The 288,358-nt window shown below is 42.6% G+C and overlaps 2 protein-coding genes across 2 annotated transcripts; both read left to right on the plus strand.

Annotated features, from left to right (window-relative positions):
• Positions 1-88,529: 88,529 nt before the first annotated feature.
• LOC135546129 (leucine-rich repeat and fibronectin type III domain-containing protein 1-like protein) lies at positions 88,530-235,031 on the plus strand. Its single transcript, XM_064974297.1, has 6 exons — positions 88,530-89,359; positions 170,533-170,750; positions 215,363-216,736; positions 220,495-221,150; positions 233,602-233,655; positions 233,938-235,031. The coding sequence occupies exons 2-4, from the start codon at positions 170,629-170,631 to the stop codon at positions 221,057-221,059; spliced, it is 2,061 nt and encodes a 686-aa protein (XP_064830369.1). The 5' UTR covers positions 88,530-89,359; positions 170,533-170,628; the 3' UTR covers positions 221,060-221,150; positions 233,602-233,655; positions 233,938-235,031.
• A 37,013-nt stretch (positions 235,032-272,044) lies between these two features.
• On the plus strand, positions 272,045-281,249 carry LOC135546130 (mRNA decay activator protein ZFP36L1-like). The gene is made up of 3 exons (XM_064974298.1): positions 272,045-272,164; positions 278,104-278,394; positions 278,765-281,249. Exons 2-3 carry the CDS (start codon positions 278,341-278,343, stop codon positions 279,911-279,913), a joined length of 1,203 nt encoding a protein of 400 aa, XP_064830370.1. The 5' UTR covers positions 272,045-272,164; positions 278,104-278,340; the 3' UTR covers positions 279,914-281,249.
• Positions 281,250-288,358: the final 7,109 nt, after the last annotated feature.

Genomic DNA, 288,358 nt, shown 5'->3' on the forward strand with positions numbered 1-288,358 from the left:
TCACAAAAACAAGAAAATCATTCAAATAAAATCATTTACCTTTGAAGAACTTCAGATGTTTTCAATGAGGAGACTCTCAGTTAGATAGCAAATGTTCAGTTTTTCAAAAAAATATTATTTGTGTAGGACAAATTGCTCCGTTTTGTTGACGTTTGGCTATGAAAAAAATCTGTATACAGTTATAGCCTCAAGCTCATTAGCATAATGTAACGTTAACGATTTCTGAAAATCGCAAATAAAATGAAAATAATGCGCCTGCTCTCAAGCTTAGCCTTTTCTTAACAACACTGTCATCTCAGATTTTCAAAATATGCTTTTGAACCATAGCAATTCACTAATTTGTGTAAGAGTATGCTAAGCTAGCTTAGCATTTTGAGTAGCATTTAGCACGCAACATTTTCACAAAAACCAGATAACCAAATAAATAAAATAATTTACCTTTGAAGAGCTTCGGATGTTTTCAATGAGGAGACTCTCAGTTACATAGCAAATGTTCAGTTTTTCCTGAAAGAATCTTTGTGTAGGAGAAATCGCTCCGTTTTGTACATCACATTTGGCTACCGAAACGAACCGAAAATTCAGTCACCAACAACGTCAAACTTTTTCCGAATTAACTCCACAATATCGACCGAAACATGGCAAACGTTGTTTAGAATCAATCCTCAAGGTGTTTTTTCACATATCTCTTCATTGATATATCGTTCGTGGAAGCCTGCTTTCTTCTCTGAATTCCATGGAAAAGTACTTGCAGCTGAGGTTTGCGCACCAATTTCGGCGCAGGACACCGGGCGGACACCTGGTAAATGTGGTCTCTTATGGTCAATCTTCCAATGATATGCCTACAAATACGTCACAATGCTGCAGACACCTTGGGGAAACGACAGAAAGGGCAGGCTCATTGCTCTCGCATTCACAGCCATATAAGGAGACAATGGAAAACGGAGCCTCAAAAATCCTGCTGATTTCCTGGATGCCGTTTCATCTTGGTTTTGCCTGTAGCTCACGTTCTAGGGCACGCACAGAGAATATCTTTGCAGTTCTGGAAACGTCAGAGTGTTTTCTTTCCAAAGCTATCAATTATATGCATAGTCGAGCATCTTTTTGTGACAAAATATTGCGCTTAAAACGGGCACGTCTTTTTATCCAAAAATGATATAGCGCCCCTAGAGTTTCAAGAGGTTAACGTTGCGTTATGCTAATGAGCTTGAGGCTATAAATAGAATCCCGGATCCGGGATTGCGCGTCGCAACAGGTTAAAGCTCGCCGCCATTGGACTCTGGACCAGTGGAAGAGCGTTCTCTGGAGTGATGATTCACGCTTCACCATCTGGCAGTCCGACAGACAAATCTGGGTTTGGCAGATACCAGGAGAACGCTACCTGTCCCAATGCATAGTGCAAATGGCAAAGTTTGGTGGAGGAGGAATAATGGTGTGGGGATGTTTTTCATGGTTTGGGCTAGACCCCTTAGTTCTAGTGAAGGGAAATCTTAACACTACAGCATACAATGACAATATGGATAATTCTGTGCTTCCAAGTTTTGTCAACAGTTTGGGGAAGGCCCTTTCCTGTTTCGGCATGACAATTCCCCCGTGCACAAAGCGAGATCCACACAGAAAACTGTTTTTCGAGATCGGTGTAGAGGAACTTGACTGGCCTGCACAGAGCCCTGACCTCAACCACATCGAACACCTTTGGGAGGAATTGGAATGCCGGCTGCAAGCCAGGCCTAAATGCCCAACATCAGTGCCCGACCTCCCTATTGCTCTCGTGGCTGAATGGAAACAAGTTCCTGCAACAATGTTCCAACATCTAGTGGAAAGCCTTCCCGTGAGAGTGGAGGTTGTTAATACAGCAAAAGGGGTACCGACTCCATATTAATTCCCATGATTTTCAGAATGAGATGTTTGACCACATATTTTTGGCCATGTAGTGTATCTTTGAAACTTTGCACAAATATTTTCACAAAGATTATTGACTTCTACCCCTATTGATATTCTGGCAACCAGCCACCTATATTGCCTCTAAAACTATTAACAATAATTACACTGTTTCACACTATTACACTACTGCCACAGGAGAATACACTCATGTAATACCATGATGTTATTTTCATACATTTCCTCGGGATAATGGTTCACTCTCAATCAATCCAAGTCTTCTCATCATAAAAAGGCATCTCGCAGGTTGCCACAAGCTATTTACCAGCAAACATTTACAAATGCTATTTGCTGTCTTCCTCTGAGCTGTCATTTCCAGTGAGTCATCCCCACCCAGGCACTCATTGGCAGTCAGGCGGAGCACCTCCATCAAGACAGTGACGAGGTGGAGCTATTATATATCAGAGTACATTTCTCATCTCAACTTCTCCTACTCAAAAGTGAATAGAAAGAGACAGGGAATGGCAAACAATCTTTCAAACTGATGCGCAAGTCCAGTATGGAGGGATATGATCTTTCTTTTGGTTGTTTTCAGTCGACTGGTTGATTTAAGTTATTGATTGCCTTATGAGTCCGCCCTCCCGTAGTCTCTAAAATTGATTCTGCAGCTGACAAACAGAGGAAATTGATGAACGTTGGAGTGTGTGTTAAATTGTGCTCTAATTTCATTACATCTAAAATATATATACAATATGTGTAAGCAGAAAAGGTTAATAATCTATCTTCTACCAAACCAACCAAGCAATGTGCTTAATATGAAGGATTTCCCTGTCATAAGGATAGCATAAGAGAATCTAAACATGAGACAGCCATCATTGGCTTATTACTGACAGGCAAGTAAATGCCAGTACAACTCAGAGCCAAGATAATAAACACACAGTCTCATTGTTTGGACCAAGATCTCAGCTCTAACAGATAAGAGAACATGTTTTCACACTCCTATGTCCTTAAGAAAAGCGCTAACACGAATCACATTAGTCATTAGCAATTTGATATAATGTCAAATGACTGAGGACTGTAAATAGTATGTGATGCAGACTTGACTAATAGACAGAGTCACAAAGACGTCATTAGACCAAGAAGACATCGTCATGTGTTACACAATCTCAGAGAGTACAGTAGAGGAAAGGAAAGGATCTATGGAGAAAAATAACTTATCTTTAGGTGTACGAGAGAAAAAGGTGTGCCTGCGCTCCGGAGAGGTCCCTTTAGTGTGATACAGGGCTTTCTCTTTCTATGTCTGCATCACTGTAAATAAGCCTAAACCACAATATAAAAACAACATGTAACAATTTCAAAGATTTTACTGAGTTACAGTTCACATAAGGAAATCAGTCATTTGAAATACAATCATTAGGCCCAAGTCTATGGATTTCACATAATTGGGAATACATACAGTGTACGCATCTGTTGGTCGCAGATACCATAAAAAAAGGTAGTGGCGTGGATCAGAAAACTAGTCAGTATCTGGTGTGACCAACATTTGCCTCATGCAGTGCGACACATCTCCTTTGCGTAGAGTTGATCAGGCTGTTGGTTGTGGCCTGTGGAATGTTGTTCTACTCCTATTCAATGGCTTTGCGAAGTTGCTGGATATTGTCGGGAACTGGAACACGCTGTCGTACACGTCGATCCACATCATCTCAATGGGTGACATGTCTAATGAGTATGCAGGCCATGGAAGAACTGTGACATGTTCAGCTTCCAGTAATTGTGTACAGATCCTTGCGGCATGGGGCCGAGCATTATCATGCTGAAACATGAGGTAATGGCGGCGGATCAATGGCAAAACAATGGGTCTCAGGATCTCGTCACGATATTTCTTCGCATTCAAATTGCCATCGATAAAATGCAATTGTGTTCGTTGTCTATAGCTTATACCTGCCCATACCATAACCACACCGCCACCATAGGGCACTCTGTTCACAACATTGACATCAGAAAACCACTCGCCCACACATCGCCATACACGTGGTCTGCGTTTGTGAGGCCAGAGACCACAACCGGTGTTGGCCTCCACTTCTCTGGCAAGAGTTTTGGTGGACATTCCTGCAGTGGCATTGGGTTGTGTGAAAAAACTGCACGTTTTAGAATGGCCGCTTTTTTTTGTCCCCAGCACAAGGTGCATATGTCTAAAGATCATGCTGTTTAATTATATTCTTGACATGCCAAACCTGTCAGGTAGATGGATTATCTTGGCAAAGAAGTAATGCTCTCTAACACAGATGTAAACCAATTTGTGCACAAAATTCGAGAGAAATACGTTTTTTGTGTGTATGGAAAATTTCTGGGATCTTTGATTTCAGCTCATGAAACATGGAACCAACACTTTAAATGTTGCGCTTATATTTTTGTTCAGTGTAGTATCAGAAAGAGCAGATTCTTAGGTTTCCAAAACCCTTACCATTGTCAAATAACTCTTAAACTGAAAGGATTATTTTTCCAATACCTTATTTGAAATGTATTTATTAAACTGTTCGAATGTCCAAGTAAAAATGAATGCTCTAGGCCTGGCTTCTATAGTATTAAAAACCAATCTGACACTATTTCAGTTGATTGCCAATAAAGTGCATACACCAATAGACATGGTAGAGACAAATTTGACAAGCCGAGTCCTGTGATTGACATACACATATAATCAGAAATCTCCACATCTTTTGCCTCATTTCCCTGCGAAATGGGTAACACAAGCAAGAGACTTTTCATCGGCATCATAAACGCCAGCAACACAAGAAGAGTATATACTGTAACTAGAAATCAATGCACTGAAACATTCTTGAAACTCAATACTCTTTATCACGTAATCATGTTCTTTACTTTGATTGTTGAGTTAGAAGGTCCACCGGGGAGGTCAAATTGCCTGCAGGAGTTATAATCAATTATTTGTAAATTATATGTTGTAGAAATGTGTCGTCTGGAGCAATGAATACCTAAAGAGTAGAATATATGTGGTTTGCACTGTGCCTAGAATTGTATGCTCCCACTGACTCTGCAAGAGGTCGGGAACCCGTTCAGTGCAACAGATGATGAAATTAGCATCACCGCCAGGGACTAATCCAACCAGAACTAATGGGAATTTGTTACATTTAATGTAAAGTAGGGAGGACACATTTAGTGCACTATCAAACAAATGGGAAAATTGACTAAATGAACAAAAAAAAGTGTGTCAAAAGATTAAATACATATCTACACCATGCAAATGCAATAGCACACGGCAGCGAACGTGCGCACACACACACACACACACACACACACACCGCACGCACACACTTACACGCAGCACCATTGAACCTCTACGATTCAATTCAACTATTTGGCCAAGGGCTAGCCCCACAGTTCAGCCCCATGACAATTGTCAGAGGTTCATTTCTAGCTCTCAGGGTGTCATGTAATGTGGAGTTTGGAAGCCACAGGATGTATTTACAGCTGAATTCTGTTCACTGGAATCTCACTGTACAACCCGAGTCTTCCATTATCCTATGGAAGACACCCTTTGTTTGAAAAAAATAATGTTCTTTCTCTCTCTCCATCTTTCCCCTTCTCTTTCTCTCTTGCAGACTTCGTATTTTGTTAGTTTGGTGCAATTCCAAGATAAGAGCCATCATACCACATGTATGGATGGTAGTGTATCTAATGCCTGGAGTCAAAAAGCATCTCAGAGAGGATTTACGTCTCTTTAGTACATTAACACTAGAAAAGACAAATTAGTCATTTTAAATCAATATGAATTTAATGTGAAATCTCTGCAATTTTTAACCCCCCTGCTCTGTTCCGACCGATTTACGCGTTTTTTCTCTGAAAAATGAAGTTAATTTCATCTGATTGTCATGAGGTTCCATGACTTTGTCCACACAAGTCATCTGAACACACAAAATACATTTTGACGATTGTCATTACATTTTGGGTGTTTTATTTAACTTTTGTACACCTGTGATGTTCCCAGTCAAAAAACTACAATTAGTGTATAAAATTGAGCTCAGGCACATGCCCATTCATCAGATGGACACACTTCCTCTCCCAGACCCCCCCCCCCCACACACACACACACACACACACACACCACTCACCTTCTTGGCTTCCATGGCAACCCCCACGGGAACCTTTCCCCAATAGAATCTTTCCCCATGGGAACCACACCTGTTAGCACAATATGTTTAATCTTAGTACTTGTTGTAGTCAAAATAACTCATACATTATGCTTTTTTTTATTTAAGAAAGGGTTTTATGATCTCAGGTCAATGAGGCCTACAGGCCATAAATAGAAGCTCAAGACCTTAAGTTGATAAAAAGAACACAACATTAGGTGATAATATATGTGATTATATATGTATTATTATGTATTTATAATCAGCTATAAATAGGGTGGTCATTTTGAACCAGGAACACAGAATTAATTGAAACATGAAACGAACACAACAGGAGGGTTAAAGAAATGCCCTCGTCGGTCCTCGACATTTCCTGAATAGGTCTATTTAACACATATATGTTGTAAGAATTTTGATATCACAAACATAATTTGTTTCATAAGCAGTTTTAAGAGGACATGTCATTTTCTTCCCATAGTGCCAAAAAGTGACTTTTTCAATTCCTCCTACAGAGCAGTGGTGACTCGTCATTCGGGACAGAGCCCCACACTTTCTTTCAGGTTTCTTTGGGGGGGGCTTGCCTGTTTTGCTTGTTATTTTGGCATTATTACGTGTCACATATCAGTTTGCAAACAATGTAAAAAAAAAGGTTTTTATTGAGTTAATAAAGCTGCATACAAACATGGTTTCTTTTCTGCTTTCTTGAGTAAGGCAGCTCCAAAATGCAGGTGTTTCAGCCTAGCTCAGTGCTTTCTGTGGTGGTGGGGCTATCCAGCAGAAAATACAGAGCATTGCACCTGATTGGCTCAGTTTTCTGTCATGTTTGGCTCAGTTTTCTGTCACTCATGGGACAGTACGTCATCACCAATTCTAAGGTTAGAGCTTGAAAATGTTAGCCCCTTGGGATGGGCCATAGAGTTATATTAGAAGTGCCCATCCAAGAAGGCTCAAGGTAATTGGCCACAGATAGAATGACATTAAATCACGTTATATCTGCAGTAGCTTTGATTGGAATGATCATGTCAACATCTTACTTTCAGAGTCTTAGCTAGCAGTCATCATCAATTGTCATCCAGTCGACCATCTACTGGCAAATCATTTTTAATTGTGATATGAAGAGAAATTATAGATAAAACTTATCGGTGCTCATCGACCATTATACATGAAGATTACACAACAAGTAGGAAATCGCAAATTCAACAATGAGTCGTTTGGAAGGAATCAGTGGCCACCTGCAAGCGTTGCAAAGAAACCCCTAACGTTAGCCTGCTATTCAATGAAGTAGCTGTGTTTTTTCCCCCAGAGTTCACACCATAAATCCTGAGAATTCCACTCTTTGATGACAAACTTTGCCGACGAAGGACCGCTACGCCACGTTCACAAGGTGAGTCTATCAAGACACAAGGAGAGACCCAGATGCAGAAACAGGATGCAGATGGTTGGAGTCTTACAATATGCATTAATCCAATAAGGTAAGGCAAGAGGATGGTCGTGGACAGGCAAAAGGGTCAAAACCAGTTCAGAGTCCAAAAGGTACCGAAGGGCAGGCGGAATCAAGGTCAGGGCAGGCAGAATCAAGGTCAGGACAGTGGTCCAGAGTCAGGCAGGGGTCAAAACCGGGAAGACTATCAAAAGGAGAACAGCAAAAGGAGTACGGGAAATACACAGTGGTTGACTTGACTAACATACAAGACTAACTGGCACAGAGAGACAGGAAACACAGAGATAAATACACTGGGGAAAATAAGCGACACCTGGAGTGGGTAGAGACAATCGCAGGAACAGGTGAAACAGATCAGGGCATGAATGAGTCCAAAAATGTATTGTGTGCTGCTGCGTAAATTATGCAATGTGCAAGGGAGAAATGTATACTCTAGCTAAGAAAGTAATACTAAGTGTATGTTGTGTAGTAAGCTGTTAGTAACCAATATGCCTCACCCTAATAATTGTCTATTTTCACCAACACGGCATTGTAAGCACATAGTGGTTGTGGTGCTTGGCTTGCACGTGCAAATTCAGCACACACAACATTCTATAATAGAATTGTGTTATTTGACATGTCAAATAGTGTCATATGACGTGTATGTTTTTTGACATGCAAAGACCCAAACGACGTTCAATGTGCCTCACCCTAATTATTTGGTCTATTTTCACCTCTTCATTTTGACCTACTGTTCTAACTTGGTGGTGCACAAACAGCCTATATAACCTGTTTAAGAGAAATGTAATAATAGAATATTGTACGAGTTTCATTGTCTGTTTTTATGCCCCAAGTTCTGACTTGGTGTACAGGGAGTACACTGTAAGAACGTCCCATGTTCTGAATTATGTCGCTGTACATTTCAGAAGTGCTGAACATTTAGTAACAGTGGGGCCAAAAAATAGTTAGTCAGCCACCAATTGTGCAAGTTCTCCCACTAAAAAGATGAGAGAGGCCTGTAATTTTCATCATAGGTAGACTTCAACTATGACAGACGAAATGAGAAAAACAAATCCAGAAAATCACATTGTAGGATTTTTTTATGAATTTATTTGCAAATTATGGTGGAAAATAAGTATTTGGTCACCTACAAAAGAGCAAGATTTCATAGTTGAAGTGTACCTATGATGAAAATTACAGGCCTCTCTCATCTTTTTAAGTGGGAGAACTTGCACAATTGGTGGCTGACTAAATACTATTTTGCCTCACTGTATATTGACTACGTCCGTCGTTGCTTACTAATTAATGTCTTAATCGAAATTACTGATTGCCTCTTGTCCGCTTGTCGTCCCCTTATGCCAAAGTTTGTACATCTCAATTGTCAGTAGAAGCCACATTTGTTTAAGCAAGTCTGCCATATCAACTATGTTTTGAAAAGGCAGTAAATGAAGTTGAATTAACTGTTTTGCTGCCAGACAAGGCCCCGCTGAAAGCCAGGCATAGCAGTGGTAAGGTGTTGGGACTCTGCTGTTGGGACAGGAGCTAACCATTTGTGGGCACCGTTTGTCACTGTTAGTGCAATAAATGTATTGTTAAGTGTTGTTTTGTGTAGTGGCTTTGCTGGCATGCATCCCACTTTTTTTTGTTTGCACCACCAAGATTTACATACTAAAATCGCCACTGCTACGGAGTCACATACAGGTAAGACGTTGATTTCTATATAGTATCAGAAAGAGCAGATTCTGAGGTTTCCAAAACCCTGTCCATTGCCAAATAACTCTCAAAGTTGAAGAAATTAGCGATACAATGTTCCATGCGCCCCCCACGTGAGCATGTGGCAGCGGATAGCCTACAATAACATAAACCTATGAAAATGGTATTGTGTTCTTTGAAATACTAATTTTTCGTATTCTGATGTTACCCAAGACCTTCATACACACCACCAAAGGATAATTTCTATGATACCTACCACAAAATGTATTTATTAGACTGTTAGAATGTTAGAGTAAAAATTACTGCTCGAGGCCCAGCTTCTTTAGTTAAAAAAATTCTATGCGATACTCAAATAACACAGCCAGAGATTATAACTATACATAAATGCAATGAAGCGTTCTCGCAACTCAATACTCTTTATCACATTATCATGCTTTTCACTTTGATTGTGGAGTTAGATGGGGAGGTCAAAGTGCCTGCAGGAATTATAATCAACTGTTTGTAAACTATATTTTGTAGAAATGTTCTGTCTTGGGCACTGAATACCTAAAGAGTAAAATATATGTGGCTTGCATTGTGCCTATAATTACATCCTCCCTGTGACTCTGCAAGAGGTCGGGAACCCGACGGAGCAACAGATGATGAAATTAGCATCACCGCCAGGGACTAATCCAACCAGAACTAATGGGAATTTGTTACATTTAACATAAAGTAGGGAGGACACTTTTAGTGCACCATCAAACAAATGGGAAAATGCACTAAATTAACAAAATATTCAGTGTCAAATGATTAAATATATATATTTACCATGCAAATACAGTAGCACATGGCAACGAATGTTCACACACACACGCACGAGCGCACACGCACACACACGCACGCACGCACACACACACACACACACACACACACACACACACACACACACACACACACACACACACACACACACACACACACACACACACACACGCACACACACAGCATCAGTGAACCTCTACGATTCAATTAGACAATTAGGCCATGGCTAGTCCCACAGTTGAGCCCCCTGACAATTGTCAGAGGTTCATTTCTAGCTCTGAATGTGTTATGTAATATGGAGCTTCGAAGCTACAGGATGTATTTACTGCTCAATTCTGTCCACTGAAAATTCAGTGTACAACCTACTGTTTTCAGGAGGGCAACAATTACCTAATGGAAGACCCCAATGCCTCCCCCTCTGCTTGGGAAAACAAATTATCTCGCTCTCTCTCTCTCTCTCTCTCAGTTTCTCTCTCGTTCTACTATACCACAAGCCAGTCCTCTGCTCTTTTCCGATAAAGTACCAGCCAGATAGTGAGCATGCTGTTCAGTGAGAGTATGCTCTCCTCTGACTTCTCCCACTGCGTGACGAGACTAATGTCTTATCTACACTAGCACACAGTGAAGCCTACCTGCATGTTGTGTGATCATTATTACATAGCCCCACATGCTGGTTTAGGTGGACATGCAAGTAAGGGAGTGTGTAGAAAGGTACAGATACTGTAGTTATTGCGCTAGTATATTTAATTGATAGTCCTCCGACTCGACTGTTGGGCTGAGTGCCTAGCTAGAAACTTCTAAAAGGAAATGTCTTGAAACAAAATTGATGTTGTGTGTTGCTCCCCGGGGTATGTCTCATCATAAGTTAGCATGATCATTGCACATTAGTATTGAAATTCATCCCTGTCCTTGGCTTCTCAAAATATTTGTATTACAAAATCGTTCTCTGTGTTGCATGTAATCCTTCCCAAGAGGTTCAGAGCCTTCACAAATCTAAAGTGCCCCCCTGATAGGGAAACCTAATGATATTTGGAAACAACATCCTCTATTGCCACTGCTGTTTATATACAATATAGCAACGGAAGACATTGCATTTGCACAATTTCAAACCATCCTGTCACATAAAGTCTCCCATCAAAAATATTGCAAACACAAAGGCGTGTGCAGAGTGCAGACTCGTAAAGATCATCTCATCATACATTGTACTACTCACAGATGGACATAATGTAAGTATCTTCATTTCAGTTTATTTCCCCTCTGGCCCAGGAAAGCCTCCCACATACAAGTGCACTCAACATGCCCATTTCCCCTGTTCTATTTGAACCTGAAGCGGGTTTACTCCGGTTCCCACCAGGGGGGCTGCTTCAGTTCACAAACCACTCGCTTATGGTCAGACGAGTTGTGACAGTGTGCAGAGTCGAGGAGCCAAAGCTGGCGGCGGTAGGTATACAATCTGTGGATTCCGAGTACAGACCTTGACAGGCAGGAAATGTCACAGACCGCTCCACACAGCAGTCCCCATCCACTGCCTCTGGGAATTATCCCACTCTACTGCCAGCCCAACTCAGCCCCAGGTAGCAGGACAGACCACAACCACCACACCAGACATAGCAACAAGTCAGAGAACAGGAAATGTCTCGGCAGACAATAGAAAACACCAGAATTATAAACTGCAGAACAAGGATTAACGACAGATATTGTATATCAACAAGTACAATAGTATCTGCCTCGGATAGGAGAATAGGTCTGAACAACAGCTATATCAAGTAATGTAACCAAATTGGGATTATTCCTTCTTATCATTTGGTATCAGCTGTTGCCCTCTCTTTGAGGCCACTCACCAAATCCTTGTCATTCTGGCAGTTACCATGTGTGTTCTGTCACCCTGCGACCCAAAGTCCCTACACCCCATCTGCTTGTCACCCCGCTATGTGTTCCCTGCGCCTTTAAATATCAACAGATGAAATGCCCACAGCATCTGGATGCACATGTTTGTCTGCCTTGGTATTTGCAAAGGGCTCAAAGTGGCTTTTATAACAGCATTAGTGACGTTGCCTGACTCCCAGAGAGAGTATTCGTTCTTGTGAAATGTCACAGCATTTGAAAATGGGTCTCAAGCTTTCAAAATGAAGGTATGAAGTGTATGTGTTTTATCTGGCTAAGTGCAGGTAATAATGCATCCTGGTCTCATAGACAAGACATAACATAGTAAAAGTAAATCCAAGACACTCAAATTAGTATGAAATGTTATGTTTGGTATGGTTACATAAGACAGAAGGTTACTTAAGGCGAAAAAGGAAAGGAGGGTGGTTGGTCGGAGTGGATGGGTGGGTGTACAACACGAACGTCTAGCAAACAAGAGGACAACTTTTGGATTTGAGCTAATTATCAACTTTTCAACAACTTACTACTTTTTAGCTACTTTGCAACGACTTGGTATGTTAGCTAACCCTTCTCATATCCCTAACCCTAACCTTAACCCTTTTAGGTAACACTTCCCCTAACCCTAACCCATAGCCTTGCTAATGTTAGCCAGCTAGCTAACGTTAGCATTAGCCACTTAGCCACAACAAATTGGAATATATCATACATTTTTTTATTCTAACATTGTACATTTTGCAAATTCGCAACATATATGAATTTTAATTCATAATATATCATACACAATGGATGATGGACATGGACAAATGTATACATACCATACGAAACGTAAAATATCATACCAAATGGAGTGTCTCGGATTTATGTACAGAATAATATGAAATGCTCTGAGACAAGTTTGAATGATGGGATACATCATACTCACATACTGTACAGAAACATTTGAATGATGTTATAATTTGAGAACATTTACAGCATGGAACATAAATGGACTCCTTTTTACCACACCAATGAACCACCACTGTATATCTATATAACGATGCGGAGGTGTTCAATTTACAACATAAATCGCAAAGTCTTGTGGTATCTTCCAGCCTTCTGCGGAGACGAACTGGGAAAGCCAATATAGAAAAAGCAGCTACAAGCATTTAAGGCTCTTGTCACACAGCATCCCCCCCCCTTGTCCCCAAGGAATCACCCACTGCTCCCTCCATCAGTGCCCATGAGAGCAGCAGCCTGCCATGATAAAGGGGAGCATTATGGGGCATGTTTCCGCTTCGGTGACATCCTGCAGAGCACAGCTCCCTGCTAGCCAAACAGGGCATCATGGAGTCACTCTGTATGCCAGTTTTTCTCCTCTAATGATGACAGCTCTCAATTAAGGCTTACTGTCTCGATGATGATCGGGCCTTCTAACAACAGTTTCCATATGGACACCTTCAGACTGTCTGACTTGGTTTATCAAAGAAGCAGCAGGATTGATTGGAGATTCGGGCAGTCTGGTGACTGTACATTGTGCATTTCCTCTTCACAGCAGCCATTTTGTCTGAAAAACAATAACCTCTCCCCAGCATCTCGATTTTCATTTTGGTGCTGTTTTGGTCTTTAGAAAGGCATGGGGAGTGGATTGGCCCTCCAACCTAGCACGTCAATGTGTTTTTAGAAATGTAGGGCTCTATTTTCAGCTGGTGTTAAGTGTCAAACACATGTTCGTTTGCAATTTTGTAATGTAAAAACGGGCGCACTGGCATTTTCCAGCCCTAACGCCAGGTTTGGAAATGTACCTCTCTAACATCAGCACACTTACACTCAGATGGGAGGGTTTGGAAATATTTGTTGCGTGTTCTTAAAAACACAATCCAATGTGCTAATTTCAGGCAGCACTGGTAGGGATATGTAAGACCTACCAAAAATGTTTTAGCAGTAACACAGTTGGTTATGGCAACCTATCCAGACGTGAAGCACACAACCCATATGTGCATGGAACAAGAGCAGCCTAATGTGCTTTTGGTGCCTGTATACTTCATATTTGGTTAAAAACCAACAGTAGCCTGCCTCCCTTCCTCTCAATTAAGGCTTTTTTTGGTGTCTGCCCAATGCAATAGCGATGTAGGCAAGACTATAAATAAAGGGTTTGATCCTGAGACAGCTTGGAAATAAATCTTAGGAGTGTGGGGAGGTGAATTATTGGATGCCTTTTTTGTTTATATATTTTCCTGGATTTATTGACAGCCTGTAAGGTTCACAAAAATATATCCATATTTTGTTTTATTTTGTTTTGACATCTCCTTTTGTCTTGTATTCAGCCCAACGAAGAATCCAACAAATATCTTTTTGAGGATCAGCCATCCATCAATTTTTAGTTAAGTAAGAAACTTACCAACTGTATAATGCTGAACATTCTTGTTGATACATGTCACACCCTGACCATAGTTTATTTGTATGTTTCTATGTTTTGGTTGGTCAGGGTGTGATCTGAGTGGGCATTCTATGTTGGATGTCTTGTTTGTCTATTTCTATGTCTGGCCTGATATGGTTCTCAATCAGAGGCAGGTGTCATTGTCTCTGATTGGGAACCATATTTAGGTCGCCTGGGTTTCACTGTGTGTTTGTGGGTGATTGTTCCTGTCTCTGTGTTTTGCACCAGATAGGGCTGTTTTCGGTTTGCATACGTTTGTTAGTGTATAGTTTTCCTTATTAAATAAAATGAATCACAACTACGCTGCATTTTGGTCCGCTCCTCCTTCCCACAACGAAAGCCGTGACAATACATTTCAATGTTAAACAAATGACTTTAAACATTAACGCTACAATTAAGATGGCTGCTGTTGTGGCTATCTCTAGCGATGCAAAAAAACTGATGTCAAGGAAAATGAGACCTGGAGCAAGGTTGTGGTATGAAAAGACCCAAATGAGAAGGTTTTACCTATTGTTATCATGGAGAGAGAAATCCTGACAAAAGTGGAGGTCATAGACAAACCCCAAGATGAGAGGAGAGGAGCTCTACCACAGTCGCACATATGAAATTCTTCCAAACCACTTGAGGTCAATACAGAGAGTATGTGCACTCTGGTGTATATGTATCTTCTCAGAAAGAAGCAAGGGCAAAGCTTATGATCAGAGGATGAACAGTTGTGTTCAAAGAGAATAATCGGTTCAGTTTGAAGTCGCCCCTTGCTGACCAGAACTCAATTCAAGTTACAATTAAAGAACTACCTGAATCAGCAGATGATAGTGTTGTGACTGAGTTTCTGGCTAAAGCTGGATGTATAAGGTGGTAGGGGAGGTTGATAAGGCGCATGACAAGATACAATGGTCAACTCACAAACGGCTCCAATGGATATCGTTTTGTATATGTTGAAGCAGCACCAAAGTCATTTATGATGGACAAGGCCCTGGAGCGTTGTCAGGACTGGCAGACAAAATCCCACTCTAGAAGGGGTCAGGAGATGGGCGAGTACAGTTCTTCTACACTGGAAAACATAAGCTCCAGAGAGGAAATGTTTTCACACTATATGCAGGACAGCAATCCTGTCCCCATGAGTAGGGCAGATGTATCACATATCCGAGCTGAAATTACAACGTGAGACTGAGGTTGAAGAGGATAATTTCTCGGCTCCCAAGGGACAAATGCGAAGTAAATGAAACATTGTAGTTGGTACCTGGTGAGCCAGAGTCTACAACAGTGACCTCTCATTCCAAGAAAAATAAGAAGAGCCAGAAGAAGAAGAAGAGGAAAAGTGCTAAAAATGAAGCTAGGAAAGTGGCTGCATAGACCAGTGACAATCATAACCCAATAGAAATCTCTGAGGATAATAAGGGGCCCCAAAGGCGGTGCAACACTCTGGGGAAAGCAAAAGAAGGCTGACAAATATCAATGCTGGCCTTCATTAAATCAATCCAGAATCAACAAACACCCAAGCGGCTCAGGGTAGGGGATGGATTGCTTATGTACATGAAAGATAGTCGTTTCACATTGAAACATGCCAATGACCTTGAATGTATGGGGCTGAATGTTTTCCTCTCCCCTCTGTCTCTCACTATCATTGGATTATGTCAACCACCAACATCTGATACCTCGTTTTATTACCATCCAAATGCAATGCTAAAAGAATGTGATCATGAGATCACATTTCTCCCAAATTCCAGGTAAAAATATTGTTATTTAGAGCATTTGTTTGCAGAAAATGACAACTGATGCTCTAAATGACAATATGTGTATTTGGAATTTTGGGAGAAATGTCAATAGTTTATAGAATGAAACAAACATTTTAATTTTGCCCAAACACATACCAATAAATAGTAAAACCAGAGAAACTGATAATTTTGCAGATGGTCTCTTCAATTTTCCAGAACTGTATAGTTTAGTGGCTTCAAGGGGAAGATAGGATCTATTTGAAGTTGTATAATCCAAACTTGACTGTGTTAACCACCTTCTTCACTTGTTTCTTAAATATCAAGTTGGAGTCCAAAATGACGCTGAGATACCTGAAGATAGACACAACTTTTAGATTCTCACTAATGACAAGATCAGCTCTTTGGGTAGAATCAATGGCGTTCTTAGAGAAGTACATACAAACAGTCTTTTGACAACTGGTCAAATTTCACAGTGGGTTCGAGACCTGGAGAAGCCTACAAGCCACAATGTCTCGCACCCACTGTGAAATTTGGTGGAGGATAGGTGATGATCTGGGGGGGTCGCGAACGTCGTCAGTGAAATGACCGGACCAAGGTGCAGCATGGGGAGCGTGCATTTCTTTTTATTTATAAATGTCACCAACAAAACAAAGAATAACAAAAACGAATGTGCCGCTTACTAGGGCTATACAGGCCACTAACAAAGTCAACTACCCCCAACTAAGGTGGCAAAACAGGCTGCCTAAGTATGATTCCCAATCAGAGACAATGATAGACAGCTGTCCCTGATTGAGAACCATACCAGGCCAAAACATAGAAACAGAAAACATAGAAATAAAGAAACTAGAATGCCCACCCTTGTCACACCCTGGCCTAATCAAAATAGAGAATAAAAGCCTCTCTATGGCCAGGGCGTGACAAGGGGTGCTTCAGCAAGGCTGGAATCAGGCAGATTTGTCTTTGTGAAGGACGAATGAATCAAGCCACGTGCAAGGTTGTCCTGAACGAAAACTTGCTTCCTTCTGCTCTGACAATGTTCCCCAACTCTAAGGATTGTTTTTTCCAGCAGGACAATGCTCCATGCCACACAGCCAGGTCAATCAAGGTGTGGATTGAGAACCACCAGATCATGACCCTGTCATGGCCAGCCCAATCTCCGGACCTAAACCCCATTGAAATCCTCTGGAATGTAATCAAGAGGAAGATGAATGGTCAAAGTCATCAAACAAAGCCGAGTGACTTAAAGTCACCCAACATCAATGTGAAAGACTGTTGGTGAGCATGCCAAGATGCATGAAAGCTGTGATTACAATGAGTGTTATTCCACCAAATATTGATTTCTGAACTCTTCCTAAGATAAAACATTGTAGTCAAACCAAATGGTCCAGATCAGTGGAGCAGAGCTGGCAACAAACAAGGTAGGCAAGTTCCTATACCTATTCCACTTATTTTGACATCTTGGGGAGATGAGAATCGTGGGCTGAACAATTTATGGGATACAGACCTGGAGAGCCTGAGTTTAATTCGGAAGGCCCATTGTGTAACGACCGGTCGTAGCTTTGTGGTATATGCTAGTAGTTTAGAGTAAGTCCCGAGCGGGATAGATCCTGTGGAGGGTAAGTCTCATAAGTCCGGAGCAGGATAGTTCCTGTGGAGGGTAAGTCTCATAAGTCCGGAGCAGGATAGTTCCTGTGGAGGGTATAATTTCAAGAGTAAGTCCTGAGCAGAATATATCTGTGGAGGGTAAGTCTCATAAGTCCAGTAGGATAGTTCCTGTGGAGGGTAGAATCTCATAGAGAGAGGGGAAGTCCTGTGGAGAGTAAAACCATAGTGCAACGGTATATTGGCCAGACCCGTAAGGGTGGAAGCCCAGTATGGGGCGGCAGGGTAGCCTAGTGGTTAGAGCGTTGGACTAGTAACCGGAAGGTTGTGAGCTCAAACCCCCGAGCTGACAAGGTACAAATCTGTCGTTCTACCCCTGAACAGGCAGTTAACCCACTATTCCCAGGCCATCATTGAAAATAAGAATGTGTTCTTAACTGTCTTGCATGGTTAAATAAAGGTAAAATTAAAAAAAATAATAATAATTAAAAAAGTAAAAATGTGAGTGTGTGAAAGAGGTTAGATTTGTGCCCTGTTGGGGTGGTGGACCATGGTAGATTATGTAGAAATAGGAAGACAAGTGTGAGTAATTTTGGTGATGTGTGTTATCAACAATAGGGATATTGGAGGCAATACGGGAAAAAGCCATTAAGTCATCCGTATTCTCCAGTAATACATTTGCAGACGCTATGGTATCGGTTCTAATACAAGGTATTCACTTCTTCGGGATCGGTGTCCCTTCCACGGGACGGTTGAGCTAATGTAGGCTAATGTGATTAGCATGATGTTATAAGTAACAAGAAAATTTCCCAGGACATATCTGATATTGGCAGAATTTCTTGTTAATCTAACTGCACTGTCCAATTTTCAGTAGCTATTACAGTGGAAGAATACCATGCTATTGTTTGAAGAGAGTGCACAATTTTGAACATGAAAAGTTATAAATAAACAAATTAGGCACATTTGGGAAGTCTTAACACGACATTTTGAACAGAAAAGCATGGTTTAATTGGATCAGTCTAAAACTGTGCACATACACTGCTGCCATCTAGAGGCCGAAATCGAAATTGCACCTGGGCTGGAATAATACATTATGGCCTTTCTCTTGCACTTCAAAGATGATGGTATAAAAAATACAAAATAACGGTTGTTTTTTTCTTTGTATTATCTTTTACCAGATCTATTGTTATATTCTCCAACATTCATTTAACATTTCCACAAACTTCAAGGTGTTTCCTTTCAAATGGTACCAATGATATGCATATCCTTGCTTCAGGGCCTGAGCTACAGGCAGTCTTGAAACTCCCCATCCCGGATCCGGGATCGTGACTAAAGCCTCAGGCTCATTAGCATAACGCAACGTTAACGATTTCTGAAAATCGCAAATAAAATGAAAATAATGCGTCTGCTCTCAAGCTTAGCCTTTTCTTAACAACACTGTCATCTCAGATTTTCAAAATATGCTTTTGAACCATAGAAATTGACTAATTTGTGTAAGAGTATGCAAAGCTAGCTTAGCATTTTGAGTAGCATTTAGCACGCAACATTTTCACAAAAACCAGATAACCAAATAAATAAAATCATTTACCTTTGAAGAGCTTCGGATGTTTTCAATGAGGAGACTCTCAGTTACATACCAAATGCGCAGTTTTTCCTGAAAGCGTCTGTGTGTAGGAGAAATCGTTCCGTTTTGTACATCGCATCTGGCTACCGAAACGAACCGAAAATTCAGTCACCTACAACGTCAAACTTTTTCCGAATTAACTACATAATATCGACCGAAACATGGCAAACGTTGTTTGGAATCAATCCTCAAGGTGTTTTTTCACATATCTCTTCATTGATATATCGTTCGTGGAAGCTTGCATTCTTCTCTAAATTCCATGGAAAAATACTTGCAGCTGACTTTTGCGCACCAATTTCGGCGCAGGACACCGGGCGGACACCTGGTAAATGTGGTCTCTTATGGTCAATCTTCCAATGATCTGCCTACAAATACGTCACAATGCTGCAGACACCTTGGGGAAACGACAGAAAGGGCAGACTTACTCCTCTCGCATTCACAGCCATATAAGGAGACAATGGAAAACAGAGCCTCAAAAATCCTGCTCATTTCCTGGATGCCGTCTCATCTTGGTTTTGCCTGAAGCTCACGTTCTAGGGCACGCACAGAAAATATCTTGGTAGTTCTGGACACGTCAGAGTTTTTTCTTTCGAAAGCTATCAATTATATGCATAGTCGAGCATCTTTTTGTGACAAAATATCTTGTTTAAAACGGGAACGTTTTTCATCCAAAAATGAAATAGCGCCCCCAGAGCATCAAGAGGTTAAAGTTGGGTATGTCATTTTAGGCAAAAAAAAAAAAAAACGGGCGTATCCTTGCTGTGACCAACTAATTATTATCCGGGGAAGAGTGTAGTGCTAACTTGTCAAATAGTTAATAGAAGGTCTGTATTATAGACAGGTAGAAGAAATCTAAAATACCCTGAACACCGTCGGGAGAGTTTAGGGAATAATAACTATTGATATGGCGACAAACGGCTCCAATTCTCCTCATAATATGGAGCTAGAGGGTTTTAAAAATGCCATGGAGGCGCTGAAAGAAGTGCACCAGCATTCTACCAATTTGGCTTGAATATGGATCAAATTGGGCAACACTTCTCTGCTGACGGAGAATTCAAATCAAATAAAGAATTTGACTTGGCACAAAGACATAAAACCAGAATCAAAAGCTCAATATACCAGCGTTTTGATGGCAGCATTCTATCAACAAAAAATACATCACGATAAAACCGGAATGAGTACCAGTACGTTGCCACAGAAAGACTGGGAACGGGAGTGCATTGATAGAATTTGCATTTATGCTGTGATGGCCGGTTTGAACCCTGTGATCAAAATGGTAATGGATTCAATTCAAGAGGATGTTTTGAGAGTGGAATTGAACTCTGTTCACTTCGCAGACATGCGAGGGGTTAATAGGACCATAGGGAAAATCACAAACTATAGTTTCAATTGCCAAGATTAGTCAAAGAAATGTAGCAGAAAAGCATCAAAGCGTAGGGAGAGTTCTGTTTTAGGTGTTGGGCTATTGGTAATTGGAGTGTAAAGTATGGAGCGTGCTGCATTCAAAGGAAATTACGGTATACATGCATTTGCATCTTTTTCAAAAGAGCAACAAGTCCCCGGAAAGTAGCAGGACAGGAACTTTCACCTAGCGGTATATAGCCTCTGTTCGATCAATACGTAGTTCATAGAGATTACAGTTTCTATGTGAAGGAAGACGTATGAGATCACGCCTTACTTAACATTTTAGTAGAGGCCAGGGATCAAATATTGCGGATTCCTTGCGATGAGAAATTGGCTAAATTTGCCACAGGAAAATTGAAATGATATGGCTAAACACTCCTCGCAAACTCAGAATGCCTTGGGGAGTTTTTTATTATCATGAGACTTTTTATGTGGTTTTATTTTTTAAATAGATTCATGTTTTATACTGTCTGTTTCTGGAATACATTTTTAGAATGGACAAAAAGGTGGAAGGGTCACGAGGAATTAGTATAGGGGTTACCAAACCTAAAATGAACTTGAACTTTTTTATGTGGTTAAGGAGAATCATGGGGAAGAGACCAGTGAATCGTTAGACTCAGCGGCAAAATAATGTCACTGTGTCGAAGGGTAGTACATGCTTAATAAAGGATGGGGTAGATGAAAACAAACATTTAATGATTGGAGTAAGGACAGTGGATTTACAATTAACAGGTTTGCTTTATAATTCATATTTTTGGAATGCTGATTAAAATGTAACATATTGAATGCTAAAGAAATCTGCACTCTCTTTTCCAAAAGAGGGGGTTTCAATATTTTTCGTAGGAAGGTCCCCGGAGACTGTGGGGAGAGAGCAGTTAGTGATATGTGGCAGTTTTAAGTATAAAAGTATCTGGATTAGGCCATAAACGAGTTTCAGATAATAACTGAGGCCTACGGTTCACCAGCACGCGCACACTATTTACTGGTTAAGAATGTGCGTTAGTGGTGTGTTGCTACTGTGGGACTTATTGGATGGTGTCTTTTCAATTGGGTATGCATAATTTTACCTTTATTTAACTAGCCAAGTCAGTTTAGAACAAATTCTTATTTTCAATGATGGCCTAGGAACAGTGTATTAACTTCTTGGCGCACCCATCCCATTAGCGGATCATTTTCGTCAACATCCGCTGAATTGCATCATAACATCACAAGTAAAATATACCAAAACACAGTTTAGCTTGTTGTTAATCCATCTGGCATGTCAGATTTCAAAAAAGCTTTACAGCAAAAGCTATCCAAGCGTTTAAGTTAGGACATCTCTCTCAGCAGATAAAACTTTACAAACAGCTAGCAGCTAAGTAGATTGGTCACGAAAGTCAGAAAAGCAATAAAATGATTCGCTTACCTTTGATGGGCTTCGGATCTTTGCACTCACGAGACTCCCAGTTACACAATAAATGTTCCTTTTGTTCCATAAAGATTATTTTTATATCCAAAATACCTCCATTTGGTTGGCGCGTTTTGTTCAGAAATCCACAGGCTCGAGCGGTCACGACGGGGAAGATGAAAATTCCAAATAGTATCCGTAAAGTTCGTAGAAACATGTCAAACGTTTTTTCTAATCAATCCTCAGGTTGCTTTTACAATAAATAATCGATAATATTTCAACCGGACCGTAGCTTTTTCAATAGGAGAGAGAGAGAGAAAATGTCTGATCCAAGCTGTTGCGCATGCAAAACTCTGCTGGCACCCAGCCATCCACTGACGCGAAGTGATCCTTCTCGCTCATTTTTCAGAATAAAGGCCTGAAACTATGTCTAAAGACAGTTCACACCATGTGGAGGCCATAGGGAAAGGAATCTCGTTGATATCCCTTTAAATGGAGGGAAGGCATACAATGGAACAGGGAGATTCGTTTCTCTTAGGCACTTCCTTGTTGGATATTCCTCAGGTTTTCACCTGCAATATGTTATACTCACAGACAATATTTTTGACAGTTTTGGAAACTTTAGAGTGTTGTCTATCCTAATCTGGCAATTATATGCATATTCTAGATTCTGGGCCTGAGAAATAGGCAGTTTTATTTGGGTACGTTTTTCATCCATAGACTGCCCCTTACACTCAAAAGGTTAACTGAACAACAGATTTGTACCTTATAAGCTTGAGGTTTTGAACTTGCAACCTTTTTGTTAATAGCCCAACACTCTAACCACGAGGCTACCCTGCCACCCAAGAAGGATGGAAATGTTTTGAAAATGTGTTTAAATGGTTTCTGAAGGACAGGGAAGGAAAAGGGAAAGTAAACATTTAATGGTGTCGAATGCCCTGTATCCCGACTTTTTCTGGTGAGGCCTAATCACAATTATAAAATGAATGAGAAACACCACTCTATTCAATCATACCACTACTTTAGGAGATTATTATTATTTCCGTAGGGAGTTATAAAGAGTTGTACTACTGAGTTGATTAGTTATTCGAATGTGTTTATTTTTTATTTAACCAGTTATACATTAGGGGGCGCTATTAACATTTTTGGATGAAAAACGTTCCCGTTTTAAACAAGATATTTTGTCACGAAAAGATGCTCGACTATGCATATAATTGACAGCTTTGGATAGAAGACACTCTGACGTTTCCAAAACTGCAAAGATATTGTCTGTGAGTGCCACAGAACTGATGTTACAGGCGAAACCCAGATAAACGAATGAGGTTACGTTGTCCACGTATTCCCCAAGGTGTCTACAGCATTGTGACGTCTTTTTACGCATTTCCATTGAAGAATCGCCGAAAGGGACCATATATAGCAAGTGATCACGAGGTGTCTCCCGCAGAAAATCTTTCTCAGCCAAGCATGATGAACAAACGGGAGCTATTTCGCCTACAAAAATAATATTTTTGGAAAAAAGGAACATTTGCTATCTAACTGGGAGTCTCCTGAGTGAAAGCATCTGAAGTTCTTCAAAGGTAAATGATTTAATTTGGTTGCTTTTCTTATTTTCGTGAAAATATTGCCTGCTGCCAGCAGAGCCTAGCATAGCATTATGCCATGATAAACTTACACAAATGCTTGTCTAGCCTCTTGAAACTCCCCATCCCGGATCCGGGATTGTGACTAAGCCTCAGGCTCATTAGCATAACGCAACGTTAACGATTTCTGAAAATCGCAAATAAAATTAAAATAATGCGTTTGCTCTCAAGCTTAGCCTTTTCTTAACAACACTGTCATCTCAGATTTTCAAAATATGCTTTTGAACCATAGAAATTGACTAATTTGTGTAAGAGTATGCAAAGCTAGCATAGCATTTTGTGTAGCATGTAGCACGCAACATTTTCACAAAAGCCAGATAACCAAATAAATAAAATCATTTACCTTTGAAGAGCTTCTGATGTTTTCAATGAGGAGACTCCCAGCCACATACCAAATGCGCAGTGTTTCCTGAAAGCGTCTGTGTGTAGGAGAAATCGTTCCGTTTTCTACATTGCGCCTGGCTACCGAAACGAACCGAAAATGCAGTCACCTACAACGTGAAACTTTTTCCGGATTAACTACATAATATCGACCGAAACATGGCAAACGTTGTTTGGAATCAATCCTCAAGGTGTTTTTTCACATATCTCTTCATTGACATGCAGTTCTCGGAAGCTTGCTTTCTCTCTCTGCCCCATGGAAAAATACTGGCAGGTGACTTTTGCGCACCAATTTCGGCGCAGGACACCGGGCGGACACGTGGTAAATGTGGTCTCTTATGGTCAATCTTCCAACGATCTGCCTACAAATACGTCACAATGCTGCAGACACCTTGGGGAAACGACAGAAAGGGCAGACTCATTCCTCTTGAGTTCACAGCCATATAAGGAGATCATGAAAGACAGAGCCTCAAAAATCCTTGTCATTTCCTGGATGCCAAGTCATCTTGGTTTTGCCTGAAGCTCACGTTCTAGGGCACGCACAGAGAAGATATTTGTATTTCTGGACACGTCAGAGTGTTTTCTTTCGAACAGTAGCAATTATATGCATAGTCGAGCATCTTTTTGTGACAAAATATCTTGTTTAAAACGGGAACGTTTTTCTTCCAAAAATGAAATAGCGCCACCATAAGTGTAAGAGGCTAGCATTGGCGGTAAAGCATATTTTGAAAAACTGAGATGACAGTGTTGTTAACAAAAGGCTAAGCTTGTGTTTGAATATATTTAATTCATTTCATTTGCGATTGTCATGAATAGTAAAAGTTTCTAGGTGTATTTATGTCCGCTGCGTTATGCTAATTAGTTTGAGGCTATGATTACGATCCGGTATCCGGGATTGGGTTCCTCCTAATGCAAGACAATGCTAGACCTCAAGTGGATGGAGTGTGTCAGCAGTTCCTGCAAGAGGAAGGCATTGATGCTATGGACTGGCTCGCCCGTTCCCCAGACCTGAATCCAATTGAGCACATCTGGGACATCATGCACCACAGACTATCCAGGAGTTGGCGGATGCTTTAGTCCAGGTCTGGGAGGAGATCCCTCAGGAGACCATCCTCCACCTCATTAGGAGCATGCCCAGGCGTTGTAGGGAGGTCATACAGGCACGTGGAGGCCACACACACTACTGAGCCTCATTTTGACTTGTTTTAAGGACATTACATCAAAGTTGGATCCGCCTGTAGTGTGGTTTTCCACTTTAATTTTGAGTTTGACTCCAAATCCAGACCTCCATGGGTAAATAAATTTGATTTCCATTGCTAATTTTTGTGTGATTTTGTTGTCAGCACATTCAACTATGTAAAGAAAAAGTATTTAATAAGAATATTTCATTCATTCAGATCTAGGATGTGTTATTTTAGTGTTCCCTTTATTTTTTTGAGCAGTGTATGTTTTAGTTATGATTTGGATACAGTTACTACAGAACACTGAGGGGTGATGCTAAAATGTATCTGGTTGAGGGAAGCTCCAGAAACCTTATCTCTAACTGTCCTCCTAAAGGGAGGAGGTTTGTTAGGGAATCACTGGATGATAGCTTGGGACAACCAAGAACTTATTTTTTGTTAACTTTTGTTTTACCATGTACTCAGAATTATAATGTTAGTCGCATTAATGAGGGGGGTGAAGTTATTAAACATGTACTTTTTTTTCTCCTCTTTCCTTTTCAAGTAAATATGTTGTTAGGTTTTGTGGAACATAAGACTGAACATTGTTCCAAAGGAGGGACTGTTGTATATTGACTAATTGAGTTGAGAATGTTTTAGTATGTTTATAACTGGAGAAATTCATTAGGAGTAATGACTAGTGTGTTATGGCTTAGATGTAATGATAGAGGAGTTTCATTCCCAGAGACAGCTCATAGAAGAGGGAGGACAGCTAACTGTACAGTGCACAATGTGAGGGATTAATTGTACATTGCACATACCCATGGTGAGAAAAGAAGAGATAGTGGTGGCATTTCAGACACTATGGTAAACTTTCAGGAAACCTGTGACTCAGAGTTTGTTAGGTTAAATATTATTCCCAACTCATTAATAATTTTCCTCATTTCTAACAGCTTTTGAACACTTGACAGATTAATTGAAGGTGGTTATAGTCTAGTAGCATTGTTGGGATATCAGTTTATGAGTACTCATGCCACATGGATTGGTAACTGGTAACTGGGAGACCGAATGGGAGTACAGGGGTGGATGTTATATAAATGTCACAAATTAGTGATCTTGGCATAAGAGAGTTTATGTTGTCAGGAAATGAACCATGTGTTGCAGTGTTTATATCCTCAGGTGAAAGCAAAGATAACCATGGGCACGGGCTGAATTTTAGAGATTGAATGTACATCAAGATGCACCAGGCGGGGGTGTTGGGACAGCATTGGTTTGGGCCACACACACTACTCCTTACAGCACCTGCAGCGATAAAGATTGTCATGTCTCTCCTTGGAAGGGGGTGCATAGTTCTCACGTGAAGTGAGGTCCAGCTGCATAATGAATGAGCTTGAGAGACCATGACAGAGGAAGCAGAGCAAACGAGAGAGAGAGAGACTAGATTCCATTGTAAGACTTGCAGATGGGTCAGGTCTGGGAGCTACTTTAAACTTCATAGTTGGGTTGGGGTTAGCTGCTTTATTGGTTAATGCATCATATGATAGAGGATAGATGTTGGGGTAATTGTACTCTAAACAACATGTTGAAGTCATTGATGTGAAAGCAGATACAGTGCTGAGTTACCTCAAGAGGATGTAATGTTGATTAGGGATAAGCACTGGCATATCAGGTGTAATGGAGGAGATGGGGAACAAAGTAAAAATGGCATGTCTTGGGAACACCTCTCGGAACCTGGGGTCGAAAGAGGAGACTGGGCGAAAGCATGAGGAAGCTATTTTAGGGATTTCATTTTTGTGGAATCCAGCAGAAAAGTATCCTGGAGGCATAGAGTCAGGTGAAAGGAGAGTGGGAATTGTCATGGTCTCAGACTTTGGTTATAATACATAATTATGCATAGCTTATCACATTGTTAATTAATAACCTCTTTGGGCTAGGGGGCAGTATTTTGATGTCCGGATGAAAAGCATTCCCAAAGTAAACTGCCTGTTACTCAGGCCCAGAAGCTAGGATATGCAAAGAATTGGTAGATTTGGATAGAAAACACTCTAAAGTTTCAAAAAACTGTTAACCTGTTTGGGGTAGGGGGTAGCATTTTCACTTTTGGATAAATAGCGTGCCCAAACTGAATAATTATTTTAACCTCTCTGGGATATGTGGGACGGTAGCGTCCCACTTGGCCAAAAGCCAGAGAAAATGTAAAGCGCCAAATTCAAATAAATTCGTATAAAAATCTAACTTTCATGAAATCACACATGTAAGATACCAAATTATAGCTACACGTGTTGTGAATCCAGCCAACATATCAGATTTCAAAAGGGCTTTTTGGTAAAAGCAAACAATGCTATTATCTGAGGATAGCACCTCCGTAAACAAAAGAGAGAAAACGTATTTCAACCCTGCAGGTGCGACACAAAATGCAGAAATAAAAATATAAATCATGACTTACCTTTGACAAGCTTCTTCTGTTGGCACTCCAATATGTCCCATAAACATCACAAATGGTCCTTTTGTTCGATTAATTCCGTCCATATATATATCCAAAATGTCCATTTATTTGGTGCATTTGATCCAGTTCCAACTTGCGCAACGTGACTACAAAATATCTCAAAGGTTACCTGTAAACTTTGCCAAAACATTTCAAACTACAACTTTAGGTATTTTGTAAAGTAAATAATCGATAAAATTGAAGACGGGATGATCTGTGTTCAATACAGGAAGAAAACAAACTGACGTTAGCTTTCTGGTCATGTGCCTCTATCAAACAGTACATATGAAGTGAACCTCATTTTGAGGGCTACTTCTTCATTACACAAAGGAAAAACCTCAACCAATTTCTAAAGACTGGTGAAATACAGTGGAAGCGGTAGGAACTGCAAGCAAGTCCCTTGGAAATCGGGATTCCCAATGAAAACTCATTGAAAAGAGTGACCTAAAAAAAAATATCTGAATGGTTTGTCCTCTGGGTTTCGCCTGCTACATATGTTCTGTTATACTCACAGACATGATTCAAAAAGTTTTAGAAACGTCAGTGTTTTCTATCCAAATCTAATCTAATAATATGCATGCTTTTCATCCAAAATTCCAAATGCTGCCCCCTATCCTAGAGAATTTAAGCTTCTCTCGTGTCCGTGAGTAATTTACTCTGAAAATTTAGAACCTAACAGCTTCAAGCAGTATGTAGATTCAAGCCTTGTCTTTAAGATCCTGCGTGGTCATGCCCCTCCACCTCTATGTTTGCATGTCATGCTCAAAACACCTCCAAGACAACAAAGGCAGTAACTAGGGGGATTGCGTTGTCCCTTTTGGACACAGTAAACTCAGTCAATCGGCTTTCTCTGTTAGAGCTACAATATATTGGAATGCAATGCCCATGGACTTGAGAAACTGCACCAATTATTGTACTTTTACATTTAAATTAATAACATGGCTCAATTCTACACAACCCTGTACACAAGTTATCTGTGGTTCCTCACATGTACAGTGCCTTGCAAATATATTCATCCTCTTTGACATTACAACCTGTAATTTAAATGTATTTTTATTTGGATTTCATCTAATGAATATACACAAAAGAGTCCAAATTGGTGAAGTGAAATGAAAAAAAATAACTTGTTTCTAAAAATAAAAAAAATAAAAAAACGGAGAAGGGCAATCTAAGTGTCACATGATCGATTCTGAAAGGCATTGCAACACCACTAAGCAAGGGGCACCACCAAGCAAGTGACAATATGAAGACCAAGGAGCTCTCCAAACAGGTCAGGGACAAAGTTCTGGAGAAGTACAGATCAGAATTGGGTTATAAAAAAATATTCCAAACTTTGAACATCCCAACATCAGGGAAGCCACCATCTCCCTGGCTATGGTGACGCAGGGGGGTCACGAGGAGAAAATCAGTCTCTTCCTCATTGACTCTCCTATGTTTCCCGTGGTACTAGAACTTCTCTGGTTAGCTCGTTGTGACCCCACCATTTCATAGCAACAGGGGGTGGTCGCGAGAGTGTTCGGGGAGGTGTGTAGGGGTTTCGGTTGGTGCTACCACGGTGGAAAGTCCAGACCAGTTCTCCACCATGCGCATCCCCTCAGAATATTCCGATTTGGTTCTCACCTTCTGTAAAAAGAAGGTGACTCAATTACCACCCCACCGACGGGGCGATTGTGCGATAAATCTCCTGGTAGACGCTGCACTTCCCAGGAGTCATGTGTATCCCCTTTCGTAAACCGAGAATGCGGCTATGGAAACATATACAGGGGTACATTCGGTCATCCACTTCACCCGCCTCCTCGAGTTTCTTTTTTGTGAAGTAGAAGGATTGAGATCTGCCCCCGTGCATTGACTATCAAGGTCTCAATCAAATCACGGTGAGGTATAGTTACCCGCTACCTCTCATCGCCACGGCGATTGAGTGAATGCACGGGCGCGCTTCTTCACTAAACTGGATCTCAGTAGACACCTCAGGGCATCAGAGTACCTCGTCATGCCGTACAGGTTGATGAATGCTCAATCAGTCTTCCAATCCTTTGTAGACAACATTTTTAGGGACCTGCACGGGCACGGTGTAGTGGTGTATATCGATGACATTCTGATATATTCCGCTACACGCGCCAAGCATGTGTCTTTGGTGCACAGGGTACATGGACGACAGTTGGAGCATGACCTGTACGTCAAGGCTGAGAAATGCCTGTTCTTTCAGCAGGCCCTCTCCATCCTGGGTATCGCATTTCTACATCAGGGGTGGAGATGGAGAGTGACCGCATTTCAGCCATGCGTAATTGGCCGACTCCCACCACGGCATAGGAGGTGCAGTGGTTGTTAGGGTTTGCCAGTTACTACCGGAGATTTATCCAGGTTTAGGCCAGGTGGCTGCTCCCATTACCTCACTGCTGAAGGAGGGTCCTGTACGTCTGCAGTGGTCGGTTGAGGCGGACAGGGCTTTTGGGCACCTAAGAGCTCTCTTTACCTCAGCTCCCGTGCTGGCCCATCCGGATCCCTCTTTGGCGTTCATAGTGGAGGTGGGGGTGTCCGAGGCTGGGATAGGAGCCGTGCTCTCTCAGCTCTCGGGCACGCCACCGAAGCTCCGCCCCTGTGCTTTCTTCTCGAAGAAGCTCAGCCCTGGCGGAGCGGAACTATGATGTGGGGGACCGGGAGCTGTTGGCTGTGGTTAAAGCTTTGAAGGCGTGGCGACATTGGCTTGAGGGGGCTAAACACCCTTTCCTCATCTGGACTGACCACCGCAACCTGGAGTGCATCCGGGCAGCGATGTGACTGATTCCTCATCAGGCAAGGTAGGCCATGTTCTTGACCCTTTTTGTGTTTATCCTGTTACAGACCAGGTTCCCAGAATATGCAGGCAGATGCACAGGCCAGGCTGTATGACACAGAGGAGCGACCCATGGATCAGACTCCCATACCCCAGGCCTCCTGCCTAGTAGCGCAGGTCGTGTGGGAGCTGGACGCGAACATTGAGCTGGAGTTGCGTACAGAGCCCGCTCCCCTCCAGTGTCCCGTCGGGCGTCTGTACGTTCCGTCTGCTGTCTGTGACCAGTTGATCTTTTGGGCTCACACGTCACCCTCCTATGGGCATCCGGGGAGCGGTCGGACGCTGCGCTGCTGACTGGGAAATACTGGTGGCCCACCTTGGCAAAGGACGTGAGGTTTTTTTTCCTCCTGCTCGGTGTGCGCCCAGTGTAAGGCTCCTAGACACCTGCCCAGAGGTAAGCTACATCCCTTACCCATTCCACAACGGCCTTGGGTACTGTCACGACTTCCGCCAAAGTCGGCTCCTCTCCTTGTTCGGGCAGCGTTCGGCGATCGACGTCACCGGCTTTCTAGCCATCTCCGCTCCATTTTTCATTGATCCATTTGTTTTGTCTTGTTTTGCACACCTCGTTTGCATTTCCCAATCACACTGCATATATTTATCCCTCTGTTTTCCCTCATGTCTTTGTGTGATATTGTTTGTGTTATGTGTCATTTTTGACGTTCCAGACTGGTGTTCGTATATATTCCATGTTTTGTCACGAGGTATGTGTATTTGTTTGCTCGTTTTTGCACTTTTGCCAATTGGCTGGAGGTTTTGACGCAGTGGCGTCCGTCTGTTGGTTTCTCCTGCCTCAATAAAGCGTGCGCCTGTTCACAACTCTCTGCTTTCCTCCACCTGACTCCTCTACCAGTATGCACACCCCTGAGAGAAGCCTCACCTCCTCTCAATTAAGTTTTTTTTATCCCTGCCCAATGCAATTGTGACGTAGTCAAGACTACCGGTAATGGGTTTGGCTCCTGAGAACACTTGGAAGTAAATGTTAACCACCAAAGTTTTTATTAAAATATGAATAAAATAAAACATTGAGCTGACATTGCCTTTTTATCTATGCATTGTAGGCAGGCCCACATTATTTTAGCCAAGCAGTCTGCGTTGTTTTAATATTACATGCCTACCTTGAGAAATGCTGGTGCCTGAAAGTCTGACATAACCTATTTAAAACAAGCTGTTGTTTCGTTTTGTTTTGTTTAGAATTTGATTAGAATTATTTGTTCACTTTTTTCATCTTATCAATAGTGAATTTTAATCTTGCTTATTGACAATGTTTGGCATATCCGTGCTGAGCCATAATGCAATTTATTGCAGGCCTAGCCGGGATGCTAGTGAATGCTATTGAAGCCATGCAATTACGTAGAACAATGTGGACTGCAAATGGGTTCAAGTTAACGTATTTAGCAAAGATAGGTCTACATTTTGTTATTTTGTGTCTGTAAGCCAAACTATGACAGATTAACATTGGAATTGGAGTTGATTCCAAGGCAATACATAGAGGACTGTAAATACACAACTTGAAGCAACCACATATTTCACAATGGAGCATGCTCTGATTGGCCAGTGAGGGGCTAAGCCTAGACATACTCCTAACATGTTTATTCATCAAACTCAGCCCTCTCGTGCCAATTTCAGCAAGTGGGTCGATTGTTATAATAGTGAAAATAGGTCATATTTCTGACCCACACCTGAACCTACAGCTTTTCCACCTGCGCTTAGATTTACCATTGCGTTTGGTTTGTTAAAATGGAGCCCTAAGTCTGTAGGCCACTGGTTTACCTCGGAGCTTTCTCTACCATTCCTTTGCACAAACAAAAGACGGCCCAGGCAAACAAGCTCCCGTAATGTGTGCTTTGTGAAGAATCACCTTGCGTACAATAAGAAGCATATCATGCCAGGTACTAGGAAAAATCCCCCATTGATAAGAGGAGGCAAGATGCTGCTGCTCAATGCTGTGAAGTGAAGATGTTAAATCATCCATAAAAGCACTATTTGACTTTACTTACCATGTTAAGTAACGATGACTTTCCTCACGAGTGACATGTTTTTCTCACTCGCCTCTGACTGTCTGCTTTTGAAACTGTTTTAATATGACAATAGAATGCACTCCTAATGCACATTAGCTGTCCTAATGCACACTAGCTGTTCTTTCCCCAAAGTGTGAAAATTGAAAACAACAGAAATTTCTGTTTTCATGATATTACCTGGAGAAGAATTAGATAGATGCAGAGGGATAAGTAGGGAAACTGTCAGATGTGGCGTGAAAAGTTACATAAATCCTTTTCAGATGATAGAATCTTTATTTCAATCCCAAAGTGTGGTTTGTAGACAGGTTTCAACATGCAATATTTAATATGTTTGTTTAAAGGCTGAGCTATCTTCTAGTTTTACACAGTTGCAGACTCCCCTTGGGACCTCTGCTCTGTGAGCACTGCCCTACTTTCCAACGTTACTGAGCCACAGAACAATAGCTTATGAGCCATGCCAGGAAGATCAGGCTAGGGAAAAATGCAGACGAAAGCATGGAGTTGGAAATGACACAGTCTGAAAACTTGTGATCTGAAGTGGTGAGATTTCTCAGAATGTATGTCACACTTCAAATCTCTCATATGAGGACTGGTTTCTGCCTCAGTGTCGGGTTCTAATTAGGCAAACATATCTGGAACCATATAGACAGTCAGGAGAAACAAGGTCACTCAAAGACAAAGACTTACAGTACTTTGATCATGAAAAACATCCCAAGTATTGAATGTCCTTAGAGATATTCTACAGCAAGACAGATGCCCATCGATCCTACAGAATAACTGCAATGGTGTGGAGACGTGACAAGAACTCTCATGTTTTTAATTCTGTCGCGTTCCTCCATATCGTAACAAGAACAAAAACAAGTCTGAAGCCGGATGTAAAACACAACAATAACAACATGCAACTGCAGTTTGTACTCCTCCAGCGCTGATAGAATTTCGAGAGATCGTTGAAATGTAGTGTGTACAAGTTCAATAAAACACAATTTCCCCAGAAGTTGACTGCTCTTGCGAGATCCAATCTCAGGGTTTTAGTGGGATTGTTCTAAGAACCAGCTGTATCTGATCTGCTATCTCCCAATAACACGAGTTAGCTGAAGCTCTCTAGGGGCTTTCTCCAAAGTGCCGAGAGGGAAGGATAGTAGCTTGAATCATCCTCTTCATCTTGCAGTAAAGAGATGTTGGCAGAGTGACAAGAAGAACTTCGTACAGCCATACTATGGCATGCACTGCAATGGCTTGCACATGTCTTTGTGCCCAATAGATTGCTTTTTAAATTCACAGGTAGGATACTTTGTGGAGGCCCTCTTGAGAGAAGCCCTCAAATGTAATGCTACAGAATATTGGACCAAGTAGGTACATCCTAGGTAGAAAACGAGAGGTATCCACAGCGTACATTTTGAAATGGCTGCGTATTTGTCACACCCTGGTCTTGTGCTTGTCTCCACCCTCCACCTGGTGTCTCCTATTTTCCCCGTTATCCCCTGTGTATTTATACCCGAGTTTTCTGTCTGTCTGTTGCCAGTTCATCTTGTCTCGTCAAGTTATCCAGTGTGTTTTACGTGTGTTACTAGTTCCTGTTTTCTAGTCTTCCTGGATCCGACCTTTCTGCCTACCCTGAGCCTGCCTGCCGATCTGTACCTTTTTAACTCTGCCTTGCACTACGAACCTCTGCCTGCCCCCGACCTGTCCTTTGCATGCCCATTTGTTATAATAAACATTCTGAGAACAGAACCATCCGCCTCCTGTGTCTGCATCTGGGTCTTATCCTGAGTCGTGATAGTTTTTACGATTATAAAAGCGGAAAATGTGTTGTAAAGCAAGGATATACCTGGTTTGCTAGGGTATACCTGTTCACATTATTGGCGTTCTGCACCACTTTTGTCACACCCTTACACTTTGACCACGATAACTAGACCACTTTATATCATCCAGAGCAGTAACTGGGATATGAGTGTTAGTGAGGTTCGAAAGGGGTGGGGTGGAATTTGTTAAATGTTTTACTGCATTTCTATACAATTCAAATCTTGGTTTTGCTGTTCTCCAAATAGCATTTTAAGCAAAAATAATCAAAATAATCACAGCCATTATCACCTTCGCAGCTGTAGGTTCATTCACCTCAGTCGATCTACAAAACACATAGCTTATTAGCTATACAATTGTAATCTTATACCCCTGAAAGGGTGGAAATACACACAAAAAGATGAGGTTTCCTCAAGTTTTGATTGTCAAGTATGACATTTTAATGTCACATGCACAAGTACAGCGAAATGCCTTTCTTGCAAGCTCCAAACCCCAACAAAGCAGGAATCAATAGCAATGTAGAACTAAAAATAACACAAGGTTGAACAAAAACACCATAAATATTTGGACATTGACCAGGTTATTTTTATTTTAGCTGTCTACCACAGCATACTGGAGGTAAAATTAAATAATGAATATGCGCTGAGTGTCGACTTTCGGCTTAAATTTTAGGGTGTTTACATCCAAATCGGGTGAAATGTGTAAGAATTACAGCACTTTTTATAAACTCAGCATAAAAATAAATCTCCCTTTTTCAGGACCCTGTCTTTCAAAGGTTATTTGGATATATCCAAATCGTCATTGTAAAGGGTTTAAACACTGTTTCCCATGCTTGTTCAATGACAATTCAAAACAATTCATGAAAATGCTCCTGTGGGACGGTCATTAAGACACTAACAGCTTACAGATGGTAGGCATTTAAGGTCACAGAAAACTGAAAACTTTGGACACTAAGGAGGCCTTTCTACTGACTCTGAAAAACACCTAAAGAAAGATGTTCAGGGTTCCTGCTCATCTGCGTGAACGTGCCTTAGAAATGCTGCAGGGGGGCATGAGGACTGCAGATGTGGCCAGAGCAATGAATTGCAATATCCATACGGTGAGATGCCTAAGACAGCGCTACAGGGAGACAGGACAGACAGCTGATCCTCGCAGTGTCAGACCATGTGTAACAACACCTGCACAGGATCGGTACATCCGAACATCCCACCTGTGGGACAGATACAGGATGGCAACAACTACTGCCCAAGTTACACCAGGAACGCACAATCCCTCCATCAGTGCTCAGACTGTCCACAATAGGCTAAGAGAGAATGGACTGAGGGCTTTTAGGCCTGTTGTAAGGCAGGTCCTCATCAGACATCACCGACAACAACGCCTACTATGGGCACAAATCCACCGTCGCTGAACCAGACAGGACTGGCAGTTGTCGCGGTTTTGTCTCACCAGGGGTGATGGTCGGATTCCCGTTTATCGTCAAAGGAATGAGTGTTACACCGAGGCCTGTACTCTGGAGGGGGATCGATTTGGAGGGTCCATCATGGTCTGAGGCGGTGTGTCACAGCACTGAGGTTGTTGTCATTGCAGCAAATCTCTACACTGTGCGTTACAGGGAAGACATCCTCTTCCCTCATGTGGTACCCTTCCTGCAGGCTCATCCTGACATGACCCTCCAGCATGACATTGCCACCAGCCATACTGCTCGTTTTGTGCGTGATTTCCTGCAAGACAGGAATGTCAGTGTTCTGCCATGGCCAGCGAAGAGCCCGGATCTCAATCCCATTGAGCACGTCTGGGTCCTGTTGGTTTGGAGGGTGAGGGCTAGGGCCACTCCCCCTAGAAATGTCCGGGACTTGCAGGTGTCTTGGTGGAAGAGTGGGGTAACATCCCGAGAACTGGCAAATCTGGTGTAGTGGTTATTTCCTCATTAGTTCATTTACAAGTAACCAGATAAATAGCTGATTTCAAGTGTGGCATTTGCATTTGGAATATGTTGCTGTTAACCCTCAACATGAAGTCCAAAGAGTTGACGCTGCCAGTGAAACAAGCATCATTAGGCTAAAAATCAAAACAAAACCATCAGAGAGATAGCACAAACATTAGGTGTGGCCAAATCATCTATTTGTTACATTCTTAAAAAGAAAGAATGCACTGGTGAGCTCAGGAACAACAAAAGGCCCGGAAGACCACAAAAAATAACTCTGGTGGATGACCAGATGAATTTTTTTCCTGGTGAAGAAAAAAGCCTGAACAACAGATGGCCAGATCAATCCTCCTGTAGTTGGGCGTATCTGTGTCAAAGTCAACAATCAAGAGAAGACTTCACCAGAAGATGTAAACCATTGGTAAGCCTCAAAAACAGGAAGACCAGATTAGAGTTTTCCAAAAAACATCTAAAAAAGCCTGCACAGTTCTGGAACAACATCCTATGGACAGATGAGACAGAGATCAAAGTGTACTGGAATGATGGGAAGAGAAGGGTATGGAGAAGGGAAAGAACTGCTCATGATACCACCTCATCAGTGAAGCATGGTGGAGGTAGTGTTATGGTGTGGGCATGTATGGCTGCCAATTCAACTGGTTCCCTTGTATTTATTGATGATGTCACTGCTGACAAAAGCAGCAGGATGAATTCTGAAGTATTTAGGGCTATATTATCTACTCAGATTCAGCCAAATGCTTCAAAACTCATTGGACTGCGCTTCACAGGGCAGATGGACAGTGACCAGAAGCATACTGCGTAAGCAACCCAATACTTCTTTAAGGCAAATAAGTTAAATGTTCTGCAATGGCCAAGACAATCATCTGACCTGAATCCAAATGAGCATGCGTTTCACTTGCTGAAGACAAAACTGAAGGCAAAACGCCCCAAGTACAAGCAGGATCTGAAGACAGCAGTAGTAAAGGCCTGGCAGAGCATCACCAGGGAAGAAATCCAGCATCTGGTGATGTCTATGAGTTCCAGACTTCAGGCAGTCATTGTCTGCAAAACATTTGCAACCAAGTATTAAAACTCACAATTTAATTTATGATTATGTTAGTTTGTCCAATTACTTTTGAGCCCCTAAAATTGGGGGTTGATGTTTAAAAATGGTTGTAATTCCTACACGGTTTATACAATAATTTTGACAAATACTTATGGACCTGGCTGTATATACAGGGTCAGTTACAATAACATATTTACAATGTGCAGGGATACTGGAGTGATAGAGGTAGAAATGTATACGGGTAAGGTGACTAGGCATCGGGATGTATGATAAACAGAGTCGCAGCAGCGTAAATTAAGATTGTATAATGTAGTCAGTATACATTTTTTACCTTTATTTAGCTTGGCAAGTCAGTTAAGAACAAATTCTTATTTTCAATGACGGCCTAGGAATAGTGGGTTAACTGCCTTGTTCAGGGACAGAACGACAGATCTTTACCTTGACAGCTCGGGACTTTAATCTTGCAACCTTTCGGTTAATAGTCCAACGCTCCAATCACTAGGCCACTTGCTGCCCCAAATGTGTGTGCATGTTATGTGTGTGTGTGTGTGTTTGAGTGTCAGTGTGTGAGAGTGTGTAGAGTCTTGTGAGTGTGCATGGAGACAGCGCAAAAAAAGAAAATACAAGGATCAACTCAAATAGTCCACGTAGCCATTCTGTTTGCTATTTAAAAGTCTAATGGCTTGGGGATAGAAGCTGGAGGGTTCTTTGGGAAGGGAGATGGTTCTATGTGGAACCATAATGACTCTTTCACCTCTTCAATGGTCCTTTACAGTTCACAAAATGTTATTTTGTTCTTATGGTGATAATATGTAGGGGAACAGCTCATTAGAATATTTGGGAGATAGCATACGTTTACATACACTCAATTTGTATTTGGTAGCATTGCCTTTAAATTGATTAACTGGGGTCAAACGTTTCGGGTAGCCTTCCACAAGCTTCTCACAATAAGTTTTGTGAATTTTGACCCATTCCTCCTGACAGAGCTGGTGTAACTGAGTTAGGTTTGGAGGCCTCCTTGCTCGCACACGCTTTTTCAGTTCTGCCAACAAATGTTCTATAGAATTGAGGTCAGGGCTTTGTGATGGCCACTCCAATACCTTGACTTTGTTGTCGTTAACTTTGGAAGTATGCCTGGGGTCCTTGTTCTCTTGGAAGACCCATTTGAGACCAAGCTTTAACTTCCTGACTGATGTCTTGAGATGTTGCTTCAATATATCCACGTAATTTTCCGTCCTCACGATGCCATCTATTTTGTGAAGTGCACCAGTCCTTCCTGCAGCAAAGCACCCCCACAACATGATGCTTCCACCCCTGTGCTTCACGGTTGGGATGCTGTTCTTCGGCTGGCAAGCCACCCCCTTTTTCCTCCAAACATAACGATGGCCATTATAGCCAAACAGTTCTATTTTTGTTTCATCAAACCAGAGGACATTTCTCCAAAAAGTATGATCTTTGTCCTCATGTGCAATTGCAAACCGTAGTCTGATTTTTAATGGTGGGTTTGGAGCAATGGCTTCTTCCTTGCTGAGCGGCCTTTCAGGTTATGTCGATATAGGACTCATTTTACTGTGGATATAGATACTTTTGTACCTGTTTCCTCCAGCATCTACACAAGGTCCTTTGCTGTTGTTCTGGGATTGATTTGCACTTTTCACACCAAAGTGCGTTCAGCTCTATGAGATCTCCTTCCTGAGCGGTATGATGGCTGTGTGGTCCTATGGTGTTTATACTTCTGTACTATTCTTTGTACAGATGAACGCGGTACCTTCAGGCATTTGGAAATTGCTCCCAAGGTTGAACCAGACTTGTGGAGTTCTCCTCTGATTTCTTTTGATTTTCCTATGATATCAAGCAAAGAGGCACTGAGTTTGAAGGTAGGCCTTGAAATACATCCACAGGTACAATTTGACTCAAATGATGTTAATTAGCCTATCAGAAGCTTCTAAAGCCATGACATCCTGTTCTGGAATTTTCCAAGCTGTTTAAAGGCACAGTCAACTTTAGTGTATGTAAACTTCTGACCCACTGGAAATGTGATACAGTGAATTATAAGTGAAATAATCTGTCTGTAAACAATTGTTGGAAAAATTATTTGTGTCATGCACGAAGTAGATGTCTTAACTGACTTGCCAAAACTATAGTTTGTTAACAAGAAATGTGTGGAGTGGTTGAAAAACGTGTTTTAATGACTCCAACCTAAGTGTATGTAAACTTCTAACTTCAACTGTAAGTATTCAGACCCTTTACTCAGTACTTTACTCAGTACTTTGTTGAAGCACCTTTGGCACCCTTGAATCTTCTTGGTTTGTCGCTTCAAGTTTTGAACACCTGTATTTGGGGAGTTTTTCCCATTCTTCTCTGCAGATCGTCTCGAGCGCTGTCAGGTTGGATGGGGAGTGTTGCTGCACAAGTCCACATTCAGAGACTTGTCCCGAAGCCCCTGCTTAGGGTCGTTGTCCTGTTGGAAGGTGATCCTTTGCCCCAGTCTGAGGTACTGAGTGCTCTGGAGCAGGTTTTCATCAAGGATCTCTCTGTACTTTGCACCGTTCATCTTTGCTGACTCGTCTCCCTTTCCATTCCGCTGAAAAAGATCCCCACAGCATAAAGCTGCCACCACTATGTTTCACCATAAGGATGGTGCCAGGTTTCCTTCAAACGTGACACTTGGCATTCAGGCCAAAAAGTTAAATCTGGGTTTCATCAGACCAGAGAATCTTGTTTCTCATGGTCTGAAATTATTTAGGTGTCTTTTGGCAAACTTCAAGCAGGCTGTCATGTGCCTTTACTTAGGAGTGGCATCTGTCTGACTACTCTATCATAAAGGCCTAATTGGTAGAGTGCTGCAGAGATGGTTGTCCTTCTGGAAAGTTCTCCCATCTTCACAGAGGAACTCTAGAGCTCTGTCAGAGTGACCATTGGGTTCTTGGTCACCTCCCTGACCAAGGCCATTCTCCCCCGATTGCTCAGTTTGGCCGGCCGGCCAGCTCCAGGAAGAGTCTTGATGGTTCCAATTTTCTTCCATTCAATGCCAAGAGTGTGCAAAGCTGTCATCAAAGCAAAGGGTTGCTAATTTGATGAATCTCAAATATGAAATACATTTTGATTTGTTTAATGCTTTTTTTGGTTACTACATGATTCCATATGTATTATTTAATAGTTTTGATGTCTTCACTATTATTCTACAATGTATAAAATAGTAAAAATTAAGAAGAAACCCTTGGATGAGTAGGTGTGTCCAAACATGATATCGTCATGACTGCAAAACATTGCACAAAGTAGTTCACATATCAGGACATCTTAAAGACAGCAAAAGTAATGGCACCAGATCATTTTTCATCCCCTCTCATTTCAGAGAATGACTGACTTCATCTGTCTGTCTATGAGAATCTGCACAATCATTTCAGCTCAACATTTAAATGTTTCCAAAGACTGGGTGGCACCACCCAGATCTTCCCCCTGTAAACAAGATAAATACAATGGCATCCTTCCGATGCAATTTAATTTACTTAATTGATTGCTCCCCCCTATTGAGGCAAACTTAAACAACCCCATGTAATGTAATTATGATCCTTCATCCTCTTCTTTATTTAACTATTTTCTTCTCTACCTCTTCTTGCAATTCCATTTAACTCCGAAGACCCTCGACGGTCTCAGACATTGATGGGACCGGTAAGCCGGACAGAGATTTAATATCAAACAGGGGATATCACCTTGGCTCCCCGGCCCAATGTGTGCCACAGCCAGCTTGTTTGGCAGGGACCTTCTAATCCGTGAACGTCATCTATCACTTAGCCACGGCCTTCATGCCTGTCAAGAGCCAAAGTGAAGAGTCAATAGACAGTCCTTGCTGATGTGGATAACATCCAATACATCAGGAAATAAACCACCTGGAAAGCATATTGAGAAAATATGACAAGCTCAATTTAACGTGTATTTCCTGGAATTAACACACACTTTGGATAAATTAGAATTATACCAGATTTTAAACATGTTAATTTTTGATGTGCAGACAATTACAGAGCTTGGTCCTTTGTAAGGAATAAGTCTATTGAGGGTTCTTAATTATAAAAGTAATACGTATCTTCTAGAGGTCGACCGATTTATGATTTTTCAATGACGATAACGATTACTGGGGGACTAAAAAAGCCGATACCGATTAATCAGCCGATTTTTATTTATTTATTTGTAATAATGACAATTACAACAATACTGAATGAACACTTATTTTAACTTAATATAATACACCAGGAACGTTGTAGTTATTATAGGAATTAAAGGACTATTTCCCTCTATACCATTTGTATTTCATTAACCTTTGACTATTGGATGTTCTTAAAGGCACTTTAGTATTGCCAGTGTAACAGTATAGTTTCCTTCCCTCTCCTCGCTCCTCCCTGGGATCGAACCAGCAACACAACGACAACAGCCACCATTGCCTCACACAGGAAGCGGCGCAGGTCCTAATCCAGGCACTTGTCATCTCCCGTCTGGATTACTGCAACTCGCTGTTGGCTGGGCTCCCTGCCTGTGCCATTAAACCCCTACAACTCATCCAGAACGCCGCAGCCCGTCTGGTGTTCAACCTTCCCAAGTTCTCTCACGTCACCCCGCTCCTCCGCTCTCTCCACTGGCTTCCAGTTGAAGCTCGCATCCGCTACAAGACCATGGTGCTTGCCTACGGAGCTGTGAGGGGAACGGCACCGCAGTACCTCCAGGCTCTGATCAGGCCCTACACCCAAGCAAGGGCACTGCGTTCATCCACCTCTGGCCTGCTCGCCTCCCTACCATTGAGGAAGTACAGTTCCCGCTCAGCCCAGTCAAAACTGTTCGCTGCTCTGGCCCCCCAATGGTGGAACAAACTCCCTCACGACGCCAGGACAGCGGAGTCAATCACCACCTTCCGGAGACACCTGAAACCCCACCTCTTCAAGGAATACCTAGGATAAGATAAGTAATCCTTCTCACCACCCCCCTTAATGATTTAGATGCACTATTGTAAAGTGGCTGTTCCACTGGATGTCAGAAGGTGAATTCACCAATTTGTAAGTCGCTCTGGATAAGAGCGTCTGCTAAATGACTTAAATGTAAATGTAATTGAAGCAGCATTACCCATGCAGAGCAAGGGGAACAACTACTAGAAAGCTCAGAGCGAGTGACGTTTGAAACGCTATTAGCGCATGCTAACTAGCTAGCCATTTCGGTTCCACCAGCCTCATCTCGGGAGTTGATAGGCTTGAAGTCATAAACAACGCAATGCTTGATGCACAACGAAGAGCTGCTGGCAAAACGCACGAAAGTTCTGTTTGAATGAATGTTTACGCGCCTGCTTCTGCAGACCACCGCTCAGTCAGATACTTGTATGCTTGTATGCTCAGTCAGATTATATGCAACGTAGGACACGCTATATGATATCTAGTAATATCATAAACCATGTGTAGTTAACTAGTGATTGATTGATTGTTTTTTAGAAGATAAGTTTAATGCTAGCTAGCAACTTACCTTGGCTTACTGCAATCGCGTAACAGGCAGTCTCCTTGTGGAGTGCTACGTGAAAGAGGCAGGTCGTTATTACGTTGGACTAGTTAACTGTAAACTTGCAAGATTGCATACCCCGAACTGACAATGTGAAAATCTGTCGTTCTGCCCCTGAACAAGGCAGTTAAACCACCGTTCCTAGGCCGTCATTGAAAATAAGAATGTGTTCTTAACTGAATTGCCTAGTTAAATAAAGGTTAAAAAAAAGAAAATCGCCAATCGGCTCCCAAAAATACCGATTTCCGATTGTTATAAAAATTTGAAATCGGCCCTAATTAATCGGGCCAACTTCTTGTATCTTCATTGTGCTAAATACTGCTATAGGTGGGTTATGTTAAGCTAATAGTGCTATTAGTCGCCAGCCAGCTTTTAATATGAACTCATAGGGATCCCACAGCATACTCATTTATAAACATACCCTCAATGCACAAACACACTGTTTGATAAATCTGCACCATGGTCTTACAATGGTTCTCTGGACCCTCACGGAAAATCGCTGTTTATGAATTCAGTTTTCACTCTAGCATTCCTGCATTTTGCAACAATTACTGGAGCCCATTGTGTTCATCTCTGCAGGAGAATTGCTTTATGTAGCCATAGGTACAGATAATATATGTTTGGTTACCTAGCAGAGACCGACATCACTGCAGGAATTTGCCTCAAGGTCCCCCACCATCTCTTTCAATTGATAATCAACTTACCAAGGCCGTTGCTAACTACTAATCTTCAATGGTAAAATTGGAAAAAGTTTAAAGATAATGACAATTTAGTGTCACACCCTGACCATAGTTTGCTTTGAATGTTTATATATTTTGTTTGGTTAGGGTGTGATCTGAGTGGGCATTCTATGTTGTGTGTCTAGTTTGTCTGTTTCTGTGTTTGGCCTGATATGGTTCTCAATCTGAGGCAGGTGTTCGTCATTGTCTCTGATTGGGAACCATATTTAGGTAGCCTGTTTGGTGTTGGGTTTTGTGGGTGATTGTCCTTTTGTCCTTATGTCTGTCGTGTGCTAGTTTGCACCAGTATTAGGCTGTTTCGGTTTTCGTTTATTGTTTTTTCATATTGATTCGTGTTTACTTCAGTTTTATAAAACATGGATCGTAATAGACACGCCGCATTTTGGTCCGACTCTCTTTCATCTACAGTAAACCGTGACATTTAGATAGTTATATCAGATTTAAAAACCGTTTTAACAAATCACAGCTTTGTTCAAGCTAATGGCATGTAATCTTTCAACAACAAAAAATTCAAAGGGTAAAATAACCCTAGATCTGGGTCATGTTCAGTAGGCAGGAAACAAGAGAAAACATTTAGAAATTAATTGAAACGGAAAGTATCGTACTACTACATGATCTTGACCAATAAGAACATTCTCGTTATCCGTGAAAAAAATGGTTTGCTACATTTTGCTGACTTGTAGAACAATGCACACATAAGCAATGTCATTATACATATCATAAATTATACACAAAATAACAGACTATTTCTATTTGACCCTCTCACCTATGAATTAGTAAACACATCTTCCAGGCAAATGAATAATACAACATTTTGTAATGCACAGACACCTGACATCTGTCACGTGTCTGGGAAGTGGAGCGCGAAGTGCTTCAGAGGGTCTTGGCATTACACCATGCATTAGTACACTGCAACATGTGATGTCAGGCCCCTGATAGGAGTCACAAGAGGTGAGCCCTCAGGAGAGGTTAAAGAGCTTCACATTTGGGTAGTGGGCCAATGGAGTCCCAATGGACACTACTTCACATGAATTTAAGTGTTCAAAGGTCAATAGTTCCAATCCAGTGCTATTCAGTTCAAGGTTTTATGCTTTGAAAGAAGGGTAGCACTTTATAAATGCTCCACACAATAAAGCATTTATAAAGGATTAGTAAATTGTTTCTTCATAATTTACTAAGCATTACTTCATTCATAAGATGTTTAATATTGGTTCTTATAAACTGTTTAAAAGTTTTTCTCGAGTTGATTTTTATTCCTTCATTACTACTGATATGTGATTGAGGTAGAAATGCTACATGTGCAGTATTACCTTTAAATTGTTCCAGTGCTTCAGTCTTTTAAAGGCAGCCTATTTTCACTCATGGCTTTGTTTGGCTGAACCTTTACTGAGCCTTTAAATGTAATTGGGATAGTTAAGCAAAACAATGTATTCCGATATGTGTTTCCCTACCTAGTAAGAACTAAGCAGTCCGTAAGCTCATTCGTAGCCCATTCACAGCCATATAAGGAGTCATTGGCATGCAGCGCTTTCAAAATATGGGGCACTTCCTGATTGGATTTTTATCTGTGTTTCGCCTGTAACATCAGATCTGTTATACTCACAGACAATATCTTTGCAGTTTTGGAAACGTTAGAGTGTTTTCTATCCAAAGCTGTCAATTATATGCATAGTCAAGCATCTTGTCGTGACAAAATATAATATATATATATCCCGCCCCCAGAGTTTCAAGAGTTTAAGGAGCATCAGGTACTGCTGGAATGTCCACCAATGGCATGTCCAACTTTCTGTGAGAAATTACACTTGTCTCGCAACAAGGCCACGCAAAAATACTTAACTGATAATTAGTAAATGGTTTCTAAGTACCTACATTTAATGATCTTATTAATAAAGATGAATGATCTCATTAATAATTCTGAAATAGTATTTAGTAAATTGTTTATAAAAGTGTGAATAACTAGGTTACTAACATTTACAAATGTGGGAGCAATGATTCATATATTATAACAGGAGTGCAACTTTCACTGGGGATGGGGGGAGGACATGTCCCTCGCAGGTTCAGAAATATATTTTTTGTGCCCCCCCCAGTTTTATCATTGTAATGTGATACAAAACGAGGCAAAGGTACACTTTAGGATCAACCGGACGTCTCTGAGCGTCCGGGTCGGCTGTTTAGAGTGCTTATTCGACTGGATTAAAAATAAATAAACATTGTCCCCCGCACTTCTTAAACCAAAGTTGCGCCCCTGATGAATAAACTATTTACTACTCCATTGTAAGTGCTTTATTATGTGGAGTTATTATGTAGTGCTACCAAAATAAGAGTGAATAATGGACTATGCTCAGCATTTGTTGATTATAGCCTTTGTGTCTGATAATACAACTAATTATAGACCTATACGGTGAAAAAGTCTTCAGAGCATGCTCCGTTGAAACTGACAGCTTGGTCAACCCCTGTGGGTGACTGAACAACTGTGCGATGCCAACAGACTGCATCCTTGTGTGAAAAACATCAAGTGATACAGTACGATTTGTACAGAAACAACGCCAATGTGGTAGCCAGAGCAAGACAGAGGACAAACTCAAGGGGCAATGGGAGGGAGGCAATATTGTTTCATATGCCGGCTTAATGACCTCTGCCAATACCAATAAGTGCGGTTGGTAATACAGTACACATCCTCATATTACTACAAAAAAGCTACACAACAAACTACAAAGACTCATGAATTACAATCCTCTGTTATAGTTGCCCAAAATCTATTTCCTCGTTGCCAAAATATATTCCCTTAACAGTTTCCCTCTGCCAAGTCCCCGTTGATCCCTGGAGCCAATGAGATTGTTGCTGGAAGCTAAAGACCCCCCAGCATCAGAAACCTCCTAAGAACCACTCTGTTATCAAAGCTTCCTACTCAAAAGACCAAGGTATACCCTGCCCACATTCACCTCCACAAAGAAAAGGCTCCTCACGAAAATCCCCTCTGGTCTGGTGAGGATGGTCTGTGTGTGTGGGCTGAGAGAGAAAGAGAGAAAGTAGAGAGAAAAATCCTAAGTGTTAAGAGTGTTTGTTTTGGTATATTCATGCCTCAGACACCTCAGACATTTTAGATTTGAGATTTTATTAGGATCCCCATTAGCACATGCCAATGGCAACAGATAGTTTTACTGGGGTCCGACACAACGAAAAAGACAACAGACAAAATACTAATATTTACAAACATTTTAAACGTTAACATGTAGTGTCTGCATCTGTCAGTTACACATACATGTCAGTACATACCGTGCATTACGAAAGTATTCAGAGTACTTCACTTTATCCACATTTTGTTACATTACAGCCTTATTCTAAAATTGATTAAATGTTTTTTTTTCTCATCAAACTACACACCATACCCCATAATGACGATGCACCTTTGTCAGTGATTATAGCCTTCAGTCTTCCTGGATATGACGTTACAGGGTTGGCACACCTGTATTTGGGGAGTTTCTCCCATTCCTTTCTGCAGATCGTGTCAAGCTCTGTCAGGGTGGATGGGGAGCGTTGATGTACAGCTATTTTCAGGTCTCTCCAGAGATGTTTGATCGTGTTAAAGTTGGTGCTCTGGCCGTGCCACTCAAGGACATTCAGCGACATTTCCCGAAAGTCACTCCTGCTTTGTCTTGGCTGTGTGCTTAGGGTCGTTCTCCTGTTAGAAGGTGATCCTTTGCACCAGTCTGAGGTACTGAGTGCTCTGGAGCAGGTTTTCATCAAGGATCTCTCTGTACTTTGCTCCGTTCATCTTTACCTCGGTCATAACTAGTCTACCAGTCCCTGCCGCTGAAAAACATCCCCACAGCATGATGTTTTTCATGGTCTGAGAGTCTTTAGGTGTCTTTGGGCAAACTCCAAGCGGGCTGTCATGTGCATTTTACTGCGGAGTGGCTTCCGTCTGGCAACTCTACCATAAAGGCTTATTTCGTGCAGATTTGATCTCTACACAATCAATGACAGAGCTTGAGACGATCTGTAGAGAAGAATGGGAGAAACTCCCCAAATACTGTTGTCTTAAGCTTGTGGCGTCATACCCAGGAAGACAAGGCTGTACTCGCTGCCAAAGGTGTTTCAAAAAAGTACTGAGTAAAGAGTGTGAATACTTATATAAATGTGATATTTCCATATACTTTTTTTTAAAATGTGCTTTGTCATTATTGTCACACCAGTCTTCGGTTTGGCTCCCCCTCCTGTCCAGCTCAGGCAGTCGGCTTCACCGGCCTTCTATCTGCTGCTGAACCTACTGCTGGCAAACGCCCTTCACTCATCAACCCCGGACATGTCTTGTCATCACTGCACACACCTGGTTCCATTCCGCACTCTATCACTGTATATATACTCCCTCTGTTATTTGTCTTTGTTGGTCATTGTATATGTTACTTGTTTTCCTGAGAGGAATCTCTCCTTCTCTTTCCTGAGTAATTTATGTTTTTCACTTTGGGTTTGCCCTGTGCCTTTTTGTTTATGAGATATATTTTAAGCCCAACCACGTTTGGGTTTCGCCCCGCTTTGATCTATAGTGCTTAAATAAATTCAGTAGTTCAAAACCCGCGACCGCCTCCTGCTTAGTCCTCTCTCCACCAGTGACAGAATGACCGACCCAAGAAAACAGGAAGCAGCAGGACATCCTGACCTCTGAAGGAGCGAAGCTCCGCCACCACGACTCATGCTTGAAGTGCCTCGGGACTGCCATGGACGAGGTGCTTCGGGCCATACACCAACTGCAGGCTACACCACCACCTTCCTAGCTTCCCGCAGTCGTTCTAGCCACCCCACCACCATCTACATCACCCGAACCAATCAGCAACGTCCACCTGCCCCTCCCGGAACAGTTTGACGGCCCCCCAGTTCATTGTAGGGGGTTTCTCCTGCAGTGTGACCTCTTCCTGGCCCGTCATGTTGGGACAGGTGGGACGGCTTGACAAAAAACACACTCGGTGTTTCAATAATTTATTAACAAGGTGTTTAGAGACATGTTGGAGCGTTGTTGAACTGGGATTCCTGGGAGTGTATTCCGATGAATATCATCAAAGGTAAGTGAATATTTATAATGCTCTTTCTGACTTCGGTTGAATCCACAACATGACGGGTATCTGTATGGCTTGTTTTGGTGCCTGAGCGCTGTACTCAGATTATTGCATGGTGTGCTTTTTCTGTAAAGCTTTTTTGAAATCTGACACAGCGGTTGCATTAAGGAGAAGTATATCCTTAATTCCATGTATTACACTTGTATTTTCATCAACATTTATGATGAGTATTTCTGTAAATTGATGTGGCTCTCTGCAAAATCACCGGATGTTTTGGAAGCAAAACATTACTGAACATAACGCGTCAATGTAAACTGAGATTTTTGGATATAAATATGAACTTTATCGAACAAAAAATACATATATTGTGTAACATGATGTCCTTTAAGTGTCATCTGATGAAGATCATCAAATGTTAGTAATTCATTTGATCTCTTTCTGCTTTTTGTGACTCCTCTCTTTGGCTGTGATTTGGCGCCGACCAAACATAATCGCATGGTATGCTTTCATTGTAAAGCCTTTGAAATTGGACACTGTGGTGGGATTAACAAGTTTATCTTTAAAATGGTGTATTATAGTTGTATGTTTGAGGAATATTAATCATGAGATTTCTGTTGTTTGAATTTGGCTCCCTGCACTTTCACTGGCTATTGTCAAATTGATCCCGGGATTTCAGCCTTAAGAAGTTTTAGAGACAACAAAGTCAAGGTATTGGATTGGCCATCACAAAGCCCTAACCTCAATCCTATAGAAAATGTGTGGGTAGAACTGAACCGTTCTAGCGCAGCGGAACCCTTCGACAACAATCCGCTGAAAAGGGAGCGTGCAAAATTCAAAAATATTTTTAGAAATATGTAACTTTCACACATTAACAAGCCCGATACAGCAAATGAAAGATAAACATCTTGTTAATCTACCCATCATGTCCGATTTCAAAAATGCTTTACAGCAAAAGCACAACATATGTTTATGTTAGGTCAGAGTCAAGTCACAAAAACACACACAGCCATTTTCCAGCCAAAAATAGGAGTCAAAAAAGCAGAAATATAGATACAATTAATCACTAACCTGTGATGATCTTCATCAGATGACACTCATAGAACATCATGTTACACAATACATGTATGTTTTGTTTCGATAATGTGCATATTTATATCCAAAAATCTCAGATTACGTTGGCACGTTACGTGCGGTAATGTTCTGATTCCAAAACATCCGGTGATTTTGCCGAAATACTCATAAAACATTGATAAAAGATGCAAGTGTTATTCACAAAATTAAAGATAGACTTATCCTCGATGCAACCGCTGTGTCAGATTTTAAAAAAAACTTTACTGAAAAAGTATAATCTGAGAACAGTGCTAAGAACCCAATCCAGCCAAAAAAGTCTGCCATTTTGGAGTCAACATAAGTTCGACAAAACACTATAAATATTCACTTACCTTTGATGATCTTCATCAGAAGGCACTCGCATGAATCACAGTTTGACAATAAATGACTGATTTGTTCCTTAATGTTCCATAAACCCCATCATTTAACCACTTGTTGTTAGTGTGTTCAGCCCAGTAATCCATCTTCATAAGGCGTGAGCACTTCCTCCAGACAAAAAGTTCCATTACAGTCCGTAGAAACAAGTCAAATGATGTATGGAATCAATCTTTAGGATGTTTTTAACATAAATCATCTATAAGGTTCCAACCAGAGAATTTCATTGTCTGAAGAAAAGCATTGGAACGAGAGCAAACTCTGTCGGGAGCGCGTCATGAGACTGAGGCTCTCTGCCAGACCACTCACTATCTACTGTCTCCAAGTACTGGTTGCCCACCTTGGCCCGGAATGTCCGTGTTTACATCTCTTCTAGCTCCACCTGCACACAGAGCAAGACACCTAGACACCTCCCCTATGGCAATCTCCATCCGCTGCCGGTTCGACAATGACCATGATCCCATTTCTAAGTGGACTTTGTCACAGACCACCTTCCCCACCTTCCCCCCAAATACTTGTAGTCCACCATCCTGGTTGTTGTGGACCATTTCTCCAAAGCCTTTTGTGTGATTCCTCAGCCTGGTCTAAATACGGCCATGCAGACCGCAGAAGCTCTCTTCTATCACATCTTCCGGCACTAAGGGATCCCGGAGGACATCGTGTCTGACTGTGGTCCTCAGTTCACCTCTCCTGTCTAGAAGGCCTTCATGGAATGACTGGGGTTCAGTCAGTCAGCCCCACCTCTTAGTATCATCCCCAATCAAATGGGCAGGTGAAAAGGGTAAATCAGGAACTGGGTAGGTACCTTCGTAGTTACTGTCAGGACAGGCCGTGGTAGTGGTCTGCCTATGGCAGAATATGCACAAGACTCCCTTCGTCACTCCTCCACTAACCTCACACCCTTTCAGTGTATACTAGGCTATCAACCGGCCCTGGCACCCAGGCACCAGAGTCATATCGAGTCTCCTTCGGTGGACGATTGGTTCCGGCATACCGAGGAGGTATGGAACACCGCACACACCCATTTCCAGTGCGTCGTCCACCGGCAGAAGGCGCAGGCCGATCGTCACCGCAGTGTGGCCCCGGTATTTCACCCCGGTGACACGGTCTGGCTTTCTACGAAGGACCTGCCCTGCCGGAAGCTGAGCCCGGCAGGGCAGGCGGAGGGGCATTCAAAGTCCTGAGGAGATTCAATGAGGTGACATGCAGATTACAGCTCCCCGTCAATTACCATATGTATCTCAGCCTCATTTCATGTATCTCTCCTCAGGCCAGTAGCAGCTGGTCCCTTGACTAGTGCTGGACCCCACGACGCGTCCATCTTACTTGGACGTCGACGGGGCCCCGGTGTACTCCGTCCGCAGCCTCTTGGATTCATGGCATCGTGGGGGACTTCTCCAGTCCCTGGTCGACTGGGAGGGGTACGGTCCCAAAGAGCGGTGCTGGGTTCCCGGCGCAGGACGTCCTGAATCGTTCTCTCATTTGGGACTACCTCAGGCGTAGACTCAACTGATCCGCACCGCATCTCTGGGGTTGTCCCCAAGGCCAGAGGAGCCATGCTGCTGAAGCAGCGCCTCATGGGGGATACTGTCACACCAGCCTTTGCTTTGGCTCCTACCCTGACCAGCTCAGGCGTTCGGCATCGCCGGCCTTCAAGCAAACACCCTATACTCATCAACCCCGGACTTGTCTTGTTATCACTGCACACACCTGGTTCCAATCCGCACTCTATCACTGTATATATAATCCCTCTGTCATTTGTCAGCAAACGCCCTTCACCCATCAACCCCGGACTTGTCTCTTCATCATTACACACACCTGGTTTTAATCCTCACTCTATCACTGTATATTTGTCTATGTCAGTCATTGGAAATGTTACTTGTTTTCCTGAGAGGAATCTCTTCTACTCTGTCCGGAGTACTTTATATTTTGCCCTTTGGGTTCGCCCTTTGCCTTTTTGTTTATGAGATATATTTAGAGCACAACAGCGTTTGGGTTTCGTCCCACTTTGATCTATGGTGCTTAAATACATTCAGTAGTACTAAACCTGTGACTGCCTCCTGCTTACTTCTCTCTACACCAGTGACAATTACAGGGTATTGCGTGTAGATTGATGAGAAAAAAAAACTATTTCATACATTTTAGAATTTAGCTGTAACCTAACAAAATGTGGAAAAAGTCAAGGGGTCTGAATGCTTTCTGAAGACACTGTGTGTATATTTATATATATATTTATATATACACACACAGTGCCTTCAGAAAGGATGTATGTCGGAGGTTTACATACACCTTAGCCAAATATATTTAAACTCAATTTCACAATTCCTGACATTTAATCCTAGTAAAAATCCCTGTTTTAGGTCAGTTAGGATCACCACTTTATTTTAAGAATGTGAAATGTCAGAATAATAGTAGAGAGAATGATTTATTTAAGCTTTTATTTCTTTCATAACAATCCCATTGGGTCAGAGGTTTACATAAACTCAATTAGTATTTGGTAGCATTGCCTTTAAATTGATTAACTTGGGTCTTCCTCAAGCTTACCACATTAAGTTGGGTGAATTTTGGACAATTCCTCCTGACAGAGCTGGTGTAACTGAATCAAGTTTGTAGGCCTCTTTGCTCGCACACTCTTTTTCAGTTCTGCCCACAAATGTTCTATAGGATTGAGGTCAGGGCATTGTGATGGCCACTCCAATACTTTGACTTCATTGTCCTTAAGCCATTTTCCAAAACTTTGGAAGTATGCTTGGGGTCATTGTCCATTCGAAGACCCATTTGTGACCAATCTTTAACTTCCTGACCGTCTTGAGATGTTGTTTCAATACATCCACATCATTTTCCTACCTCATGATGCCATATATTTTGTGAAGTGCACCAGTCCCTCCTGCAGCAAAGCACCCCCACAACAGGATGCTGCCACCCCTGTGCGTCACTGTTGGGGTGGTGTTGTTCAGCTTGCAAGCCTCACGATTTTTCCTCCAAACATAATGATGGTCATTATGGCCAAACAGTTCTATTTTGTTTCATCAAACCTGAGAACAATTCTCCAAAAAGTATGATCTTTGTCCCCATGTGCAGTTGCAAACCGTAGTCTTGCTTTTTATGGTGGTTTTGGAGCAGTGGCTTCTTCCTTGCTGAGCGGCCTTCCAAGTTATGTAGATATAGATCTTGCTTTACTGTGGATATAGATACATTTGTACATGTTTCCTCCAGCATCTTCACAAGGTCCTTTGCTGTTGTTCTGGGATTGATTTGTACTTTTCACACCAAAGTACATTCATCTCTAGGAGACAACGCGTCTCCTTTTTGAGTATGACGGCTGAGCAGTCCCATGGTGTTTTTAATTGCGTTCTATTGGTTGTGGCATTTACACAATCAACTTAGTGTAAGTACATTTCTGACCCACTGGAATTGTGATACAGTGAATTATAAGTGAAAGAATCTGTCTGTAAACAATTGATGGATAGATTACTTGTGTCATGCACAAAGTAGATGTCCTAACTGACTGCCAAAACTATAATTTGTTCACAAGAAATTTGTGGAGTGGTTGAAAAACAAGTTTTAATGACTCCAACCTCAGTGAATGTAAACTTCCAACTTCAACTGTATAATACTTTAAAAATAACATTCTCTAATCCCCTCCTCACAACTTTTAAAATTCAACACCCCCAAGTGGCAAACCTGATGGACAGTTTAACTGTCACTTAACCCCTCACACAAGCTATTTCAAAGAATACTAGACTGAGTTGCACCATTTGTAGTGCAACCATATAGCTCACTTTAAAGGCAAAGTTAAGCGAGTGAATCGGTGTGTAGTGGTACAACTCTGTGACCTTTTAAAATCAGACTTTTCCTAGTATTTATCTAATTATCATCCAGGACATTGGACATTACAGTTGTGAAATGGAAAAATGTCAAGCTATGAATAGAGGAAGAGATGACTGACAGTGGGACTGGAGACAGCTATAGATCTGTCATGCCTTTCGACGTATTTAAATCATTTCCTGACATTTAACGACGTGCAGTGGCCATGAAGTTAAGAGGTCATTGCTTTTTTCCTTTTCTCATCTTTTCCTACTCTTCAGTCCTGATTCTATTTGGTCTCTTTATTAAAGTGTTTTAGCTCACCAGCAGCCATCCAGAGGCAGGTAATATACAGTCCATTACTGTGCCAAAATGAATTTTGATGGTGTAAGACAGTATTTTGTCGAAGTGGATATTAAAACCAGAAGGTATACTCAAAGTCAAATAATCAGTAAACAGAAGATACTTTGCAGTGAGGCGCAGCGTTGCCATGAAAAAAAAAGGCGAGGTGTCCGAGATTTCTCTAGACATAATGTCAAACGTTATCGGGCAACTTGAATGAACAGTCTATGTTCTAGTCTTAGAAGAGCAATCTGGCATTGTTCAAACTGCTGAGGTCCCCTCATGAATGCCAAAGAACATCATGGTAGACGTCCTCTACAGGACTGCAAATTGCTCCTCACAATGAAATACAGACATCTGTGCAATAACAAAAAACTGTGAAAGAGTGAAATAGTCTAGACAAGCTGAATGCCACTTCACTGTAAAAAGCAGGGCTGTTTAAAAGAGTACACATTAATTATTTCATAGAACTCTATAAAGTAGTTTTCACAGCCAATCTTCTATGGAACACCAAAAAATGGTGGCTCACTTTTGCAATTTCTCAACATGACTCCTCTACTTATGAAATGGTAGCAGTCATAAGGCTTGAATTTAATCTGCTATATTATGATGATTACATCATATCTTATGCTACGTTTGACAATACCAAAATGGTAGTGATACACTACATGGCCAGAAGTATGTGGACAGGTGTTGTCGAACATCTCATTCTAAAATCATGGACGTTAATATGGAGTTAGTCCCCCCTTTGCTCCTATAACAGCCCCCACTCTTCTGGTAAGGCTTTCCACTAGATGTTGGAACATTGCTGCGGGAATTTGCTTCTATTCAGCCATTAGAGCAATGGTGAGGTTGGGCACTGATGCTGGTTGATTAGGCCTGGCTCACAGTCAGTGTTCCAATTCATCTCAAAGGTGTTCGATATCGTTGAGGTCAGGGCTCTGTGCAGGCCAGTCAAGTTCTTCCACACCGATCTCGACAAACCCTTTCTTTTTTTCTTCTTTAGATTTTTTTTAACCACTTTTTCTCCCCAATTCCGTGATGTCCAATTGTTGTAGTAGCTACTATCTTGTCTCATCGCTACAACTCCCGTACGGGCTCAGGAGAGACGAAGGTTGAAAGTCATGCGTCCTCCGATACACAGCGCACATCCAACCCGGAAGCCAGCTGCACCAATGTGTCGGAGGAAACACCGTGCACCTGGCAACCTTGGTTAGTGCGCACTGTGCCCGGCCCACCACAGGAGTCGCTGGTGCGCAATGAGACACGGACATCCCTACCGACCAAGCCCTCCCTAACCCGGACGACGCTAGGCCAATTGTGCGTCGCTCCATGGACCTCCCGGTCGCGGCCGGTTGCGACAGAGCCTGGGCGCCAACCCAGAGTCTCTGATGGCACAGCTGGCGCTGCAGTACAGCGCCCTTAACCACTGCGTCACCCGGGAGGCCTCAACAAACCCTTTCTGTATGGACCTCGCTTTGTGCACAGAGAAGTTGGAAGCACAGAATTGTCTAGAATTCCATTGTATGCTGTAGCATTAAGATTTCCCTTCAATGAACTAAGGGGCCAAGCCTGAACCATGAAAAATAGCTCCATACCATTTTTCCTCCTCCACCAAACTTTACAGTTTGCACAATACATTTGGGCAGGTAACATTCTCCTGGCATCAACCAAACCCATATTCGTCCAGATGGTGAAGCGTGATTCATCACTCCAGAGAATGTTTCCACTGCTCCAGAGTCCAATGGCGGCGAGCTTTACATCACTCCAGCCGATTCTGTTAGGCTTGTGTCATGGAAACCCCTTTTATGAAGCTCCCAACAAATAGTTATAGGGCTTACATGGCTTCCAGAGGCAGTTTGGAACTCGGTAGTGAGTGTTGCAACTGAGGACAGACTATAATTTACACGCTACGTGCCTCAGCACTCGGCGGTCCCGTTCTGTGAGCTTGTGTGGCCTACCACAGGTGTGGCTGAAATCGCCAAATCCACTGATTTGATGGCGTTTCCAACATACTTTTATATATATATGTAACGATCTTCTTCATCTGAGGAACATGAATATGAAAGATCAGACCAAACTGCACAGGTGTGGCTGAAATCGCCAAATCCACTGATTTGATGGCGTTTCCAACATACTTTTATATATATATGTAACGATCTTCTTCATCTGAGGAACATGAATATGAAAGATCAGACCAAACTGCAGCGTGGTAAGTGTCCATTTTAAATTTATTACAACTGAACACTAAATACAATATAACAAAAGTGCAACAACGAAAATCGAAACAGTCCTATCAGGTGACAAAAAATAAAACAACTACCCACAAACACAGGTGGGAAAAGGCTACCTTAGTATGGTTCTCAGTCAGAGACAACGATAGACAGCTGCCTCTGATTAGGAACCATACCAGACCAAACACAGAAATACAAAACATAGAACAAAACATAGAATGCCCACCCCAACTCACGCCCTGACCAAACCAAAATAGAAACATAAAAAAAGGAACTAAGTTCAGGACGTGACAATATAGTGTTTTTTCTCACCCCATGGCAGGGCATTTTCTCCACAATTTATCTTTTAATTGTTTCACCAAATGGAATGAAGTCACTTATTTTACCCGCAGGCTGTAATCAAGACACACTTAGTTAGCGGAAGTCTGAACCACAAGTCTGAACTATTCAATAGACATATTTTGAGGTTGTGTAACACTTTCCCAGGTAAAACCATGTTGGGACTCATGAGAAATCAAAAACATAGATTCACAACCTAAAGGCCTCAGCAATAAAATATACTAGATAAAACATACAGTGGCCACTGCCACCAAATACATGCAATTGAAATGGTAGTGTAGAGTTGGTCATCAACAAATAAAATACCCCCCATGCCAGTTGATATCCATCCTCCTTTTGGGACATCACATCTCCTTACACCTTAGACTATCACAGTGGCTTCGTAAAAATCACGTGATGAATCTGGGCTGTGCTGAAAATCCAATGGCGCAAGATATAGCCTAGTTCTACAGACATTTAGACTGCATTATCTCCAGCACTGTCTGCGAGGTCTATGAATCAGACATTTTCTGTTGTGACTGACTGTCCTCCACTGTGGTTTCACTTACACAGGGTTCACAGCCCATCGCCTCCTGAGGGAGTTGTGCCTCCCATCTGGAAAGGTCACAGCCACCACCAGTGTATCTCAATTATACAGCTTGGCCTAATAGCCTCCCTTGCGATGCAAAACACAATGGAGCATGTTCACTGTGCATTGAGCCCATGTTAAATATTCACAGGCTCTATTCTAATATTGTGCTATATGCATTTAATGTAAAGTTGAATGGACTTTGTATACACATATGTCTATTGTAGCACCCTCTATTTGGTACCTCCCAGAATATAGCACGTCATATTCAACACCTCTCAACAACATGTGATTACATCGGAGAATGTTGGCACTGTCGTGACTCAGGTAAGTGCTAGCCTTTTCAGTGGGTTTCATTTCTTGTGATGTTGGCAGAAACACTAGAGACTTGGGTATGAAATACCTCGCTCTAGTCGGCTTGTGAGACAATGGGAAGCACGGAGAAGAATCGTTTGGTGGTGGGTGTTGGACAGTTAGAGACGAGAACACAGGTCTTTGTGGGCTGGGACAATACTGTCTCTCCGAGGCAATAGTGGAATGGGAGGGGAGTTGCAGGATTGCTGTGATGTGGGCTTGCTTCCCTGTGGGTGACAGTAGCCCTGTCTCCTGCCTTAGAGGATCACAGATTGGGCTCTATTGGAGAGCAGCAGGCCCCTTGCGGGTATTTTGATGACTGGACAGTTGAATAAGCTGTGGACGAAGCCTGTTGCTTTATTAATCATTAGCAGCCAATGGGTCGTTCTGCTCTCAGGCAGGGGCAGTCAGACCTTCTGGGAGAGAGGAGACTGTATGTGTTTCTGTATGTGTTTGTGTGTGTTGTGTGTGTGCATCCTCAAGTATTTTTTTAAAGATCCAATTGAATAGCAGTATTACAAATTAGTATCATATGTAAACTGTGTGAAATCCCGTTTAAGTATGTGGGCGTGTGCACACTATACACAGCATTGCATCTGAGCCCAAAAACCCGACACTGCAGGCCTTTTCTCAATATTTATCCGGTAATGTCCTCAGCTTTTAAATGAACTGAATTGCCCTGGCTTACGGAATTCCTTTGTAATGTACAGTAATTGGGTTAGCCTTTCAAGTCCTAATTCAGTTACCCAGACATTGACCTCCTTGAGGCTAGCTGCAGACTGAAGGTTTCACCACTTCTCAACCCATCACTTGGTATTGCTATAGTCTGCAAATGGATTTGCGCTAATCTGCATGTGTGAGCATGTCCTCATTCCTAGTGCTCTTGGAAGTGTGGTTACTGCTGTAGGCAATGGCGGGCGACACACAACACAGCTGCAGAGGAAACCTGTTATTGAATTGATTTAATTGGCCCCCAGTCCTTGGTTTAAACAGGTGATTTCACAGGACCATTAATGAGTTGATTGACAACAGTCAGATCAACAATCAATAGCACCTGTGCCAGCAGGGCTCTGGTGGAAGTTGTAACAGATTCTAATCAAGGAGGATTTATAGAGGATAGCAGTAGGCCTACAATGGTTTGTTATGACTGCTGGTATGAAGCTATGTTTTAAAATGTTGCTTACAACCACACATTTGCTTGAGTGTGCATAGCAATGTTCTTATTCAAATTTATACACTACAATGCATAGTTTTCATTTTCTTTATCTTATTCTCAACAGGGCAAACTGAACAATGCACTCAACAGCTAAATCTTCTCCATAGAAAAGGTAATGGACTGACTGCCATGGTTAGTTGGCACAACTTCCAATGCTCTCTTTGAAAATGGCAATGGAAAATGGCTAAACACGGAAAATTATGATTATACATATTTTTTCATATTAGTGATGCTGTCCAAATCAGAGTGACAGGCATTGCAATGCCATAGTGATGTCTTTTCATGTATAATACTGCTTGTTGGAATGCAAAAGGACAATTTTGAAGAGGTTCTCCCAAAACCTTAATTGATGGAAAACATTCAAATTGGGGGGATTGGTGGAAAGTTGAGTATGTGAGCATATGTTTTGCAACATACTATAAATTTGTGCTTTGGTGTTTGTTCAAAAGTTGCTATGGTTTAAAATAAGTACTTTAATCACTAAATATTATGGCAAAAGCAACTGCAGCAAAAAAAGATGAGGAAGGAAGGAAATCTCTTGGAGTTCATCCACCCAACAAACACTTTAAGAATCAACGATGTCCATCTTTCTGCTCCTAGTTACTGATATCTGTTCTTTCTTCCCAAGACGAACCATGGAGGCCTGTGGCTGTAGCCCAGGTTTTAACGAGAAAAAGGAGGAAACAAAGAACAGTGAATGTCTGTAGGGGGCAGGTTCACAGGAAAAAAGTTTTACTTCCAAAAAACAACTATAACGATGTACGCTGAGAGTCGGGAAGCATTTAATAAATAAATGAACAAAACACAAACAGCAACAATAATGACTGGGTAAGAAACCGAATAGACTGACATATAAAGGGCAGGTAATCAAGGAGGTGATGGAGTCCAGGTGAGTATCATTAATGCTAGTAACGCTGGTGACTGGTGTGCGCCCTAATGAGCAGTCTGGTGACCTAGAGGCCGGAAAGGGAGCACACGTGACAACAACAAACATTTGGCTCCACTTCATAGGGAATCTTTCCATTATAAGAGCTTAACCCATTTTGTGGTGACATCCTAAAAATGACGCCTCGAACATGGTTTACTAGGAACACAGAATCAAATTATCCTGCTGCCACAGCAGGCAGCAGGGTATTTACTTACTACTCACATTTTCATTCTAGCATGTTGGGAAGGGAAGCAATGCTCTCTCTGTGACTGTTTATTTGTGTCAATATACTGCGCCTTACATAAATTGACCTAACCTGAAATGTAATACTCGTTGCCAGTCTTGTTTTATTAGTTTATAAATGGATTGCCTCTTCCAGTAGCTGGATTTTAAATATGTCAGGAAGGGGAAATGTGTGTCCTGTATTTACCAAAGTTTCACTTGTACAGATCTGGGTTTTTTAGTTTCACTTGTACAGATCCGGGGTTTTTGTTTTATCTACAATATTTCAAGGTGCCCAGAAATAATATTAAATACAGTAATCCATCTACTACACTTGAATAATGCACAGTAATAGCGATGCATACGGCTTATTTTTGTTGTGTTCAAGAGCTGAATATTCTCCTAACAGTGTTTGATTACTCAGTTGGTGAACTTGAATAAGTGAATAAGAATTGTACCACTCTATCAACCAATTTTCTATAGGGTCATGGAGAAATGTTTAAAACCCTTCAGGTAGTTTGTATATCATTCCTTTATACATTTTTCAGGTAAAATAACATGTTCTTCTTTTACCATGATGACATTTCTATGGTTATATGTGTCTCCATAATGGCCTAAGCGAGCGTGTGGACTGTTCATCTTCTCTAATAAGAATGATAAGATCATCTTAAAGATCTCTTAGATGGATTCTGAAGGAAACTAACAAATAGTAGCTCCTTTAGGAACATGTAGCTTATCTTCCCAAACTGCCAGGGACAGGAAGTACATGGATGCTCTGAACAATAGCAATAAGGGAAATGTTGGAAAGGAAATTAATCCTCTCATTTGGGCTATTTTGTTTTCGTGGACATTATTGTGATAAACTATGTAATGAAACCCATCTGGGGAAAGCTTTGTTGATCAACCAAAGAAATTGATTTTGTAATGATTTCTGCGAATGAACAATTCAAAATGAGCTTGCTTCATTGTTCATAATAAAGTCAGGCCACCATTTGTAGGAATATCAGAGAGCACTTTGATATATGAAGCAGTTGAAGAAGTGTGAGAGGATTTTAATCTTGTTGTTGGTGGAATTTTCATGCTCTTCTGCTAATGAGGTCAACATTTCAAAGCTAGTTTGTTGAAAATCGATGTCTACGACTTTCTCATCTCCCTGTATAGGAATTTATATTTTAATAATGAACGTTTGCACCATTCATGGATCTACACTTAGCTCCTCTCCTAATTTTCTCTGCCATGCGCTCATAGTCTTATTCACTCCAAAGATGTTTCACAGTCATTGCTGCCACGCAATACTAATAGGCTACCTTGGATTTTACAGTGGCTTTAATAATTGATTGAATAAAATGGCGTTTTATTTAAGTGAAGAGCACTTTTTGCCAGTCCTGTCTGTTCCAGCAATGGTGGGTTTGTGCCCATAGGTGATGTCTGGTGAGGACCTTCCTTACAACAGGCCTACAAGTCCTCAGTCCAGCCTCTCTCAGCCTATTGCGGACTGTCTGAGCACTGATGGACGGATTGTGCCTTCCTGGTGTAACTCGGGCAGTAGTTGTTGCCATCCTGTACCTGTCCCGCAGGTGTGATGTTCGGATGTACCAATCCTGTGCGGGTGTTGTTACACGTGGTCTGCCACGGCGAGGACAATCAGCTGTCCGCCCTATCAAATGAGGAGAGACAAACTTATCACAGCAGTCAGAGTTATACAGTACTTAAACTAAATCTTTAATAATAAGAGCTTTGCAATAGCAATGACTTTCACTATTCACTATTTCTAATGGTCCGTTGAGAGTGGCAAAACAAAAGTACAAAGGTCTTTTATAACCAGGATGTACCCCTTACAAAGAATGGTCACAAGGTTAAGATTTGTATGAAAGATATCTATAATACATAGGAGACAGCATCTGCTGTGTCAACAGTTTTCATTGTATAGACCAGTGTCTGGCTCTCCTACTCCAAACGGGAACCGTCTCTTCCTGGTACGGTATAGAACAGAACCATTAACTCATGTTCTCTGGAATGCTCTTTAGGTTTTATCACCCAAAAACATTGTTAATCTCCTCTGTCAGTGTTATCTCAGAGGCCCATCCTCAGTAGAACACACACACAATAGTTAACAGAATACTCTATTCTGTCAAATAAAACAACCATTAGAATACAATACAAGCATTATAACATAATCTTGCAATTTCCCTGCCACCTGTCTTCCTGTAGCGCTGTCTTAGGGGTCTCACAGTACCGACATTGCAATTTATTGCCCTGGCCACATCTGCAGTCCTCATGCCTCCTTGCAACATGCCTAATGCACATTTATGCAGATGATCAGGGACACTGGGCATATTTCTTTTGGTGTTTTTCAGAGTCAGTAGAAAGATCTCTTTCTACTAAGTTTTCATAACTGTGAACTTAATTTTCTACCATCTGTAAGCTGTTAGTGTCTTAACGACCGTTCCACAGGTGCATGTTCATTAATTGTTTATGGTTCATTGAACAAGCATGAGAAACAGGGTTTAAACCCTTTACAATGAAGATCTGTGAAGTTATTTGTTATTTGGATATAACGTAATAATAATTACTTATTATTTTTATTTCTTATTCTTATCCATGTTTTTTAAAACTGCATTGTTGGTTAGGGGCTTGTACTGTTAGTAGGCATTTCACTGTAAGGTTGTTGTTGTTGTTTTTGGTGCATGTGACTAATAACATTTGATTTGATGATTCTTCCAAAGTTGAACATGACGCCTTGCTCCTGGCCCATGTCCAGCTCCAGCTTAGTCAATAGTTAAGCCAGATGGGTAAAACATGTACTGCAGTTGTCAGGTCAGGTGGGAATTGATGAACACATCATTAATCACCCGCCTCCCACTGTTCACATATTTAAATGAGGTTTCATCTTTAAACCGTTGACTCAATTTGAGAAACCATCGAGACACTCATTTATCAAGATGGAATGCCCTTCTTGCCAGAAGGCTGTACACTGTTTCCCAATTGTTTGACCCGATTCAGCAAACTAGGCATATGTCGCAAGTCACGACTTCACAGGAGAACTGTTGGAACGTAAAAAATGTTTTTTCATCAAAATTTGTTTTTTGGGGCAGAAATGCCTTCTCGAACATGTGAACTTTCATGTGCTTTAATATCAAACTTTTATGCCATCTGTAAATACGAATAAAACTGTTAAATTTACGAGCCTAGTTGGTTTAGCCACAGAAAAAGTGAGTAACCTTCCTTGAATTGGTCTGCCATATTGCATGCGTTTGTCTATTGGAGATGGTCAGTATGTCTAGGTAATCATGTCAAATGCTTCATTTTTTTATTCATCGTGTAGTAAAACTCCATAAACCTAATGTGAAGTTAAAGTGTACTGTTAGCTATCTAATGTTAGCTGGTTGGCTCGCTAGCTAACGTTATGTGTATGCTCTCCATTTTCTGGAGGACCGAGTTTTGAAATCAGTGGAATTTGAGTATGATAGCTAAGGAGATGGAGAAAACAACAGCCTGGATTACATCGTCAAACTAACGGCAACCATGCATGGCATCAGACAGGAGATTCATCCAACCATGATGTTTACTGGTAAAATAGTGTAGCTTGCTACATTTTCAGATATTACAAGTTTCTAATTTTGACAGAAAGTGGTTTCATTTAGTTGGTTACCTGCACATTCATGTAGGGTAGTAACGTCATGAGTTGTGATTAAAGTCCATGGTTTATCTAGCTAGCTACATGTCTTAACAAAATACTCCATGCAAGTATCCATTTCAATAGAATGTCACTGCAACTGTTGATAGACGTAGTAGCTGGTAAATTCGCTCTGGCTATCTACGATTTCATACCACGGGTAAGATAGTCTAGCTAGCTACATTTTCAGATATTACACATTTCTAATTTTCACAAAGTGGTTTCATTTCAAGTGCATTGTTAGCTAGCTAACGTTAGCTGGCTGGGTAGCTAGCTAACATTATATGTATGATCTTATTCTTTGTATCACAGACACATTTGCTTGACTAGTTATAGCAATAGAACCTGGTTGGCTAGCTACCTGCAGATTCATGCAGGGTAGGAACGTTATGAGTTGTGTTTATGGACCATTGTTTAGCTAGCTAGCTAATACATTCTTAACAAATGACTCCACTCGAATGTTGATAAAGTCTTTTCATTTCAAGTTAGTGTACTCTTAGCTAGCTAGCTAACGTTAGCTGGCTGGCTCACTAACTGACGTTACATCATGCGTTGGGATTCATTGTTTACCTAGCTAGCTATCTAGCTACATTTTTTAACAAAAGACTAGTGTGCCAGAGTGCATAACTGATGCATTTTTTAACGTTCAACACCTGTTGAATATGTCTGGTGTCAGTAAACGTCGGCAACAAAGCAGAATTCAATTGTTGCCAGCAGCACTGTTACAGTCACCAACGCTCTGGGAAACATGACAACTGCCTAACCAGCTCTGCTAGGGTGAGTAAAATGGTCAGAGTGGGGTGTTCTCTCATTATGTGTCTGGAAGTAGCTCGCCAATGTTAGCCAGTTAGCTTGGGTGCTTGACTGTTGTTGTGAGGTCAGAACTTTCGGAACAACCCTATTATAGGCCAGAGCATCCAGTGTGCGCTCTGAATGCGAAACACTCTGAATTTACGAATGAACAATCTGACAGCACAGTTACCAACACTCTGGCTAACATAACAGCCTAACAATCTCTGCTAGGATGAGTAATGTTCAGTGAGCTGTTCTCTCGCTCTGAGATGTCTGGAAGTAGCTGGAAAGTTAGTACAGACACCACAGATCCAGCCTTAAAGAGATGGGTGGGGCTAAGGCTTAAAGGTGTGTGAACACTGCTGAATGAGTGAAGACAAGAGGGGCTCTCCAATACTAGTACCAAAACATTGAAAGACTTTGGTTTTCTCAAAAGTGAGTTTTCCAGCTTAAGCATAATTACTTTCCCATTGTTTCCTCAAATGCCGTGTATGATATACCCTTTTTTAGCTCTGAGTCTCTACTTTTATCCAATGTAAACAACATAACTTAAAATTTAAGACCGAATCCAGGTGGTGAGTCACGTATGTCATTCATCTTCTCTATGGCACATTCTAGCCACCTACAACACTTATTGAGGCAAATGGCTGTCAAGTTTGCAATTCCTCGCTCTCTACACTACAAGGGGAATCTATTACACTGTCCCGAGGACAAATTTGTCTGCCACTCTAATATACATCAATGCAATTTTCAATAGTGCTGAAGTAAGGTGCTAAGGTATGTGTCCCTTTCTAACATGATGCAACAACTGTAATGTACATCTCCCATCTCCATGACTTTCCTCTCTATCTGGCTGTCAGAAAAATATGGTTATATTTGACTCACACACTCACTCAAAGGATGTCCACTTCTGTTGGTCTATGGCCATCTTTTCCACCATACCCTAACGCTGCTGATGTTACTGGAGTCTATGGTCTATGGACTAAGTATGCAAAAGTAAGAAAGCAAACAGTGTCAGGCAAAGTATCCAAGTCTGGAGACACGGGTGACCATGCATGTGGATCTGTGAGAATAGAGGCTCTGAGGCAGTGGAGGGCAGGGTTGGGCTAGATCGGAATATAATTGCCTCTGACTATTCCCTATAAATTATGTCTGTACTGTGTTGTGGTGTCAACAAATTGCATATCTGCTTTCACTGGATATATTCAAAGGTTTTAAAAATGATCAGAAATAAACAATACAATGCAGAAGGGTCAATTATCAATTAGCAACTCCCATGGAGAAGAAAGTGGCGTTCTCGGAACGTTCAGTCAGAAAAAAAGACTCTCGTAATCAAATTTTATTTGTCACATACACATGTTTAGCAGATGTTATTGCAGTTGTAGCAAAATGCTTGCGCTTCGAGTTACGACAGTGCAGCAATATCTAACAATTTCAAAACAAATACCTAATACACACAAATCTAAGGAATGGAATTAATAATATATAAATATATAGACGAGCAATGCCAGAGCGGCATAGACTAAGAAATAGTAGATAGTATAGAATACAGTATATACATATGACATGAGTAATGCAAGATATGTAAACATTATTAAAGTGACATTATTAAAGTGGCCAATGATTTGAAGTCTGTGTATGTAGGCTGCAGCCTCGCTGTGTTAGTGATGGCTATTTAACAGTTTGATGGCCTTGAGATAGAAGTTGTTTTTCAGTCTCTCGGTCCCAGCTTTGATGCACCTGTACTGACCTCGCCTTCTGGATGATAGTGGGGTGAACAGGCAGTGACTTGGTTGGTTGTTGTCCTTGATGATCTTTTTGGACTTCCTGTGACATAAGGTGCTGTAGGTGTCCTGGAGGGCAGGTAGTTTGCCCCCGGTGATGCGTTGTGCAGACCGTACCACCCTCTGGAGAGCCCTGCGGTTGTGGGTGGTGGAGTTGCCGTAGCAGGCGGTGATACAGCCCGACAGGATGCTCTCAATTGTGCATCTATAAAAGATTGTGAGGGTTTTAAGTGACAAGGCAAATTTCTTCAGTCTCCTGAGGTTAAAGAGGCGCTGTTGCACCTTCTTCGCCACACTGTCCGTGTATTGCGTTGCCCATGTTTACTCCAATGCTTCCTACAGCTGTGTCAAGTTGGCTGGATGTCCTTTGGGTGGTGGACCATTCTTGATACACACGGTAAACTGTTGAGTATGAAAAACCCAGCAGCGCTGCAGCTCTTGACACAAACCGTTGCGCCTGGCATGTACTACCATACCACATTCAAAGGCCCTGAAATAGTTTGTCTTACCCATTCACCCCCTGAATGGCAAACATACACAATCCATGTCTCAATTGTCTCAAGGCTTGTCTCCTCCCCTTCATCTACACTGATTGATCAATTTAACAAGTGACATTAATAAGGGATCATAGCTTTCACATGGATTCACCTGGTCAGTCTATGGCATGGAAAGAGCAGGTGTTCATTAATGTTCTGTACACTCAGTGTATATGACTCTGGGTTGGGATATCCAACCACTCAGCTGTGCATTTACAGTAAAGAAACAGTTGCTCACTGCAAAAACAGTTGCATTGCATCGCTCAGCCTCAGCCTCTGCTCTGAGAAGCTTCCTGTTGTCAGTTGCATCAGTCACATGCAAGCCCTGCCTGACAAAACCTTCTAGAGTTTAGACAAATGCCTCTCTGTGTCACTGACAAAAAGCAGCGAGCTGAAGAACAGCATTCTAGTCTTTAATTAAAACCACTCAGTGGAACAATATTGTCTTCTACAATGAGACATTGTGGCTACAATGAGACATTGTGGCTCTGTAATGACTATCTTAGGAAACAACTTTTGCCGTCAAACAAGGAGTTATTAAAACACGGAACTTGGGTAAATGTGTATTGGTGCATGGTGCATTAAAGGAGGAATGCGGAAGTGAATGAGAAGCGATCTGAGAGTGCTGCGTCCGTGTGTGTCTGCGTCCATGTCTGAGCCGCGCGTGTGTGTATATACACGGCCTGCGAGAAAGTTTAAAGGTGTGGCCTATTCCCAGTTAAAAGGCAATTGCAATAGAACTGCAGATTACCAAAGGGGCATGGAGGGCTCAGGATCAGTTTTCGATCCAAGCCGACCTTCAGTCCTGACTCCAAGCTTTCACTCCCTCTATCTCTCTCCAGTAAATCCTCCACTCCCTCTCTCCACTCGAGTGGCTAAGGCCTAACAGCAAGAGCACATCCAATCCTCCTGGATCCTCTGGGTCAGAGGGGCTTCCCACTGCCATCAGAGCAGCTAAGCTTCTCACCGTCCTCAGAGGCTGCTGCAAAGCATGGGCCTTTATACTGAAACAGCCGGAGCCTCTGACCCACATGGCACAGACACAGCATTATTAGATTGGAAAACAGAATTTGATTGGCGCGCGGTTTGCCTCAAAGTTATGAGTATCTGGCTGCACTCAGAGATCTGACTCTGAGGTCTCTCATATAGAAACCAATACTGTAGATGAGTGAAGGTCAGTGCTGTTTTTTAATGAACATGGTCTTATTTCTATTACAGCATATTGGTTGATTGTCATTCTTATTCCATTCAACCGGCTCAATGTAACATCGATAGGTTTAGGCTACGACACATTACACTCAATTTTCCCCTATTCCCACCATGAGGTAGCTACAACCTAGCCTATGAATGAAAAATGAAACTGTAGTTGCACAGGTCGAAATAACAATTTGACTAATCAAGGTGACAGACAGTGACACATTGAATACCACCTTGCACACTCATGCCTGCATCTAGCTGATCTAGAGTGTAATCATTAGTCCAACAGTTGCAAATTTGAGTTTCTATTCCCCGTTTCGTTCTATTTGCTTCTGTTTAAGAAACCTTTTTTCAGAATCGTCTGAATGAATACACACCCCTGATCACATTCAAACATAGTTCTCTTTGCTCGTTGTTTTTTCTCGCATCTACGCGCTCTCCTCCTCTCACCTTTTTCCTTCACTTTTGGACTTCAGTGCACACCACATCAGGTGTCTGTTACCGGGAAAAACCGAAGAAAAAAAATCTCAGCCAAACCTTCATATAATAACCGCTACACACAGCCAACATCATTGTCACCATATTAGCTAACGTCATAGTCAATATAGCTACTAAAACTAACATGTTAGTAAACCTGCTCCATTCATGCAGTACAGTGTACAGTCAGAAAGGAGTTTAGCACTTACACCGGCGGGCCCCAATGGCAATAAATTAATAAAACCAATAGCTTACCTTGATTTGGAAGAGTTACAGTGTTGGATTGCCATAGCCAGCTAGCTAACAAAGAATTCCTCTCTGTTTGACACAGGTGTTTGAGTAGGCTAAACTAGCTAGCTGCATTTGCTAAGTAAGTGGAATATATATATATACAGTGGGGCAAAAAAGTATTTAGCCAGCCACCAATTGTGCAAGTTCTCCCACTTAAAAAGATGAGGCCTGTAATTTTCATCATAGGTACACTTCAACTATGACAGACCTAATGAGAAAAAAAATCCAGAAAATCACATTGTAGGATTTTTTATGAATTTATTTGCAAACTATGGTGGAAAATAAGTATTTTGTCAATAACAAAGGTTTATCTCAATACTTTGTTATATACCCTTTCTTGGCAATGACAGAGGTCAAACGTTTTCTGTAAGTCTTCACAAGGTTTTCATACACTGTTGCTGGTATTTTGGCCCATTCCTCCATGCAGATCTCCTCTAGAGCAGTGATTTTTGGGGGGCTGTTGCTGGGCAACATGGATTTCAACTCCCTCCAAAGATTGTCTATGGGGTTGAGATCTGGAGACAGGCTAGGCCACTCCAGGAGCTTGAAATGCTTATTACGAAGCCACTCCTTCGTTGCCCAGGCAGTGTGTTTGGGATCATTGTCATGCTGAAAGACCCAGCCACGTTTCATCTTCAATGCCCTTGAAAGATGGAAAGAGGTTTTCACTCAAAATCTCACGATACATGGCCCCATTCATTCCTTCCTTTACACGGATCAGTCGTCCTGGTCCCTTTGCAGAAAAACAGCCCCAAAGCATGAAGTTTCCACCCCCATGCTTCACAGTAAGTATGGTGTTCTTTGGATGCAACTCAGCATTCTTTGTTCTCCAAACACGACGAGTTGAGTTTTTGTCAAAAAGTTCTATTTTGGTTTCCTCTGACCATATGACATTCTCCCAATCTTCTTCTGGATCATCCAAATGATCTCTAGCAAACTTCAGACTGGCCTGGACATGTACTGGCTTAAGCAGGGGGACACGTCTAGCACTGCAGGATTTGAATCCCTGGCGGCGTAGTGTGTTACTGATGGTAGGCTTTGTTACTTTGGTCCCAGCTCTCTGCAGGTCATTCACTAGGTCCCCTGTGTGGTTCTGGGATTTTTGCTCACCGTTCATGTGATCATTTTGACCCCACCGGGTGAGATCTTGCGTGAAGCCCCAGAATGAAGGAGATTATCAGTGGTCTTATATGTCTTCCATTTTCTAATAATTGCTCCCACAGGTGATTTCTTCAAACCAAGCTGCTTACCTATTGCAGATTCAGTCTTCCCAGCCTGGTGCAGGTCTACAATTGTGTTTCTGGTGTCCTTTGACAGCTCTTTGGTCTTGGCCATAGTGGAGTTTGGAGTGTGACTGTTTGAGGTTGTGGACAGGTGTCTTTTATACTGATAACGAGTTCCAACAGGTGCCATTAATACAGGTAACGAGTGGAGGACAGAGGAGCCTCTTAAAGAAGAAGTTGCAGGTCTGTGAGAGCCAGAAATCTTGTTTGTTTGTAGATTACCAAATACTTATTTTCCACCATAATTTGCAAATAAATTCATTAAAAATCCTACAATGTGATTTTCTGGATTTTTTTACGTGTACCTATGATGAAACTTACAGGCCTCTCTCATCTTTTTAAGTGGGAGAACTTGGTGGCTGACTAAATACTTTTTTGCCTCACTGTATAGTCCTTTTTACATTAGCAGATGTCAGAAAGGGCTATACAGAAACCCAGCCTAAAACTGGGATTATAAGAGTACATGTTCATTAAGGCCAGATTGTTCTTCAAGATGTTTAGTGCATAGATGACCAGCAGGGTCAAATAATAATCACAGTGGTTGTAGAGTGGCAACAGGTCAGTACCTCAGGAGTAAATATCAGTTGGCTTTTAATAGGCAAGCATCCAGAGGTCAAGACAGCGGGTGCGGTAGAGAGAGAGAAAGTCGAGCAGGTCCGGGACAAGGTAGGACATCCGGTGAACAGGTCTGGGTTCCACAGCCGCAGGTGGACTGGGGACAGCCAGGAGTCCTCAGGCGAGGTAGTTCTGAGGCATGGTAGTGGGGCTCAGGTCCTCAACAAGGGGAGGGAGATAGGGAGAGAGAGAATTAGAGGGAGCTTGCTTAAATTCACACAGGACACCAGATAAGACAGGAGAATTACACCATATCAGACTGACCCTAGCCCCCTGGCACATAGACGATTGCAGCATAGATACTGCAGGCTGAGACAGGGGGAAGTCGGGGGGACCCTGTGGCCCCGTCCGACGATATCCCCGGACAGGGCCAAACAGTCAGGCCCCCACAACACTAGAGGAATATCAACAGACCACCAACTTACTACCCTGAGACAAGGCTGAGTATAGCCCATGAAGATCTCCTCCACCACATGAGCCCAAGGAGGGCGCAAAATCGGAGATCTGTGGGAGACCTTGTAGGAGATCTGTCGACAATGCCTTTGATCAGGGCGTTGACCCTGGTTGGTTCTGTGGGTCGCTCTGGATGGAAGTCTGTTAGATGACTGAATGTCATGTAAATATTGAGTGGCTTCACTGCAAGTAGATTAGTATGTTTTTAATATTTAAAAAAGATATGAGATTTTTTTTTAAGTATTTGAAAGTAAAAATAAAAATACAATGAGAAATATAGCTAGTTCTCTTTCACTCTCTTGCTTCTCCTACATTTTTTAATAAATGCATTTGTTCAAAACTGTAACTATTGTCTTTCTCTCAACTTTTTTCTTTTCTTTTTTTGAGTCAACTACTGGCCACATGTTATGCAGTCCTTTTAGCTTACGCTTTCAGTACGAGATTCATTCTCTGATCCTTTGATTGGGTGGACAACATGTCAGTTCATGCTGCAAGAGCTCTGATAGGTTTGAGGAAGTTGTTATAATTACTGAGTAAGTCTATGGAAGGAGGTGAGAACCATGTATTGAAGTCAATATACCCAGAGGAGGACGGAAACTAGCTGTTTTCGGCTACACCATGGTGTACCCTACACCATGGTGTACCCTACAGAGTGCTGTTGAGGCTACTGTAGACTTTCATAGCAAAACTGTGTTTTAATCCATTATTTGGTCAAATTCACTGAGGAGGATGGTCCTCCCCTTCTTCCTCTGAGGAGCCTCCACTGCTGTAGATAGGGCTGACTTTATGACTGAGTACCTTGGCATACTAAATAGTTCAGGTGCATCATTGTAATGTATGAGACTTTCACATATACTGGTAGCAAAGGACATGATTCTATATTATGCTAATAATTCACATTTAGTTGGGGGGATCTTGGCAGAAATGTATGCAATAAAACTCCAGTGGGACTAGAAAAGTCCTGCACCAGTATTGGATATTTGTGCTGAGGCAAAATAAAATAATCCTGTGTTTAACTGTAAGTTAAATTACCCAAGAGTGTTGTTACAATGCCTTGTTACAATGTATATGCTCCATAAATTATTTAATTTGGAACCCTACCAAAAAAGAGAAACTCTGAATAAATATTATTTGCCTCCACTAACATCATTCAATGCATAGTAAGGGTTGACAGGTTAAAGGTCAAATATCTTGGGAAACAAGAACCAATTATTTAACTTCATATACAAAGGACAACAGAGCTATAAGATTTCCCATTGCTCCTGCATTACTTTGCAACTTGGCCTCGCAAACCAAACATCCTCCACTGGCACTATAGAACTATGCCAAACTCATCCACCCACTGTGGCATGACAGAGTTGCATGGATATGGCATGGTAGGAGGAACCATCCAAGACGTCATCAGCTTTCTGCTAACCTCCATTTAACGCCTGAAAAAAACTCTTTGCTTCTATGGTTAGGCCCCTTTTTTCTCAATTTCCGCCTGAAAGACGTGCCCAAAGTAAATTGCCTGTATCTCAGGCCCTGAAGCCAGGATATGCATATAATTGGTACCATTGGAAAGAAACAACTTTGTTGTTTGTGTAAATGTTAAAATAATTTAGGAGAATATAACACAATAGATACAAGAAAAAACAACCATCCTCTCAGAAACGCAAGAGAAAGGTCATGTTGTAAAAAAACTCCCTGGATGCAATTCCCATGCATCCAGCAGTATATGTTCAAGGTTTCAGGCTTGTACAGAAATAACAGTTTTAGTAGAAGGACACAGTCTTGGAAATCCATGTTTCCAATTGAAAATACTTCTTTCCAAAATAAATATTATGTGATTAATTGATTACATTTTAGGGCATCTGAGGAGTAAATAGAAACATATTTTGACTTGTTGAAACAAAGTTTAGGGGTAGATTTTAGGATTCCTTTATCTGCAAGTTGAACGAGTGGATTACTGAAATCGATGGCGCCAACTAAACTGACTTTTTGGGACATAAAGAAGGATTTTATCGAACAAAATGTTATAGCTTGGACCCTTTGGATGACAAATCAGAGGAAGATTTTCAAAAAGTAAGTGAATATTTCATCTTTATATGTGAATGTGTGAAACCTGTGCCGGGGGAAAAATATTTTGATGTGGGGCGCTGTCCTCAAACAATCGCATGGCATGTTTCCTCTGTAATAGCTGCTGTAAATCGGACAGTATAGTTAGATTAACAAGAATTTAAGCTTTCAGCCGATATAAGACACTTATCTGTACCTAAATGTTTAAAATCCATAATATGTATTAGAATTTATTTGATTTCCACACCCTCCAACATCACCGGAAGTTGCCCCGCTAGCGGGACACCGATCCTTATTGACTCTGCCTTGTCACTGCAAAGTGAGCCATCATACCCCTCACTTTCACTCTTATTTTGTTCACCCTCATTTCGCCTCATGAGAGTGTGGGTCCTTTAAAAGACGGACTCAATTTTGCTGTGGCTTTAACTCGTCAGCAGTTTGGTTTTGGCTCTGTTACCCACCTTAACCCTCTCTAGTGTCAGATTTCACTTAGAAAATGAACACTGAGCGCCCCAGTCTCACAGACACATGCAATTTTCCAGGCAAACCTGCTCCCATTCATGTGCTGATACAGTCCGTACACCATGGCAGTCGGAGAAAGAGAGAGGAGATTAGTGAACCGTATCTGCGGACTGCATAATTAGCCATCATCTTTACTGTAATACTTTCTTTATCGTCCTGCTCCTTAGCACTTCTTTTAAGCAGTGGTTTTGAAACGTGAAGTGTGTCTGGCTTCTTAATTTCAGGACAAGGAATCAAGAGAAAAGTTTCATATAAAATGTATGAGGTTACAACTGTGCTTTTCACTGTAATTCATTCTCCAGAATTGCGTTAAACCATATTTCAGGTTTGCTGTGTTCCTAAGTGAGGTGACATTCTGCTGTCAGCCAGCCTTATAAATCATAAGAAGTGTAACGTAGGTAGTATTTCAATTCACAGGCGTACAAGTTCATTATAGTATATTGACCCAATGGAGGGCTAGCTAATGGGGTCTCAACTGGGAGATGCAAATAGTGTATAATTTACCACACAGTGATGTGATTTAACATTAGCTAACCGGTAGTACTGTGGGTCTACAGGATAGGAAGTCTTTACATAGAATATATTCTCATTCTGCTGTACATTCCTACATGGAGCAATACGGCACTCAACACCGATTATTTAACTTTATTTTCAAAGGACAACAAGAGCTATAAGATTTCCCATTGCGCCTGCATTATTCTGCAACTCGGCCCCGCAAACCAAATATCCTCCAAAAGCACGATAGAACTAGGCCATACTCATCCACTCACAGTGTGGCATGATAAGGTTGCATGGCTACAGTATGGCATGGTAGGAGGAACCATCCAAGACGGCACCAAAACTTTGGCACCAGTCAGTGGTTGGTGGTCCTGACTTGTATAGGCCTACTTCCCCTCGTCAGCGGTAACTCTCCGACTCATTTGGGGGAAGACAAACAACAAGTGGACTGGGTCCATTATAAACCAGTACTCCCCCCATCTGTCAGGCCAAGGAAAGTCACGTTGCACAAATACTCAGGCACAGAGTGACAGCCGCTTCCAGCTGAGGAGGGATCAGCTTTTTGCTAACCTCCATTTAACATCTAAAAAAAAACTCTGCCTTGTCACTGCAAAGTGAGCCATGGTCCCCCTCACTTTCACTCTTATTTTGTTCACCCTCATCTCGCCTCATGAGAGTGTGGGTCTTTTAAAAGATGGACTCAATTTTGCTGTGGCTATGGAGAGAAATCCCACTCAGGCATGTGGGTGTTTGGGTTTCCAAATATATATTAAACACAGAAAATATCAGGCTAGTCAGAAGGCCGCGTCTAGACACCAAGTCAGCTTTGTTTCAATGTGGCTGGGTGTAAATATTGGGGAGTTGACACCTTTAACTTCGTCAGCAGTTTGGTTTTGGCTCTGTTACCCACCTTAACCCTCTCTAGTGTCAGATTTCACTTAGAAAGTGAACACTGAGCGCTCCAGTCACACAGACACATGCAATTTTCCAGGCAAACCTGCTCCCATTCATGTGCTGATACAGTCCCTACGCCGTGGCAGTCAGAGAAAGAGAGAGGAGATTAGTGAACCGTATCTGCGGACTGCATAATTAGCCATCATCTTTACTGTAATACTTTCTTTATCGCCCTTCTCCTTCGCACTTCTTTTAAGCAGTGGTTTTGAAACGTGAAGTGTGTCTGTCTTCTTAATTTCAGGATGAGGAATCAAGAGAAAAGTTTCATATAAAATGTATGAGGTTACAAGTGTGCTTTTCACTGTAGTTCATTCTCCATAATTGTGTAAAACCATAGTTCAGTTTTGCTGTCTTCCTACGTGAGGTGACATTCTACTATCAGCCAGCCTTATAAATCACGAGAACTGGAACGTGAGTAGTGTTTCAATTCACAGGCGTACAAGTTCATTATTGTGTATTGACCCAATGGAGGGCTAGCTAATGGGGTCTCAACTGGGAGATGCGACTAGCGACAAATCTAGCAACTTTTTCTGGTGTTATTGGAGGCTTTTGGAGACTCTGACGTGAAAGCACTCTTAACAACGAGCAGCGGGTGCTGCTGTGGGCCCCACCCCCATCCAAAAGCACCCAGTCCTCGCGCAGCAGTCCCTCCCAGCTGCAGTCAGAGCAGGAGACGTTCACCCCTCCGCTTCCAGACTGTAAATGAATCGCGGGATGTAAATGTAAAAAACTAAACTAAAAAACAAAACAAAATTAAAAACGAAGTAACTCCACCAGAGTGTCTCTTTTGGGTCACATTTGCCAGTCCCAAGCCCGGATAAAGGAGGAGGGTTGCAATTGTGACATAAAAAAAACAAGAATCGACAGAAGAAAGTTAATTTGTAGTTGTAAACATATTTAGGGTGTTATTTTACTCACTTTTTGTCTCTCCCACAACATTATTCCTGTGGCTCCTACAGCGTCCATCATAATTACATGCACATGGTGTAACGGTTTTCATGTGGTGAAAGAGAGTCGGACCAAAATGCAGCGTGTAGATTGCGATCCATGTTTAATGAACAAACGTAAACACGAATCAATACAAATTCTACAAAACAAAGAAAGTAACGAAAACCGAAATAGTCTATACTAGTGTAAACTAACACAGAGACAGGAACAAGGACACTAAGGACAATCACCCACAAAACACACAAACAATATGGCTGCCTAAATATGGTTCCCAATCAGAGACAACGATAATCACCTGACTCTGATTGAGAACCGCCTCAGGCAGCCATAGACGAACGCTAGACATCCCACAAAACCCCAAGACAAAAACACACCACAATAACCCATGTCACACCCTGGCCTGACCGAATAAATGAAGAATAAACATAATATATTTCGACCAGGGCGTGACAGAACCCCCCCTAAGGTGCGGACTCCCGGACGCACATCAAAACAATAGGGAGGGTCCGGGTGGGCGTAGGTCCATGGTGGCGGCTCCGGATCCGGCGCAGGATGTGGAACCCACTCTATAAATGTCTTAGTCCCCCCTCCTCGCGTCCTGGGATAGTCCACCTCGGGACAGAGGGGCAGCTCGGGACAGAGGGGCAGCTCGGGACAGAGGGGCAGCTCGGCACAGAGGGGCAGCTCGGGACAGAGGGGCAGCTCGGGACAGAGGGGCAGCTCGGGACAGAGGGGCAGCTCAGCACTGAGGGGCAGCTCAGCACTGAGGGGAAGCTCGGGACTGAGAGGAAGCCCAGCACTGAGAGGAAGCCCAGCGCTGAGAGGAAGCCCAGCACTGAGAGGAAGCCCAGCACTGAGAGGAAGCCCAGCACTGAGAGGAAGCTCAGCACTGAGAGGAAGCTCAGCACTGAGAGGAAGCTCAGGCAGGTAGTTGGCTCCAGCAGATCCTGGCTGGCTGGCGGATCTGGAAGAGTCTGGTTGACTGGCAGATCTGGAAGAGTCTGGTTGACTAGCAGATCTGGAAGAGTCTGGCTGACTGGCGGATCTGGAAGTGTCTGGCTGACTGGCGGATCTGGAAGTGTCTGGCTGACTGGCGGATCTGGAAGAGTCTGGCTGACTGGCAGATCTGGAAGAGTCTGACTGACTGGCGGATCCTGGCAGACTGACGGATCTGGCTGCTCCATGCTGACTGGCGGCTCTGGCTGCTCCACACTGACTGGCGGCTCTGGCTGCTCCATGTAGGCTGACAGCTCTGGCGGCTTCTTACAAACTGGCAGCTCTGGCGGCTCCGTGCAGACTGGCAGCTCCGTGCAGACTGGCAGCTCCGTGCAGACTGGCAGCTCCTTGCAGACTGGCAGCTCTGGCTGCTTCATGCAGACTGGCAGCTCCTTGCAGACTGACAGCTCCTTGTAGACTGGCAGCTCCTTGCAGACTGGCAGCTCAAGCAGCCTGGCAGCTCTGGCTGCTCCATGCAGACTGACAGCTCTGGCTGCTCCTTGTAGACTGACAGCTCTGGCTGCTCCATGTATACTGACAGCCCGGGCTGCTTCATGTAGACTGACAGCCCGGGCTGCTTCATGTAGACTGACAGCTCTGGCTGCTCCATGTAGACTGACAGCTCTGGCTGCTCCATGTAGACTGACAGCTCTGGCTGCTCCATGCAGACTGACAGCTCTGGCTGCTCCATGCAGACTGACAGCTCGGGCTGCGCTAAACAGGCGGGAGACTCCAGCAGCGCAGGAGAGGAGGAAGGCTCTAGCTGCGCTGAACAGGCGGGAGACTCCAGCAGCGCAGGAGAGGAGGAAGGCTCTGGCTGCGTCAAACAGGCGGGAGACTCCAGCAGCGCAGGAGAGGAGAAAGGCTCTAGCTGCGCTGAACAGGCGGGAGACTCCAGCAGCGCAGGAGTGGCGAGGCGCACAGTAGGTCTGATGTGTGGTGCTGGCACTGGTGGTACTGGGCCGAGGACACGCACAGGAAGCCTGGTGCGGGGAGCTGCCACCGGAGGACTGGTGTGTGGAGGTGGCACTGGATAGACCGGACTGTGCAGGCGCACTGGAGCTCTTGAGCACCGAGCCTGCCCTACTTTACCTGGCTCGATGCCCACTCTAGCCCGGCCAATACCAGGAGCTGGTATATACCGCACCGGGCTATGCACCGGCACTGGAGACACTGTGCGCTCCACAGCATAACACGGTGCCTGCCTGGTCTCTTTAGCCCCCGTTAAGCACAAGAAGTTTGCGCAGGTCTCCTACCTGGCGTAGCCATACTCCCTGTGAGCCTCCCCCAAAGAAATTTTTGGGGCTGACTCTCGGGCTTCCTTCCGCGCCGCCGTGCTTGCTTCGCTATCTCCATTCTCCTATACCCTTCTTCGCACTGCTCCAGTGAATCCCAGGCGGGCTCCGGCACTCTCCCTGGGTCGACCGCCCACCTGTCTATTTCCTCCCAAGTAGTGTAGTCCCGATATTGTTGCTCCTGCTGCTGCTGTTGCTTCTCCTCATACCAAAGCCTCTCAGCTCTCGCCACCTCCAGTTCTTCTTTGGGGCGGCGATATTCTCCAGGCTGATCCCAGGGTCCTTCTCCAAACAATTCGTCCTCCCATGTCGATACCTCCTTTTGTTGCTCCTTGGGGCGGCTACACTCCCCTGGTTTAGCCCAGGGTCCTCTCCCATCGAGGATTTCCTCCCAAGTCCAAAAGTCCTTTTTATGCTGCTCCTGCTGCTGCCTTTGCTGTTTTTCCTGTGGCTCCTGCCTGTTGACACGCTGCTTGGTCCGTTTGTGGTGGGTGATTCTGTAACGGTTTTCATGCGGTGAAAGAGTCGGACCAAAATGCAGCGTGTGGATTGCAATCCATGTTTAATGACCAAACGTAAACACGAATCAATACAAATACTACAAAACAAAGAACGTAACAAAAACCGAAACAGCCTATACTAGTGTAAACTAACACAGAGACAGGAACAAGGACACTAAGGACAATCACCCACGAAACACACAAAGAATATGGCTGCCTAAATAAGGTTCCCAATCAGAGACAACGTTAATCACCTGACTCTGATTGAGAACCGCCTCAGGCAGCCATAGACTAACGCTAGACATCCCACAAAACCCCAAGACAAAAACACACCACAATAACCCATGTCCACCCTGGCCTGACCGAATAAATGAAGAATAAACATAATATATTTCGACCAGGGCGTGACACATGGCCAATTATGCAAATTGGGTGATGACATCATTTAGCAACTTAGGACAGCCAATAGCTACTTTCCTTACTGAGGAGTTGGCAATACTGATTCCTGGTAATACACACGTGTCCCCCTTGGACCAGCTGGTAAATAAAGCATCCTCCAATCAGGCTGAAAAGGCATAATTGTCCTCCTTAACTAGCTTTAGCAGGCGAGAAAAGGGGAAAATATGTGTACTGTCTTAATAAATAAAAAAATTCCACCACCTTTTTTTGGATTTTCTGACAATTTAGGATGTCGCACACCCTTGGCTGAACGCGGTGTGCAACATCCTAAATTGTTTGAAAAGGGTGGTGGAAAATGTTGTTTTATTAAAACACCATTCATGGACATGAGTGTATTACCGGGAAATCACATCAAACCTAGACAACAGTGCAGATCTAGTGTCCACTATTGGCTGCCTAGGCTACCGTAGACCTAGTTGATTAGCCTACATGTCATATTGATTTTGCAAATGCAGTTTGCCGCAATTTGGCAACATACAGTGGGGCAAAGAAGTATTTAATCACCATAATTTGCAAATAAATTCATTAAAAATCCTACAATGTGATTTTCTGGATTTATTTTTTCATTTTGTCTGTCATAGTTGAAGTGTACCTATGATGAAACTTACAGGCCTCTAATCTTTTTAAGTGGGAGAACTTTGGTGGCTGACTAAATACATTTTTGCCCCATTGTAGGTACTAATGTGTCAGTCTCAGCCATATCCCCTGTAGATCATTTCAGTAACGTTATTGTTGATATCTTCCTTACCTTTGAGTAATTTGACTTAATTTCTTAGTAAAAAAAAAAAGCTAAATTTTTAGGCTACCCTTTTCACTTCCTTTTTCTCCAAGGGCGCTGGGGTGCCTTGCCGCTAGGGAGCGCAGTTGTCACTAGATACCACAGCCACAAAGTCCAAATGCAAACGAATATATGCTTTTTGGTATTAATTTAAGGATAGGGTTACACATATCTCTAGCTGTGTGGTTAAGGTTGTGTTTAAAATCTGATTTTAAAAGTTAACTTCCCCTTATAACTTGCCTTGGCAGCCGATACCCACTGGGAACACACAAGTTGTTTCCACGTCATTTCAAATAATTTACTTTGAACCAACATGGAATAGAAGTTGAATTTACAGCTTTGCCCAGTAGGTAGTGAATCCCTGCCTCGGCTACCTTAGAACCAACTTTCCCAATCTTAAACGGCCTATAGATATGTAGAGTCAGAAACATGAATTTTAGTGTGAAAATGTACCACAAAGTGTAAATAGGATAATTTTGTCATAATGTCAGTCTCGTTCAAAACTGTTTTGTAAGTGAGTTTGTAACGACTTAGCCTACTGGTGAGTTGGGTATGGATTACAATCATGTCCACTTGCCCAGTGCCCACTAAGACGAGAGAAGCAGCTGTGCTGATTGCTCTCTATCAAATGAGCTCACGCTATCCAATCATAGCAGCCAGAACTTCCAGACAGTGAGACAGACATAGAATTAGGAATAGAACACTAGTTTGGACATAAATCTTCTGATGATGGAATAAAAGGTCAGACATTTTGGCCAGGGAGATGGTTGACCATTGATTGCCAAGATAGTGTAAAATAATCAGTGTTGGGGAAGCGACTCTGAAAATATACTTTACCAAGCTACCAATTACTTCACACTGGAAGAAGTTAAGCTACACTAAAGATACCTTTAGGAAATATAGTTTTCTTAAAGATGCACTATGCAGAAATTGCTCTGCCATTTCCTCTTTTGTAAAATTCTAAGAAATTTAGTTGGCCTAATTTCAGTTTCTGTGACAAAACAAACAAGTCTAGTTTAGAGCACGTGTCAAACTCATTCAACGAAGGGCTGAGCGTCTGGAGTGTCTGGAATGAGTTTGACACCCCTGTTGTAGAGATTCATTGTACAATCTAAACCGCTGTGAAATATCTTTTCTAAAACCAAACATTTTGTATTTTCAGCTGTTTGAAGCTGGTGTACCAAACCGAAAGTAATATATGCAAAAAATGAAACTTAACAACAGGAAGCATAGAAATAATGCACATAAAAAAGATACACCGCTTCTTAAACTTGATTTAGAATGACAGATCTATAACTCACATTCCTATGTGAATTTTGTCACGTTGACCAAAAAGTAACATTTTGCAGCTTCAACTAAAGTTACTTCGAAAAAATTGTTAATTACAAACTACTAAAATATACAGTGGGGAGAACAAGTATTTGATACACTGCTGATTTTGCAGGTTTTCCTACTTACAAAGCATGTAGAGGTCTGTAATTTTTATCATAGGTACACTTCAACTGTGAGAAAATCACACTGTATGATTTTAAAGTAATTAATTTAGCATTTTATTGCATGACATAAGTATTTGATGGTACAGAAACCTTTGTTTGCAATTGCAGAGATCATACGTTTCCTGTAGTTCTTGACCAGGTTTGCACACACTGCAGCAGGGATTTTGGGCCACTCCTCCATACAGACCTTCTCCAGATCCTACAGGTTTCGGGGCTGTCACTGGGCAATACAGACTTTCAGGTCCCTCCAAAGATTTTCTATTGGGTTCAGGTCTGGAGACTGGCTTGGCCACTCCAGTACCTTGAGATGCATCTTATGGAGTCACTCCTTAGTTGCCCTGGCTGTGTGTTTTGGGTTGTTGTCATGCTGGAAGACCCAGCCACGACCCATCTTCAATGCTCTTACTGAGGGAAGTTGTTGGCCAAGATCTCGCGATACATGGCCCCATCAGTCCTCCCCTCAATACGGTGCAGTCGTCCTGTCCCCTTTGCAGAAAAGCATCCCCACAAATGATGTTTCCACCTCCATGCTTCATGGTTGGGATGGTGTTCTTGGAGTTGTACTCATCCTTCTTCTTCTTCCTCCAAACTCTGCGAGTGGAGTCTAGACCAAAAAGCTATATTTTTGTCTCATCAGACCACATGACCTTCTCCCATTCCTCCTCTGCATCATCCAGATGGTCATTGGCAAACTTCAGACGGGCCTGGACATGCGCTGGGGGAGGGGACATGCGCAAGGGGACCTTGCGTGTGCTGCAGGATTTTAATCCATGACGGCGTAGTGTGTTACTAATGGTTTTCTGTGGACTGTGGTCCCAGCTCTCTTCAGGTCATTGACCAGGTCCTGCCGTGTAGTTCTGGGCTGATCCCTCACCTTCCTCATGATCATTGATGCCCCACGGGGTGAGATCTTGCATGGAGCCCCAGACCGAGGGTGATTGACTGTCATCTTGAACTTCTTCCATTTTCTAATAATTGCGCCAACAGTTGTTGCCTTCTCACCAAGCTGCTTGCCTATTGTCCTGTAGCCCATCCCAGCCTTGTGCAGGTCTACAATTTAACCCTGATGTCCTTACACAGCTCTCTGGTCTTGGCCATTGTGGAGAGGTTGGAGTCTGTTTGATTAAGTGTGTGGACTGGTGTCTTTTATACAGGTAACGAGTTCAAACAGGTGCAGTTAATACAGGCAATGAGTGGAGAACAGGAGGGCGTCTTAAAGAAAAACTAACAGGTCTGTGAGAGCCGGAATTCTTACTGGTTGGTAGGTGATCAAATACTTGTGTCGGCAGTGTATCAAATACTTGTTCTCCCCACTGTATAATATCGTTATCTGAAATGTCAGACCACAAATTGCAAGAATAGATTACCCTGCAGTCAGATGTTAACAGAATGTGGGATTTAGCCTATTAAACACATGAAGTGAGAATTAGGCACACGAAAAGTGTTTCAAGTGAGAATTAGGGAGGTCCAATGCCAAAAAGAATGGAAATGAGTGCCTACTTCACCCATATTTTACTTTATTTTAGATACATCACTGCACTACATGGCAAAACAAGTAATTAACTAATGAAAACACTACGATGATTTGAATTTATTTCAACCACCAAGCTACTGCAAAATGTAATTAAATGACCATTTTAACTACATGTAGTTAGATCACTACTCCCAAAACTGAAAAACAGTGAATTTGAAGAATTTATATGCAGTTATCTTTGTTAGCTAGTTAGCTAGCTAGCCAGACAGTTTTCAATATAATTTAGAAGTAATTTAATAGGATCTCTATGGAAACAGACCTGCCCATTACGCAGTACCTTACATATGTTTACATTAGACAACACGTCGGGCAATGTCATGTTGAAATAACTCTTTGCCCTAAGGCCTTTATGGAGTGGCCACTAGCTGATGTGTTTAAAATTGTTAATCACTCGAGTCTGACACTTTTTGGGGCAAAATTTGAATTGAGACGATCAGAGTGCACTTGTATCCCAACTGCAACTTATCAATGTTTCAAACCCATTCACGAGCATGTTGTGTCCTCTCACGACCTGTTTTGTAACATGATTCCATATGAAACACTGACAGACAAATGCTCTCTGGTAACAGATAGTGATAACATGATTCCCTATGAAACACTGCCAGACAGACGCACTCTGGTAACAGATAGTGAGAACATGATTCCCTATGAACCACTGACAGACAGACGCACTCTGGTAACAGATAGTGAGAACATGATTCCCTATGAACCACTGACAGACAGACGCACTCTGGTAACAGATAGTGAGAACATGATTCCCTATGAACCACTGACAGACAGACGCACTCTGGTAACAGATAGTGAGAACATGATTCCCTATGAACCACTGACAGACAGACGCACTCTGGTAACAGATAGTGAGAACATGATTCCCTATGAACCACTGCCAGACAGACGCACTCTGGTAACAGATAGTGAGAACATGATTCCCTATGAACCACTGACAGACAGACGCACTCTGGTAACAGATAGTGAGAAAGTTATAAAAAAGCTAAACGGCACAGAAGCACACGTCGCCACTCGCCAGTGACTTTATAAGCTTATTGTGGCCTGACTGCTCAATGTGCCTGCTAGCTACTACTTTCTAGCTTTATTGACAAACACAGAGTTAACACCGAGCCATATAGCACTTTGGACACTGATAAACAGCATGTAGCTTGTGCTTTATTTTACAATAGTTCAACAGTTTGTAGATGATGAAGTTGTAGACGTGTTATGTTCTCAGAAATCAGTCCTGCGCATGCAACCAGACTTTCCCGAATTGATAGACTGTATGCAGTGCCCTGACTAGTTTTTCAATCACATTTTTTTACTTGAGAAATATTGCACCAAACACCTTTGTTAGATGTAAAAATGTGCGACTGATGTCAGGACTTCTCCTTTTTACTTTATTAAATACACCGTCTTAAGTACTGCTGTGTCTGCCTCATCTTCTGGGTTCTGCTGACTATTCGTGGCTCAGTTGGTTAAGTGACTGTTTCTCACTCCGGAGACCCAGGTTCGTAACCGGGTCCTGACAACTGACTTCCTCCGCAAAAATGTCTTAATTAATTACAGATTTCTTGATTTATCTTTATTTCTGACTATTTTAAGCTATTTACTATTTTGAAGAAGTGGTTATGGTGTTGCTACTTAAAAAATGTTAGATAAAATATTGAATTTGATCTTTACTACTATAGCCCATAGAAACACATTGAATAACAAATTCACAAATGGCAAAACAGACAGTCAGAAAATGTATCATAACGAATAAGCTTTTGAAATGTCTGTCCTTGTCACGCCCTGACCTTAGATCATTTTTATGTCTCTATTTTGATTTGGTCAGGGCGTGAGTTGGGGTGGGCATTCTATATTTTGTGTTCTATGTTTTCTATTTCTGTGTGTTTGGCCGGGTGTGGTACTCAATCAGAGGCAGCTGTCTATCGTTGTCTCTGATTGAGAACCATACTTAGGTAGCCTTTTCCCACCTGTGTTTTGTGGGTTGTTTTCTGTTTTTGTGTCTGCACCAGACAGAACTGTTTCGGTTTCGTTCGTTCTCGTTTTTGTTATTCAGTGTTCAGTTCTATTAATAAATCATGAACACTTACGACGCTGCGCTTTGGTCCACTTCTTCATGCAACGATGACCGTAACAGAACTACCCACCACCAAAGGACCAAGCAGCGTGGTGTAATGGACTCCTGGACATGGGAGGAGATCCTGGACGGGAAGGGACCCTGGAGGCAGGCTGGGGAGTATCGCCGTCCACAGGAGGAACCGGAGGCAGCTAAGGCTGAGCGGCAACATTACGAGGGAACACGGCTGGCAAGGAAGCCCGAGAGGCAGCCCCCCAATTTTTTTAGGGAGCACACACAGGGAGTGTGGCAGAGTCAGGTTGGAGACCTGAGCCAACTCCCCGTGCTTACCGTGGCGGGCGTCGTACTGGTCAGGCACCGTGTAATGCGGTGGAGCGCACGCTGTCTCCAGTGCGGAATCGTAACCCGGTGCGCTACATCCCAGCTCCCCGCATCTGCCGGGCTAGGGTGAGGATCCAACCAGGTCGGATTGTGCCAGTCCTGCTCTCCAGATGACCAGTGCGTCTCCTCAGGCCAGGATATCCTGCGCCGGCTCTAAGCACGATTTCCCCAGTTCACCAGGAGAACCCAGTGCGGCCTGTTCCAGCTCCCCACACGTGCCGGGCTAGAGTGGGCATTCAGCCTGGAAGAGTGGTGCCAAGGCTACGCTCCAGTGCTCCCCCACAGTCCGGTCTATCCTGTGCCTCCTCCACGGACCAGGCCTCCAGTAGGTCTCTCCAGCCTGGCGAGTCCTGTGCCTGCGCCCTGTCCGGAGCTGCCAGAGTCGCCCTCCTGTCCGGAGCTGCCAGAGTCGCCCTCCTGTCCGGAGCTGCCAGAGTCGCCCTCCTGTCCGGAGCTGCCAGAGTCGCCCTCCTGTCCGGAGCTGCCAGAGTCGCCCTCCTGTCCGGAGCTGCCAGAGTCGCCCTCCTGTCCGGAGCTGCCAGAGTCGCCCTCCTGTCCGGAGCTGCCAGAGTCGCCCTCCTGTCCTTGGCCCGCTGCGAGGGTCCGGGGTCGGCAGTGAAGATCCACGTCCCGCACCAGAGCTACTAGCTAATTGAAAAGTGACACTGGGCCGAAATGTATTTTCTTGTTAAAAATATATATGTGTGTGTGTGTGTGTGTGTGTGTGTGTGTGTGTGTGTATATATACGTGTATATATATATATATATATATATATATATATATATATATATATATATATATATATATATATATATATATAGTAAGAAGTCCAAAGTTTAGATACACCTACTCATTCAAGGGTTTTCTTTATTTTTACTGTTTTCTACATTGTAGAATAATAGTGAAGACATCAACACTATGAAATAACACATATGGAATCATGTAGTAACCAAAACAATTTTACATTTGAGATTCTTCAAAGTAGCCACCCGTTGCCTTGATGACAGCTTTGCACACTCTTGGCATTCTCTCAACCAGCTTCATGAGGTAGTCACATGGAATGCATGTCAATCAACAGGTGTGCTTTGTTTATAAGTACATTTTTGGAATTTATTTTCTTAATGTATTTGAGCCAATCAGTTGTGTTGTGACAAACTTGAGGGGGTATACAGAAGATAACCCTATTTGGTAAAGGACAGAGTCCATATTATGGCAAGAACAGCTTAAATAAGCAAAGAGAAACGACAGTCCATCATTACTTTAAGACATGAAGGTCAGTCAATTCGGAAAATGTCAAGAACTTTGAAAGTTCTTCAAGTGCAGTCGCAAAAACCATGCCGCGCTATGATTAAACTGTCTCTCATGAGTACCGCCACAGGAAAGGTAGACCCAGAGTTACCTCTGCTGCAGAGGATACGTTCATTAGATTTACCAGCCTCAGAAATTGCAGCCCAAATAAATGCTTCACAGAGTTCAAGTAACAGACACATCTCAACATCAACTGTTCATAGGAGACAGTTGATGTGAATCAGGCCTCATGGTTGAATTGCTGCAAAGAAACCACTACTAAAGGACACCAACAAGAAGAAGAGACTTGCTTTGGCCAAGAAATGTGAGCAATGGACATTAGACCCGTGGAAATATGTCCTTTTGTCTGATGAATCCAAATTTGAGATTTTTGGTTCCATCTGCCATGTCTTTGTGAGACGCAGAGTTGGTGAATGGATGATTTCTGCATGTAAAGCTGGATGAGAGAATGCCATGAGCGTGTAAAGCTATCATCAAGGCAAGGGGTGGCTACTTTGAAGAATATAAAATAGATTTAGATTTGTTTAACACTTTTTTTGGTGACTACATGATTCCATATGTGTTATTTCATAGTTGTGATGTCTTCACTATTCTACAGTGTAGAAAAAAATAAAATAAAAAATAAAGAAAAACACTTGAATGAGTAGGTGTGTCCTAACTTTTGACTGGTACTGTATATTTATTTGGTCTTGAGAACTTGAATGCATTAGTCCATGATTTAAGCTACTTTCTGCAACTTTATTCACTAAATCTTGCACCTTGGAAATAATCTAGCCTTCTGTGCCTAACTCTCCTGGGGTGAGACATGGTACCCTTTGCCAGGCATATACAAATAATATTGCAATAATTTAATTTAAGACTTAATTTAATGGTATTAATGGCAATTACAGATATACGATGACAGCCTGAGCACAATAAACAGCATCAAATCGACGAGGTCCATGTAGGCCTACAAGGACCAAATAAACATTATGATTTAAAATCATGAGCGACTGAAATTATTATTTTTAGGCGACACAGTAAAAGGCTGAATTCAAGACATTTAAATCCACAAGCGCATTTCTCTTTTAAAATTCACAAGTGCATTGCCACCAGTGAGTGCATCGTTCCCTCCCTCCCGTGCACAGCTCTGTTCCCCTCCCTCTCTGCATCTCATGTTTTAGTGAAACCTGTTAGCCTGCATGGTATTCCCAACGAGGCACAATGCAACACCTCCACACCAGCTCAATTTAACTAAATTCACGGTTTAACTTGAAGACCTGGAGGTGGATAAGATAGGTCTCTCTCTGCAAGCTACTTACTTGGTCAGCAAGTAGGCCTACAAGGAGAGACGCGGAAAGTACTCGCCGGTGGGAATGAGAAGGAAAGACATCGGACTGGGCGTGCCGCTGCAATTCCGGAGCTGAGATTGTATCTCACCCCACCCGCTCGCTCACCTAGGGGTGATCCACAGAATTGTTGTGTAAATTATTCACGGTCATTTGTCATTTGCCCAATAACCTCGGTGAGACGAATATCAGGTGACAGCGATGTAATTCATTGATATAGGATATTCCTTCGCTTGATAGGTTGTTTTACTTTCACTGGATGTATTTGTTTTAAGTGTTGGCTTTGGCTTTGGAGGAGGTTGTATGAACCCAGCTATGGATTTTGGAGAAACGCTGGACACGCCTGCACCTTGTATTTTGGACATAGTTCAAGGTTACTGCATACTTTTTCTCCAAAATGCATGAGTGATTGTTTTTGGATAACCGTACAGTCCGTTTCAATTCACCGGAGTGTGTTTCTAACAATTGTATGCTTTCTTTGTCATTTTGGGGAACGGACAACACAACGTTTCAAAGAACGTTGTGCCAGGAACCATTGGATAAATGTGATCAGCATGTTAGTCAAGGACATTTTGCACTGCAACCGAGGTGCGAAGAGGCATTGCTACCCAGCACAGATCAAACCGAATCGATTGACTAAAACCCCCTTGTAGTAGTAGCTTGATTGACTAAAACCCCATTATAGTAGTAACTTTCCACTCTTATATCTTTGTTATTCCTATGCGTTTTCCAGTGTGTGTTTGCTATACCTGTGGCCGGTGGTGGTACCTGAAGCTTGTCTCCTGTCTGGGTGTGCGTCTTTTCGCGCTTAGACATTTCCCTGCGCTGCCTGACTGGCGTTGCTATAGAGCAACCCTACGCCGTCTCTGTTTCACCCTGGGCAGCGGATCCATCCGTGTGGGGACAGAAGTGCAAAGTTGGACGCTAATCGCCAGACGCCGTGCGTTAGAGAGCGGGATCTTTCGACTTTGAGGGACAGGAGAGAGGGCTCAAACCAAAAAGGTAGGCTAATTGATAACGTATTAATCATGTAAACGTGTTCGAAAATGAAATGGCGGTTTCTGCGACTTGGAATGCAATTTCGCACGAGAACAGCCCTGAACATTGCTGCATTTTTATTAGTTGAAGAATTACCGGCGTGCACTACTGACGATAGCCTGCACCGCCATCCTTGTGCCAACATGCATTCTAATATTTGACGTCCATTTGATTAAATATAGTATATTTGTGCACGAATGAGTATGTTTTCCATTCTAGCTAATAATGCAGGAATATGTTAATCTGTTTTGTAAGCATATTTACGTTATCAAAGCAAGGTATGTTATGCAGTGTCTCAATGATGTACAGAAATGAGTGAAACACTAAAACATGTTCAGGCCTAATTGGTGTCATTTACGAAATGGTGTGCTTTGTGGCTGCCAGAGCTGCCTGCAATCCTGACCGCATTGGAATGCGTTAACTCTGTTGGAATGAGGACACTTTTAGGTATGTTTCATTTGCTTCTGTGCTTGCAGTGACTAGCTATGTAGGGGCGAAAGAAACAGCGAGGAGTGTGGTTGGTAAGGGAGGCTGCACTGAAATCAGAACTAGCACTGTTTTCGCTGGCAGATGTGGCTGGGTGAGACTTTTCAGCACCATGGACAGCTCTCCAACGTTAGCATTGAATTCACTGACGAATTGGCTGTATGAGACGCTCAGTGCAAAAGACAGCTCCCGAAACGGTATCCTTGAAACTTTACCGTTTTGAGAGCCAGAGGGCATTATGTATTTTACGCTGCATCATGATCAGATGAATAGTCATGAATATATTAGTTATCTGTTGCACAAACAAACGATAAATAATAGATAACTGTGTCTCAGGCGATGTGTGTGCCTCGATACCGGTAATATGGAGCATGACAAGGTGCTCTACTTTATATCACTCACACTTCACACCCACACACTTATTCTCACAGAGACGGCCTCACACACAGACAAAAAAAACACTCAGCACCTAGCCTACACACTCGCATGTACGAAATGTAGTGAGTGCACTTATATCTAGGCTACAATGTAATTACAAGACAGCTAAGTCACTAATCTTCATGCATCAGTGATTAGGGCGTCATTTGATTTGAAGGTCATATCTGACACAATTCTGATAGCCTTTTTGAAATATGACGTGTCTCTAATGTGCACCAATTAGCATTTTCCTCTCCATTGTGACAGCCTTGCCTCTAAGTCAGCCAGCACCTGTGGTGGCCTGTTCTGGTGCCAAATATGGATAGGTTTGTATTTAGCATAGAGGATGACTATTGGTGAGTTGAATATGAAAGGCTCTCAATAGTATTCAGGCCCTGTAGACTAATAGACACATGATAGATTTTTGCAATCTTCATAAAAAGCCCAAATGCCTTTAATGACCAGTCAATAGCTGAAGACCACTTTGCTGCCTAGTATTAGAGTTTGTGCCTCCTTGGGGAGGGACTGCGCAGGATGAAGGCTGAATCATTGTCATGAGAGAGAGAGTGTGTGTGTGTGTGTTTTTGTGTGTGTGTGTGTCTGTTTGTTTCAGTCTAGGTTATATTTTATGTACTGCTGTAGCTCAGGAACAGCATGTTGACACCTTCCTAGCAGTGTGCGTGTATGTGTGTGTTTGTGTGTGTGTGTTCCAACTCATAGCCCTTGGGTGGGATTAGGTGGACACGGCTGGTGCTAACAAAAATGCATTTGTACCTGGCTACTCCAGGCTGTCTGGTGTTCTGTCTCTGCCCAGAGCGGGCTCTCTGTCAGTAGGGTGAGAATTAGAACAGTATAGGCCATTATGGTGGAATAGACATCCCGAGGCATACGGGTCTGCTCTCACTCTTCATTCCATCCCCAGTCAAGACCACGCCTCCACAGCCCAGCTCAGCAACGATTCATGCCCTTGACTATCCCACATTGTGGTAAGTGAGGGCTGTGCAGTCCTATTGTGTCTGTTAACATTCAAGGCAGCTGTGAAGTTTGAGTTGGTGGGTTGGTAGGGATCTAACAGGGCCTAGTCTTGAGCTTGTGTGAGGCAGGTCAGGTTGTAGTGGATTAGCTTCACTGTTACAGCCTGCTTTGATCCATAGAGTCTGGCATCCAGCAAGCAACTCTCTCCATCCGCTACCTGAATGAACTTTCCCTGTAGTCACACAATGGAATACAAACGGAGACTTGCTGTTGGTTTAGGGTGGTTTTATTGCAATGCAGGGAATTATTTAGAACAGCTAGGTTGGTAAGGTGAATCCTTTGTAGATTTAGCCTTTTTGCGGTCCATCACGGCCTGTCAAACACAACACACACACAGCAATAGCTCAAGGGAGTTTCTCCTTTAACTCCCAGCCTTCCCTTCTTTCCATCAAAGCTGAAGACTTGGCACATGTTAAATAACTTGTCTGAACTACCCCGCATGGAAATAAACCTGAAATAGCCACACTCACTCATTGCAGTCTCTTCCCTGCTTTCATGGTGTGTAAATATTGCCCTCTGATTCAACTCCTGTAAACAGGTTCCCCACGCTGGGGCACTATATAGATTAGAAAAGGGGATTTACAAGGGGAGAAAAGGGATAGAATGCATACCGTTGCTACTATCATTGCACCATAAGGCATCATGGGGGGAGATGTCTAAGGCTTTGAGCGAGACCGTGGATAAATGGCACCCAATTATCTCAATCACCGTTGTGTGAACAGTGGCGTGGTTGCTGTCAGCATTAAGATAAAAATAGATTGTGTGAACCACAAATCTACAGCATTGCGGCTGCAGCCCATACTGTACTGTTGCTATTGGCTGGGGTTTGTTTTCTCATTGTGTTGGGCAAGTGTAATCCTCTTTTGCAACTGTTATAGAGAAAATGTATATGATCCAGTCCGTAGCCTAATCGGGTTGATGAACTTCAGATGTGGGCAGAACTCATGCAGAAAGGGTGACATTTCCCATCCGCAATAGGCATGAAATTAATGCGTAAACCAAACTCAACGGCTTGCAAGCATGAGCTCATACACAATTTGATACATACAAAAAGAAAATGTTTATTGTGACACACTTGATAGGTGCATCGAAACGCAATGTTTTACAGCCATAGTAGTATGGCACCCATGGAGCAAATTAGGGTTAAGTGCCTTGCTCAAGGGCACATCAACAGATTTTTACTTTGACAGCTCAGGTATTTGAACGAGCAACCTTTCGGTTTCTGGCCCTATGCACTAACCGCTAGGCTACCTGCTGCCCTATAAAAGCTATACATGCATAAGCATGAGGTCATTAACTAGTAACTATCAGGAATCAAGGTAAGGCCCAAGTGCAGACTGTGTGAAGTAACAATGTGTATTGTAACCACAGGGGCAGGCTAATGACAGGTCAAGATAGACAGGGGTCAATCCAGAACAGAGGCCAAAGTACAGGATGGCAGGCAGGCTCAGGTCAGGCAGAGGTCGGTAATACGGAGGTGCAGCAAAGGTACAGGATGGCAGGCAGGCTCTGTGTCAGAGACAGGCAGTGGTCAGGCGGGCGGGCATAGGGTCAGGACAGGCAAAGGTCAAAAACCAGGAGGACAAGAAAAGGAGAATAGGGAAAAACAGGAGCTGAGACAAAACACTGGTAAGCTTGAACAGACAAGACAAACTGGCAACAGACAGAAAACACAGGTATATATACACAGGGGATAATTGGGAAGATGGGTGACACCTGGAGGGGGGTGGAGACAAGCACAATGACAGGTGAAACGGATCAGGGTGTGACTAGTAATGATGTGTGTGGGGTTAATTTGCTGGAAGTACCAATGCAGATGGGAAAAGATAGGGGAGGGACTGTATGATCGAGCCATGATAAGTTTCCATATCATTGTTAGTTTAGTGAAATGTATGTTTGCCTCATCAGTGGTTAGAGTGGTGGCCTTTAATTGCATAATGGAAATACATTACATAACACATGCTATGTAATGTACATAACACATAATGAAATTATACGATGTGTAAATTGTTTTGTTTTCAAACATAGGCTTACTCACAGATATTCAGGAAGTCCTGGATATGGTGTACCTTTTGGATGAGTTGATCTCTCTGTCCATCAGAAGGTCTACAATCATACATCCCTCTGTGTGAATTAAGGTGTGGGGTCATCACCACCTGAGCTTTGTTCCAAATTCCCATTTGGTGACGGTTTGATCCACGTGCAGTGAGGCCTTTATTAGCCCTTTTCAGTGAGCTGGCAGGCCCTCAATACCTCCTCAGGGCTGCTGGCTGTTCTGTTGTGATCTAGCTGCCCACTGACCCTCAGTAGTCTCCTCCACCATTGATCCAACTCTCACCCCCAAGCTCAGCCATCACGTTCACCTTGAATATCCTCCTCCTCTTTGTCCTCCCCCTCTCGTTCCCTCTTTCTTTCCCCTTAATGTACATTATTGGAGAGGTTGGGGCATTTAAGCAAACAACCAGTTATACATGCTTTAAAGAGCATTACTCATGACATATTCTTCACAAATAATGTATGTTTGTCATGCTGTGTAAAGTGACATAACAGCTCCTGCTCTAAAACCTTAACACATACAGTCTTTGTTTGTTTAAAGTGGGACAGAGCATCTTTTTCTTTTAACACCAACATTCCTCTAAGCTTCAATATGCACACACCCATACTCATGTAGCGTAGGTTACGACCCACATTAGTCAGTGGCTGGAGCCGACAAGCTTAGTTTTATGGATTCTGAAATGGGCCATGGTTGACATCACTACAGAAAATAATGTTGCCGCATTCATTACTAGGCTGTGCATGTGATGATATGAGCTGGCAACAGTGAAAATATCCAGCTCAGTAAATATGATGTTGTTCTAAGGATGAAATGCAATGGTAGGTCGGTCACCCCTGGTTAAAGGAGAGACTCAATGGCAGGAAATCAAAACAATAAGACCATCATGGCTGGCATTGTACATCAGAGAGTAATCAGCAAGGAGAAAAGACACTGGGTGTGAATGAGAGGTCATGATTACCTTTCCTTCCAGCTCGTAAATCACGACAGCTGGCACAACCCTCCGGATCATATTTCCACCAGAGGCAATAGAGAACTTCAAGGGGAGATTAAAGTGGGGGATAATACTTTCTTGATCGGTCTGCCTTTATTGTTGGCTAACAGCCTCGTTATCCAATAAAAATGATTCATAAATAGTTCATGGAAATACATGGATAGTCAAGTCCCTACTGGTTGCTTGATGAAAGGTTGAAATGCAATTCAATCTAAACTGCTTTTGTCTTTTTTGGGGATCACACAGTTAAGTTGATTGATGCAAGATTAACATTGTGTTATGAGTGAGATGATCTTTTATCAATGTGGCTGTGAGTGGAGGGTAACAAAATTGACCCTGCATGTTCTGTAAGCAATAAGTATTCCTCTCCTGTGCTTCCTCAATCATCAATTTTCTACGGTGCACTTAGTCCAACGCTGCTTGCCTCTCCATGCTCCACCCTCCAACTCAAAGCCAGGTCAACGGTAGAGGAAACAAGTGCTCGCCGGGGTCAAGGCAGGGGCGTCCCTGCGGTGTCACCCAGTGTCGGGCCTAGTGGGAGGATGACGGGGCCCTATAGATGATCGATGCTTCCGTTCTCAACCACCGCCATCCATTGTCACGGCTCCAGCAGATACAGAGTGATGCCATGGAGGTAGTCTCACTATTACATCAAGATGTGGACAAATGGCTGCTCTGGCCAATAAACATGGCTGCTCTGGCCTCCTCTCTCTCTCTCCCCCTGTGTGAGCCTGCAGGACAACGATCAGGGATCATCCTCCAGACCGTCATCCCACCCCAGCAGACTTTCATGGACATGATCTCCAAGGAGACCAGCTAGACCCACCAACACAGACTAGTCTAGAGACTGTAGCTGCGTGTGCAATATACAGATCCTTAATGCTGCAGTATAGTTCCAGTCTACGACACTAGCTAGGCAAATTGACTCGTCTTTCAATCAATGGCTTTCATCAATTTGTAGCTATGAAACTGGAGAGGTACTGCATCCATTGTGGACAGTAGAGGAGCGCTGTAGTACCCTTCATTATTTCGCCCCTATTGTTATACCTCACCACTGTGTTACGTGTAGTATGTTTGCTTTGACTGTTTGCAACCATGGCCAGGATTTGTTGTGCATCTGCAAACAAATTTGTTTTCAGACTAATAGAACATGAGTGAGTGTCGCATGTGAGAGGAGTGCACACCTCCAGTAGCCATTCCTGCCTCTGCATACTGTATGTAGGTCAAAGGTCTCGAGATGAGCAGCCGAAGGCGATCACGTCCGGGTGGAGAGAAGCTTGATACTACATGAGGTTTTAACGAGCCTGTTTAACAGCACAGTAGCCTGGTCATGTACGAGCAGGCACCTGGAAAGCGAAGCAATTAGCCATGGAGCACAGCCTCAAAATATATTAGACCTTCTAAAGACAACTGGATTATTAACTTTCTCACGTGTGTATGCATATGTACATGCACATGGATGTGTGTTTGTTTACCAGCTACAGCAACATTTTAACCAAAGATGGTTTAGTTTTTCATGCTGCATTAACATTACACACTTACCCCATTGTATTGTAATGACTGTGGCGTTGATAAGCACAATTACAGCTCCCCCAAGGGAGCTAGCTTTCTTGCTAATGTGCCCGTCTCTGGACCCCAAGGTTCTATTCACGCCTTAGATCTTGTGCTTCTCCCTTATTTCATGAACCCTTTACTGTAGTGGGCTAAATCGGGTTGTTTCTTGGTAGTCTTAAACAAATCTTCTTTGAGCCAAAGTACACACCTCACACACATGGTTATGGGTTTAAAAAAGAAGACACCTGTACCATGTCAGATATAACATTGAAAAGTGTTCCATTTTGATTTGGCTTCAAAATTGTTTTCTTTGAAGGAATGTTTATTAACCTTTTCACGTGTGAGTTCCAAATATTTCTAATGGTCGTCCCAGCATGAGTTTTTTTTTTTTTTGTTTGTGTGTGTGAGATCGCAGAATGCACTCACCGTTCCAAAATGTGATTGTTACGCAACCGGACAGTTAACCCACGCCACCCTCAAGCAAATTCACACCGCCTGCTAATTATCTATAGGCTATGTTTCAACTTGCCAATTTGAGTTTGATTTTCTAACAGTTTGAATTGAGGTGTGTTCGACTTCCTCGTTAATTCACATCGAGGTCACCCATTTCACTGTTGCGGACAATTTACATTTGAGGCATTACTGAGCAGGACACACTTTTTTTATCTTCGTCGACAGCCCAAGCACAAACTTCTTCCTCCCTGGCACATTTTACGGCTTGCGCCCACACTACTAATAATAACTTTGGTGTGTGTTCCTGTGACAGTAAGTGTCTTACTAAGCTATCATCATAGTTTCTGTATGGTGTGATGTCATATCTACTGTAACACATATGTCTGTATGGAGCATAATGTATGTACTGTTTTGTTCGCGTTTTCAAGTACTAGTGACAAATCATGTATTGCGATTCTTGCATAGATTGTCATAGACACAAATGATACTTTTTTGAAGGTTGTACTGATTGTCATTTTACTGCAAGAACAGAGTAAAAGTAAATGGATCTCTTTTCCACAAAATTCTGATCACATTTGAATGTAATGTTAGTTCCAATCACATCATTCTAGCTTTGCTTCAGAGTGCGTCATATGTTTCCCGCGTGTGTCAGAATGCAGTTTTCAATCTCATCTCGGAGACAAGGAAATGGCATATCCATTGCTCATTCTTGCTTCAATATCCAAATGCGCAATGCACTCAAATAGCCTGAGATTGAGGACAGGAGAGAGAGTGAATGAGGATTCTGAGCCTTCTCGCTCTGATCTCAGGAAAAACATGACATTTTTCTAACTTCACTTTGTCAGCACTTTGATATGACCCACAGCCTTTCAAGTGCTAATCACTCATTTGTGTCTCCACTTTTTTTCGACGGGCGAAAAGGACTGATAACCGCCACATTCTTGAGATTCTCAGATCATTTCAAATCCAATACAAAAAAGGATAAAGTGTATTGGATAAAAAGAGGGAAGATTCATTGCCAAAGCTCTGAGGTTTTGCGGTATTAAAGTGTAAATGACACTTTATCCCACACATAAAAAATTTGAATCTTATTAATCTAGCTAGCAGACATGCACTGCAGCAATTTCATATATAATGTGCCACCTATGATATGATCATTGATTTAATATCGTACATATCAATTTACTCTGTTGGCTGTTTACTGTAGGCGTTCATTCTAAATAAGAATTTGTTCTTAACTGACTTGTCTAGTTAAATAAAGGTAAAAAAAAAAATGAAAAAATTAACTGTGGATAATTTTAATACCTCTCGGTCCAGTGAAATATGCCCAGGGAAATTAAACCAGCTTTTTTCTACACCCTCTTGTTTAATCTAATAAAAAAGGGATTAACTGAAAAGAGAGTAGCACACATGCATGCGGGTACGCACCCACACACACACACACTTCCTTTCTCTCTTTCTTCCTGTATCTACCTGTCTCTCATTCTCTATCTCTCCCTACCTCTCTAACTCTCTCTTTCTCACCCTATCTCTCACAGATACAGCATATGACTTCTCCTAGCCCAATTTTTCTATTAGGGCCATGGAGTAATCCATGTGGCGGAGAGAAAACAAAATAATCAGTAGGTGTGAGACTTGAGTCTTTGGAGTGTGAGAGCTGCACCCCTCTTGTAATTCTGCACTTGATGTATTCCCCACGAAAGGGATCCTCATTAATTTTTCATATGAGACTCTGCAATGCATTGTGGGTTGAGTGCTGTAAGGAGAGAGTAACAGTGGATCAGCAAACTTGTTTCAACCATTAATTGCTTTAATTGATCATCTGATCAATACTTGATGGCAAATATATTTCAAAAACCTCACACTCTCATTTCCCATGTCCTCCTTTTCCCCATCCTTTCAGCTCAGCCTTGCGCTCCCATGTCACATATGCACACACAAATGCACACGCATGCACATGCTCTTTCTCTCCAGCAGGCTTTTACTACCTGTAGCCTGAGTCCACCCAGAGTGGCTGTGGTGGCTGAGCTCCCTGCTGAGACTGGGGTGATTAGATCCCTACTGGACCCTGACACTGTCTGGCACCAACCACTGTTTCCCATCATGCACTGGAAGCTGAAGAAAATGGTTTCCCCCCCCCCCCCCAGCAGCACACAGAGAGCTATGTAGGCCACCCTGCAAAACGTTTTCAGAAGTCAGGCTGCCCTTTAGACTCTATGGAGTTGTAACTCTGGAGAAGGAGATGTCTCTGCAGGTTGATATTCAGTAGTTATGTTACCTGTTGTGGAGTAGCTAACTCACTCTTGAGATGCTTGCACATGGGGAGTCGATAACATACATCAATGTTGGGCGTACCACGGCCGTGGAGACACGCTGAGGGTTAGAATAGCACAATCAGTGTAATCATTCAGATGTTATATTGAGTATCTCATACTATTTGCCATTTGTCTACTCTTAATTCAATGAGTTACTACTACAGTAGGTCCCCTATCATGGAACATGAATCATCCAGCATTTACATGTGTGCATATTGCACTACATACTTGACAAGTGTTCCGTTTATGTTTCTGGAATCTCTTCCCAGGAGCAATCCAGAAAAGAGTCGACACTCATTTCCCTGGATGCATATTATATGGTGAATCCCAAGGCAATAATCTCAGGATATCTGGTTGCTCTGAGGCAGCACATAAGCATATCAGGGATTGCAGACAAGAGCAACATTGGCAGATAAGATTTTGGGCTGTGCTTGGTTAGAGGCAAGGTCAAGAAAGTACATTTTTGTTGTTGTCCTCCCAAGACCACAAATTGATTTTATAGGAGTAGGAGTGTGTGAGTGTAACCAATTAAAAGGGAAATAATAGTCTAATAATGTTTTCAGAATAGTGAACAATGTAACATTTGATCTACCCTTGCAAATCGCAAGACTTTCTGCCAAAGCTTTGGTCAAGGATTTTGCTCCATATAGCCCCAGAATCCCTCCCCAGTAAAAATCAATTCCCATGTACCATCAAAATGAAAAACAATCCTAGTAGCTCTCATTGTCACGGCTACATCTCAGCTCTGCAAAGCCCTCCACCAAGGAACTGCAGAGGGAGGCTATTTGGAATAAAAACTTTGACTGTAGGATTTCAACACCACCATGTTACTCCTTCTGCCTTCTCCATTTCTCCCATCCCTTGTTTTCTCCATCTCCTTTTCAAAAGCAACTCAATCTCTCCTTCTCATCACCCCCCCACCCCCCACCACACAAAAAGGTTCCACTTTTGTTTCCCTTTCAAGAGGTAAATAACACATTCAATCAGATTATTGAGAGACTCAATGTTATTGCTGGCTGACAGGCGGCATCATTTTTTGTCCATCCTCTCTTGTTTGCTTTCATTGTTCCTAGTGTCAGAGCTGTCAACACTCCCACCCCCTCTCTCGCGTCCCCATTGCTCATCAACCCCATCGCCATCAGCCACAAAAAAATTGCAAGGAGTGTGAGACGACTCATGCGCAACGAACGCGAGTCAATGAACACACACACTTTATATTCATGTGGGCTAAGTAGAAAATGGAAGAAGGAAAGAGAGAGAAAGGGGGACAAATGGTGATTGATTGGCCATACTGAAGATGTTAAGCAGTTTTACCTAATACTGTATGTGTTGAAGCATACTATATGTGACCAACCAACTCGACTCGGTCTTAAGTAGCAAAATTTGAAACTGTGTTTTTTGCATTCAATAAAAGTATGATTCAGAGCTAGAAAATGGTACATCACATACTGCAGTTGAGGAACAACTGGAAAGTAATTCTGCTTTGAAAGTTGATCATCTTGTAACCTCACTTTTGAGAAAATGGCCCTTGAATGTTTTAGTACACCTACTGGAGAGCTCTTCTTTGTCTACACCCATTCAGCATTGTTCACACCCTCTTAGGCATTTGTCCCATCCATCTCTTTAAAGATTCACATGTGGTAAACACACACTATATCAAATAAAATCAAAGTTTATTTGTCACATGCACAGGATACAGAAGGTGGAAATGGTACAGTGATAGTACTTGCATAGGAGCAATCTCAAAAACAAAGTGTCCAGAAAACAACATTTATCGGTATTAGATGCTTACCCAACACACTTGTCTAAATTGATGGGTCATTTGAAGGAAATGCTATATCCACCAATAGTGAATGCTTCACTATTGTCTAGACATGTACACGTGTTATGAAATAGAATCGATTGCCCGTAATCACCCCCAGACACACCTGCTAATTTGATGGGTCATCTAATAATCCGGCCGAAGTGGTCATTCTTTTGTTTAGACATGTAGCTAGCTAAATAAAGAACCAGCATAACCCCAACTCATACTACTACCAATACAAACATTGTCAAAGCTCTAGTATGAATCTGCAGGTAGCTAAAGCTAACAAACTAGTTAACATTAGGCTATAACTAGCAATGGAAATTAATTTCTGATTCAAATAATATTACTACACCGATCGTACACGTAACGTTTGCTAGCGAGCCAACAAATCAAATTAAAGTTTATTTGTCAAGTGAGCCAAATACAACAGGTATTCAGTGAAATGCTTCCTTACAGGCTCTAACCAATAGTGCAAGAAAGGTATTGACGTTTGCTAGCTAACTAACAGTATGCTTTAACTTGCAATATAAATGACTTCATGACAAAATTAGAAACTTAAATCTGGAAAATGTAGCTAGACTCTTACCCATATAGATGAACGCTTCATGGCAGACTGGATCTATTTAACTCTGTTTTGCTTGAAGCAACATCTTGTTTGGCCAGCTTTATGTCAAGTCACTCCAGTTCACACTGAATGTGGCGTGTGCAGAAAGCAGCCCATCACATTTTCCAACTGATCTGTCGATAGCGCCTGCTAAATTCAGGGCATCAATGTTGTTGAGAAAAGTAGCAACATTTTTGTAGTTCTCCATGGCTAACGTTATATCTTTCAAAAACGGTGCGGTAGAAAGGACTGTCAACACATACTGAACAGCTGACTTTATAGACAGAAGCTTGCTACATGGCAGACCAATCCAAACTCATCTCTGGGCATGTCCAGCCCATACATTATCACAGCCAATCAATACTAGTGGGAAGGTTCCTGCCTTTTTTTCTGTGGCTAAACCAACTAGGCTCGCAATTTAACAATTTAATTCATTTTTATGGATGGAATACAAGTTATTATTAAGGGACATGAAAGTTCACATGTACCAGAAGGCATTTCTGCCAAAAAACGTGTTTATGTTCAAATGCTGCTCCTGTGAAGTAGTGACATGAGACATACTCCTAGTTTCCTGAAACAAGTCACATATGTGGAAGAATGAACACATTATGCTGAGAAACATGTGCTCTGCTGTATGGTGCAGTGCATATAGGTACTGTATAGTGAAGGAAGGATAACGGGAGAAGTAGGGTAACCTAGATTCAGCAATTCCTTTTTTGAGCTCACCTTTCTTTCGATGAATGGTTTACTTTCTGAAAGTTTTTTATTTTTATTTCTGTCACACCCTGACCATAGTTTGCTTTGTATGTCCTATGTTTTGTTTGGTCAGGGTGTGATCTGAGTGGGCATTCTATGTTAGATGTCTTGTTTGTCTGTTTCTGTGTTTGGGCCTGATATGGTTCTCAATCAGAGGCAGGTGTTAGTCATTGTCTCTAATTGGGAACCATATTTAGGTAGCCTGTTTGGTGTTGGGTTTTGGTGGGTGATTGTTCCTGTCTTTGTGTTTGTTACACCAGATAGGGCTGTTTTTGGTTTTTCCACATTTCTTGTTTTGTATGTTGTTCATTTATCTTCATTAAAGATGTATCACAATAACCACGCTGCGTTTTGGTCCGTCTCTCCTTCAACAGAAGAAAGCCGTGACAATTTATTTTATTTCACCTTTCTTTAACCAGTTAGGCCAGTTGAGAACAATTTCTCATTTACAACTGTGACCTGTCCAAGATAAAGCAAAACAGTGCGACAAAACAACAACACAGAGTTACACATGAGATAAACAAACATACGGTCAAATAACACAATAGAAAAATCTCTAAACAGTGTGTGCTAATGAAGTAATGAGATAAGGCAATAAAGGCCATAGTGGCGAAGTAATTACAATTTAGCAATTAACACTGGAGTGATAGATGTGCAGATGAGGATGTGACATGTGACATTACTTTGGCTTTAGAAACGTAGTAGCTGAATGGTTGGTCCAATTTCAGGGACGATCTGGAAGACAGAGTAGTTCTGTGGCTTTTTCTTGGGAATGGCTGAGAAATTGCTTATCTGTGAGGTAATCCCGCATGCTGCTCCTATTATATCTACATTCTATTATGTCTGCCCACCGCATCACCAGGGGCAAACTACCTACCCTCCAGGACATTTACAGCACCCGATGTCACAGGAAGGCCAAAAAGAGCATCAAGGACATCAACCACCCGAGCCACGGCCATTTCACCCCGCTATCATCCAGAAGGCGAGGGCAGTACAGGTGCATCAAAGATGGGACCGATAGACTGAAAAACAGCTTCTACTGTATCTCCCTACTGCCATCACACTGTTAAATAGCCATTACTCGACGGCTTCCATCCGGTTACGCAACCCTGCACCTTAGAGGCTGCTGCCCTATATACATAGACTTAGAATCACTGGCCACTTTAATAATGGAACACTAGTCACTTAAATTAATCATGTTTAAATCATGTTTACATACTGCTATACTCATCTCTTATGTATATACAGTATTCTATTCTACTGTATTTTAGTCAATGCCACTCCGACATTGCGCAATCTAATATTTATGTACTTCTTAATTCCATTATTTTACTTTTTGATGTCTGTGTATTGTTGTGAATTGTTTTTAGATACTACTGCACTGTAGAGCTAGGGACACAAGCTACACCCGCAATAACATCTGCTAAATACTGTATGTGTATATGACCAATAACATTTGATTTGATTTGATATGGTATTCATTGGACTTTGGGACTGTGTGTAATGAAATGGGCCCTTTATACCAATCAGATATGGCAGTGGCTTTGCTGATAAGACTGAGGTCATTAATCGAGATGGATTTTCTGTCCTGCGAAGTGGATTTATCCAAGCTCTGGAACACTTACCTACTCATTTATAGTGACAAATGCCCGTAGCACAACGACGTGGCATCACTGCAAACAAAAATGAGTCATTGGGATGTCCCCGGAATGTCACGAAATGGTCGCCTAAAGTGGTTAGGACCTTGTGTCATGGTTGCCTGGAGGTTTTGTCTAATTTCTGGTTGGTGCCGGGGACAACCCTGAGGATGTTTTTAGGATGTTCTTGGGTCGGTGTGTCATGTTCCCCTGGAGGATTTTGTCTAGTTCCCAGGTTATTTAATGAAGCTGCCATGAAACTAGAAACTAATGTACTGGTCCTCTTGCTCAGTTGTGCACCGGGGCCTCCAAATCCTCTTTCTATTCTAGTTAGAGCCAGTTTGTGCTGTTCTGTGAAGGGGTTAGTACACAGCGTTGTACAAGATCTTCCGTTTCTTGACAATTTCTCACATGGAATAGCCTTCATTTCTCAGAGCAAGAATAGACTGACGAGTTTCAGAAGAAAGGTCTTTCTTTCTGGCCATTGTGAACCTGTAATCGAACCCACAAATGCTGATGCTCCAGATACGTAACTAGTAAGGCCAGTTTTATTGTTTCTTTAATCAGCTGAGCTAACATAATTGCAAAAGTGTTTTCTAATGATTATTTAGCCTGTTATAAACTTATAAACTTGGATTAGATAATACAACATGCCATTGGAACACAGGAGTGATGGTTGCTGATAATGGCCTATGTAGATATTCCATACAAAATCAGCCGTTTCCAGCTACAATAATCATTTACAACATTTCCAATGTCTGCACTGTATTTCTGATCAATTTTATTTTATTTTAGTGGGCAGAAAACGTGGTTTTCTTTCAAAAACAAGGACATTTCTAAGTTACCCGAAACTTTTGGACGGTAGTGAATACGTTTTTTCACGTTAAATAAGAGCTAAATAAGAGGACAATAAATGTCCATTGCAGTGGACACACCGATGCCACAACTATGTTTTTCACGTACTGTACCCATTGACTGTAATGTAAATGTATTCAGATTTATGTCCTAATGACCAGTACAGAGGACAATTTTACACATACAATAAAATAGAAATATATTTTTTTTAAATCGGGGGAGGGGGTCTCAGGAGAATATTGTTGTATTTTTTTTTTGTGTGTGACTATTCTTGTCTATCAGTGTTTTCTTACTTGTCATGTTTTGTGTGGTCCCCAGGAAGAATAGCAGCTGCTTTGGCAAAAGCTAATGGGGATCCAAACCAATATTATTGGTGATGAATGTTTAGGATATTCTTCAGGCTTTGTAGCGCAGCACAGAGATCAGCAAACCCCAAATCCAGAAGTTGTGAGTTTAAAACCCATGTTGGGTAATATTGAAAAGTCAGTACTAATTGATCATGACAAATGTAATCATACTGTCATCGATTAAAGATTTTTAACACTATTTTAGCTAAACAGCTTACTTTTCTTATAATTTACTTTACATTTCTTATTATTTTCTTAGAATCCAAGATGGCGTAGCAGTGAAGACGTGTTTTCTTCGTCCTCTCGTGTACTTTTGTATTTTTTGTATTTTTTAAATTTATATTTCAATTCTATTTTCAATCTCTTTTCGATTTTTAATTCGATTATACCTTCTGGTAACCTGCCTCCTCCAATGTGATATGGAATCGCTATTATTTTTAATTTTAGAACACATTCAAGAACCTCCAGAAGCTAACCAGCAAATTAGCTACAAGCTATTTAGTCATTGTTAGCCACTGCTAGCGGCTTTTACCTTCTGCACAGATACCAGCCCTGTTTTTAGCCTGGATAATACTCACCAGTCTACCAGTATCGGACTGTCTCTCCACAACAATGCCGGATTCCTGCCGTAATCCCTGGACCACTACTTCTGATCTTCACAGCTAGCTTGCAGCTAGCTAGCTCACAGCTAGCTTGCACTCATCGTGGCACCCAGTACCGAAGTTATCCCTGAGGCCCACCTCCCGGCCTACTCAGCTGTTCACCCGAACCACACTCATACACGGCTAGAGCCCAATACTCCAACAGATCCTTTCTGTAACCTCTGGACCTTGGCACCGGATCACCGCTGCAACCGATTGGCTATAGTGGCTAACGCCACTGCCACGAAGCTAGCACCAGTTAGCCGTGAGCCAGGCGAATCTCCCGGCTAGCAAACTAAATTCTACAATACCTCTTTCGCTATCTGGCTTGGATTCTCTGTCGACACGGCGCCCCGCCGCACCACCACGACTGGCCTGCCGACAAATACGCCATCTGCTGTGCCTTCAACCATCCTCCGTCAGATCAGACGCTCCTACTAGCCCCTGGCTACTAACTTTAAACGCCGTGTCGCCCGCGTGCTAGCGTAGTGGCGGCTTCCCTGTTCCATCTACTGCTGCCCCCTGAACACTATGATCACTTGGCTACATAGCTGATGCCTGCTGGACTGTCCATTAATCACGGTACTCCATTCTGTTTATTGGTTAATTTTATCTGTCGGCGCCAGCCGCGGACTCAGGTTCTGTGTGTAGTTAATCCGACCCTCTCTGCCTAGTCAGCGCCATTTTACCTGCTGTTGTTGTGTTAGCTAATAATCTGTTGTTGTCTCACCTGTTGTTTTAGCTAGCATTCCCAATCAACACCTGAGATTACTTTATGCCTCGCTGTACGTCTCTCTCAAATGTCAATATGCCTTGTATACTGTTGTTCAGGTTATTTATCATTGTTTTAGTTTACAATGGAGCCCCTAGTTCCACTCTTTATACCTCTGATACCTCCTTTGTCCCACCTCCCACACATGCGGTGACCTCACCCATTACAACCAGCATGTCCAGAGATACAACCTCTCTTCATCACCCAGTGTCTGGGCCACAACCGCTCCTTTTATTCTTTGTCCCCACCGCTCTAGGCGACCAGTTTTGATAGCCTTTAGCCGCACCCTCATCCTACTCCTCCTCTGTTTCGCGGGTGATGTGGAGGTAAACCCAGGCGCTGCATGTCCCCAGGCACCCTCATTTGTTGACTTCTGTGAACGAAAAAGCCTTGGTTTCATGCATGTCAACATCAGAAGCCTCCTCCCTAAGTTTGTTTTCCTCACTGCTTTAGCATACTCTGCCAACCCTGATGTCCTTGCTGTGTCTGAATCCTGGCTTACCCAACTATAACACGTTCCGTCAAGATAGAATTGCCAAAGGGGGAGGAGTTGCAGTCTACAGAGACAGCCCATGGTCCATACCCAAACAGTTCGAACTTCTAATTAAAAACATTAATCTCTCCAGAAATAAGTCTCTCACCTTTGCCGCCTGCTACCGACCCCCCTTAACTCCCAGCTGTGCCCTGGACACCTTTTGTGAATTGATCGCCCCCCATCTAGCTTCAGAGTTTGTTCTGTTAGGTGACCTAAACTGGGATATGCTTAACACCCCGGCAGTCCTACAATCTAAGCTAGATGCCCTCAATCTCACACAAATTAACAAGGAACCTACCAGGTACAACCCTAAATCTGTAAACATGGGCACCCTCAGACATTATCCTGACCAACTGGCCCTCCAAATACACCTCCGCTGTCTTCAATCAGGATCTCAGCGATCGCTGCCTCATTGCCTGTATCCGCAAACGACCACCCCTCATCACTGTCAAACGCTCCCTAAAACACTTCTGCGAGCAAGCCTTTCTAATCGACCTGGCCCGGGTATCCTGGAAGGATTTTGACCTCATCTCGTCAGTTGAGGATGCCTGGTCATTCTTTAAAAGTAAATTCCTCACCATCTTAGATAAGCAAGCTCCGTTCAAAAAATGCAGAACTAAGAACAGATAAAGCCCTTGGTTCACACCAGACCTGACTGCCCTCGACCAGCACAAAAACATCCTGTGGCGGACTGCAATAGCATCCAATAGCCCCCACGATATGCAATTGTTCAGGGAAGTCAGGAACCAATATACGCAGTCAGTCAGGAAAGCAAAGGCCAGCTTTTTCAAGCAGAAATTTGCATCCTGTAGCTCTAACTCCAAAACGTTCTGGGACACTGTAAAGTCCATGGGGTACAAGAGCACCTCCTCCCAGCTGCCCACTGCACTGAGGCTAGGCAACACGGTCACCACCGATAAATCCATGATAATCGAAAACTTCAACAAGCATTTCTCAACGGCTGGCCATGCCTTCCTCCTGGCTACTCCAACCTCGGCCAACTGCTCCATGCCCCCGCGCAGCTACTCGCCCAAGCCTCCCCAGCTTCTCCTTTACCCAAATCCAGATAGCAGATGTTTTGAAAGAGCTGCAAAATCTGGACCCATACAAATCAGCTGGGCTTGACAATCTGGACCCTCTATTTTTTAAACTATCCGCCGCCAATGTCGCAACCCCTATTACCAGCCTGTTCAACCTCTCTTTCGTATTGTCTGAGATCCCCAAGGATTGGAAAGCTGCTGCAGTCATTTCCCTCTTTTCCAAGGGGGAGACACCCTGGACCCAAACTGTTACAGACCTATATCCATCCTTCTCTGCCTATCTAAGGTCTTCGAAAGCCAAGTCAACAAACAGATCACTGACCATCTCGAATCCCACCGTACCTTCTCCTCTGTGCAATCTGGTTTCCGAGCCGGTCACGCTCAAGGTACTAAACGATATCATAACCGCCATCGATAAAAGACAGTACTGTGCAGCCGTCTTCATCAACCTGGCCAAAGCTTTCGACTCTGTCAATCATCATATTCTTATTGGCAGACTCAGTAGCCTCAGTTTTTCTAATGACTGCCTTGCCTGGTTCACCAACTACTTTGCAGACATATTTCAGTGTGTCAAATCAGTCTCTATGGGAGAGCCACAGGGTTCAATTCTCGGGCCGACTCTTTTCTCTGTATACATCAATGATGTTGCTCTTGCGGCGGGTGATTCCCTGATCCACCTCTACGCAGACGACACCATTCTGTATACTTCCGGTCCTTCCTTGGACACTGTGCTATCTAACCTCCAAACGAGCTTCAATGCCATACAACACTCCTTCCATGGCCTCCTTTCTGCTCTTAAACGCTTGTAAAACCAAATGCATGCTTTTCAACCGTTCGCTGCCTGCACCCACACGCCCGACTAGCATCACCACCCTGGATGGTTCCGACCTAGAATACGTGGACATCTATAAGTACCTAGGTGTCTGGCTAGACTGTAAACTCTCATTCCAGGCTCATATCAAACATCTCCAATCTAAAATCAAATCTAGAGTCGGCTTTCTATTTCGCAACAAAGCCTCCTTCACTCACACCGCCAAACTTACCCTAGTAAAACTGACTATCCTACCGATCCTCGACTTCGGCGATGTCATCTACAAAATAGCTTCCAATACTCTACTCAGCAAACTGGATGCAGTTTATCACAGTGCCATCCATTTTGTTACTAAAGCACCTTATACCACCCACCACTGCGACCTGTATGCTCTAGTCGGCTGGCCCTCGCTACATATTCGTCGCCAGACCCACTGGCTCCAGGTCATCTACAAGTCCATGCTAGGTAGCTTCACCTTATCTCAGTTCACTGGTCACGATGGCAACACCCACCCGTAGCACGCGCTCCAGCAGGTGTATCTCACTGATCAACCCTAAAGCCAACACCTCATTTGGCCGCCTTTCCTTCCAGTTCTCTGCTGCCTGTGACTGGAACGAATTGCAAAAATCGCTGAAGTTGGAGACTTTTATCTCCCTCACCAACTTTAAACATCTGCTATCTGAGCAGCTAACCGATCGCTGCAGCTGTACATAGTCCATCGGTAAATAGCCCACCCAATTCACCTACCTCATCCCCATACTGTTTTTATTTATTTACTTTTCTGCTCTTTTGCACACCAGTATCTCTTCCTGCACATGACCATCTGATCATTTATCACTCCAGGGTTAATCTGCTAAATTGTAATTATTCGCCTACCCCTCATGCCTTTTGCACACAATGTATATAGACTCTTTCTTTTTTTTCTATTTTGTTATAGACTTCTTTATTGTTTACTCCATGTGTAACTCTGTGTTGTTATCTGTTCACACTGCAATGCTTTATCTTGGCCAGGTCGCAGTTGTAAATGAGAACTTGTTCTCAACTAGTCTACCTGGTTTAAATAAAGGTGAAATAAAATAAAATAAAATAAATAATTGTTTGGGACACCTGGGACCATCACGTGACAAAAACCTCTCGGGGACCATAATTAAATGTCCCAAAAATGTCTTAAAATCGTCCTTGTGACTGTGTCCAGGTGACCATTACACCACGTCCAAAGAATGTCCTAAAAACGTCTTTAGAGACGTCCCTAGGACAAACCGGGAACTAGACAAAATGTCCAAAGGACCATGACACAACATCCCAAGATCGTTCAAAACATGTCCTTGGGACAAACCAGGGACTAGAAAAAGTCCCCCAGAGAATGTTCGCTTGAGACCATCACGCAGTCCTACTTACTAGTCAAATCTAAGTCTTGAGAAGGTCCTGATATGGTCCTCATTGACGTCCTGGTAACTTACAGGGAACTAGGCAAAGGTCCCCCAGATAACGTTCCCTTGGGACAATTACATGACGTCCTAAGGATTAGTAAAAGGAAAATACCAAGAACGTCCTAAAAAGGTCCTGACATGGTCCTCAGTGACATCCTTCGAACTTTAATGTTCCTAGAACATTTTCAGAAAGTCAATGGATCGTATTGTGCTTAAAGTCTTAAGGAACCCAATGGGAACGTCGCCAAATGTCCTCGGGATGTCCTTTGTTTGCTGGGATGTGCCACCTCCAGCCATTCAGAAGACTCTTGCCAGAGACCATTTTGTATTTTGCCACTTTAAGGAATTGATGGAAAATCTTCACAATATCAATCTGGTACACCTCTATGGTGCAAAGCCTAATTTTCCATCCCTGCACCAGCTGTCTTCTAAAGTAAATGTAGCATTTCGTTTATCCCTCTCCCGTAAATGCATTTCCTATGTCACTTCCTTGCTGGTAGAGAATGAATGAGCTGAACAGACCTTTAGTGTGGGTAGGTGGCAGGAGAAGTATGACTGTATATTATATAAGGTGGTGTTCTATAGCAGACAAACAAACACATTTGTACAGATGGAGAGACATTCATAAACTCACAAAAAACATACAGTATTTACATTTAAACATCCATCCATTCCACTATCAATCATTTCACTGTCTGCCTGTCTGCCTGTCTGCATGTCTGCCTGTCTGCCTGTCTGCCTGTCTCTCTGTCTCTCTGTCTGTCTGTCTCTCTGTCTCTCTGTCTGTCTGTCTGTCTCTCTCTCTCTCTCTCCAAACATTCTAATACTCATCCATAAGACAGTTGTTTTGCCATGGCTGTTGCTCATCCTTTAGTTTTTTTTTCTTTGATTACGTTTGAATGTATGCTTATTTATGCTTATTTCATTTGTTTGTATGGGTGTGTATGCTGTAGTGTCTCATAATCAGAACACAAGTAATAAGGTAAAAAGTAGCACAAAGAAATAAGGAAAAAAGCACGAATAAGCAAAGCATTGGTTCTAGCTTGACAGTGATAAATGAAACAACAGCAGTGTGTAGAAATTGGTTGTTGCAAGCTCCAGAGATTGTGTTGATAAAGTTTCTAATTATTGTTCTCACCTGGGTACAGTAAACACCATACCACGGTAAGGCATCTTTACAAAGCTAACGCATTTGCCCAAAGATAAGCAATATAAAGTACTTGCTTGTGTGTCATGACAAATTATAATTGTATCATAATTAATTCTTTATCTTCAGACATTTCATGCGCAGAACAACATTTGGTTATTGTCATAATTTCTGTGCATACCTTCAGGTTGTTGTAAAAAAAAGTAATATAATCAGAAACATTTGTTAGCCTTTAGCTTGTGTGGCCCAACAACCCAGAATAGAACACCCGTGACTGTGAGAGTGTGTTTAGATGCTCCTGATGTGATACTGTCTCCTTGTTTCTGTGGCCAGGTCCCCAAGCTCTTCCAAATGCTAATGCATTCAACCTGAAGGAGCATCAGCAATTTACTTGTTTTCTACTTTTTAAAACAAGGAAGAAACAGTGAATATAGGTTTTTATTAGTTCCACTGTCATCAGCATAAAAATGTTGCCAATGCATATCATTGTCTACTTAATTAGGCTAATGCATGATCTTTAGTGTATCCTCCCACTGATCACAGAACTCAAGACATGATCTTAACCTTGGGTGTGAGAGGACATGCTACTGGCATTCTGTTGATATCAGTATTTAGCAAGAACCTGCAAGGAACAGTTTTTATGGCCTAAAATGGAACAAATGCACCATCAAGCATGGCCCGTATCATACACAATGGCAATGTAAATGAGGTCTCTTCTTGTAAGTAGCAGGATGCAAACCTACGAATCGGGTGACTGCACTAGGGGAATATAATTGAGTTATGGTGATTGTCAAAGAGCCAAGCAAAATCTCGAAATCACAGGCTTTTCCGCTTTCACTTCAAAAAGCTCAGGTTCTGCAATTTCTGAGGAAGTTAGGAGGAAGGCATCCTTTGATAAAGTGCAATGTCTAATAGATTTCCAGCACTCTGAGTTGTGTATGGGGAAAAGATAGCAGAAGTGCTCCGTGCAGGAGTTGACACTACCATGCATCAAAAACAGACACTTCAAACTGGAGCCAGTCAATCTACTTTATTCAATCGTTTATTGCATAAATTACAGTCATTTCAGGTGCAACTCTCCTCCAAATGAATTTATGTTACAAGTCCCATTTTAAAACATGTTCACAACAAGAGACATGTTCACAACAAGAGACACGTTTAGCATGTTGGATTATGTTAGAGATGAATAAGGAGGACAGGGAAAATATCTAGTCTGGCCTTGCTAGTGGCCTCCGGGTATTGAATGGATGATGGTTGGTTGATTAGAGTGTCATTGCTAAGTCAATTGGCAATGACTGTTGTCAAAGACAGATGATGGTAACAGCCGTGTAGTGAAGGCTGGCTTTTCTGCCCTGTGACTTATGTCAATACTGTGTTTATCTATCAATCCATGCTCAGTCTTCAGTGGGATATTTGAAATTGAATGTGGCATTCGTTCATCCCGTCTTGATTTGAAATTCAAATGGAACCCATCAGTAATATATATTCCAAAGTTATTCCAAAAGGCTGATCTTGTTCAAGGTTAAAAGATATTAGAATAACCAATTGAATTTCGGGTTAGTCTTGTGGCAGTTTCCCACCTGACACTCTGGCAGACAGGGAAGTCAAACCAAAGTAGCCATGAAAAACACTGGCAACAACCGTTATCCAGCAGACACCTCACATTAACAGGAAACCACTGTTCTTGGCCAACGGATTCAGACAGCTTGGCACAGACTTAGCTACAGCAACAATTATGCTGGTGAGGGTAAACCAAACAGACCAGAGAAGACAAACGCATGGTCAGATCCAAAAAGGCTGAGGCAACAGGAGTTGTTTCTCTCTCTCTCTCTCTCTCTCTCTCTCTCTCTCTCTCTCTCTCTCTCTCTCTCTCTCTCTCTCTCTCTCTCTCTCTCCTAATAATAGCGCAAGCAGTCAGCCATTTTTATGAGTGATACATATAATGGCAAGTGGAGAGATAGGAGTATATTTAATGGCACCGTTGAGATGACCTTCATATTCCATCACCGCTGGATATGGAAGTGCCCTTCAACATCCAAGTAAAGGAGTATTGGGGCTATGAAATGAGCTAGGGCTTTTTCCAGCCCTGCTCTTGAGTTATAATCCATCAATAAGTATATATCCACTTGAGACAGTTGGGGCATCTAGGCAGTGTTATTGTGGCTATGCTGCATAACAAATACTTCTGTTGTGGCACTTCTGGGAAGATGCATTGCAGACTACCTCATTTAAGTCTATGGGCTCTATCCTCTCAAAAGGTTTATAGCTGTTATTAAACTATGAAAGTAGCCTACCCCTTTGCACCTGTTTCCTGCTGTATTGCACCGTGGACTTGGAGATGGTGGACTATACAGTATTTGGGGAGAGGGAAATGGCCACTATACAAACCTAAACAGAATTTAATTTCTGGAAGGTATTTAGCAAAGAATTGGCTGTGCCATGCAGCAATGTGGTATTCCCTTAGATAAGCATGGCCTAACATGACAACCTAACAGCACCATGTTGTAAGACAAACTGGGACCGACGTTGTCTCTGAACTGAACCATTGCTGACGTTGGCGTGACTGTCTGACTTCGATTTATGTCGCATTGTTCAGTAGTGAAGAAGCACAGCATTTGTCTTGTGTGTGCTGTTTCTCATATCACCAATGCTCTTGTACTTTAGTGTGTAAGACAGTGATTGCATCCTTGGGCTTCATGTCTGAATTTGACACTCTGTTGTGACATGTTGTCACCCAGTGTTAATACATGACCAAACAAGACAACCATCTCAAGAAATATTTGACACCAATTACTTCAGGCCAAAATTGAATTATCATCAAACTCTTAAAGATTATGGGCCCCAAGCCTGGAGTGATCCTTTTAAAAACCTACCACTGTAACACACTGCAATATGCCCTTGGATGACTCAGATTTCTCTCACCCTTCCAAACCTCACACCCAGGCAAAGTTTACCTTTAAATTAATAATTATTTCACACATCCTATAACAGACAATGGACCTTATTAAAGCGTTGGGCTGTTCGTATTCAAGCAAACACTATAAATAACGCAGATCCATTTTCTATGTCATAAAATACGATGAAATGGGCCCTGGAATGCCATTCAGCCATTCACATTCTGATTCCACATTGGAATTGCTTGGCCATTATTGCCTGGCTTTTAGAAAAACGGTCAGATGTAATCCACAATTCCTGCATACAGTATGACGTGCACATGATGTACACTGAGTATTCAAAACATTAACAACAGCTCTTTCCGTGACCATAGACTGACCAGGTGAATCCAGTTGAAAGCTATGATCCCTTATTGATGTCACTTGTTAAATTCACTTAAATCAGTGTAGATAAGGGGGAGGAGACAGGCTAAAGAAGGATTTTTAAGCCTTGAGACAATTGAGACATGGATTGTGCATGTGTGCCATTCAGATGGAGAATGGGTAAGACAAAAATTGTAAGTGCCTTTGAATGAGGTATGGTAGTAGGTGCCAGGCGCAACGGTTTCTATCAAGAATTTCAATGCTTGCTGTGTTTTTCATGCTCAACAGTTTCCCATGTGTATCAAGAATAGTCCAACACCTAAAGGTCATCCAGCCAGCTTCACACAACTGTGGGAAGCATAGGAGCCAACATGGGCCAGCATCCCTGTGGAATGCTTTCGACACCTTGTAGAGTCCATGCCCGGATGAATGGAAGCATGTGCATGTGAGTGACGGGGTCTGGAGTTTAGTCTATTGGAATAGTAATTCATTATTGTTGGATAATTGCCAGGCCATGCTGAAGAAATACCTTTGACAGAACCCATTGCTTTCCATCACTGTCACCCTTTCCATTTGTGTGATAGTACATCTTTCACCATTTATGAGGGGACATTTACATGGCTGATAGGCCCCGATAAGCCCTGCCAGTTCCCCCCTGTGCTCCTGTTCTCCATGTCATTTCCCCTTCCTTAATTTATACCTAACCCTCCTCACGCCTGAGCAGGGGGGAGCTACTAGGCCTAGCAGACAAAGGTTGCATGCACACCAACTCCAGTATCACCTCTGTGAGGGTTTAAAAATAGATGGAATGAATAGGCAGCCTTTCATTTTCTATTCTCAGCCAGGGAGACTAGCCTTCGTTCTGAGGAATTAGGAACCATGAGGATGAGTTGCAGATTAAAAGGTGTCACGCACAAGACCAGAGAAGCCACAAATTGTAGTTATTTAGATGAGGGGGAAAACTTGGGAGCCACATTAACCATGGCGCAAATTATTCTTTGACACAAGTATTTGTGTGGAGGAGTCTTAGAATTTGGCCATGGACCAGGCTGTGGCCTCAGTTTGACTGTAATGAGAGGTAATGAAAGGAGGCAAGGCCTGGAGAGTACACAGAAAGTAAAACACATCCACAATGTTGAGCCAACAGAGAGTGGAAACTATTACATGCCTGATCTACTGCCTTGTGTTCAGGGGTCCCCACTTGCAGTTGCCTTTGACTGTGTTGTCATAAACACAGATGTTGATGGCATGGGGAATTACAAACAGCCCTTAATGAGAACTGACATTTTACAAATGACTTTAACTGGTTAAATGATATTGTGACAGTGATGGTTATGTCCTGATAGTTAGAAAACAGTCAAAGAATCATGGGTTATCTGTCTCCGGTGGCCAGCAGTTGGTTTCCAGGTAATTCATTTGTAGCATTCTATATTTTGAGCCATTTTGTCTTGTTGGATACATTCTTATCTCCTTTATTTTCTGGTTGTAAGCATGATGCTATCTCTAATTGTAAAAAAACAAAGCATAAAAATTGGGTTCAACAGTTGGAGACAATAGACATTGTCAACTAATTGCCACAAAACATATGACCCTTCACAGGATATAACATCAAGATTATATCATTTATATTACTTTCCCAACCGCATTTGCCTTATTGTCGTAGAGGTTACGAATGGAACAACTTTGTCTAGCAGGATTGTGACAGACATCAAGACATGCAGTTGAAAGAGAGGACATCTCTTCCACATTTAATAGACTTTGTCTTTCCACAACAGGCATTGTGTGAAGGGCAGTCTGGTGCTGAATAGGCCCCATACATCACCCAGATGGATGTTATACATGGGTGTCGAATAACAAAATTACACCCTTTAAAATGGAAGAGTTATATGAAAGAGACTAATACGTGAATGCACTGTACTCGGTAGCATTTTGTATTAACTATTGTAGTAGTTATGGTGAAGGTAGTGGTAGTGGTAGTCATAGTGTCTGTATTTGTTATTTATCATTATGTGGCATAAACCAACATGATCTGTCACGACTTCCACCGAAGTCGGTTCCTCTCCTTGTTCAGGCGGCGTTCGGCGGTCGGCGTCACCGATCTTCTAGCCATCGTCGATCCACTTTTCATTTGTTTTGTCTTGTTTTCCTACACACCTGGTTCTCATTCCCCTCATTAAGTGTTGTGTATTTAACCCTCTGTTCCCCCCATGTCTTTGTGTGGAATTGTTTGTTGTAAGTGCTTGTGCACATGTTTACTGGTAAGCGTCGGGTTTTGTACCCATTTTGGTTCTTTCTTTATGCCGTTGGTTTTTGATATTGAACTGCTCCGGCTATTACCTAGTTCTGCTCCCCTGCGTCTGACTTCACTGCCACTAGTTACGTACCCCCTTACATGATCTCATTGGAATATCAAAACAATAACATTTAACCATTGTTTTTTCACCTTCGACAGACCCTTAAGTTTGTATGTCTCTTGTGGGAACATACTGTACTTCTATATATCACAATAATACCCTATTATGTATACAGTACATGTATGTCACAAAGCATGGTTAGGGTTAGAGACATACAGTACAACGGTCCATTTTGTGAAAGAGATTGTCTGTTGGATTTCCCTTAGTCATGTCTGCCCAAAGTCTGAGTAATGCCTTTACAGTGAGCCCATTAATTAAAACTTGGGTCAGCCCTGACAGACACTGTCTGAGGAGCTGCTGGCAAGCCAGGACACTTTACCAGTTGAAACTTCATTGTTAAGGTCAAACGTGCTGTAGTTAGTTTGGATTGCAAACGTGCATCTTAAAGTAACAGGGCTGGGACGCTTTAATGCCTTTATGTGTCTCTCCAGTACTCACCATTTAAAAGCCAATTAAAAGCGGCACAAAATAGAAACTAAGAGTTATTCTGGTGTCAGCGATGATGTAACAGTAAGGGCTTATTGAGAAGAAAAACAACCTTTAGGGTCACATAGGAGAGCTTCTAACACCGCACCGGCCAGAAGAACACACAGTGCCCTGTCACACACATAAGATGCTAGAATAATGTAGGAAAAATGTTGCATCAGATATCTCTGTTAGAGAAGTGAAACAGATTCAGAGATCAGCACTCTCACATTATAAATAATCTCATTGCATACACTGATCAAGACCTATGTATTATATAAGATAAACCATGTATATTAGCATATACAGTGCATTCAGAAGGCATTCTGACCCTTTGACTTTTTCCATATTTTGTTATGTTACAGCCTTATTCTAAAATGCCCAAACTGAGCAATCGGGGAGAAGGGCCTTGGTCAGGGAGGAGACCAAGATGGTCACTCTGAGAGAGCTCCAGAGTTCCTCTGTGGAGATGAGAGAAACTCCCAGAAAGACAACAATCACTGCAGCACTCCATCAATCAGGTCTTTATGGTAGAGTGGCCAGACGGAAGCCACTCCTCAGTAAAAGGCAAATGACAGCCCACTTGGACTCTCAGACCATGAGAAACAAGATTTTCTGGTCTGATGAAACCAAGAATGAACTGAAGTGTCACTTCTGGAGGAAACCTGGCACCATCCCTATGGTGAAACATTGTAGTGGCAGCATCATGCTGTGGGAATGTTTTTCAGCTGTAGGGACTGGGAGACTAGTTAGGATCAAGAGAAAGATGAACAGAGCAAAGTACAGAGAGATCCTTGATGAAAACCTGATTCAGAGCACTCAGGACCTCTGACTGAGGAGAAGGTTCACCTTCCCACAGGACAAAGACCCTAAGTACACAGCAAAGACAATGCAGGAGTGGCTTCGAGACAAGTCTCTGATTGTCCTTGAGTGGCCCAGCCAGTGCCCGGACTTGAACCCAATTCAACATCTCTGGAGAGACCTAAAAATAGCTGTGCAGCGACACACCCCATCCAACCTGACAGAGCTTGAGAGGATCTGCAGAGAAATATGGGAGAAACTCCCCAAATACAGGTGTGCCAAGCTTGTACTGTCATACCCAAGAAGACTTGAGGCTGTAATCACTGACAAAGGTGCTTCAACAAAGTACTGAGTCACATGTCTGAATACTTTTGTAAATGTGATATTTCTGGGGGGTTTTCATACATTTGCGAAAATTTCTGCAAACCTGTTTTTGCTTTGTCATTATGGGGTATTGTGTGTATATTAATGATGGAAAGAAAACATTTTTTTAAAGCTGTAACGTAACAAACTGTGGAAAAAGTCAAGGGGTCTGAATGTTTTCCGAATGCAATGTACACCTTGTAAAAATGCTCATGTAAACACACAAAAACTTCTCAATTTTATCAATTGAGTTGATTCCACCAATGTAACTTTAGTAACACAATTTGTCCATAGATGCCTGTGTGCTGTTTGAGTGGCATTTGGAGATATCCTAATTTCCCTAGGTCACTATTTGTGCTACTTTTATCAGGTTAGGATAGGATAATCCCACAGTTTATTTCTCAATGGAGACACAGTTTTCTCGTCATAAATGTGGAAGGGACATGACAGCTTTAGGCTCTCGCCGTAAAGACAACATTCTTTTGGATCTGTTACAAAGCAAGCAAACAGAGGATTTGATCCTCTCACAAAAGAGAGTGGCTTGTTTCCCCTGCTGCAATTTGTATGAGCTGCTGCACAGAAACCATTTCAGTTTTAATGGGCTTTACTTAGCACCCTTCAGAGAACTATTCTACTTTAATCTGTTTATAGCCCTGCCTCCAAGCATCGATGCACAATGAAGCCTGCCGGATGGGTGCAGTTAAATAGTTTTCCCTGCCCTGTGTGTTAGCTTGAGCTTTGTATGGCCCATCTGAGATTCTGTAGCAGGCGCACCACTATAGGAACGCCCTCACCACACAGCCTGCTATGAAAGATTACTTCATGCTTAATGGAAACTCAATTAAGACTCGGTTAAAAAAGCTACCCTGTATAGTGGAAGTGCAGTCGTGGCCAATAGTTTTGAGAATGACACAAATATTAATTTTCACAAAGTCTGCGGCCTCAGTGTCTTTTAGATATTTTTGTCAGATGTTACTATGGAATATTGAAGTATAATTACAAGCATTTCATAAGTGTCAAAGGCTTTTATTGACAATTACGTGAAGTTGATGCAAAGAGTCAATGTTTGCAGTGTTGACCCTTCTTTTTCAAGACCTCTGTAATCCGCCCTGGCATGCTGTCAATTAACTTCTAGGCCACATCCTGACTTGATGGCAGCCCATTCTTGCATAAACACTTGGAGTTTGTCAGGATTTGTGGGGTTTTGTCACACCCTGACCATAGTTTGCTTTGTATGTTTATATGTTTTGTTTGGTCAGGGTGTGATCTGAGTGGGCATTCTATGTTTGTCTGTTTCTGTGTTTGACCTGATATGGTTCTCAATCAGAGGCAGGTGTTAGTCATTGTCTCTGATTGGGAACCATATTTAGGTAGCCTGTTTGGTGTTGGGTTTTGTGGGTGATTGTCCTTTTGTCTGTCGTGTATTAGTTTGCACCAGTATTAGGCTGTTTCGGTTTTCGTGTATTGTTTACTTCAGTTTTATTAAACATGGATCGTAATAGACATGCCGCATTTTGGTCCGACTCTTTTTCACCTACAGAAAACTGTGACAGGTTTTGTTTGTTCACCCGCCTCTCGAGGATTGACCACAAATTCTCAATGGGATTAAGGTCTGGGGAGTTTCCTGCCCATGGACCCAAAATATCGATGTTTTGTTCCTCCGAGCCAATTAGTTATCACTTTTGCTGTATGGCAAGGTGCTCCATCATGCTGGAGAAGGCATTGTTCGTCACCAAACTGTTCATGGACGGTTGGGAGAAGTTGCTCTCTGAGTATGTTTTGGTACCATTCTTTATTCATGGCTGTGTTCTTATGCATGATTGTGAGTAAGCCCACTCCCTTGGCTGAGAAGCAACCCCACACATGAATGGTCTGAGGATGCTTTACTGTTGGCATGACACAGGACTGATGGTAGTGCTCACCTTGTCTTCTCCAGAGTAGCTTTTTATCTGGATGCCCCAAACAATCGGAAAGGGGATTCATCAGAGAAAATGACTTGACGCCAGTCCTCAGCAGTCCAATTCCTGTACCTTTTGCAGAATATCAGTCTGTCCCTGATGTTTTTCCTGGGGAAAAGTGGCTTCTTTGCTGCCCTTCATGACACCACGCCAACCTCCAAAAGTCTTCGCCTCACTGTGCATGCAGATGCACTCACACCTGCCTGCTGCAATTCCTGAGCAAGCTCTGTACTGGTGGTGTCCCAATCCCGCAGCTGAATCAACTTTTGGAGACGGTCCTGGCGCTTGCTGGACTTTCTTGAGCGCCCTGAAGCCTTCTTCACAACAATTGATCCGCTCTCCTTGAAGTTCTTGATGATCCGATAAATGGTTGATTTAGGTGCAATTTTCCTGGCAGCAATATCCTTGCCTGTGAAGCCCTTTTTGTGCAAAGCAATGATGACGGCACATGTTTTCTTACAGGTAACCATGGATGACAGAGGAAGAACAATGGTTCCAAGCACCACCCTCCTTTTGAAGCTTCCAGTCTGTTATTCGAACTCAATCAGCATGACAGAGTGATCGCCAGCCTTGTCCTCATCAACACTCACACCTGTGTTAATGAGAGAATCACTACATGATGTCAGCTGGTCCTTTTGTGGCAGGGCTGAAGTGCAGTTGCATTTTTCGGGGGGATTCAGTTAATTTGCATGGCAAAGAGGGACTTTGCAATTAATTTCAATTCATCTGATCACTCTTCATAACATTCTGGAGCATATGCAAATTGACATCATACAAACCGAGGCAGCAGCAGACTTTGTGAAAATTAATATTTGTGTCATTCTCAAAACTTTTGGCCATGAGTCCATGTGACTTTTGAAAATTGACCTGCTGAGGACAGAGATGGGGAAAGGTGCGTGTTAGGTTGCATGTGGAGTGTTATCTTCTGTTTGAGCACTAGTGAACTGGAGCAGTGTTTACTTTAAGTGCCATAGCATGCACACTCCAAAGGTCAGAGGAGGAAGAGCACACCTTCAAGCGCTTAAATCATTCAGTGCCATTGTGGATGCCTGCATGTTTCTCCATTCGATCCCTCCATCTAAAAATACATCCTTTGTCTCCGGGAAGAGGAAAAGTCTGAAAAGTAAAGGACGGTGATGATCAAAGTTCCATCAAACTGTAATACCCACTGTACTGTGGTTTGCTTCTGACATGGGCAAAAAAAATTTAATGCATTCTGCATTGTATCGATTGGTACATAGACATTTGCCAACGGTGGTTTTGCCGGTATTTTGGAGGCTAAAATGAGACTGCCGGATAAATCTGACGCATAGTGTCTCCTTGGATGAATAGCTGTGTTCTATGAAAATAACCAGAGCAACACAAACACAGGCACACACCACACCCACTCCGTGCCAAATCCGCAAGCGCTGAAGATCAATAGTGTGATGAATGACCTTACTATCAAGATTGACTTGCATTCAACCCCAGCTCTTCGTTTGCATAACCTCCTGAAATTGTCCACCTTAAATATTGAAGGATAGTAGACACCAGGGGGAGAGAGGTGGGGTGATGGAAAGTTGAGAGAAGCAAAGAGAAGATCTAAGCCCCCCAGCTGTAATCCCATTTTATTCCACTGTTGTTTTGTTTGTCAATGTCATTATGGTGAAATGGACAATTCGAGCGAGGTGAGTGAATGAAGCCTTTTACGGCGCAGTGCGCATCATGAACAAATCAGCATATGCGAGTGTCCTGTTCACGGATGTGCCATAAATGCGCATGACCTCATGACTTATGGGTTTGAAACATGCGGTTGATTTTAGCCTGCAATTATGGAAGAGAAGTTGACCTGCATTAGTATGGGCTAAAACACACAGGGACATTGTGTGTGCCTGTCATTTCTCAAATGTGATATTCACGCTGGCAAGGTACTAAATGGAAAATAGTTAGTGCTTTCAAGGACAAGAAGCCCTTGAGTTGTGTGCTCTGTTGGTTACTATGGAGATTAGGGGTATTGCATTGTAACATACACAATAGAATTTGCTCAATGGACACTGCTCACAATTTATTTCACCACTACTGGATATTTATTTGTGTGTTGCTGTGGTTTTCGATATGGACATTTCTTGCTAGAGGTGCAGTGTTATGCACATTAGTGCCATTTATACATCTAACCAGAGGGACGAGAAACATGTGATCCATGAATAGTTATCCAAACCTCAAGACATTTGAAACGAATGACGTGGGCACAAGGGCTTTGTTTTTACTATTTGTATGTGATACTGTAATAATTCCATGTTGTACACTCCTCTGTGTTACTTCGCTGGGATCACATGCATCTCTAAATGCTTGAAAAGTACACGGATAGCTCAGAATATGGGGCATTACAGTACCTTGGGATGTCGTATGCCTTGATCGGCAAAGGCAACAGAGGCATTTGCCTTCAGCCAAACTGTTTAAATGCAAAAGCGTATTAGCTAACTTCTGATTATGAATTATGTTTTAAGTGCTAGATTAGTGTTAGACACCGCTGACTTCTCGGGAGTGCCATGATACACTGTCACTCGGGCATTTCCTGGGTCATAGTTGGACATCGCTTTTGGATACATGCGTTTATTTCCTCGCCATTCTGGTTGGCATGCTCACCTATTCATCAATGAATCTGTTGCTAATTACGTTTCTAAAACAGGTGGTTTCTGCTTGACATTAAGTGTTGTGTGTGTTCGTTCTGTGTTTCTTGAGGATGAGCGGTCGATTTAACAACTACACCTCTCCTAACAATTTGCTCGGTTAGTTTTCTCCCTGTATGCGTTGCCCTTCAATAAGAAGACATGCTAAAGGGTGAATAGGTGAGAGCGAGAGAGAAAGCACACAAAACAATTCCCCCTGTGGGAAGGCCATCTTCTCCGAGACAGAACACTGCTGTCATGCTGTCTTGGCTGTGCTGTGCCTTCCCAACAAGCTACTGTACAAAGACACGACGTGAAAATGGATAAATGAAAACCGTTTCTCTGTTTTGTTTTGTCTTTTCGGTGGACATGTTCAAACTCCTGTGCTTGGTTCCCATTTAGACATGTTACTTGACAGTTCCTGTGAAAAAGCCCAACGTCGTGACCGAGAGACCCATGAGGCGGCGAACAATTGGCCCAGCGTCATCCGGGTTAGGGGAGGTTTTGCACAAGTAAAATTTTTAAAAAGTACATAAAAAATACACCTGCCCGCTCTCCAAGACTGTTATCTCAGGCCCAACCAGGCTGTCTGTCTCAGATCCAACCAGACTGTTATCTCAGTCCAAACAAAGCTGTTATCTCAGGCCCATCTCCTCCATAATATCATTTACCTATGCTTTTGCTGTCCTCAGTGCACCATGAATTGATGTCAGAGTGAGTTGCCATTTTCTTTCTGGCCCTTCAATGCTGAACAGTTGAACAGCAGAACATGTTGTTGCGGGGATCAATAGTCCTAATCGGACCCCAGTGTGCTCCATTAAAGTAGGATATCTCCCACCCATACCCCTACTGGGATTTGTCTCCATAAGCACAAAAAGAGCAAACCATTTTTATTCTTCTTAAGGCTAGCGCTCCTGCAGGTTATTGTTCTGCCTAACAAGCAAGCAATACCTCACTGTAATAGCTCAATTAATATGCCAGTTTTTCCGTGCATGATAAAGCCTCAGCAACGAGAGAGGATAAAGAAACGGCAACCCAGGCTCCTAGTTTTCAACAGAGAGTACATGGGGAAATAGATGGACAATCGCTGACAGTTTGGTGTGACTTAATGACCCCCATTCAAATTGCTTTGCAGGATCCCTGCACATGGGAGGCTTAAGATAGCGAGGACTTGTATCATACACATCCCATGGGGATGAGCGACACGTTGTTAACGCTGTTTCCGAGGGATTGGAGGGATCTTAGTGCTGCTATCCTCCTCATTATTCACACCCCTGCATGTCCCGGGCGTCTCTCTCACTTTTCGTGCTCACTTCAGCACAAGTTTATATTCACCGCTCTCTCTTTGCTTCTTCTTTTTTTACTTCATCCATCTTGCACAAAGACAGATGGAGGTGTGTACGTAGATAGTGTCAGACTGGGGGCACTATCTCTCATCTGCTAAATCTAGATCTCTACCTCAGAAGATAAATGGATCAATGGAAGCAGAGTAGCAGAACAATGGAGACCTCGTGACTCATGATCCCACAGTTACAAAGCAGTTAATGGTTGATGTCCTCTATGGATGTTTGCTGACTGAGGAATAGGCCGGCAGTCTGTTGTGGAGTCAAACATCCTCTCTCAACTGTCCTAATGACTACTGTACCTTTAAATGGCCCTATGTCTTCAGTCTATGTTGTTACAGTGTGTATATGTGAATTGCCCCTAAGAGAAGCTTCCGTAGCACGATGTTCCTGCCCAGAAGTTCCACAGAGAGGTGGTGTCCTAGCTACTGTAGAAAGTCCTCTGCAGCTTTCACATATAAAATGTACATGGAGATTAAAGGCACAGAACTACAATGTTGCCACAAGCTCACTATAGGAAGGACATGAGCTGAAGGCGTTAGATGTTAATTAGGCCATGCATGTCTCATTTTTGTGGGCTTTGCTTTTGTTCAAGTTTGACAGTGTTTGGGTGGTTCCTGGGGTAATACATGAGCCCATACTGAGCTGTCAGTGTGGATGTGCGAGTCAGGGATGATCACTAAAAGGAAAGAGCTCAGCCTGGCTGTGATGGAGCATGCATGTGCCAGATAAAGCAGGGCTCTTTGCATATAACATCAAAGAGATTCGCATATTGAAAGAGGATTTGCAGTGTGAACTTTAGCTGGGGTTCTTTGTGAGCATTAGATTAGTCGCGGAGAGCGAGGAGGATAGACCATGGACAGCGAGGAGGATAGACCATGGACAGCGAGGAGGATAGACCATGGACAGCGAGGAGGATAGACCATGGACAGCGAGGAGGATAGATCATGGACAGCGAGGAGGATAGACCATGGACAGCGAGGAGGATAGACCATGGACAGCGAGGAGGATAGACCATGGACAGCGAGGAGGATAGACCATGGACAGCGAGGAGGATAGACCATGGACAGCGAGGAGGATAGACCATGGACAGCGAGGAGGATAGACCATGGACAGGCCAGAGGGGGCAGTGAAAGATGTGCCTCAGATGGCCATTGTGGCAAAAGTCAAGTAAAATACGATATGTTCAAATCAAAGTAGATTTTTTTTTGCGTACAAAGATTAGCAGATGTTAAAGCAGGTCCAGCAAAATGCTTTTGTTCCTAGCTCCAGCAGTGCAATACAATGTTATGCCCTTCCATTTCTGGGGCATTACCTAGTGAAAACAATTCTCTCTCTACTGCTTTTTTCAGCAGTGGCTGACAGGTAACAAGGCTTAACCAATCAAGAGCTGACAGCTTGAAAGAAAGGGATTATCTGTCATATATGGCTGATCTGGATAGAGTGAGGGAGACTGTTGCTATGACACATTTTTAAAATCTTTATTTAACTTGGCAAGTCATTTAAGAACAAATTCTTATTTTGCAATTAAGGCCTCTAACACGGACAACGCTGGGACAATTGTGCACTGCCCGATGGGACTCCCAATCACGGCCAGTTGTGATACAGCCCAGGATCGAACCAGGTTCTGTAGTTATGCCTAGCACTGAGATGCAGTGCCTTATACATCTGCGCCACTCTGGAGCCCATCATCAGCAGAGTGTTGTGACAAACTCAGGTTAAGGCTTTGACGTGTGCTACAGTATGTGGTGAAAGGAGGGACGTTTTTGGTTCCCTGCAACACATAGTAATAGATACCTATGGCTTGGGAAATTGATATCCTATCACTGGGAGATAATTACTTTAATGAGCATATTGGGGGCCTGACCTGTCATGAATTGTAATTGAATTGCCTCCTATATGATCAACACAGAATCTTATTAGTTATTTAAGATATATTTTTTGTGGATTTTCCCTTTAAACATTCCTGAATAACTGGACCTGCTGGAAGCATACTGTATGTGGCCACATTATTATAGGGTGACTTAGGAGAATGATATCCGCACCAGACAGCTCATCTCAGTATCAGAACTTAAAATGCAGCCAGACTGACATGCTCAGTCATTTTGTGCCGTTTTTCATGTTACATTTTCACTGCCTAGAGTAGAATTTGGTACTCATTTGAAAACAATAATGCAATTATTCATGTCATTGTGCTGTTGTAGGCTAGTCTAGATAATTGTATTGTCCTTAAACAAGATCAATAAGGGAGTTTTTGAACTGACCCAAAAAGTGGCCTCTCCGGTTATATTGAACATGGGTGCAGCTGGCCATATACCACAAACCCACAAGGTGCCTCATTGCTATTATAAACTGGTTACCAATGTAATTAGAGCAGGGAAAAACAAATGTTTTTATTATACTCGTGGTATATGGTCTGATATAACATGGCTGTCAGCCAATCAGCATTCAGGGTTCAAACCACCCAGTTTATAATAAAGGTTAGCATGAGGAAAAGAGTAGTGCACAAGTGAGGTATTATATTATATATAAATTATATAGTAAAACCTCCTCCAAAAGGGTTATGTAAACCTAGGAAAAAACACACTACCCTCCCCAAAGTATCAAATAAGTTAGACAACCCCCATAGAGTGCACAGTGAAGTAACTTAAAAGCCAAACGAGTGAAAAGCCTTAAAAAGTAAACATTGAAGAAGTAATCGATATCGTCTGAATTCTACTATTTGTGGTTGGATCAGCTCATTTGCATCCTAAGATACTTACTGCCTCGGGAGGAGATTCTCATCATGTGAAATTATGCAGAATGATTGCTATTTTATGCAGAAGAACCATTGCTTTTATGACATTGTAATTCCCCCAAAACCTCCAATTACATGCTTTGTTTGTGTGTGTGTGTGTGTGTGTGTGTGTGTGTGTGTGTGTGTGTGTGTGTGTGTGTGTGTTTTCCTGCGTCCGTGGGTACCTACGTGTGTGTTCTGTAGGTAGTCCATTATTGTCTAACACCCTTGTTGTAGGTGAATTGTTTTTGACATAAGCCTCTATAATTGGGAGTGTGACTTTGTGCAAAGTTGTCACACCTTGAAACCCTGTCTGTTTATTACATTGCTTCCACTCGTCCTACAGCTTAAGCTGATGTGAATGACTTGTAATACCTCAGATTAATTTAGATATCTGTCAGAGTTTAATATATCCATCAGATTTCCTTTAAAACTGTGAATGTCACTTTCACATCTCACATGTCATTTCCTGTCACCTTATCTCAAATTTAAAACCAATTATCAGTGATAATATAATCATGTTAATTTTATTTTTGCATTGACTGAAGCAATGTCCAAGTGGCATAAAGTGGTAGATTACAGCTTGCATTAGACTTTTGTCCAGTACCTGGCATTATTGTAATAAGGTATAATGAGTCCCTAATTGAGTCGCTTGAAAAAGGTGTGAAATAAAGGTCATAAGTAGACCGAACTCTTTTCTGTGACACAAACCAAATTAATCGTGTTGCACATGTTTTCGGGAGCAATAGTTATACATAAATAAATCACACAGTCTGATATTATACATTTAATTTGAAGTATAGCCTACTTTTTCTGTATCTCAGAAGATGAGCGGACATTTTCTTTCACACGTAAGCGGTTATATGGATTTTGAAGGGAGAGACAGCGAGGGGGAAAAGAGAAAGAAAGAACCATTTTGAATGGTTGAAAGATGTGATGCAACATGTTCAAATTTATTTTGCATGTTCCTGGCTTCCGTGACCTTCAATGCCTCATAGTCCTTTTTAATACTCTAGACTGGATAATCAGACATGGCCAATAAAGTCATTGAGTATACCTCTTTTTCTAAATACAGGTTGTATTTGCAACCACACTGAGGGTGCAAAGGTACAAACATACATACTTTACCGCACCTTAACATCAATGACACAGCTGTTCGCTTGCAAAATGACCTATGAACTTTGTTTGAATGAGTTGGCCCTAGGCCTGGTGGCATCGTCTTTAAAAAAAAAATATTATTACAAAAACATTTTTTAACCCATTCACCACCACCCCTTTTCGGAGGACACAAATCTTTTTTTGTTTTTACAGCTTTTCCGCTACATATACATTACACTACCGTTCAAAAGTTCTAAGTTCACTTAGAGATGTCCTTGTTTTTGAAAGAAAAGCACAAGTGCATTAGAGTGTCTAGTTTGAGAAACAGACACCTCACAAGTCCTCAGCTGTTAGCTTCATTAAATAGTACCCACAAAACACCAGTCTCAATGTGAACAGTGAAGAGGCGACTCCGGGATTCTGGCCTTCAAGGCAGAGTTCCTCTGTCCAGAGTCTGTGTTATTTTACCCATCTAAATCTTTTATTTTTATTGGCCAGTCTGATATATGGCTTTTTCTTTGCAAGTCTGCCAAGAAGGCCAGCATTTCTCAAACTAGACACTCTAATGTACTTGTCCTCTTGCTCAGTTGTGCACCTGGGCCTCCCACTGCACTTTCCATTCTGGTTAGAGCCAGTTTGTGCTGTTCTGTGAAGGGAGTAGTACACAGCGTTGTACAAGATCTTCAGTTTCTTGGCAATTTCTCACATGGAAAAGCCTTATTTTCTTAGAACAAGAATAGATTGACGAGTTTCAGAAGAAAGTTCTTTCTGGCCCTTTTGAGCCTATAATCTAACCCACAAATGCTGATGCTCCAGATACTCAACTAGTCTAAAGAAGGCCAGTCTTATTGCTTCTTTAATCAGATCAACAGTTTTCAGCTGTGCTAACATAATTGCAAAAGGGTTTTCAATTAGCCTTTTAAAATGATAAACTTGGATTAGCTAACAAAATGTGCCACTGGAACACAGGAGTGATGGATGCTGATTATGGGCCTTTGTACGCCCAGTAGATATTCCATAAAAATCAGCCGTTTCCAGCTACAATAGTAATTTACAACATTAACAACGTCTATACTGTATTTCTGATCAATTTGGTGTTATTTTAATGGGCAAAGAAAATGTGCTTTTCTTTCAAAAACAAGGACATTTCTCAGTGAACCCAAACTTTTGAACGGTAGTGTACATTTGACATATACATTTTACGTATGTGGTACTTTTGTATACAGCAATCACATAACAATATTACATTACCGAACATAAGCTCTCAATCCCACCCCTCAGCCACTCTCAGCCCATCCCACCTATCACCATAGACCCCCTCAGCCACTCTCAGCCCATTCCACCTATCACCATAGATCACCCTCGTTTGGTTCCATTCTGCGATATATTTTACCGTTGTGATGTTTTATATGAATTTTGAAACTTTCTATTCACATAGTATCCACAGACTATGAGATAAAGATGAAAACCTGTCCTACGAGTATTATTTTTATTGATTGACTTATTTACTATGGCTTTCCAAATCGCCCGACACTGCTATTTATAAGGTTCATTTTAAGTGAATGTTGTGATTTTTTTAACCAACCATTCCTGAACCTGTGACTAGAAACAAGCTACATAGGGGCAACACCAGAATAAATTATCTTGTGATTCTGTCTCTCCACCCCCGTGGGACGGTTGAGCAAACGTAGGCTAATGTGATTAGCATGAGGTTGTAAATAACAAGAAAATAGACATATCTGATATAGGCAGAAAGCTTCAATTCTTGTTAATCTAACTGCACTGTCCAATTTACTGTAGCTATTGCAGTGAAAGAATACCATGCTATTGTTTGAGGAGACTGCACAATTATGAACTTGAAAATGTATTAATAAACCAATGAGGCACATAAGGCACATATGCACGAGGCACACATGCAATGGTTCGTTGAATCAGTCTAAAACTTTGCATATACACTGCTGCCATCTAGTAGCCAAAATCTATATTGCAGATGTGCTGGAATAATACATTACGGCCTTTCTCTTGCATTTCAAAGATGAAGGTACAAAAAATAAGAAATAAACATGTTTTTTTTCTTTGTATTATATTTTACCAGATCTAATGTGTTATATTATCCTACATTCATTTCACATTTCCACAAACTTCAAAGTTCTTCCTTTCAAATGGTATCAAGACTATGCATATCCTTGCTTCAGGTCCTGAGCTACAGGCAGTTAGATTTGGGTATGTCATTTTAGGCAAACATTGAAAAAAGGTCCTTATTAACGATCCAATACCTAATATGGTACACTTGTTATAATTAGGTTTTAGTCGAGAGAGGCTAGAAAAGTGATCAAGATCTTCAATGAGACAGGGATCCAAATTAGAGAGACAAATTGACACTTTCCTAACCCTTTGATGGTCTTGTTGGATCTAATTTAATATCTAGACAACGGACAGCCTTGTTTTACTCCTTTTAAAACCTCAATACTTTCTGAGAAGTAATCATTATTTACTATTTTACCCCTGGGGTTGCTGTACAGAACTTTAACCCATTGTTTAAGAACTTCACTCTAATTAATGTAGTCCTGGTATTCATATATACATTCTAGTCATAATATATCAAATGCCTTTTCGAAATCTGCTATGAAGATCAAGCCTGGTATCTTTGATGATTCATAATCTTCAATTGTTTCAGGTAATTGTTGTATATTGTCTCCAATATATTGTCCATGTGAAAAACCTGTTTGATCAGGACGAACAATATCTGGTGAAACCTTGTTTATTCTATGTGCTGCGCATTTCGCCAGGATTTTTCACATCACCACATTGAAGTGTAAGAGGCCTCCATTTTTTTTTAAATGGACAGGATCTTCATACTTTTCCCCTGGGTCCTGTTTCAGTAGTAATGAATTCAGACCTTCTTGTTGAGTACCTGAAAGTCTACTATTTTTATAGGAGTAATTAAAACATGCTAATAATTAATCTTTTAGGACATCCAAAAAGGTCTGGTATACCAGTACCTCTACTGGTATACCATCAAGCCCGGGTGTTTTTCCCGGACTGAAAATATTTAATTGCCTCAAGAAGTTCCTCCTCTGTAAGTTGGCCTTTACACAGGTATTTATGTACATTTGTTTAATTTTACATTATTATTATTATTAGTAAAGAAAATCCTTACAGTTAAAATCATCATTCAGTGGAGAGGACACTGAAAATAAAATGTAACTTGGTGAACCATGGATGACTGTAAATTCTGTGAATTCTTTTTGGTAGCATTTCTATGTTGAAGATTCAAGAAAAATGTAAAATGTCCATCCAATTCACTTTATTTTAGTAATCATTTTGTACCTGATCGTTCTTGAATAAGTTCCTCCAATTTTTTTTCTTCCTGTAATCTATTTTGTGCCTCTAAGGTACAGTTACCATTACCATCTACCCTGTCCTGTTATTTCCTTTATTACTCTAATCTATTTTTACCTAAACTGCTTTTGTTTAAATTATGAGCATTGTATTGAATGGCCTCTAAAATCAATAAATCAATCAAATGTTATTTGTCACAAGTGCTGAATACAACAGGTTTGAACCTTACAGTGAAATGCTTACTTACAAGTCCTTAACCAACAATGCAGTTTTAAGAAAAAAATACAAATGCAAATACAACAAATAATTAAGGAGCAACAGTAAATGAACAGTAGCGAGCCTATATACAGGGGGTTCCGGTACAGAGTCAATGTGCGAGTGCACTGGTTAGTCCAGGTAATTGAGTTCATATGTACATGTAGGTAGAGGTAAAGTGACTATGCATGGTTAATAAACAGAGAGTAGCAGCAGTGTAAAAAGGAGGGGTGGGCTGGGGACAATGCAAATAGACCGGGTAGCCATTTGATTAACTGTTCAATAGTCTTATGGCTTGGGGGTAGAAGCTGTCAAGAAGCCTTTTGGAACTAGACTTGGCGCCCCGGTACCGCTTACCGTGCGGTAGCAGAGAGAACAGTCTATGACTAGGGTGACTGGAGTCCTTGGTAATTTTTTGGGCCTTCCTCTGACACTGCCTGGTATAGAGATCCTGGATGGCAGGAAACTTGGCCCCAGTAATATACTAGGCCGTACGCATTACCCTCTGAAGTGCCTTGCGGTCAGAAACCGAGCAGTGACCATACCAGAAAGTTATGCAACCAGTCATGATGCTCTCGATGGGGCAGCTGTATAACTTTTTGAGGATCTGAAGACCAATGCCAAATCTTTTCAGTCTCCCGAGGGGGAATATGCATTGTCGTGCCCTCTTCATGGCTGTCTTGGTGTGTTTGGACCATGATAGTTTGTTGGTGATGTGGACACCAAAGAACTTGAAGCTCTCAACCTGCTCCGCTACAGCCAAATCAATGAGAATGGGTGTGTGCTCGGTTCTCCTTTTTCTTTAGTCCACAATCATCTCCTTTATCTTGAACACATTAAGGGAGATGTTGTTACCCTGGCACCACACTTCCCTATAGGTTGTCTTATTGTTGTCAGTGATTATGCCTACCACTGTTGTGTTGTCGGCAAATTAAATGATGGTGTTGGAGTCGTGCTTGGCCATGCAGTCATGGGTGAACAGGGAGTACAGGAGGGGACTGAGCACGCACCCCTGATGGGCCCCTGTGATGAGGATCAGCGTGGCATACGTGTTGTTACCTACCCTTACCACCGGAGGGCAGCCTGCCAGGAATTCCTGTATCCAGTTGCAGAGGTGGGTGTTTAGTCCATGGGTCCTTAGCTAAGTGATGAACTTTGAGGGCACTATGGTGTTGAACGCTGAGCTGTAGTCAATGAATAGCATTCTCACATAGGTGTTCCTTTTTCTCCAGGTGGAAAAGGGCAGTGTGGAGTGCAATACAGATTGCATCATCTGTGGATCTGTTGGGACGGTATGCAAATTGGATTGGGTCTAGGATTTCTGGGATAATGGTGTTGATGTGAGCCATGACTATCCTTTCAAAGCACTTCAATGCTACAGACGTGAGTAGTCAGTAGTCATTTAGACAGGTGGAATTGGTTTTAGTGGGCACAGGAACTATGGTGGTCTGCTTGAAACATGTTGGTATTAAGCTAAACCAATAAAAAAATGAAACCTTTATTTAACTAGGCAAGTCAGTTAAGAACAATTTCTTGTTTACAATGACGGTCTACGGGGAAGAGTGGGTTAACTGCCTTGTTCAGAGGTAGAACGACAGATTTTTATGTTGTCAGCTTGGATGTGATCCAGCAACCTTTCAGTTACTGGCACAATGCTCTAACCACTAGGCTACCTGCCGCCCTAACGACAGCACTAAAGACTCGGCCAGGGACATGTTGAAAATGTCAGTGAAGACTCTTGTCATTTGGTCAGCGCATGCTCAAAGTACATATCCTGGTAATTTGTTTGGCCCTGCTGCCTTTTGAATGTTGACCTGTTTAAAGGTCTTACTCACGTTAGCTGTGGTAAGTTTGATCACACAGTCGTCCGGAACAGCTAATGCTCTCATGCAATTCAGTGTTGCTTGCCTCGAAGCGAGCATTGAAGTATTTAGATTGTCTGGTGTCTCCGGGCAGCTTGCGGCTGTGCTTCCCTTTGAAGTTGGTAATAGTTTGCAAGCCCTGCCACATTCGACGAGCATCGAAGCCGGTGTTATATTGACGCTTTGCCTCTTTGGTGGTTTGTCGGAGGGCATAGCGGGATTTCTTATGATCTTCTGGGTTAGAGTCCCATTCCTAGAAAGCATCAGCTCTACCCTTTAGCTCAGTGTGGATGTTGCCTGTAATCCATGGCTTCTGGTTGTGGTATGTACGTACAGTCAGATTGGGGACGACGTCATCGATGCACTTAATGAAGCCAGTGACTGATGTGGTGTATTCCTCAATGCCATCGGAAGAATCACGGAACACATTCCAGTCTGTGTTACAAAACAGTCCTGTGGCATAGCATCTGCGTCTTCTGACCACTTCCTTATTGAGCTTGTCACTGGTACTTCATGCTTTAGTTTTTGCTTGTAAGCAGGAATCAGGAGGATAGAATTATGGTCAGATTTGCCAAATGTAGGGCGAGGGAGAGCTTTGTATGCATCTCTGTGTGTGGCGTTAAGGTGGTCTTGTTTTTTCCCTTTGGTTGCACATTTAACATGCTGGTAGTAAATGAGGTAAAATGGATTTAAGTTTCCCGTCATTAAGTCCGCGGCCACTAAAAGCGCCGCCTCTGGATGATAATTTTCTTGTTTGCTTATGGCCCTATACAGCTCATTGAGTGCCGTCTTAGTGGCAGCATCGGTTTGTGGTGGTAAATAGGCAGCTACGGGAAATATAGATAACAACTCTCTTGGTAAATAGTGTGGTCTACAGCTTATCATGAGCTACTCTACCTTAGGCGAGCAAAACCTTGAGACTTCCTTAATATTATATTTTGTGCACAAGCTGTTATTTACAAATAGACACAGACAGCCACCCCTTGTCTCAGCTGTTCTATCTTTCCGATGGACCAAAAACCCCACCTGCTGTATGTTGTCATTCAGCCACGACTCAGTGAAACATAAGTCATTACAGTTTTTAATGTCCCATTGGTAGGATATCCTTGATCAGAGCTCATCTATTTTGTTATTCAATGATTGCACATTGGCTAATAGGACTGATGGTAGAGGAAGTTTATTAACTCGCCTACGAATTCTCAGAAGGCAGCCCGACCTCCGCCCCCCTTTTCTCTATCTTTTCTTCACGCAAATGATCGGGGATTTGGGCCCGTTCCCGAGAAAGTAGTATATCCTTTGCGTCGGACTCGCTAAAGAAAAAATCTTCTTCGTCCAGTTTGAAGTGAGTAATTGCTGAGTGACAGTAGCAGCAATGTACAAAATAATTTGGAAAATTGTTACAAACAATGTGAAAAAACAAACAAAATAGTTAGTTAGGAGCACGTAAAACAGCCGCCATCCCCTCCAGTGTCATTGAAATCCCTAAAAGTACTTTAAAAGTGCCCCATACAATAAGTGGGTTTTCTGTACCTATGTTGTGCAGAAAAAAGTAAATTGTGAATTATCTTACGTTAGTTGAGAACTAATTATCATCCAGTGGGCTTTGATTCAATTTCCAATATCCCCGTCCACTTGGAAATTCGGCGTCATGTGGAGGCCAATTAGACGATGGTCCAATCGCACTCTGTCTCCGATTAATCATTTTTAAACTTTTGATGACAGCATGGATGAGACCAGGAAGTAGTCAAGACGTCTATCTTGACTAAGCCTCCTCCGTGTACATTTCGCTTGTTCAGGGTTTTTCAGCCTCCATAAATACACTAGTTCTTATGTATCCATGATGTTCGTGATCTCCTTAAGTGCATGAGGGTGATAGTTTGTAGTGTGATTTCAAATATGTTCCATTGAGTTAATTAAAACCATATTATATTCTCCCACCATAATAATAGATGAATTAGTTACTTTTCAGTTTAATAGATTATTATATATATTTTCAAAGGAGTGTGGATCATCATTATTTGGCCCATATAGATTAATAAGCCAGATCTGTTTTTTGTCCAATAACATATTTAAAAGGATCCATCTTCCCTGAGAATCTGTTTGCACAGTTTACACAATCGGATTAATACTGTTGTTAATTAATATAGTCACCCCTTTTGAGTTTCTTTGCCCATGACAAAAATATATTTCTCCCTCCCAGTCCTTTTTTCACCCAACCTCATATTTATATTATTTATTGAGCTATGTCAAAATGTATAGATTTTTTGTGATCTGCTAATTGTAACTGGCTATATTTATTTCTCCACTTACCATAATGTTACCCAAGTTTCAATTATACATTACACAACCAATGTTTGTGAACTTACCATCAATATGTACCATGGTGATTTAGTATCCATTTAGCTGTACCATAATATTTACACTGTTAAGCATAATGCACTGTAGCTTCAACTGTGAAAATGTCGAATTGCACTACTATTTCACCCCAAGAAATCTCCCCCTCTTATCTAGGAGGTATGTTGTCACCAAGACCATGGCGTCATGTCTTATTTAATAGAGGACTCTGAGTGGAGAACACTACACAATGCAAACTTTAAGAACCTGTAACTGAAATAGAATTTTATTTGGATTTTATGTAATGGACAAAATAGTCCAAATTGGTGAAGTGAATCTTTTTTTTTTTTATAAAAAAAAACAGAAAAGTGGTGCGGGCATATGTATTCACCCACTTTGCTATGAGGTCCCAAATAAGATCTGGTGCAACCAATGACCTTCTTGAGTCACATAATTAGTTAAATGAAGTCCACCTGTGTGCAAGTTTCACATGATATGTCACATGATCTCAGTATATATACACCTGTTCTGAAAGGCCCCAGAGTCTGCAACACCACTAAGCAAGGGGCACCACCAGGCAAGCAGCACCATGAAGACCAAGGGGCTCTCCAAACAGGTCAGGGACAAAGTTGTGGAGAAGTACAGATCAGGGTTGGGTTATAAAAAAATATTCTAAACTTTGAACATCCCACGGAGCACCATTAAATCCATTATTCAAAAATGGAAAGAATATACACCACAACAAACCTGACATGAGAGGGCCACCCACCAAAACTCATGGACAAGGCAAGGAGGGCATCAATCAGAGAGGCAACAAAGAGACCAAAGATTACCCTGAAGGAGCTGCAAAGCTCCACAATGAAGACTGGAGTATCTGTCCATAGGACCACTTTAAGCCACAGAGCTGGGCTTTATGGAAAGAGGGGCCAGAAAAAAGCCATTGCTTAAAGAAAAAATCAGCAAACACTTTTGGTGTTCGCCAAAAGGCATGTGGTAGACTCCCCAAACATATGGAAGAAGGTACTTTGGTCAAAATTGAGCTTTTTGGCAATCAAGGAAAACGCTATGTCTGGAGCAAACCTCTCATCGCCCTGAGAACAGCATCCCCACAGTGAAGCATAGCGGTGGCAGCATCATATTGTGGGGATGTTATTCCATCGGCAGGGACTGGGAAACTGGTCAGAATTGAAGGAATAATGGATGACTCTAAATACAGGGAAATTCTTGACCTTCCAGCAAGACAATGACCCTAAACATACTGCTAAAGCAACCCTTGAGTGGTTTAAGGGGAAACATTAAATGTCTTGCAATTGCCTGGTCAAAGCCCAGACCTCAATCCAATTGAGAATCTGTTGTATGACTTAAAGATTGCCTTACACCAGCGGAACCCATCCAACTTGAAGGAGCTGGAGCAGTTTTGCCTTGAAAAATGGGCATAAATCCCAGTGACTAGATGTGCCAAGCTTATAGAGACAAAACCCAAGAGACTTGCAGCTGAAATTGCTGCAGAAGGTAGCTCTACAAAGTATTGACTTTGGGGGGTGAATAGTTATGCACGCTCAAGATTTCTTTTTTTGTGTCTTATTTATGTTTATTTCACAATAAAACATATTTTGCATCTTCAAAGTGGTAGGCATGTTGTGTAAATCAAAGGATTCAAACCCCTCAAAAATCAATTTTAATTCCAGGTTGTAAGGCAACAAAATAGGAAAAATGCCAACGTGGGTGAATACCTTCACAAGCCACTGTATGTGAGCTATTTTCCTTAAAGTAGTATATTCCCTGGCCATATACAACACATTCCCTGAATTTTAGTAGAAGTGACAAGTTTTCATGCTTACTCATGCGTGTATTATATAGCGACAGTTTGTTATGACAGACAGTTTAAGTTTACCCAGAAATCACTGAGCTGAGATACACATGATTGCAATCTTGTTCATACCATACCCGACTGCCCCAGGAGGGAACCCTCAGGAAAAATAAGGTAAAAAGGAACAAAACAGAGAAACTACACACTGAGTGAAAATAAAGTAGAAGTACAGAGAAGTCAAGAGGGGGTGAGATCCAAAGAGAGTCGGCCCAAACTGCCCAGACTTGCCTTCCTTCACCTATGATTCTGACCCTGAATCTCTGAGTTGACAGGCTGTCGACTTTCAGCCCAACCCCCCGACCTGCTACTCCACAGACGTTGCATATCACAGAGAACCCAGTCCCTGCTATGGACAGATTAAGGTTTATCAATCGACTCTGGACAGGCAGCACAACACCACAGGCCTGTCCCAGCAGTATCAAGTGCAGCTCATGGAAAAATATACAGTACCAGTCAAAGGTTTGGACACACATACAAATTTAAGGGTTTTTCTTTATTTGTACTATTTTCAACATTGTAGAATAATAGTGAAGACATCAAAACTATGAAATAACACATATGGAATCATGTAGTAGCCATAAAAGTGTGACAGCTTTGAACACTCTTGGCATTCTCTCAACCAGCTTCATGACGTAGTCACCTGGAATGCATTTTAATGTTCAAGTTAATTTGTGGAATTTATTTTCTTCCTAATGCATTTGAGCACGCCGGTTGTATTGGGACAAGGTAGAGGTGGTATACAGAAGATAGCCCTGTTTGGTAAAAGACCAAATCCATATTATGGCAAGAACAGCTCAAATAAGCAAAGAGAAATTACAAACCATCATTACTTTAACATTACAGGATCGGTGGGTCCCCGCGGGACGGTTGAGCTAACGTATGCTAATGCAATTTGCATGAGGTTGTAAGTAACAAGGCAATTTCCCAGGACATAGACATATCTGATATTGGCAGAAAGCTCAAAATCTTGTTAACTTCTTCAGGATTGGTGTCCTGTCCACGGGAGGGTTGAGCTAATGTAGGCTAATGCGATTAAAATGAGGTTGTAAGTAACAAGAAAATTTCCCAGGACATAGACATACAGTGGGGAGAACAAGTATTTGATACACTGCCGATTTTGCAGGTTTTCCTACTTACAAAGCATGTAGAGGTCTGTAATTTTTATCATAGGTACATTTCAACTGTGAGAGACGGAATCTAAAACAAAATTCCAGAAAATCACATTGTATGATTTTTAAGTAATTCATTTTAATTTTATTGCATAAATACATAAGTATTAGATCACCTACCAACCTGTAAGAATTCCAGCTCTCACAGACCTGTTAGTTTTTCTTTAAGAAGCCCTCCTGTTCTCCACTCATTACCTGTATTAACTGCACCTGTTTGAACGAGTACCTGTAGAAAAGACACCAGTCCACACACTCAATCAAACAGACTCCAACCTCTCCACAATGGCCAAGACCAGAGAGCTGTGTAAGGACATCAGGGTTAAATTGTAGACCTGCACAAGGCTGGTATGGGCCTACAGGACAATAGGCAAGCAGCTTGGTGAGAAGGCAACAACTGTTGGCGCAATTATTATAAAATGGACGAAGTTCAAGATGACGGTCAATCACCTTCGGTCTGGGGCTCCATGCAAGATCTCACCTCATGGGGCACCAATGATCATGAGGAAGGTGAGGGATCAGCCCAGAACTACACGGTAGGACCTGGTCAATGACCTGAAGAGAGCTGGGACCACAGTCTCAAAGAAAACCATTAGTAACACACTACGCCGTCATGGATTAAAATCCTGCAGCGCACGCAAGGTCCCCCTGCTCAAGCCAGCGCATGTCCAGGCCCGTCTGAAGTTTGCCAATGACCATCTGGATGATCCAGAGGAGGAATGGGAGAAGGTCATGTGGTCTGATGAGACAAAAATAGAGCTTTTTGGTCTAAACTCCACTCGCCGTGTTTGGAGGAAGAAGAAGGATGAGTACAACCCCAAGATCACCATCCCAACCGTGAAGCATGGAGGTGGAAACATCATTCTTTGTGGATGCTTTTCTGCAGAGGGGACAGGACGACTGCACCGTATAGGGGGGAGGATGGATGGGGCCATGTATCGCGAGATCTTGGCCAACAATCTCCTACCCTCAGTAAGAGCATTGAAGATTGGTCGTGGCTGGGTCTTCCAGCATGACAACAACCCGAAACACACAGCCAGGGCAAATAAGGAGTGGCTCCGTAAGATGCATCTCAAGGTCCTGGAGTGGCCTAGCCAGTCTCCAGACCTGAACCCAATAGAACATCTTTGGAGGGAGCTTAAAGTCTGTATTGCCCAGCGACAGCCCCAAAACCTGAAGGATCTGGAGAAGGTCTTTATGGAGGAGTGGGCCAAAATCCCTGCTGCAGTGTGTGCAAACCTGGTCAAGAACTACAGAAAACGTATGATCTCTGTAATTGCAAACAAAGGTTTCTGTACGAAATATTAAGTTCTGCTTTTCTGATGTATCAAATACTTATGTCATGCAATAAAATGCAAATTAATTACTTAAAAATCATACAATGTGATTTTCTGGATTTTTGTTTTAGATTCCGTCTCTCACAGTTGAAGTGCACCTATGATAAACAATGACAGACCTCTACATGCTTTGTAAGTAGGAAAACCTGAAAAATCAGCAGTGTATCAAGACTTGTTCTCCCCACTGTATCTAATATTGGCAGAAAGCTTATTAATCGAACTGCACTGTCCCATGTACAGTAGCTATTACAGTGAAAAATACCATGCTATTGTTTGAGGAGAATGCACAATTTTGATCATGAAAAGTTATTAATAAACAAATTAGGCAGTCTTGATACAAAATTTTGAACATAAATGCAGTGGTTCATTGGATCAGTCTAAAACTTTGCACATACACTGCTGCTACCTTGTGGCCAAAATCTAAATTGCACCTGGGCTGGAATAATACATTATGGCCTTTCTCTTGACTTTCAAAGATGATGGTTAAAAAATACAAAAAACAGTTGTTTTTTTCTTTGTATTATCTTTTACCAGATCTATTGTGCTTTATTCTCTTACATTCCTTTCACATTTCCACAACTTTCAAAGTGTTTCTGTTCAAATGGTGCCAAGAATATGCATATCCTTGCTTCAGGCAGTTAGATTTGGGTATGTCATTTTCAGTGAAAATTTTAAAAAGGTGCGGATCCTGACATGAAGGACAATCAATCTTCAAGTGCAGTCGCAAAAACCATCAAGCGCTATGATGAAACTGTCTCTCATGAGGACCGCCACAAGAAAGGAAGAACCAGAGTTTCCTCTACTGCACAGGATAATTTCATTAGAGTTAACTGCACCTCAGATTTCAGCCCAAATAAGTGTTTCACAGAGTTCAAATAACAGACACATCTCAGCATCAACTATTCAGAGGAGACTACGTGATTCAGGCTTTCATGGTCGAATTGCTGCAAAGGAACCACAACTAAAGACACAAATAATAAGAAGAGACTTGACTGCCATGTCTTTGTGAGAGTCAGAGTAGCTGAACAGATGATATCTGGATGTCTGCCACGCTCTAACTTTAGATATCTCTGTTCTCTTTCATTTTTGGTTAGGTCAGGGTGTGATGAGGGTCGGTATGCTAGTTTTCGTATTGTCTGGGGATTTTGTATGTTTATGGGTTCTGTAGGGCTAGGTAAATTGTATATCTATGTTGGCCTGATATGGTTCCTAATTAGAGACAAATGTTAATTGTCTCTGATTGGGGATGATATTTAGGTAGCCATTTCCCTTTTGTGTTTGTGGGTTCTTGTCTATGTGTAGTTGCCTGTCAGCACTCATTTTGTATAGCTTCACGTGTCGTTTTGTTATTTTGGTTAGTTTGTTCAGTGTTTATTCTTAATATAATAAAGAATGTACGGCAACCACGCTGCGCCTTGGTCCGATTCATATGACGGACGTGACAATGTCCGTGAAGCATGGAGGAGGAGGTCTGATGGTTTGGGGGTGCTTTGCTGGTGACACTGTCAGTGATTTATTTAGAATACAAAGCACACTTATCCTGCATGGCTACCACAACATTCTGCAGCGATACGCCATCCCATCTGGTTTGTGCTTAGTGGGACTATCATTTGTTTTTCAACAGGACAATGACCCAAAACACACCTCCAGGCTGTGTAAGGGCTATTTGACCAAGAAGGAGAGTGATGGAGTGCTGCATCAGATGACCTGGCATTCACAATCACCCTGCCTCAACCCTATTCAGATGGTTTGGGATCAGTTGGATTGGAGTGAAGGAAAACCACCCAGCAAGTGCTCAGCATATGTATGAACTCCTTTAAGATTGTTGGAAAAGCATTCCAGGTGAAGCTGTTTGAGAGAATGACTGTGCAAAGCTGTCATCAAGGCAAACGGTGGCTACTTTGAAGAATCTAAAATCTTAAAGATATTTTTTATTTGTTTTGCTTTCTACATGATTCCTTATGTGTTATTTCATGGTTTTGATGTCTTCGCTATTATTCTACAATGTATAAAATAGTACAAATAAAGACGCTTGAATGAGTAGGTGTGTTCAAACTTTTGACTGGTACTGTTGTTTACCATAGATGATTAAGGAGTTATCAACCCTCCGGAGAGGTTGGACTTAAACCTCAATGGCCAACCCCTCTTCTCCATGCTTCCAGTGAGCCACCCATGGGAAATGTGTTGGCTTCAGATGATACCATGTCTGAGGAGAGATTCTAAAGCGAATGCAAATGAGCTCTTTGCCTCATGTTGCTCCTTTCGCACCGCTCTATTTCTGTAATGAAGCGTTTCCCATCAGTTGGCTGCGGGGTAAGAGTCCGAATCATGAAGGAGGAGTACGTTTCAGGTTTTTAAAAGTTGGAAGATGGATGAAGGCACTCAAACAGCACACCGAGGCATGTCCAGGCCTTCTATAAAACTCTCTTGTGTTCTTTAGGGACAGGGATGGCCCTATGCATAAGTGAGGAACTTCAGTCAGGGTCTCAACTTCATGTTGGGGCTGGATTAAATCCGTTTCACAAAAGTATCGCTGAAGATCCGCTTTAAAATGTGAAGGTCATTTCCAATTTAGCCCACATATGCAGTGTTAACCGTGAATGCATTCAGCGCGAATGTGGGAACATTGTCTTTAAATTTCATTTGCGGTATAATGCTGATCTTCTGTGATACTTCAGCGATACAGATTGAATCCAGCCCTTAGAATTAGTAGGACACGCTTCATTATTGAATTCACGTAGTCTATTTTATGAGAATTTGTAAGATTCTTATTTGCATAAAATAGACGGAGACCAGTCTTATCAAAAATAGATAATAGTATTTATTCTCGGAGTTCGCTGCCATGTAACCACGAACAACAGTTTATATACAAAATATGACGTCACGGGTCATAAAATATTCTTTCTCCCAACAGTTCAAAAGTTCATTTGAGATAACTTCAGAAGGTTTTTCATCCATCACCCTTCAGCAGACAGTTCCAGCTAATGAAAAACCTAAGAAAACACACAATGTCTTATTTGAACATTCCGGTGCTAAATTGAGTCGGTTCAACCATAGGTTAATTACCCTTTCTGCTTACTTAAGAAAAAACACTTCCAATCTTCTCCAACCTGGCTGGAATGGTATTTATTTTATTTAATTACCCCTTGTTTCAGGCTCCACAATCCCTCACTTATGAATTCATATTGTTAATCAGATATAATAAAACAGAGTAGAAGTTTACTTAGTTACAGTTCAATTTGAAATGGGGATGTTGTTTAGTCATTTCTTCATAAAATTCCTAACAGAAATTAACTCAAACTTTTTTCTTTCCACCTTTAACTGTTTTGCACATGAGGTTGGTGGCCCCCAACAAAATTTGGTTTAGGGCACTCAAAAGACCGTTTAAGGATACAGTCTATACCGGCATCCATGAAAATGGCTTTAATTTTCAAGATGTAGAGACCAACTTAACATGTCCCCTTACAAAACATTACCCTCTTATAAACTAACCTATTCTCATCACTTATACTGTTGTCTTGGATGCACCTACCCGAAGGTCCTCGCATCCCACATCCTCTTCTCACCAGCCTCGCACTATTGTCGCTATGGAAGTCCTGAGAGCTTAAGATTTAAAGCAGTAGGCTTCCTCCTCGATGAGAAATGCACAGACAAAAGGTTCCACACTCTATGATCATAGCAATTACCCAATAAGGTATTCCAGAGCTTGAAATAGTCTTCCCATTGTTCCACATATAAAAGCATAGGAATGCCAACACAATGAAAAGCCCGCTAAAGCACTCCCATGCCTTCTTCTTGTTCATATCTGTGTGCGTAGAACAAGTGTTCCATAATAATAACTACCATGGAAAGTTTGGTAAGTCCTGTGTAACTCAGACAATTAATAAATGCAACTGGGTCATCATTTCAGATGTAAAATAGTCAAAACACATTTGAAATAACGCATGATTAAAATACAATGAGAAGTCAACAACTTTAACAAGAACCATACCAACAACATTATAGCAGCACGTCATGTCAAAGAACAGGAGGAACCATTCCTATTGACTTAGCACTCAAAATAAGTGGTGGATTCTTGGACAGTCCAGGTGTCTCTTTATGTTATGGTGCATTTGGGGAGGATTTTCCTTCTGTTCTGATGCAATTTCCCCTCCTATCTCCAGCGCAGCACTATAGGGATGTATAGTGATGTAAACTGCAACAGAGAGGTTTGCAGCGAGAGCTTTGGTCTTTTTCTGCTGAGCCTCCAGTCTCCATTTAACGAGATCAGTATACCATGTGGATGGGTGTCCATGCTCATGGCTGAAGGCCATGTGTCTGCAAATCACTTGAGATTAGGGCTGACAGGGGTCTGCTCAGCTGGGTGGCAGGACATACACAGACGCTTGTACAACATCGACTTCAGAAATGACATCATAGGAGAGAATATCAACTGTCAGTCGCTCATTTTAAGGCCGTTCCACAGCGCTGCCAAGGGTTCCCAATTGATTTGATTGATTTTCTACTCCATCCCAAAAGGCTTATATCCACCAGTGTCGAATACTATTGGAAATGACTGTACTTATGTTGGGGGAGGGGCATCATTTAATGTGCAGTCATTCTCGATAACATCCACTTGATTAATGCATATTGAATAATGGACAGTGAAACAACTCCTCTGATTCACCTCCTTTTTTGTTGTTGAGTGATGTCTTTTTTTTGCCTCTTCCTATACAATATGTCCACCGTTCAAAGTAACAAGCTCTCTGCTTAATTCTTTCCAGATGATTTATCTCAGAGAGAATGAGTCACTGTTTTGTTTCGAATGTTTCGATTGCCAGAATAAATTAAAGGGAGCATATTATCTTTTCAGAATATAGAAATTCATTCTCTCAGCGGTGTTATCCATCAGACATTGTTTTCATTGTCTGTGCACTACAAACACAAGTGAGATTTGAGTACTTGTTGAGTCGAGCAGAGACTGATTGAGGGGCCAATTGTGTCCTCGGATTGTTTTCACAGCTTTGTCTTTTTTTTTCTAGGATGTGCTCTCAACCGACATAGGAGTAGCATACCCATGCCCCCTCTCTGTTTGTAAATTCGCCTACCATTCAAACAAATCATATCTCTGCTTCATTGATGCTGAGTGATGGCACTGAAATTCTGTTGTATTGAATACTCCTGATACTAACTGAGAGCAAGAGTACGACAGTGCCAATTAATTTGCCACATTTGTTTCTGTATCGTATAGGTTAAATTAACTACTGTATTGGGACTTAATTATTGATCTCTTGCTTAATGTTGAAAGGAGGGAAACGGCTCGGAAATTCACTCTGCATTTCAAAGTGTTGTTTTTCGAACGAAGGTTAATGCATTATATATCAGGCTGTTGATGCTCAAGGCCACAACATTAGATACAAATCATCAATAACTTATTAAACCTTTGGAAGGCTGTCCGTTTCCCTCATTTTGCCCTGAGATAAACCATGCCGTGCTCACCTGTTAAAACGTATTGTTAAAACGTATTGCTACCAGCAACGCTGATTCCAGAAAACGATCTCATCACTAATTAGCCTGTGCTAACCACACTTTTCCCTCGTTAGTCTCTCATTTAGATCAGCAGCGTGCTCATGCATGTAAGTGCTTGTGTTTTGTGTGTACGCACAAAACACAACATACGAATATAAAGAGAGCGAGACGGGAGGGAACGCGTCTGAAGGTACAAGACCATATCTATTTATAATCCCTGTTTTATTTTAGAGAGATCAAATAAATTAACGATTAGCCTTTTATCTGATACAAAGCTGTGGGAATTCTGACTGTGAATACCATCAAAGGGATCCTCAGTGATTAGCCAAGAGTGGAATGTGTGTGTTTACAATACTGCACCACTGTATATTTAGATGCTCTAAATAGGTCACGCACAGTGGCGCGCGCAAATGTCTTTTCTCGCTCATATGGCTGTTTTCGCCAGGAAATTCAATCGATAACCTGCTGCAGATACATCAGATGGTGATTTGAAGAAATTACAGTGCTTTCAGAAAGCATCCATACCCCTTGACTTATTCCACATTTTGTGCCTGAATTCGAAATGGATGAAATAGCTTTTTTTCCCTCTCTCACCCATCTACACGCAATATCCTATAATGACAAAGTGAAAACATGTTTTTAGAAATGTTTGCAAATTTATTGAAAATGAAATTCAGATATACAGTATCTCATTTAAAAAAGTTTTTACACCTCTGAGTCAGAAGCACCTTTGGCTGTGATTACAGATGTAAGTCTCTATGACCAACATTTGCCCATTATTATTTAAAAAATTCTTCGAGCTTTGTAAAATTGGTTGTTCATCATTGCTAAACAACCATTTTAAGATCTTGCCATAGACGTCAAGTAGATTTGTAACTCGGTCACTCAGGAACATTCACTGTCTTCTTGGTAAGCAACTCCAGTGTAGATCTGGCCTTGTGTTTTAGGTTATTGTCCTACTGAAAGGTTAATTTGTCTCCCAATGTCTGGTGGAAAATAGACTGAACCAGGTTTTCCTCCAGGATTTTGCATGCTTAGCTCCATTATGTTTCTTTTTTCTATACAGAAAACCTCCCCAGTCTTTGACAATTACAAGAATACCCATAACATGATGCAGCCACTAATATGCTTAAATATGGTGAGTGGTACTCAGTAATGTGTCGTATTGGATTTGTCCCAAGCATAACACTTTGTATTTAGGACAGAAAGTGAATTGCTTTGCCACATTTTTTGCAGTATTACTTTAGCGCCTTGTTGCAAAAAAATATTCATGTTTTTGAAAAATGTTATTCTATACAAGCTTCCTTCTTTTCACTTTGCCAAATAAGTTAGTATTGTGGAGTAACTACGATGTCATTGATCCATCCTCAGTTTTCTCCTATCACAGCCATTAAACTCTGTAACTGTTTTCAAGTCACCATTGGCCTCATGGTGAAATCCCTGACTGGTTTCCTCTCCGGCGACTGAGTTAGGAAGGGCGCCTTTGTCGTGACTGTGTATATTGATACATCATCCAATGCCTCATTAATAACTTCACCATGCTGAAAGGGCTATTCAGCTTCTGCTTTTTTTTACCCATCTACCAATAGGTGACATTCTCTTCGAGGCATTGGAAAACCTCACTGGTTTGAAAGTCAGTGCTTGACTGAGGGACCTTACAGGTAATTGTGTGTGGGGGGGGGGGGGTACAGAGATGATGTAAAAATAATAATAAGAAAAACATAATTCCACTTTGACATTGTGGGGTATTGTGTATAAGTGACATAAAATCTCAATTTAAAGCATTTTCAATTCAGGCTGTAAAACAACAGAATGTAGGGAAAAATCTAGGGGTTTGAATAATTATTGAAGTCACTGTAACACTAGGTCTCTATTATATATATTTTTTATTACATTTTGACCCCTTCGTCCAGCAACACACCACAAATATCAGTCTGAATTATCGAGGTGCAGATTAGAACAGCGTGATTAAAATGCAGATGGGAGCCAAGCAGAGGCTTTGCCCAGGACGACTCATCTAGTATTAATCTAAATCAGACCTGAGTAACAGTAAAACACAATTCGTACCAGGTTAAATATAGATTTGATCGACGTTTGTAGATAAGCCCCTATGAATGTACAGTATATCTTACAAAAGGTGTTTTGGGCTGCATTTTGGTTCTACAGTATAGTGCTTGTGGAAAAGTGGTTCCCATAAAATATGATATACAGACTCACAGACACATTGAATAGCTGTCCTCTTTCAACAGGATAAATGATGAAGCTCGGGGCAGGCTGACGTGGGCCAGTCTGAGGTAGGGATGGGGGATGAGAGGGGGGATGAGAGGAGGGCGCGCAGCCTCTGAAATTCTGCTAGATGTGGCAAATGAATGTACTTAATTAAGCAATGAAACAGCCAAGTCTTTAATTATTCAATGCTTGCCAACTTTAACTCCATACAATACTTATAGCTATGGGCAATATGGACTTACGTAGCACAGAACACACTACAGTCGGCTACAGTGTTAACCCTTTCTCGGTCCTCTCACTCTCAGTATTCCCATTGGGTGTCGGAATGCCACGTTATACCATTGCTGCTGTACCCAAAATAGCAATGATCGAGTGTTCACGCTCAGAGATGAGGTTTGACTTTTACCTAAGACTGGATAGGGTAAAGCAATCCTTTCATTCTTATTAAACAAGGATTCTTTTGGTGATTTCCTATACAATCAGCCTAATGCTCATTATCTTAGTTGAAAGTCATATAGATCCTTCATTCTCATTGCTTAAACCCACATCTGGCTGGCATGTCGGATCCAGCATCTGTTCCTCCTGTTCTTCTCTTAATTGGTGAACCAAAAAAACATAAGCTGCTGTGTGCTGCAGTAGACTACATAACAGAAGAAATATACTCTGGCCATGCAGCCATTCAATTGGGAACCCTGTTTCATCTGTCTGTTTTAAACCACACCTAGCCTTGCGGTGTTCAGGATGAGTGAGGCCATATGGTCAAGTGGCCCAGCAGGGGAGAAAGAAACATTAGCAATGTCTGGAGAGGAGCACTTAATTGAGCTGCGTTAAATTAATTCCAACCTTTCCGCTGAGGCTGCGTTTACACTGACAGTCCAATGCTGATATTTTTCCACTATTTTGTCTTTTGTCCTATCATATCAGTTATTTTGTCCATAATTGGGAAAAAGATCAGAGTTGGGCTGCCTGTATAAAAGCGAAGAGGCCAAGGGGCTGGGATACACCACTGTCCCATTTTATATCTCATTATTCCCCCGAGTCAGTGTGCAGTATTCTGTCCATGTGAATGAGCATGCAGATGTGTCTACGTGTCGTTTGATTGCGTAATGAACATACTAAGTGGAGAATGCAGTTGCACATTGAAATATATGCTTTTGGTGTTCCCATGTGCTTACAGTAACTTTTAAAGAAATGTATTGTGGTTGCATTCCTGGCAAGGTATCAAGGGTGTGAGTGGTGTGTGTGTGTGTGTGTGTGTGTGTGTGTGTGTGTGTGTGTGTGTGTGTGTGTGTGTGTGTGTGTGTGTGTGTGTGTGTGTGTGTGTGTGTGTGTGTGTGTGTGGTCCCCCTACTGTGCTCCTCTGGCATTGACCCTAAGTCATCCTTCATCCTCTAATCCCCTCTCTGCATGGCACTGTGGGGAGTGGACACTGAGAGAATAATTGATAGAGTACAGTATCCAACGAGCTGGTAATTGCACTGAAGGCTGCGAATGACATTACGACAGAAGAGTAAGTGTGGCTCAACACCTACAATTGTTTGTGATTCAGAGGAAAGACGCTCAGATGGGCGGTATTAACCTTTTAAAATAGCCTTGATTCATCTTTAGCCTTGAGGTCAATATGAGCACATTCAATGAAAAATACAGGTCTACAAATCCTAGATTTCCCTGTTGTAAATCTTCTCAGGGCCTGAACAGATTGGCACAGTGAATACCAGCCACTGTTTGGGGCGGTTTAAATCAAGGCAGAATGTCTCATATTGAGTACAATTTCATAAGCGTTGGATATTGAATATTATTCTACTGCCCTCAGCATGCTTTTATAGTGGGATAATACGACCATTGACTGCGTTTCTCTGCATCATGCCTTGTGAGACATGGAGGTTACACTAGCTACTAGCATGTTGTTTTTATTGTGGAAATCTATTCCATGCAGACTTGGATGCCCTTATCTCGCAGGGATTTCAAATTGAAAGAGAATAAGTATTGAACATACAGTGGCAAGAAAAAGTATGTGAACCCTTTGGATTTACCTGGATTTCTGCATAAATTGTAACATTTCACCTGATCTTCATCTAAGTCACAACAATAGACAAACACAGTGTGCTTAAACTAATAACACAGACAATTATACATTTGAATGTCTTTATTTAACACACAATGCAAACATTCACAGTGCAGGGTGGGAAAAGCATGTGAACCCTTGGATTTAGTAATTGGTTGATCCTCCTTTGGCAGAAATAACCTCAAGCAAACGTGTTCTGTAGTTGCGGATCAGACCTGCACAACGGTCATGAGGAATTTTGGACCATTCCTCTTTACAAAACTGTTTCAGTTCAGCAATATTTTTGGGATGTCTGGGGTGAGCCTCTCTCTTGAGGTCATACCACAGCATCTCAATCGGGTTGCCGTCAATGATAGCAAGCTATCCAGGCCCTGAGGCAACAAAGCAGCCGCAAACCATGATAATCCCTTCACCATACTTTACAGTTGGGATAAGGTTTTGATGTTGGTGTGCTATGCCTTTTTTTCTCCACACACAGAGTTGTGTGTTCCTTCCAAACAACTCAACTTTAGCTTAATCTGTCCACAGAATATTTTGCCAGTAGTGCTGTGGAACATCCAGGTGCACTTTTGTGAAGCTGTGGTGTCCTCCCATGGACACCATTCTTGTTCAGTGTTTTACGTATCGTAGACTCGTCAACAGAGATGTTAGCGTGTTCCATAGATTTCTGTAAGTCTTTAGCTGACACTCCAGGATTCTTCTTAACCTCATTGAGCATTCTGTGCTGTGCTCTTGCAGTCATCTTTGCAGGACGGCCACTCCTAGGGAGAGTAGCAACAGTGCTGAACTTTCTCCATTTACGAATTTGTCTTAGCGTGGACTGATGAACATCAAGGCTTTTAGAGATACTTTTGTAACCCTTTCCAGCTTTATGCAAGACAACAATTCTTAATCTTAGGTCTTCTGAGATCTCTTTGTTCGAGGTATGGTTCACATCAGGAAATGCTTCTTGTGAACAGCAAACTCAAATTTTGTGAGTGTTTTTTATAGGGCAGGGAAACTTCAACCAACAATCTCGTCTCATTGATTGGACTCCAGGTTAGCTGTCTCCTGACTCCAATTAGCTTTTGGAGAAGTCATTCACATACTTTCATGTTTCAATTATTTATTCAATATAGACAAGAAAAATACAATAATTTGTGTGTTATTAGTTTAAGCATACTGTGTTTGTCTATTGTTGTGATTTAGATGAAGATCAGATCACATTTTATGACCCATTTATGCAGAAATCCAGGTCCTTCAAAGGGTTCACATACTTTTTCTTTCCACTGTATTAGCTAACTGTTTGACGGTGTTTCTCCAAAATAACGAACTCAGCATATTCCTTAGACGACAGGAGGTGAACATTATTGAGACATAAACCACTGTTACACTAATCAGAGACAGGCAGTGCAAAGGAAAAAGCTCCTCTCGATATTTCCAGAATTGTTTGCCTCTCGACCTTGTGATTTAATTTCACAGCATTTATTACTGTTTGTAAACTCTGAGCTGGGGACCTGTAAGCAGTGTATTGTGAAATGAAATCACGCTGCAGAGCCTAGCAGGAAAATGCCGCCCTCTGTAATTTAGCATTTACACAACAAATGAATTGTGAATTCATTCCCCATCTAGAATGGAGTGCCAATCGTCATAGTCTAACTGACTTTAGAAAAACCAATGACTTTTTATAATAAAAATGGCATCGTTGTTGGAAGTTAAATAGTCATAGAGCAATACATTCATTTTGATGCAATACAGTAATTTGAACCAAGGTGACCAAACTCCCTTTCAATCAGGTTGATGTTGTACTGTACAATACCAGTATACTGTAGTGTGTTGGAATAAGACGTATGTATTCGCCTTACTTGAGCTACAAACACGATATGATGAGTCGTACCTGTGCCGTATGCTCCTTGTTGCTCTACTCCATCTTCAGTTCCCATGGGAGCAAGGCCAAGCCAGTGCCATCACTCACTTATGCAAAGAAGGTAGAGCGGTATTTAATTGTATTTTAGATTGTTGCTAATTTGTGGCAGTGATTGGAGCTTCCCGCATTACGTGTGTGTGTGTGTGTGTGTGTGTGTGTGTGTGTGTGTGTCCTTGTATGCAGGTGTGTGTCAAATCAAATTATTGGTTGCGTACACAGATTTGCAGGTGTTATCACAGGTGTAGGAAATGCTTGTGCTTCTAGCTCTAACAGGGCAGTAATACCTAGCAAGAAAATAAAAAATACAAACATAATCCCCCAAAAATATATATATATAATTATGAGCCATGACTAGAATACTGTAAATACTGTATAAATTTGGTGAAACAGTATGTAAATATTATTAAAGTGATCAGTGTTCAATGACTCTATGCACATAGGGCAGTAATCTCGAAGGTGCGTGGTAGAGTACCAGGTGGTAGCCAGGCTAGTAACAGTGACTAAGGTTCAGGGCAGGGTACTGGGCTAGTAGTGGTGACTGTTTAATGGCCTTGCGATAGAAACTATTTCTACGTCTCTCGGACCCAGCTTTGATACAGGCCGTGGCTCGGGTGGTTGATGATGAGGCCCTTGATGATCTTCCAGGCCTTCCTCTTACATTCGGGTGCTGTAGATGTCCCGGAGGACAGGCAGTGTGCCCTCGGTGATGCGTTGGGCTGACCGCATAACCCTGTGGAGAGCCCTGCGGTTGCTGAAGGTGAAATTGCCGTACCAGGCGGTGATACAGCCTGACAGGATGCTCTCAATGGGGGCATCTGTAGAAGTGTGTGTGCAAGTGTGTTTGCAGGAGTATGAGAGATTAAAAGGGAGTACATTTTGTTAGTAATATGTGTATTATGTGTTTTAGTATGAGTGAGTATGTGTTTGTGCCAGCCCTGCATTTAGTCTGTGTGTAATGAAGCAACGCTCCACTGTTTGTCCTTAATTCTCTGTGTATCTGCTCCTCCTGAACTCATGGGGTGGGTTCTATGATATTCCCAATGAATATTGAATTAGCCTTTAATATCATAAGATATGGGGCTCAGGATTGGAGGAAATCAATGTTGATAAGTGCTGTTGAGTGTCACTTACCCCCAATGCATCATTGATGCACTAATTCCCTTGAGAGGACTAAATGATGCAGTTATTTTGACATCAGACCAGTCAAGGCTTGAGCGAGCTCTTTTAACTGCCAGATTAGTAGTGTGGCAATGTTTCAAGACTTTCCTAAGGCCCTGCTTTTGGAGGTTTAAGGCAGGCAATACAAGAATTGGGTATAGTGCATTGATGTCCCATATTACATTTGGCACATGCACATTGCATTGCCTACAGTGTGTGATCATTGCTTATTGCAATATTGATAGCTTTAAAATGAATTGTTATTGAAATTCACAAGAGGACGAGGGCCCAATGTCTTGTAGTAATATTGTCATTCATCAAATTGCAAATAAAGACTATAGCACGTGTTATTAATAAGAGATTGCTTAGACCGACCGTGCCCAATTTATTATGGATATCTTTGTTTTGTTTTTGGAGTGGATACTGGATTCACCTTGACTTGGCATTATCCATTATATTTAGAGAAAGACATTTTTACATTTTTTTAAACGTTATTTATCCAAGTAGACCAGTTGAGAACAAGTTCTCATTTACAACTGCAACCTGTCCAAGATAAAGCAAAGCAGTGTGACAAAAACAACACAGAGTTACACATGGGATAAACCAACTTACAGTCAATAACATAATAGAAAAATATGTGTGCAAATGTAGTATGATTAGGGAGGTAAGGCAATAAATAGGCCATAGGGGCGAAATAATTACAATTTAGCAATTAACACTGGAGTGATAGATGTGCAGAAGATTAATGTGCAAGTAGAGATGCTTTGGTGAAAAGGAGCAAAAAAAGATGGGTCATGTACAGGTGCAATGATCGGTAAGCTTCTCTGACAGATGATGCTTAAAGTTAGTGAGATAGATATAAGATTCCAGCTTCAGTGATTTTTGCAATTCATTCCAATCATTGGCAGCAGAAAACTTGAAAGAAAGTCGGTTAAATCAAATCAAATCAAATCAAATCAAAATGAGGAGTTGGCTTTGGGGATGACCAGTGAAATATACATTTGAAGTCGGAAGTTTACATACACTATAGACAAATACATTTAAACTCAGTTTTTCACAATTCCGGACATTTAATCCAATAACAAATTCCCTGTTTTAGGTCAATTAGAATTACCACTTAATTGTAAGAATGTGAAATGTCTGAATAATAGTAGAGAGAATGTTTTATTTCAGCTTTTATTTATTTCATCACATTCCCAGTGGGTCAGAAGTTTACTTACACTCAATTAGTATGGTTTAACTTGGGTCAAACTCCAAAGTTGGGTGAATTTTTGCCCATTCCTCCTGACAGAGCTGGTGTAACTGAGTCAGGTTGGTAGGCCTCCTTGCTCGCACACACTTTTTCAGTTCTGCCCAAAAACGTTTGAGGTCAGGGCTTTGTGATAGCCACTCCAAGACCTTGACTTTGTTGTCCTTAAGCCATTTTGCCACAACTTTGGAAGTATGCTTGGGGTCATTGTCCATTTTGAAGACCCATTTGCAACCACGCTTTAACTTCATGACTGATGTCTTGAGATGTTGCTTCAATATATCCACATAATTTTTTTTCCTGGTGACGCCATCTATTTTGTGAAGTGCACCAGTCCCTCCTATAGATGACCTGGAGCCAGTGGGTTTGGCGATTAATATGAAGCCAGGGCCAGCCAACGAGAGCATACAGGTCACAGTGGTGGGTAGTATATGGGGCTTTGGTGACAAAATGGATGGCAATGTGATAGACTACATCCAATTTAATGAGTAGAGTATTGGAGGCTATTTTGTAAATGACATCGCCAAAGTCAAGGATTGGTAGGATAGTCAGTTTTACGAGGGTATGTTTGCCTGCATGAGTGAAGTATGCTTTGTTGCAAAATAGAAAGACTATTCTAGATGTAATTTTGGATGGGAGATGCTTTATGTGAGTCTGGAAGGAGAGTTTACAGTCTAACCAGACACCTAGGTATTTGTAGTTGTCCACATATTCTAAGTCAGAACCGTCCAGAGTAGTGATGCTAGACGGGCAGGCAGGTGTGGGCAGCGATCGGTTGAAGAGCATGCATTTAGTTTATTTGCATTTATGAGCAGAGGTGGATCAGAGAATCACAAGCAGCAAGAGTGACATCATTGATGTATACAGAGAAAAGAGTCGGCCTGAGAAATAATCCATGTGGCACCCCCGTAGAGACTGCCAGAGGTCCGGACAACAGGCCCTCCGATTTGACACACTGAACATGATTTGAGAAGTAGTTGGTGAACCAGGCGAGGCAGTCATTTGAGAAACCAAGGCTGTTGAGTCTGCCGATAAGAATGTGGTGATTGACAGAGTCAAAAGCCTCGGCCAGGTGGATGAAGACGGCTGCACAGTATTGTCTTTTATCGATATAGGTTATGATATCGTTTAGGAAGTTGGGCGTGGCTGAGGTGCACCCATGACCAGCTCGGAAACCAGATTGCATAGCGGAGAAGGTACGGTGGGATTCGAAATGGTCGGTGATCTGTTTGTTAACTTGGCTTTCGAAGACTTTAGAAAGGTAGGATAGATATAGATCTGTAACAGTTTGGGTCTAGAGTGTCTCCCCTTTTGAAAAGTGGGATGACCGCGGCAGTTCTCCAATCTTTAGGGATCTCAGATGATATGAAAGAGAGGTTAAACAGGCTTGTAATAGGGGTTGAAACAATTGCGGCTGATCATTTTGGAAAGAGAAGGTCCAGATTGTCTAGCCCAGCTGATTTGTAGGGGTTGAGATTTTGCAGCTCTTTCAGAACATCAGCTATGGATTTGGGTGAAGGAGAAATGGGGGAAGCTTGGACAAGTTGCTGTGACTGGACATGACAGTGTCCCAGAACTCATTGGAGTTTGTGCTACAGGATGCAAATTTCTGTTAGGAAAGCAAAGGATAGCATTTTCAAACTGCCTGTGTATATTGGTTGCTAACCTCCCTGAATAGTTGCATATCGTGGAGGCTATTCGATACTAATGCAGTATGCCATAGGATGCTTTTGTGCTGGTCAATGGTGGTCACGTCTGGAATGAACCAAGGCCTATATCTGTCCTTAGTTTTTTTTTGATTGGGGAATGCTTATTTAAGATGGTGAGGAAAGGACTTTTAAAGAACAACCAGGCATCCATCCTCTACCGGACAGAATGAGGTCAATTTCCTTCTGGGATACCTGGGCCAGGTCGATTAGAAAGGCCTGCTCGCTGAAGTGTTTTAGGGAGCGTTTGACAGTTATGAGGGGTGGTCGTTTGACCACGGACCCATTACGGACACAGGCATTGAGGCAGTTATCGCTGAGATCCTGGTTGAAGAGAGCAGAGATGTATTTAGAGGGCAGGTTGGTCAGGATGATATCTATGAGGGTACCCATGTTTACGGATTTAGGGTTGTACCTAGTAGGTTCCTTGATAATTTGTGTGAGATTGAGGGCATCTAGCTTAGATTGTAGGATGGCCAGGGTGTTAAGAATATCCCAGTTTAGGTCACCTAACAGTACAAACTCTGAAGATAAATGGGGGGTAATTAATTCACATATGGTGTCTAGGGCACACCTGGGGGCGGAGGGCTGAGGGTGGTCTATAACAAGCGGCAACAGTAAGAGACTTATTTCTGGAAAGGTGGATTTTTAAAAGTAGAAGCTCAAACTGTTTTGGCTCAGACCTGGATAGCATGACAGAACTCTGCATACTATCTCTGCAGTAGATTGCAACTTCACCCCCTTTGTCAGTTCTATCTTGGTGGAAAATGTTGTAGTTAGGGGTGTAAATTTCAGAATTTGTCCAGGATTCAGACACGGCTATGACATCAGGGTTGACGGAGTGTGGCAGTGAATAAAACAAACTTAGGGAGGCGGCTTCTGATGTTAACATGCATGAAACCAAGGCTTTTACTGTTACAGAAGTCAACAAATGATAATGCCTGGAGAACATGAGTGGAACTAGGGGCTACAGGGCCTGGGTTAACCTCAACATCACCAGAGGAACAGAGGAGGAGTAGGATAAGGGTACGGCTAAAGGCTAAAGGCTATAAGAACTAGTCGTCTAGTGTGTTGGGGACAGAGAATAAAAGGAGCAGATTTGTGGGCGTGTTAGAATAGATTCAGGGTGTAATGTACAGACAATGGTATGGTAGGATGTGAGTACAGTGGAGGTACACCTAGGTGTTGAGTGATGATGAGAGAGGTTTCGTCCCTGGAGACACCAGTTAAGTCAGATGAGGTCTCTGCATGTGTGTGGGGTGTGACAAAAGAACCATCTAAGCAAACAAATGAGGGATCTACAGTGAACAATAAGAACTAGCCAAGACTGCAGTAGACAAGGCATATTGACAATCACAGGTGTTGATCAGGAGAGTTAAGACAACAACGGGTAAATGGTGATGAATGGGCAGAACGGGTCTGTTAGGTACATACAGGACCTGAGTTCGAGGCTGGGGCCAACAGGTAAATGAAATGAGGTACTGTGTTATTGAAACAGTCCAAGGGGCATCAGCTGTGTAGCCAAGTAATCATAGGGTCAAAAGAGCAGCAATAGGTGAGTCAGGGTGCCGTTCGGTAGTCACTACTATGCTAGCCGAGCAGGGGACACAGCGTTCAGAAAGCTAGCAGGCCCTGACTAGTAGATTGTTCTTCGACGACATCGTAACAGAATAGCCTGTTGAGACCACATACGTCGGCAGCCCAGTCGTGATGGATTGGCGGGGCTCCATGTCGACAATAAAGGTCCCGGGCCAATTGGAAAAGGAGGTATTGTAGCCCTAGAATTATCTGATATATGGGCCTAGCTCTAGGCTAGTTCGGCTAGCTGGTGCTTGCTTTGGGACAGAGGCATTAGCTAACAGTAGCCACTTGTTTGCAGCTAGCGAGCTGCGATGATCTGGTGTAATGATCCAGAGTGGCAGGAATCCGGTGATGTGGTAGAGAGAAGCAGTCCGATATACTCTGGGTTGATATTGCTCTGTACAGACCGGCAGGTATTGTCCGAGCTAAGGCTGGCTGCTGACCGAGAAAAATGTGAAGACCGCTAGCCGGGGTTAACAAAGACTAGTATCTAGTTAGCTGGCTAGCTCCTGATGGAAGTTCCAGTTATAAGGAATAAAAATAGCAGATCCGTACCACATTGGGTGAGGCGGATTGCAGGAAAGTATATTTAGTTCATAGATAGAAAGTGAGATTAAGATATATCCGAAAAGGACCAGCTATTTACATGGGATAAGACAAAGACACACACACACGTCCTACTGCTATGCCATCTTGGATGCAGATTCCTTGTGATGAGTCTAAGCCCTTGAGTACACTTAATTTGATAATTTTACTGCTTTTAAGCCCTGTTTGATAATGACTGGTATCCTTGGGTATTTATATATAGTATAAGTCCTCATTCTTTGTAGAGACATTTGGTATTTGAAACTCTGGGGACAGCACCCTTAATGATGACCTACGTAGTTCCCTTCAGCTAACACAGACATGGTAATTTACCACATGAGCGAGATTTCTCTCCTGTCTCCTTGTCCTCTAAGGAAGAGAAATGTAACACTAAGGAATGCTAATACAGGTTTGCCCTGTGTGTAGTGTGGAGGTGCAGTAGCTAGTTACTTCATTATCAAGCAACAATGGCATGGAATTTCAAATAGCCTAGTACAAATACTTCCCACTAGGCACAGACATCAATTCAACATCAATCCCACATTGGTTCAACTTAATTTGATTGAAATGATATGGAAACAATATAGATTCGACCAGTGTGTGCCCGGTGGGCTCCTTCACTCTCTATCCCTCTCTCTCCCTCTCTCTCTCTCTCTCTCTTTCTCCCTTTTCTGTTTTACGGGTGGTTTGTCTGTTTCGATGCATTGTCGCTGTTTTCTTCATTTCCCTGAGAAAATTATAATTTTCTCTCTTCCTCTGTAATTTGGTCTTTTTTCTTTATCGCAACTAATTTCCTCACAAATATAGTCTTTTGTATTCTTATGTGGCCTGCATATTCACTGGCCTCATTTTGAAAGTAATCCACTTTTTCCTGGGTTTCAATTCTTTCCTGTAATGAGGTGATGGGCAGGAATCATTTTTTGAAACAATCCTGCTAAAGTAGCCGTATAAACTACCCCTTCCCATCATATATCCAGGCTGAAGATAATATTAACATAGAGGGTGGTGTGAGTCACAGTAGATTGTTCTTTCTTTAGTCAGAAGGACATGTCAGTGTCAATACAGAATATTTCTTTCTGTGGTCTAAAGGCATGAGTGTCACTTCATTATGCTCTCTCTAACGATGCAACACTTACGACACAAATGTTCTTTCAACAGTCTAAAGAACACATGCCTTTTGCAGGAGGTTATTTCTATAAGTAGGCCGACTGTACATATCACATTGTCACTGGAGAATGTTCGTTCTTCTGTCATTTAAAGAGCTAGTGTCAGTGCCACATTTTCTTACCACAGTCTCGGTGATGTGAGTGACATGCTCTAGTCTTCCATTTGATGTGTTGCAAATTGAGGTTGGTCGACACCCAGATAGGAATCTGAGCGCAGCAGGAGTGCAGAGGAGGCTGACATCAAACGGGTAGCGCCAGGCCCCCCCACCATCACCATCACTCTTGACTGAGTGTTTATTACACAATGCTATATCACTCCCTGGGAGGAAGATGAGGAGGGGCTTGGGTGGGCTTCACAGGCTTTACAGCATGTCCATCCATCCGTACGACCTACCACTTGATCCCAGATCTGATCCCAGAGCAGCCATTCAAAATAACCCTGCTGTGATGAAAGTTCCAACCTACTACTGCATGGAGCTGTCTCCGGGGGGGGGGGTGAGAGTGAGAGAGGGAGAGAGTGGGAAATTGGTCTTGATGGATGCCTAGTTAGTGTTGTGTGAATGTGCGAGTGGTGTGAACATATGCCCCAGAGTGTTGAAGGTGATTGTCCGTGTTGAGGTGCGGTGGTGTTTAAGAGCTCTTGTGAACAGGCATTTGGACAAAATTACTGTTCTTAAGATTCAGTTTTTTCCAATTTCACAAAAAGTACTTGGCCAAGATTAGAAGAAGATTATCGCTCTTCTTGGTCTCTTTGAGAAAATCAGGGCTGCTTGATTGGGATTTGTCTTTCAGGGTGAAGCAGCCATCTTGAGCCGGGGCGGCAGGGTAGACTAGTGGTTAGAGCAAGGTACAAATCTGTCGTTCTGCCCCTGAACAGGCAGTTAACCCACTGTTCCTAGGCCATCATTGAAAATAAGAATTAGTTCTTAACTGACTTGCGTAGTTAAAATAAAGATAAAAATATATATATACAGTGGGGCAAAAAAGTATTTAGTCAGCCACCAATTGTGCAAGTTCTCCCACTTAAAAAGATGAGAGAGACCTGTAATATTCATCATAGGCAACATGGACTTTCAACTCCCTCCAAAGATTTTCTGTGGGGTTGAGATCTGGAGTCTGGCTAGGCCACTCCAGGACCTTGAAATGCTTCTTACGAAGCCACTCCTTCGTTGCCCGGGCAGTGTGTTTGGGATCATTGTCATGCTGAAAGACCCAGCCACGTTTCATCTTCAATGCCCTTGCTGATGGAAGGAGGTTTTCACTCAAAATCTCACGATACATGGCCCCATTCATTCATTCCTTTACACGGATCAGTCGTCATGGTCCCTTTGCAGAAAAACAGCCCCAAAGCATGATGTTTCAACCCCCATGCTTCACAGTAGGTATGGTGTTCTTTGGATGCAACTTAGCATTCTTTGTCCTCCAAACACAAAGAGTTGAGTTTTTACCAAAAAGTTATATTTCGGTTTCATCTGACCATATGACATTCTCCCAATCTTCTTCTGGATCATCCAAATGCTCCATCCAAACTTCAGACGGGCCTGGACATGTACTGGCTTAAGCAGGGGTATACGTCTGGCACTGCAGGATTTGAGTCCCTGGCAGCGTAGTGTGTTACTGACGGTAGGCTTTGTTACTTTGGGCCCAGCTCTCTGCAGGTCATTCACTAGGTCCCACCGTGTGGTTCTGGGATTTTTGCTCACAGTTCTTGTGTTCATTTTGACCCCACAGGGTGAGATCTTGCGTGGAGCCCCAGATCGAGGGAAATTATCAGTGGTCTTGTATGTCTTCCATTTCCTAATAATTGCTCCCACAGTTGATTTCTTCAAACCAAGCTGCTTACCTATTGCAGATTCAGTCTTCCCAGCCTGGTGCAGGTCTACAATTTTGTTTCTGGTGTCCTTTGACAACTCTTTGGTCTTGGCGATAGTGGAGTTTGGAGTGTGACTGTTTGAGGTTGTGGACAGGTGTCTTTTATACTGATAACAAGTTCAAACAGGTGCCATTAATACAGGTGACGAGTGGAGGACAGAGGAACCTCTTATTAAAGAAGAAATTACAGGTCTGTGAGAGCCAGAAATCTTGCTTGTTTGTTGGTGACCAAATACTTATTTTCTACCATAATTTGCAAATGAATTCATAAAAATCCTACAATGTGATTTTCTGGATTTTTTTTCTTTCTCATTTTGTCTGTCATAGTTGAAGTGTACCTATGATGAAAATTACAGGCCTCTCTCATCTTTTTAAGTGGGTAAACTTGCACAATTGGTGGCTGACTAAATACTTTTTTGCCCCACTGTATATATATATATTAATTTCACTGCCATTTCAGCTGAAGGTTAGGGTCAGATCATATTTGAGATCCATCCCCTCTTTGCACTGACTATACAATGCAATATTATATCTGACTATGCACTATGCCCAATGCCACCCAACAACTAAAACCAATATCTGACCATACTAACGTATGCATCCTCACCAGAGTGCATGCATAATGTTAGCCTGCCTGTTATTGAGAGTCACTTCACCTGCTCATGTCTGTTATTATAATACCGGTAAGTATTCTTCAAGTTTTGGAGACCACATAGACTTTCACCCATATACAAAATTCAATCTCTCGCAGGAGGGGTCAATGAATTTGGAGAGCATGTTGAGGCTTGAATGACAAACAATCTCTAGTGATGAGCAATATAAGCGTACCGGCACGTTGCCTCCATTTCCCTGTGCTCATATGACCACTCATTACCATGCTGAGCCTTATCAGCTGCACCTTGTAAACACCTCTACACTGGCTGGAGTTTTAGGCATGTTGTTGTTCAAATATTTACGTGGTTCAGAAACTTTTCTGTATATTTTGATATATGTTATGTTGAGCTTATGATTAGACCTGGCCTATTTACAGAAGAACGAGTATTTTGTAAGCTGAATATGGCCAGTCTTCACCAATTACAAGTTCAACTGGATGTCTGTCATACTGGATAATAGCCATGCTGCATTGTACAGCACACATTCCACGACAGTGTCTTTATTAAATATCCCTTTTATAAGGAGTCAATGGAATCTAATGTGATGTGCCCACCAATCCAAGGATAGTGTGACTCATACTCTGTATTCAAATGGCCCATTTAATATCCTGTAAAAGGCAACCGTCTGTCTGCATCGTGACCCAGTAGACGATATTTACGTGCATGTATAATTTCGTTATTTGATTGAATTTCTAATAAATATGGCATAACGTCTTATGTGTGCTTGACATTTTGCCAATGATTTCTGTACAATCTGCCCTCCTTTCCAATATGAACCAATCTGATGATAGACAGCCTTGTTAAGAACGGTAAATTGTTTACTGTTTCCCCTCCCACCCATTTCCCCTTCACCGAGACAAGATAATGGCGCCAGGATACATCATTCTCAAGTAGACAGAACGTGCACCTTGGCCAAAGTAGCTAGCACTCGGAGGAAGTTGTGCAATACAATCTGTTCCACTGACTAGCCAGTCCTGATGTGGCTGCACTTGGCAAAATGACTGCCAGAGATTCAGGGGAGGATAACAACTTAACAAGGGATTGAGGTTTCAAATCCCTTTCTTCCCTCTGCCTCATAGTATGAAGTCAGTTCTTCCATGTACTTAAATGCACCATCTCTCTCCCAGACAAGGGAATGTGGTGCATTATTAGGGAGGCAATTAACTAAAGACTGTATGACAGTAATTCAATTAAGTGCTCTTAGATGGTACTCTTTGGCAGCGGTGTAAATCTCTCAGTATCTGAGATGAATACGGCATGTCAGGGCAGACGGGAGAAATCAATTAATGCCTACGGGGGAGTAGGTAAAGTCTTGAACCCAGGCCGACTTCCTGTCAAAAAGACAGGGTATAATTTGATGAGGTTTTCTGCGTCAGCTTCCTTATTGGATCTGACATCAATCACAGGGGGACACTGAGCTCCCTTTGAAGAGGGGAGGAAGGAGATAGAAATTGATATGAGGGCTTTGACAGTGACGTTATTTTAGGCTTCTACTGAATCAGTTCTCAAATAAGGGGTTTCTGGCTGCACACTACTCTCAGTGACGCAGGTCGATTCACTGATTTATTAAATAGTAAACACCACTACAATAAACTGATGGTATTTATTGGAAAAGCCAGCTGACTGACATGATACGTATGACCCCCGAACGGTGAATGACACAGTCTCTTCAGTCACGAAGTATTCTATTTAAATGTATATATTTCTAGAGATGTGACGATTCACCGATACACATCGGATGCGAGTGCATCGGTCCACGTATCGTTCATTTATTGTATAGGAGCCCATGATGTATCAAATCGTCTTGAAAGGGAAAGGTGAACATGACTACTGTTTGGACATGCATTAGCATGACTTTGAAGATGTGCACAGAAACACATGTATTACTGTGTGTCACCCACTCCCTGATGAACATTTAAAACTGTCTTTTCGGGTTATCTGAAAAGCATGAAAATCAGCAGAATACACGATGATGCGATTTTTGGCCTGTGACCAAATAAAGTTTGTCTTCAAAACTGATTGGTGGAGATTACTACTGTCTGAAGTGTGGTGGAGTCTGTCTTTGGTGGCTGCCTGTGCTTGTTACTGTTGTAAGCCTACCTGTACAGGGAGTGTGATTGTGTGATAAACCTTCCACCTTCTTTCTCACCCACTTCCCAGACACAGCAGGAGGGGGGGGGAAAGCACGCCTCACACCAATCTTCACCCCACCTCTTAAAATAGCAGCTACCAGGTCTTTGTTTGACAAGGCTGATCTCAACCCAGTTATCCCGAGATACCCTGGCATGAGATGGAACAGGCGTCACGCTGCTTTCTCTCTCTTCTCTTTTCTACCTCTCCTATTTCCTCCTCTTTTTCTGCATTCCTCTGGAAGCACTGCACTGCATTTTCTGACATGTCTTCCTACACTCTTAGAAAAAAAGATGCCATCTAGAACCTAAAATATTTCTTTGGCTGTCCCCATTGGAGATGATTAACGCTATTTTGGTCCAGTTAGAACCCTTTTTGGGTTCCATGAAGAGCCCTTTCTTCATGGAACCCAAAAGGGTTCAATCTGAAACGAAAAATGGTTCTATTGGGACAGCCGAAGAACACTTTTGGAACCCTTTTTTCTCAGAGTGTATGAGCGCAAGGTCACCTGCCTCCAGCCCACTTTACTGAGGCAGTTGTTTCTCGACTGGGCGACGCCATTGTGAGTGCAGCACTAATTTAATTATATCTCTGCTGTTGATATAAATTGATTGGAGAATGAGACTCAAGGTCTGTCACTTGTCTTATGCATTGAGGTTCATTGGCCCTGCCTTCCACCTGCAATTCAATGCCTATTGGAGGCTCTTAATGGCATTAATTCTATTTGATATGTAGCGAGGGCATATGTTTCTGGCAGTAATCAAGTACATGTTTTATGTGGTGCTGTGGGGTTAAACTGCGTAGCATTGATCATCCTCTTCACTGTGTATTTCATCTCTCACCCATCCACCCATATCACAGACAGACAGACACACAAACACGCACACTCTGTATTCACTCCACGGAGATGCAAGGTTGAGTTGAGGCAGCAATTTGAAAGTGTAAAGAAATCTGAGCATACTTGCTGTTCCTCTCACGTCTGGATTGGAATTGAGAAATGATAGAATTGCTAAACTCTAGTTCCCCTAGTTTACTCTCCAAAGTTTTCCTCAGAATACTGTAGCTTAGGGTCCTTTCAGAATAAAGCTTTGAAAAAAATATGATTTCTTTCCAAATCATGATTGAATTAAACTTCTCGACATAGGCAAATAAAATGACTTGGCAAAGTCACGATCAAAGAGGCTAGCAGGTGAAGCCAACACTGAATGTAAACTTAAGCAGGATTTGTTCACGGTAAGTCAAGGGCCTGCCATACAAAATCAGACATACCTTGTCTTTAACATTTGCCATTGGCAAACATCATGTTAACCTGTATGTGTTTTTCTATTCAAATTAAATGTATGTGGACAACCCTTCAAATTAGTGGATTTGGCTATTTCAGCCACACCCATTGCTGACAGGTCAAGTATACAGCCATGCAATCTCCATAGACAAACATTGACAGTAGAATTGCCTTACTGAAGAGCTCAGTGACTCAATGTGGCACCATCATAACAATTAGTGAAAAGCCTTCCCAGAAGAGTGGAGGCTATGACAGCAGCAAAGGGGGGGGGGGGGGCAACCCCATATTAATGCCCATGATTTTGGAATTTTGGAAATCCCACATACTTTTGGCCTTGTGGTGTATTTTTATTACATAACCGCTAGTGTGATTGATTGATTGACATTTCATTTAATGTAATGTAATGTTGCCTTGACTTTACCAAACCACCTTTGCTCACATTTCAACTAAATGGGAGGCTGGCCCATTGACGCTGCCCTCTGCAACTCCAATTCATCACACAGGTTATTCCATAGGAAGAAAGTACAGGCCGCTCTGCCTCTGCACTCCAGAGCAGGGTGATTCGGATTGAAGCTGGGTGTTTTTTATAGCCCATCACTCATACGCCAGGTATCTCTCTGTCTCACTCTCTCTCTCTATATATATATATCTCTCTTTCTCCCCCAGGGTGAAACAATTCATGCTCACTCCTGGCTCTGTGGTCAGGGTGGCACATCATCTTTATAATATAGAGAAAATTGCTCTTTGGACAGTGGGGCCTACAGCGAATGGGAGCCATTTTCTCCTCCCAAAATCGTGAAATAGCAATTAGATTTCTCTCTCGTTGTCACTCCCAACCTAAATCTATCTGATTGTGCTTTTTGGGCGAGGGCGGATGTGTGCAGTGGATTTAAGGTACAAAGCATGCTGGGAAAACTCTAAGTAAGTGCTTTCCCCCCTTTTCTCATTCTCTTTCTTTCTTGCTTGCTCTGTTTTCTCTCTCTCTCTCTTTATCACACATACACAGTCTCTTTCCTTGTTTTCTCCTGAGGTTAGCTATTTGGGGGTTGGGGGGGGGGGTTATGGGGTTGGCTTGACTGAATTCAAAGACTGACAGGGTGGCAAGCTGAGAAAGTGCTTAAGTGAAGCTCTCTCTCTCTCTCTCTCTTTCTCCCTTGAACTCAAATGGGCTGAGAATCTTGAGGATTGTCAATTGTTCATCCAAGACTAATAATGTTTGGATTGCCTTGAAGTCAGCATATGTTGTTTTATCCCTCATGGAGAGGAAGGGGGGGGGACTGGCTCTTCTTAGACTGTGTGGTTTAGATCCACTCTCCGACACTCTTGTTTACCTCACTGTGTTTACCTAGTGTGTGTAGAGTGACTATTGCTTACCTAGGCTGTTAAGGAGAGCCAAATGAAAGCATTTCCACGTGGCTGCAGTGTTGCAGTGAGCAAATCCATCTGCATTCACATCGACCCTTTTCTTTCTGCACTATGACTCAGCCCCTGGAAGCCTTAAAACCAGAAAACACCTTCACAATGGAGTGGCTGCTAAGAAGCACTGTCCATAACATAGTCACTCATTGCTTTAGCACGGCACTCAAGCTTTTTTGGTAGCAGCCTACTAGGCCCAATGTACATCTAGGTACCTGTAATTCAATATCTTCAGAAGAACCATGTGTCATACTGACAGTGAAAGGAGACACGGGCATGTCGAAGTGTTGCAGCTTGTGACAAATCCCTTCGTTGAACAAATGACAGGTGCATCTTCCACAACAACAACAAAAACAAAAAAAACAACAATGCAGTAACAACATGACAGCCTGTCTCCTTTGCTGACTGGAGTGACTACACACTGCATATTGGTTGGTTAGGGAGGAACGTTTGCAGGTTGCAGCCATTTCTGGATCTTTTGCCTTCCTCTACCCTCACACCTGGGGAACAGAGAGAAGGTTGGCTTCTGGTTGGCTTCTGCCGGGACTTCTGGTCATCAGATGACCATAACCACTGACACCCATCTGCTGCAAACGATTGGGTTGTGGCGAGTTCAGAGACAATCAGAGCCACGAAGGGAACCGGGTGTCACTTCTTTGCACCCCCAGTGTCATGACTAAACCTGTTGCAATGAAAACCTGAGCCCCGAAGGTCCATTTTAGAAGACCATTCAGTTGACTCCATCCTAACGCCGTAGTTGTGGAGAGGTCTGACACCGTGTGTGACCACTGACCACCACCGGAGACATCAGTATGAGCAAGACCTGCTGGACTGATAAATGTTGCTCTTTAGCTGCCTCGGACATGTCTCAGATGAGGAACACAGCAACGGGTCCACAGTGGGGCGACCAACCGTTAAAGGAAACCCCAGGTGATGAATCTTGTGCAAATAGAGGGATGGTTGATTACAAGCGCTCTTCTAATTTTGTTTGATTTCCACGTTTTGAGCCGACCTTGAAACCCCTTGCCCTAGATGTCAGATGTGAACGATTTGAAAAAGGAAGAGGGGGAGACTGTCCTACTGATAAGCCTGAGCAACCATTCTACTAAGATGTGCGTTTGACCTTTCCAGCTATTAGCAATATCAGAGGGTTGTAAAGCACCAGAGGCTCGAATTCCGGCTGCTGTACTGCGAGATAGGAGAGCTGTGCAGGGTTGATGTTGATAGTGAGAGGGAGCGATTACATGAACTGTAGAAGAAGAAAAAAAACTGTGACACTGTCTCTTGCTTGCCAGACTGGTTGCTCTGGCTGTCAGATGGAGCTGATTTGAGACGGTGCAGGGGAGGCTGTTGTTAGAGTGGAAAGATTTCATTTGATGTTGTCTTTATGACACGGCCAAGATGCCAAGCCTCAGGGTATGTCAGTGAGTGAGTGACTATGCACACGTGAGTCCATGTTTACGTGTGTGTGCCTCGTCATGTTTCGATTTTATCCTCTAGTATCATGTCTAACGCTGTCTCTGATTAAAGGGGATAACATAACTCACTAGTGTGACTCGTTTACAACTCAGTAGATGCCTGTAGGGATGCATGTATTGCTAAACGAATACATATCCAGTCGATAGAGCAGAAAATCCTTCAATATTCATTAATGAATAGGTTTAATCAGGTGTTGCTTTGTTTGTTTATTTAACAGCAATATTAGCATGTTAATTTGTCTGATTAGACAAGCACTACAAATGTTTTAGTTTCCCACTGAGAGAAATGCATTCAAGGTGCAAAGGCTGCAATGCTGTAGTGATCAGTTCAGTTGTCCAGTTCAGGTCCCATGCAGTGTAGCTCAGTGTGCATATTGTCTACTCTGTAGGGTTTGCATGACAGATATAAAACATGCTAATATATACAGGGATGACTGAGCCTTCCTGAGGTCTGTTTGAAATGTATATTCAAGCCCTGAAGGGCCACAAGAAAAATTATGACGCAACGATGAGCTGCCAGAGATTTCAACTGAGCGCTTGATCTCACCGGCTTTCTCAATGCAACCATTACCCAAATCCCCTGTAGCAGTCCAAATGCCTCCCCCCCAAAAAATCCCATATAATCTGTGTGAGAACATGACCTTATTACAAAGCTCTATCCACAACTTTAATGTCATTGTCTTGTGAATATGCACAGTCAGCTACCACAGTGAAATCATGTAAATCTTTTGGGATTTTTCATTTAAATTCAACATAAATTGTTTATAATTTATCGCCCACACTGCTCAAGGCCACCGCGTATTGATGAATGAAAAGCAATTTCTGAAACGTCTCCTACAGGGAGGAGGTGAGGGTCCTCGGAGCGTGGTGTCAGGAAAATAACCTCACACTCAATGTCAACAAAACTAAGGAGATGATTGTGGACTTCAGGAAACAGCAGAGGGAACACCCCCCTATCCACATCGATGGAACAGTAGTGGAGAGGGTAGTAAGTTTTAAGTTCCTCGGCGTACGCATCACCGACAAACTGAATTGGTCCACCCACACAGACAGTGTGGTGAAGAAGGCGCAGCAGTGCCTCTTCAACCTCAGGAGACTGAAGAAATTCGGCTTGTCACCAAAAGCAATCACAAACTTCTACAGATGCACAATCGAGAGCATCCTGTTGGGCTGTATCGCCGCCTGGTACAGCAACTGCTCCGCCCACAACCGTAAGGCTCTCCAGAGGGTAGTGAGGTCTGCACAATGCATCACCGGGGGCAAACTACCTGCCCTCCAGGACACCTACACCATCCGATGTCACAGGAAGGCCATAAAGATCATCAAGGACAACAACCACCTGAGCCACTGCCTGTTCACCCCGCTATCATCCAGAAGGCGAGGTCAGTACAGGTGCATGAAAGCTGGGACCGAGTGACTGAAAAACAGCTTCTATCTCAAGGCCATCAGACTGTTAAACAGCCACCACTAACATTGAGTGGCTGCTGCAAACACACTGACTCAACTCCAGCCACTTTAATAATGGGAATTGATGGGAAATGATGTAAAATATATCACTAGCCACTTTAAACAATGCTACCTAATATAATGTTTACATACACTACATTATTCATCTCATATGTATACGTATATACTGTACTCTATATCATCTACTGCATCTTTATGTAATACATGTATCACTAGCCACTTTAACTATGCCACTTTGTGTACATACTCATCTCATATGTATATACTGTACTCAATACCATCTACTGCATCTTGCCTATGCCGTTCTGTACCATCACTCATTCATATATCTTTATGTACATATTCTTTATCCCATTACACTTGTGTCTATAAGGTAGTAGTTTTGGTATTGTTAGCTAGATTAATTGTTGGTTATTACTGCATTGTCGGAACTAGAAGCACAAGCATTTCACTACACTCGCATTAACATCTGCTAACCATGTGTATGTGACAAATAAAATTTGATTTGATTTGATACTCAGCTCCGGTGGAAAATTAGTTATTTTTCAACTTCTTGTGTTTTTCTGTCTGTTCTCTAAGACGTAATCAGTTTTTTGTCGTGGTCGAGTTAATTAACTTTATATGTAAATGTATCTGTAAAAGTGACAGTTGGTGTGTGTTTTTCTTTTCCTCATCTGTGTTTTTTTTTCCTCTCCGTGTCAATCACAGGCAGATTGGCAGGTGGCCCGAGCTGAGCCAATGACAGGCGGAGAGGAGTCTTAACGTCGGGCAGGCTTGAGTCCAGCCAAAGTAAAAGCTGTCAACATGAGTCCAGCCAAAGCTGTCAACATAGAACAGAGTGGAGGCTACCCACATACACGGATGAGAGCCCAGGCCGCCGGCTTGTGGACGACTCCAAGTGGTGGCTTCCCCTCCACGTCTATAAGGTACGCTGAATAGCATGGCCTCGGTGGGTTTTTTCCCTCAAGGACAGAACATGACGTGGCTGTGTTCCGAAACCTTCCCTAGAATACTATCTACTTAGAGTTCATGGCCAAAGCATTTCTTCATTCTAAGTGGTAGTATGCTAGTGCGGATATTGGAGCACAGCTGACTTCTATAACAGTCTGCGGAGACTTTGACCCTGTGTCACACAGCAGCTGCAGACTAACTTACTGTAGGAAATGTTGATGAAATAATGACTTGCTCTACCCTGATATCCCCTCGTTGAATGTGTAAACATGATAAACGACTTGCTATTAACTGCTTGTTCCATGATGTGTATGCAATTAAGACTCCAAGGTAGTTGATGCTTTAATGCACAATCTGGATGCAGGTTCTCATATTTCACTGTACACACTGCCAGGTAAACACACTCATTAGCTGCATGATGTCATGTGATTAGAGGAGCACGCCATTGACATGTGGGTGCTTATTTGGATAATACAGGCACCAGAACTAAAACTCATAATTAGAGTAAATGGGCCACATCTTAGGTAGTAATAGTGGCTTAATTCCTCTTAAATAGTGATTAAATGTCACTGGAGTATACCGTATGGTCTGTGCATGAGCACTCAACTCTGACCCTACGAGGTCTGGACCCTGCTGGTTTTCTTTCCTACCGGATAATTAATTGCACATACCTGGTGTCCCGGGTCTAAATCAGTCCCTGATTGGAGAAGAACAATGACAAGACAACGGAACTGGCAGAGGAACTGGCTTCGAGGTACAGTGTTGAGTTTGAGGCGTCTAGGGAATAAGACTGATATTGGAATGTTTTATAGGCCTGTCTGAGAGAACGCCCCCCCACCCCCCTTCCCTCGAAGGGAGAGTGCCTGGCCTATTCTTAGAGAGGCTCATTTGCCCCACTTCACATTGATTAGAGTCATGTTAGATGGCAGAGATAGAGAGACAGCTTGGAATGTGAACATAAAGTCCCCAGTCATAGAAAGAGACACTGTACTTGAACCCTTTCCAGGGAGATTTTTTGCCACTTTTCCCCAAGTGTTAGGATGTAGGGTAAACAATCTGGAGAGCAAGGACCGAGCACTGGAAGTCAACATGCATTAGTGCAGTGGAACTGACAACAGCGTTCATTCATTGGTTTGCCATTCGTTTGGCACACCAAAGGTGACATTGTATTAATATGAAAACCATTTAAATGCAATCCATATTTTGTAAATCAGTCCTTGAGGTTTCTCCATCAAGCTACACCATTAGAAAAAAGGGTTTGAAACGGGTTCTTCTGCTGTCCCCATAGGAGAATCCTTTTTGGTTCCAGGTTAAACCCTTTTGGTTCCAGGTAGAATCCTTTTGGATTCTATGTAGAACCCTCTGTGTTAACGGTTCTACCTGGAACCAAAAACAGTTCTTCAAAGGGTTCGAAATAGCATTTTTTTTCCTAAGAGTGTAATCTTATTCGCCACCACTTCTTACAGTGTAATATGTTCTGAATATGCCCTAAAGATAGATGTGAACCAGCAAACTTGTTGTGACTGCCACTGCAGTATTTAGTCATTTTGTGTGTGTGTGTGTGTGTGTGTGTGTGTGTGTGTGTGTGTGTGTGTGTGTGTGTGTGTGTGTGTGTGTGTGTGTGTGTGTGTGTGTGTGTGTGTGTGTGTGTGTGTGTGTGTGTGTGTGTGTGTGTGGTTCCCTTCAGTAACCACGAGCACAACCGTTCCTTGATTTTAACTGGCGGCTTTATTCTGTAGTTTTAGTCAGAATTATCACCTTCCGTAAGAACTATAAAGGAAATTAAAAATACAGTTAAGCACACTCTTACAACCTTATCTTACGAGTGACTTATTAGCTTGGTATAACTCTGAAGTGCTTACATGCATAACAGTTTAACAGGCATTATAACGGGTTCAGATTAAACACATGAATAAAGGAAAAAATACCTCATTGGCTGCTTATACAGAAGGGAGGAAATCAAACTTCAAACGTATTATTCCTGGCATGAATTCACACTTCATCCTAACATACACTCTTCAACCTTTATGAACTACACCCGATGACTTGAAAATTTAGCTAACTAGCAGCGCAGGATTGCCTTCTCTCCAACAGTGTGTTGCTACAATAAGGATCCCTGTTACAACAGTATTAGCTACGTAGTTCCGCTTGTATTATCATTTCCCCCGCACAGCGGACACGTAAACAATTCAAACAAAAGACAACGACATAACCTGTAAGTCTAACTGTCAGTTACAGTGTGCGTGTGTGTACTTCAGTGTGCATACTGCAGTGTGTGTGTGTATACACTGCAGCATTTAGTGATTTTTGTGTGTGTGAGATACAGCCAGAGCTATTCTCGTGATAAACTCACCAATCAAAAGGTGTTTACACATAGATCAATTCATGAACTAAACAACTACTGTCATAGTTGAATCTCAAGCTCTGTCCATATACTTTCCTGATTAAGTCATTTTTCCAACAATTGTTTACCAACAGATTATTTCACTTATAATTCACTGCATCACAATTCCAGTGGGTCAGAAGTTTACATAACTAAGTTGACTGGGCCTTTAAACAGCCTGGAAAATTCCAGAAAATTATGTCATGGCTTTAGAAGCTTCTGATGGGCTAATTGACTTCATTTGAGTCAATTGGAGGTGTACCTGTGGATGTATTTCAAGGCCTACCTACAAACTCAGTGCCTCTTTGCTTGACATCATGGGAAAATCAAAATAAATCAGCCAAGACATCAGAAAAAAAATTGTAGACCTCCACAAGTCTGGTTCATCGTTGGGAGCAATTTCCAAAAGCCTGAAGGTACCACGTTCATCTGTACAAACAATAGTACGCAAGTATAAACACCATGGGACCACGCAGCCATCATACCGCTCAGGAAGGAGACACGTTCTGTCTCCTAGAGATGGACATACTTTGTTGCGAAAAGTGCAAATCAATCCCAGAACAACAGCAAAGGACCTTGTGAAAATGCTTGAGGAAACAGGTGTAAATGTATCTATATCCACAGTAAAAAGAGTCCTATATTGACATAACCTGAAAGGCAGCTCAGCAAGAAAAAAGCCACTGCTCCAAAACCACTTTAAAAAAGCCAGACGACAGTTTGCAACTGCACATGGGGACAAAGATGATACTTTTTGGAGAAACGTCCTCTGGTCTAATGAAACAAAAATATAACTGTTTGGCCATAATGACCATCATTATGTTTGGAGGAAAAAGGGGGAGGCTTGCAAGCTGAAGAACACCTTCCCAATCATGAAGCACGGGAGTGGCAGCATCATGTTGTGGGCGTGCTTTGCTGCAGGAGGGACTGGTGCACTTCACAAAATAGATGGCATCATGAGGTCGGAAAATTATTTGGATATATTGAAACAACATCTCAAGACATCTGTCAAGAAGTTAAAGCTTGGTCGCAAATGGGCCTTCCAAATGGACAATGACCCCAAGCATACTTCAAAAGTTGGACAACAAAGTCAAGGTATTGGAGTGGCCATTACAAAGCCTTGACCTCAATCCTGTAGATTTTTGGGGGCAGAACTGAAAAAGCGTGTGCGAGCAAGGAGGCCTACAAACCTGACTCAGTTACACCAGCTCTGTCAGGAGGAATGGGACAAAATTCACCCAACGTATTGTGGGAAGTTTGTGGAAGGCCACCTGGAACGTTTGACCCAAGTTAAACAATTTAAAGGCAATGTTACCAAATACTAATTGAGTGTATATAAATTCATGACCCAATGGGAAAGAAATAAAAAGAAAGAAATAAAAATTATCTCTACTCTTATTCTGACATTTCACATTCTTAAAATAAAGTGGTGATCCTAACTGACCTAAGACAAGGAATTTTACTCGGATTAAATGTCAGGAATTGTGAAAAACTGAGTTTAAATGTATTTGGCTGAGGTGTATGTAAACTTCCGACTTCAACTGTATATGCACAGACTTTTACCAAGGTCTTTTACATGAATTTCAATGGAGAAATCGAAAATATAATCTCTGGATTCTATTTGATTAATGCATTCATTCTCAAATGGGCGCTGCATCCTAAATGTTAGGGGCTCAGAGAAATCTAAAAAGGGTTAATAGCCGTGAAATGTGGGAGCAGCAGGGCAGAATGATCATATTAAGGAGTTACTTTGTCTCAGGGCAAAATAAATAGCTAGTAATTGCTGACTCCACTGTGATAAAACAAAGAGGCAGAAAAACAACAAGTGCATGGACATTGTTTAATCTATACACTTATAGGCAAATCCAGGCTAGATGAAAGAACATAGAAAGTGGTATTTGTATGTGTTTCTGAATAATATGACCATCTATATTCAATATCTGGCTCTTCCCCTGAAGCGATGATGACACCGGGCAGTAGTTAGCCCAGTGATTAAGAGCCTTGGGACAGTAACTGAAATGTTGCTGGTTCAAATCCCTTAGCTGACTTGGTGAAAAATCTGTCGGTGTGCCCTTGAACAAGGTGCTTAACACCAATTGCTCCTGTAAATTGCTCTGGATAAGAGTGTCTGGTTAAATGTAAATGGATACAAAGGCTTGGCCCTTGGTTGACTGGGCAGCTGGATGATAAGGACATGGTGTGGTGTGAGGGCATGGTGGCAGACCAAGGGTAACACTGGGCAGGCAGGTCGGAAGGGCACCCCAGAGGTACCAGCTGCAGCCAACCAGCCAGCAGAGCTCTCTAAGGGACGCCCTACACAGTGGCCCTACGGTAATTAAGTGTTAGACATTCAGAGATAATCCCTGACAAATATGTCCGGCTGGAATCATAATGAAGCCCAATGCACATCTCTTTTCCCCTCCATATCCACATATGGAAATGGGTTAGTTGGGATGGTTTTAAATCCACCTAATTTTCAATGAATTATCGCCTTCCTTGATTTTCTATTCATTTATGCATAAGAGAGAAACTAGGTGTAGGTGGAAGAGTCATAATTATTTATAAAACAGTTGATTAATTGTCATTTGTGACTGACAATCTGACAAGGCCTCCGAAGATGGCCACTGACCAAACGCCTAGACCAGAGGCACTCAAAAATCAATCTTGGTTGTCCTTGCGTTGTTGTTCAGTTATTCTAACCACATTGTTTGGTAAACTAATATAAATCTGCTTGTGCCAGGGGGGCTCTATTCCAAGAGCCTTCATTTCACTGAAATGGATCGTTCAAATTTCATCTTTGAGCTGACAGCTGCTCCACGACGCCCACACACCACTGGAGCAGTACTGTTTTGATTTCACTGCACATCCACACTACTTTATTGGACATTATAAACGGGGTAGTTCAAGTTCTGAACGCTGATTGGCTGACAGCCCTAGTACATCAGACCGTATATCACTGGTATGACAAAACATTTGTTTTTACTGCTCTAATTACGTTGGTAACCAGTTTATAATAGCAATAAGGCACCTCATGGGTTTGTGGTATACAGTATGGCCAATATACCATGGCAAAGGGCTGTGTCCAGGCACTCCACAATGTGTCGTGGCTAAGAACAGCCCTTAGCTGTGGTATATTGGCCATATACCACACCCCTTTGTGCCTTATTGCTTAAATGTTTTTCTCCTCCGTCTTAGATAATGGACCCACTCTATTGACTCATATTCATGCCTGTGTCCTGTCCGGGGCCCCATCAGCGCTCATTGCAGTCTAGGGAGGGTTAAGGGGAACAGTACAGGAAGTAAAAGTGACCGCTATTAGAGAGAACACAAGAAGCGGAGTGGGACCAGAAGCCATTAGCCGATGTCCATGCAGCATTATTAACGGCGATGCACCTGGCTGCATGGTGCCCTGACAACAACCTGGTCCTCAATGCAAAGAAAACCAAGGAGCTCATTGATGATTACAGGAAGTCTAAAAACTGCAGTCACGCCCCAGTTCTCATTGATGGCATTGAGGTGGAGCGTGTGCCAAGCTTCAAATTCCTGGGTGTCTACATCTCCGAGGACCTCTCCTGGACGCTCAACACCTCAACCCTGGTCTCAAAGGCGCAGCAGCGCCTGTACTTTTTAAGGAGGCTGAAGAAGGCCCGCCTGTCTCCCAAGTTCCTGGTGAACTTTTAGTGGCGCACCGTCGAGAGCATTCTGACTCTGTTCAATGACAATACATTTGAATCTAATCTAATCTAAAAAGGGAGTGTTGGGGGTCATCATAAACATTACACCCTCTTTCCCAATCACATACAGTATGGATTCCATACATCTAGGTGAATTATTTGGAAAAGGGGGCATCCCGGTTCATGGCTTGCATAGGGTTGGAAATCTATTTAGTGGGAAGAATAAATTAAATTTTAAATGGAATTTTCTCACCTAGAAGCAAACATGTCACTACATGACATCTTAATAAAGACATAGGAATATATATGCATGTTTTATGGTGTGGGGGTGTTATGCAGTGTCATTTTTATGGCCAGAGTTAGAAATAAATGTGAGGCTATTGAGAGTTTCAATTGTATGGTGACGGTCAAATGGTGATGGTGAGAGGAGATGTTGTTGCGGAATAGAACCGTTAAGTGCTGTACTCAGATGACATATGCATTTGAACACACATCAACGCATCAGAATAATAAAGTGTCCGTGATTTATCTTTAGCTTGGAAGAAGGAAGCCCATTATTTAGAATAGGCAGATGTAACGATCTTTTATGCTTTTGAACAACCCCACTCTTACATAGTATTTCATCTGTCTGGGATAGGTTAAATCTTAAATCTCTGGTTCTTTTTGCCAATTTAATTTAGGAGGATGTGTGTGTGTGTGTGTGTGTGTGTGTGTGTGTGTGTGTGTGTGTGTGTGTGTGTGTGTGTGTGTGTGTGTGTGTGTGTGTGTGTGTGTGTGTGTGTGTGTGTGTGTGTGTGTGTGTGTGTGTGTGTGTGTTATAAGGAGCCCATTTGAAAAACCTGCCCTCCCCCGTCTATCTATCTCTTGCTTTGTCAGTACTGTACTAAACCTTTCTTACGGTTTACCTTCCCTGCTCTATTCAAATCTTTACCTCGTTTTTGTGCAACTCACTGGCCTCCTCTCACCTTCATTTACCCTCTGTTTTTGTCAATAGCGAAGATACATGAATACACAAGTGACTGTCATATTTTTACCCTAAGCATAACACTCCAGCCATGAATGTCAATTGGAAGAATTAGCAGTCACACAAAATCTTTACCATTTGAAGTAGGTGTGATTTGTGGAAATTATAAATAACTAGCTCATTAATCACATTTGCATTGGTAATGTTTTAGTCTACAGTGTGTCAGCCTCAGGTAGGCTACACCCACCCACACACCGTTTAACACATGCTGTCGCACACACACACACACACACACACACACACACACACACACACACACACACACACACACACACACACTGCCACACAAACACATGTGCCTATACATCCCTCCCCACTCCCCTTGCACCCACTCATGTGCTGCTCAGATGGTTCTTATGCGTCTCCATCACCAGTTCTGCTCTAGCTGGGCGTAAGCAGTCTCAGGCTCCCAGACGTTGGCGCCATCTGTTGAGCTTGATTGCCCTGCTGGTGGGGGCATCCTCTGTCTTCCATCTTCCACATGCCAGGCCTGCGAGCCTGGGAGCTCTGACAGGAACCCTCCCCGCTCCCTCTATGCTCTCTCTCGCTCTTCCTCCTGTGACGTGTCAGTGTCATGGCAGACCATGATGAGGTGTCAAAGCGCTCTCTCTCTCTCCCACACCCTCCCTCTCTCTATTTCTCCCCCTTTCTCGCTCACTCTCTCTCACCCCCCCCCCCCCCACCCCCTCTCTCTCACTGTCTCATGTGCCACTCCTGGTCTCTACCGTTCTGTGATTATTGGAGTAGCTGACAGATTTGCCTCGTTCATGTTTTGTTTTCGTGGACAAGACATTCTTTTCATGACTTCAATAGGTTTGTGGTTATTTTACTTCTGTAAAATTTGATCTGCGTGAAAGTCCCTGTTTTCTCGATCAAATAAATGGCACCAGGAGTTATGGTGAAACCTTTTACGCAACGCAAGAATGGAGAGTCACCATGTCAGGTTTTCTCCATTATCAACCAAAGGTATTTGTGATAATGGAGCTGGGAAGAAGTGCTTGGTTATGAATGAATAGAAAAGAACAGAAAGACCAAACATTTCCCCCATCAGGGAGACAAAGAGACTGCCGAGTTGTGGAAAGGTGATGAAAAACCAAAGCACTTTTTTGAACAGAGAGAATGGAGAGAAACAGAGAGAATGGAGAGAAAACAAAGTGCTCCGAGTAGAAACGAGATGGAGAGAACATCTCCCCAGTCAGGTGAAAGAGGGACAGAGATTCACTGTTTTATTTCCCTCTGACATGAGTCACTCAGGTATGGAGAAGAATTCAAATCTTTGAAATAGTTTTGTTTTTGTTTTTATGAGCATTAATGGAATTTTGAAACGAAAGTAAGTTGTTGAACGCTCTTTTACATGGGGGAAAGATACCGATGTGGGATCTCTGGGTCCCTAGCAAAGAAGCTGCACAAACTCCAATTTATTTTTTTATTGTTGTTCAACCAACGTCTGCCCTTTTTATGTGATTGTCTTTTCAGTAAGAACTTCACACATACAGTGCTACTTTTATGGAGGCAACAGGCCACGTGTCACACTCACACAGACGTTACGGTGTTGATTGAAAACACGGTGGCTCTGTAGCAACCATTTGGAATCGAAAACAGGGTACAAATGTCAACATTTTTGTAGAACAAATGCATCTCTGGAAAAAAAAATAAAGCTTTCCACATTTCACGTTATTTGAATAATACTAAAACTCTTATCTGCTTGTAGTCTTGAATTGCTGCTCGCAGCTGCACTTTCTCTGTGTGCCCGTATTCAGTGTGGTGGCCTTGTCCATTATGCAGCCGTTACCGCTGTTAATGCAGTCAATTTGCTTATCTCTCTGAACCAGTATGTTCCTGATGAATTTGGAATCCTTGTAGACATTTGCACATTAATAGAGATGTGTGGGGGGGGGTTCTACTAAGCCAACGTATGGAATTATTATGGATCCTTCAGCTATTTGATTTAGAATTGTAGGACCCCTTTAGGTATATTAAACAAATATTTGCAACGGATTTGATAAAATATTGAATATGGCCCATACTACCATAGCCCATAGAAATGCATTGAAAAATACAGTAAAAAAATATCTTAAGGAATAAGGTTTTGAGGTGTCTGTCCTATATCTAAGAGATGTAAGAACGTTCAGGGCATATATTTAACCCGCTGGCGATTGTAGCATGTAAATTTTGGTGGGGCAAACTTCCCCAAATTTTTTTAGATGCATGCCAGTGTAACAGTATAACTTTAAACCGTCCCCTCGCCCATACCCGGGCACGAACCAGGGACCCTCTGAACATATCAACAACAGTCACCCTAGAAGCGTCGTTACCCATCGCTCCACGGCCCTTGCAGAGCAAGGGGAACTACTACTTCAAGGTCTCAGAGCAAGTGACGTCACCGATTGAAACGCTAATTAGCGCGCACCGCTAACTAAGCTAGCCGTTTCACGTCCATTACACCAGCAAAGCCACTACACAACACAACATTAAACAATACTTTAATTGCACTATAAAGGTGACAAACAGTGCCCACAAACATAATGCTGTCCCAACAGCAGAGCTTTCTTTTCAGCACCATGGAGTGAATCCTTGTTTTTTTTGTCTGCTGACAGTTGAGATGTACAAACTATGGCATAAGGGAACGATGAGCGGATAAGAGGCAATCCGTAATCGCTCGTAATCACGAGCGAGCTAAGATGGATGTTGTCAATATAACTATTTCTTCAGCACTTTCAAAATGTACAGCAACAGAATTCAGAACATTCTCTCTGTACACCAAGTCAGAACAGTGGGATAAATCAAGGGGGGAATATAAGCAGACAATGAACGCTCCTACAATATTCGATGATGACATTTCTCTTAAACAGGCTTTAGGCTAAATGTGCACCACCAAGACAGAACAGTAGGCTAAGTTTGTATTTGTATTTATTATGGATCTCCATTAGCTGCTGCCAAGGCATCAGCTACTCTTCCTGGGGTCTGGCATAATTGAGGCAGTTATACAATTTTAAAAACATTACAATGCATTCATAACAGATTTCACAACACATTAAAGTCTGTGCCCTCAGGCCCCTCGTCCATTACCACATATCTACAACACAAAATCCATGAGTACGTGTGTATAGTGCGTATGTTATCGTGTGTGTGTATACATGTGTCTGTACCTATGTTTGTGTTGCTTCACAGTCCCCGCTGTTCCATAAGGTGTATTTTTATTAGTTTCCTTAGCATCCTACTAGTGCTTACTAGTGCTTAACAGCTTAAATCTGGTCAATAAACACATGATTGCTGCATAAAATAGCTGTATGATCAACAGAGGCATTCATGGCAGTTAGAGGTACATGAATTAGATTACTTACATTGTGTCTACCAACGCCCCGGGTATAATGTACATTTGCTAAAGCATTATCAATCAAATGTATTTATGAAGCCCTTCTTACATCAGCTGATTTCACAAAGTGCTGTACAGAAATCCAGCCTAAAACCCCAAACAGCAAGCAATGCAGGTGTAGAAGCACGGTGGCTTAGAAAAACTCCATAGAAACTCCTATTATGACGACTCAGCGACATAATGGCAGGGACTAACTGAGCTGGGCTTGGGTCATTGATAAGTCATTGTCTCAACTCAGCCTTATAATGCTGTGAAAGGATCCACAAACCCCAATGATTTGGGTAGATCCCATCCTCCTGATAAAACATGTTTTGTTTCCAAAAGGTATTGAAATTGTCAACAAAAGTTACACAAACTGAGCAGCAATAATCAAGTAGCCAGTTGTGAAGAGAAAGAATCCTGCTAAAGCATTCATTGCCACGATTCAGAGGGCATACGGACCCGATATGATGGTGTGTCTAGCAGAGAGTCAATCAGCTCTTTAAAATCTAGTTTCAACTGTTCAGATCTGCCCTTCATAATGGGATTAAAACCCACATGGACTACGATAGAATCGATTTTCTATGTCCAGACGTAGTACATTCAGTAGCAGCTTAGTAATGCAATTTACTGGAGCTCTGGGATAGGACATTGTTCCTCACACCAGGAACAGTCACATTTCTTATGATCGAGCTGCCCAAAATCATGGCTGGGGTGAAAGAAGAGGAAATCTGCCCACTCCCAGGCTTCACAGGATCCAGAGAACCCTTTAAGGGTGGGCGAGAAGCAGTAAAAACCTGAGCCCGCATCTCCTGGCGCCTGGTGCAGGCCTCTGACAGATAGAGAAGCCCTGCTTGATCCAGAGCAGGGATGGAAGGTTGCCAAGGTCGACTTAAAACTCAAAGGGGAAAGAGTAGGAGTAGGCATAGCAGCCACAGGTACCCTCAGCTATTAAGGTGCAGGAAGATCAGGCTCCAGGGATGCGCAACTGTTCATTGTTTGTATCCGCTCCGGGCCTCTTGTTGGGAGTGTAGACAGCTTTGCGGGTGTCTTCGGGTTCCTCAAATTGTGACATGCGACCATCGTTGATTGCCATGCTCCTCTTTCTGTGCTCCTTTGACTCTGCTATCAAATGGGGGAGGACAGGCATTAGATGGCTCCTCTGGCAAACACCGGCCTGTCGGATAGTGACAAATGACAAGGCGGAGATGTATTAAACAAGCGCAAATGCGTAGGCTGGCGACATGCATGATCAAGGAAGCCACCTCAAGTCTATAATCGTCAGCAAGCAAACAATTGCCACATTGGAACTCTGAGTGATCCAGTTTGTCCCGAAACAAAGTTTAGTAGATATAGCTTCTACAGCCAAGGAATCATTCATTTACTTCTCCAGACAAAGAGAACTCAATTGTAAAACTTATCTTGGACTAACTTTGGCTAGCAGCTTAGTCAGGTTAGCGGCTATGTCAAGCAGACTTCAACCTGTCAGTTCAGTGGGATTCCGGGATAAGAAATAGCGGTCCTATGTAATGGTTTTCTTGAGTCAAAGGAGAGGCGGACCGAAATGCAGCGTGGTTGAAGTTCATGTTTTTTAATAAGACAACTAAACATGAACATAATACAAAACAACAAACGTGGAAAACCGAAACAGCCCTATCTGGTGCAACAAACACAGAGACAGGAACAATCACCCATAAAACCCAACACCAAACAGGCTACCTAAATATGGTTCCCAATCAGAGACAATGACTAACACCTGCCTCTGATTGAGAACCATATCAGGCCAAACACAGAAACAGACAAACTAGACACACAACATAGAATGCCCACTCAGATCACACCCTGACCAAACAAAACATAGAAACATACAAAGCAAACTATGGTCAGGGTGTGACATCCTAGCTGTTAAAAAGTATCCGTGTCGTGGAATTCATGCAAGAACAAGTTCAAATTTAACAAAGTTTTGTTATGTTTTAGTCAAAAATAACAAACCGAGTGTTTCCAGCACACAGTGTTCTGCTGCACACTCTGATGTGTTAGGTAGTCACAGAAACTGAAACTGTGAAACTGTGTGATCCAGTTATGATGGGGAAAGGGAACAAATTATTAGGGTGAAGCACATGAACTACTGACAGCTTTCAACACAACAAACACTTATTATTACTTTCTTAGCTACTCTATACATATCTCCCTGGAATATTACATCATTTATGTAGCAACAGACATTTTTGGACCCACAGTTTTTCTGTGTTCGGCCGTCCTTCTTGTGGGCAAACTTTGTTATGAAACTTTGTAATGAAATTCTGGCATTTTCTGGATTTATGGTGCTTTTAAGAACTGGGAAATCAGAAAAAAAAACAGGTTGAATCATGACGTCAGTAATCTTTAAGATGGAGTTGACTTCTCGACTTGAAATTCCGAGTTGGATGACTGTTTAAAACGTATTTTCCCAATCAGATTTTTTTTTTCAGAGTTCACAGTTGTCTTAAACTCACTGATGTCTGAGATTTCCAAATTCCGAGTTTCCAGTTGTTTTGAACACGGAAGAAGTCATGCTGGCTTGACAGCATGGCCAATGCGTTCAACCTTTTCTGGCCCATGGTGTTGCATGTGAATGTTTGTCCTTAAAAAGCTTGGAAAAGAGACCTTTAAACAAAGACTTGGACCACAAACCCTTTCCACCAAATAGCAGGCAAAGGAGCCAAAATAAGGATTGCTTTGCAACGCATGTCGTTAGCCACTGATTCCTTCCAAACCAGTCATTGCTGAATTTGTGATATCCAACTTGTTGTGTAATGTTTATGTCCAATGGCTGATACGCACCGATATGTTTTCTATAATTGAAAAGGATTTTCCGGTAGATTGTCGACATGATTCATGATGATGACTGCTTGTCTAGCTTGCTAGCAAAGATTTTGAAAGTGTGATGTTGACATAATCAGTCCAATCAAAGCTACGGTAGATGTAACGTGATTTGACTTCATTTTATCTGTGGCCAATGACCTTGAGCCTTCTTGAATGGGGACGTCTAATGGAAATCTATGGCAGCACCCAAGGGGGCTGAAACTTTCAAGCTCTCCTTGTCGATTTTGTGGTGATGCAGTGTCGCCATGAGTGACAGAACACATTCACGGCGCGACTTAAGAAGATTACCAACCCATACGCTCTGTATGTTCCGCTGGCTGCCCCTCCACCACAGAAAGCACTGAGCTTGGCTGAAAAACCTGCATTTTGGAGCTGCCTTACTCAAGAAAGCAAAAAAGAGACAATTTTTGTATGCAGCTTTATTGCCACTGATTTAACCCCTTATTCTTGTTGGCAGAAAACTACCTCCATACTCCCATTCATTTGTATGGGTTACCTTCAGATGAGTCCCATGACACGTGTGGGGGTCATAGAGCAAACGGGAGAACACCATTCGTGTTTGTGAGAGTTTCATCTTTTTATAGAATGGTCATATCTGCTCTGACAAACAGCGCTGTAGCTCTGCCACTTTCAACCGCAGATGAGGAAGGGCAACATAGGCGGATGCGGTGGTTTGAGACAGAGGTCAAGCAAAACAAATATCTAGCTTAAAACTAGTATAAACTAAAAAAATAATTATTATGTTTATTAGATTGACACCCAGGTGCGTCAATTGACTCCTAAGGATACTTTAAGCTCTTATTTTGTAAGTTTTGACGAGTGGGAAATATCTTTGTAAATCCATCATCATATGTATTATTAGGATGAATTAAGTCTGACGTAAGGACACCAAGTCCTAGCCGACATGTCAGTATGCATCCTTATATTATTGGGCATAGCCTAAAACCAATGTTTCTCAAGCTGTAACCCGTGGCATAACCATCACATTTATGTGCACATATTCCATCATATTCCGATGATCTAATACATATTTCTGTTTGGCTCTAGCAACAGAGTTAGCCACCCAGGGCATCTACCACTTTTCACTCTCATTCTCTTGTTCTTTTCACTTTTCAAATGGTTTCCAAGGCAATCTGTGAGTGAGGCTTTCACAGCAGCCGGGCCCATCTGTTTAAACACTCTGTGAAGCAGGCTAGGATTAGTATCACAATCCCTGCCGTGCTGTCCCCACTGAGGCAGGGCTGCTCAGACAGACACTGTCCATGTCACCATCACCGTCAATCTCTCTCTCTCTCTCTCTCTCTCTCTCTCTCTCTCTCTCTCTCTCTCTCTCTCCCTCTCTCTTCTTGTGTTGTGTCACAACGACGTCACTCTAACCTTCATGACTATCCCTCTGGCAATGTTACATAAAACTGTCCTAAAGGCAGAGTGTGTTTCCTTCCACCCAACTCCTGAACGGCGTGCGTGTCTGTGCGTGTCCGTGCATTTGTGCGTCAGTGAGGTCTACTCCCTTTCACAGTCTGTTTAAGTCCAAATATATCACATACCTCCCTCTCAAATGCCTATGTTAGAATAATAATGTCAAGTCATGATGTTGTTACACAATACACATTCAATGTATAATTGTTATATAATTACTGTTTTGTCCCCAAGCAGATGGCTCTATTCACTGTGGATTATACTGTATATTGTTCACAGTGTTTTTTTTATAAATATCAAAAACTGTTAAGGACCTGCTTAAGGCTAGCCTAACAAAGTCAGTGAACTGATATGCTGCATCTGCAGAATGTCTTGTAGTGGTGATTATAATCGGTCGATAAGAAGAGGCTCTCCTCTAGTCTATCATTTCTCCATTTAAAGCCTCACTTTCAGCCATGAAAAAGGCCTGTGTGCTATGTACAAGCTGAAAAGGGAGTCAAAAGACCTGTAGAAACTCCACTAAAAGAGTTGTTTCCTCTGATCTCTGGTAAAATACATGAACCACTTTCCAAAGATCACAGACAAGATGAACACTAAGAGAGAATTGATCCAGCTCAATTCTGCCATTTTTCACAGACACGCTCTAGGAAACACCTGCTCAAGCAGGAAATGGATTATGTGATAAGAGGAAGATGTTTTCGGCATCTGCTGGCAGGCAGCATAATATTGGCCGATTTCTCCCAATGTGCTAATACCTTTCACAGTTCCACGCTACCCCGTGGCCAGTAACAACCTTTGAGTCTCTCTCTCTGTCTTTCTCCTCTCTCACTTCATCTATCACACTGTCTCATGCTCTCTCTCGCTCTCCTTTTCTCTCTCTCTCCCCCCCTCCCCCCATAGGGACAGTCTGGAGGGATTTAATTTGGGTCTTGGTAGATTCAACCTCCAGTACCTTCTGACTGGATGGAGTAAGAGGTACGTGAAGTGTTGGAGAGGAGGTTGTTACCTTGTGTGATACTTTTGCCCAGTAGAACCACCATAGTCCTGGCCAATTGTGCTGCTCCTTTTCCTGGAATCTGAGATCACTGAAGCATCTCCAATCTGAGCTTCAAGAAAGCCTATTGTTCTACTTTGTTTCTTTTATTGAATTCTATTGTCCTCCAAGAGTTGCTGAAACTCCTCTCTCCTTCAGTTTGCTCTTCAATTCGTGGACCTTGGTTGGAAAGCGAGGTAGCACCAGTGATCCCTTCACTTAACACTATTGATCAGCTTATGTGTTGCATCGCCCACGGTTCTCAAGCACACTGTAGACTTTTAGCCACACTAAGGAGTAGGGACCGTGGGATTTGCGTTCTTTGTTCGAGGACAAAGGATGAGATGTCAGGCAGAAATCTTGCGGTCCTGTGGGTAATTAATTACTGCATGTAGAATGATTACTTTGGTTGAGCAAAATGGTTGATCAATATAGATCCATCATTAGAAATCACAAATCGTTAGCTGTTAAGTTGCTGGGTTTTGGTATAGAATGCAAATGTATCATATGTTAGGGTTGACCATTTTCATCTATAATCATGTTGAATATAAAGTACTGTATGTTCATCCACCACTGCACATGGAGCACATAAGTACTGTATGTCAAGACAGTCAGTTTTAGACCTACTCTTCCACCATCTAGCTTTGTAGTTTCATCAAAATGACATGGATGGAGGATAGCTAGACTCCAGAGCATTCTGTCTCTCACAACATTGTAGCCCACTTTGTGAAGAATAATATCTCCTGATGATTTACAACCTCAGACAAACTTGGCAAATCAATACAGATTCATCTTTCACCAACCGGTCCAGAAATAACAGGGTTTTGACACGGCCACTGGCTTTATTGACCACAGATCATGTCGAATCGAGCAAAACCTTGATCGATGCTTGAATGGCGCTTTTGAAGTGAGCAGTGACAGCAACCACTACATATTTATTCCTGGTTCTTGTTGTTGTCTTCAAAGGAAGTAAACATCTGTCACTCCCTGACCTTAGAGAGCTTTTTTTATGTCTCTATTTTGGTTTGGTCAGGGTGTGATTTGGGGTGGGCATTCTATTTTCTTTTTTCTATGATTTTCTATTGCTAGGTTTTGGCTGGGTATGGTTCTCAATCAGGGACAGCTGTCTATATCGTTGTCTTTTCCCACCTGTGTTTGTGGGAGGTTAACTTTGTTTGGTGGCACAATGCCTGAAGCTTCACGTTTTGTTTTGTTTAGTCGGCGTCATTTCTAAAATAAAGTGAAAATGTACGCTCACCACGCTGCACCTTGGTCCGCTCCTTTCAACAGCTGTAACAACATCAATGTGTGGAATACTGGAACAATGTGAAACAGAATGCTATCACATCAAAGTGACTGACATTCTTGTCTAGAGTAGTCACATATAATTATCTCCTGTCACCATTCAATCCCTCCTGTCAAAAATTGAGGCAGATTCATTCCGAGGTGAATCTCATTAATCACATGGGGGTATGTTGGTGGGAGGGAGGGGTGTAGCAGTGTCGATATTTTGCCTCATTTGGAAAAAGAGAGCAGCGTGGTAGCAGTGTCAATATTTCCCTGTGTGAATTGTTTGTTGACAAGTCAAATGTAATAGGTGAACTAGATTTTTCACGTTGTGTTGCATTTCAGCTCTTCAGTATGGAGGCTCTGAGTCTTCAGGGTGTAAATCCTGCAGGGATTTAGACTCAAATTGAATCAGGGGCCAATTCATTCAACTGGGATATTGGCTGGATTGACTGAAGTCTGAAACTTTTGAGGAACTTAAGTAACCTTAATAGAATAAGTACTTATAAAGCCAGAAGACCCAGCTACCCTTGAAGAACTTGACTGGCCGTCACTGCTCTCTGACAATAATATGGCTAATGTCTCCTCTTCAGCGTCAGTGTCCGATCATAGCTGTGAATGAAAAGTGAATGAGGCATTTGTGATCCAGCTAGTGCTATCACTCAGTGGAGAGCATCAAGAGGAAACCTTCAATGTAACAGTGAGAGAACTGCCATGTCGGACACAATAAAGATGAGTCACTGAAATGTGACCTCAACTGACTGGGCCAGGATGTTTTGATTGGTGCATCAAAGGAACTCACCTGTCACCTGAGTTCATCACACCAATTGTTTCTGTCAGCTAAGGGCCAATTGGACAATTAGTGAGCTATTGGAAGGCTTTTGATGAGAATTTCCTTCAACCATTTAGATGTTACAAAAGAGATAAGAGTAGTAAACAGCATCTTTGGATGAAGAGAGCCTCCTGAAGCCCAACATGAGGCACTTTAGACTGGCTTGCAGGCAGCAAGACCATCCCTTCTGCCTGGCACTACCAGGGAAACCATAGGGGACAAGGAATCAGCACAGTCCATCTGCCACTGCAGCCACCCTGCCAAGACAACATGACACTCCAACACTCTCAGAATTTTGGGTATGGGTCCGTGTGTGTGTGTGTGTGTGTGTGTGTGTGTGTGTGTGTGTGTGTGTGTGTGTGTGTGTGTGTGTGTGTGTGTGTGTGTGTGTGTGTGTGTGTGTGTGTGTGTGTGCGCGCGCATTTGGGCGTGAATGAGTGCACACATATAATCATGCAAGTATGCATTGCTGGTAACCTGGGGAAGGTGTGCTTTGACTCCACCTTCTGGCTGACTTTTTCCACATGCTCATCTCCCATATCGACAGCAACAACAAAGGCATCATGGGAATTGGTCCCCTCCCCACACTTCCCCTTCCTTTCTCCTCCCTTCCCCTCCCCCCTCCTCCCACTGATCCTGGGGTTGGCAGGGTTTAGGTATCATGCTGGGTGGCTGTAGTGTTTGGAGGGCGTGTAGATGAGGTACTCTTCAGATTGACAGCTGGTGGGTGAGCACGGACCGGGCCACTCTCCAGGCGAGGACAGTATCATCTCAGGCCATCAAGCTTGATTTTCCCTTCATTGATCCGCCCAGTACTCTGCCACGGTGAAGTCTTAATGAGCAGTTTACAAAGACGCTTGGTGAGTAGGTGGGTGGGAGAGAACCATCGGATCCGATTGCATCATAGTAGGGGTTTGCGTTATGATGTTTTTATCATAACCAAATTGGAAATATAAATATTGACGATCACCAGGGTCAGCAATGGCAATAGACCCCATCTTGAGATTGTGTTGGAGGATGTCATCTTTAGAGAACAGACACTAGAAATCTTACCCTCAGCCCTGTTCTCTCTCTCTCTCTCTCTCTCTCTCTCTCTCTCTCTCTCTCTCTCTCTCTCTCTCTCTCTCGGGTTCAGCTCTGTAGCAAATCGGAGGGCTACAGACATTGATGAAAGATGCAAGAGAAGAGTAAAGGCAAGAAAGACAGGTGAGAGTAAAGCAAGATGCAAGAAGAGCGAAAGAAGAGGAAAAAGTGTGTGAGAGACAAGTTGACTTACGGGAGAGATATTCAGAGAGCTGAAACCACTTATGCAATTATTCTCCTAACAGATAGAGAGTGACAGAGCGAGAGAGAGCGAGAGAGGGACAACAGAGGAGATTTCTAGAGGCATGTTGAAGCTTTAATCTGGGATTTGGGAGACTTCCGCTGGGCTGAGAGGCGAGCAACAGCCCGTGATGCAGGCCCTGTGTCTCGACTATACGACTGTTTTTGCAAAACCTCTTCGCCCCCTTTCCCTCCTCCGTCTTTTCGCCCCGCACCAACACCACTGCTGCGCTACTGTTGTTGTCATTAGCGATACTATTTTCAGACTTGGGGTGGTGCCATGTGCATATTATCTCCACGTCGAGGAGACATGGAGGGTTTTAATATAATCATTACAATCACACAGAGAGAGAGAGAGAGAGAGAGAGAGAGAGAGAGAGAGAGAGGGATGAGCCCCGCATATGTCCAGGTAGAAGTTGTTCTGTGGATCCCAGGGGGATTCTGTGATGCGTTGTGCTATATAACTGGCCACCTGCAAGGTTATATAACATGTTGTTGGTGGTTGAATGTGTATATTAAATAAAACAATGCAAAAACCATGAAATGGTACATCGAGTCGGCTATGAATGCAGGTGAAGCACATAGGAAGACGTTCATCACCTGTTAACTCGGGGTCGATGACTCTGTATTCATGACTGGTTGAGCTTGATGCTGTTGTCAAGAACAGCAGCAGTTTTAATATTGAGTTTATCATTTATCTCTGTTTACATCCTCTGTCTTGTAGGTAGGAGTATCCTGGCTGTGCTCCAAGAACACTAACGGAGCTCCAGTATGTCATTATTACAGCACAGTGTTCCCAGCCTGCCCAGATTCCATCATGGCTGTCCCAACGGGCACAGATCCTCATAATTACAGCCTTGTACCCTCCTCCTCCTCCTCCTCCTCCTCCTCCCCACCACCACCACCTCCCCAGTTCCTCCTCTATGGCACATCGCCTAATGTTAGGCCTGCATACCCCCTGCCGACTTCCGAGTCACACGCAGAGACTTTTGCTACGCAAAAGAAATCTTTATTGAGATATGCGGAATGTGTTCTTTGGGAACCCGGAAGAGAAAGAAGGCCACATCTCATTTCCATAATTCAATTAATAGCTTATCTTATATTGTCCCCTCATTATTGGCATTACCATTCAAGGCAAAGCGTAGTTACGCCACGGGGAATTTCCTCCACAAGATGAATGTGTGAAGATTGTTTTGGCACCAAGAGACCTGCCTGCCACTGAAACAGCCTATCTGCTATGTATTTTATAATTAGCCTGGAGTGATAATTGGCATCATCAGTCCTGAGTAGTGTGTTCATGCTAGTCTGCTTCCGTTGTTCTTTCTCACTACAGTTCAATGGGCCCGTCCCATACATATTGAAGTCTGAGTTTACAGTGCTGCATTTTTTTCTCTGGGATTTGTAGTCCATCCAGCTACTTACAAAAAGAGCTTCATGAAATACAGTAAGAATCAAATCCAATTGTATTTGTCACAGTGTTACAGTGAAATGCTTACTTACAAGCCCTTAACCAACAATGCAGTTTTAAGAAAATACCAACAAAAAAAGTAAGAGATTGACAAATGATTAAAGAGCAGCAGTAAATAACAGTAGCGGGGCTATATACATGGGTACATGTACAGAGTCAATGTGTGGGGGGAAAAGTTGTTGAGGTAATTGAGGTAATATTTACATGTTGATAGAGTTATTAAAGTGGCTATGCGTAGATAATAACAGAGAGTAGCGGCAGCGTCAAAGGGGGGGGGGGGGGGGCTGGGGCAATACAAATAGTCCGGGTTTCCGTTTGATTAGCTGTTCAGGAGTCTTATGGCTTGTGGGTAGAAGCTGTTTAGAAGCCTCTTGGACCTCGACTTGCCGCTCCGGTATCTCTTGCCGTGCGGTAGCAAACAGAACAGTCTATGACTAGGATGGCTGGAGTCTTTGACAATTTTTTGGGTCTTCCTTTGACACCGCCTGGTACAGAGGTCCTGGATGGCAGGAAGCTTTGCCCTGCTAATGTACTGTGCTGTATGCACTACCCTCTGTAGTGCCTTGCGGTCGGCGGCCGAGCAGTTGCCATACCAGGCAGTGATGCAGCCCGTCAGGATGCTCTCGATGGTGCAGCTGTAAAACCTTTTGAGGATCTGAGGACACAATGAAGACGTTCATCACCTGTTAACTCGGGGTCGATGACTCTGTATTCATGACTGGTTGAGCTTGATGCTGTTGTCAAGAACAGCAGCAGTTTTTATATTGAGTTTATCAATATACTGTTTTGGTGTGCTTGGACCATGTTAGTTTGTTGGTGATGTGGACGCCAAGGAACTTGAAGCTATCAACCTGCTCCACTACAGCCCCATCGATGAGAATGGAGGAGTGCTTAGTCCTCCTTTTCCTGTCGTCCATAATCGTCTCCTTTGTCTTGATCACGTTGAGAGGAGTCCTCTCTACCATGCTGCTTGGTCCTTTGGTGGTGGGTAGTTCTGTCACGCTCATCTGACGAAGAATTAGTGGACCAAAGCACTACATGGGACATGTTCATGATATTTCTTTAAATCTGAACTCTAGAACAAAAATAACAAAGAGAGAATCGAACAGTTCTGTAAAACTATACAGAAAACAACTACCCACAACCCAGGTGGGAAAAAGGCTATCTAAGTATGATTCTCACTCAATCGTGTCTTACCAGAGGCTGCTGTTCTCTCCTGCCGACAAAGTGTATATCCCGCCAGCTATATGTTTTTAATGTCGTCGTTCAGCCACAACTCGGTGAAACATAAGTTGTTACAGTTTTTAATGTCCCGTTAGTAGGATAAACGTGCTTTCAGTTCATCCCATTTATTTTCCAGCAATTGAACTTTAGCTAGCAGGACGGAAGGCAAGGGCAGATTAGCCTCTCTTCGCCTGATCCTCACAAGGCACCCTGATCTCTTTCAAAAATCTGCGTTTCCTTCTCCAGCAAATAACGGGGATCTGGGCCTGGTCGGGTGTCTGTATTATATCCCTGCCATCCCTCCCAGTTATATCCCTCCCAGTTCTGATGTCAGAAGATCTTTTCGGTCATAATAGACGGTAGCAGCAACATTATGTACAAAACAGGTTACGAACAATGCAAAAAAAAAAATATTTAATAGTATGGTTGGCAAAAGCATTTGGGGCAGCCTTCCCCTCTGGTGGCATCATTAGACTTATCATTATTATCATTATCATTATTATTATCATCATTAGACTTATCACCTCCAGGCATCATTAGACCATATAATGTATGTTACAAAGAATACCCGTCAGAGTATTCATCAAACTTTTTGAACAAGTTTTAATTACCATGGCTACTTTTTTTTATTATATTGTGAGGCGATCAATAAAATACTATACATGATGTAGTCGTTTTGTAAATTAACATTTTCGATGAGTGAAAGTGTTTTTCTTCCCCTGTCTAAAATGTTTGTGTGACTCACCCAAATGTTCATTATTTCCGGCGACATTGCGCTGATTTCAAACAGACAGATAGGATTTGTCTCAATTTCTTCTTCCCCCTTCTTTCATTGTCATAATCTCTTGGAGCCTACTCAATGTGTCTTTGCTTTCTGGTGCTGTCACCATGCTTTGGGCAGACTCGTGTAGAATTTCCAACATACAATTAAGTCCTGAAGTTTTAGATGTCTCAGTCTCTGCCCCCAATCCTCAAAAATGAATAGGAATGGCAGGAGGCGGACAGGGTGTGTAAGGCCAGCATCGGACAATGGACTGATCATCTCTGCTCTCCCTCTCTCTCCATCAAACCGACCCGTTACTAGCGATAATTCCGCAGGAAGGCAGATATTATAGGCCGCTCCTCTGTCTCCATTCGATAAATATTGAGCCACCTCCTTGTGAAGATGTCACCATGACATGCTTAACAAGCCTGGCGTGACTTTGATTGCTTACAGACGGGGGGGGGGGGGGGGGACAAACAAGCCAGTGTGTCTCATTGACAGGCGTGTAGTTTATGGCCCGATGCTGGGCTGGCTGCCTCCGATGCTCATTACATACAGGCCAGACATCCTCATACTGAATACACAATTGACAAGTTAAAGTGACTATCAGGACTCGTCTCGTCAAGGGCATGTAGCTTGTAAAAGATCCCAGTCAATTGGCAATATAAAAAAGGTGACACTGGATGTCTATAGATCAGAAAGTGAGGCGAGACAGTATGTGAGCTTAGACATGTTTAGAAATTGACTCGGTGCTTCTGAACTATAATAGATGGTCTTATGAATAATGGCTCTCATCGGAACTATTATGTCGCTGGCAAGTTATAATCTTTATGTACACGTTAGAAGTAGAATGTTTAATAAAGGGCTCTATACTGTAGAGAGGCCTCTTCAAGGCCTTGCAAAGAATGAAGGCCCCATCACAATGAAACTTTATGAAAGCTCAATTTCAAACGTCCGTATTAAGTAGAAGAGACATAGGTATTAGCTTGGAATTAAATAAATATGTAGCTATTGTGTTGTAGCATATTCACCCAAGGTTGTCTGTTGCTCATCTACTTTTTATAGTACCGGGTAATTTGGATGAATGAAGCTGGATAATTCATTTAATGAGATGGTTTGGGGAAAGAGGACAAAAGCCAAAGGACAATGACACACCACTTGGCCACGGTGCGGCTACGGCGGCCTGAATCTGATGACATGATGGGAGCTGCCATGCAGCATTGCTAAAGAGAAGCTGAGAGTTTCACACATTGGATGGCCCTCTGGGTCATCTGGGTCTGTCTCTCTGGCACAACCTCCCTGTCCCCAGAGAAGGCAGTACTGCACGGCCATGCACGTATTACTCTGGAAGGCTAATCAAATCAGCCTTTTTACTGGGGAGGGCATTTTGAATGGTTCGAAAAAATATTATATTACTATTTCCTCGCCGAATTTTTTTTTTTTTGGGTGGGGGGGTTATATTGGAAGTCATCTGTGCTCAGCTAAGTGGACTGGAGATGGAATTGAAATTGCAGACATCGGAAGGTCTGGAATTTTAAATGTGCCGTTTTCAACAATAAAATCTTCTTGTCAACCATTAAATGTTTTTGTGAGTCAGCAAAAAAGTCTCAAAATGGATATGAGGCATTGCAGAGCTGGGTAATTGCCAGCTGCTAGATGGTAGGCACAACACACACAACACCTGTCTAGACAGAAACTGCAGGATAGAACTCTACCCTTGACACTGCACTGTACTGCTCTGTGCAGTATGTTCATCAGCTGGCTAACTTTAGCCAACCGTATGTATGTACACACAGTTTAAGACATACAGTGCCATAAGAAAGTATTCACACCACTTGACCTTTTACACATTTTGTCGTGTTACAGTCTGGATAAAACAAATATGAGTGGAGATGTTTTGTCACTGGTCTATACACAATACCCCATAAGGTCAAAGTGGAATTATGTTTTTTGAAGTGTTTACAAATGAATTTAAAAACAAATTCTCAACCCCTTTGTCGTGGCATAAGTTCAGGAGTAAAAATGTGCGGAACAAGTCATAATAACATCACGTAATAAGTTGGATGGACTCAAATCTGTGAGCAACAATAGTGTTTAACATGATTTTTGAATGACTACCTCATCTATGTCCCTCACACATATCATTTTCTGTAAGGGCCCTCAGTTGAGCAGTGAATTTGAAACACAGATTCAACCACAGAGACTAGGGAGGTTTTCCAATGCCTCACAAAGAAGGGCACCTATTGGTAGATGGATATAAAAGAAAGCAGACATTGAATATCCCTTTAAATAATTAAGCATGGTGAAGTTATTAATTGCACTTTGGATGGTGTATCAATCCACCCAGTCACTACAAAAATGCAGGCGCCCTGAGATTAAGTAAACCGCTCAGGGATTTCACCATGGGGTCGGTCAATGGTGACTTTAAAACAGTTACAGCGTTTAATGGCTGCGGTAGAAGAAAACTGAGGATGGATCAACAACATTGTAGTTAATCCACCATACTAACGTAATTGACAGAGTGAAAAGAAGGAAGCCGGTACTGAATAAAATATTCGGAACCATGCGTCCTGTTTGCAACAAGGCACAGTTTAAGCCTTTATACTTAGGCGTAAACGAATCCACATACTTTCAGAAATGTATCTTCTCCAAAAATGCATGATTTCAATAGATATCCTTACATGATATGTAGGGAACTAGGGGTGAAGTACTAGGGGGAAACTAGTAAAGGACACCAATAAGAAGAAGAGACCTGCTTGGGCCAAGAAACACGAGCAATGGATATTAGACTGGTGAAAATCTGTCCTTTGGTCTGATGAGTCCAAATATGAGATTTTTGTTTCCAACCGTGAACGGATAATCTCTGCATGTGGGGTTCCCACCGTGAAGCATGGAGCTTTGCTGGTGACACTGCCAGTGATTTATTTAGAATTCAAGGCACACTTAACCAGTATGGCTACCACAGCACACTGCAGTGATACACCATCCCATCTGGTTTGTGCTTAGTGGGACTATCATTTGTTTTTCAACAAGACAATGACCCAAAACACATCTCCAGGCTGTGTAACGGCTATTTGACCAAGAAGGTGAGTGATGGAGTGCTGCATCAGATGACCTGGCCTCCACAATCACCCGACCTCAACTCAATTGAGATGGTTTGGAATAAATTGGACCGCAGAGTGAAAGAAAAGCAGCCAACAAGTGCTGTAGAAAATAGTAAAAATATAGAAAAACCCTGGAATGAGAAGGTGTGTCCAAACTTTGACTTGTACTCTACATCAAGTTGAAATTCAGGGATAAGCCTCTGCACATCAAATGTGCTATTAAGGTCCCACTCTTTTCTATTACCCCTCTATTTTCCCATCAATCAAAGACAAACTGTCTTGGGATGATGTTAATATAGAATCCAGTCTTGGAATGGAGCCCATGTAGTGTATCACACCTGATTGGGACACATGTTCTGAACTCGTGCGTGAGTGTGGGAAAACTAAACAAGGCATCGTACCTGGCTTTGTGGCACCTGTCAGCAACGTGGGCCTCCTGCAGCAGCGCCAGCCTGCCTCGCCAAGGTCAAAGCTTCCGCGTCATGCTGTTGTTTGTTCCGCATGCATATGTTCCCCTACCTACAAGCTGTCATGTCTCTAGAAACACGCCCAGCGGAAATTTCCACTACCGCTAACACTTCCACGCATCCTTTGGATCTAGCTCACTGTACTGTACACACAGTAGCAACTGTATTACTGGGGAATTTTCCCACCTGCAAGCCGTTCTGTGCTCTATAGCTGCCAAGTTTCTCCCTGGGTGGCGGATGATAAATAGAAGTAATTCTCTGAGAATCTACGGCAAATGTGGAGGGCCACTTCTGGTGGATAATGCGGGAGGGAGATCCCTGCCGTTACCTTGCCTGCCGGGGAGAAATCCCTCTGGCATGGACTCTTCACTTATCCTAGATGAGGTCCCAGTGTATGGGGAAAAGATTAGCCAATCTCAAGTGTCTCCATCACTATCGTATTTCTATCATCTCCATGATCTAGAGTCAAGGGAGCGTAAAGCTGACAAGAGACTCTCTACTACCTTCCAGGGGCTCGGTAGAGAAGCACTCACCAAACATTTGCCAGTAAAGCCACATAGTGTATACCTTGGATACATGCGGTGAGGACTGTGTGGGGAAGTTGGGTGGAGAAGCTGCGTGTGGTCATGAATGCATCATTAACGTGTGAAGAATTCTAACTTGCTGGAAGTATGTGAGGAAATGAACCTGTGATACACTGAACATTCTTATGACGAAGTTGGTTCACTTTGCATAACATGCCGCAGTGTAAATCTGTTATGTGCGATACGTTAATAAGGAATCATTTTCCTGCAAAGTGTAACCGTTACAAAGTGAATCCGCTATTATGACACAATATCGCCAAATGTTCAACGGTTGCGAACTTTTGTTTATTGTGAATATGGGAAAGAGACTAATTTGATCATTTATCTACAGCTATGGAGTGATAATGGCAGCTAACATATCAGTGGGCTGATAATCTTCTGCTCCTCCGTTTAGAGAGGTTTTAATCCGTTCACCCAGTCATGGAACTAACTGGGCTGAAGTTGTACACATGGTGTAATCTTTAACATTCTGGCATTCCGTCTTGTGGCTGATATTCACGTCATGCTGGCATTGTCTTTTGGCTGATATTCACGTCATGCTGGCATTGTCTTGTGGCTGATATTCACGTCATGCTGGCATTGTCTTGTGGCTGATATTCACGTCATGCTGGCATTGTCTTGTGGCTGATATTCACGTCATGCTGGCATTGTCTTGTGGCTGATATTCACGTCATGCTGGCATTGTCTTGTGGCTGATATTCACGTCATGCTGGCATTGTCTTGTGGCTGATATTCACGTCATGCTGGCATTGTCTTGTGGCTGATATTCACGTCATGCTGGCATTGTCTTGTGGCTGATATTCACGTCATGCTGGCATTGTCTTGTGGCTGATATTCACGTCATGCTGGCATTGTCTTGTGGCTGATATTCACGTCATGCTGGCATTGTCTTGTGGCTGATATTCACGTCATGCTGGCATTGTCTTGTGGCTGATATTCACGTCATGCTGGCATTGTCTTGTGGCTGATATTCACGTCATGCTGGCATTGTCTTGTGGCTGATATATTCACGTCATGCTGGCATTGTCTTGTGGCTGATATTCACATCATGCTGGCATTGTCTTGTGGCTGATATTCATGTCATGCTGACATTGTCTTGTGGCTGATATATTCACGTCATGCTGGCATTGTCTTGTGGCTGATATTCACGTCATGCTGGCACTCACATCCTTTGTTCGATTTCAAGAGATCAAACAATACAATTGGAATTTTAGAGCACTTTTTACAACACAATGTGTCGCTGAATGCTTTATACAAACTATTTTAGGAAAGAGACCGTGACAGGAGTCAACCCCTGCTATGAGGTCATCTCAATAGGGGAGAGGTTTCTTTATTTTTCTCGATGATTGTAACTTCCCTATGTGGGACGCATTCATGTTGTTGCATTGTGATTTGTACATTTCAACCCACTACCATGGGTAAGTATAGAGCATTATTCCATGTCATTTAGGAGCACAAAGCAGAAGGTGCCTCTGATGGAATGCTGTGTGTGTGTTCTTGTTTACACGTTGAAGGCCAGTAGTAGGCATTCCGGCACTGAGGTATCCAAATCATGGTGCTATCCTATCCTCCCCACACAATATCATAGAAAGGCAGGGAAAATAATGACTGTTATAGTCCGAAGGCTGCCGAAGTTTGGTCAATATCCTACATTTCTCCATCGAAATGAGCCTCTTGAGCTTCACTTTGAGTCTAAGCACACACCTATTCAAAGAAAGGTGAGATTCCTGTGTGTGTGTGTGTGTGTGTGTGTGTGTGTGTGTGTGTGTGTGTGTGTGTGTGTGTGTGTGTGTGTGTGTGTGTGTGTGTGTGTGTGTGTGTGTGTGTGTGTGTGTGTGTGTGTGTGTGTGTGTTCGTTAGCATTAGTGTGTGCATGTGTGTAGTTTAGTGTTTGTCTTCATAAGCTAGAGTGTTGGTTCTGCTGAGTGTGTGGGTGGAGGTGTAATGCAGTCCCTGGCATGGAGCAGTGTGGGGGAATGGGGAGGCAGACACAAATTGACTGGGCCCTGAGTCACCTCAGTCTATTAGCAGTGAAACTGGAGAGCTCAGCAGACTGCAATGGAGCAGATCCAGGTCCAGCTTAACCAGCCCTGCTTCTACCCCAAAACATCCAGAGCACACATCTCAAACTGATCCAGAAACAACACTTGGCCACTCTAATCGCCTGTGTTGCCTAAACCTCAATCTCATAAGAAAACAGTAAAGTATTACTACCAGATTATGTTATGTACTTATTATACTTTGTCCAATTGTTCTGCATAAATGATGCTTCATAGAGTTGAAATGAAGTGATCCTTCAAGAAAACGCCTGAGACTTTTTTTCAATTAAGGAGGAGGGGAGTGGAAAGGGAGGTGTAATGTCTGCCAAGGCAGAGTGAGGGAGAAAGGGAGGGAGACAGAGGGCAGCTCCCTCGCTTCCGTCTCAGCTGTGGCTTTCCGAGCTTTGCTTCTCGCTCTGACTGACTCCAGGGCTAGCCAGACATTAGCATTCCCATCTATACCAACCACAGCACAGCAGTAGCCTTTGAAGGTAGTACAGGATGTCAACATGAAGCAGACGTCCTCTTCCTGGCTGAGGGGCGCTCGTCCGTGAGTTCACTGCCCAAACTGCCGAGCAAAAGCCTCTGCACCGTGATGGAAATAATGCTGACAGGAGACTCTCGCTGCTGCCTCTTAAGAGGTGATGTTTCCAGCTGCCCCGGTGGCAGGCTAGGCTGTACCCCGCAGATTTAGAAGATGTGCACTCAGAAAATGGGACAAACCTCACACCATAACAAAAGCACTTAAACCCTCCCAGCATTCATCACACCCAGCACCTCGCTGTCAACAAAAGGCAATAGCTAAGTAAGGTGAGAGGTTAGTGCTTGGAGAGGAGACAACTTTGGGAATGTGTCTCAGTGGGCCAGTATGGGAGATTCCTATGGAAGATCCAACGTCCCATAGCAGTTGTAGGGACACAGTGGCTGTACGGACATCATTGCTGGGACGGATGTGCCTTCAAAACCAATGTCCTGCACCTGATTCTGGGGTCATAAAGATCACCTTGCATTTGTTTAGTGAGCCAGGGTGTTCACCCAGCTGTCATGGCCACGTTCCCAGAGTATTATTCCAATCACCCTCCTCCATAACTGATGATTGGTGAGTGTTCTGGCAACGACTGGCTGCCAACCTGTACAGAATATGCTCACACTGCTACAGAAGGATGATGCATGAGGTGATCTACAGCCCAATGCAATGTTGTGTAGTTGTTTAACCTCTTGAAACTCCCCATCCCGGATCCGGGATTGTGACTAAGCCTCAGGCTCATTAGCATAACGCAACGTTAACGATTTCTGAAAATCGCAAATAAAATTAAAATAATGCGTTTGCTCTCAAGCTTAGCCTTTTCTTAACAACACTGTCATCTCAGATTTTCAAAATATGCTTTTGAACCATAGAAATTGACTAATTTGTGTAAGAGTATGCAAAGCTAGCATAGCATTTTGTGTAGCATGTAGCACGCAACATTTTCACAAAAGCCAGATAACCAAATAAATAAAATCATTTACCTTTGAAGAGCTTCTGATGTTTTCAATGAGGAGACTCCCAGCCACATACCAAATGCGCAGTGTTTCCTGAAAGCGTCTGTGTGTAGGAGAAATCGTTCCGTTTTCTACATTGCGCCTGGCTACCAAAACGAACCGAAAATGCAGTCACCTACAACGTGAAACTTTTTCCGGATTAACTACATAATATCGACCGAAACATGGCAAACGTTGTTTGGAATCAATCCTCAAGGTGTTTTTTCACATATCTCTTCATTGACATGCAGTTCTTGGAAGCTTGCTTTCTCTCTCTGCTCCATGGAAAAATACTGGCAGGTGACTTTTGCGCACCAATTTCGGCGCAGGACACCGGGCGGACACGTGGTAAATGTGGTCTCTTATGGTCAATCTTCCAACGATCTGCCTACAAATACGTCACAATGCTGCAGACACCTTGGGGAAACGACAGAAAGGGCAGACTCATTCCTCTTGCGTTCACAGCCATATAAGGAGATCATGAAAGACAGAGCCTCAAAAATCCTTGTCATTTCCTGGGTGCCAAGTCATCTTGGTTTTGCCTGAAGCTCACGTTCTAGGGCACGCACAGAGAAGATATTTGTATTTCTGGACACGTCAGAGTGTTTTCTTTCGAACAGTAGCAATTATATGCATAGTCGAGCATCTTTTTGTGACAAAATATCTTGTTTAAAACGGGAACGTTTTTCTTCCAAAAATGAAATAGCGCCACCATAAGTGTAAGAGGTTAAGATCTGAGGATTTATTTTGACCAATGCATTATTATTGTACCATCATTATATGTCATAAGTGGTCATAGCCCAGTGGTGATAGATGTGCAACTCTGTTCTTTCATGCCAGGCGGGTGTCGACTACAACCCTGGCTGCCTTTTGTCCTGGAGGCAGAGCCTCGTCTCCGTGAGCACATCAGGTCTCCAGTCCTCACCACCACTATCACAACAACAACAATAACAATAAGACCTATGTCACTGCAGCGGAGGGCGACACGGCGAAGCGGAGTGCAGAGTGTTCTTCTGACCAACGTCTTTGAACAGCTCGTCTTTGAAAGGGAGGCTATGTTCAGCAGAGGACTAGTTCGGGAGAGCATGGAGTTTGGTCTCTAATGGGTGGGAGACACTTAGCCGTTAACGTTAGTGATGGGGGAAAAAGTCTGCAGTTACGGATCGGGATATTACTTTTGACAATATATCGTATTGTTTTGACAATATCGCAAATAGTATTTTTTGAGCTAGTGGTCTGTACCTGCACCAACATTTCCTTTCATATCTGTTTCTCCATCTTCTTTTTAATTTGTTTTCAGCACTTTTATTTCCATGACTGATCAAAATGTGTTTCTTCTTGTCCCTCCGCAGTAGACATATGGTAAGCAATATCTTTAGAACATCGAATTGCAATAAAATCACAGTATCAAATCACAGTATCAAATCTCAGTACATATAGAATCGTGAGAATTGCAATACAAATCGTACCGAAGCATCGTGATGTCATATTGTGAGGTCCCTGGCAATTCCCGTCCCTAGTTAACATGTGTAAACTTTGACAGCCTTTAGTGTCACTAGCGACAGAGCAGCTCGCAGCCACTGTCATGGTGGCTTTGTCTTGCTGTAGTCATTGTGTGCGTGCGTGCGTGTGTGCATGCTTGCTTCTACGTGTTTGCATTAGTGTGTGCCATAGCACTAGCAGTTCGCCCCCTGAATGCATCATGTTGCTTTGACAGTCAGAGTAGAGGAGAGAGAGAGAGAGAGAGAGAGAGAGAGAGAGAGAGAGAGGCGGGAGATGGAGCGAGATGGACCGAGGTAGAGGAGGGAGTGGGCATACACAGCTGACTCAGGGAAAGGTCAACGGTGTTAAAGCGTACGACAGAGGGATCATGAGCTAATTACGAGTTCTAACTGTCATTAACTGGTTTGGCACTGGGAGTGGATTACCATGTTTCTGCTTCACCTCAACAGCTCTATCCTGTTAACCATCACCAACAGTTGACAGTCTGATTGGGGAGTGGAGGGTGTCCAGTGATGGGAGTGAAATGTGGGGGGTAGAGGGAGGAGAGGATAGAGGAGGTGGGGTGTATTTGCCTGCTTGGGTAATCAGAGTGGCAGAGGCACTCCGCCAGCCATCTTGCCATTGTCTTAAAGGGAGACAGCGTTGGCATTTCTGTCAACTAGTTGGCACTCTCTCATGTGTACTGTACTGTCAGACTTGTTGCCTGGCTACAATCCGCCACCACCTAGCACCTCCCATTGTATGTGTTATGGCTGTGGGTGAGATATGCTGCAGAATGTCTTGTACTGTACTGTGTCTGCACTGCCTGGTTAGGTGTTGCAGGGCAGGAACTCGCTGCTGTGTTAATTTATGTTGATGTGGAGGTGAATTCCCCCGTCACTGCACTGGAAGTCAAACACGATAGGCCCAATGGAGCACTGTGTTTCCTGAACATTGTTGTAATGCCAGCCTGGTTTTGTGTGTGTGTGTGTGTGTGTGTGTGTGTGTGTGTGTGTGTGTGTGTGTGTGTGTGTGTGTGTGTGTGTGTGTGTGTGTGTGTGTGTGTGTGTGTGTGTGTGTGTGTGTAGAGAGATGTGTGTGTAGAGAGATGTGTGTGTAGAGAGATGTGTGTGAGTAGAGAGATGTGTGTGAGTAGAGAGATGTGTGTGAGTAGAGAGATGTGTGTGAGTAGAGAGATGTGTGTGTGTGTGTAGAGAGATGGGTGTGTGTGTGTAGAGAGATGTGTGTGAGTAGAGAGATGTGTGTGAGTAGAGAGATGTGTGTGAGTAGAGAGATGTGTGTGTGTAGAGAGATGTGTGTAGGGTGTATTACTGGACACTTTTGAAGTTTGGTAACTTTCAAGTTTTATTTTGAATTGTATAAGATGACATCTAATGGCCTTTTTGGGTACTTCAGATTAGCACATGCATCTGTAATTATTTCAGGCCCTCTGTGTGTCCTTACCACACTTACAAATAATGAAATAGGTTGACAAATCTGTAAAACATTATCATAATTATAAACTATCAACTTGTTGAATACCATTGGTGTTTAATATGAGTGTTTCAGCATGAAATGAGTTGCGCCCCCCTTTGCCCTCAGAACAATTCGTCGAGGCATGGACTCTACAAGGTGTCGAAATGCTTTTCACAGTTGTTTCAAGTTGGTTGGATGTCCTTTGGGTGGTGGACCATTCTTGATACACACAGGAAACTGTTGAGCGTGAAAAACCCAGCAGCGTTCCAGTTCTTGACACACACTTAAATATTTTTGTCTTGCCCATTCACCATCTGAATGGCACACACACACAATCCATGTCTCAATTGTGTCAAGGCTTAAAAAATCCTTCTTTAACATATCTCCTCCCCTTCATCTACACTGATTAAAGTGGATTTAACAGGTGACATCAATACCCTTTCACCTAGATTCACCTGGCCAGTCTGTCATGTTGCTAATGTTTTGTACACTCAGTGTATATTTATTATTTTACACACTTGAATTGTTTTGGCATCAAACTGGTGGCGGTTGTGAAAAAAAGTCAATAGTTGGAAGACTATTAATGTAAAATAATGTAATTCTTGACTAGATGCCTTTTCCAGTAATTAGTATATTTTCTCTTGAACCATACAATATGAACACAGGTATAAAAAATATGTATATATGAATAGATTTGTGTTTAAGTTATTCAAGTATAAATAACCAAAATTACCATAGATGCTAATTATCAAAACTGCAGAAGATTCCGCTAAATTGGGCATTATTGTTTATCTGTATATTAAATACATGTTTGTATGAAAGAGTTCAAAGTTCAAGGTTGACTCATACCATGCACGATGTACATGTATGCCTTAGTGTTTATGCTAAAGTGGTATAGACATATTGTACTGTATGTATGTGTGTGGGTGGACGGTTGTTTTAAATGAAAATGTTGTGACTACAGTAAATGTGTATGATTATATGAGGATTTGGTTAAAGATACAGGCTTATCCAATATCCAGTGTATTGGCATGTATTGGAGTGTTTTCCACATACACAATACACCCACTATAACCTCCAGCATAACAACTGTTTACTTACTAGGTTTCTTGAGAAGTCTCTGATGAGCTAACAGACAACATAGAATTCAGTAATGTAACATCTGTCCCACTGAACGAGCCCCCTTGGGAGAGTTCAACCACTGTGCTAAAATGTTCGCACAGAAAATGTCTCAAGATGAACTGGAACAAAAATTACTCCACCACACACAATCCCATAAAAGGAAGGCTTATGCGAATCAAAATGGGCTATTACATTTATGGCCAACAGCAATGAGGAAGAAACAAAACAACAAAAATAACATGTTTCCCATTAATCGAAAAGATAGGTATGCTCTCCATTTATTAATTTCTCGCTTTCAATTTGCACTTAGCAATTACAGGTTAGTTGCGCACAATGGAAAGTGATGATTATAAAATGTCTAGGACATTCCATTCGGTCCAGGTGGACTTCCATTCAGGCCACAGAGCGTGTGGAAATGGCAATGCTCAAAGTGGCTCAAACCTTTAGTAATGGTTAACAAATACATGGCAACACTGTCGCAGCTGCAATGCATCACCGATAAATACCATGTCAACATCAACAATAGGCTGTTGTTTTTTTATCTCCGCAATGCAAATCTCCATGGACAAAAAACCCCCACACAGAAATGTTAGGAGCTTTGGAGAACGCCTGTTACAGTCAAAATCCATTGGCCTGCCACCACAGCAAAAACATTACCCTCCCCATTTCCTCTTTAAAGGCAACCGGCTGCAATTAGTCACTGTGTAACTCCACACCAATAAAACAGCCTCCCTCCCCAGCTTTCCCAAGTAAGTCAGGTCATTAAGTCATAGATGGGGGACCTTTATGACCCTCCCCAGCAAAAACTCTACTGTAGAATTGACCAATCCGCTTGATCCTCTTGATCACTCTCCCTGTCGTTAGGAGATAGCATGCAAATGACACTCCTGCTGATGATGTCCTGATAACACAGCTGATTTGTGTCACAGGCTCTGTCTTGTAATGGAAGGGGGGGGGGGGGGTTGTGTGTGCCATGAGGGTGGTATATGGACGTGACCCCCACCCTTCGTTGCGTGCCAGCCAGGCCGGCAAGCAGAGGCATTCAGTGAGAGAGTTAAGCCAGGCTCAGTGACTCCTCTGCTCCGGTAGCTCCGGTAAGCCCCGGTGACAACACGGGGGAGAGAGAACACCGCAGGCTGCAGGCCCTTGTTGATCAAATACAGTTGCCCTACTTACTCATATTTACAGTGCTGATCACAGAGACGATTGTACCCACGCACTGAGCCCAGGGAAAGCGCTGTGTCTCTTTTCTATCCGGCACTGGGAGAGGGATGCTTTTAGAGGGCTGGAAGGTGGAAGGGGATTGGGTGGCATGAGCGATCCCTCCCTCTCTCTCTGGAGGAGGGAGGATGCAGGGTTGTGGATGGCTAATACACCCTCAGAAATGTTATATTGCGCTAAGAAGTGGAGTGGATTGTGGAGGAATCCGCTTTCACCACATTCATTTTATCTCACTCTCTTTCAGCTGTCTACCTCCTCTCCTTCTCTCCCTCCCTGTCTCTTTATCTCACTCTCTCTTTCTTTCTCACTCACTCAGGGTCTCTCTATCCTACTTTTCCTTACTCCGTCTCTCTGTTTTTCATTTGTGCGCACACACCATCCCTTCCTCTCCCGTGAGATTGTGTTGATGAAAAAGGAAGCCGGTTCTAAGAGTAGGATATCCACTAACCGGCAGTTTCTGTGTGCTGCCTGTTTTTATCACCTCCTGATCATTATGCCAGCAGGAGCTTGTCGGTAGTGTGTCACTCCATCTCGATCTTCCACCCACTACCTCATGTTCTGACACTCTCTCCTTTCTTATCTTCATTGAAATGGAAATCCCACTGTTAACAATAACAACAATGGCTGCGGGTGATGAGTCGCTGTATTCTGTATTCATAACCTATCATCCCCTTTTAACCACCTGTGCATGTGTATCTGTATCAGTTGGCATGTATTGCCAGTCCTCCTTCCATAGTGAATGCAAGAGAAACACGTCACGTACAGCTTGATCCTTACATAATGCAGTGATTGTAAGACATCCATATGACAGAGTATATGCTGTGTATTTACTCCTGAACGCATTAGTCTCTTTATTAAATGAATAACATTGCAAGAGGTTACCCACTCTGCTCCCCCTGTCAAGCACTCATCAAATGATGCTTCACTGAGATTTTGATGGCGCTGGTTAATGCTGTTTGTTCCAGTGCTGGAGAATGGATTGAAAGTTGTTGAACTGTGCACAATATGAGATTCCTGTCTATATTTGCTTTTCTCTGCCCAGACATACTGAGCAGCTACAGTTTTACAATGCTCAAATACAAATAATGCCATCTTATGTAATTCATAAATAGCGACATACTGTAATTAAAACATTGAAATTCCTTGAAACAATGAAAACACCCACCCGTTACACGCGCTCCAGCAGGTATATTTCACTGGCCATCCCCAAAGCCAACTCCTCCTTTGGCCGATTTTCCTTCCAGTTCTCTGCTGCCAATGACTGGAACGAATTGCAATAATCATTGAAGTTGGAGACTTATATCTCCCTCACTGCACCTGTACACAGCCCATCTGTAAATAGCACACCCAACTACCTCATCCCCATATTGTTATTTATTTTTGCACCCCAGTATCTCTACTTGCACATCATCATCTGCACAACTATCACTCCTGTGTTAATACTAAATTTTAATTATTTCGCCACTATGGCCTATTTATTGCCTTACCTCCCTAATCTTTTTACATTTGCACACACTGTGTATAGATTTTTCTATTGTGTTATTGATTGTGTGTATGTTTATCCCATGTGTTGCATTGTTGTTTTTGTCACACTGCTTTGTTTTATCTTGGCCAGGTCGCAGTTAATGAGAACTTGTTCTCAACTGGCCTACCTGGTTAAATTAAAATAAATAAATAGAATTACTCATGTTAAGCTATTTTCCCAAAAACAATACTTGTAATTAGAATAAGAGCCAACCAGAATGTCAAGAGCCTAAATAATTATGGATTTCATATCCTATTAACAAACTACACGTGCTGTGCTGCTGTGTGCATTTTTAAGGACACTTATTGTAGATGCATGCTTCAACATAATTAACGTATTAGTACACAACAAATTGGCCAGAGTTACCTACTGTTGATTTTTCAATGTATAATTTCTAGTGTTGATTCAGGTGTTCAATTAATTCTGTAATTGTTCAAATAACACGCATTGATGTAAAAGGATCCCATTGTTAAACCAAAACCACACCCATCTATCATATTTCCCAGCATGCTCTAGTGTAGGTGGATTTTTAGAATAGTTTGTTTTTATATCTATGTACATTGATGTTCTTTTTTCTTATCTTTAACCTCTATTTAACCAGGCAAGTCAGTTAAGAACAAATTTTTATTTTTAATGACGGCCTAGGAACAGTGGGTTAACTGCCTGTTCAGGGGCAAAACGACAGATTTGTACCTTGTCAGCTCGGGGGTTTGAGCTTGCAACCTTCCGGCTACTAGTCCAACGCTCTAACCACTAGGCTACCCTGCCGCCCCAATTGCTTAATTATCTTATGCTACTCAAATATAAATAACATACTTTTTTATTCCTAAACTAATACAATCTGTTATTTAGACGTATTGCACCCGTTACTGAAATGGTTGTTCCAGTTTAGATGCTTTAGGTATTCTCATACCTCAGTCTTCCCAACCCGGCAGTCACTCTGACATCAGGTTGAGGCTAAACATGCAGAGAAGGGACTGCCAGATGCATCATAATGGCCCGGTAGTAAAACCACACTGGGAGACAAATTTGAAATGGAATACATGGAGCAGGTTGGAAAAAATCTAATTAAAACATGATTTAAATGTATTTTCAGAAGGGCTGTGGTCACCATTCATACAATAAAATAAATACATCAAATTGTATCTGTTATTTCAGTGTGGATTCAGCCTATGTTTACTGAAGCCATTAGAAGACTGTTGCTGACTGATAGGAAGTATGTACACTTGTTTATAATAAATTATTGTAAAGTCAGTCTTGGTGATTAAGTAGCCTTGTTCAGGGTTTCCCAAACTCACTCCTGGGCTCCCCCTGGGTGCACTACACAGCTGATTTAAATAACCAACTCATCATCAAGCTTTGATTATTTGAAACATTTCTGTAGTGCTAGGGCAAAAAACAAAACGTGCACCCAGGGGGGCCCAGGCACAAGTCTGAGAAACCCTGGCCTAGTTAATCATTACATGACTTTTAACACACTATCTGTTTTTCGCTCAGTCTGGCAGTAACCCAGAACTATCAGACAGAGGATCTCTCTTTCGGCTGCTGCTGACAACAGCTGCATGTAAGTTGTTATTCTACATCATAATAAGTATGTCTGCATAGCATTAAGGAAGATGAGCTCATACGTATTTCTGAAAATTAACTTATGTTTTTGCTATTTTTTTCTTCTTTGCTAGAAAGCAGTCAAGCAGGTTGCCCGGCGGTTAAGGCGTTGCACCTGTGGCAGGAGTTGGCCGAAAGGTGACCCGGTTTGAATCGTGGGCCGGTTGCTGTAAAAAAAATTAGAGGAATTTATCTGACAACTGGAGGCTGCTGGGTTCACATCCTCAAAACAACATTCCTCTACTGTTGGGCCCTTGAGCAAGGCCCTTAACCCCACAACATGCTTTCTGTCCAGGGGCAGTTTCAACTGTGTGTTTGAAGGGGGTGGGGGGTTGAGAATGGCGCAGAAGACACGTTTTTGTTGTTCACTGTAACTAATGGACAAAGTATATTGTTTTGTAATGCAAAGAAGTTAGCCAAAAGTTGACATGGGCCATTATTCAAACAAAGAGATACCTCCCTGTCCACCAGTGCATATTTCCAAACTATGTTTGCATATAATGACAATAAATTCTAAAAACTATGATGGTTTTCTTTTGTCCCTTATTTAACTGTTTATTAGCTTATATTCTTAGCTCAAAACATTACCACTGGAAAGTATTTTGACATTACAATGCCTTATGAACTTGTCTATTCCCTTTGTGATTATTCTGAAGAAGACCGAAACGTCAATCTTTTAAACTTGTTGTGATTTCGTTCTGAAGGTAGGTAAGGAGTCAAGCGCAGGAGAGCAGAGATGTCAATGTAGCGTTTTTTAATAGGCAAGTCCAAAAACGGTACAGATACAATCACAACAACAAAAAACGCCCAAGACAAATGGGAACTCACAGTTACTCACGGAAGGAGGAAAAAACAACGCTAATTACTATAATAAACACACGTGAATAAACTGAGGAAAGTCTCCACAAGCAACATGAAAATAATACCGCACAAACCTAAGCGGGGAAACAGGGGTAAATATACTCACAGGAATGAAAGCAAATTAAATCCAGGTGTGAATGAACCAAAGACAAAAGAAACGGAAAAAGAAAAATGGATCGGTGATGGCTATTTGGACGCCGACCGCCGAGCACCGCCCGAACAAGGAGAGGAACCACCTTTGATGGAAGTCGTGACAAAACTTGTCTAATAAAACCCCAAAATATACATGGTAAGCTAGCGTTGTGCCTGTTCCTGTCCAATTATATTTAACAGTAGTAGCCATAATTCATAAATAGCACCATGCAGGGTTCTATATGGAACCATTTTCGGTGAAGAAGAACCTCTAGGGTTCTGATCAAATAACTATAAAAGGGTTCTAATATAGAACTTTCAAGGGTTCCATATATAAAGCAAGCAATATAACCTTTTTTGGTTCTATAAGGAACCATTGTTTTAGAAGAGTGTAAGCGATCACTGGAGTAGCCTATAGGCCTACTATTTCATTTTTTTTCACGGCATCTAAACTGATTGGATCCCCATCACCTACTATACAGCGCAAAGCCCGCCACATCATCTCCAGCCCAGACCACTCTCTCCATCACTGCTTTGATCTCCCCAAAAAATGTCATGCACTGCACGCTTACGGAGGAGTTTCATGCCCGGGGCTATCACTATTATGAACCACTCCACATGTGAGCAGGGGTGGGATGGGAGGGTATTTGTCTGACCGTTCGTATCGTTTGTTTACTGTTGTGTTTTCTACATGTTTTGCTGAGGCCTACAGTATGTGGCGTGTGAGAAGTGCTAAGAATTCCTCTTGTAAGGACAAACGGGAGTCGGAATCGTCTTTTACGTCATACGACCGTCATATTTCACATGCATTGATATAGTTTCATTCAATCAATACGTTTAATGCTGGTATTATTTACTCCTTCGTGGCATGAGGAGTGACAGCTCATAAACTGAAGAGAACTTACACGGTAAGATTGATTGGCTTCTTTCTGATACGTTTCACACCTCCCCAATCCAGACCCAAAACCATGCCGGACTTCATTAACATAATGTGATGAGCACATGGTCTTGTCTATTCACTACAGAACATTGTAAAGGAATAACTTTAGGAAACAAGAATCTCAACCTACAGCAGTCAAATGAGTTTTTCACAATTCCTGACATTTCATCACAGTAAAAATTCCCTGTCTTAGGCCATTTAGGATCACCACTTTATTTTAAGAATGTGAAATGTCAGAATAATAGTAGAGAGAATGATTTATTTCAGCACATTCCCAGTGGGTCTGAAGTTTACATACACTCAATTAGTATCTGGCAGCATTGCCTTTAAATTGTTTAATTTGGATGAAACGTTTTGGGTAGCCTTCCACAAACTTCCCACAATAATTTGGGTGAATTTTGGCTCGTTCCTCCTGACAGAGCTGGTGTAACTGAGTCAGGTTTGTAGGCCTCCTTTGCTCGCACACGCTTTTTCAGATCTGCCCACAAATTTTCTATAGGATTGAGGTCAGGGCTTTGTAATGGCCACCCCAATACCTTGACTTTGTTGTCCTTAAGCCATATCGCCACAACTTTGGAAGTTTACTTGGGTCATTGTCCATTTGAAAGACCCATTTGCGGCCAAGCTTTATCTTCCTGACTGATGTCTTGAGATGTTGCTTCAATATTTCCACATCATTTTCTTTCCTCATGATGCCATCTGTTTTGTGACGTGCACCAGTCCCACCTGCAGCAAAGCACCCCCACAACATGATGCTGCCACTCCCGTGCTTCACCGTTGGGATGGTGTTCTTCGGCTTGGAAGCCTCCCCCTTTTTCCTCCAAACATAACGATGGTCATTATGGCCAAACAGTTCTATTTTTGTTTCATCAGACCAGAGGACATTTCTAAAAAAAAACTAAATTTTTGTCCCCATGTGCAGTTGCAAACCGTAGTCTGGCTTTTTTATGGCAGTTTTGGAGCAGTGGCTTCTTCCTTGCTGAGCGGCATTTCAGGTTATGTTGATATAGGACTCTTTTTACTGTGAATACATTTGTACCTGTTTCCTCCAGCATCTTCACAAGGTCCTTTGCTGTTGTTCTGGGATTGATTTGCACTTTACGCACCAAAGTACGTTCATCTCTAGGAGACAGAACGCATCTCCTTCCTGAGCTGTATGACGGCTGCGTGGTCCCATGGTGTTTTTAATTGCATACTATTGTTTGTACAGATGAACGTAGTACCTTCAGGCATTTGGAAATTGCTCCCAAGGATGAACCTGAGGTCTTGGCTGATTTATTTTTATTTTCCCATGATGTCAAGCAAAGAGGGACTGAGTTTGAAGGTAGGCCTTGAAATACATCCACAGGTACACCTCCAATTGACTCAAATTATGTAAATTAGCCTTTCAGAAGCTAATAAAGCTATGTAAACTTCCGACCCACTGGAATTGTGATACAGTGAATTATAAGTGAAATAATCATGCACAAAGTAGATGTCCTAACCAACTTGCCAAAACTATAGTTTGTTAACAATAAATTTGTGGAGTGATTGAAAAACGATGTTTAATGACTCCAACCTAAGTGTATGTAAACTTCAGACTTCAACTGTACCATGTGAAACTTAACATATCATGCTAAATGGAGTGTTGGATTGATGTACAGAATAATACGAAATGAGACCAGGTGAAATGATGTTGTTTCTCACCAGTGTCCTCTGAATATGAAGATACAATGTAGCCTAACAACATCACTTGCAAATTGCACAGATGTGAGATTTGTTTCACTGCAGAAGCACTGGTCCTCTTAAATATCAAAATATTTACGGGTATATCGGATGGTCTGCTCTTCCCATAAGAGTCACAACAAGTAGCATAGGGTTGCTATAAGATTGAAATGGAAAAATAATGTACCAATGAAAAATCGGTGGAATACAGTATCTTCCCAATACATTGATGTATGTATTACATGAATGGTGACCACAGCCCTTCCGAAAATGCATTGAAATCTTGTTATAATGCGATTTATTTTAACACTGCTCTAAGTATTCAAAGTATTCGATTTCAAATATGGCGCCCAGTGCAGTTAGTTCCTGGGGGTATTGTGACGCATCTGACAGGTCCTTCTCTGTATGTTGCTAGGGTTGCGGGTGAATAAAAACACTGTCTGGATTCCAATAAGAATTACACATCACTTTGCAAGCAAGCATAATGTGATATGCAGTGAGTTTCAGGCCACTGTATTAGGGTAAAACTAGGCCCTGATGTATTGCGCTACCCCATTTTATTTTAATGATAACCTATTGTATTTGCTTAGGTTCCCACTTGGGGAAGGCCACATGATTGAAAATGGATGAATGCAACAACCATGTCTCAGTCACTAACAAATACAGTCAAGGGTGGTAACTCTACAATTCACTCGAAAGGCACTCTGGGAAATATTCAAATAAGGCTTTATACTAATCAATGTGTTAATTTAAGTGTGGAGCCATATAGACACCGGACCAGTGTTCAATTTAACACGCTCAGTGTTGATTTAACACTGGAGAATGTGCTGTGTAGGTACTGAATGTAAATTGCACTTGGCAACTCATTAATATTAATGCCATGACTCAAGCATCCTTTACTGTTTGGTCGAGCACATTGGCCTCAGTGGAGGCTGCTGAGGGGAGGACGGCTCCTAATAATGGCTGGGATGGAGTCAATGGAATGGTATCAACAACATGGAAACACGTGGTTTCCATGTTGTTGATACCACTCCATGAACTCCATTCCAGCCATTGTTAGGAGCCGTCCTCCCCTCAGCAGCCTCCACTGATAGGCCTATGGCTAATGTGCCTGCATGAAATAGTCCACCATTGGCATGCGTTGACATGGGTAGCTTTTCCCGTTGTGCTTTTCTTAGTTCGTTGAAGAGAGGTATTGGCTCTCTCTCCGGGGGTGCTGTGACTTCTCATCCTCCCTATAACGGAGAGCAGGGAGCTCAGCCCTGCCTGGGCGTGTCACTGAGACACCGCACTGTCTTTTTTTCTGCCTCTGATATATGGCTCGACTAAGCAGAGCAGAGAGCAGCTCTCCTCTCTCAGTCCATACTGATAGGCCATGTGTGTGGCTCGGTATCTCCCCCACCTGGCAGAGAGCCATAACTGCACTTCCATGTTTCCTCCACCTTCTCCCTCCTCATCGTCCCCACTTGACAGTCCCTCTCTTTCATATCCCTGCAGTTAGCACATTGATATTCAGAGTGGGTTCTCTGGAAGTGGGAAATAATTATGTTCATGCATTTCTATGTAAACGCTATGAGAATGGAAGGGTGTGCACAAACAATCAACAAAGGATCTGGAATCAGATATCCATTAGCTAATCTGGAGCAGTTCTGAACATATTCATAATGGATTCCCTTGTGAAATACTATTTTAGTGTGTGTTATAGACAGATGGGGTGACAGATATCACTTCTTTGAGGTGGTGGGGTGCGGTGGAATGAAGTGCAGTGTCAAGGGAGCAGCACTCTCTCTGCAGCCTCCACAGATTTCCCTGTTATCTTGGGGCAACCTGCTCCAAATTCATATCATGACATGCTGACTAAACCGTAGTAAAGCGTGCATGTTTTGATATCCAAGCACACCTTTAGGGAACAGGTCGGGGAATGGAGTAGATATCTTTCCTTGAAAAAAAATCTGCCTTATGTAAATGTATTTTCTGTTTTTCTTTTCCCAATAAAGATGTAAGCATTTCATTTTACAAATATTTAACATTTGCAGCTCGAGGTTCTATCTATCCAACGCAATGATGACAGTGTTGTTGCTTTCCTTGTTGTCCTTGTTTTCATTGTTGTTGTTGTTGTTGTACGCTAACAGTCTTTCCCCTCCCCTCGTCTTCCAGGAGCCTAGCCATGGAGAGCCTGCTCCTGTTCCTGGCCCTCCTCGCTACGCCCGTCGCCTCCATGCTGTGCCCCAAGCGCTGCACCTGCCAGAACCTCATGCCCTCCTACACTGTTCTCTGCACCAAGACAGGCCTGCTCTTCGTGCCGCCAAACATTGACCGGCAGACGGCCGAGCTGCGCCTCATGGACAACTTCATCACCACCCTTCGTCACCGTGACTTCGCCAACATGAGCAGCCTCATCCACCTGACGCTGTCGCGCAACACCATTAGCCAGATCAAGCCGTACGCCTTCGCCGACCTTCAGGACCTGCACGCCCTGCACCTGGATGCCAACCGACTCACCATACTGGATGACACCCACTTCCAGGGCCTGGTCAACCTCAGGCACATGATCCTTGCCAACAACCAGCTGCACAGCATCTCAGAGGGGTCCTTCCAGGACTTCCTGGAGACCCTGGAAGACCTGGACCTGTCCTACAACAACCTGGTGAACATCCCCTGGGAGACCATCGGCCTGCTGGCTAGTGTCAACACCCTCAGTCTGGACCACAACCTCATAGAGATGGTCCCCGAAGGCATCTTCTCCAACCTGCACAAGCTGGCGCGTCTAGACATGACCTCCAACAAGCTGAAGAAGATCCCTCCAGATCCCCTGTTCCTGAGGATCCCAGTGTACGCTAAGCTGAAGGGTTCTCCACTCACGTCGCTGGTGCTGAGCTTTGGTGGGAACCCGTTGCACTGCAACTGTGAGCTAATGTGGCTGAGGAGGCTGACCAGGGAAGACGACCTGGAGACCTGCGCCTCTCCCCGAGAGCTCGCCGGCAAGTATTTCTGGACTATCCGCGAGGAGGAGTTTGTGTGCGAGCCACCCATGATCACGCGGCACACCTCCAAGATGTTTGTGATGGAGGGTCAGGAGGTGAGCCTACGCTGTAAGTCAGTGGGTGACCCGGAACCTTCCACGCATTGGGTCAGCCCCGAGGGGAAGCTAATCGGGAACACGTCCCGCACCATCTGCTACGAGAACGGCTCTTTGGACATCCTCACCACCACTGTGAAGGACTCTGGGAAGTTCACCTGCATTGCCTCCAATGCCGCTGGCGAGGCCACAGCGCCCGTGGAGCTGGTGGTTAACCCCTCGCCACACTTTGACCCCAAGCTGGAGCCCGAGCCTGGCCCTTCAGACATCCCCACCTCCATCAAGTCCAATGCCAGCGGGGGCCACGCCCGCAACGACCATCAGAGGGTCAGCGTGTCAGAGCTGAGCTCGACTTCGGCCACCATCCGATGGCCCTCCCAGGACCACATCCCGGGGGTCCGCCTGTACCAGATCCAGTACAACAGCTCCTCCGACGACATCCTCATATACAGGTGAGATGGTCACCGCATGCTTTTGCATGAGATCGGATAAGATGACATGCATCTCTATGGGGGGGTGGTTGATGTTACAATGGGGAGTGGTTGATGTGCAACTATCCCTATGAAGCTCACTGGTATTTCTGTGTGGAAGTTGATCTTCACGTTTGCCCTTGCATACTACGAGTCTCTTGTTGTTCCTCGACAGTTCATGAGCCTCCAAATTGATTGTCATTAACAGCTTGGTTCAGAGAGGCACTCGATCACATTGTTAATGAATTTAGTGGCCGACGACATCATCAGGGGACTGTAACTCATCGCTAAAGAAGTCACAGAGCGAACTGCAGAAGCACAGGAGCATGATGCCCACAGGGAAAAACTCATGAAAGTCCTGACATAATGGGTTGGAATGACTCAGTATGCGTACATCTATTGGTACACCAACCTATATAGCCTTACTGTGCAGTAGCCATTAGCTGTAATGGGTTTTGCAGTGACATAGAGTGAGGAAGACAACTGTAGGAAGAGAACTTGTTCCCAACAATCATCTCCATAGGACTGAGAGGATGATCCCGTTACATATTGACCTTACTGATATCAGATTCAGATGTTATATTAAGTGGGTTGACTCCCAAGTATCAAAGGCCAAGCATTCAATGATACGATGGACTGAATGTTGCGATGCCTCACTCGTACTAAGTGTCATGGAAGGGTTTTGAAAAGTGTTGAGTTTGGCATTTGGAATGCAGTATTGTTCTTATCAGAAATATTAATATACTGTGCAAGCTTTCAAGTGATTGTGATTATTTGTAAGCTGTGGACAATAGCGGTATTATCTTCAGTGAGAGAAAATGTTACGTATTTTCAATAGCACCCAAAGGAATCCCAGTGCAGAGTTACACTGATGTAAACACATTACCCCAGTGAAGTGCAATCCGTTCCAGAAGGCAATGTTTGATAACTGATTTTAAATGAAGCACAGTTGAGTTGAACTCTTCACCCCGACTTTAGTGATTGAAAAGAACCTGTCCTTTTGGAAACAGTGGTTTCTGAGCCTCCTCCATTTCAGAGATTTCAGACAATGACTGTTGAAGAGCATAAAACACCTGAAACATTCCGATTTACACAGAGAAGAAAGGCGGGTCACTCCCGCAGTAACAACAGTCCTCTGTTTGTCTCTGCTAAGAATCAAGTGGAACATTAACAGAAGAAAAATGGAATTCTCTCCTCAAAATGAAAACAACAGAAATCGCCGGCCATTAAATTCCCCCAGAGTCGGCTGCGAACCCCTTTCTTCTCTGAGGGCAATATTCTCCTCTTGAGCTTTTCAAAGATTTCTTTAAACTCGCTATTCAGCGGCTTATTATTTTTTATAGGCGCTACAGAGGAAAACATCACCATGAATATTGGAGGCTTGACTGCACCGCCAGCCCATGTTATTACAGATACATAGAAGTGAGAGCACTGTACTGATTTAGAAGTCTTAAGGGGTGTTTCTTATTTTTCCTGCCCCACGGCAAAAATAGCCAGCGAGCTCAGTTCCATCCACCTCTCTTTTGAAGTTCTTACCGGCACTCACACAGTGGATTATTCCACAAGCCTACAACGGACAGACGGAGAGAGTAGTTGAAAGACAGAAATGTATCTATTGATTTGTTTTTTTTATATATTCCGCCACGGCCCTTTTCGACATTTCACTGTGGAGAGATTCTCTGTTAAAGGAGCCCCATTAGTATTTAATTAACTTCCGGCCTTTCCCTGAGGATGGATTAAGAAAAAAAGACACGTAGGAGAAGTAATTTGCTGTTAATTATGCAAAAAGCACATGGATGCCTTTGGTTTATGGCACCGCAAAGTAATCGGAATGCGTTTTTTAATCAATTAGGCACACATGAGTCCTGCTCTGTGTGGACTGACAGTTGTATTGAATATGGGAGGATGGAGGGATGGAGAGAGGGGGGAATGAACGGATGAGGGGGCTGAGGACAGCAAATATACACTCAGACAAATGAACATTGTTTTGAAAACAGGAGAGGATTGGGACGGTATGAGCTTTCCTTTCAGTCTCTCTCTTCATTCTTACATCTAGTCGACTGCCTTCTCTATTTTCCCTCTCTCTGTCCATTTTTCTTCTCCAGATATCACTACCTAATTGCCTTTATGTTTGTCTGGCCTCTTCAGAGACTTATATGAGAAGAGGACCATCCTATATCAAAGCCATTATAGACAGCATGTGGTAGGGAGGTTTCAGCACACACTGACATCCATGATCACACACACACACACGCGCGCATTAGAGTACACACATGCACCCACACAGTTCTCCATGTCCCCATAACCCTTCCCGGCCCCCGTGCCTGTAACATCCATATTCCCATCTCTAATGTGACAAACTGGTGACAGGAGATGTGGCAAGGTCAGGTCTGACTGTGTCAGGGAGTGCTCCTGCTCCTCATTCACCATCCCCACCACCTCCTCCCCCATGGCATACAGAGGACCCAGCCTTCCCCTGCATGTCCATCAAAGCCACACCAGAGGAGGTGGATAAGGACACATCTGAAGATACAGTATATTGGGGCCTATTATTTTTTGACCCGGGCGACCTCCCTTTTTATACCTAGACTGTATGCTAGGCTCAGAGCCAATGAAATGGCTAGACCCATCTGTGGGCGTCTAGTGACCTCCATTCATCCAGAGCATCCACTAATGATGAGTGTATATGCACTGCGGCGAACAGAACAGATTCGACATCAAAACTATTCTCCCTAATTAGTGAGATTCCACCTTTCTTAGTATTCTGATCGTCTTGTCTTCTCTTTTCTTTTTTTCCTTCAAGGAAATGTTTCGCGGAATTGAAATTCACACCAAATCTAATTGTATTCCTCACATGCTTCGTAAACAACAGGTGGAGACTAACAGTGAAATGCTTACTCACGGGCCCTTCCCAACAGTGTAGCGAGAGATGAAATAGAGAAATAGTAACACGTAATCATAAAAGCAATATCTCACCATGAAACGTTTACTTCATAGTAAAGCACCAGACCATAATGTCACCCTGAATTTATGGGTGGAAGATATTCTGCATGCTCCATAAATGTATTATGATGTATAAAGGAGAATACAGTGGATAAACAGCATGCCAAGAGAAGAGTAATGGTAGTAAGACAGTTTAATAGAAACAGCAGGTTTAACCTGTGGATAAGGCAGGGTAGAGGAGGGTATGCTAAGACAGTATGAATCCCGTGCAAGGGTAGAGGTTGACCCCACTGGCGCCTGCGTTTAGAGGAGAAATGTTTAATGCACACACTGTCACCCACGCTGTCACCCCTTGGGCACACCGCACTTTCAAATTCCGCTCTGTGTCTCCTCATCTCGGAGCCCCCGGGTCCCTATGTCCCTGTTGCTAAATGGAGCACTTTGGCACGCCGGGGTAACAGCAAACACACACATACACACATAAACACACACACTCACCTTAGTCCCTGTGTGGTCTAGCGTTTGTGAGACAGAAAGTAAACCTGTCAATGGAGAGAGGAGCATGAGAGGAGAGGAGGAGCGAAGGTGTGTATGTGTGTCTGTGTGTGGTTGGGGTAGTCAAGGTTAAATGTAATCTCCAGGTACTGAAAGTATAGGTTGTTGAGTTCAGTACCTTTGTGGGAGCTCTCAGTTTTCAACAGTTTTCAGATTACTGCCAATGTGCACTCTATCAATAACCTTGCTTTCTCTCAAATGTTCTCTCTCTCTCTTCTATCTCGGTCTCTCTCTCTCTCTAGGATGATTCCTGCATCTCATAAGTTCTTCCTACTCAGTGACCTGGCCTCTCAGCGGGACTATGACCTGTGCGTGCTGGCGGTGTACGACGACGGCGTCACGGCCCTAACCGGCACCCGCCTGGTGGGCTGCGTGGCTTTCACCACAGAGCGAGAGTACCGCCAGTGCCGCTCCCTCCACGACCAGTTCCTGGGCGGCACCATGATCATCGTGATCGGCGGTATCATCGTGGCCTCCGTGCTTGTCTTCATATTCATCCTCCTCATGAAGTACAAGCTGCACAGCAACCACTACAAGCAGAAAGCGGCACATGTCAGCAACGTGTGCTCTCAGACCAACGGGGGCCAGGCTGCGGGCGGGGGAGGCGCTCCCATCCCACCCTCCTCCTCTTCCTCAGGCTCGACCAATAGGCCCATGCCTTCTGGCCCAGTGGACAGGGTAGGGCACGACGGACCCCATCAGGCCTCGGAAGGGGGCTTCGGAGGGCCCTTGAAAGGGACCACGGTAGTGGACTTGAACCCAGAGTACGGGAAGTCAGTGAAGGACGAGGATGCTATATCACAATAACACAGGATCTGGGACTGCCCCAACGCCACCCACTTTTTATTTCCTGGTGCTGGGGTCCCTCTGCCTTAACAAGGATTATCTCGTGTCCAAGGTGGGTGATTCCTGTCAGACAAGGCTGGGGTTAGAGCTGACGTGTATTCATTAACAATTCTGCAGACAGCTTCTGTAAGAGCTTACAGATGTGTGTGTGTGTCTGTGTGTGCATGTGTGTGTGTACATGTTGTGTTTATTCCTGTAAGTATAGGTGCATCTGCATGCAGTGTCTATTTCGAGGGGTAGTACTTATGCTGCATAATCCTTGCCTCTTTAAATGAAGCGCAGTAAACAGTCCAGTGAGCCGGTCCTATTGAGCTGCAGCTGTGGCTGCAGACAGACAGGTAGGCTTTGCTGGTGCCCCACGCCAGGCCCCCAATGCTGATGGGAATAGGCAATCATCATAAAATCACACAGCACATAAACACTAAAGGAGGGCACGCCATGCTCACTCGCTCCATGCCTCCTTCCTTCCCTCGCTGCCCGATGGGACTTCCCCCACTCTCTGTTTCCATGAAACTAATCATAGCTGCCTCCGCTGGCCCTGAGGTATTTGCTGTAAGTTTAATATCCGCAGTATAGCACAATCTTCTCTACATCTGCGCTCTCCAAATACAAATGAACTGAGCGGGGCCCGGGGCTGCTCTGTGGTGTTTTGAACACCATCATTGGTGTCTCTACCGCCCACCAACAACATCACGTCGTCCCGCGCATTAGCACACTTAATTGTCTAGTGAGGGTGTAATCTTTGGGGTTTCCTAAGGCATTTGTGTTATTCTGAATACTTTTTGGAGGGCAAACTACAGACTGTGTCAGTATCAAGTGGAATCAGAATCTGGTTGGATTAGAAAAGGCAAATGGCAGCTACATGCATAATGGCGACCCCTATGGGTATGATCAATTAGGCCGTTGGTAATGTTAGCCTAAGGCAGCAGTTCCCAAACTAGGGGCCGCGACCCCATGTGGGGTCACGCATGATGTGAAAATGTTGTCGCAGGAGAATTTCTAAAATGCTGAAGAAAAAATAATATATACACTACCGTTCAAAAGTTTGGGGTCACTTAGACATTTCCTTGTTTTTGAAAGAAAAACTATTTTTTTGGTCCATTAAAATCATATAAAATAGATCAGAAATACAGTGTAGACATTGTTAATGTGGGAAATGACTATTGTGGCTGGAAACGGCTGATGTTTTTAATGAAATATCTACATTGGCATACAGAGGCCCATTATCATAAACCATCACTCCTGCATTCCAGTGGCACATTGTGTTAGCTAATCCAAGTCTATCATTTTAAAAGGCTAATTGATCATTAGAAAAACCTTTTTCAATTATGTTAGCACAGCTGAAAACTGTTGTGCTGATTGAAGAAGCAATAAAACTGGCCTTCTTTAGACTAGTTGAGAATCTGGAGCTCAGCATTTTTGGGTTCGATTACAGTCTCAAATTGGCCAGAAACAAATAACTTTCTTCTGAAATTCATCAGTCTATTCTTGTTCTGAGAAGTGAAGGCTATTCCATGTGAGAAATTGCCAAGAAACTGAAGATCTCATACAACGCTGTTTACTACTGTTTACTACAAGTCCTCAACTGGCAACTTCATTAAATAGTACCCGCAAAACACCAGTCTCAACATCAACAGGGATGAGGCGGCTCCAGTGGCCTCCATCATTCTTAGATGGAAGAATTTTGGAACCACAAGGACTCTTCCTAGAGCTGGTCGCCTGGACAAACTGAGCAATCAGGGGAATATGGCCTTGGTCAGGGAGGTGACCAAGAATCCAATGGTCACTTTGACAGAGCTCCAGAGTTCCTCTGTGGAGATGGGAGAACCTTACAGAAGGACAACCATTTCTGCAGCACTCCACCAATCAGGCCTTTATTGTAGAATGTCCAGATGGAAGACAGTACTCAGTAAAAGGTACGACAGGCCACTTTGAGTTTGCAAAAAGTCACCTAAACGATGATCAGACCATGAGAAACAAGATTCTCTAGTCTGATAAAACCTGAATGCCAAGTGTCAAGTCTACAGGAAACCTGATACCATCCCTACGGTGAAACATGGTGGTGGCAGCATTATGCTGTGGGGATGTTTTTCAGTGGGGACTGGGAGACTAGTCAGGATCAAGGGAAAGATGAACGGAGCAAAGTCCAAAGAGTTCCTTGATGAAAACCTGCTTCAAAGCACTCAGGACCTTAGACTGAGGCAAAGGTTCACCTTCTAACAGTTCAATGACCGTAAGTACACAGCCATGACAATGCAGGAGTGAATGTTCTTCAGTGGCCCAGCCAGAGCCTGGACTTGAACCCGATCGAACATCTCTGGAGAGACCTGAAAATGGCCGTGCAGCGAGCATGAATCCAGAGAATGAATCGGCATAGGGGATGTTCAGTGTGCTGTGTAGCTATATTGACAAAAAAAACAGATTCCATATGGGATCAAATGGTGGTCTTTTGCACAGATAAGGCTCTATCTATCCAGGGACGGCAGGCAGACAGGCCTCTGCACGCTAGTTATGTATGTGTCTCCGTTTGCCATATGGATAAATTGTATGATACACCGAGAGCAACCGAGCACCGAGCTTTGAGATATAATGCAACAGGTAACTTCGATTGTAAACAACATCAAACCACATCCACTGTGCGCACACCTGTTTGCAAAACTATGTGGAGATATGGGATCAGAGCATGACAATGTTCTGTTTCACACCGAGGCTTGGTGGTTATCAAGGGGGATTGTTGGAGAAAAAAATGCGTTGAGAGAGGAACTGGTTTACTTTCGGTGTAATGAAAAAGAAATAACAGAAAACAGCATCATTAACTGTCCCACACCAGTGATGAATGCTCACCTCCAATGCTTGGAAGAGCACTTTGGGATGGACCTACTTCCCAATCCATTTGACTGTGATCCTGGCTCAGTTGACAGTCGCACAGCTGATCGAGCTGTCATGTGACCGAATGCTGCAGGCAATGCATTCACAGGTAACTACAGAAGAGTTATGGTTCCTGACTCTAAGGGAATACCCTGCCGTCTCCCTTTGAGCATTAATGCCACGTTCAAAACAACTGCGTGCTCGGAAATCTCCGTCTTCTGACTTCAGTGCGTTCAAGACAACTGGGAACTCGGAAAGAAACGAGCTCTGACTGGGGAAAATAATTTTGAAGTTATCCGACTAGGAATTCTAACTTGGGATCTCTGGCTTCTTTCTAGACTTCTTTCTAGAGCTCTGACTTTCTGACCTAAAGATCACTGACGTCATGATTTGACCTCGTATTTTCCTGAGTTCCCTGTTGTCTTGAAAGCACCATAAAACTCATGGTAGGCTACTCTTCGCCAGCTCATATCTGCGTGAAGCTGGTTTCAGTGCTCTCGTCTGCGTTAAAACCAAATATCGATCCAGGTTGGATGTGACAGCAGAGATGAGATGAGCACTGTCGACCACGCCCCCTGACTTTAAAAAGCTCTGACACGACATGCATCAAGCACTCTAATTAGTGGTGGTGAGATAAGGGACATTATGTCAGACTAATTTGCAATTGACTGCCCCACACTAATAGTATGTGTTGGTATATAAATTACAAAGTTATTTTAAAATACAAAGTTCTTATAGATGAGGAAAATTAATGAAACACAATTCTAGCCCGGTTATGGATTGTAAACAATACAATAAAAACAATTGCTTTTGTATATATCTTCACATATAACTAATTGGAACACAAGCACTAATTCAACATGGTGAAGATAAAAACTATGTAAACCGAAGGCACAATATGTGTGGATGGTGTGGTGTGTGTTTATGTTTTATTTTATTTGCTATGTTTGGGAAAATTGAGTGAGTGAGTCATGAAATAGTTGCATATCCCAGAACCAATGTATTGCTGTGAGCCGGGGTATGAGAGAGCTTTCAATGTTGTTCAGATAATGGATATACTTTTATAATGAATTATACGTCTTATTTATTTACTGTCCTATCATGGTGGAACAGTTTTAAAATAAATTATACATTTGATGTATTTATTGTCCTATCATGGGGAACTACATTTGTTAAATAAATTATATCCAATTATTTATTTATGATCCTAATTTAATGGTATGGTCCACAACCCTATACCCTAGACACCCACCTGAATGACCCAGATACTAAGGAGAAATCCCTAACTGTTTTATGGGCCTGCTGTAAGTGGGCTGTATGCAGCCAAAATGTGGTCAGAGACCAAGAGCAGCACTGCCCCCTCAAGATTCTGAGCCTGTTTGGCAGGGTTGGTCCAGCAAAGCCATAGCCCCCTAAAGGGAGAGCATACTATACAAGGAAATTCTCAAAGCAGCTAATGAGAATCTTAACGACCTTGTCGTTGGCAGTGCTGGCAACACTAGCTGCAGTAACCCATGGGGAGGGGGGTCACACTCGGACATTCAGAGAGGGGGTATATTATTGTGACCCTGGTGGCACAAAATCAAAAGTCTGACTGCATTGAGATGCTTGGGAATATGGTCAATATGGGTGAACGTATTGTAGGTGTTTCAGGGAAAAGGTGTACATTTGACCTCCATCATCTAGGATGTGACAATGGTTCATAAAATCTCTCCATTTCTGCCCATTTTGTTTTTGCGCGGTCTTGCAGGCCTTCTCATGCAGCTGCAACAGTAAGTGCATTTGTAAATCAGGACCTTTCTTGAGTTGGGCTCTGGGATGGTGCAACTGTTGAGAATGTGAGTTTATGGTTGTGTGGGGGGAAAGGGTTGAGTGTGTGTGGGTGTATGTGTGTATCCCACAACTCTTGCGAAGGAGTAAAATATGTTAGGGACAATAGAGGATGATCCACAGCTATATATAATACAAATTGGGGTGAGGGCGATGGAAATGCATTTGGCAGTTGATAAACTTCAATTCGGTAAATGGCACTGTGTGCTCTTTTTGAAGGATGGATCCCAGTATGTTCAGGGCTATGGGATGCGAAGGGTCGGAGGTGGTCTGTCGGACATTGGGATGACGGCCCAGCTCGGGATGAGGAGGGCTTTTAGCGGGTGGAATGGTGGGGACCAATTGGAGGGTTACTTAGTAGCAATGCAAATATCATGGTACAGCTATATAGACACTCAATCATCATGTTACTTTTTAATGGCACGTTTACAAACATATATTTTGATAAATAGAATTGAAAGTTGTGTCTCATTATGGTAAGTGATGAAATAAGTATAGCCAGTTACAATTGTAATGGCCTAGCAGATAATAAGAAAAGACGATCAGTATTTACCTGGCTAAAAGAGAAGGAATATAACATATATTGTTTACAGGAAACCGATTCAACAATCGTTGAAAGTTTTGTGGAAAAAGAACTGGGGGGACGAAATATATTTCTCCCATGGGTAAAAGAAATTCAAAAGGGGTGATGGTTTTAATTAACAGTAATTTTGATCTGAGGAACAATCACCCACGAAACACTCAAAGAATATGGCTGCCTAAATATGGTTCCCAATCAGAGACAACGATAATCACCTGTCTCTGATTAGGAACCATATTTAGGCAGCCATATTCTTTGAGTGTTTCGTGGGTGATTGTTCCTGTCTCTGTGTTTATGTTCACCAGATAGGCTGTATAGGTTTTCACACATTTATTGTTTTGTTTAGTTATTTCATGTCGAGTTCATTTATTAAAGAACATGAATAACCACCACGCTGCATTTTGGTCCGCTTCTCTTCCACCAGACAAAAGCCGTTACAGGGAGATTTTAATACGGTCTTAAATACCTCTATGGACCGGAAAGGAAATCACACTACAAACTATCACCCTCAGGCACTTAAGGAAATCATGAATGTCATGGATATATTGGAATTAGTGGATATATGGAGATTTAAATACCCTGACCTAGTGAGATATACATGGCGGAGGCTTAATCAAGCTAGTCGTCTTGAATTCTTTCTTATGCCATTCTCTCTGGCACCAAAAGTTTAAAAAGTGTTGATAGAGGACAGAATGCGGTCGGATCATCACATAATTGGCATATATATTACTCTACAGAATTTCCACGTGAGTGAGGATATTGGAAATTGAATCAAAGCCTACTAGATGGTAAATTGTTTAGAACTAGGACAGAAGAATTTATAACTGACTTTTTCAGACATAACATAGGTACAGCAAATCCCCTTATTGTATGGGACACTTTTAAGTGTGCCTTTAGAGGCCATGCGATTCAGTACTCATCAATAAAACAAAAGCAATTTAGATCAAGAGTCCATATTAACAAAGGAAATTGAAGGACTATCAGTACAGTTAGATAGCAATAAAAACAATATCATAGAGGCACAGAATAAGTTAGAGGAAAAACAAAAAGAAATGGAGGAACTTATTCAAGAAAAATCCAGTGTAATAGATTATAAAAATAAAGCGAACTGGATGGAATATGGGGAAAATGCACCAAATTATTTTTCAATCTTCAATATAGAAATGCTACCCATAAAATGTTTTAAAAGTTGTTACAAATGATGGAGTCACGCATGATTCACCAAATGATATTTTGAAAGAGGAAGTAAAGTACTTTAAGAATATGTTTTTGTTTCAGGTTCCTCCATCTCCACTAACTGAAACTAATTGTATGTATTTTTTTCCTAATAATATTGTAAAATTAACATCTGTACAGAAAGACTCATCTGAAGGCCAAATTACAGAGGAGGAACTGCTTGATGCAATTGGGGCCTTTAAGAATGGGAAATCTCCAGGGCTGGATGGCATACCAGTGGAAGCATACAAAAGTTTATGTTTTAACCACTCCTATATAAATGGTAGATTATCAGACACACAACAAGAAGGTCTGATATCATTATTACTGAAACAGGACCCAAGTGGTATATATAAAGATCCAGTCCATTTAAAAAATTGGAGACCTCTTACACTTCAGTGTTGTGATGCAAAAATCCTAGCAAAATGCTTGGCGCATAGATTTAAAAAAGTATTGTCAGATATTATTAATCCTAATCAGACAGGTTTTTAACATGGACGATACATTGAAGATAATATAAGGCAAGTACTGGAAACAATAGAATACTATGAAATATCGGGGACACCAGGCCTGGTTTTCATAGCATATTTTGAAAAGGCTTTTGATAAAGTACAACTGGAGTTTATATACAGTGCCTTGCGAAAGTATTCGGCCCCCTTGAACTTTGCGACCTTTTGCCACATTTCAGGCTTCAAACATAAAGATATAAAACTGTATTTTTTTGTGAAGAATCAACAACAAGTGGGACACAATCATGAAGTGGAACGACATTTATTGGATATTTCAAACTTTTTTAACAAATCAAAAACTGAAAAATTGGGTGTGCAAAATTATTCAGCCCCTTTACTTTCAGTGCAGCAAACTCTCTCCAGAAGTTCAATGAGGATCTCTGAATGATCCAATGTTGACCTAAATGACTAATGATGATAAATACAATCCACCTGTGTGTAATCAAGTCTCCGTATAAATGCACCTGCACTGTGATAGTCTCAGAGGTCCGTTAAAAGCGCAGAGAGCATCATGAAGAACAAGGAACACACCAGGCAGGTCCGAGATACTGTTGTGAAGAAGTTTAAAGCCGGATTTGGATACAAAAAGATTTCCCAAGCTTTAAACATCCCAAGGAGCACTGTGCAAGCGATAATATTGAAATGGAAGGAGTATCAGACCACTGCAAATCTACCAAGACCTGGCTGTCCCTCTAAACTTTCAGCTCATACAAGGAGAAGACTGATCAGAGATGCAGCCAAGAGGCCCATGATCACTCTGGATGAACTGCAGAGATCTACAGCTGAGGTGGGAGACTCTGTCCAAAGGACAACAATCAGTCGTATATTGCACAAATCTGGCCTTTATGGAAGAGTGGCAAGAAGAAAGCCATTTCTTAAAGATATCCATAAAAAGTGTTGTTTAAAATTTGCCACAAGCCACCTGGGAGACACACCAAACATGTGGAAGAAGGTGCTCTGGTCAGATGAAACCAAAATTGAACTTTTTGGCAACAATGCAAAACGTAATGTTTGGCGTAAAAGCAACACAGCTCATCACTCTGAACACACCATCCCCACTGTCAAACATGGTGGTCGCAGCATCATGGTTTGGGCCTGCTTTTCTTCAGCAGGGACAGGGAAGATGGTTCAAATTGATGGGAAGATGGATGGAGCCAAATACAGAACCATTCTGGAAGAAACCCTGATGGAGTCTGCAAAAGACCTGAGACTGGGATGGAGATTTGTCTTCCAACAAGACAATGATCCAAAACATAAAGCAAAATCTACAATGGAATGGTTCAAAAATAAACATATCCAGGTGTTCGAATGGCCAAGTCAAAGTCCAGACCTGAATCCAATCGAGAATCTGTGGAAAGAACTGAAAACTGCTGTTCACGAATGCTCTCCATCCAACCTCACTGAGCTCGAGCTGTTTTGCAAGGAGGAATGGGAAAAAATGTCAGTCTCTCGATGTGCAAAACTGATAAAGACATACCCCAAGCGACTTACAGCTGTAATCACAGCAAAAGGTGGCGCTACAAAGTATTAACTTAAGGGGGCTGAATAATTTTGCACGCCCAATTTTTCAGTTTTTGATTTGTTAAAAAAGTTTGAAATATCCAATAAATGTCGTTCCACTTCATGATTGTGTCGCACTTGTTGTTGATTCTTCACAAAAAAATACAGTTTTATATCTTTATGTTTGAAGCCTGAAATGTGGCAAAAGGTCGCAAAGTTCAAGGGGGCCGAATACTTTTGCAAGGCACTGTATAAATGCCTAGAATATTTCAATTTTGGGGAATCTCTTATAAAATGGGTTAAAGTTATGTATAGTAAACCTAGGTGTAAAATAATAAATAATAGCTACATCTCAGAAAGTGTTAAACTCTCTAGAGGAGTAAAACAAGGTTGTCCACTATCGGCATATCTATTTATTATTGCCATCGAGATGTTAGCTGTTAAGATTAGATCAAACAATAATATTAATGGATTGGAAATCCGTGGCTTAAAAACTAAGGTGTCATTGTACGCTGATGATTCATCTTTTCTTTTAAAACCACAATTCGAGTCTCTCCTTGCCCTCATAGAGGATATAGATACCTTTGCTATTCTCTCTGGATTAAAACCAAATTATGATAATATTACGTATTGGATCACAAAAAAATGCAAATTTTACCTTACCATGTAGTTTACCAATAAAATGGTCTGACGGAGATGCGGACATACTGGGCAAGAAAAAAAAAAGCTCTGATGAAGGCTGTGTGGCCGATACGTAAGCTTATTAAAGATCGGTGATACTATCAAGAGCAGTGTGCGGTTTCCTTTTTCCTTCGACATACACAGTATACAAATCCCAAAAGAAAGAAATGATCTCACCAATACATTTTTATAGAAAGTTAGCAAAAATCTTGCTTCCATGGAAAGGAAAATACCTGTCTATTTGTGGAAAAATCACCCTGATTAACTCTTTAGTCATATCATAGTTTACCTATTTGCTTATGGTTTTGCCTACACCTAGTGATCTGCTTTTTAAATGATATGAACATAAAATATTACATTTTATTTGGAATGGCAAGCCAGATAAAAAGATAAAAGTTAAAGCGCCTATTTATATAACGAATATGAATTCGGAGGGCAGTAATTATTAAATATTAAAGCATTAGTCCTCTCACTAAAGGCATCAGTCATACAAATGTTATACTTAAATCCAAACTGGTTCTCTAGATATTTTGGTACGAATGTCTCATCCTATGTTCAAGAAGGGCCTTTTTCCTTTAATCAGATTACACCGGCCCACTTTCGATTGTTTGAAAAGGAAATAATCTCCAAAATGTCTTTATTTTTTAAACAAGCCTTAGAAAGTTGGTTGCAATTTCAGTTTAATCCACCTAAAAAGACAACAAATATTGTAATACAACAAATATTGTGGTTAAATTCAAATATACTAATTGATTTTGAAAAAACTGTATTTTTCAAAGAATTTCTTTAAAAAGGTATAATTTTTGTGAATGAAATCATAAATAGGACTGGTGGAGTTATGTCACACATGCAGCTAACACAGACATATAGAAATGTCTGCTCTACCCAAAATTACAACCAATTAATTGCAGCATTACCACAAAAATGGAAGAGGCGAATAGACGGGGAAAAAGTAAGGACCTTGTATGTCGGCCCTGTATTAAGGAACATAAATGGTTAAAGACAAGTGTGATAAATAAAAACATATACCAATTCCATTTAAGGACCAAAAAACTGACAGCTGTGCCAAAATGTATATAGGTTCAGAACTTTTGTGAAATAGCACAGTTACAAATAGAAATCAAACTGGATGGACATCAGAAATAGAGGAAGGACTAAAAAACAAACAAAAAATAACTATTGTAAAGTAGACTGTGTCTGTAGAGTATGTATAAGATGTATAAATTGAAGGTAAAAGCCGAAGTGTTTATTAGTTTACTCCAATTGGGGGATCGGTGGTAGGGTTAGCGGGGAATACTAATAAAGGTTTATTCTTTAAAAAAGTATGTATGTCTATATAGGTATGTGTATGTATATATGTGTACATGTATGCATGCATGTATGGATATATATATTTACCCACAAAAAACATGGGGGATTGGAAATTATGCAGACAATTAAATTGATGGAACCAATATTCTTCCCGCAATATTAAGCTGATCCACCCCTTAAAATAAAAATATATATTTTGTTTTTTTAATTAAAAATTTCAAAAATAGTATGTGATGGTGAGTTGAAAAGACAATCAAAAATACTGTTAGAATGTTTTTCAATTGAATGCCATAGCCCTAAATAAAAAAGTAAACATTGACTGTTAATTACAGTTTTTTTCACATGAGTGAGAATTTTCAGATGGGGTCGTGGGCCAAAAGGTTTGTGAACCCCTGACCTAAGCTAAGAGATTATCAACATTACGATCACTGTCTTCATTTACCACATGTAATAGCTTGCATAATGAGTCATCAACAGCTGTAGCAGTGAAACAATCCATGCAGCTCTCAATTGGGATCAATTGGTTTTGTTGTTGAGCAGTTTATGAGTCCTGGTTGCATTACATATCCATTCAGGAGAATGATATATTTTTGTCTCAGACGGCCGAGTGATTAGACCTTGGTTACATATGGTTTACAACCCTATCGATCATCATCTTACTTCTTGAAGAAGACAGTTTAGTTGGCTCAATTAATGGCCATCTGTCCCGGTACCGTGTGTGTTTATAGCTGTGGGCAGCAGCAGGCAGTGTTCTCCCTCTGTGACAGGCCTGGATGAGGTAGATGAGGTTGCATCCTTCCTCAGCCTCAGTATTCAGCATTTAGCTGTGAAATACTCTGTGTTTGCATCGATAATTCATCTAGGAGCATCAGACAGCCAGCGAGGAGATGACAGATCACTCATTGTGTCGCTCTCACAGCAACTCAATGAGGCTGACAGAGTTACCGGCGACGAGAGAGAGAGAGAGAGAGAGAGAGAGAGACGGGGGGAGAGAGAGACGGGGGAGAGAGATACAGATGTAGGGGAAGGGGAAAAAAGAAAGAGATCAACAGAGTCAAGGTGGACGAAGATAGAGAGATCGATGGTGGTGTACAGAGGGAGAAAGGCATGGAGGGCTTGAAAGAAAGGGAGTGAGAGAAAGAGGTAGGGATGGAGAAGAGAGTGAAAGGGGGTACCGAGAAAGCGAGAGAGAAAATAAAGCAGCACAGGAGAGAAACAGGTAAGAAGGTGCAGATTTAGAGCTTGTTCTAATAAATAAGTGTAGGAAGGGGGGGGTGTATGAGAGGAGAGGGGATGAGGTGTCAGCGGGAGACGTGATCAGCAGATACTCACCATTGGTGGGGCACTGCTAAAAGTAGGACGCAACCTCCCCCCTTTCTACCTCCACCCCGTCTGTGCTACCAGGAGAGGAGCAGACCCTTTCCCCCTTAGACTGCGGCACAAGCAGCCATGCTATGCATGTAAGTATGTGTGCATTACATCATTGGGCCGTCTCCATCCCGTAGCATATCAACACTCTGAAAAGAATTATCTTGGCAGATTTATTAGCATTAGCATTGCTTTGTATGGAAGAAAACAACTTTCCAAATCAGTCAGCGAACCAGGTTCTTAGTGAAGCTTTGTGGTGGTCTCTGGTGGTCTTTTATCATCTCATTTTGAACAAGACATATGTGTAAGACACTGTCAAATACTGGTAGTTGTGTGGTCTGGGGCGATCTAGCGGTTATTGCCATTGCCTTCTGATCAAACAGATATCCCAGTTCTGGAGTGGGTTTGGATCTGGCCCATACTATTCTAGCACACCTTCTTACCCTCCTTACTTTCTTGTGTCTCTTCACTGTCTAAAAGGAACTGGTAGGTGCAGCCACCTAGCCAGATGTGATATTCATATCTACAGACTTGTACCCCCCTGGGTCAGGTAAGACATGTGGAAACTTTACAGGTATTCTTAGCTCAGGTGAGAGGTTTATGAGGTTGGTGCACTGATTCCTGTGTCCTGTCTCTTCCAGATTTGCACATCACCCATGCTCGTCCTCTGAGGTGGAGGGATGGAGAATGGAAAGGTGAGTTTGGGGACAGAGAGCTATACATTTGAATGCTATATTAAAGTTCTACATAGAGATGGGGAAAGTATGACGTTACGCAAGTCTGCTTCAAAGGGCGAATGAGAAGGGAATAAGGGACAAGTAGACCACAAATAGTATATTTTCACTGAACTTTCCTGAAATGTCACGTTTTTACCAACATTCTGATGAATGTAATTGTCCTTCTTTTGCATTAGAGGTTCTAGTAGACAGCAGGTTGTGTCACTACTTAATGATATTTACTCTAATTCTCTCCTCCAGGTGAAGTCCCCCCGGTTCAAGGAAGTTGGAAAAACACAAAATAATAAATATGAAGCCAAGAACAGCATTGGGAGCAGAGATGGGGTGGATGCCATGGAATCGCTGTGCTCTGTCACTTATGCAATTCTATCCGGAACTGTGATGTAATCCAGCCCTGTGGAGTGGAGGGAAATGTTTTCCAAAGCCTGGGGCTTCTTTTAATGCGTGAGGAATGAATTGACCTTAACCCAGACGCCTAACATTCCTTTCGGGAATACTTGTTGGGATTCCCATTGAAATTGCCTACTACAGAGGAACACCCTTGGATGGTTTTGATGATGTATTGTGGGTTTCGTAGTAAAGCTCCACTCTCCCTTAACGATCGGTCATTTGCCAAAGGAATACAATAAGAGGAAAAGGCAATAGTGTTTTGTTCTCCTCCCAGAGGGCCTTGGAAGCGTTAGCACACAGCGATGTCGCGTCGATGCACCGATATCAAACGGTTGTTCTTTGATCTCTTAGGGCACTTTATAATCTTTATAATCCTATCTTGCTCTCTTTCTCTCACTCTCTCTTTCTCTACCCCCCCCCATCTCTCTCTCTCTCTCTCTCTCTCTGTCTATATGGACAATTGAATAGTATATTCATCAATTAAGAGATCAGATACATCCATTTTGGATGATGGTGAAAACAAATCATATTATTTGGCCATGGATATCCCAACTTGGAATTAAAACATGGGCTCTCAAGATGAGGTCAAAATAAGAACCTGGATCTGGTTTGGTTTGATTACATGAACTTACAGCACAAGTATTGCGTTTTGGTTTGATGGTGAAATGGTGAGTTAAGTTTCATTCTGACAAAAGAAACCGACCCTATTGTATAACACTTTCGATATGGAAAAGATGGACACATTGATCAAATACAATTTTTCCCTTACTGTTGACTGTGTATGTATTTGTATGTGAGATATACCTTCAATTTTCTCTGATTTGATACCCATATTTCCTTTGAATTATGAAACAACAATAAGAAAAAAATATGTGAGATGGAATTGTATGCTTTCATAGGTAAAATATGTGGATTTATAAAGAAATAAAATTATTTTTCTTGAAGCTGTGCAGCAACATTATTCACACAATTTCTGAAGCTAATCATATTCATAGATTAATAATTGCATTGTTAAGTGTCCAACTTATTTTACATGAAGAAAATACGTTAGAAACAGTGAATTCATCAGCTTTGTTGGTCAGTTTTTAACCAAACTGACCTCATGACAATGTAATGACAGTTACAGAAGTATGGTTTTGCCACTAAGGGTCGCCAGAGGCTGTTTTAGTGGCGTTAACCAGTCCCCCTCAGCTCAGTTCAACTCAGACATAGATTAGTCTGGGAAAGACATATGAGAAGCAGGCGTCTCTATCTTGGTTGAGTTCATTGTTGCCTGTACAGGGGTATTTCTCAGCAGTTTAGCCAATATATATACAGTAATACTATTTTAACCCTGTGCCATGAAGTTGTCCTGACTTACACTGTCCATGTTAATTAAATACATGCTGTAGTATGCTCCAAAATGCTCCTTTTGCCATAGCCTGACACAGTTTTGTCTAAAACATGGGATGTGACATGTTAACAACAGGGTAAGTAACAGGGATATAGATGCTAGTGGTTATATCATAGCCAGACACCCCTAATCTCTGAGACCCTTGTACTTTCCCCAGACTCTGTTGTTGTGATTAACTGTAGGTGTTCTTCTGCTTCCCAGCCTGTGGTCAGACAGTCCATCTACGCCATTGTTTAAATATGCTGTGTCATTATGCTTGGCAAATGTCCATGGGCAACCATATATATATATATATATATGCAGTATGTATTTTAGTAAAGCAAAAAGCATCAGCAGGATTGACAACATTCATTGAGATTAATGTGCAATTGCTTATTAGCATGTTTTACAGAAGGGAGCCCAAAAGTTGCTTTGCAAGGTAACCAGTGAAGTGGTTCCACTCTCACATATTGTTGTCAGCCTTGCCTGCATTATGGTAAATCTTTACTATTATTGATATGTCATTTATCAATTTGGATGCTTTTACAGCAGATTCCTATTCACGTGAGTGCTGATTTACGCAAAGAATATCTGCTTGTCTAAGAGAATGTCTGAATGGATTTAGAGCTTTGCAAAAAAGGCTGAGATTGCCCCTCACTACAAAACACTGCACATCACCTTCTTGTGATTAGATTCAGGAGAAAGTTCTGGATCCCTTTTCTAACTTTCCTCTTCACTTTCCATTAAATGCATGACTACCTTTAACTCTACTACTAGGCCTACCTTTTCGACGTTGACATTTTGAAGAGTCCCTGTTGAAGTGAAATCACACGAGTACTCCTGGTGCTTTTCTAATTAAACTACTTTTGCCAGATGTGGTGCTCATCAATATTCTCCAAAGCAAATAAAACATTAATCACGAGCCCGTTTACACCTGGAGCTAACATATGCCTGATGTCCTGATCTTGTCCACATTCTGATTGTGTCAACAGGTGTAGACAATTAAAAGACGCATTCTGATCTGATTGGTATCAGGACGAAGGACGCATGTGAGCAGCAGGTATAGACGGGGCTTAAGATCCAAAAGAAAAAAACATAGAACATGAGGTAAGAACATTACCCTACATCTGGATTCCTCTACTTTAATCATGGTATGTTTGTGAGTCTTGTAAAATGGAGGAGCAATGATTCAGCATTTTTGCTAGATGGAATTAAATCTAACATCATTGGTCGTTCGGGCTCCAAGCAGGTGGTGTAGAATACTAAACACCCCGGGCAGACAGATCTCTTGGGCCTCTGCTAGTCCCACAGATAATGTCAAAATTCCCACAATTGCTCAGGCAGACAGCTTACATTCTCGGGAATAGTAATGCATTTGATATGCAATTCTGCCTGAACCTGTGACTGTTGTGAGATTGAATAACTCCTATGGGGTTTTTAGGACTAGTCTGTCCTTTTTAAGTGAGTGAATACAAACCTCATGTTGTATTAACTGTCCCCCAAAACTCACTGATATTATGAACTTTCAGTGTACAGAAATGCAAAGGACTTTCTCTGGTGATTTGAGCCATGTGACTAAATGTTCAAACAAAATCTTGAGAGAGATGTACATGATGTGTTTCTTTGGGGTAATATGAGTGAAAGCTAATTTGGACTGCAAGAGATATTACCCTACGTCTGTGAGTGTCACTTGTCCCTCCATGAGCAGTTGATGGCGGAATACCCAAGATGCTCACTTCTCATCCCCCGAAAAACAAGAGCCACAGACAGAAAGAGATGTGTTTAATGACAAAGCTCTTATTCCCTTTTTGTTGTAGTACTTTAATTAGTGAGCTGTAATAACAACATCGAGCTGACCACAGAAATCCCAGTGAGTTTATCACTGCTCAAGGAGAGTAAACAATGAAGTGTAACATCCAGGAAACAGTCATAAAAAAAACACTTCCTGTTCCTAGTGGATGAAAGTGGGTGGTGATGTTGCTGAGGTGACATTCTGGGAGGACTAGCAGGGACATCTCCTATGGATGAAAGGCCCACGCTGTCAGACAGGGAGACGCGACCGCTGCCACTAGAATATCAGAGAATAAAGCTACGAGTTCGACACTTGGCACGTCCACCGATTCCACTTCCTTTACATTTGGCCTAAATGCATGTTCATCCAGGAAAGAAAAGCTGAGCAGTCGGTGTCTAACAGGTATCTAAGGAAGGACCGTTATGCTACCGCATTCTGCTCCTGTCATGTTGTCAGACAAGGTTGCCTGAGTATTTTGGCAGATTACCTTCTCTGCTTGCTATTTTAATTGTCACCAGGCATCGCAGGCAGCACTCTGTTGCATAACCTGGATTTGTCAAACTCAACGAAGATTCAGACAATTACTACCTGTGTCCTTGATTCTCCGTTCTGCCCTGTAAATCTGGGAAAAGGGACAGAAGTGTAGCTGTCGCTCAACACTGCTGGGCGCCAAATTAGTTTCCTCTGTCTGCATATTTTATCTGTCTCCTCAACTAGATACATTGGTGAATTCTTCCGTTATTACACTGAAAAATATTACATAAGACAGACCCATTTTGTATTGTAACTAGCATGTGTGCACGTGCCTGTTTGCATGTGAGTCTGTCAATTTGTGTGTAATCATGTTTGCATTTGTGTACACATTTGCCCTTGTGTGCACGTTAGTGAATGTGTGGGTATGTGGACAATGGAAATGCAATCCATGTATGAATACATGCGTGCACTCATTTGTCTACATGCTGAGCGTGAAGATTTGTCAGAATATATGTGAATGTAGAGGTAATCAAGTAGGCCTCTCTTTGATCCCGTCGCCTCCAAATCCCGGCGGCTAGTTTATGAGCTCAAGGGTCCTTTCACACCAGCCAACATCTGTTGGCTTCTCCACAGACCCAGGAAGGACGTAAGGGGAAATAATGGCACGGGCTGGGGCTGTATGGGACGGGGTGAGAGGTGGTGGTGGTGGAGGGGGTTGTGAGGGGAGGCTGGTGGGTGTCCCATCACACTTCATTATGCCCACCCTGCTTCACTCCACTTCAAGGGGAACTTCATCCCCAAAGCGAGACCCCTACCTGGCCCGGGACAAAAGAGAGATTAGGGCGTCCTCCCTCTACGAGCAGCACAGGCCCCTGCACAGCATTTGTTTTGCCTAGCTCTTTCACAGTTCATTGAAGTGTGAAGTTTTCCCAATTCTGAACTAGGCTGGAATTTTTCCGTTTTTGTCTTCTGTCAGTGACCCATTTTCACTGACATATCTACCCATAGAAATAGAATGAATCTCCATTCGAGTCAATGATGGCATAATGGGTGGACTGGCAGCCATTTGAGTGTTCCCATAGGTTGAAGATGACAAAGGTTAAGACAACGGGATTCTAATATCCCATAACTCTTTGTAACAATGGCTATGCTAGTTAGCAACGGCACTGGTAGTTAGCAACGGCGCTGGTCCCAGATTTGTGAAGACGTTGCCTTAACCTGTATATTTTTGATCTCGACCCGTGGCAGGAAGTAAACGCAGGAAGTGTACCCTTAACTCTGCAATTTGTTGAGTCAACTCAACTGACATTACAACAAATACCTTCCACTGGATGAGCCACATAAGTTAGCATCATTTGAATGAAAATTCCACATTATCATGGCGACGTTTTATATAACATTCTAAATTACCATGGAAATGATTGCATCGCAATATACAGCCATTGTACCCATGATTTCACCAGTCAAATGACCAGCATTAGAGGCGGCAGGTCGCCGTGTGGTTAGAGCATTGGGCCATTAACCAAAAGGTTGCTAGATCGAATCACTGTGCCGGCAAGGTAAAAATCTGTCATTCAGCCCCTGAACAAGGCAGTTAATTAACACACTGTTCCGAGGCCGTCATTGTAAATAAGAATTTGTTCTTAACTGACTTGCCTAGTTAAATAAAGGTCAAATAGAGCTCCCGAGCCTGTTCTTTTCATTCTACTTCTATGCATCTACCATCCTATTATAACTTCCTCGGCTTTGTGGAACGTAAAGAATTGAAGTTGCGAAAGCTAAAATCAGGACATAGTTCTGTCTGGGTTGTAGACCTACTAATGTTTGCTTGATAATACTTAAATTCCTGTACAAACAAAGTGTATTTTACTTCATTTATTTCATGAGATGATGAAATAATGAAATGAAACAATAATCAACCATTGGAAATATGTCAAAAGAAAAGCAATGGAGGAGTATAAGACTTGACACTCGAACCAATTGGAAAACAATGCGAGAGGCATTATTCTGCCCGCCTTGGAGATCCAAGACACATTATACATGAAAGCAGCTACAAATGCTCCGAAAATAATTCCACATTTTTGGATACCACAGGAGAAGGGCACACAAACACTAAGGCCATTGTTACATTCCTATTATGCCACAAGCAGACTGAGGCACAATTAAGAGTGACTTGTGTAAGCTAATTGGTCATTAATTTCAGTGTGTTTTGGAAACAGGACACAAGTGTGCATGTTTTGCTATTATGACGTTCCATATGCCCAGCGGGCATGACAGACAGCTGAACTAACATCCACATCTTTAGGGGTACGGGCATTGTCTCTGAGGAGTTCTATCCATAGACTGAATCCCCGAGCTGACAAGGTAAAAATCTATCGTTCTGCCCCTGACCAGGGCAGTTAACCCACTGTTCCTAGGCCGTCATTGTAAATAAGACATGCCTAGTTAAATAAGGGTTCAATCAAAAAAGAAAGTGTTTAACTTCTGTCAATTTATCATGAAGAGGGAATACGCTGGCAATTCCGTACCTCCAAATCTTTCAATCTTCAACATGTTTCTCAATTGTTGTAGAAACGAGTTAATAACAGCACATTGCTGAAACATGTTAGTTCACAGAATGAAACAGTATGAGACAAAGAACATTCTAAAAAAAAGAATTAAAGATGTGGTCAATAAAACAGCCCAAAACCACAAAAAGTAGAAAGAAATAACAACTGAATCATCATTAGTAATCGAGGAAATTAGACAGAAAATTGCTCTCTGTCTGTGAGCACAAGACAAAAGAAGTGGGACATAGACTGGCCCAATGTGCCCAGCATTGTCGCTAGGCTCCTCAGTATAATTGGTGTTGTCGATGGAGCCGGCCTCAAACACCAGTGGGATGATGGATGCTCTGGCCCCGGGGCCCGGGAGGCTGACCCCTCTGTTAGAATGGGCCGTATGGGGGCCAACCGCCATCTGAAGAACACAAAGAATGGGACTACAGCCTACAGCCCCTTCAGTAGACTCACACTCCTTTTAGTGATACACACACGGAGGGACGCACTGTACATTACAATCTACACTGGAAACACACAGATGGTTTGTTGAGCACATGGAGAGCCTTTGAGAGGTGTGAGGACATGAGCTCATTCTGTGTGTGTGTGTGTGTGTGTGTGTGTGTGTGTGTGTGTGTGTGTGTGTGTGTGTGTGTGTGTGTGTGTGTGTGTGTGTGTGTGTGTGTGTGTGTGTGTGTGTGTGTGTGTGTGTGTGTGTGTGTGTGTGTGTGCGTGCGTGTACATGCATGCATGCTTTCGTGAGTGTGTGTGTGGGGCTACATTGACTCACACGCTCAGATAAACATAGCCTCACAAACGCCCCATTACCCTGAGGCACGCTGTGACATACAAGGTAGACACATGTTAATATGTTCTTATCTATCATACTACACACATAAATGACACAATGATCTCAAAGTATCCCGGGGGTTTGAGAGAGAGGGAGAAGGACAGAGAAAGAGAGACGGACAGAGGGAGAGAATTAAAGAGAACATGGCTGTTCTCAGGTAGACATATGTGCCTATTTAAATGGCTTGGCCAGAGGGTCCATCTTTCCCACTGAATGAGACAGGGAATCTCTGTGAAATAGACTATAAGTCGTCCCACCAAACAGCTAGCTCGAAATGACCATTTAAAATCTTCTGGGAACCTATAAAAGACCAATGTATCGACCAAATGGTGATTTATGAGATGGGAAATATACTGCATGACCAAAAGTATGTGGATACCTGCTCATCAAACATCCATTCCAAAATCATAAGCATTAATATGGAGTTGGTGCCCCTTTGTTGCAATAACCTCCACTCCTCTGGGAAGGCTTGCCACAAGATGTTGGAATATTGCTGCGTGGACTTGCTTCCATTCAGCCACAAGAACATTAGTGAGGTTGGGCACTGATGTTGGGCGATTAGGCCTGGCTCGCAGTCAGTGTTCCAATTCATCCCAAAGGAGTTTGATGGGTTTGAGGTAAGGGCTTTGTGCAGGCCAGTCAAGTTCTTCCACACCGATCTCGACAAACCATTTCTGTATGGATCTTGCTTTGTGCATGGGGGCATTGTTATGCTGAAACAGGAAAGGGCCCTCAAACCGTTGCCACAAAGCTGGAAACACAGAAAGAATTGTCTATAGTGTCATTGTACGCTGGAGCGTTAAGCTTCCCTTCACTGGAACTTAGGGGCCTAGCCCGAACCATGAAAACAGCCCAAGCCCATTAATCCTATTCCACCAAACTTTACAGTTGGCACTATGCATTGGGGCAGGTAGCATTCTCCTGGCATCTGCCAAACCTAGATTCAATCAGTCAGACTGCCAGATGGTAAAGAGTAATTTCTCACTCCAGATAACGCATTTCCACTCCTCCAGAGTCCAACGGAGGCAAACTTTACACCACTCCAGTCGACACTTGGCATTGCACATGGTGATCTTATGCTTGTGTGTGGCTGCTTGGCCATGGAAATCCATTTCATAAAGCCTCCAACACAGTTATTTTGCTGACGTTGCTTCCAGAGGCAGTTTGGAACTCAGTAGTGACTGTTGCAACCAAGGACAAACTATTTTTATGCGCTATGCGCTTCAGCACTCGGTGGTCCCGTTCTGTGAGCTTGTGTGGCCTACTACTTCGCGGCCGAGCCTTTGTTGCTCCTAGACGTTTCCACTTCACAATAACAGCACTTACAGTTGACCGGGGCAGCTCTTGCAGGGCAGAAATTTGACGAACTGACTTGTTTGTTTCCAATGACGGTGCCACGTTGAAACTCACTGAGCTCATCAGCGAGACAATTCTAATGCCAATGTTTATCTGTGAAGATAGAGAAAGGCTGTGTGCTCAATTTTTACACCTATCAGCAACGGGTGTGGCTGGAATACCCGAATCCACTAACTTGAAGGGGTGTCCACATGCTCTGTGGATGCACAGCTGCTCCCGGGTGGCGCAGCGGTCTAAGGCAGCGCATCTCAGCGTTAGCTGTATCACTACAGACCCTGGTTCACTTCCAGGTTTTGACAATTGGCCGTGATAGGGAGTCCCATATGGGGGCGCCCAGTGTTGTCCGGGTTATGGTTTGACAGAGGTAGGCTGTCATTGTAAATACACATTTGTTCTTTAACTGACTTGCCTCGTCAAATAAATAAATGTCTTGGTGTCAACATGCATGGTTTGTCAGCACCGGCAGCAGCACAGTGACATGAACGAGAGAAGCTGGAAGAGTTATGCCATACGACCTCTGACGTATAATTATCTACATTTGCATTGCCGAGTCAGAAAAGCAAGACCTTCATGGGTCATTGTCCAGTCATACAGAAAAAAGTTACCCCCCTCCGGGCCCCCCACCTCGCCTAACTCTGAGTGGATAGACTCAGCGGCCTCCATTTTAAGAGCATTCATCTGCAAGGCTGGCATTGACAGCCACTCCTCTGTAATTATCATTAGAGGCTTGAAGAGAGGATGCCTGGACCTCAGGCTAATGGTAGCTAACGAGGAGAAACCCTGAAGGGCTCAAGCCAATCATAGATGGATAGGTAGCCAGGTAGCTACAAATGAAACTCTCGATTGGCCCAATTTGGGTGGGGGGTGGGGTGGGGGGGTGGGTTGTATGGAGCGCATGAAGGCAATGCATAGCATCTGTTTTCATAAATCTGTCATCTAGACATCAAGTTTGTGTGTACATGCGTGAGTGATCTTAGTATCAAAAGGATCTACTTTTTCAATGAGTGTGTAAACCAGATAAATTAGGAAGGGCTCCATTCAATCCATATTGAGGAAGTTCGGTGTTGCATCGTGTCTGAAATGTAAAAACAATATCCCCGCATTATCAGCAACTGCATTCGCGGTAAACGCTGCATATGCCGTCTCAATCTAAAATTACCACATTTCAATCGCTCAATCTATAACGCTTCAGCGATACAGATTAAATAGAGCAATAAATGGATGTAATAATACCATGGTAACGGTCACACCTACTGGTAAAATTCTATAAATGATGAGTTTCGTTCCAATCCCCTCTCTTTGCATTTAGCCCACAGCCAGAGAGAGAGCAGAGAGAGAAAAAGCCTGCTTTAAAGTCAAATGAGGTGGGAAGCCTTGCCAGCCCTGGCCCTGGCCCAAGTCCTTCCTGTTGTGTCTTTGGCAGGTACCAGGCACGTCAACACATTGAGACACAAGGGGATTTAACTCTCAGCAGATGCACTAAGAAGACAATGGTGTATGTGCAAGAGAGAGAGACTACAGGGGAGAAAAGAGAGAGAACGTGGTTGAGAGTGGGTGACAGGGAGACAGTGAGAAGGAGAGAGAGGACGAGATATGGACTGGAGGAGAGAGTGGGGAGAGGGGAGCGAGCAAAAGAGAGGTGGGTGGGTGAAAGGAAAATAGTTAGATTCAGGGAGAGGAGTAAGACAGAGTAGAAGTAATAATTATTCCCTCTCTCTCTATTTATATATACAGTGGGGAGAACAAGTATTTGATAACCTGCAAAATCGGCAGAGTGTCCTACTTACAAAGCATGTAGAGGTCTGTAATTTTTATCATAGGTACACTTCAACTGTGAGAGACGGAATCTAAAACAAAAATCCAGAAAATCACATTCTATGATTTTTAAGTAATTAATTTGCATTTTATTGCATGACATAAGTATTTGATACATCAGAAAAGCAGAACTTAATATTAGGTACAGAAACCTTTGTTCGCAATTACAGAGATCATACGTTTCCTGTAGTTCTTGAACAGGTTTGCACACACTGCAGCAGGGATTCTGGCCCACTCCTCCATACAGACCTTCTCCAGATCCTTCAGGTTTCGGGGTTGTCGCTGGGCAATACTGATTTTCAGCTCCCTCCAAAGATTTTCTATTCAGGTCTGGAGACTGGCTAGGCCACTCCAGGACCTTGAGATGCTTCTTACGGAGCATCTTAAGGATATAACCCCACCCACTTTGCCAGAGCACAGCCCCCACACCACTAGAGGGATATCTTCAACCACCAACTTACCACCCTGAGACAAGGCTGAGTATAACCCACAAAGATCTCTGCCACGGCACAACCGAAGGGGGGGTGGGGCGCCAACCCAGACAGGATGATCACATCAGTGACTCAACCCACTCAGGTGACGCACCCCTCCCAGGGACGGTATGAGAGAGCCCCAGTAAGCCAGTGACTCAGCCCCTGTAATAGGGTTAGAGGCAGAGAATCCCAATCCCAATTTAACCCTGATGTCCTTACACAGCTCTCTGGTCTTGGCTATTGTGGAGAGGTTGGAGTCTGTTTGATTGAGTGTGTGGACAGGTGTCTTGTATACAGGTAACGAGATCAAACAGATGCAGTTAATACAGGCAATGAGTGGAGAACAGGAGGGCTTCTTAAAGAAAAACTAACAGGTCTGTGAGAGACGAAATTCTTACTGGTTGGTAGGTGATCAAATAATTATGTCATGCAAAAAAATGCAAATGAATTACTTAAATATCATACAATGTGATTTTATGGATTTTTGTTTTAGATTCCGTCTCTCACAGTTGAAGTGTACCTATGATTAAAAAAAAACAGACCTCTACATGCTTTGTAAGTAGGAAAACCTGCAAAATCGGCAGTGTATCAAATATTTTATGGTGGAAAATAAGTATTTGGTCACCTACAAAAGAGCAAGATTTCTGGCTCTCACAGACCTGTAACTTCTTCTTTAAGAGGCTCCTCTGTCTTCCACTCGTTACCTGTCCACAACCTCAAACAGTCCCGATCCAAACTCGATTATGGCCAAGACCAAAGAGCTGTCAAAGGACACCAGAAACAAAATTGTAGACCTGCACCAGGCTGGGAAGACTGAATCTGCAAAAGGTAAGCAGCTTGGTTTGAAGAAATCAACTGTGGGAGCAATTATTAGGAAATGGAAAACATACAAGACCACTGATAATGTCCCTCGATCTGGGGCTCCACGAAAGATCTCACCCCGTGGGGTCAAAATCATCACAAGAATGGTGAGCAAAACTCCCAGAACCACACGGGGGGACCTAGGGAATGACCTACAGAGAGCTGGGACCAAAGTAACAAAGCCTACCATCAGTAACACACTACGCCACCAGGGACTCAAATCCCGCATTGCCAGACGTCTACCCTGCTTAAGCCAGTACATGTCCAGGCCCGTCTGAAGTTTGCTAGAGAGAGCATTTGGATGATCCAGAAGAAGGTTGGGAGAATGTCATATGGTCAGATGAAACCAAAATATAACTTTTTGGTAAAAACTCAACTCGTTGTGTTTGGAGGACAAAGAATGCTGAGTTGCATCCAAAGCACACCATACCTACTGTGAAGCATGGGGGTGGAAACATCATGCTTTGGGGCTGTTTTTCTACAAAGGGACCAGGACGACTGATCCGTGTAAAGGAAAGAATGAATGTGGCCATGTATCGTGAGATTTTGAGTGAAAACCTCCTTCCATCAGCAAGGGCATTGAAGATGAAACGTGGCTGGGGCTTTCAGCATGACAATGATCCCAAACACACCGCCCGGGCAATGAAGGAGTGGCTTCGCAAGAAGCATTTCAAGGTCCTGGAGTGGCCTAGCCAGTCTCCAGATCTCAACCCCATAGAAAATCTTTGGAGGGAGTTGAAAGTCCGTGTTGCCCAGCAACAGCCCCAAAACATCACTGCTCTAGAGGAGATATGCATGGAGGAATGGGACAAAATTCAACAGTGTGTGAAAACCTTGTGAAGACTTACAGAAAACGTTTGACCTCTGTCAAGGGTATATAACAAAGTATTGAGATAAACTTTTTTATTGATCAAATACTTATTTTCCACCATCATTTGCAAATAAATTCATAAAAAATCCTACAATGTCATTTTCTGGATTTGTTTTTCTCATTTTGTCTGTCATAGTTGAAGTGTACCTATGATGAAAATTACAGGCCTCTCTCATCTTTTTAAGTGGGAGAACTTGCACAATTGGTGGCTGACTAAATACTTTTTTGCCCCACTGTATGTGTATATATATTGAAAGGAACAGGGAGAGTGGGATAAAGAGAGAACATTTAGCTGTTAGACACATTCGAAGTAGAGCGTTGGATGTGAAACAGAAGGGTGAGAAGCTGGGCAATGAGATGAAGCAGAGCGACGAGCGGTTGGCAGGGGCTGGGGGGTTGAAACGGTGGTCAGGGGATTATTCTATTGATTGATGACCCTTTCTAATCCCTGGTGTTGAGGCCATGGCATAAGAATGTGGTGCTCCAGGATGACTAAATACATCTGTTTCTCTAACTGACTGCAACCCATTGGGCCCACTGCTGCCCGTGGTGGGCTGCGTGTATATGGGTAGGAGGGGTCTGGTTGAAGGAAAATAAATGATGGATGAGGAACCCACATGAAATAATAATATAGTTTACTATAGAATTTTGTTGTGTACTGTAGAATGCTATACTGTACATAGTCCTATCCCTTGACCATGTGTAGTGCTTACTGTAGCATTTTGTATTATAGTAGAGAATTCTATACTAGACTAGGGTTGGGCAATTTATTGAATACATTTGATTAACTCAAATCATATCAAAGTTTATTTGTCACGTGTGCTGAATACAACAGGTTACAGTGAAATGCTTACTTACAGGCTCTAACCAATAGGTATTTGGTGAACAATAGGTAGGTAAAGAAATAAAACAACAATAAAAGGACAGGCTATAAAAGTAGCGAGGCTATAAAAGTAGCGAGGCTACATACAGACACCGGTTAGTCAGGCTTATTGAGGTAGAATGTATATGTAGATATGGTTAAAGTGACTGTGCATATATGATGAACAGAGAGTAACAGTAGCGTAAAAGAGGGGTTGGCGGGTGGTGGGTAGAGGGACACAATGCAGATAGCCCAGTTGGCCACTGTGCGGGAGCACTGGTTGGTCGGCCCAATTGAGGTAGTATGTACATGAATGTATAGTTAAAGTGACTATGCATATATGATAAACAGAGAGTAGCAGCAACATAAAAAGAGGGGTTGGGGGGGCACACAATGCAAATAGTCCGGGTAGCCATTTGATTACCTGTTCAGGAGTCTTATGGCATGGGGGTAAAAACTGTTGAGAAGCCTTTTTGATCTCGACTTGGCACTCCAGTACCACTTGACATGCGGTAGTAGAGAGAACAGCCACTGGGGTGGCTGGGGTCTTTGACAATTTTTAGGGCCTTCCTCTGACACCACCTGGTGTAGAATTAGAATGTATGTTTTAGTGTGCAATTCCAAATACCTGTGTCGCAAGGTATTGTTTATTTATTTTTTCATGACCGTCCACTTGTTCTCATGTCGTCGTTTTGGTCTCCTCTCCTTTGCTCCTTCTGTGCTGTGCACCTTCCAAGAGGCCAGGGAGCATGCTTTCTGCTGTGCTCATAGGGCATTTTTGGTACTGCAATTTATCTAAAGTTGAGCCCAAAAGGCAGTGGTCATTTTAAGTACTACCTAAGTCCTTTTTTGGGGTATCTGTACTTTACTTTACTATTTATATTTTTGACAACTTTTACTTTTACTCCACTACATTCCTATAATGCTCAAGAGTGACAGAATTATGGCAATATCACGCTTTGTCATCCCTACTGCCTCTGATCTGGCGGACTCAAGAAACACAAATACTGTGTTTGCAAATTATGTCTGAGTGTTGGAATGTGCCCCTTTCTGTCCGGAATTTAAAATAATACGAAAATAGTGCTGTCTGGTTTGCTTAATATAAGGAATTTGATATAGAGTGTTTATTTTTACTTTGCACTTTTACTCAAGTATGACAATTGAGTACTTTTTCACCACTGCCAAAATGACCATTTCCTTAGACGGCCCCATAGAGTAGTCCAATTTTAAAAATCAAAAAAAGACAGTTTAGCATGACAACAATCAGTTTCAATTCGCTATTTGCATTTGAGGTTTGGTCAAACAGAATTGATCATATGGACACCTAAACACATTGACACATTATTTTACTTTATACCATGGCATTGTTGAATACTCGTTTCTGATTGACTTGAAGGGCATTCTTGGGCATCGATTATAACACACAGTATATCAGCACGGTAGAATTCAATGGCTGTAGTTCATTCTTACATGTTCTATGTTTGAGCTGCTTTTGAAAACATAACTTGAATTGAAAACATTATTGGCATTGTTGAATTTGATTTCCATAATAGACCAAATCATAATGTTTTTAATCAAATCATATGGTAGTTCCAGGTTGCGAACATCATGAAATCTGGACTCGAGAACGCATTAGGACACCATATGCAGACCACTGCCGGACTAGCTAGATTACCTAATGAATAATTACTATACACCAGTTTTTCTATAAAATCATCAAAACTACTCTCTTGTTATCAAGCCTCCATTTTTCTAGGTTGTCAGCGAGATAGCTAGTTTTCCTCGTACATGGAGGAAATGCCAATTCGCTACAAAGCTATTTTCTTTTAATTTAACCAAGCAGGTCAGTTAAAAACACATTCTTATTTTCAATGACGGCCTACCCCGGCCAAACCCTCCCCTAACCCAGACGACGCTGAGCCAATAGTGCGCCACCCTATGGGACTCCCGATCACAGCTGGTTGTGATACAGCCCGCAATCAAACCAGGGGCTGTAGTAACACCTCTAGCACTGAGATACAGTGCCTTAGACAGCTGTGCCACCCTGGGAGCTAACATTGCCTTGGTTGCAGCTGACCTGTATGCTAGCCACAGCCATGTATTTGTATGTATTTTTATTGAAATGCATAGCCAACCAGCTAGCTCTAATTGCAATGGTGGATAGATTGCTAATCTATTCCATTTATTTAGCGACAATTATCCCAATCTCACAGTGTATTAACTTATCCAATCTTCACCCACCGGCACTGTGCAGGATGCATGTATTAAAAAAAAGTAGCTAGTTAATGTTAGCTAGTCCATCTGTAGACCCCAACTACCTAGCTAACTAGCTAGTTAGCTAGCTAAGTTTCAGTTATTGTTTAGTTATTTTTCAGCTATCTTGTTTGAACACCGAATGACGGCAAGCTGCCTGACATTGGGTGCGGTAGCTAGCTAGCTAGATATCCATGCCTTGCCATTGCATTGCTATCTTGCCAGCATAGATTGATGCATTCTGATGTCAGTCATGTAACGTTAGCAAGAAAAGACAACCCTTGTTTTCAATAAATAAGATGGCTTGGTAGCTACCTCAGCACAGAAATATTTCCTTACCCGATGCCGATGATGGTCCCATAGCCTGCCATACGTGAGTTAATGAGCCGGGGCTACGAGGTTATCAGAAAGTGTACTAGCTAGCTTAGCAGGTTACCTGTCTGGCATAAGCCTAGCCTACATGTCGACATGTAATCATTGCAATTTGAGGATTGTTTTCCTCTGCTAGCCATCTTGCTACCAGGTTTGGGCTAGGTGACTGCTTGCTTGTTTGCAATTAGTTAATGGTATACATAGAAAATAACAACCTCTGTTTAAAAGATTATATTATTGCTTGACTGGAATATCCTTCATCTATTTATTTTACTAGGCAAGTCAGTTAAGAACAAATTCCTATTTTCAATGACAGCCGAGGAACAGTGGGTTAACTGCCTTGATCAGGAGCAGAATGACAGATTTTTACCTTGTCAGCTTGGGGATTTGATTTTGAGGTTAACATAAACTCACCCCATTCCGTACAAATGTAGCGACTGTGTTGACTTCAAATCGGGGGTGTGAACTAGGTTTTTATTCAAGCGTTGATCGACATGGTAATGGCTCTATAGTATTGGAGAAAAGTTGAAAAAACGACCCTCCGTTACATCTAGACATGTCATGCCATAACGTACAGCACGCATAAAGCAACTATTTCTGTCTTTCAATCTCTCTCCACCAGGTGTAGCACTTCTCTCATCCTTTAAAAACAAGAAATGGACAGTGACGGGGGTAAGGGGGGTTACCTAGTCATTTTTTTCTTCATCATTGCATGCGATCATCATTCTCAAAGCCTCTGTTTACTTCTAAGATCACTTTAGCACCGCCTTAAAAACCCGATTCAAATTCGACACAAACCTTCAAATAGGTATGTAATGACACATTATATAAACTCTTTATAGTGTTTTATTTACATTTTAGAGGCGATAAGTTGGACAGATCGAGTGAAAAAAAGCAATTTTCCCACACAGCATCTCTCCTTCTCACCATCACGCATTGGTTTCGCTTCCCCACCCGCCATTTTTAAAAAGACCCGACGGGGCTCATTGCCTGCTTGAATTATGCAGAAATGGGCAGTGTTTAGGTCATGTAATTGATTCTGTTGGAAAGGGGAGAAATTGTGCTTTACAATGATATTGACATTACAGTTGATCTGGAAGTATTACATTTTTGGGGCGCTAAAATAAGGGCAATTGTACGGACCATGTACGATGTACGAGTTTACGTTACTAGTCCAACACTCTAACCACAAGGCTACCTGCTGCCACAAGGCTACCTGCTGTTCATCGATGAGTGAGTAATTAGGTACGGGCTATCAATGCTAATTGCTTATTATAAACAAACATGGCACACTAACCTCACATAGTCAGCTATTGGAAGTAGTGGTTCACTACCATCATCTGCTGGATAATTTTGAGATTACACCATAAAATAGCACTGCGACATTGACAATGGTTCATGTTATTGGAAAGTCGATTTTGCCAGCTCCTTACCGTGCTGTCAACTACATTATGTGATTACTGATTTGTAAATACAGAGCACAACCACGCAGAGAACCATGCCCAGAACGCAACTTTCTCCACCCGGAACTAAATTTGCTTGCTAATGTTGCATCATGTGGATCTCTCCTATAGCAAGCTCGGACTGGTTTGGTTAGCTAAACTAGCAAGTCTGTTTTTTGGTTACCAAGGCAACTACTGTAGCTTTCTAGTAAACTCTCTAGCTACTTCAGTGGATGTTGAAGAAGTTTCAGAGGTTTTGGAACACTTGTTGAACAATGTTGCGGCAAATGTTTTCAATTATAGCCATGCTATAAAAGGCATAATCAACTTGGGGTTCTATGCGTTCTCTGGAAAATAATGCAACTCAGTGGAAGGTGAGGTCCACTCTGCTTGCACATCGTGTAATACACCTTCCATATCGTTCATTATTTTCAATAGAACGCATAGCCCATCATTGATTATCCCTTAATGTACATAATAGAGGATACTAAGCCCTTCGAACAATGCCTTTTTTATGTCTCAACTCTCCAAATATACAGAGAGCCGGCCCTACTAAAATGGGAGTGTCAATTAACATTGTTTCTGGAAAATTAATGCTCAGTTTCTGTCACACCCGAAATTGCGGTTTAGCCACAGAATTGTATGTGCTAGGTGTCTAGATTGTGTTTTATAAATGTGCAATGAGCATTAAAATACTAATTTATATAAGGAATTGGCAACTTGTTCCCATTCTGAGAAATAAGCATCTTCCTATCCAGGTAGGCCACTTGATTACAAAATCTTAACAAAGTGGAAAGGCTGGCATGCTGTTCAACTGTTCTACCTTGTTAGCTAGAAAACAGATCCCAAGTTGGCTAAACTTGAAATAAAAAGGATAGCTGGCTATTCACTAGCATGTGGACTTGTTATTGAGAGATTGTTTATGAGATTCGTTGCAATGTTTCTTGTTTGACATTTTACTGCATTGTTAGTAGCTAGTAACATTTTAATGCACCTGCTATAACATCTTCTAAACTGTATACGCAACCAATACATTTTGATTCGATGAAACCTGTGTTCATTTTTGATTAGTGGGGGATCTGCGTTGTGCATGGTTCTGGTGGCAAAAAAATGCAGGTTAAAACTATTTTGATAAAATCATTACATTTGTTGTGGTTCTTATGGTTGTGGAAGGCTTATATTTAGCCTAGATATAATCAGCCCTAAATTAATTAGAATATTGCTGACTGTTTGAAATTCAGTGTATTGAGCTTTAATTGTGCAACAAAGCTTAGATAAAACATTTTACAGAATCTATATATATACAGTACCAGACAAAAGTTTGGACACACCTATTCACTTCAGGGTTTTCTCTGTATGTTCACTATGTTCTACATTGTAGAATAATAGTAAAGACAAAAATATTAAATAAGACATATGGACTCATGTGGTAACCAGAAAACTGTTAAACAAATCAAAATACATGTTACATTTTAGTTTTTCAAAGTAGCCACCCTTTGCCTTGATGACAGCTTTGCACACTCTTGGCATTCTCTCAACCAGTTTCATGAGGTAGTCCCCTGGAATGCATTTCAATTAAAAGGTGTGCCTTGTTAAAAGTTAATTTGTGGAATTTCTTTCCTTCTTAATGTGTTTGAGCCAATCAGTTGTTTTGTGAAAAGGTAGGGGAGGTATACAGAAGATTGTCCTATTTGATGAAAGACCAAGCTCATATTGTGGCAAGAACAGCTCAAATAAGCAAAGAGAACTCACAGTCCATCATTCCTTTAGGACTTGAATGTATTAAAGTAATCAAAACTTTGAACGTTTCTTCAAGTGCAGTCGCAAAAACCATCAATGATGAAACTGTCTCCCATGAGGACCGCCACAGGAAAGGAAGACCCAGAGTTACCTCTACTGCAAAGAATAAGTTCATTAGAGTTACCAGCCTCAGAAATTGCAGCCCACATAAATGCTTCACAGAGCTCAAGTAACAGACACATCTCAACATCAGAGGAAACTTCGCTAATCAGGCCTTCGTGGTCGAATTGCTGCCAAGAAACCACTACTAAAGGACACCAATGAGAAGAAGAGACTTGCTTGGGCCAAGAATCACGAGTAATGGACATTAGACCGGTGGAAATCTGTCCTTTGGTCTGATGAGTCCAAATTCTAAATGTTTGGTTCCAACAGCCGTGTCTTTGTAATGCTGAGTAGGTGAATGGATGATCTCCACAAGTGTGGTTCCCACTGTGAAGCATGGAGGAGGATGTGTGATGGCATGGGGGTGCTTTGCTTGTGACACTGTCTGTGACTTATTTAGAATTCAAGACACACTTAACCAGCATGGTTACCACAGCATTCGGAAGCAATACGCCATGCCATCTGGTTTGCGCCTAGAGGGACTATCATTTGTTTTTCAAAAGGACAATGACCCAACACTCCTCCAGGCTGGGTAAAGGCTACTTGACCAAGACTGAGAGTGATGGAGTGCAGCATGAGATGGTTTGGGATTATTTGGACCGCAGAGGGAAGGGAAAGCAGCCAACAAGTGCTCAGCATATGTGGAAACCCCTTCATGACTGTTGGAAAAGCATTCCAGATGAAGCTGGTTGAGAGAATTCCAACAGTGTGCAAAGCTGTCATAAAGGAAAAAGTTGGCTATTTTGAAAAATCTAAATTCTCAAATGTTTTTTTAACGACATGACTCCATATGTGTTAGGTTCCGGCGCCGACAGAGATGGCCGCCTCGCTTCGCATTCCTAGGAAACTATGCAGTATTTTTTTTTTACGTGTTATTTCTTACATTGGTACCCCAGGTAATCTTAGGTTTTATTATTACATACAGTCGGGAGGAACTATTGGATATAAGAGCAACGTCAACTCACCATCATTACGACCGGGAATACGACTATCCCGAAGCGGATCCTCTGTTTTGCCCACCACCCAGGACAATGGAGTCAGTGCAGCCAGCTGGTTTCTTCACGCATCGCACCGACAGAAACAAGGATCTTTCTGGTAAGAAGAGGGGTGGGGGGGGGTGCCTTATGATTAACGAGACATGGTATGATCATAACAACATACAGGAACTAAAGTCCTTCTGTTCACCTTAGAATTCCTCACAATCAAATGTCGACCGCATGATCTACCAAGAGAATTATCTTCGATTACAATCACAGCCGCATATATTCCTCCCCAAGCAGACACATCGATGGCCCTGAACGAACTTCATTTGACTCTATGTAAACTGGAAACCACATACCCTGAGGCTGCATTCATTGTAGCTGGGGATTTTAACAAGGCTAATCTGAAAACAAGACTCCCTAAATTCTATCAGCATATCGATTGTGCTACCAGGGCTGGCAAAACCCTGGATCATTGTTAATCTAACTTCCGCAACGCACATAAGGCCCTCTACCTCCTCCCTATAGGCTGTCTCATCTCAGTGATCAGGCCTACCGCTGTTTTGTCGTCAGCAAACTAAATGATGGTGTTGGAGTCGTGTTTGGCCACGCAGTCGTGGGTGAACAGGGAGTAGGTGAGGGGACTAAGTACACAACCCTGAGGGGCCCCAGTGTGAGGATCAGCGTGGCAGATGTGTTGTTGCCTACCCTTACCACCTGGGGGCAGCCCGGCAGGAAGTCCAGGATCCAGTTGCAGAGGGAGTTGTTTAGTCCCAGGGTCCTTAGCTTCGTGATGAGCTTTGTGTTCACTACGGTGTTGAACGCTGAGCTGTAGTCAATGAACAGCATTCTCACATAGGTGTTTTATTTGTCCAGGTGGGAAAGGGCAGTGTGGAGTATGATTGAGATTGCGTCATCTGTGGATCTGTTGGGGCAGTATGCGAATTGGAGTGGGTCTAGGGTATCTGGGAGGATGCTTTTGATGTGAGCCATGACCAGCCTTTCAAAGCTACTGATGTGAGTGCTACAGGGCGGTAATCATGTGGGCAGGTTACCTTCACTTCCTTGGGCACAGAGATTATGGTCGTCTTGTTGAAACATGTAGGTATTTCAGACTTAGTCAGGGAGAGGTTGAAAATGTCAGTGAAGACACTTGCCAGTTGGTCCGCTCATGCTTTGAGTACACGTCCTGGTAATCCATCTGGCCCCCGCGGCTTTGTGAATGTTGACCTGTTTAAAGATCTTGCTCACATCGGCAAGCAAGAGAGTTATCACACAGTCATCCAGAACAGCTGGTACTCTCGTGCATGCTTCAATGTTGCTTGCCACGAAGCGAGCATAAAAGGCATTTAGCTTGTCTGGTAGGCTCGCGTCACTGGGTGTCTCGCGTCTGGGTTTCCCTTTGTAGTCCGTAATAGTTTTCAAGCACTACCACATCTGACGAGCATCAGAGACGGTGTAGTAGGATTCAATCTTAATCCTGTATTGACGCTTTGCTTGTATGATGGTTCGTCTGAGGGCATAGCGGGATTTCTTATAGGCATCCGGATTAGTGTCCCACTCCTTAAAAGAGGCAGCTCTAGCCTTTAGCTCGATGTGGATGTTGCCTGTAATCCATGGCTTCTGGTTGGGATATGTACGTACGGTCACTGTGGGGACAACTTCGTCGATGCACTTATTGATGAAGCCGTTGACTGAGGTGGTATACTCCTCAATGCCATTAGATGAATCCAGGAACATCTAGTCTGTGCTAGCAAAACAGTCCTGTAATGTAGTATCCGTATCATCTGACCACATCCGTATTGAGTGAGTCACTGGTACTTCCTGCTTTAGTTTTTGCTTGTAAGCAGGAATCAGGAGGATAGAATTATGATCAGATTTGCCAAATGGGGGGCGTTGGAGAGCTTTGTATGCGTCTCTGTGTGTGGAGTAAAGGTGGTCTAGCGTTTTTTTCCTCTGGTTCAACATGTGACATGCTGGTAAAAAATTGGTAAAACTGATTAAAGTTTGCCTGCATTAAAGTCCTCGTGCACTAGAAATACCGCTTCTGGGTGAGAAGTTTCTTGTTTGCTTATGTTCTTATAGAGTTGGTTAAGTGCAGTCTTAGTGCCAGCATTGGTCTGTGGAGGTAAATAGACGGCTACGAATAATATAGATGAGAACTCTCTTTGTAGATCGTATGGTCTACAGCTTATCATAAGGTACTCTACCTCAGACGAGCAATATCCCGAGACTTCTTTAATATTAGACATCGCACACCAGCTGTTATTGACAAAAAGACACACTCCTCCACCCCTCGTCTTACCAGACGTAGGTTCTCTGTTCTGCCGGTGCATTGAAAATCCTTCCAGCTCTATATTATCCGTGTTGTTGTTCAGCCACGACTCAGTGAAACATAAGATATTACAGTTCTTAATGTCCCGTTGGTAGGATAATTGTAATCATAGGTCATCAATTTCATTTTCCAATGATTGCATGTTAGCAGGTAGAATTGATGGCAGTGGGAGTTTACTCACTCGCCTATGGATTCTCAAAATGCAGCCTGATCTGCGTCTTCTTTTCCTCCATCTTTTCTTCACGCAAATAACGGGGATCTGGGCCTGTTCCCAGGAGAGCAGTATATCCTTCTCGTCTGACTCGTTAAAGGAAAAAGCTTCTTCCAGTTCGTGGTGAGTAATCCCAGTTCGGATGTCCAGAAGTTAAGAGACAGTAGCAGCAACATTATCTAGAAAATACGTTTTAAAAAATAAGTTACAAACAACAGAATAGCCCAACTGGTTACGGGCATGTAAAATGTCAGCTATGCTCTTCGGCGTCATCTTAGCAAGACAAATACTACTGTGTGTGTGTGTGTGTGTGTGTGTGTGTGTGTGTGTGTGTGTGTGTGTGTGTGTGTGTGTGTGTGTGTGTGTGTGTGTGTGTGTGTGTGTGTGTGTGTGTGTGTGTGTGTGTGTGTGCGCGCGTTTGGTCCTGCCCCTCTGCACACACACAATCTTCAGCATTGGATGGCAGGCTCCAAGCAGCGTGAGAATCTTCTGACCTGCTTTGTTGTGGAAATGAAATTGAAATGGGGGGGGGGCAGTCTGTTACACTGTCGCAGGGGGCTGCTGCATTGTCCCTGTCCCTTGGGAGCTTGGGTTAGGAGAGTTGGTGTGGGGGCCTGAGGGGTACAGAGAAGGTTAGTACTGCTCTGCCTTAATTCACAGTGTTCAGTGCAGAGACGTATTGGATGCAAGAATTTGTAAAAAAATAAAATAATAATAATAATAATATTGCAGGATTGAAAGGGGTATACACAAGGGAGTAGTATAAGAATAAATAGAAAGTGAGTTATTGATAGAGAAGACAGGAAGACTGGAGTGGTATGTTAACTGAATGACATATTCAGCATCAATACGACATTTCTTCGCTGAAGGAAATGCATGTGGTACAGAATACCAGATACTGATGATGAAAGCATTACAAAAATATGTAAAAGCACAATTCCAAACTCTGCAAATCTCCAAACTCTGCTAAACTAGAGAACTAGAAAAGACAGATAACACATTAAACACGAACAGCAAGTGTTGATCACATGGTGTGGGAGCAGACTGAGCAAGTGTGGGAACCCAATTGCAGGTGAAGCATCCTTCTGTGAGAGACAGATGAAGGAAATGCGAGAAAAGGAGGGAAGGAAGAAAATATCAATATAAATCAGAGCTATTGTGTCATTAATTACTCTGCAGATGCACAAAATTAGCTGTTCAGTCAAGCTCAGGGAAGAATTCCCATTTTAACTTCTTATGGCTGCAGGGGCAGTATGCAGACTGACAGCTCTAGCTGCTCCATGCAGACTGGAAGCTCTAGCTGCTCCTTGCAGACTGGCAGCTCCTTGCAGACTGGCAGCTCCTTGCAGACTGGCAGCTCCATGCAGAATGGCAGCTCTGGCTGCTCCGAACAGGCAGGAGGCTCCGGCAGCGCTGTAGAGGAGGAAGGCTCTAGAAGCGCTGAACAGGCGGGAGGCTCCGGCAGCGCAGGAGAGGAGAAAGGCTCCGACAGCGCAGGAGAGGCGAGGCGCACTGTAGGCCTGATGCGTGGTGCTGGCACTGGTGGTATTGGGCCGAGGACACGCACAGGAAGCCTGGTGCGGGGAGCTGCTACCGGAGGGCTGGGGTGTGGAGGTGGTACTGGATAGACCGGACCGTGCAGGCGCACTGGAGCTCTTGAGCACCGAGCCTGCCCAACCTTACCCGGTTGAATACTCTCGGTCGCCCTGCCAGTGCGGCGAGGTGGAATAGCCCGCACTGGGCTATGTAGGCGAACCGGAGACACCGAGCGCAAGGCTGGTGCCATGTAAGCCGGCCCAAGGAGACGCACTGGGGACCAGATGCGTAGAGCCGGCTTCGTGGCATTTGGCTCGACGCTCAATCTAGCCCGGCCGATACGCGGAGCTGAAATATACCGCACCGGGCTATGCACCCGCACTGGGGACACCGTGCGCACCACTGCATAACACGGTGCCTGCCCGGTCTCTCTAGCCCCCCGGTAAGCACAGGGAGTTTGCGCAGGTCTCCTACCTGGCGTAGCCATACTCCCTGAAAGCCCCCCCCAAGAAATTTTTGGGGCTGATTCCCGGGCTTCCATCCACGTCGCCGTGCTGCCTCCTCCTACCAGCGCCTCTCCGCTTTAGCCGCCTCTAGTTCCTCCTTGGGGCGGCGATATTCACCAGGCTGAGCCCAGGGTCCTTTTCCGTCCAGTTCTTCCTCCCGGTTTTCCCCATTAAGCAGCGAGTCGGAGTCAGAGGCCGAGCCTTCTCTGGTCTCTACTCCTCCCGTTACGGGGTCTGAGACGCCGAAGCTTCCCACCATTAGCTCTGACAAATTGAAAACTCTAGTCATTGGCGACTCCATTACCCGCAGTATTAGACTTAAAACGAATCATCCAGCGATCATACACTGTTTACCGGGGGGCAGGGCTACCGACGTTAAGGCTAATCTGAAGATGGTGCTGGCTAAAGCTAAAACTGGCGAGTGTAGAGAGTATAGAGATATTGTTATCCACGTCGGCACCAACGATGTTAGGATGAAACAGTCAGAGATCACCAAGAGCAACATAGCTTCTGCGTGTAAATCAGCTAGAAAGATGTGTCGGCATCGAGTAATTGTCTCTGGCCCCCTCCCAGTTAGGGGGAGTGATGAGCTCTACAGCAGAGTCTCACAACTCAATCGCTGGTTGAAAACTGTTTTCTGCCCCTCCCAAAAGTTAGAATTTGTAGATGACCATATCCCCTGTGCATTCCGCAAAGGTGGAGGTGTTGCTAACATTTACGATAGCAAATTTCAATTTACAAAAAAAAATGACGTTTTCGTCTTTTGAGCTTCTAGTCATGAAATCTATGCAGCCTACTCAATCACTTTTTATAGCTATTGTTTACAGGCCTCCTGGGCATATACAGTGTTCCTCACTGAGTTCCCTGAATTCCTATCGGACCTTGTAGTCATAGCAGATAATATTCTAATCTTTGGTGACTTTAATATTCACTTGGAAAAGTCCACAGACCCACTCCAAAGGGCTTTCGGAGCCATCATCGACTCAGTGGGTTTTGTCCAACATGTCTCTGGACCCACTCACTGTCACAGTCATACGCTGGACCTAGTTTTGTCCCGTGGAATAAATGTTGTGGATCTTAATGTTTTTCCTCATAATCCTGGACTATCGGACCACCATTTTATTACGTTTGCAATTGCAACAAATAATCTGCTCAGACCCCAACCAAGGAACATCAAAAGTCGTGCTATAAATTCACAGACAACACAAAGATTCCTTGATGTCCTTCCAGATTCCCTCTGTCTACCCAATGACACCAGAGGACAAAAATCAGTTAACCACCTAAATGAGGAACTCAATTTAACCTTGCGCAATACCCTAGATGCAGTTGCACCCCTAAAAACTAAAAACATTTCTCATAAGAAACTAGCTCCCTGGTACACAGAAAATACCCGAGCTCTGAAGCAAGCTTCCAGAAAATTGAAACGGAAATGGCGCCACACCAACCTGGAAGTCTTCCGTCTAGCTTGGAAAGACAGTACCGTGCAGTACCGAAGAGCCCTTACTGCTGCTCGATCATCCTATTTTTCTAACTTAATTGAGGAAAATAAGAACAATCCGAAATTCCTTTTTGATACTGTCGCAAAGCTAACTAAAAAGCAGCATTCCCCAAGAGAGGATGACTTTCACTCTAGCAGTGATAAATTCATGAACTTCTTTGAGGAAAAATTATGATTATTAGAAAGCAATTTACAGACTCCTCTTTAAATCTGCGTATTCCTTCAAAGCTCAGTTGTCCTGAGTCTGCACAACTCTGCCTGGACCTAGGATCAAGAGAGACGCTCAAGTGTTTTAGTACTATATCTCTTGACACAATGATGAAAATAATCATGGCCTCTAAACCTTCAAGCTGCATACTGGACCCTATTCCAACTAAACTACTGAAAGAGCTGCTTCCTGTGCTTGGTCCTCCTATGTTGAACATAATAAACGGCTCTCTATCCACCGGATGTGTACCAAACTCACTAAAAGTGGCAGTAATAAAGCCTCTCTTGAAAAAGCCAAACCTTGACCCAGAAAATATAAAAAACTATCGGCCTATATCGAATCCTCCATTCCTCTCAAAAATCTTAGAAAAGGCAGTTGCGCAGCAACTCACTGCCTTCCTGAAGACAAACAATGTATACGAAATGCTTCAGTCTGGTTTTAGACCCCATCATAGCACTGAGACGGCACTTGTGAAGGTGGTAAATGACATTTTAATGGCATCGGACCGAGGCTCTGCATCTGTCCTCGTGCTCCTAGACCTTAGTGCTGCTTTTGATACCATCGATCACCACATTCTTTTGGAGAGATTGGAAACCCAAATTGGTCTACACGGACAAGTTCTGGCCTGGTTTAGATCTTATCTGTCGGAAAGATATCAGTTTGTCTCTGTGAATGGTTTGTCCTCTGACAAATCAACTGTAAATTTCGGTGTTCCTCAAGGTTCCGTTTTAGGACCACTATTGTTTTCACTATATATTTTACCTCTTGGGGATGTTATTCGAAAACATAATGTTAACTTTCACTGCTATGCGGATGACACACAGCTGTACATTTCAATGAAACATGGTGAAGCCCCAAAATTGCCCTTGCTAGAAGCATGTGTTTCAGACATAAGGAAGTGGATGGCTGCAAACGTTCTACTTTTAAACTCGGACAAAACAGAGATGCTTGTTCTAGGTCCCAAGAAACAAAGAGATCTTCTGTTGAATCTGACAATTAATCTTAATGGTTGTACAGTCGTCTCAAATAAAACTGTGAAGGACCTCTGCGGTACTCTGGACCCTGATCTCTCTTTTGAAGAACATATCAAGACGATTTCAAGGACAGCTTTTTTCCATCTACGTAACATTGCAAAAATCTGAAGCTTTCTGTCCAAAAATGATGCAGAAAAATTAATCCATGCTTTTGTCACTTCTAGGTTAGACTACTGCAATGCTCTACTTTCCGGCTACTCGGATAAAGCACTAAATAAACTTCAGTTAGTGCTAAATACGGCTGCTAGAATCCTGACTAGAACCAAAAAATTTGATCACATTACTCCAGTGCTAGCCTCCCTACACTGGCTTCCTGTCAAAGCAAGGGCTGATTTCAAGGTTGTACTGCTAACCTACAAAGCATTACATGGGCTTGCTCCTACCTATCTCTCTGATTTGGTCCTGCCGTACATACCTACACGTACGCTACGGTCACAAGACGCAGGCCTCCTAATTGTCCCTAGAATTTCTAAGCAAACAGCTGGAGGCAGGGCTTTCTCCTATAGAGCTCCATTTTTATGGAATGGTCTGCCTACCCATGTCAGAGACGCAAACTCGGTCTCAACCTTTAAGTCTTTACTGAAGACTCATCTCTTCAGTGGGTCATATGATTGAGTGTAGTCTGGCCCAGGAGTGGGAAGGTGAACGGAAAGGCTCTGGAGCAACGAACCACCCTTGCTGTCTCTGCCTGGCCGGTTCCCCTCTTTCCACTGGGATTCTCTGCCTCTAACCCTATTACAGGGGCTGAGTCACTGGCTTACTGGGGCTCTCTCATGCCGTCCCTGGAAGGGGTGCGTCACCTGAGTGGGTTGATTCACTGATGTGGTCATCCTGTCTGGGTTGGCACCCCCCCTTGGGTTGTGCCATGGCGGAGATCTTTGCGGGCTATACTCAGCTTTGTCTCAGGATGGTAAGTTGGTGGTTGAAGATATCCCTCTAGTGGTGTGGGGGCTGTGCTCTGGCAAAGTGGGTGGGGTTATATCCTTCCTGTTTGGCCCTGTCCGGGGGTGTCCTCGGGTGGGGCCACAGTGTCTCCTGACCCCTCCTGTCTCAGCCTCCAGTATTTATGCTGCAGTAGTTTATGTGTCGGGGGGCTGGGGTCAGTTTGTTATATCTGGAGTACTTCTCCTGTCCAATTCGGTGTCCTGTGTGAATCTAAGTGTGCGTTCTCTAATTCTCTCCTTCTCTCTCTCGAAGGACCTGAGCCCTAGGACCATGCCCCAGGACTACCTGACACGATGACTCCTTGCTGTCCCCAGTCCACCTGGCCGTGCTGCTGCTCCAGTTTCAACTGTTCTACCTCATTATTATTCGACCATGCTGGTCATTTATGAACATTTGAACATCTTGGCCATGTTCTGTTATAATCTCCACCCGGCACAGCCGGAAGAGGACTGGCCACCCCACATATGCTCTCTCTAATTCTCTTTCTTTCTCTCTCTCGGAGGACCTGAGCCCTAGGACCATGCCCCAGGACTACCTGACATGATGACTCCTCGCTGTCCCCAGTCCACCTGGCCGTGCTGCTGCTCCAGTTTCAACTGTTCTGCCTTATTATTATTCGACCATGCTGGTCATTTATGAACATTTGAACATCTTGGCCATGTTCTGTTATAATCTCTACCCGGCACAGCCAGAAGAGGACTGGCCACCCCACATAGCCTGGTTCCTCTCTAGGTTTCTTCCTAGGTTTTGGCCTTTCTAGGGAGTTTTTCCTAACCACCGTGCTTCTACACCTGCATTGCTTGCTGTTTGGGGTTTTAGGCTGGGTTTCTGTACAGCACTTTGAGATATCAGCTGATGTACAAAGGGCTATATAAATACATTTGATTTGATTTGATGATGTCCAATTCTCCAAGTGGTACAGCCTCTCCCACTGAAGCTGCTTCTGTTGCCTCTTCTGTGGCTCCTGCCTGTTAACACGCTGCTCGGTCCGTGTGTGGTGGGTGATTCTGTAATGTCGTTCTTCGTTTGTCGAAAGAGAGTCGGACCGAAATGCAGCGTGCTGGTTACTCATGTTTTTAATGAAACAAATGACGATACATGAAATAACTAATAAATACAAAAACAACAAACGGAACGTGAAAAAACCTATACAGCCTGTCTGGTGAACACTAACACAGAGACAGGAACAATCACCCACGAAATACACAGTGAAACCCAGGCTACCTAAATACGGTTCCCCATCAGAGACAACAAGAATCACCTGACTCTGATTGAGAACCGCCTCAGGCAGCCAAACCTAAACTAAACACACCCCTAATCAACCACAATCCCAATGCCTACAAAAAACCCAATACGACAACACAATAACATAAACCCATGTCACACCCTGGCCTGACCAACTAATTAACAAAAACACAAAATACTAAGACCAAGGCATGACACAATCCAAGCGTTTGTGTAAATTAGTCGATCGCACGACAAAACATTAAGTACACTTAGCATCAGGTAGCTTGGTCACGAAAATCAGAAAAGCAATCAAATTCATAATTTACCTTTGATGATCTTCGGATGTTTTCACTCACAAGACTCCCAGTTACACAACAAATGTTCCTTTTGTTCCATAAAGATAATTTTTGTATCCAAAATACCTCCGTTTGTTTGTTGCGTTATGTTCAGAAATCAATAGGAAAGAGCGGTCACGACAACGCAGATGAAAATTCCAAATAGTTTCCATAATGTCCACAGAAACATGTCAAACGTTTTTTATAATCAATCCTCAGGTTGTTTTTAAAATATATAATCAATAATATATAAACCGCAAATGTCTTTTACAGTAGGAGAGGGAAAAGCAATGCCTATCCAAACTCTGTTGCGCAAGCAAAACTCATGTGACCACTTGACGCGATGTTATCGTTCTGGCTCATTTTTCTAAATAAAAGCCTGAAACTATATCTGAAGACTGTTGACACCTTGAGGAAGCGATAGGAAAATGAATATGGTTCATATCCCTTTAAATTCAGCAAAGGGAGGCTATGGAACATGGAGTTTTCAAAATAGAAGCCACTTCCTGTTTTTATTTTCCTCAGGGTTTCGCCTGCAATATCAGTTCTGTTACACTCACAGACAATATTTTGACCGTTTTGAAAACTTTGGAGTGTTTTCTATCCAGTACTAATAATAATATGCATATATTAGCAACTGGGATTGAGGCTCCTCAATACTGCCCCTGCAGCCATAAAAAGTTAAAAGGATAGTTTGGGACTTTGGCAATGAAGCCCTTTATCTATAGTATACTTCCCCAGCGTCAGATGAACTTCTGGATACCATTTTTATTTCTCTATGTCCAGTATGAAGGAAGTCAGAGGTAGTTTTGAGAGCCAATGCTAACTAGCTCAGCGCAAAGACTCAAACTACCCCTTTAACAATTCAAACTGATATAATCAAAGAACAAAAGACTACTACTATTTCAAATGGAAAAAGTTGATGGAATCGACAGTATCAAAGTTTGAATGGAAGAGGAACTCTGAAATTATATGGACATTAACTCTCCCACTCTGCCCAAGAGGTCAAAGATGCTGAATCTCCCTGACTGTTTCTCTGTGCTTCCCTGTGAGATTGTTTGGCACAGAATGTCCGCTTTTGAGCATTCACACGCCTGCCTGGGTTTTGAGCTCTGAAGACTCAGCTCCTTGTTCTCCCCTTTCGTGACCTTCACCCCTGGAGTGAAAAAGGGGGGGGGGGATTGTGGGATAGGTGCTGGTGCAGAAAAAGCAGCTGTGAGAGGTCAGGGGTCATCGCCCCCAAGGACTGCAGCGTTGCCGTGGCTCCCAGCTTTGTGCTGCCGACTCAATGTGCCACCGGACCATGAAATTCAGAGGGAGTGCAGATGTGAGAGAGGAGCAGAGAGGGGGATAGAGATAGCTGCTCGTGAGAGGAAAAGAAGGGGGATAGATGGAGTTGTTAGAAAGGGGAATAGAGAAAGGTAATGTGGGACTATTGGGAGCAGAGAGGGGGTGTAGCAGGCTAGTATACTCTATACTGCATGTGTTCCCATCTAGAGTGAGCATGAATTGATGACCCATTTAATAAGCCAGAGCATTGATGTTAATCAAACACACAGAATAATCTTGTATAATTAAGGCAGTGTATTATTTCCGTAATCGCGTAGTGCCGAAGAAATCTACTGTTGCTTGGAAACGTTTGATCATTTCTAAAAGTACAACCAACAGACAGCATTACCCCAGGCACTAGAGAAGTGTAGACAAAGAAAAGCATGATAAAAGAGCATAGAAGAAAGAGAGAAGTAAAAAAAAACGGAACATCAAGAACTTTTTGTCTTTTACATCAAACACCCTCTAAACGTTTGTTGCTTTGCATCATAAAAACTCAACTATAACACCCATCATTCAACAAATCCCCATACATACTCTATAGCTAACACACACAATCCACAAACAATCTTGCCACTTTTCTCACAGTCTTCTCAGATCATGGTCCACTTTGTACCTAGTGATGGGTCAAGCTGTCCTAAAACTATAGTCTCCTGGCACGTTAGGGCTAGAGAAAGCCATTGTGGACCTTTGTGTGGACAGAGCCAGTGGGACTGGCAGGGAGAATAGGCTGGGGAGGAGGCAATTAATGGGGGTTGGTAGAGGAGTAAAGGGTATTTCAAAAATGAGATGCCAAATCATTGGAAGAAACCTTCTAAATGAATAGCAAACTAAGGCCACAAGTCGGTTGCTAGGGAGGAGGAGCAAATGTCACCTAATGCCCTGGCATACACAAACACCACAACCACCAATTGTCCCCAAGTGAGCCCTGTAGCATAGCTAGGGCCAGAGGGGCAGTGAAGAGGCTGCTGGGAAACAGACGTGCTCTGGGGCGAGTTTCTGATCACAACAAACAAAGAGGGGGTCCCAGGACCCAGCATTGGAGAACCCTCTGCGTTGAACACATCATTGCATGGAGCTCGTCGGTGTGACAAGGTCCTAAGAGGACACAGCTAAATGGTGGCTTTTCAGTATTCAGCATGCACCATTGGGAGAGAATACTTGTTGTAGGGGTTGTTGTTTTTAGAGATTTATGTAAAGTCATTTTTTTCCTCCCCAGGGCAGCCCCATGCTATTGTGGAAGGGCACTGCGCGCAATTAAGCAACAGGTAATGAACTTAAATTGAAAATGAGTGGTGAATGGCGGCCTTCTTGTTGCTCTGTTCTGCTCTTGTGCAGGCTCCCCAGTCTCGTGGAAGAAGAAGAAGTGGAAGGAGAAGCGGAGACAGAGAAGAGAAAAAAGACAAGGGGCCTCTAGAAGCTTCCGACTCTCAAGGTTTTTGTCTTCAGAACAGTAGTCCTTTCAGGGAATCCGTTTTCCTTTTCTAATACTGTTTTCATGTGACAGTCATCTGAATTAAATACAAGTTGTCAGCTCACTTACTTTGCAGGTTACATTATATTTCAAGGGGTTACTCGGTTGGGAAAGAACCAAATTATTTATAAATGTGGTTTGAGAAAAAGTTCAAACCAATAACCTCCCTCCCAATTTGAACTGTCATTCAACATTATACAGAAAGAACAAGGTTTTTGTTGTGCTGTTAGCCAAACAATGTGTTAGATTAAACACACTTTTGACGTGGTGAAAAATGCAGATACTGCACTTGCTATTGTGCAGTTCAGATACTGTGCTTCAGAGAGACAAGGGTATATTTCATGCGCACATCATGTCAGTGCGAACCATTAAACGGTTACACACATTACTGCCAGTCATGCATTACACCAGATATGTCCGCCATGGGAGCAATCGTAGCCTACCGTTTCCCAACCTCAGATATCAAATATTTGAGCTCATTCTTGTCAGTCAGCAGCTCTGGTGTTGATAGTTCCAGTCTGAAATATGGAATGCTGCTTTGCCAGATGGGAAAGGTCCATAGTTAAGCTAACTCACAGACCTTGTAGCTGAAGCCCACTCACATTTCATTGGACATGGGCTAAATGTCAGGAAAGCAAAAGAGGCATAACCTTGTTATCATCCAAAAACTCATATATACAGTATCGCCACAGCATAACATATGCCAGAATATATTCTGCCGTACAAGTACCAGAAATACAAAATATTTTATTTGCTGTACCACAGACAAAAGCGTGTTCATGTCTCATCTAATTGCAAATGAAATCCCCTTTTTTTAAACCCTTTCTTGTAGAATAGTGTAATACTATCAATGCCCAGTGTTAACATTGATTATCTCTCCTTTTTGGGCAATCTCACCCATACAGGCAGCAGCTGTCCACTCCACTCTGGGGGTATGTGAGGAGGGGGAGCTGAGGTTGGCGCGCTACAGTTAACAGGCAGTTACACACAGACCGCACATAGAGGAACTTGGTGCAACACCACACAAATAAAAGCAGATCTCCTTAGGCAACTGTGGGAAGGGAAGGTCTGAGTCGAACCCAGAGCACGCGGGCTCGTACCATAACGTGATCAGGGTGAGGGCTGCGAACATGGCCGGAGGCATGTTGAGTGTCAGAACAAAACCATGCATTGCTGCAGCTCCCGCTGTGAAAGAGACAGATGTATTCCTCTCTACAACAGGCGTCACTCAGTAGGCCAATGCGTTCCCCGCCACCTTCCACAGTACTCACTCAGCGAATTCTCTGTTCAGATGTTACACTCTTTTCTGCTGTCCTCGTACTAATCCCATTTTCTTCATTCCTGTTGTCTGTTTATACACTTCAAGCCTGTTTCTGTCATGGCAAGCATTGTTCTGTCATGGGTGTCCTCGTCCTTTGTACAAATAGCGTAATACTATTTCAGAATGTTTGGTCAGTCTATTTTGTAGATATCCTCAAAACAACGATTATTCTGTGTGTCTGATTTAAAATAAGTGATTATGCTATAAGTAATTGGAACAGGACATCTTTATGTTCATTTGGAATCACCTCAAACAGCTTTATGTGACTTGACTTTGATGTGTTCAAACCTCTCTAGTCTACACAAACATAGCGGTTAACCCACTCCCAGCGATGTTGTTGTGGAGCTAACTGACAGTGGTTGGAGCCGTTTGCCCCGAGGCATCACCCGTTACGGCTGGGCTAACCACAACATCTTGCACAGTGGATATCAATTTGAGCGAATGGAAGTGGGCATAGAGGAGAACCCGATATCAGCACCACAAGCCTTCACACTCTATAACCCCTCTACTCTAACATTCCACCACATCTCGATGACACAATTCAGAAAATCAACATAAGTTCTCAATTTATGACAGGTTAATGGTAATATATAATCAGACAAAATAGAGTGTGTGTGTGTGTGTGTGTACTCATTGGAGGAAAGGGTGTCTTTGTGCCTTTCAACTTGTATGTACTTGCATGTGTGTTTGTGTAAAACGCTACTCCTACCAGTATGTCGACTCTCATCGCGTGTCCACGAAGCTAGATCATACTGTATGTAGTCATTCGTACAAACTGAGAAAATTGGGAAAGGGACATGTAAACAAGCAAAAAATAAGTGCTTGTGTTTTCTGTAAGAAAGCCATGTTTGTCTGCTTGCCTGCGTGTGTGTCTGGGCAGCCATGGGGGTGAAGTGGAGCAACCAGACCAGAGCTCCAGCCCTTAGACCGCACCATCACCCGGTCCAGCGCTCAGTCTACCCCCCAGCAATTATGTCACCAGGTGCTTGCTGCTGGGGACCTGCTGACAGGAGGCACGTGTGACTGTACAGACCACCATCCCCTATATGCCCCAAACCACTCGGACTTACCAACTATCCCACAGCCAGGCGCTCCATCATTTTACTAGCCTATTAATCTCAAATGCCGAGCTCATTTAAATGGGTCAAAGAACCACCCCCTTCCCTTCCACACCACCCTACTTTAAAGTCCCTGCTCTGCAACTAGTGTTGAGTTACGAGGTGCCCCCCTTACCCCTCCACTTTGGGACAGTAATGACAACGTTAACAGTAAACGGCCTGTGTTGACTTTTCACTGTACGGCCCCCTTCAGAGCCCTATGAGGCAGGACCAGTGAAGGCTATGAGGGAATATGTTGACCTTGGCCTCAGCTAGAGGTGCCTGCACACGCAGGCCTCTAGGGTAGAAACTGAGAGGCCCAAAGTCAAATATGTTCCCCCACCCCACCTGGAGAGGGGGTTATACACAGTGTTTAAAAGGATAGCCATTGAGAATGTCTGGCACATGTCGAGAGCCCGTGTTTGCTAACCCCACACGTTCTATCCAGTGTTTTTTTACTTTGGATGTAATGTTGACATTCCAAACATTTGGAACGAGTACCAAGCAATGGGCCAGGCGGCCAGGGACTTTCAAAGAAAATACATATTGGAGGATATATTTTAAACCAAATATGAAGTCGCCTCGGCGGAAGCCAGAGAAAATAATAATAACTTTCATAATGTGGTATGTCCAGGTGCACTCTCATTCGTTTCGTATCGAATAACAATTAAATCCCCTCAAGTGTATAACTTTTCAACCATGTCCTTTCTCGTGCACTCAGGCCTCGACTGACTTGACTGACTTGAAGATTAAACACGTCTTCCAGACAGTCAAATGTTCCATTTGGTATTTGAGTTATGATTGTGCTTTCTCTAAATTTCCTGAATGTAATATCTAAAGGAATTCAGTATTATTCAGTTATTCAGTGTTATTCGGTTTCATTGTTTACATTTGTTAAACCCACTTTCTAGCAAGGTGCTGTTTGGAGAAGGAGAGGCGTGAAAGATTAGCATGACGAAAATGCTGGATTAGCCTAACCAGCCGAACTACATACATGATTCATGCTTAGTACACAGGAAAAAGGGGTCGGGAATTCTCATAGGCAACAATGCACTGTATATTAATGCAATTTAGGGTGAATATGATGAATATTCACAACTCCGCCATTCTGACAGCCTTGGTTGGCTTGTTAGTGTTCTTACACCCCTGCTCTAGGGGACACCGTTGAACACTTCCAAATGCTATTTTAGATGTGCACTTTTCCTGAGATGAGGCGTTTCCTCCAGTAGTACGAGCAGATTCATAACTGCCACTGCTGCGATACAGTCACTTCGAAACCACAGGGGACTGCTCCGCTAGCAAGTTGTACCTTATTCTGTTGTCTGTTATTAATTTGACTTACGGTCATTGCTATGTCCCAAATAGTCAGACACCAAATGACGCTGGATTACTCGTGCATCTGTTCATGAATGTATAACTGCCAAATAGAATACTGAGAGATCAAGTAACCTTTATCAACATCATAACAAAATCCTCAGTGGTGTTAAAAGGGCAAACTGAAATCTCTCTGATTTTCACCATGTGGGCAGTCTGCAATTTGACTCTGAAGTCGCAGTGTCCAACTCCCGAAAGCACATCACATGGCCATCTGACAAACTTGGCCTGTCACTTTGGGGCCTTAACAGGAAAGGGAACTTGCTATCAACAGCTGAGGGCGGTGAAAGAACAGACTGGCACAGACAGAGAGGCAGGCCACCATTAGAATAACAGCAACAGCTGCTCAGGAGAAGGAGACTGGTCTCCTTTAGCACCAAACAACACCTCACTGATTCTCACACCCAGGGAACCCAGACTCTGCGCTCCAGACAGCACCAGTCGTCAATAATGGCGCGAGCACAGAGTGCCTTAACTGAAGTACACCACCTGCAGAAAGCAACTGCTTGGAGGTTTGACCCAGGGTCCCTGTGCAGATGGACATTTGCTGGTTTAGGGGCATGATTAAAAAATGTTTTTTTGCCAATCTTGTGACTGATGTCTTGTGTTTCCCTTGTGTTGCTCTTTACGGAGTGTGTGTTTCCATTGCTAACTTTGATGTTACAGATTTGTCTGCCACAAATGCCTGCATAGTGAACAGTGTGTCTCAATAATGCAGACAGATATGTAGGAAAGCAATTGCTTATTTAAAATGTTTGTTTTTATTAAATCAAATCTGTAAGTCCACCACCACAACAAGCACATTGTAAAAACAACCAGAGTCGTCTCGGGCCTCCATGGTCAGCGGTGTTGTGTCACAGCAAGCAGCAGAATACGGCAGGGAGACCCCACAAACTGAGTCCAGCCAGGCTGGAAATGTTTCCTGGAAACGGGAAAGGGTCTGGCGGGAAAGAGACGAGAGAGGATGAGGGGGTGGCACTTTGGTGTCTATAAACTTCTGCGAAAGCTGTGTGTGTGTGTGTGTGTGTGTGTGTGTGTGTGTGTGTGTGTGTGTGTGTGTGTGTGTGTGTGTGTGTGTGTGTGTGTGTGTGTGTGTGTGTGTGTGTGTGTGTGTGTGTGTGTGTGTGTGTTTGCAGCCAGCTCCTCGGCTCTTGTCCAAACACATTCCACAGTGCTTTGTCACGCTTTTACTGGAAATAGAGGAAGCTAGGGCTACTGTGATGGGAGGGGCTGTCATTATTCTTAATGGGAGGGGGGGGGGGTTGGAAAACACTTTAGGAAGTGGAGTGGATGAAGGGGGGCTGAAAGTAAAGCATCTGGGGAACTGTGAAAGAAGGCCTGGAGAATAGGAGATAAAATGGAGAGCGAGATGGAAGAAGGGTAGTGTTGTGTAGCAAAAGCCAGAGGAGCTTTGGAGGCCTTCACATCATCGAAGGTCAGTGTGTTACTGTATGTTAGCAGGTGAGAGTTTTTTGTCATGAATCTTGTTTTGGATGCAGCTCTGCAGAGTGGTCACTAGCTGGCACAGCCACAAACCTAACCTTAACCACACTGCTAACCATAACATCTAACCCTAACCATAAGTTAAGACCAAAAGACAAATGTTCGCTTTCGTGAACTTTTATAATATACAGCAGCCAATTGTGACTTTGCAGCTTGCCTATCGAAGGGAAAATCACTCAGTTCTGCCTCCAGGACAAGACTCATGACAATAAACGTCACCCTGCTGTATGTTTGTGGTGTGAAAAGTGTGACAGGGTTCTATGATTGAGTGGACTGTTGAATAAATCTGTTGATCCAGTTCTAAATGTTAATGTGTAAAAAAAAATATATGATACAACATAATATTCAATAACATTCAAATGATAATATAACGTTTCAAATTGACAACATCCCACAAAGCACTGGACGATAGTAGGATGACTCTGTGCAAGGGTTCACACATACCATTGGCACATGATTGTCACCCCATTTGCTGATCATCAAAGTTCAGTGCCTTTGTCAGTTTAGTAAATGTTTTTATACCTTAAGTTACAATAATGACTGCAATGTACTAGGTACATTTACATATTTGGAGGGGAGGGACTTCCCTTAACAATAAGGGGATGTCAAACATTCTAGCCTATTGACTGCCAGGAAATATTTGTAGGAGAGTTTGTTTTGCGGTGTAGGGATAACACTACTTATTTCACAATTTACCTTCTATGCATTGCTGTTAAATCCCACATAGGCCCTTGCTTACATACAGTGCATAGAGTGAGATAGCCTTCTGTGATCCCTACTGGGACCACCACGCAACACTGGGTGACAACAATAGGCACTACATATGCAAACAGAGCCATTCACATTCATTCAAGTCCACCTGAATATGGAAATGCCCTAATTGACACACAATCCATGAGAAAGGCCAGGTACAGAAGGCTCAGGAATGGTTCGCTACGCTAAATCGTCAGTGTGGCCCATCTATTGCCTAAAAATGTGCATATGCGTGGTGTCATGCAAACCCCTACTCCCTTACCAGTATCTCCATATTGTTTCCCTAGGGTGGACTTGCCATTCTGAGTCTCATACACTTATTACATCCAATAATTTAATGGAGGCTTCCATCTAAAGGGATGCTTGGCTCACATAAGATGCTATTGATAAGTGGTTATCAATACCAGTAGAGGGAGTAACACATAACTTGTGGTGCAGTAATACTCCCTCAACTCTCAAAGTTTATCACTGGTTTGTTTGGGTCTTCTCAAAGTCAACATGTTGGGGCAGATACTAGTCCACATTGGCCAAGCTTAAAATGTAACATCCACACATGCAGTAGACAGGGGTTATCTCTCTGATTAAAGGAGTTAAGTTCTTACACTAACAAGAGGTTTAACATACCGCCTGATGCTCTCTCTGACCTAACCTCAATGTTGCCATTGGTTCCCCTTTCAAATGTACCATGGAGCATACCCAAACCTAGTGCATCCAGAAACCAAACACGTGTGTATGTAAACAGAAGAGAATAGGGACCCAGACAGGGAAGTCAATTCCAGGGAAGTTCCTGTCTGTCTATGTGTTCTGGACATCCCTGACACATGTTAAATAGGGAACCTCCAACAACGTCAGGGTGTTTTACAATGTTGCTCCTCTGTTGACATTGTTGTTTGTATGAGCTAATCCTTCACCTGTGTGTGAGTGTCCGACTGTTTGCTGTGAAACTGTGTCCCTGCGTTAAATGAGGGGCTTGTTTGTACCTGAGCGGATGTCTGTGGGAACCTCACATTATCTGTCCCCCAGAACAACACAGACAGGGACACATCTCTGAGGACTTTACACACAGGAAAGAGCCCTCATCCTACAGGTATATGTGCCTGTTCCTGTAGCTATTGACTGTGCTGAGAAGGTGAGCTATCTCTCGGGCCGGGCCGGCATCTGAGCCCTGGCATGGTCCTCCTTCCCCATCCCGCCTGGCCCTCCGGAGCTCCAGACGTGTTAACAGCCAGGCCACTGCCAGGGACATGTTTATCTGAGCCGCATAGCGTATTTCTGGCCTGCCATATGTAGGGCCACAACAAAGGGCCTCTTGTGAGGGCCGCACAATGAGGGCAGGCCCGGGTCGTTTGGGGGGCGAAGGCTGTGGGCGCGGGGTTTGGAGCTCCAACAGAGGCTCTGGGGCTGTCAAGGGGGGGACTGGAAGCTCCAGTGAAAGGGGGAAGAAAAAGGAGGAGAGGGAGAAGGAAAGGGAAGAGCAGCAGGATAGTTTGTGCATTACTAATAAATGACACCGTGGATGACATCTCAGACACAAGCAGTAAAAGGCTTCCCTTTGTAACAACAAGAAAGCTAGCTAGTAATGCTAGACTTTTGAACCATTTCTTCATTATCATCATATACAATGATGTTATTTAAACATGTTTTAAATTTACAGAATCATGTCAAAACATCAAGATTATATTATGTGTAATGAGAAGTAGCATGTCAAGACAACATGTGCCAAGATGTCTCCCTGTCATAAAAAAAACATTTTATTTATAGTTTCAACAGTTTCTCTTTTGCAATGTGACCGTTCTCTGTCGCCCACAACTGCTAAAGTTTGAAAACCAATTCACAGAATCAGTTAACTGTATTGCCTGTATAAAACTGCCCATCAGGCTTTTCCCACTTGTGTGGGGAGTGGGTCCTGTTCAGGTCCAAAACCTCACTGCTACCGTTTACCTCTCTCAGCCCTGATAGCCAGGCAGTGGGTTATGTAACAGCCACCGCACAACGGAATCAGTTTCTAAGTCATTCCTTCCTGCAAGAAAACCAATACATCAACCAGTCATGATTATGGGCAGATAAGGGCTGAGACCAAACAGCTACAGCAACTGACCACAAACGCTGTAGGGCAACCACTGAGCATCGCAGTTATTTAACTGTGCCCCGACTTTAATTCTCATGGAACACTCACCGCGGTCATAAATGTCATAAATAATTACTGGAGGAAACACAACATTTTACTGGTAAAATGTTGCTGTGGCTTTGCATTAGAGTGTGCCTATTGTATAGCAGCTTGGAGACTCATCAGTGGGCTGCTTTACTAAGACAAGAAAGGTCCTAGGAGTCAGACACAAAAAAAGAAGCTGAGACGTACCCATTGAGGGTCAAAGGCAAATGTGAGACATTTATGTGATGCTTACTTTAACAGCTATTGCACCCCCTCTTCTGTGATGGCTCTGCCATTGTGACCTGATTGTCTAATCACTGACAAGGCCCTTTCCCTCCATCCACCACTATAGATCCATGCACAGGAATCTGTTACAGAGGCCTGCTGGCTTGGCTCACATACAGCAGGGCCAATCAGAGGGAGAAGGTCCAAGCCGGCATCTGCATAATCCCATTGTTGCCCCAGTGAGCACCATCGCTCAAGCATAATAGGTGGAACCATCCTCCAGGAGGACATTGATTGTGCCTTGATAATTGTCACTTTTCAGAGTTGGGCCATCCTTGTCTCTTTTCTCTCTGTCTGGGAGGCTATGGATGCCCGTGCATCTTTCCCTCCACCTCCACAGCCTCACAAAAACAACACAAGATAAAATAAACCGTGTCAGGAGAGTGGTAGAGTGCACAATGTCTAGTAGACAGATACCGACATGAGATAAAGCTATAAAATGGCATTTAAAATGAGCCTATAGTACTATGAATCAGACTCATGAGACAGTCCCTAAAACAGAAATATACTGTCACCTGGCAGTATAGTGAGTTTTTTCTCTCACTGTTGTCGCTAAAGACAATTGACACGGTCTCTTCATTGTGTAGATAGACTTTAATCTGGTTTACCGACACTGTGACTCGACAAACAGCAACCCTGGATTCAGTTGCTTGTCTTTTCATGCCCTAATTAAACAACCCTCCTCCTTATCACCTTCGAAACGACAAGTGTCATCGTGGGATAGCAGACTTTTTTTGCTGGGCCCTATCTCCGTTCTTACAGAATGGTATTGAAGTGTTGACTCTACTGTTGACGATAAGGCATCGTAGTGGTTTAAAGGGACAGTGCTGTCTGCTGACCGAAAGGCTCTACGTAAATGTTTACAGAGCGTTTTAGATGTTTTTACTTGGGCACTATGCATAATGATGTAGGTGTTAGGGTTGTTTTCAGTCCGCACCATCAAATGCATCCTCAAATGTCAGGTAGGGAGGGAGAGAGAGAGAGGCTTACGTTCATGCAATGACAGATCAGGGGACATACAGATGTAGGATCTTCATTTGAGGCAGTTTTCTCGAGCAGGAAAATATTCCTGCAGCAACGGGAAACATGGATTATTATGTGGATTCAAATGAATGGTCATATTTTTTCGAAAGGAAACATCAAGTCTGAAATGTCAAAATGGCCTTTTAAACCTCAAAGACACAACAAGTTGTAAATGGGATTCCTGCACTGCAGGAAGGTTCTCCTGCAAAAAGGTGATCAAATGAAGGTCGTACATCTGTAGTGAACTAAACACCAAATTAATTAAGTTGACATTCAAAGTGTTGGAGTTTGTAAGCATTTTCCCATCCTTTGTAAGAATTTGCCCTTGGATTTGCCTTCACTATCTTTTAAACGTTTGAGTATGCTCTCCCACCTACTGTGAACATAACAAACCTGTCTAGTTGGTCTTTTCTCCAAGGTCTCTGGTAGAATGTGTTCTGTTCTGTGCATAAGGTTTAGAAAAGGAGGACATAAGCCTGTAGTCAGTCACCAGGGCTTGGATAGTTAGGGAGCATATTGCATTTCATACAACCACCTCTGTTGTCTGCCAGACAGGTGAATGTGTGTGTGTCATCTGCCCTCTATCTTCCTGTAAACTGTAAAAACAGTACTCCCATCCATTTACCTCCAAATCCCAACAGTTCAACTGCTTCCTCTCCCTCACCCCAACCCCTCCCCGATATACTCAAACAATACCATTTGACAGCAGGGCCTTTGTGTTAAGGGTGGGGCACTTGTTGTGGTTTGTGCTTGTGTTATGGCATCCATTTACAACTGAATACCTGAAATAACATCATGGGTGAAGGGCATTGTAGACTTCCTCTCTCCTGCAGATATGGTTTCATATTCAAATCTGGGCTTTTGACATGCCAAGCAAGCCACAAAATACATCCCCATATTATATTAGACCATAATGGCCCACAGTTCAAATCAAATCGAATCAAATCAAATTTATTTGTCACATACACATGGTTAGCAGATGTTCATGCGAGTGTAGCGAAATGCTTGTGCTTCTAGTTCCGACAATGCACTAATAACCAACAAGTAATCTAACTAACAACTCCTAAACGACTGTCTTATACACAGTGTAAGGAGATAAAGAATATGTACATAAGGATATATGAATGAGTGATGGTACAGAGCAGCATAGGCAAGATACAGTAGATGGTATCGAGTACAGTATATACATATGAGATGAGTATGTAAACAAAGTGGCATAGTTAAAGTGGCTAGTGATACATGTATTACATAAGGATGCAGTCGATGATATAGAGTACAGTATATATGTATGCATATGAGATGAATAATGTAGGGTAAGTAACATTATATAAGGTAGCATTGTTTAAAGTGGCTAGTGATATATTGGTTCAATGGTTGGAAGAGATTAAAGTGATTGTATGCTGCAGCAGTCACATCCAATCAAAACCAACCAATAATTATATTGATGCTTCACTTTCCCATGACTTACAGCCACATCAGAGTGGCTTATAATGAATTCATGAATAGCATATATCAATTTATTTATACCAACATAACTAACCCCACTAATAGACCGCTAGTAAAAATCTGTGGCTTTTTGGAATTAGGTTTATGAGTTACAGGCTATAGGAGATGCATATGTTCAACTTCGACATGTTTGTTTCATGTTTCCGCATTAGAATATCAAAGTGAATGGGGGGAGAGAAGCCTACTACTACAACTCAAGAGGAGTCCCCATCCACGCAAGACACGCCTTGTCACCAAAATGTGGGTGGAGCTAGGCCTCCTCAACTATTTATTGGGATTCCAACAGATGGCTGAGAAACTTCAGAAGCGCTTGATTAGAGCGTCGTCCTGCACCAACACAGAACACACTCTACTGTGAAGTGGGATAACCTGCTAGAGGCATAAGCACAATGCCATCCGACTTCCTAACGCCGTTTTTGGAACTGGAGGATGAGTTCTGCAAGGTAAGAAGAAGTTTTTAAATGTGTATTAATACATTAGGCTATGTGGGATATGTCTGAAAGTTATACTGTGGATTTTAAAATGGTAAATAATCAAATACAAAATTGTATCATTTTAACTTGGATTTGTATATGCATCCTTTAATCGGTTTTGCCTAAAAAGAAAAGGCTTCAAACTTTCTCATTCACGTGCGTAACGGTATCCATCTGTCATTCATTCCTTGCCAAACGCATCATAGTCATATTTCGGGCTATTGTGTTTGCTTACAGTTTACAGTTTATTTGGTTCAGTATATATGTACATTTTATTATCTTGACCATGGCTTGAATCCCCGGTCTTGGAATGTGACTTCATTCCTCTCTTGTGTTATAGAATTTCCGTGGTCTGGACATGCCAGATGGCGCACCAGCCACCACGCAGATGCAGCGCATTGTGGGATTTCAGCGCAGACACTCACTATGCCCGGTCACCCTGCCCAACTCAAAGTTTAACAGCAGCATTGTTGACCCAATCGGCGAGCCAGCCTGCTGGGCCCTTACTAACACTGCTAACCAGCAGTGGAGCCTGAAACATCAGCAACAGTTGCCCCGCTCCTCTCTCAACAGCATACCATTCCGTGTAGACCGTTCGATCAGTATGATAGAGGGCCATGTTGGCAGCTTCGGGTCCAGCGAGCAGCAGCTCCCCACCACCCCTCCTCTGATGCCCCCACCCGGTCTAAGTATCAGCACATGCTCCCTGTCATCTCCAAAGTGTCTCGCCCCCTCCCCTCCCATCTCCACCCGGTACAAAACCGAAATGTGCCGCACTTACGAGGAGAGTGGCACCTGCAAATACGGAGCCAAGTGTCAGTTTGCCCACGGCATGGATGAGCAGCGTGGCTTGAGCAGGCACCCAAAGTACAAAACCGAGCCATGCCGCACGTTCCACACCATTGGCTTTTGCCCCTACGGCGCGCGATGTCACTTCATCCATAACGCGGACGAGCAGCTCGGGCCCGATGGAGGAACGCCACCTCAGCGACTAAAGATAAGAGAACGCCCACAGCTGCTGCGTCACAGCATCAGTTTCGCTGGTTTCTCCTCTCCCCAAGCACTGACCGGATTCCATCCCGTTCCAGAGCCCATGCTGTTCTCTAGGGCTTCCTCGGTATCATCCCCGCCCTCCACAGGTAGTCCAGAACTGCTGTCCCCATTGTTTCCAGAACCTGCTACACTGAAGCACAACTATCCGTTCTCGTCTGACTGCGCAAACGACCAGATTAATAACAACCCTCACTTTTATACTATCACTGACTCTAAGTGCCAAACTGTCTGTGCGCAAAAGTCAGCCGTACAGAACTCTCACCGCAATGCCTTCTCATTCACCGGACTGCCTGCCCTGCAGCGGTGTGCTTCACCTGACTCTCTCTCCGACCAGGAAGGCTACACCAGCTCCAGTAGCCTGAGTGGTTGTGAGTCCCCTGGACTTGAGGGCAGACGTCTCCCCATCTTTAGTCGCCTCTCTGTCTCAGATGACTGACCTTTAACTGCATATTACCTTCTCATCATAGCAGGAGTTCTGCCCAATGTTTTAAAGCTATAGCCGACATATTTAAAACAATATATCATAACGTCCATGTATACTGTTGTATACCCGTATTAGCTACTATGGGTGGCTCAACTAGCTTTACAGTATCCGTGATGTCTTTGCTGAGAGTTCTGTTGAGGAATTTTCTGTACCCATTTCGGGAAAACAAAAACATGCAGGTAATGATCATTTTGGGCTCCGTATAGGGACAAAACTATTGTCTACACGTGTGCTTTTTACAACTTCAATGGTTCTTCTTATAGCCTTGCCCTTTTAGTGTGTAACCAAAGCTGAACATAGTACCTTGTCTTGTAGGCAGAGTAAATGTTGAAATGTATCCCAAAATGTAGCTAGGCCTACTGTAAACAAAATGTAGCCTTTAGTAAAGGCGACTAATTGACAGTATTATCAAGTAGTCTAACCATAGGGCTTTTTGGAGATGTATTTATTTTGTATGTTTTGCAGAGTTTGTTTACGATTGTGTTATGCATTTGTATATGATGCAGAAGAATATGCTTCACTCTTCGCTTTGTTTGAGCTATGTTGAATTGCTTGAGTGTAAGACACTGCCAGGACCATGTCCACCAGCATCCCCTTATGCTAGTGAAAGCAATGCTTGTGTTACAAGCTACCTTGTTCAATCAGTAAATACACGTATTGCCCTCACCCGGCATAATAAGTCACATGTTCTTACCCAACAGGTGCATTTCAGCGTTTAGTCTGGGTTCAACGTTGCAACATTCAAGTTCAAGCTCCTGATACATTCATCCAGTTTTGCTTACTCGGCGAGACAAGATTCTCATACACAATTGTGTGACTGTTTATATAATATTATAAACATGATTTGTGGTGTTACATGCTAATAACGTAGGCAAGCAATGTTGCCACAGCGACAATGTATGAGTAATATGCGTTACGTCAACATGTTGGTCTCTTGCACACTAACTGTTATTAGACAAAGTGGCATGAATTACTATTTGTATTTTATCTTACAAGAAACGTGTCTTTTGTGCGCCAAGAGTGTTTTTTTTGTAGCTCATTTGCCGCGAGAAAGGACTGTGATTGTCTTTACTATTAGCCTTAACTGTGATGGAAAAACAAAACAAGGCTTTGCATTTGTTAAATTAAAACTTATTTATTTTGTTTTTCAGAGCAAAAATGATACTTTCGGTTTTGTTGGTTTCTATATAATTTAAGTGTATTGTTTACATTCTATGGGATATGATTCCCTGTCTCTATCTTAATATATTTTTACCTGTTTGGTTCCAAATAAAACTCTGTTGGAAATCACTGTCTCACTGACTTGTTTTACTTAGAGGCACACTGCACTTCATATCATCACTGTTAAGCAATAAAGTGATATTATTACTCAGCTTAGAAAAAGTGACGAAAACACGTTTTACAATTATGTATGCTTTCTAAGAGGGGAAAATATTAGGATGTAATGTTTGTAATGGAGATTGAACAAGAATGGCTCTCCGCACAAAATGAGAACATGATACAAAAATGATATTTTATTTGGACACTCACAAAGACAGAAGGGAACAGAAGTTGGGTTTTATGTGTGTATTGTTTGGCTTTGTTCTGGCATTCTGGTGTTAGCAGACCGAGAACATCCCACTGCTGAATAATCCCAGACAATAGTGATTGGCCGTTCTATTGAAAAAAATTGGTGTGGAGGGGGTTACTGCAAGACATGAAAAGGCATGGGGCTTTTGTGAGACTGCTCTCTTTCTCACTAACATCTGTATGCTAATGCTAGCCCATGGAAATGGACTGAAGCAGGGGAGGGAGATTTGCAAGTCCATTGAGGAGTCACAGGTCCAGGGAGCAGATTTATTGGGGACTACGAGAAGGGGGAGGGGGTGTAGAGGCTTTCAGTAGAATTGTTTACCACGAGGAGGAGGAGGTGTAGCAGAGATGGGTGTTTGCATTTGTCTGAGTTATAAGCAATACTTGAGACATCGAAGAGAGTAACTGAAAAACCACTGCAAAATGTCCCACCTGTAATCCATAAGAGGATTCTAATGCACTGTCTTCAACACCTTGTGATAATATGCATTATAAATATATGGACCTAGACCGATACATGTATTCACATTATTTGATAGCCCTTTGACCTACTTGCATATGGATCACTATGGAGTTGTTGTAGTTACCAATAGTTCTGGTAGTATATGACATAATCAAAGTGATGTTGTTTAGCATATATGAGGCTTATGTTAAAGTGCAATTTGCTCATTCTTCAACCCCCTGGTTTATTTCAGAGGTGCTGCCCTCTAGTGGCGAAGATAATTAAGCATTTACCTCCAGAAATTAGTAAGATTTCCACTTTATGCAATGTTTAGGTATTCCTCATTGATAATTTAACCTTATATTGATACATTTATTCAAGTCATAATTGCAACATATTAAGGGTCTCTATTCATCTAGTTCACCATCACCCTAACAAGGCACTCAAAAAAGTGTGATCCTTACCACATATGCAACATAGCCTTTGTCACCTTATATTTGCTCAATTATTTGTGAAAGGCAGAGAGGGGGCATAATATTGTCCTTTCAGCATATCAATTCAAAACAGACTGACTGCACAGAGGTGTCTGGGGTGAAGGTTTTCCGTTGGGGACTAGTGTGTATGTGTATGGGGGGAGGTATCCGAGTTCAATCAGCCAGGACAAGATATTGGGCCCATCCAGTTTTGGGCACAGTCAGATTTTTTCAGGCATGTATAAATGACTGTGTATATATATATATATTTTTTGCAGGCATGAGTATGCATTATCTTACATGCATGAGCCTGAGGGTGGATGGGGGGGGGGGGGGGGGTAACAGTATGTATCTACTCTGAACCTGAAGCAACACCACCACACAGGGTGCTCACTATTTGTTGTTCCTAATTTTTAATTTAATATTCAATTTATTTTCTATATGTCCTACTTACAATCCATACTGACTGTCTACTGTTTGACGAACAGTGTAACAATATATCCATAGCAGTTACAGTACATTAAAACATCTCGAAATTCATATCTCTCTAAGAAACGTTGAAACAATCCAAGCATGACAATTTCATTCACACAGTAAGATACATTTGGTGGATTTCATCTGTCTTCCCACAACCAATATGTCCACGCTCTCAACTTGTTCGTGCTCTCAACTTGTCCACGCTTTGTCATCATCAACAGGGCACAAGGTAGCCTACTGGTTAGATTGTTGGTCCAAAAATCGAAAGGTTGCTAGATCTAATCCCCAAGCTGATAATGTAAAAATCTGTCATTCTGCCCCGGAACAAGGCAATTAACCCACTGTTCCTAGGCTGTCATTGTAAATAAGACTTTTTTTCTTAACGGACTTAAATAAAGGTTCCATTTTCCCACTATGCTAATAGATCTGACCCAATGAGAATGTAGGGGGGAGGCACTAATGATATTTCAGGTGGGGTCAATGCCAACCCTATGACAACACCCCTGGAGCTAAAAGCCTATTATTCAAGCATGTCATTACAATAACAAAGAGAAGAACAACAAAACGTATTTCGTTCAACCGTGAGAGCTCAAGAAAGGGATGAAGCCACAATAGGGAGAGAAGAAGTGATAGGCACGACGTGTGGGAAAAACCCTATGAAAGGTAATATGTTAGTCTACCAATTATAAAAAATAATCATTTAAAATGTCATTCATATTGACTAGCCTATAATTGGTAACTTTGTAGGCTGCATGTCCTGCACAAATCAATGAACCAGCAGCATCACATGTTCTCTTCCAGCTTCATTGATTAAAAGGGGTGCTTAATTCCAGTCCGTATAATAAAGTATAATATAATGGTGCACATGAATACATTCCACACTGGAAGAAGAAGATTACTAGAACGTCTTAATGTATTTACCCAAGAGAGCATACATCCATGGGCTTTTATGTTTTTCTGTCGCGCTTAATTTACAGTATAGCTTATCATATGTATTGGATAACGGCACAATAATTTGGGCTTTTCAAAGCTTGTGATCATAAAATGTCTTTGACGTAAGGCTTATCGGGCTCAGGTAGCATCAGGCTTGATTTTTCAGCCCGATCATAGCTTAAAAAAAAGACATATTTAAGAGTACATATAACAGTACACTAGCTGCATTTTTATTTATTTAGAGTTTTTTTTCTAGTAGCGTTTACTCGGATAAATCCATAATAATGATGTTGATGCGCGACTGCTTTGCTAGCACTGACTGGAATATGTTTCAGGACTCTGCCAATATCATCGACGAGCTAACCACCTCCATCTCGGGCAATGAAGGTTCGCTGCTTCCCAATCAAAAGCCATGGATTAACACTGAGACATGTAATAAACTAAATGACAAAGTTACCGCACAGAGCACTAACGCAGCCATCCCGAGGCTACGGAGGAGGGCACTAACGCGTATTTGAAGTCCCGTTATGACCTCCTCAGAGTCATCAAACCGGCAAAAGAAAAATATAGGAACAAGTTGGAATCCTATTATACCGGCACCGACTCTAGTCGCATGCGGCAGGTGTCTACAGTCCATTATGGATTACAAAGGTAGGCCTAGGCATGATCTATCCAACGATGCCTCTCTATAAGACGAGCTCAATGCATTTTATGCACGTTTCGTGCATAAAAAACAACACAGAGCTGTGCATGAGGGCCCCCGCCGTCCCAGAGGACTGGGGGATCTCACTCGCCGAGGCCGACGTCAACACTCGCAAGGCCATGGGCCGGACGATATTCCAGGGCGGGGTATCAGAGAATGTGCAGAACAGGTGGCAGGCATATTCACAGTCATTTTCAACCTCTCCTTGTCTCAGTCTACACCATAGTTTCCTCCAAGCTCGTCACCAAGCTCGGGATCCTGGGACTGAACACCTCCCTCTGCAACTGGATCCTGGACTTCCTGACTGGCTGACCCCAGGTGGTGAGACTAGACAGCAACACCTCCACCACGCTGTCCCTGAAAAAGGGGGCCTTCCAGCCCCCTCCTGTACTCCCTGTTGTCTCACGACTCAAGTTTGCTGACAACACAACGGTGGTAGGCCTGATCGCCAACGGCGATGAGAAAGCCTACAGGGAGGATGTCAGAGAACTGGCAGTGTGGTGCCATGACAACAACCTTTCCCTCAACGACAGCAACACCAAGGAGCTGATCATGGAGTACAGAAAAGATGGGGATGGGGGGGAGTCAAGAGCTTCATGTTCCTCTGTGTCCACATCAATGAGTGCTTAACATGGTCTTCTCCCACCAGAACAGTTGTGAAGATGGCACAGCAATGCCTCTCCTCCCTTAAGAGGCTGAAACGAATTGGCAAGGCTCCTCAGATCCTAAGGAACCTTTACAGCTGCACCATTAAGAGCATCCTGACTGGTTTTTTTCACCGCCTGGTACGGTAACTGCACCGCCCACAACTGGAAGTCTCTAAAGATGATAGTGCAGATGGTCAAGTGCATCACTGGAGGCCAGCTCACAGCCATCCAGGAAGTACATGCCAGGCGGTGTCCGAGACATGGACTGTTCTCTGTTCTCCGTTCTCCCGTCCGGCAGTAGGAACCGGTACATCTGTACCCACTCAGACACAACCTACGCTGCTACTAAAAGTATTATTGATTAGATGTATTACTCCATTACACTGCTGTCCATTGATTATTGATTTCCATTACCATTTGTATTTATCTATTTATCCTGCTACTGGTCACTATTACTCCTGTTTACATGTATATATTACCATTAGTATTTTACCATAAGTATTTATATATTCCTGCTACCAGTCATTTTTCAGCCATGTTTACATGTACTTTATATCCTCCTACCAGTCATTGTCTATGTATAAACCCACCTCAACCACTCCAGAACCAATGTACATTGAATAAGGTACAGACACTGACCTGTATATAAATTTACTTACATTCTCATTTCTAACTCACATCGTAGTTCTGTGTGGTTTTTATTTAAAAAAAAAACACATTTTATAATAGTATGTGTTATTATTATATTCACTGCATTGTTGGCAAAGTGCTCTCAATATAAACATTTCACTGTACTGTTTTACACCTGTTCTATCCTGTGCACGTGGCGAATAACCTTTGAAACGTATAACTTACTTAAACATACATGGTTAACACCTCTTCCTTCTCCAAGGGAATGTATATGTCTGTGTCTTCCCACTCATACAATCATGTTTATTAGAAATCAATCCACATAAAAAGTAAATCAATTACAAACATTTATCAAATCATTTCCTGTTACACAATAATATATCAGGAAAGGTCTACACCCCATTACAACAGGAAAGCTATGCTACTGTCGCAATACATGGGAGCGTTACAGGTTATTTTCCCACTACATACAGTGCATTGGGAAAGTATCCAGAACCTCCCCCCCTTTTCCCACATTTTTGTTACGTTACATCCTTATTCTAAAATGGATTAAATTGCATTTTCTCCATAATGACAAGGCAAAAACAGTCATATTTACATAAGTATTCAGACCCTTTACTCAGTACTTTGTTGAAGCACCTTTGGTAGCGATTACTGCCCTGAGTCTTCTTGGTTATGAGCTTGGCTCACCTGTAATTGGGGAGTTTCTCTCATTCTTCTCTGCAGATCCTCTCAAGTTCTCTCAGGTTGGATGGGGAGCGTCACTACACAGCTATTTTCAGGTCTCTCCAGAGATGTTCGATGGGGTTCAAGTCCGGCCTCTGGATGGGCCACTCAAGGACATTCAGAGACTTGTCACGAAGCCACTCCTGCATTGTCTTGGCAGTGTGCTTAGCGTCATTGTCCTGTTGGAAGGTGAAACTTCGTCCCCAGTCTGAGGTCCTGGGCGCTCTGGAGCAGGTCAAGGATCTTTCTGTACTTTGCTCTGTTCATCTTTCCCTCAATCCTGACTAGTCTCCCAATCCCTCCCATCGAAAAACATCCCCACAGCATGATGCTGCCACCACCATGATTCACCGTCGGGATGGTGCCAGGTTTCCTCCAGATGTGACGCTTGGCATTCAGGCCAAAGAGTTCAATCTTGGTTTCATCAGACCAGAGAATCTTGTTTCTTATGGTCTGAGAGTCCTTTAGGTCTCTTTTGGCAAACTCCAAGTGAGCTGTCATGTGCCTTTTACTGAGGAGTGGCTTGCATCTGGCCACTCTACTATAAAGGCCTGATTGGTGAAGTGCTGCAGAGATGGTTGTCCTTCTGGAAGGTTCTCCCATCTCCACAGAGGATCTCTGGAGCTCTGTCAGAGTAACCATCTGGTTCTTCGTCACTTCCCTTACCAAGGCCCTTCTCCCCCAATTGCTCAGTTTGGCCAGGCAGCCAGCTCGAGGAAGAGTCTTGGTGGTTACAAACTTCTTCCATGTAAGAATGATGGAGGCCACTGTGTTCTTGGGGACCTTCAATGATGCAGAAATGTTTTGGTATCCTCCCCATTCTGTGCCTCTACACATTCCTGTCTCTGAGCTCTACGGACAATTCCTTTGACCTAATGGCTTGGTTTTTGCTCTGGCATGCACTGTTAACTGTGGGACCTTATAAAGATAGACAGGTGTATGCCTTTCCAAATCATATCCAATCAATTGAATTTACTACAAGTGGACACCAGTCAAGTTGTAGAGACATCTCAAGGATGATGAATCGAAACAGAATGCACATGAGCTCAATTTCCAGTCTCATAGCAAAGGGTCTGAATACTTATGTAAATAAGTGGGGAAAAAATTATAATACATTTGAAAACATCTCTAAAAACCTGTTTTCGCTTTGTCATTATGAGGTATTGTGTGAAGATTGATGAGGATTTAAAAAACATTTAAATTCATTTTAGAATACGGCTGTAATGTAACAAAATGTGGAAAAAGTGAAGGGGTCTGAATACTTTCCGAATGCACTGTATCTGTATCATGCGAGGCAAATATATGTTTTAATGGTTTAGTGGTGCTAAAAAAGACATGGCTCAAATAAAGACAAATGTAATTTTTACAGAATAAAAGGATGTTGTTACAACAAGGAAATGGAAGTACTATCATCTCATCAGCAGGTACTCTAATGTTACTCTATAATGGCCACTTGTTGGGATTTTGACTGCCTTGACATCAGTGTTAATTAATAAATCTTCTTAGAGCTAGGCGTCCCGCTAGCAGGGCAACTTCCGGTGAAACTGGAGGGCGCACAATTGAAATAGATAATCATAAAAATGATATGAAGCTCCTTTTCATCTGTTTTGTCCAATCATAGGCATGCATGCCTTTGCATAGCATTTCATGCAGTCCTCTCATTGGAAAATGTACATAATTCAGTTGCACGGTCTGATTGAGCTGATCTGCCCGGCTCCCTGACACAGGTTCTGGGCGGTCACTTCAGTCACTTGTCAATCTTTTGAAATGATGTGCAAACAGCAAGCCAGCCTA

The sequence above is a fragment of the Oncorhynchus masou genome, chromosome 9 (assembly GCF_036934945.1).
Source record: "Oncorhynchus masou masou isolate Uvic2021 chromosome 9, UVic_Omas_1.1, whole genome shotgun sequence".
In the NCBI taxonomy this organism is placed as follows: Eukaryota; Metazoa; Chordata; class Actinopteri; order Salmoniformes; family Salmonidae; genus Oncorhynchus; species Oncorhynchus masou.

Coding starts and splice junctions, on each gene's coding strand:
- LOC135546130 (XM_064974298.1), top strand. CDS start 278,341: ATGCCATCCGACTTCCTAACGCCGTTTTTGGAACTGGAGGATGAGTTC. Junction 278,395..278,764: donor TGGAGGATGAGTTCTGCAAG/GTAAGAAGAAGT, acceptor CTTGTGTTATAG/AATTTCCGTGGTCTGGACAT.
- LOC135546129 (XM_064974297.1), top strand. CDS start 170,629: ATGAGTCCAGCCAAAGCTGTCAACATAGAACAGAGTGGAGGCTACCCA. Junction 170,751..215,362: donor TTCCCCTCCACGTCTATAAG/GTACGCTGAATA, acceptor CTCGTCTTCCAG/GAGCCTAGCCATGGAGAGCC. Junction 216,737..220,494: donor GACGACATCCTCATATACAG/GTGAGATGGTCA, acceptor CTCTCTCTCTAG/GATGATTCCTGCATCTCATA.